The following is a 263669-nucleotide window of genomic DNA, read 5'->3' on the forward strand; positions in this document are numbered from 1 at the left end:
CTCTTACCATAACGTGGAGATGCATGCGCTCAGTGTTATTGTAAACATGTCTTTAATTTTACCCTATCAATTTGAGCCGGAATCAGACCCGGTGATTGGACTGCGGGATGAAAATAACAGCGTTTCGACGACATGCCGACAAACGCAACTCTTGTGTATTCCTGTGGGCGGAGGTTAGTCAAAAAACTGTTTTAGTGACGTCATTAAAGAAGGAAGTAGAGGGATGTAGTCCAAACTGGCCGTTCGATGTAGGCGACTTCTGTTAAATAAAATATCTCGCTTGGCATTGAACTTGGAGCTTTAAAATTTTACAGATTTTATTTATACTCTAACAACAACATTACACACTAACTAAAGTTTGAAACATGGGATCACGAAGAACGGGACCTTTAAGTAACATCATGCTTTCTTTTTCAGATTTCAGAGAACCCAAAGGAAAAGAGGCAGTTGTCTGATGCAAGCCAGATTTTGAAAACTTGAGCCAATGGATCACTTGTATTTATGAAAGTAATTTTATTTTTAAAGGCTGTAATGCTTTTGTCTTTTTTGCCCCACTTTTAAAGAATTTTATTTTCTATCCCTTTGTCATTGATTGTGTTAAACTGTCAAATAAAATAAAGTGACTCAACTGGTGTCAAACTTTGAAATTGTCAGAAATTTGTTGACGTTCCATTGAAGTGTAGCTTAAAGGTGCCATCGAACTTTTTTTTACAAGATGTAATATAAGTCTAAGGTGTCCCCTGAATGTGTCTGTGAATTTTCAGCTCAAAATACCCCATAGATTTTTTTAAATTATTTTTTTAACTGCCTATTTTGGGGCATAATTAGAAATGCACCGATTCAGGCTGCGGCCCCTTTAATTGCTCGCGCTCTCCGCCCCCTCCCAAGCTCTCGACTCATCATTGCATAAACAAAGTTCACACAGCTAATATAACCCTCAAAATGGATCTTTACAAAGTGTTCGTCATGCATACTGCATGCATGCGTCGGATTATGTGAGTATTGTATTTATTTGGATATTTACATTTGATTCTGAGTGAGTTTTGCTCCATGGCTAAAGCTAACATTACACACTGTTGGAGAGATTTATAAAGAATGAAGTTGTGTTTATGAATTATACAGACTGCAAGTGTTTAAAAAATGAAAATAATGACGGCTCTTGTCTCCGTGAATACAGTAATAAACGATAACTTTAATCACATTTAACAGTACATTAGCAACATGCTAACGAAACATTTAGAAAGACAATTTACAAATATCACTAAAAATATCATGATATCATGGATCATGTCAGTTATTATTGCTCCATCTGCCATTTTTCGCTATTGTCCTTGCTTGCTTACCTAGTCTGATGATTCAGCTGTGCACAGCTCCAGACGTTAACACTGGCTTGTGTAATGTCTTGAAGGCTGGCATATGCAAATATTGGGGGCATACATATTAATGAGCCCGACTGTTACATAACAGTCGGTGTTATGTTGAGATTCGCCTGTTCTTCAGAGGTCTTTTAAACAAATGAGATTTACATAAGAAGGAGGAAACAATGGAGTTTGAGACTCACTGTACGTCATTTCCATGTACTGAACTCTTGTTATTTAACTATGCCAAGGTAAATTCAATTTTTTAATTCTATGGCACCTTTAAATGTTGTAACATTTAACTATATTTTAATGAATTAGCTACTTAGGGGACATTTTCCCAATGCTGAATTCATTTGTTTTCAAGGCCATTAAAATAAAAAAAAATGTAACAACATCACTAATGAAGAGACATATTTCATTTCACAAGTCCAACAGTTTGTATGTAAAACATGAACAAAATTCAACAAAATGAACTTATGTTTTTTGTAATTTTTTTATTAATTGTTGGACCAGCAACCATACTGACCCTCTACACACAAATACAAATTACACATTATGTTCCATTTTCTGATGAACTGCTCATTATTCAAGTTATTTTCTGGTACCAGGCCAGTGCAGACTTCAAGTTCTACCTTTATCATAAAGCCTTTGCAGCAAAGAAACGAGTCCTCACAACCTAGCTATCAGTTCCAAGTACAGGTCTGGACTTGTGCCATCACTCAGTGGCCAGCAACTAGTCACACTATAATTCCATGGTTCAGCCTAGTGATTGCAACTAGCACAGGCAAGTTACCAACCTGTGGACCTGCTCAGCCTCCTAACAATCTTCTCAAACCAGCAGCCAGCAAGCTGTCTCACAATCTGTGGACCATTCCAGTGGCCTGCTATCAGTACAAGCCAGCTACCAGTCTGTGGACCACTCCAGCATCCAACACCCAGCCCAATACAGCTCACAGCCAGTGGCCTGCAGTCAGCACAGGCCTCTTACCAGTCTGTGTTCAGGCCCAGTAGCAAACAAGGACAAGCCAGCTACCAGTCTGTGTCCCAGCCCAGCAGTCTGCAGTCAACACAAGCCAGCTATCAGTCTGTAGCCCAGCAAAGCATCCAACAATCAGCCCAAGCCAGCTTGCAGTCTGTGTCCAGGCCCATTGTGCCATTGCCCAGTGGCCAGCAACTAGTGCAGTCAGGCTATGATTCCATGGTTCAGCCTGGCAGTGTGCAACTACAATGTAAAAAAATTGCTGTAAAAAAAAGGCCAAATTTCTACAGTAACATGCTGTTTTCCATCAAAACGGTAATATACCGTAGAAAACAATGCATTCTGGGTAATATGTGACGTTTTTGAGAAAGTAGCCTACAGGAATATAATATGGCTGCGTTCCAGTTCATTTCTTAAATGCCCTTCCCTCGCTAACTTGCCTCTGTCTCGTTGACTCGGATGTACGTCATCGCTAACGTTGCACGAGTGCCCACTACTGGCGGAACCTATGCAATGGGCTGAACTGGAACGTCCTAAGCCCTTGATCACTTGGAATCCGCAATGGAGCTGATTTATTATTTATTTTGTCTCCTTACAAAATTGTTTAATACAGCATTCTATATGTATATATGTGTGTGTTTTAAATGTTTAAAAAAATAATTAATATATCATACAGTTGTTTGTGGTGGAGTAAATTAAACGTGATTTGCGGTGACGTCACGATCGTGTTGCATTGTGGGTTATGGAGCTGCCTGAAGTGTACATATGAAGTAGACTCGCTCCCTCGGTCAGAATGAGTGTCTGTCCATATAAACTTCCCTCGTCCACTTCACGAAGTGGAACGCACTTCAAAATGGCGGCAGGGATTCCCCTGAGGGGAAGTGTTTAGGGAAGTTCGCGAGTGCGTGTCTAAAACTGGAGTGGAACGGAGCCAATGAACTTCGCTCAAAGTCAACACTCTGAGGCTGTGTTCCAAATCACACCCTATATCCTCATTCACTATTCCCTACATTATTTCACTAATATAGTAAACTTGAGAGAGTGAATGAAAACGTGTGTGAATTCAGACACTGATGAACACCTGCTGTTAATAAGCAGAATCAATGAAGGAAAGAGAAACAAGAAGAACAGAAAAAGATTAAATCAACTGAAGATGAAAGAAGACATTAAAGGTGCCCTAGAATTAAATATTGAATTTATATTGGCATAGTTGAATAACAAGAGTTCAGTACATACACTGAGTTTCAAACTGCATTGTTTCCTCCTTCTTATATAAATCTCATTTGTTTAAAAGACCTCCGAAGAACAGGCGAATCTCAACATAACATTGACTGTTACGTAACAGTCGGGGTGTACGCCCCCAATATTTGCATATGCCAGCCCATGATCAATGCATTAGACAAGGGCAGAACGTCTGGATGTGCACAGCTGAATCATCAGACTAGGTAAGCAAACAAGAACAATAGCGAAAAATGGCAGATGGAGCAATAATAACTGACATGATCCATGATAAAATTATATTTTTAGTGATATTTGTGAATTGTCTTTCTAAATGTTTCGTTAGCATGTTGCTAATGTACTGTTAAATGAGGTTAAAGTTACTATCGTTTATTACTGTTTTCACAGAGACAAGAGAGCCGTCGCTATTTTCATTTTTAAACACTTGCAGTCTGTATAATGCATAAACACAACTTCATTCTTTATAAATCTCTCCAACAGTGTGTAATGTTAGCTTTAGCCATGCAGCATAGCCTCAAACTCATTCAGAATCAAATGTAATACATCCAAACAAATACTATACTTACATGATACGATGTATGCAAGCAGAATGCATGACGAACATCTTGTAAAGATCCATTTTGAGGGTTTTATTAGCTGTGTAAACTTTGTTTATGCTGTTCAAGGCAAGCGTGAGCTCCGGGGGAGGGGGAGCATGAGAATTAAAGGGGCCGCAACCTATATATCGGTGCATAGTTAATGATGCCCCAAAATAGGCAGTTAAAAAATGAATAAAAAAAAATCTATGGGGTATTTTGAGCTGAAACTTCACAGACACATTCAGGGGACACCTTAGATTTATATTACATCTTTTAAAAAGAAGTTCTAGGGCACCTTTAATCTCTCAAGATCTGATTAAACAACTCCACAAACAGCATTACCAGCTTCACCAGACTGACTTTATTTCTTTATTTCTACAGAAGTTCTTATTGAGAATTAACTGAGGTTTAGATGTTGTTTTATTGTTTCATTTGATGTTACCACGATGGAGGTCAGTGTTTGCTTTAGTTGTACTCTTGACCCTTGATTCTTTAACATTAGTTTTTTTTTGGTAAATATGTTTTTACAATTATTAATTTAAATTATTTTAATTAAAATTAAAAATTTTAAAATTATTAATGCTTGCAATCATCATTTTATGGCCTGATCTTGATCTCATCAGAGTTTAAACTATAATTACATAGGTGATGTTATATACTTTTACTGTGGAATTCCTGTGATTTTACACATGAGATCCATCGCTCCTGTTACAACCACAAAATAATGAACAATTTTTGAATACAGTTTGTGCTCAAAACATATTGAACTACTGAAAGAGTCACACAGACATCAAGAATTGGCATATGAATCACAACAATGGTGACAATCAAAAGCTTCATGCCGCAATGCATGCTGGGTACCAGCATAGTACTAAAATCATCCATTACGCCCAGCATGCATTGTGGCATGAATAAATTATGCAGCTGAATTGCCTGGTTATTTTCTTTAATTCTTACTGTTTGCCTTTATTTTTGCTGTTGTTTTTGTGTTGACTTTTAGTAGTGTGTTTTATGATGTTCAGAGTTGATCTGTTTATCTTTCTTGTTGATTGATATCATTGTTGAGATTCATATGATGATTCTTGATGTCTGTGTGAATCTAAGTGACACCATTGATTAAACATTTTTTGTTGATGAGTTTAAAAATTCTTTACTGATTTCATTTGATTGTCTTTTTTCTGTTCTTGGTTTTTTCTCCTTCATTGATTCTGCTTGTTAACAGCAGGTGTTTATCACTAATTCTCAATCATCATTTAATTAATCACCGAATTATCTCATTAACTTCTACACTGCTTCAGTGTTACTCTAACTCTCTGTAGTGTGGACACATATAAGTGTTCATTAAACAATGGGGGTTTTGTTGCGGCGTTTAAAGGGTTAAAGGTGTAAGATGAATAAACATGCATAGCAAAACACTTTTCTACAGTAATAAACTGTAAATTCATTTTACAGCAACAAACTGTAGAAAAACAATTTAGTTTTCTGTAAAAACATGAAAAAACAGCAATGTACTGTAACATAACAGTCAAATTTATTAAATGAAACAAGTTCATTTCACTGAAGTATTAGTGAAAGAATACAACTCAATAATTGATCAGAGTAAATGTTGAATTGAAGTGTTTTTGCACTAGATGTTGGTGTTTAATGTTTTGTTGGAATTTCAAGGGTTTCTGTTGTCTGGGTTTTGTGTGTCACCATTGTACAGAAGAGTAGAGCCTGTGCTTCAGTCAACGATGATCCAGAGACACTGATGTTATGCTGCATGTTGCTTTATTTAAAGGCAGTAACTGTGTGATTGCTGATGCAGTGATAATCTTTTAGCTAATTGTATTTGCATGTGCTGTTATTAGCTAGCAGTTATCTGCAAGAGATTATAGCTGACATGATGTTATTAGTTTTAATGATTTTGTTTCATTTGGTTATTTCTGTTTTTTAGTGGACTCATCTGAAAAAAGTTCAAATGAATAATTTGCTCATATAGTTATAAATATACGTTTATGAATTTAAATGGCAGTCAGACAATTTAAGGCAGTTGATTTCTGCAAATTAAATTAGTTGAATTTTAATTGAGTGCATGGTATTTTTTACAGTAACATACTGCAATGTAAATTACGGTAAAAAACTGTAAAATTAACAGTAAAGTACTGGCAACTTTTTTGCCAGTAATTACCTGTAAATTCACAGGACAATTTTTTACAGTGAGGCAAGATACCAGCCTGTGGCCCTGCTCAGCCTCCAATAATCATCTCAAGCCAGCAGCCAACACTCAGAACAAGCTGTCTTACAATCCACACTCCTCCACACTCTCAGACTACTCAAGACAAGCGTTTATCTCCAGACATATTGAGATTGTTGCAACAAGTGGAGTCATAGCCGCATACTTTGGTGCTTTTTTCTTCATTTAGTGTTTGCTTTTGTTTTTGAGAAATAAATATAATTTATAAAATAGGTTTGTGGTTGTGGTGTTTACTACTAGGAAGTCTCTTTGGCCTGAAAGTCTTCAGTATTGTTTGTGCAGATGCTAAATACAGGTGTAAACGGTCTAAAATGTGTTGAGCTTGTCTGCTTTCAACCACTCCAGAGGTAGCCAAATGCATTTGATTGGTTTGCTTTCATGTTGTAAACGCCCACTGGAATTTACAAACATTTGAAATATTAGTAAAAGCAACAGTGTGAATCTTATTGGAGGGAATTTGTAACACATTAAACAAATACACTGAGTAGGTGTCAGTACAAATCAAAATAATGGTTCACTTGTCTGTTTTCCACATTCTTATCTTTGCAAAATAGCAATAGGCTGCTGTTTACAAAATTGAATTTTACAACACTTTATGTCAGTGGCTCTCTTTATAACATTGGATTTAAGGTCCCTTGACTCTGGACGCTGACTTTGTATTTCAGAGAAATCATTTGAGGTTTCTCTAGCATGAGTTGGTGTGCAAACTTTTAACTGAATTTTTCCCCACATTTGTAGTTTACGCAGTTATCTTGAACCTTAAGTTAAAACTACTGCAAAAGACGATATACTTAATATACATTAAAATCACTGATACAATTACACAACATAAAGCAATGGGTACAAATTTGAAAGAAAAAACATTAATTTGGTGCTTGACCAGATTAATGCTATAAGTTTTATGAACAGTCAGCATTGTACTGCTCCCTAAAATGTATTCTGACTTTAAATAGAATAAAAATTAACATGTTTTAATTAATCCCAAAAAGCAGTTTGTGTGTCCAGAAATCATAGTATATAAAAAGTAAATATGAATGAAATGGTAGTTGTCATGGTCAGACACTGCCCATTTCTATAATGTACTTAAAATGCTCTATTTTCGTGCACTAATTTTGTACTTAATATACTAAAAATTCTTCTTAAGATAATCTTAAGAACATCTAAGACACCATGAAATATAAACTAAATTGTGCTTTTAATGTAATATCTCTGTATTTAATAAACATATTTAGATACTACTTATAGTACATTTGAACCAATAGTGTACTACAAGTGGTAACTAAATATATATTTTTAAATAAAGAGATAGTATATTAAAAGCACATTTTAGTTCATATTTCATGGTGTCTCAAAATAGCACATTTGAATACACTTAGATGTTCTTAAGATTATCTTAAGTACTAAAGAAGAATTTTTAGTATATTAAGTACAAAATTAGTACACAAAAATAGAGCACTTTAAGTACATCATCGAAGTATACTTTTTTCACCTCACTCTCAGAAGATGAAACACAACTGACTCAAAGCACAGCCTGAAATCAACTGAAGATAAAAGAAGACATTAAATCTCTCAAGATCTCAGCAGAAGTTCTTTTTGAGAATTAACAGAGATTTAGATGTTGATGTTTTATTGAAAATGTTTGGTCACCATTTTGGTGGTCAGTGGTTCCTTTAGTTAGGCAGTTTGACTCTTGGGTTTTTGTATGAGTTTGTGCTCTTTATAACAGTGTTTACTAAAACGTGCAATTTGTTGCAAAGAAACCAGAAACAAAATGAAGGTGTGATATATTTTTCATCATCATAAAGCAAAATCATTTACTAATTGCTATCCAGAGCAAAAGAGCATATTTGTTTTTAATAGGTTATATTCACCAACAATGTTTTCTTGCTACAGATCAGACATTCTGAATCTTGACCTTTAAAGTTAAAATTTTTAAAAACATTTGACAGACACAGACATCAAGAATCAGCGTATGAATCTCAACAATGGTGACATGCTTCATGTTGCAATGCATGCTGGGAGCCACCATACTCATAACGTTTTGTCTTATGACTAAAGAGAATAAATTGATTTAGGTTTTATTAAAAATCTAGTTTGTACTGAATCAGAAATTTAACTTGAGTAAACTTAATAAAATTCCTTGTAACAAAATTACAGCAATTTTTTTAGTTTAGTCCGAAGTAAATATTATACTTGGATGTTATGGTAAAAAGTTTTTCCAAAGTAAAAATTTTAAGCGGTACTAAAGTAAAAATAATGATTTGGTCTCCATAAAAAACAATATTTTAACTTTGTTTCCATGTAATTTTTTTACTTTGGGCTGAAGAACTATTTTGATTGATATTAAAATAAAATTTAAAGCTTTAACCAAATTAAAAATATAGTTTGAGAAAAACTAATACATTTAGCTGTAACAAATTACAGTAATTTTTTTAAGTTGGTCCAAAGTATCATTTTTTTCAGTGCTGGGTGGTGACAGCTGAACCTAATAATTGAGTATTACATGTTCCCATGACAACTGATTGTCAGGAAACAATTGGTAAATGGCAGTTCCTGACACTAAAAAAAGTCCAGTTCAGCAGCACTAATATATGTTGGGGTGCAAGTATGTTTTTATGATTTTGTAGTAGTGGTGTTGTTCAGGTGGTTTGTTGCTGAAGTTTAGGCTGGACACTATCCAACTCTTAAGGTATAATGTTAAATTGTAGTATTTGGCTTTTCTTTTTTTTTTAAACTTGTTCTGTCTTACAAGTTTTTCTTTTACAGATTTTCTTTGGCACTTCTCAGTCTTTGTGTCCATGGCCTTATTGGAAGTGGTAAGGTTTATTCAGGCAAGTTCTGTAATTCCGGTTTGTCAACATGTCTGTTTGATTTCTTTTTTTTTCTTAGTTGGTGGCTTTGTCAGGATTGGAAGTTATCCTGATAACAATGAGGCTGGTCTCCCCATGCAGGATTATGTGAAATCACAGAGTTCCTATAGTTGGTATGGCTACGAAGATGTATCAGATCCCATCAGTCCTCGAAGGTCTAGGAATTTCACTTACAGTGCAGCACAAGTTAAGGGTGTCTATAGCAGTGTAAGCTATAGTCCTCAAAATGGCTCTTCTGGTTTTGGACCAATGACTAATGTACATATGCCTGGTTCTGACTCTGATGCTAGAGGTCAAGTTGAAGGGTCTCTGATATCTTCAGCTAGTAATGGCAGTCTTGTACCCATTGCAGTGGCCACAGAATCAGAAAGTATGAGCATTGAGTCTCTACCCAAGCCAGCATATCTCCACTATCAAACTTTAGGGCAGTCTAGTAATGAGTCTGTGGCATCTAGTAGCCAGCAACTAATTCAGACCAGCTCCCAGTCCACTGGCCAATTAGTGCAAGTCCACTACCAGTCTCCAGTGCAGCCCATTGTCAAGCCTCAAAAGAGTAGACTTCAAGTTGGTTCCAAGTTATTTTCTCTTGCCAGTGCAGACTTCATGTTCTACCTTTTGTTGTAAAGCCTTTGCAGCAAAGAATAGAGTCCTCACGACCCAGCTATCAATTAGGACAAGGCAGCTATGGGTCTGGACTTGTGCCATTGCTCAGTGGGCAGCAACAAGTGCAGTCAAGCAATAATTCCATGGTTCAGCCTAGCAGTGTGCAACTAGCACAGGCAAGATACCAACCTGTGGCCCTGCTCAGCCTCCAACAATCATCTCAAGCCAGAATTTGGAACAAGTTAGCACAGGCACAGGTCATCCCAGGCCTCTTACTAGTCATTGTCCCGGGCCGGTGGCTTGCTGTCAGCACAAGCCAGCTCCCAGTCTGTGTCCCAGCAGCTTGGATTCCATGTGTTTTCTATGCCAGAGCAGTCGAGTTATGAGTCTCATTCCAGTCTTGGTTCCCAACCTCTAGAGCAACCCAGTAATGTACCTCTTTCTTCAAGCTATGAGTATGTGATGCAATCTTTCAAGCCTGGCTTTCAAGATCCAGCACCTCCACACTCTCAGACTGCTCAACAAGTGTTTGCTTTTTGTTTTTGAAAAATATTTTTGAAACATCTTTGAGGTTTTGGTGTTTATTTGTTTAATAGATACGGGGTGGGGGGATAATGTGGTGTCATTACCCAAAACTTCATTAAATCTTTCCTTCAAAACTGCATCTTTCACAGTTGTAGCTATTAGGCTTTTTTTGTTTGTTCAACATCATCATATTGAACATTGCATATTGATAGATGGGGATATTTGAACTGTTTATAAATATTTTGGGAAACACCACTATAGGCAGAGATGGATACAAATACATCAAAAAGTATTTAGTAACATTCAAATCCTCAGAAGTTTTCTATTGAAATGACAGCCACTGTGCTAACTTGAGTTTAGATGCAATACACCCCAATAACCTGCAGGGGGAATCAGCAATCTGTCATCAATGAACAGGGCTAGCAAGAAAAAAAAGCTGTCCATTTTTTACAAACTGTGGCCATAAACTGATTTTCACTATAACTTCTGCTATGAAACAAATTAATGACCATAAAAATATTACTATTATTCAATAAATGGCAAAATCTGGCACAACATTGCATGTGGTTGTGCAGGAGTCTCTTCTATACCCCCCTCAAACGTTTGAATTATTAGTAAAATAAAAACTGGAAGTTTATTATAACACATTAAACAAATACACTAAGTAGGCTAAGTGAAATGAAGATTCACTTATTTGTTTTCACATTCTTATCTCTGCAAAATAGCAATAGGCTAATGTTACAAAATGCAATTTTACAAATGCAATTTTGCTACTAGCTCTCTCTTTATAACATTGGGTTTAAGGTACCTTGAAAATCATTTCATTGAAATCATTTGATGTTTTCTAATGTCAATTTCAACACATACATTTTTAAAAATATTTAAATCCCATAACCAGGGAGCATAAAAAAGAAGGCAGTTTTAATTAACCCAATTTAAAGTCTGTGTAAAGGCAATTCAGAAATTTGCTTCAAGGTTAGAAATGTATTGCTGAAAACACGTTACAAAGACTGTGAACTATGTGATACTGAATTGTGAAGTTAGACCGTTAAAGTTTTTCACTATTTTTATGTTCAGGATTTTTTGGGGCGGGCCTGAAATCATGGCTCGATGACACACTGGAGCCACTGAGCATATGGCCCTTCCATAACACTATAATAACTAGAGCGCATTAGCATCAGTGGTTCGCCCGCTCAGTCGCGAGTTACTGTCGTTACCATTAGTTACAACAGCATACAGTTTGCTGGCCAGCTATGCCTTTGTCACGTAAATGCATATTACCTGGTTGTAATAATTTACAAAACAGCTCGGTCTCCTCTTTAAATTTCCTAAAAACAATGATATCAAGAAGAGGTGGATTCATTTTGTAAAGAGCCATCTTTATAGAGAGCTGAGGATCACCACCACCAATACCTTCCTCTGTAGTGAACATTTTACACCGGATAGTTTTACAAACTTTCATCAGAAACAACTGTGATTCAATAGCCACGTTTACATGTACACTTTTTTTGTCAGTCCGATTAAAATCATTCAGATTGAAAAATTTGGTGGACTGCCGGCGCTTTCATTCGGAATGACTTTGTGACATGCGCACACTAGCTTATGTACTGTTTGCCCCCTTGTATTCCTGTCAACATGGAATTCCATTATTTATTATGCCCGCTATTTTTACGTAAAGTGTTGCTTTCAATCAAGCAACAGCATGGATTTGTAGTATTTCATCTGAGACTCCTTGTCTCCTTGTCTCCTTGCCCCTCATCCTCATCCTCCTCCTCTTCCTTCAACCTCTTCCTCCACTCCTTACTGCTACTCCTCCTCCTCCTCTCTGGTGTCCTCGACCTTTTCAATCACGCCTCTCTGGATCCATTGTTCCAAACTAAATGAACTGACTCAGGCTCTTTTATCTCTCTATTGAAGGTTCTGATTGGTGTGTGATAAATTTTTACTCTTAGTGTTTCCACATGGGTAACTGTGTGCTAATTGAACTCAAGCTATGCTGAGTTGAGTGAACAATATTGAATGCTAGTGCTTTCTAAATGACAACATGGTGTAGGCAATGAGAAATGAAGAGATTTGTGTGTAGAGTTTTGCAGTTCAGTTCAACAAATCTGACTCATGTGTCAAAACAGTGGAGTAGTGTTTATAGTTTAGGGAAATGGGTGTGCTTTTTGATAAATGGCGTTATGGTTTTGAAATTTTTGTTCAAAAGCCTGGTTATAGTGTTTAAGCAATCGAGAAAAACTGTAAAAGAATTCTAGTAATAGATCTAGTCCTATAGTTCTACCAGAAAGACTCGGGAGGCACGATAACATAACACTGATATTTATTACCAAACAGCAAGCAGAATATATAAAGGTTAATGTTCTTTGGCGAAGGCCCTGTCCGTAGCTCACGTCCTGAGAGTTGCAGACTTTGCGTTTCCTGCATGAAGCTGAAGGCAGGGGCGTAGCCGACCCCCGTGGACAGGGACCATCCTGGTGGTGGTGGGGAGGATGGAGGTGAAAGTGTAAGTACCAATCTTTTATACTCCAAGTGTTAGATAATGATTGGTTAGATCTGAACTAATAAGTGACGCAACATTTGAGTCTTCCCGGCAGAACTTGTAATAGAGCTTCATTTACAGATATACAGGTGCTGGTCATATAATTAGAATATCGTGAAAAAATTCATTTTTTTTATTGTAAATTATTTTTAAAAATGAAACTTTCATGTATTCTAGATTCCCTACATGTAAAGTAAAACATTTCAAAAGTTTTTTTTTTTTTTTTTTAAATTTTGATGATTAGAGCGTACAGCTCATGAAAGTCCAAAATCCAGTATCTCAAAATATTAGAATATTTCCTAAGATCAATCAAAAAATGGATTTTCAAAACAGAAAAGTTCAAGTTCTTTAAAGTATGTTCATTTGTACACTCAATACTTGATCGGCAGCACATATTACAGCAAATGACTTGCTCCTAGCACAAATTACAGCATCAGAGAAGTGTGGCATGGAAGTGATCAGCCTGTGGCACTGCTGAGGCACTATTGAGCCTTCAGATCATCTGTATATTGTTGGATCGACTGTTTCTCATCTTTCTCTTGAAAATATCCCATAGATTCAGGGGTCAGGCATGTTGGCTGGCCAATAAAACACAGTAATATCATGGTCAGCAAACCACTTGGAAGTGGTTTTTGCACTGTGGGCAGGTGCTAAAGTCCTGCTGGAAAAGGAAATCAGCATCTCCATAAAGCTTGTCAGCAGATGGAAGCATAAAGTGCTCCAAAATCTCCTGGAAGATGGCTGCATTGACTTTGCACTTGATAAAACACAATGGACCAACACCAGCAGATGTCACGCCCCCACCCAAATCATTACTAACTTCAGAAACTTCACACTAGACTTCAAGCAGCTTGGATTCTGTGCCTCTCCAGTCTTCCTTCAGACTCTGGGACCATGATTTCAACATGAAATGCAAAATTTACTTTTATCTGAAAAGAGGACTTTCGACCACTGTTCACTGTCCAGTTCTTTTTCTCCTTAGCCCAGGTAAGATGCTTCTGACGTTGTTTCTGTTTCAGAAGTGGCTTGGTAGTCCTTTTCCTGAAGATGTCTGAGTGTGGTGACTCTTGATGCGCTGACTCCGGCTTCATTTGACTCATTGTGAAGCTCTCCCAAGTGTTTGAATCGGCTTTACTTGACAGTATTCTTAAGCTTGTGGTCATCCCTGTTGCTTGTGCATCTTTGCCTACCCAATTTCTTCCTTCTAGTCAACTTTGCATTTAATATGCTTTGATACTTCACTCTGTAAACAGCCACCACATTCAGTAATGACCATCTGTGACTTACTCTCTTTGTGGAGGGTGTCAATGATTGTCTCCTGGACCATTGCCAAGTCAGCAGTCTTCCCCATTAGTGTGGTTTCAAAGAACAAGAGATACCTGGAATTTATACTGTAGGGATGGTCATTTAATGAAACTCAAATGTAAATATTCTAATATTTTGAGATACTGGATTTTGGACTTTCATTAGCTGTACACTCTAATCAACAAATTAAAAAAAAAAAAAAAAAAAAAAAAAACTTTTGAAATGTTTTACTTTACATGTAGGGAATCTAGTATAAATGAAAGTTTCATTTTTTAAAATAATTTACAATAAAAAAAATGAACTTTTTCACGATATTCTAATTATATGACCAGCACCTGTAAGTAGGTAATTTACCTAGCAACCTTAGCAATAAACAGCAGCATGTGTATTTTTCTTCTTTGATACACGGAGGACCAGCCAACAGAGTCATACAAGGTACAATGATGAGTTTGTTAAGAGGCATTCGTTACAAAGCGTAATGCAGCATTTTTTTTATTGAGGATAATGTTGCATGCATATAAATCATCCCACCGTAATCCAACACTGAAAGGAAAGAGCTTTGCACAATTTTCTTTCTAGCTTCAAAAGAAAAATCTTTAAATGAAAAAGGAAGCCTAATTTTGGTCAGTCTACCAGTCTGTGTCTCTGCTCAGTGTCCACCAGGACCGGCTTGTTACCAGGCTGTGCCCCACCCCAGTGGCCTGCAGTCAGCACAAGCCATCTACCAGTCATTGGCCTAGGCTAGTGTCTAAAAAATGGCACAAGTTGGCAACCAGGTTTTGTCCCAGGCCAGCGACCTGTAATCAGCAGCTACAAGCCTGTGCCAAAGCCTAGCAGCCTGCAGTCCACCAAAGCCAGGTACAAAGTCTGTGGCCCAGCCCAGCGGCCTGCTTTCAGCACCAGCTAGCTACCAGTCTGTATCCCAGCCCAGTGTCTAACTACCAGGACAGGCTTGTTACCAGGCAGTATCACAACCCATTGGCCTGCAATCCGCACAACCCACTACCAGTCTGTGTCCCAGCCTGCTGACCAACCTTTGAGTCAGCCTAACTACCTGCTTCTTCCCAAGCCATCGCAACCCAGTTACAAGTCCCCAAGTACAATGGAACCAAGCTACCAGCCTGAAATGCTGCCCAGCCACCAGTCATATATATAATATATATAATTCCCCCACAATTCACAAACATTTGAATTAGAAGCAAACATTGAAATGAAAAAGAAACAGACTATGAATCTTATTGGAGAGAATTTATTAAAACACATTAAACAAATACACTGAGTACAAAGTGAAATGATGGTAGTTCACTTATGTTTTCCATATTTATATCTCTGCAAAATAGCAATACTGTTTATTGTTTTGCTCATAGCTGTTTAGAAACCAGGGCAAAGATCTCTCTGGTCCAAAGTAATCTGAAGACATCTCACATGCTGTGCGTTCATTGCAACAAAAGTGTCTTGACCAGGGTCTTTTGGTAGCTTTTGAAGCCTAGTGTGTACTTGAATGAAGAGACTTCTAATATTAGACTGAAGCTTTTTTAAATACTTCATACATTCATTTTGGCTTCAGTTTGATTGCATTTAAATGGATCTTAATGTCAATATCAATACTGTGATAAAAAGTACAAATGAAATGGTGTAAACTCATCACACAGGATAAAAACAAAACTTATTTTCACAACACATTTTATGCTGCTGGCTCTCTCTTTATAACCTTGGGTTTAAGGTCCCTTGACTCTTGAGGCTGCCTATGTGTTTCACTGAAATCATTTGAGGTTTCTCTAGCATGTGCGTGTGAACATTTAACTGCATTTCCCCCCCCCACATTCGTAGTTTACACAAAAATGACCATCACCTTGAACCCCTTAAAACTACTGCAAAAGAAGCTATGATCACATTTACGGTCAGCCATGACACTTCAGTGCCATTTACATTGAGGCTGAGATGCAGAAATCAAACGAAATACTTCATCTACATTAATTAACATGAATACCACAGACCGAAACTGAGTATACGAGTTATTGAAAGAGGTTCTACTGCATTTGAAATGGCCCATAGGAGATGCCGTCTCTATGGTCACATCCGATCTCCATATAAAGTGCGCTGCTTAAAAATACAGTTACACAAGGCATATCATTTCAAATTTAAACAAAAACAATCCATATCCACACCACTTATGGCACCAGAACAATCATGTCAATACTATCCATAAGCTCGGCTTAGTAAACCAACGCACTTAGGGTCCAAGTTTTCACAAAATGTCAAGCAAAATGCATCTGACAATAGAAAGAATGTGAAAATAATAATACAAAATGTGGGCAATTACGTTTACAAATTCATTGTATCTGCATGTGAGCTCATTCAGGAACATGGTGGAAACACTCCACAATGCTGAATTCACTTTGTTCCGGAAATTAAAAACTTGTAGAAATATTTCAGGCATGCTGTTGATAACTACAGAATATAATTTTGGATTGTCCTTCAATTTGTAAAATCAAACAAAAGGTCGTTTAAAAGCAAAAATGTGAAACTTGGCACCTACACGAATTTTTCGGGAACATTTTAAATTTGAAAAATTAAAATTAAATTTTAAAAATATACATGAAAATTGAATCCATAAATAGTCCTTTTGAGGTGAGAATGCTTTTCCAGACCTATGGAATTGTGAGCAGAGTGTGCTTCATGTAAAAAGTCACGATGATGTACGTTTTAACATTTATTCAGGTACTGTACATTTTCCCCACAGACTTACATTGCAAATGAATTAATATATAATAATAAATATTTTTGGGACAAAATCATTTCTGTGGTATTCTACAGTTTACCACAGATGATGTCAATAGAGTTCATTTAAAATGAAACATTCCTTTAAAGTTGAGGGTAAGCTCTAATGTTTGACAGCGAACCCCACAACTGGGATGTTTTTCAGATTTTTCAAAGTATCATATCAGCTCTTAATTCACAAAAACATTGCCATTGATTTATTACTGCTCTTAGGTACAATATGTAATTTTTGTTTAGTGTGTATTATTCAGCAGGTCATGTGATCTTGCATAAAGCAGCCCAAGCTTTTAATAGGCTGCTGATTCATTTGAGTGTACACTGTTTTAAATTGGCTTTCAAAAGTACTATTAATTTCATTAGGGGTAAAACGTTTTTTAATAATTAAAAAAAAAACAACAACAACACTAAAAGCACCTTTTAACCTTTCATGGGTCAACACTCTTTTTAAAGAGTAATGTAAACTGAAAACAATCTACTACAATTCAAAAAGCAAACATCAGTGGCGACATACTGTAAAATCATCTAAATTATTCCAGAGAAAAATGACAGTCATTGCACAATTCTGTGTTTAAATGCACTACACAGCAATAACCTGCAGGGGCAGCAACAACACACCATTCATGAGCAGAGCCAGGAGAAAAGCAGAGGCTGCAAATGAACCCAGAGGTGGGACGTCCGGTCTTTGAACTGGCCAGGAACTAGTAGCACCTCCAGATGGCTCAACGTTAGCAGAGATGAAAATGTCCTTCATGGCCATCAAGAAAAACACACCATGATGCAAAAATAATAAAAAAAAACAAAGCTCAAAGGACTGTCAGAACAATGGTGCCCTTTACATAAGCGTTCTCAGTCTCTCCTTAATCGATCAAGACTTTCGTATCTCAGAAGTTAAAAAAGAATGAAAGAGTAACGGAACTCTACCGAATAAAACTTATAGGCGAGTACAAGTACAGGTTCTGAAAGACAAAAGTGCAACTGATAAGGTTTGCTGTTTAATATTTGTTGTTTAGAGGAGTTCTCCAAGGTTCTGTCTGTGTCGTACAGATAGAGGACGGAATGGCTGCAGGCTAGTCCTCAATGCATATAACATCGCTGGGTTTGCCCGATTTTAAATCAGGGGTGGCCACATCTCGCAGAGGATCACTGGACTTTTTCTCCAGGTGGCTGGTCGGTGCTGGAGGTCCGTTTGAGGACACTAAGAAGAAGAAAACAGCAGCATTATACTTCCATATGTTAAGCTACTTTCTCAGTGGTCACCATAAGTCTCAGACTGCTTGCCGAAGAATGCCCAGTCAGGGTCATTATAAAATGAGCTTTTATCTTTATATTTTCCATTTTAATTTTAATTTAAGTTTTAGCAATTTTGCTATGTGCTTAAATATCTCTATATAGCTTTATATTTTTTTTTTCTCAGTTTTAGTTTTAGTAATTTTAGTAGTTGCCAAGGCGATATTTAAATTTTTCATAATTAAATAACCACACAATACGCGTTGTGCCTAACAACGCCTCTTAGCTGTTATAAATTCACTGTAAACCACGGCTTCTTGGGGCTATTGCTTTATTTTATTTGATATATTTATATTTTATAGTTTAATATTTAACCATTTTAGTTTTAGTTAACATTAACAATATGGCTCACAGTCCGTTAATTGACTGTTTGTTGCATTTAGCACACAAAAACAGAAAACAGAAATCACTTGTGAAATCACAAGTTCCAATCAGATTTTCGACCACAAGGTGCACAGGTTACAAAATGTAATCACAAGAATTTTACTTGGTAGCAAACTAGATATTAATTTAGAGAAGTAAAAGGCATGTAAAAACACGACTAACTGTGGCTGCTTGCTTTACATGTCTGTCAGGTGGTCTCTTCCTTTTTAAGTGGGCGGTTCTTAGACCAGGGTTCCTACACATTTTCCATTTCAAAATTCCATACTTTTGCACACAAATTTCCAGACCTCCTTCCAAACAATTTTGTACCATTGGTAAGCCTCGGTCTCCTTTTCTATGTTTTCTCTGCTTCATGTTTGTAGTAGGGGTCTTACAGTCTTTTAGTGATTTTTAAATCAGTGTTTGATTGTTGAAATAAAGTTTTGTATTTAGTATTCACGTCTAGGCCCTTCTCTTCTTAAAACTATGTTCCTGTGTGACTTCTGTTGGGGATTAATCTACAAGTACTAATATATTCCCTGTTTAAAAGGGTGGCATAGTGACTTAGTTTGTTTCCCTTTCTGACCATACCACTCGCCACATAGGCCTAAATATATAATTTGTTTAACATTCTAATAATTCGACACATTTACTTCATAGACATCCTTCTCTGATTTATCCATTCTGTTCTGTTGTAAGTATTTGTTGGTATCAAAACATTTGTATTGAGTAGCCTATGAGTATGAGTAGCCTACACAAGTGCAGTAATAGTTTCCGTAATATTTTAGAAATTCATAAGTTTCTAAACATCTACAAAGTAAAAAGAGGTGTAAAAGGTGATGTGTAGGGGGGTCTGGGGGCATCCTCCCCCAGGAGAAGATTTTTGTGATTTTAACATGCAAATGAAGCATTCCGGTGCACTCTGACAAGAACATAAATGGGAAAACCAACATTTGCTTCAAGTAAAAAAAAAAAAAATAAAATAATAAATTATTGGCAGTAGGGCTGAGCATTGACACAAATTTCACAATTGATTGCGATTTTGATTCAGAAGCTTGCGATTTGATTTTGATTTGATTACCTTCGATTCAATATTGATTCATTTGGGGCCTATCAGGTCAAGTACATGGCAAATTTCCTAAAAAGAAAAAAAAATCTCTCTCAACTAATGCTGTAAATTATACAAGGAACCACAGCTGGTACATCATTATAATATTATGTTAAAATTGATTTGCAAGCTACTTTCATATAGGCTAAATTACACATAAGGAAGTTTATATAAATTTTTAATGACAATTATTTTTCTACTCTCTTTTTTTTTAAATTTAGGCATTTAAACATTTAAATGGTGGCTGTCATGAAACAGATTTATACATTTAATATCGAATCACATGTTAAGTACAAATACAATGAATATGCAATAGCCTATAGTGCATTTATTTAGCAAAATGCTCCTCTCGAAGTTCATTTTTGTAGCTGAATAATGAGTTTTTGGACATTGAACAGCTTTTCTGAGGTAGGCTAAATGTGACATTTTTACATGCTGTTTTATTGATGCCTTTCTACAGTTGAAACAATGATTGATCGATTGCATGTGATACAGATTTCAGTAAGTTGTACTTTATCTTTCAACATCCCTTTGGATGTTCAATCATGTTTATTTTGTGCTGTAACTAGTAAAGTGGAAGAGATGGTTGGTTCACGAGAGCTACAGCGATCTATCACGCCACAGAGCGCCAAGAAAGATCACGACTCACTCCAGTCTATGGGAAAGTAGCCCATTTTCGATTCTTGTGAGAATCCTGAGACACGCACTCGCCCTGAAAAAAACCTCTTCAGATCTCCACGATTCACATAAATTATGTATTTTGATTCAAAAGAGCTAATTTCGCTGTAAAGTGACTAGTTTGCAGGTATAATAAATTAGAAAACTGAATAGAGACAATAGTCTGGAAACATAAATATTTTTCCATACTCTGATTTCTTTTTTCCATACTTTTCCAGACCTGGAAATTACTCAAATCAAATTCCATACTTTTCCAAACCGCGTAGGAACCCTGTTAGACAGAATATGCTGCAATAAGAATTCAAAGACATTAAAGTCTGACTAGATAAGTCAAAAATATGTTATAAGAATGTTTTGCTCTCAAGTTATAAAAACAGAAATTCTGAATATTCTCTGAACGTTCAAATCGTCCAGTTTTTTAAATGTTTAAAAATGTTTTCTTGGTTATAGGAACATGAAGGGAACATTCTATTTTGCTAATTTTACGGGATTGTTATTTTTGAATGTTCTCTGAAAATTCTGAAACAAGCAGTAACATTTAATAGTTTTAGAGGAACATCCATCTGCAATGTTTCAGAAAAAACATTCCATGAATGATGTATAGATAATGTTTTTATGCTAACGTTTTAAAAAAACATTATTAACTCTTTCCCCGGCATTGACAGATTTTTCCGACATTTATGACGTAATGCCTCCCCGCCATTGACGGAATTTTCCGGCTTTCCTTGTTTTCACTGTTATACTAAAGGATCTTCTTAAAGAATCTCCATATCAAAAGCAGAAACAAGCAATAAAAGCATTGCTTATGCATGATGTAGTCTTTGAAAAAAAAAAAAAAATTCTCAGCTTTTTTTCAAAATGTTGCTTTTTTTTTAAGAACCTTAGCCACATTCAAGTGTTTATATATATATATATATATATATATATATATATATATATATATATATATATATATATATATATATATATATATATATAAGAATGCATGAAGCTAGAGTAAAACTTTAAAATTATTATTATTATTTTTTTTTATGTTCAGATATTCATACAACAAAATATTCTGGGGGGGATTAAATTTTTGCGAAAATGTTCAAAAACGCTGGCAGTGGCTGGCAACTTTTTAAAAAAATGCTGGTGGGAAAAGAGTTAAGGACCAGATAACTTTGAATGAACATTCTATTAATGTTACTGGAAGAACTTTTGTCTATAACTTTGAGAGAACCTTGCCAGAACGCTAGCTAAAGTTCTGAGAACGCTCCCTGTTATCTGGGAACTCAGATTCAAAGGAATAGTTCACCCAAAATTCTGTCATCATTTATTCATCCTTATGTCAGTCCAAACCTATATGCCTTTCTTCTGCAAAACAAGCAAAAAACACTGGGCTCAAATTTAAATTGGAAGAAGAAACTGATATATATTTGGAATGGCATGAGGATGAGCAAAATGATGACAATGTCAATTTTTGGGTGAACTGTCCCTTTAACTAGTCCACTGGGTTTTTGACTACTGTGTGCTCTTCATTTCAAGGCAAATGTAGGCCACTAACCGCTGACGTACGGCCCCAGGGGCATCTGGCTGTAGTTCACCATTGCGGTGCCTCCAGGTCCACGGAACCCTCCGGCGAAACTGCTATTATACATCTGAGAACAGCCGAAAGAGCCCTGAGGGAAAGGCTAAGGGGAGATGAAACACAACATTCTAACATGAAGGTTCACTCACATGAGGCCCATCTATTATTCATTTTGTATGGACTACACATATGGCAAGAGACGTGTCACCTGCTGAGGTGGCGGCTCGTTGCCCCGGCTGGTGAGCCTGCTGAGAATGCCCCGCTCTGACATCTGGAGCCGGGCGGACACGGGTGGGACCCGCGAAAGCATGGAGGGCAACCGCGTCACGTCAGCCTTCATGTCGCTTAACAGCTCCTCCAGCTGATTCAACACTGAAACAATATTGGTGAATATCAAAATAATAATAATAATAATAAAATTCAACTATTGAAGAAATTTACAGTTGGCAAGTTTAGAGATACATTCCCGTTTCAAAGTTTAAACTGCTGGTTAACTTGTTTTTTTGTTTTGAATGAAATTAATACCTTTATTCAACAAGGAAGCAATAAATTGATCAAAAAATGAGAGTAAAGACATTTATAATGCTACAAATAAATTACATTTTGAACTTTCTATTCATCAAAGAATACTGAAAAAAAAAGAATTATGGTTTGCACAAAAATATTAGGTTTTCAAATGTTTTCAGCATTGATAATTTTTTCTTGAGCACCATATCAGTGTCACAGTCATGTTCTGTTTCACTGTCTTGTTTAGTTTCTATTCTTAGTTTTCATTGACATTACCTGAGTTTTTACTGTATTTTTGATCAAATGAATGCAGTCTTAGTGAACAGAAGCGACTTCATTCAAAAACATTAAAACTTACAGTAGTGTACATTTAGTTTTACGAATCTTTACGGATCTTTTGTTTCGAATCAGTGGTTCAGACTGTGTATCAAACTGCCAAAGTCACGTGATTTCAGTAAACAAGGCTTCGTTATGTCATAAGTGTTTTGAAATTTCAATGGTTCACCACTTGGGGGTGTGACTTTGGCAGTTTGATACACGCTCCAAACCACTGATTCGAAACAAAAGATTTGTAAAGCTTCGAAGCTTCATGAAGCAGTGTTTTGAAATCGCCCATCACTAGATATTGTTGAACAAAGTCATTATTTTGTCTTTTTGGTCTTGTCGCTTCATACCATTAAGGTTGAACCACTGTAGTCACATGAACTATTTTAAATATGTCTTTACCTTTCTGGGCATCTGAAAGTGTTAATTGTCTTGCTGGCAATGCAGGCCTCACTGAACCATCAGATTTTATCAAAAATATATTAATTTGTGTTCAAAAGATGAACAAAGGTCTTACGGGTGTGAAACGACATGATGGTGAGTAATTAATGACAGAATTTTCATTTTTCTGTGAACTAACCCTTTAAGAGCAAGCAACATGGGGCGGTTCCAAGCATCAGGGTGTTTATTATATTTTTAGAATATCACCTTTGTGCAGCACAGCATTGGCTGGTTTGTTACCAGCCAAGGACTCTTTGGAGAGGTGCTGATGGGACTCAGCCAGGCACTCCACCTCTGCGAAACGTGTGTTGAGGGCCATGGCAGGGTGACTGGGGTCTTGAGTCATATTCAGGTACGCTGCACGCCGTAGCTGCTCCTCGATTACCAAAGCCTGTTCCAGGAGCTAAAACGTGAATGAAGAATGTGTGAATATGAAAGATTAGTTTTATTGAATTGAAATAAAACACATAATAACTTGTACCTTAAAACGTCTGGCGAGAAATTTATTCTTCATTTCTAAGTAGTTTCCTTTATGCATTTCTGTCTTGAAAGGCTCATTGAGAATGGTGTACCGTGGGTCATTCTGAATGTCCTGCCAGCGGGCATAGCCATGTCTGAGAGAACCTGGTTAAGGATCACCTCATATACTGAAAAGGTTTTACACACAATTACAATAAAGCACACAACCCAAAGTGGTAAAGAATTATTATTATTATTATTTATTTATTTTTTTGTATTGAAAAACAGCACTTTAAAGAACAAGTTGGGTGAACTATTTCCTATTTCAAAAGAACACAAGAAAAAAAAACACACACATCAGTTAAGATTATCCACTATTCAAAAGTTTTAGGGTCAGAAGAAGTTTATTTTCTTTTTTTTTTTTTTTAATTAATTAATACTTATATTTATGTTAGGTGACAGTAAAGAGAATATATTTAAAATATTTTAAAATATATTAACATAGAAAACAATTGTTTTAAAGTGTAATAATATTTCACAATATTACTGTTTTTACTATATTTTTGATCAAATAAATGCAATCTTTCAAAAACATTACAAAATCTTTCCAACCCCAAACTTCTGAAAAAACAACAAAACAAGAACAAAAACAACAGAAAAAGAAAAACAATTACAGTACGATAGGAGCCATTTTTATAGCAATATTAAGACAGCTCAAAAGCTCTATGGAAAGAACAGGTGAGGATACGTTACAATGCCAGCCAGCAGCCAGTAGTCATGGCGACGGTGCCAGATGTCGTACATTTTGCCAGATGACACAGCTGCGCGTTCCTCGTTCTGCCACAGTGTGTGTAATTCTGAACACACATAAACACTCATGCGCATCCATGCATTCTTTATCTCTGCTATAATTCACACAGAATTCTGAATCTGCTGTGTGCAAGACAGCAAATCAGAAAGACATCAATAAGATAGCAACTCACCTGTGAATCCTCCATCTGCGATGTTGAACATGAACCGAGTCTTGACGCTGTTTTTGTCATCTCTGTGGCTCTCGTCTGTGTCGTCCCTAACATCTTTCTCTCCATTCAATTGGTTCACAATTTGTTCTTCAGATTTTAAATCATCAGGAATGGCTGCATAAATGACATTGACAGGAAGCAGAGGGTTGGTACTGTACTTTCCATTAATAGGGTACACATCAGTGTCTCATTAATTTTTTAAGCCTTAAAGGGATAGTTCACCCAAAAATAAAAATTGTTTGGTTACCAACATTATTCAAAATATCTTCTTTTGTCTTCAGCAGAAGAAAGAGATTCATACAGATTTGGAAAAACTTGAGGGTGAGTAAACGATGACAGATTTTTCATTTTTTGGTGAACTATCCCTTTAAGAATCAAATGTTTTTGTTGTGAGTTAAGAGAATTATAAAACTGACTGACAATTTTATGTTTCAAAACCAAAGAAATATATACAGTCAAACCAAAATTTATTCAGACACCTTGAACATTTCATTCATTAATATAGTTTTTTCACTATAGTTTAAAAAAATGGTAATAAAATATGAGATCTCAGAGTTAAAATGTGTCAGAAAAAAATTAATCTTAATTATTTCAGATAACACTTAAGCAAAACATGGTCAGGTCAAAGTGTCTGAATAATTTTTGATTCCAAACTTTTATCAGTTTTACTGGTAATCCACTGTATGAAGAGTTTTTGGGTATAATATGTCACAGTTTACTTTATTTTGCTATCCTCACTTACATAAATGAACTATAGTGTCCTGCACCCACTAGTAAAAATATATAAAAAATATCAAAAATGTCTGAATAATTTTTGGTTTGACTGTATATATATATATATATATATATATATATATATACACACACACAAACCAACATTTGGTCTCAATCTAACCCCTACAGAGTTACTGAGTTTAATTTAAACTAAATTTGCAACCCTTATACTGATTCTGATACTGAAATATACTTATACTGATTTTATTTTATGTTATTTTTAATTTTATTTATTTTCTAAATGTCTATTTATTTTGTATGTATGTATATTTTTCTAATGCTAGAAAAAAAAAATCACAAATCTGGGTTTTAAAGTATATTTAGAAAATTTTAGACAGTTTCACAACAAATTGCAAAGAAAATAAAAAGAAGAAAAGTAATTTTATTTTGACCTCCTGAGGTGGTATGAAGGCACTGACCTTTTTTTTACTGACCATTTGTTTAAAAAAAAGAAGAAGAAAAAAGTTTCAGGCCCTATTGTGTAGAAAGTGCACATTTTAAGATGCTAATTTGAGGATAAAATGAATCTGGAATCTTAGTGTCCCCTTTTATTCTTTTTTTGGAACTATCATAAACACATACCACAAATACTGACCTGGTTTTTGCTCCTTTTCGTCTGTTTTTGCTGGGCTTGGTTTATTTTCCCCTCTCTCTGGAGAAGTTTCTTTCCCTTTACCACAGTCTTAAATACACAAAATATTTTAATATTTTGTTTATTGAGAGAAATGTTTCATAGAATCATTATACGCATAGTGAAGAATCCTTACCCAAAGGTGTCTGATTGGCTGACTGCTCACTAGGCTTAGTGGCCGGCTGTGCTTGATTGGACAATGGCTCTGAAGGGACAGGAGGGGTGTCATTCTTCTCATTCTCTTCTATTTGTTTCTCCTCTGGACTGCCACTCTTTGACTCTTCTCCCTCACTGGTCTTCTCTGGTGCAGGGGAGGATTCTGGCATAACTGGCTGCTGTGAGAAGAGAGAGAGACATTTGTGACAAAACCAGTCATAAGTCACACGGGTATATTTGTAGCAATAGCCAACAATACATTACGTAGGTCAATTGATTTTTCTTTTATGCCAAAAATCATTAGGATATTAAGTAAAGATCATGTTCCATGAAGATATTTTGTAAATTTCCAACCGTAAATATATAAAAAAATATTTTTGTGAGTGGATATGCATTGCTAAGGACTTTGACTTTAAAAGCGATTTTCTCAATATTTAGATTTTTTTGCACCTTCAGATTCCAGATTTTCGAATAGTTGTATCTCATCCAAATATTAGTCATATCCTAACAAACCATACATCAATGGAAAGCTTATTTATCAGCTTTCAGATGATGTATAAATCTCAATTTCAGAAAATTGACCCTTATGACTGGTTTTGTGTTCCATGGTCACATTAAATAAAGACAAGTGAAATGAGAGACAGAATAGATATTTTTTGATGACTTCAGTCTGACCTCAGGGTCCAGCGATTTGGTGTTCTCTGGTTCTGTAATCTCCTTGTCTTCTTGAGAACCAGACACTGACTCTGTCTTATCTGGAAAAAAAAGAAAAGAAAAAAAAAACGTTACTGTCTAACCACAAACCATCAGCATTTCATTATATAGTACACACACACTCTCACACACCTGAAGGAACAGGTGTGCTGGGTTGAGTCGGAACCGGACTGGCAGGAACAGGGGTGTTGGGGTCCGACGAGACACTTTCAGTTAGTTTTTTCAGCTCCAATCCCACAGGAATCAAATCTGGTGTACTAAACTTCCCATTAACATGCTCAAACTCCTGAACCTACGTACACAACAGTAACAAGAGCAAGATAAAAATTAAGTAGAGTTTTCATCTGTCAACTTAAAATTGTTTTTTTTTTTCTTACTATGGTAGTCAATAGGGGGCGAGATCTGCTTGGTTACAAACATATCTTCCTTTGTGTACAGCAGAACAAAGAAATGCATACAGGTTTGGAACAACTTGAGGTTGAGTAAATGATCTAATCCTAGATGAACTAATCCTTTAATATTCATTGCTAAACAAATATTAAAATAAAAAAAATCAGTGTTTTAAATTTTTACAAATATTCTACAAAAGTACATAATGCTATAGAATGTTAAAGAACATAATTTAAAGGTGCCGTAGAACGTCTTTTTAAAAGATGTAATATAAGTCTAAGGTGTCCCCTGAATGTGTCTGTGAAGTTTCAGCTCAAAATACCCCATAGATTTTTTGTAATTCATTTTTTTAATTGCCTATTTTGGGGCATCATTAAATATGCGCCGATTCAGGCTGCGCGGCCCCTTTAAATCTCGTGTTCCCCTCCCTCGGAGCTCGCACTTGCCTTAACCAGCATAAACTAATATAAAGTTCACACAGCTAATATAACCCTCAAAATGGATCTTTACAAAGTGTTCGTCATGCAGCATGTCTAATCGCGCAAGTATGGTATTTATTTGGATGTTTACAACATTACACACTGTTGGAGAGATTTATAAAGAATTAAGTTTTTATGAATTTTACAGACTGCAAGTGTTTAAAAAATGAAAATTAACGACAGTCTTGTCTCCGTGAATATAGTAATAAATGATGGTAACTTTTATCCACATTTAATCCACATTTAACAGTACATTAGCAACATGCTAACGAAACATTTAGAAAGGCAATTTACAAATATCACTAAAAATATCATGATATCATGGATCATGTCAGTTATTATCGCTCCATCTGCCATTTTTCGCTATTGTCCTTGCTTGCTTACCTAGTGTGATGATTCAGCTGTGCACAGATCCAGACGTTAATACTGGCTGCCCTTGTCTACTGCCTTGAACATGAGCTGGCATATGCAAATATTGGGGGCGTACATATTAATGATCCCGACTGTTACGTAACAGTCGGTGTTATGTTGAGATTCGCCTGTTCCTCGGAGGTCTTTTAAACAAATGAGATTTATATAAGGAGGAGGAAACAATGGTGTTTGAGACTCACTGTATGTCATTTCCATGTACTGAACTCTTGTTATTCAACTATGCCAAGATAAATTCAATTTTTAATTCTAGGGCACCTTTAAAATAACCATAAATTTAAAAAAAAATTCAAGTTAGATATTTATGTCCATCAAACTAAAAGCCAGTGCACATAAGATGCAGTAAGTAATTCATCACCTTCTTGCGCACCAGAGACATGACACCGATCCGGGTGAGAACGTGTTGGCGGGACAGGCCTTCCCTAGGGACCCCATCTGCAAATGTCTCTGCTCCATCTGCCCCTGGCTCACACAGGTGCCTCATGAACAGAGAGACATAAGCCCTGAAAAACACACAGGAATAAAGACCAATGAATGAAAAAATATGCAGAAAAAATATGAACAGACTATTACAGAGAGACACACACATACCTGAACTCCTTTTCACTTTTCCCTCTCAGGTCACGGACCAGCCAGTGAGAGTTGAAGGCATCTTGTGGGGGCATTCCCCAGCGCATAATCGCATTCAGGAAGGCTTTCCGCTGCCGGGCGTTAAATCCCAATACCTAAAATCCCAAAGGTAAATAGCCAAAGCTTCACCTGAAAAAAGGAATTACGCAATAACTCACTCTTTTCAGAATATTGTAAGAAGATTCACCTCTATATTTCCTCCAACTCTAGCCAGCAATGGCGGCAACGGTTTGTCCCGATCACTCTTCAACTGTCTGCGAGATTGTCTGCGTCCTCCTGGAGGAAGAGTAACTCATTAGGCTGACGGGAAATCTCCAAGTACTTTGATGTCTGTCATCAATCATTCACTACTGTCCAAAAATGTGGGGTCGGAAAGATTTTTGAAAGAAGTCTCTTATGCTCACCAAGGCTACATTTATTTAATCAGTTGTGAAATTATTTACAAATAAAATAACAAACTATTACTATTTCTATTTTAATATATTTTAAAATGTCATGTATTCCTGTGATGGCAAAGCTGATTCTTCAGCATCATTACTCCAGTCTTCAGTGTCACATGATCCTTCAGAAATCATTCTAAATATGCTGATTTGTTGCTCAAGAAACATTTGTTATTATTATCAATATTGTGCTGCTTCATATTTTTGTGGGAACCATGATACTTTTTTTCCAGGATTTTTTGATGAATAGAAAGTTCAAAAGAACAATATTTATTTGCAATAGAAATCTTTTTTAATGTTAGAAGTGTCTTTACTATCACTTAAAAGCATTACTTTCTTAAAAAAAAATCAAATAAAATCTTACTGACCCTACATTTTTGAACAGTAGTATATATATATATATATATATACATATATACAATATATATATATATATATATATATATATATATATATATATATATATATATATATATAAGAATGCCTACCTTCAGGTCGTTCCTCAAAATCTTCATCCTCATCCTCGGACCCGACAGAGTACTCAGACTGATTATCTGAAAGATCGTCCTGCCATTCTGGGAACAGGATTGAGAGGGAATGCTTGTACACTCATATATGCAGTTTTATGCTGAGTTATAGCACTGTCAGCATCTGTGTTTGGGTACCTTGATCCTCCTGAGAGGCGTCATTATAGTTGACCTGTTTGCGGATGCGTTTTCCTTTGCCCAGGTTCCTGGCCAGATCTTCCTGCTGCTGCTCGTAATGGTGCCTCAGGAGCTTCTCCCAGTAGTCTGGATCAACATTCTCTTCCTGCTTAATAATCTCCCTCTGGACCTCCTCCTGCAGGAAAACACACACACAAATACAGATCATACATCACTGGCCTCTTATTGACTTCAGTTAAGCTAATTCTAATTATTATAGACTAACAATAATCTGTATAAGACATAATATAAATGTTGTTTGTTTGTTTTTTTGATTATTTAGTCCCTTTATGAAGCTGGATAAAGCTTCTCCATGATGCAGAACTGTGGTGGTACCATGGTACAATGAAGGTATCAGATGGTTAATGGTACTTGATTTATACCAAGGTACTGAATGATTATGTACCATGGTACTCCAAGGTAGCAAATAAACACAAATCCACAAATTTTTATCTTTAGGACTAACTTTACGCACTGTACGTCATTTTTCTATTGATGAAATCTAATTGTATCTATATGGGTTGTTATAGTAGTATGTAATGATGTAAGCATAATCAGCATAATCCCAAGAGACTTTCTCATACTGATAGTAGCTGTCAGTGTGGAAAAAGGACAGAAAACTGGAAATTTTTGCTTCTGCCTATGTCTATCATGACACGTTTATCATGACATCCCCTCAGGCGCATGAGAGAATAAGCGACATTTTATACATTCATGTCCAAAACCGCTGACTTGCTCACTCACTCTCTCTTCACTACATCGCAATAGAGAAAGAGAGAGTTAAAATGAGCGCATTTGAACACAGCTCACAATTATTAGCACCCCTAGAATTTTGTATGAGTAAAATTTCGTTGAAGTATATTCCCATTCATATTTACATTTTTTAGCACACCAGGGTGATCATGAACATGAAATTGTCCAGCCATGACTTCCTGTTCCACAGGAGTATAAACATGAGGAAACACAAAGGCCAAATTCCCATAAACATTCATCACAATGGGTAAAACCAAAGAATCAAGATCTGATGTGCAGCAAAAGATTGTTGAGCTTCACAAAATAGAAAATGGATGTAAGAAAAAAGCTACAGCACTGAAAATCCCCATTTCCACTATCAGGGCAATAATTAAGAAGTTCCAATCAACTAAAGATGTTACAAATCTGCCTAGAAGGGGACGCGTGTCTAAATCGTCCTAATGCACGGTGAGGAGGAGAGTTTGAGTGGCTAAAGACTCTCCAAGGATCACAGCTGGAGAATTGCAGAGATTAGTTGAGTCTTGAGTCTCAGAAAGCCTAAAAAAATGATCAAACAGCATCAACATCCCCACAAGATGTTCGGGAAGATTTCAAGAAAAATCCTCTGTTCTCATCCAGAAACAATCTCCAGCATATTCAGTTGTCAGACAAGACTTGAGCTTCAAATGGGACTAGCTTCTATGGCCAGATGAAACTAAAAAAAAACTTTTTGGCAGCAAACCCACCAGATGGGTTTGGTGCACACATGGATAAAAAGTACCCCATACCCACGGTTAAATATACTGCTGGATCTTTAATGTTGTGGGCCTATTTTTCTGCTGGAGGTCCTAGACATCTTGTTCAGATACATAGTATCATGGATTCTATCAAATACCAACAGATAAAAAAATCAAAAACTGACCGCTTCTGCTAGAAATCCAATAATGGGCTGTGGTTGGATCTTCCATCAGGACAATGATCCAAAATAAACATCAAAACTAACACAAAAATGTGTCACTGAGTACAAAATGAAGCTTCTGCCATGGCCATCCCAGTCCCCTGACCTGAACCCTAAAGAAAATGAGTGGAGTGAACTGAAGAGAAGGAGCTGGGAATCTGAAGGATCTGGAGAGATTCTGTATAAAGGAATGGTCTCTGATCTCTTGTCAGGTGTTCTTCAAACTCATCAGGCATTATCGAAGACGACTCAGAGCTGTTATCTTGGGAAAAGGAGGTTGCAAAAAGTATTTAACAAAAGGGTGCCAATAATTTTGGCCAATGTGTTTTGGAGAAAAACATTTATTTCATAATGTGATTTTCTCCCCACTTTCAATTCTTTTCCTTCAATGAAAAGTTAGATTTTTGCTTATTTTATGAATTAAAGATCAAAAGGATAAACAATGCATAATAATTTTTTATAGTCATCTTTGATCATATTTACCAAGGGTGCCAATAATTCTGACCACCACTGTATTGTTGTGATGGCAAAGTTGAATTTTCATTTTTTTCTGGATTCTTTGATTAACAAAGTTTAGAAGAACAGCATTTATTTGAAACAGAAATATTTTGTAACATTATAAATGTTTTACTGCCACTGAATAGAAGTATTAAAAGCTTTCAAAAAAAAAAAAAAAAAAAAAAAAAACCTCAAACTATTAAACTGTAGTGAATGCGTCAGGTCGCAAAATAAAGAAAATTATTTACAATCTGATGCTACTGTTTAATTGAAAAGAAAATCTATTTTAATAATAAAAAATAATGAAATATGTGTAAACATCGGATTGCATGTTTTTGTGTGTGTGTTTTCAGATTGCAAAAAAAACAAAACAAAACAAAAACTTTTTCTGCCTGCCGGAACAAAGCCACAGTGATGCCGCCTTTCCACACAATATCAAATCCATTATCTTGAGCATAGAAGAGTCAAATAAATAAAGCATTTCTAATGTAGTCATTTCAAAAGGATGAGCTACCATTCATCTTTGATCACTTGTTTAATAGAAAAGAGACATGAGCAACAGACAGTAAAGTATCTGTATCTCACCTCTCCATCCTCCTCTCTCACCACATACTGAGCCACCTTAAATGAGCTCAGGTACTCGTTCATGTTTTGGATTTCTGTGTCTTCAGTGGCATCCTGACTACGGTCCAGCAGTTTGGAGATGGCGTTATCATCATAGTGGATCACACTACCCTCCTCTCCTTCTTTACTGTCTCCTGCAAAAGAGATTTAGAACATGAACTACTGGAATCCACAAACAAAGTGCCAAAACCACTTCAGCATACCCATCGTTCTGGCAGCTTCCACATCGTCTTTGAAAAGCTCCTCAGTGCCAAACTTGAGGATGTCGTCTAGTTCCTGTTTGGACATGGAGCCTGTCTTAGAGCCCAAGCCAGGACGCACCACCAGGTGGGTCAGCATCATCTTTCGCTTGGCCACCTGGGTAATACGCTCCTCTACGGATGCCCGAGTTACAAAGCGATAGATCATCACCTTTTTATTTTGCCCGATACGATGCGCCCTGCTGAATGCCTACAAGGACAAAGCGAAAAGATAGATGAAGACAAAGTCAAAGAAGAACACAAGAAAGAAAAATAAAAGTGATCATTAAATAATGGAGACCTATAATGTGTAATATATCTCTATCTATCTATCAATCTATTTTATTTTATAAAATGAAAAATATGAAAATAACAAAATGTATTATTTTATTTAAAACATACTATCATTCTACATAGCTTCAGCCATTGTAATGCAGTTAAATACTTTCAATAGTATTTTAACTACACAGTTTACTTCCCCAACACTGGTGTTTGCATTACCTGAATATCATTGTGTGGGTTCCAGTCAGAGTCATATATGATCACTGTGTCTGCGGTTGCCAGATTGATACCCAATCCTCCAGCACGTGTAGAGAGCAGAAAACAGAACTGCTGAGCCCCGGGCGCTACACACAGGATGACAGACAGTCAGTATGAATGCCTTAGTATCCACTATACCACACACACGTAGACATCACTGCAGTTTCACTGTCCGCATCCTCACCGTTAAAGCGATCGATGGCCTCCTGTCGCAGCCCCCCTGTGATGCCCCCGTCAATACGTTCATATTTATACCCCTCAAACTCCAGGAAGTCCTCTAGCAGATCTAGCATCTTTGTCATCTGAGAGAGGAATCAACAGTGCAGGATAAGACACAAACAAAAAAGACAACAGCAGTATCCAACAAAGGGACAAATGGCAGCATTAAGCAAAATGTTAAGCAATCCCAGCTTGCCAGCTCATACTTAATTTCATCCATACAAAATACAACAACAATATGTATATAACAACAAAACAACATTAATATGTATGTTTATTCTCAAGCACCTAGGAAAGAAAAGGGTGGCAAAATGAAGTCTCATCGAGACAACCCCACTTTACCTATGCCATTCATCAAATTAATGGATGCTGTGATTCCACAGGCAATTTAAAATGGGAGGGAAAAGAGTCCGAGGACTAAACAATAAAGCAGAGATAAATATAGGCTCCGCCTTTTCATTTGTCAACTCCATTTAAAAGATGAATGAGCTCCGCTCTTATTTTCTATTCACAGTTTACCATCTAATTAATCTTCCACTGAAATAGAGGCACATATTTATGTTTTTTTTTTTTTTTTGTTATTCACAGGGTATTTTGAGCTTCCAAAGAGGAAATAAATACCACACATGACACTATACCTGAGAGAAGATGAGAACCCTGTGCCCTTCGTCTTTGAGCTTTTTGAGCATCTTCTGAAGCAGGGTGAGTTTCCCTGAGGATTTCACCAGGAGGTTACCGTCATAAGAACCGTTGGGTAAGACGGGAGCTTCCTGCATAAATAAAAATGAAAATATGTTTGGAATCAAGTTTTAACATTTATACTAACATATACTGTATACCGTTAAGAAGCTTAGGGCTGGTAAAATGTTTAAATGTTTTTGAAAAAGGTCTCTTTTCCTCACCAAGGCTGCATTTATTTGATCAAAAATACAGAAATATCACATAGAAAATATGAAATATTTACAATTTTAAAATATTTATTCTTGTGATGGCAAAAAAAAGCTGAATTTTCAGTCTTCAGTGTCACATGATCCTTCAGAAATCATTCTGATATGCTGATTTGATGCTCAAGAAACATTTCTTATTATTATCAATGTTGAAATTTTTATGGAAACTATGATACATTTTAGTCAGGATTCTTTGATGAACAGAAAGTTTAAAGATGCCATTGAACATTTTTTACAAGATGTAATATAAGGGCCATTACATAGTCAACGCGAGAAACGCGAGCAAGCAACGCGAGCGACGCGAGCGACGCGCTCCCTTTCATAGTCTAAACAGTGGACGCAAGCGTCACGGGCGATGCGTGTATGCAATACACCGCTCACGCAGCAGGGGGTAGTAGAGTCGGGTGATATTCAGATCAAAATGGCAACTGAAGAGGAGTGTATTCAGTGCCCAAGGAAGTCGACCGGAAGTTGAAGTCGGCCGGGTGCCGCCATCTTGTAGCAGAACTTCACTTGCGTTAGCATCCCCATTGACTCCCATTCATTTTGGCGTCACTTTGACAGTGAATAACTTTACATCTGAGGCATTTAAAGACTCCATTTGTCCATTATTTATTTCTAAAGATACACGACAATGTATAAAGGGCTCCATTACCTTCTATGTTACATTATGGCCCCGTAGATACAGTTTTTGTAAAAATAGGCTAACGATTGCGTCATAACCACTCGACTCTCTGTCGCACAGTAGAGAAATTACCGTACAGACAGGAGGAGAAGCTCGCAGGCAATAGTATGCATTAACTTAATATGGCGTACTGGCGTTACATTTTAAAATACTATACAAAATAATTAATCAGAATACTTACTCCTGCTCACTCACGCCAAACAACTCCCCGCTCAAGCTCGCCGTCTCTGCAAGATTAACGATGGCAGTTTGGACGCACAGCTACTAGAAGATTTACATCTGTCAGACAGGTTGCTGACGTCATCAAGCTTAGTTTGAGTCTGCGCGTCAGAAACGGAAGTGCTAAAAATCGCTAAAAATGGGCTTCACTTGTCTCAATTGAGTTCCAATGGGGTCGCTGTGTCCATTTCTTTTACCGTCTATGAGTGTATTCTGTTGCTGATTTTACATCGGCGGCAACAAAGGCAACGCAGAGATAGACGGTGGTATGTTCGCCCTTTAAGTTCGCATAATTTTTCCTCTTCGCCCGCCATTGTATTCAAACCTTCTTCTTCTGTAAACACAATATACTTGAATTAATGTACAATACTTGCAATGTCGCCCCCACCGACAACGCATAGTATTGCGTGCATCGGCGCGTCGCGTATCAAAAACTAGGACGACACAACAAAAACTACGCACCGACGCATAATGGCGGCCGAAGCGTAACGATGCGTAGCCTCGGGGACGCGTATGCGTACAGATGCGTTGACTATGAAACGGCCCTAAGTCTAAGGTGTCCCCTGAATGTGTCTGTGAAGTTTCAACTCAAAATACCCTATAGATTTTTTTTAATACATTTTTTTAACTGCCTATTTTGGGGCATCATTAGAAATGCACCGATTCAGGCTGCGGCCCCTTTAATTCCTCACGCTCCCCGCCCCTAGAGCTTGCGCTTGCCTTAAACAGCATAAACAAAGTTCACACAGCTAATATAATCCTCAAAATGGATCTTTACAAGATGTTTGTCATGCATGCTGCATGTATACATCAGATCATGTGAGTATAGTATTTATTTGGATGTTTACATTTGATTCTGAACGAGTTTGATAGTGCTCAGTGGCTAAAGCTAACATTACACACTGTTGGAGAGACTTAAAAAGTTGTGTTTATGAATTATACAGACTGCAAGTGTTTAAAAATGAAAATAGCGGCGGCTCTTGTCTCCGTGAATACAGTAATAAACGATGGTAACTTTAACCACATTTAACAGTACATTAGCAACATGCTAACGAAACATTTAGAAAGACAATTTACAAATATCACTAAAAATATCATGATATCATGGATCATGTCAGTTATTATCGCTCCATCTGCCATTTTTCGCTATTGTCCTTGCTTGCTTACCTAGTGTGATGATTCAGCTGTGCACAGATCCAGACGTTAATACTGGCTGCCCTTGTCTAATGCCTTGACCATGGGCTGGCATATGCAAATATTGGGGGCGTACACCCCGACTGTTACGTAACAGTCGGTGTTATGTTGAGATTCGCCTGTTCCTCTGATGTCTTTTAAACAAATGAGATTTATACAAGAAGGAGGAAACAATGGTGTTTGAGACTCACTGTATGTCATTTCCATGTACTGAACTCTTGTTATTCAACTATGCCAAGGTAAATTCAATTTTCCATTCGATGGCATCTTTAAAAAAACAGCATTTATATCAAATAAAAGTCTTTTGTTACATTGGAAATGTCTTTAATTTCACTTTTGATAGTAAAAACATTATTATTATTATTTAAATCTTATGGATCCCAAAGTTTTGAACAGTAGTGTACTTCCATTTTTATGTTTTGTTACAAGAGACCATCTGTAGCACACAGCTCAGAAAACCTAAGGCTCGCCACCAAAATGCATGGGTTTTGTGGATGGTTGTCAGGGCATTGCTATGCAGTTGCTAAGGTGGTCTAAGTAGCTTTAAACTCATTATAATATGGTTGCTTGTGTGTTTTGGGTTTTTGCTTTCTCATTCGGATCAAAATACCCTCAGTCTCTATAATATTCTGGCTCCTATGGCTCAAGTCCCTCCAGTGTAAGTATGGGATTGTTTTATAATCAGTCAGAAGTCTATTCACTTAGGAAAGTACATCTCATTAAGCTGCCCCATTTGAGGTATTATTCTCGTCCATAGCATATTCATCTCATCCATAATTTTGAAAACCCTTAAATCCAAGCACAGCACAAGCAATATTAAAAGTGCAATGTTTCTAAGAGTAAAGAGTTCCTTGCCACTGTTAGCTCGCTTAGTTGGGGTTTAAAAGACACTTAATATTCATTAATATTATTGATTTGCCTGCACTGACACTTTCAGATGAGAACAAAATTTGAATTGAATTGATCTAGCTGATGAGACTATTGTTTTTTGTATAGCTCCTTTATAGCTGAATCAATTTTGTTTCATAACTGTTGAATTTTGCAACACCAGCACTGTTATTGAACTAAATTGAATCGTCATTGAACTGACTCGAGCTGATTAACGACACTATTGTCTTCTGTAGAGCTGCTTATAGCTGATTTGAACTTGTTTCATAATTGATGAACTACACTGTAATTGAACTGAACTGAATCAACACTGACTTGAGCTAAGAAATATGTTTGCATCATTAACTCTGTTTATACTACTATTGGTTGACCAGCGTTCTAAGTGTGCAGTTATTTTCAGGGAAACGCACGGCTAAAGTAGTTCTATAGGCAGGTCTTGACAGCATTGCAGTTCCAAAAGAAACAAAACCCACAACGACACCGACCAAGCAAATAAATATAGTAAACAAGCGGATGAAAATGACAAATTATTGTCATGGTTTTTGCCACAAAATACATTTGATTGTGTCCTACTCTCTCGCGCTCTCTCTCTCTCTTTCAAACGTACACACGTACTGTATAGTACGGACACACACTCACACAGAAACGTTTTGTCGGCACTGCTCTGTTGAATTAATCAGTACAATACTTTAGCAACTTAAAAGCTACATGACATTTCTCACCAGCGAGGTAATAACTGTGTGGTTCTTGAGGTAGATAAACTTACAGTTTCACTATTAGTAGAGACACTGCTGCCGTGAGAGAGACACAGATTCACATATGCTTATTCTCTCTCTCTCTCTCTCTCTCTCAAGTGTGTTAATAACTGTATTATTCCGCTATCAAGGCTCAAGCCTCCATTACTAGTTCTGAAATGACATTTTGGAATTAGCACGGAGGCTTGGGATGAGATGCGTAAGAAATTTGTCCCACACACAAGAGTGTTTTAAGGACAAAAACCTGACAAATGTCTTTAAATACACCATTGGAACAGAGTCTTGAGGTGTGGTAACCATAGTATAAGTGGAATAATTGACTCCGGGCCATTTAATTCTTAGAAAATAATGCTTCGCATTGTGGCCGCATTCTCACATCGGGTGTCCATTATTTTATAAGAATTTAACAGCCCGTCATCAATTATTCATTACTTATTACTGTCAACTGCTTTGAAACAGTCTATATTGTATAAAGCATTATATAAATAAAGGTTTTTGTCCTTGAACATGAGAATGTAAGGGAATGCAGGTATTATGCAATTTTGCTGCAGATGCTAAGAAACAATAGACTCCTGAACAAAAGCTTCTGAGTCTTTAAATAGCTCTTATAAAACAGAAAATGTATTGCCATTACATGTGCTAAAAATAAACCACAGCAGAAGTATAAATGGGGGGCCTCCATATGTTCTCCTCCCCTCCCCTCCTCACCACTGCAGCCACTGGAAACAGGTAGGGATGGTTGCAGCATTTCTTCAAGTCCATCATGATGTTAAGAAGGGACACCTGGTTCCCTCCTCCCTTGGAATTCAATGCCTCAAAGTTCCGTGTTAAAATGAACTTGTAGTATTTCCTGTGAGAAAAAGAAAACATGAAACAATCTTGAATATGAAACAGGGGTGTTATAGTCAACGGAAAAGTAAAACCATAAAAAAACCCACATTTCATTACTTGAACTGAAATAAAGTAAAGTAAAAAAAAACTTTAGCATTAGGAAGAGAGAAACTAAGACTGACTTCTGCATGGGGCTGAGTTCTACTCGCACTATGAGCTCGGTTTTTGCCGGCATGTTCTTAAACACATCTGCCTTCAGTCTTCTCAGCATGTGTGGCCCAAGCAGGTCATGTAGTTTTTTAATCTGGTCCTCTTTCGAGATGTCCGCAAACTCCTCCAGAAAGCCCTCCAGGTTACTGTGCACAACAACATTTTCATTTGAATATAACGGAAGACAGAATTCACTTCCATCAAATCATATGAAAAACATGTTCCAATATAAGCCCTGAGATTGCTCTGCGGGGGATCATTATTCTACGAGCAGATCTACAGTATGAATCACCAGGTGAATCATGCAGTCTGCAATCTTACTTGAAGCGCTCCGGGGTGAGAAAGTTGAGCAGGTGAAAAAGCTCTTCGAGATTGTTCTGCAAAGGGGTTCCAGTCAGGAGCAGCTTATAGTAGATTTTGTAGCCATTCAGAATTCTGAAAAACTGAGCATTGATTTATTGATTATAATATATTAAGTAACCTCAAAAAATATCTAAATCTATAATTAATAATAATATTATGATATAAAGTGGGGCAGAAATGTCACACACTAAAAAAGTGTTATTTAAAATCTAATTTAAACCTTAAAATATTTTATTTTTTATTATATTATTTATTTTAGGATTTTGAACAATGTCCACAAAATTAAATGATGTAAAATTTATATATATATATATATATATATATATATATAAATTTTACATCATTTTATTTTATTTAGTGGCATATTTAATATATATTTAATTTGCCACTATATTAAATTTGAATTTTATTTAATCATATAAATTAAATTTGAGTTTTATAATTGTTATGATTATGATGATGTCATCAAAGCAGATGTAAATCTTTCCTTGAATTATGTACCTTTGACTGGTTATTCTTCAGTCGGTGGGCTTCATCCACAACCAGACAGGCCCAGGTAATTGAGCCAAGTATGGCCTGATCAATGGTGATCAGTTCATACGATGTCAGCAGGACATGAAACTTTATCGGCGTGTCCTTCTGTGATGAAAAAGTGCAATATAAAAACTGACTCTGATCAGAAACCTTTCAGATGCTAGGATACTTGTTTGAATGCTGAAAAAGGTACCAGTAAGAGAAAGACAAAAAAAATCATCTTTGAAATGTGTGGGGGAAAATAAATGTTTTGGTGCAAAATTTTTTGGTTGGGACATAGTAAAAGGCATTAGAATGTTTCACTCTGAATTAAATACAACATCAGGTTGACGTTAATCAACAACGTTCTCTCACCTTCATGCGGAAAACCTTGCGACCCGATTTGACAGCGCTGTCCTCGAAGGTAAATTCATTCTCGCGTATGACGGCCCTGCTGTCTTTGTCCCCTGTGTAAGTCACCACGTAGAATTCCGGAGCCCACATCTCAAACTCTCTCTCCCAGTTGATGATGGTGGAGAGTGGCGCACTGACCAGAAACGGCCCTTTGGAGTGACCCTGAAACAAGCAACTCAGTTACACTCTGTTCCCTTCCACTCTCAAATGCATTTGAAAGAAAGTTCAAGTGGTGCCCAGACCTCTTTGTAGAGTGAGTACAGGAACACTATAGTCTGCACAGTCTTGCCAAGGCCCATTTCATCAGCCAAGATTGTGTCGGTTCCTTGGGCCCAAGAGAAGCGCAACCAATTCAGGCCTTCCAGCTGGTATGGGTGCAAAGTTCCCCCTGTGTCATCGATGTACCATGGCTGCTGATCAAACTTGATGGTGGGCTGTGACCAATGACATATAAATAGGAAAGAGTGATAATGGGATTCAATCTACGCAAATAAAAAAATTTGTAGCAACTCACATCCACAACTGGAGTGTCTGGTGGAGGTTCTCTCCTCTTCCCTTCCTCTTTGAGTCTTTTTCCCTTTCTGAACAGCAGGGGGTGATGGCTTTCACCTAGCACCTGATTCCTGGTAAAAGTGTGAGTGTACAGTAAGTACTTTTCACACAGAGTTCCATTACTTTTTTTAAAGCATTAGAGCCACAAATCTTTTTTGTTGTTGTTGTGAGAGGGTTATCATATTAGATATAATAGATACATTTTTATTTAACATAAAGTGAACATAGCATGAACAGTTTAGTTTTAAACACATCAAATATCTGTATTCCTGCCTTACGATTGTGGTTTTGGCTTTAAATCACATCATAATATTGAACTATTTAACTGATATGTAGTTTACAGGATAAAAAAGAAAAATGCATTTGTAATTTGTAATTACTATCGAAATATCACACATTAATATTTAAAATATTAAAAAAGTACTATGAAATACTACTTGGACACTTTTTAGAGCATGACTGGTAAATATTTCCATTCATTGTAGTTTTTACTACATTTCTAAAGTTCAACCATTCAACCAAAGTTATTGTAAAAAATATTTTAGTATTAAAGGGCCCGTTTTTCGTGGTTTTTTGAAGTTTTGATTGTGTTTATAGTGTGCAATATAACATGTGTTCATGTTTCACGTGTAAAAAAACACAGTATTTTTCACATAATTTACTTATCTGTATACCGCTGTTTCCACTGTCATAAAAACGGGCTGATGACTTCCTTGTTCTATGAAGTCCCTCCTTCAGAAATACGTAATGAGTTCTGATTGTGCCAGCGGTTCCTGTGTTGTGATTCGACAGCAGCTTAGCGCTCCTTGCCCGGAAAGGTCACGCCTCTTACCATAACGTGGAGATGCACGCGCTCAGTGTTATTGTAAACATGTCTTTATTAGGTCTTAATCAGACCCGGTGATTGGACTGCGGGATGAAAATAACAGCGTTTCGACGACATGGCGACAAACACACTCTACAAACGCAACTCTTGTGTATTCCTGTGGGCGGAGGTTAGTCAAAAAACTGTTTTGGTGACGTCATTAAAGAAGGAAGTAGAGGGATGTAGTCCAAACTGGCCGTTCGATGTAGGCGACTTCTGTTAAATAAAATATCTCACAAACACACTCTACAAACGCAACTCTTGTGTATTCCTGTGGGCGGAGGTTAGTCAAAAAACTCTTTTGGTGACGTCATTAAAGAAGGAAGTAGAGGGATGTAGTCCAAACTGGCCGTTCGATGTAGGCGACTTCTGTTAAATAAAATATCTCGCTTGGCATTGAACTTTGAGCTTTAAAATTTTACAGATTTTATTTATACTCTAACAACAACATTACACACTAACTAAAGTTTGAAACATGGGGTCACGAAGAACGGGACCTTTAATATTTACATTTTTTTATTTAATATTTTTAATTAATGTTAAATCAGTTTATCAATAACTATTAACCAACATTTAGTCCCAAACTAGCTACTAAATATCTTAATTTAGGTTAAGTGTGAAATGTTATTAAATTCAATTAATTAAAAAAAAATGATAAATATAAAATATGTAGCTTGAATTTTTAAGACTGATGATTAAGAGCTTCAAGCCATACAGTAATAATTAGTACCCTCTTTATGGAAAGTTCTGCATGTGTGTTGACACCATCTAAATCCACATAAACTTGAATCGGCTTACCTGTGGTCCCAGTAGGCTTGTTTAAAGATGTCATAATCTGGGATGTCGAAGTCATCAGCCTCCCAGGTGCACTGATCATACGGCAAATCTCTCCATTTAATCAGGTAGTGTACATCTCCATCCTTATCAAAACTTCAACATACACAACATAATCTTAAAGCATATAAATAAATCAGAGTTTTTAGCAAGAAAAGCAGGGTGTCTACAGAATAGCTTTAGCACAAGTGACTGTGGCCCACCGTACCTGTGGTTGAGAATCCGGTGAATGATCATCCACTCGGGCTTGATGCCGTAACGGTAGAATCGTTCCTCCATGGCTGCGTACTGAGGGTCTTTGCTCCTCCTCTTCTCACTGTTAAGCTCCTCCTCCCCAGAGCCGTAGTCGTACGGTGGCGGTTCGTCCATGTCGTTCTTCCGCTGGTAGTTACGGTACATTACTGTGTGATATAGCTCCAACTGCATCAAGGAAAAGAACCTAACCTTAATCAGAGATACAGGAACAGGCCAAAATAGCATTCGTATTTAAATTAACGTTGGCTCTACTGAAGGTAATGTGGGAATCCCACCTGTAGTTCGCTGACCCAGGAGCAGTGCCAGTAGGACAGGCCAGCCCATTTCACAAACAGCTGCCTCTCTGGACGGCCCTTCAGTGGTATTTTGGCCAAACTTTCCACCTTCTCACCATCCTGCCCAGGGGGGACCTCAGGTGGTAGAGGAGGATCGCCCCACATCCAGTGCAGAATCTTCTGGACTTTCCCTTTAAGCGGTGGGCACTAGGGGAAATGTGGATGATGGATGAGGAATACTGTTCAAATGCAAACAATGCTCAAAAAAAATAGTATATTTACTTGTGCTTTGAGTTTGATTTCAGAAGAGATTAAAATAATTCGATTTCTATATATTAATTTTTACATTTTAAATTACATTTTGAAAATTACATTTTAAAATATATTAAAATAGATTACATTGTAATAATATTTCACAATTTTTTGTTTGTTTTTACTGTATTATTCATCAAGTAAATGCAGCCTTGGTGAGTGTAAAAGACTTTTTGAACAGACAAAATTTTTGAACAGTAGTGTAGCTTGGCTTCATCCAGTTAATCAGACTACAACCAGCCTCGGCATTGTGCCTTTGCTCTAAAAGACAGCAGTAATGTGTATTTAATCCTATAAATATTCAGTTACACTGTGTCATGTATACTTGGACAAACAGGTGAAGACTATAGCTTAACTACGGAAAGACTCACTAGCTTGATTATAACGCCCTGTGTAAACATACTTAAAGGTGCCCTAGATTCAAAAATTGAATTTACCTTGGCATAGTTAAATGACAAGAGTTCAGTACATGGAAAAGACATACAGTGAGTCTCAAACTCCATTGTTTCCTCCTTCTTATATAAATCTCATTTGTTTAAACGACCTCCGAAGAACAGGCGAATCTCAACATAACACCGACTGTTACATAACAGTCGGGGTGTACGCCCCAATATTTGCATAATGCCAGCCCATGTTCCCAACATTAAGAAAGGGATTACACAAGGGCAGCCAGTTAACGTCTGGAGCTGCACACAGCCGAATCATCAGACTAGGTAAGCAAGAACAACAGCGAAAAATGGCAGATGGAGCAATAATAACTGACATAATCCATGATAGCATGATATTTTTACTGATATTTGTGAATTGTCTTTCTAAATGTTTCATTAGCATGTTGCTAATGTACTGTTAAATGTGGTTAAAGTTACCATCGTTTCTTACTGTATTCACGGAGACAAGAGCCGTCGCTATTTTCATTTTTTAAACACTAGCAGTCTGTATAATGCATAAACACAACTTCATTCTTTATAAATCTCTCCAACAGTGTAGCATTAGCCGTTAGCCACGGAGGACAGCCTCAAATTCACTCAGAATAAAACTTTAACATCCAAATAAATACTTTACTCACATAATTCGAAGCATGCATGCAGCATGCATGACGAACATCTTGTAAAGATCCATTTGAGGGTTATATTAGCGGTGTGAACTTTGTAAATGTGCTGTAATATAGTGGACAGCTCATGTGGCAGGGAGCACACGATTTAAGGGGGCGGCGCCGAGTGTAAATCAGTGCATTGTTAATGATGCCCCAAAATAGGCAGTTAAAAAAATTAATTAAAAAAAATCTATGGGGTGTTTTGAGCTGAAACTTCACAGACACATTCAGAAGACACCTTAGACTTATATTACATCTTGTGAAAAAGCATTCTTGGGCACCTTTAAAGTCATCATGAAACCGAAGTTGTGAGTCCTTTCTTTCATATTGTGACATATATTTGAGTAATTGCTTCTCAAACAAGAAAAAAATGTAGAGCAGGACTTGATTTTGCCCATGGGGAACTGATTGGATCATTGGATTGTTGTAATTTCTCTCAGAGAAAATGACTAATTTGCAACTGCGTTGAACTGAACTGATTCTTGCAGACATTTCTCACCATGCATCGTGGACACAGCCACTCTCCATTGGGAATCTCAGGAAGAGGTGGGTTGAGACAGTGGATGTGGTAGGAGGAAGGGCAGGTATCACAGCATAGCAGCTCTCCTCCGTCCTTACACACTCTGCAGAACTCCATGTGGTCATCTTCCTCCTCACCCGCAACATCGTCTTCCTCCTCCTCGTCATCTTTGGCCTCCCACTGAATGCCTTCTTTTTCCTGAGAGATGAGGCGGTAAACTGTCAATTTCAATATCACAGGTTCTGTGGCCTTGAATAAACTAGAATTTATGGCTATGCATGTAAATGCTTATTGCAAGCAGGAAGGGATTTCCTCACGCAGTGGGGGCAGCTCCATTTGCCCTCGGGGGCTTTCTCCAGTTCTGGATCCAGACAAACTAGGTGATATGCTCTGGGACAGGTGTCACATAGAATGATCTCTCCTCCCTGCTGACAAACCTCACAGTAGTCTTGATGGTCTGTCTCATAGCCGTCTCCATCCTCTCCTACACGAATACAGTTTAAAGAGAAACCTGTTATTGTTTTATCGAATAAAAGTATTGTGCAATTTTAACACATAATACTTTATCATTTTAATAACAATATTTCAGTACAACAACATTGATTGTGTCAATAAGACACTACTGCTAAAGTCTGGGTTGGGGTCAAGTAAGACTTTTTTTAAAAGGAAGAAATTATTACTTTTATTCAGCAAGGACACATTAAATTGATCAAAAGAAACAAAGTAAAGTCATTTATAATGTCTACAAAAGATTTGTAATTAAAATAAATGCTCTTCTTTTGAAATTTCTATTCATCAAAGAACACTGAAAATAATGTATCACGGTTTTCCACAAAAATATTAAGCAGCAGAACTGTTTTCAACATTGATAATAATAATAAATGTTTCTTGAGGACAAAATCAGCATATTAGAATGATTGATTTTTGAAGGATCATGTGACAATGCAGACTGGAGTAATGATGCTGAAAATTCAGCTTTGCATCACAGGTATAAATTACATTTTAAAATATATCAAATACATATTAAATAATAATAATATTTTACAATAATACAGTTTTTACTGTATTGTTGATAAAAAAAAACAAATGCAGCCGTGGTGAGCATAAGAGCTTACTGACTTCAAACCTTTGAACCATTGATTTTGTTAACTAAAACTTACACTATTAAAAACACTTTGTTATGTGAAATAAAACTAAAATGAATAAATATAAATTTTAGATGAAAAATGTAAAAAAAAAATGTAAAAAAAAGAAATATAAAAAAAAAAAAAACTAATAAAATAAATGACAAAAGCACATAAAATTACTCAAATGAAAACTGATATATAATTCTGACTAAATAATTATAATTATTATTAATAAAAGCACATTACTTTTTCTTTTTTTTCGTCCTCGGCGGGCCGACTTCTTTTTTGGTGCCGCTGAAGTGTCTGAGCGTACAGAGGCACTGTGAATGCTGATGTCATCAAAGTCTGAAAAGTCATCCAGGAAATCTTCCTCGCTCTAAGAAAAAAAACATTAAAAAGTCTCAGATCAGAAACTATTAAACATGAGAAGGTCATAGCATGAAAAGCAACTTCAAAAAGTACCTAATAAAACTGGGTGGAACTCTAGGCAAGTACTGTATATCTACACCAACGATTCATTAGCTGCTCTGGGAATTGACTTTTTCTCAATTGAAAAGCTATAGGGAATCTTTCCATGTGATACAGGTTAAGCACTAGCAAGTTTTCAGTGAAAAGGCACTCACCGAAGAGCCTTTTTTCCTTTTTCCACTCTGGCCTGCTTTTGATTTGGACTTCTTCGGTTTCCCTTTCTTTTTTGTTTCTTTCACTGGCTTACTTTTTTTTTTAGCACCAGGCCCTGCAATGCAGTCCAGATGAGATAAACAAAACAGAAAAGTTTTTTGTGAGATCTGAAAACAATACTCCATTCTTCAGACATACATAAAACACATTTTTACATTTGCAAACATGCATTTTAGTAAAGAAGCTGAAATTATATATGTATACAATATGGTGTTTAAAGTGTTAAAATACTTATCCTATACCTCTTATCCCAGCTTAATATCCAGAGTCAAATATAAATAAGCCATTCATAGTTAGAAATTACACACTTCACTTTAAAATTGCAAAGTTAAGTAAAAAACACACATTCGGATAAAATAGAATTACCAACCGCCAATCAATAATCATGTTACATATGTAAACTATGTAAAAACCTCCACTAACTGCTTTAGAAATCCGAATATTATGTTACCCTTTCCCTCTTTGGTTTTGGCTTTTTTGATTGGCCCAGATGGTGAGATCTGTTGGATACTTCTAATACAAACAGGCGGAGCCACATTGACAGTTTCCACAGCAGCCGCCACAGCAGCCGCCACAGCAGTTGCAGAGGTGCCTTTAAAAGGGTTGTTCGCACTGAACTCTCTCCATTTTGCTCCAAGCACCGTCATCATTTTTGACATGGGGATCTTGGGGTTCTTCTTGGCAATGAGGGGCCTAACCACAAAGAAAAATTCTTAGACACTGAAGTTGAGATTTGTGTGGGAAATAAGCAACAAGATGCCATGCATTGTGGTGATTTTACTCTACATAAAGGATGTTCTCAGGAACTATGACTCAGAAATCGGAAGTATATACTAAAAAAGTGTCTATCGAATCAAATATTATGCTGGTTACAATAGACGTGTATTGTGTGGATCTGACAGCACATCTTGCTACAATCCCTGTTATTAGAAAACCTGTCATCATAATGTAATTACTTCATACAGGCATTAGCACTTGCCAGAAGGAACATTTTAAAATAGAACACGACATCTTGACAGCAGAGCATTAGAACGTCCAAACAGAAGGAAACTTTGAAATCCTACCTAAGAAACTGGCTAAAGGCTTTGTAGTTTGTGATGGTTTTATAGTCGTCCTCTGAAAAGGCATACTGCACATCTTCGAGACCCCACTCTTGCATCAGCTGACTGGATGACTTTGGTTCCTGGTGTCACATGAGAAACCGTTATTCATTTATTCCCATGGCTAACAGAGCATAACAGAACATTTCTGTGAAATGTGAGAACCTTCATGTTTCCATCATCGTCATCATCGTCGTCCTCGTCATCATCTTTCTTTCGCTGTTTTGTTTTCCTCTCCTTCTTCTCTTTGGGTTTCTTCTTTTTCTTCTTCAGGGTGCTGTAGGTGCTGCTCTCGCTTCCCGACCTGTGACCACGATCCTCTCTATCTGATATGTCATCCAGCCCGCTAGGAAGCCCCTGTGGGTAGAAGAACAGACAATAATGGGAGAAATTGTAACGCTCAATATGGCGGCTGTTGGAATGAAAGTCCAGCCTTTTAGTTAAAAGAGCCAATTGGCTATTTAGTGGAGTCTGCACACATTTGCAGGACCCACCGGAAAGATACTTTTCAGTTTTAAGCATGATTTTAGTGTGAAACACAGTTTATGATACATTGTTGTTTTATTGCTGATTCAAACATGTTCTTAACAAACATAAAATATACTTCTCATGATAACATAAAAGACCTTTAACCTTGTTTTGTGCCATTGCTTTAGCAAAGCATCTGTCAAACTAAAACTGAAATCACAATATGGCTCTTAATATAGTGCTCTTGTGAAATCGCTGATCCGCTGCGCATTTCAGACTGAAGCGCAGCACTGTATTCATTTACATGCGAACAGCTCATGATGATGTGATGTTCAATGTGCATTTGGGAATGCAACTTGTGCCAGTTATGTTTTCTTTTCATATTCCCACAATCTTCAACATTTTTGTAGACAGATGATTGCAGCATTTCACTGAATTTGCAATGAGAAGCATTTAACAACCTGTTGTTACAGAAACTTAAAGGGTTAGTTTAACCAAAAATGAAAAAAATCTTTCAAACCTGCAAGACTTTCGTTCATCTTTGAAACACAAATGAAGATATTTTAAATAAAATCTGAGAGATTTCTGTCCATCCACTGACAATCAACGCAACTACCACTTTGTCACTTACAAAAGTTCATAAAGAGATTGTAAAACTAATCCATATGAGTTGAGCATTTAGTCCAAATTTTCTGCAGAACGATGATGATGAACAGACTGAATTTAGGCTTTTATTCACTTGACATTGACCAGCGAACAATAATTAAAAGCAATCTCTTTATGAAATTTTTGAAGGGTCAAAGTGGTAGTTGCGTGGTCTGTCAGTGGAGGGACAGAAATCTCTCAGATTTCATTAAAAAGTCTTCATTTGTGCTTCGAAGATGAACAAAAGTCTTATAGGTTTGTAACAACATGAGGGTGAGTAAATGATGACAGAATTTTTAAAGATTTAAAGATTACACTATGAAATATTTATTTATTTTACAGTACAGTTGTATTACAATAGTAATATATTTTTGTCTTAGAGATAATAATAATAATAATAATCATTTTAAATGATGATGATGATATTATTATTATTATTATATGAATTTCCCCATTGATTGTAGCTATACATGCCTATGTCTACTGTACATAGAAAAGAGCTGCCTGGAGGTGTTATCAAGTCAGCTGACTTGTCCTAAAGGTACTTCAGTGCAGGCTTATTAAAAATAGCACTATAAACTTTATAGTGCACAATTTAGGCAACTGGGGGCACAGAAATCTTGCCTCTGGAAAAATATAACTTAAGTACTTTCTAGGAGCATTAAAACAGAGATTTTTCAAATTGGGAAAGACCTTGCATTCATAGATTTTAATTAAAAACAGGCTCTACTATGGCATAACTATTGATAAATGTAAAATCAACTCCACATATTCAATAAAGGAAAAACCAGATCATTACGACACTATTATTAGTAACATCTGGAAGCAGGGAAACCAATCAAAATGATCATACTGCTAGGAAACACACATGTTTCTGTGGTTAAATTACTGTGTGAGTGTATGTGTGATTGGAGCAAGCCTGTTGCTGTGCTGCAGCTGTGCACTGGCTGGCAGACGTCTTCTCGGCGCAGGGTAGGCCGGCATTGCCGCAGAGCGCACAAGCTCCACCGGCAGCAGTTCTGAGTTGCCATGGAAACCAAACTGTGCAGAGTTGGGGGGGTGGGGGGGAGCTCTCTCTACTGCAGCAGCCAATGGAACAGCGCCATCCAATCAGATGCGTTTGCATAACGAGCTTGTTATTAAGAGTGCCCATGGTTGCAGTGCCTGTGTTCTAGGGCCCGTCTAGACAAATCTCAATCACGTACGTGGGGGAGGGAGAACGAGAAAGTGAGAGAGGAAGGAGAGAGAGGGAAAGAAGAGGGGTGCCTGTGCAAAAGGCAAAGACTAGAACCACTAAAAAGCTCCACAGCTGGAGCTGAAAGGTCTCCCAAAATCTAAACCACAATTATCTGACAATGTACCTCAAAGGGAAAAAAGATCCAATGTAAATAATGCGCCACAAAGAGGTTTTCAGGCTGACACCATCCTGCAGTTCTTCCCCATAGAAAATGCAGTATTTAGTTTAGCTAAAAATGAAAATTCTATCATCATTTACTTACCCTCATGTTGTTACAAACCTGTCTGAGTTTCGTTCTTTTGTGGAACCCGAAAAAAAGAAATGTGACGCAGATTTGCCACTTTCCAGGCATCAAATATCATCGGTTCTTGTGTCTTGTGACTATTCACAATACATTGAATGTTGAATATAGTTTTGTGACCTATGGTTGATGGGAAGATATTCAACAAATAAATATAATTTCAGGCTTTTCCACACACAAAGTTATTGTATGGCTTCACAAATTAGAACATAGCATATGAGTCGTATGAACAAAAAATAATGTATTCATCTTCATCTTAATTTGTACCTTATTTTCCAGTAAAAAAAAAAAAAAAAAAAATATATATATATATATATATATATATATATATATATATATTTTTTTTTTTTTTTTTTATATATACACACTTAAATATACTATACTAAATATTAAATATACAAAACACATTTATTCCAGAATCGATGCTGCATAAGATATGAAGAAATTTTCAGAGAAAATATCTTGAATTAAGCTTATATTTCTTACCCCAATTTGTATTTTTGTTTGGTAACATTATACAATAAGGTCCTATAAGTTAATGCATTCATTGAGCATTTGTTACAGTATTTATACTGTACTGGTCATTGTTAGTTCATGTTAGCTCAGGTCTATTAAATAATATTAACAAATACAACTTTAATTTTAATAATGTATGCGAGCAAATGCTGAAATTAACATTAACCATGATTAATAAATGCTTTAGAAGTACTTTTAATTGTTAAATTACTAATGTAGTTAACTAATGTTTACAAATGGAACTTATTGTACTTTTTTTCTTGTTTTAAACAAATCAAACAAAATTTATTGAGGTTTATATGCTTTTAATATCAATTTTTTAACATTTTTTTTTCTAGAAAACAAAACAATAATGCTAATATTTTATCAAATTTTCCTTTTTAGAAATTTTATGAACTTTTGCAGTGTTACTTCTGTGCTACTTCTTTGTCTTTTTTGGAGCTTGACAGCCCCAGTAACTATTCACTTTAATAGAAAGTAAAAAAGCAGCGTGAACTGCTGCAGAAGAAAGAATGTCACACGGGTTTAGAAAGACATGGGAGTGAGAAAATGATGAAAGCATCTTCATTTTTGGGTGAACTATGCCTTTAAATTCTGCATTTTCTGTGGGAATGAACTGCATAATAGTGTCAGACGTCTTTGGGATCTTTTTTCCTGGTAGATCTTTTTTCCAAAAGCAACCTCATCATCAACACAACCAGACCAGAAAAAAAGCTCATCTGTGCTACTGAAATGTCACTTATCATTGTTTATATCTGACAAAGCATCAATTCTCACTCTCCTGTTACAATCCCCAGACACTCCACAGTCTACCAGGCTCCGGCGCAGGTGGCCGGCTTTGGCGAGCTGAGCTGTTAGACTTGCGGACAGCAGAAGGGCAGGCGGTGGTTTTGACCCGCATTGATTTGAGCCCGTGTCTGACACGGCACTGCAGGGAGAGCATGACTGACGCCAAGCAGGGCTCTTAGCTGCTGAGGGGAGACCTCTCTGCCCTCTCCACGGCACATTTACCACTGCTGAGAAGGAGGGAGGGTTGAGAGAAAGGCTGTATCTGTGCAAGGAGGCAGAGAGAGCGAGGGAGGGTTAGGGATGAGAAAGAGAGGAATCCCTCTCTTTATCTCAATGGTAAGTACAGTCAGCTGGGGGGACTGTGACCGACTGACCTGTCAAGCGTTTTATCTCTCGCCAAGGCGCGGAGAGAGGACTGACTGAAGGAAAAAAAGCTGATCGGTAAACAATCCAACAAAATACCCCGAGGTCAGGAGAGTCGTTTCATACTGATCATTCACCTCATGAGAGCAGCGCTTATGCCACAGCCTTGTAGACAATAGCGCACCTGGCCTTTCTTATGAGTGCTATTATGTAATGTATGCTGAAGTCAGAATAGGACACTACTGTATGGATGGTCTAATGCAGGGCTCGTCAACTGGCGGCCCACGGGCCAAATCTGGCCTGCCAATCATCTTCATCTGGCCCACGGCACCCCAATCGCTCTCCTCCTCTTTTCCTGGCGGTGCTGCTAAATACCATTCATTTGTGAATTAATCACTCTTATGTCTCGATTCTTTCTTTTCCGTGAATTGGCCAAACGCGCTTGCATAACTATTTGAAACTATCTGGACCAGATGTACCACAGAAGAAACATGTTTGGAAGAACATGGGTAAGTAAATGATTTTGGGGTGAATTATACCCTTGAGTGTGTGTTGAACTGGAATTGTACCCATTTTGTGGTGTTTCAATGAAGAACTAGTAGCATCTGAATGAACTTTAGACCATACTGAACTATTTGAATTTAAACTGCCCCAGGTTTTCACAATCTGGTCACCTCACTGGTAACACATTTATAGTAACTGATCATAACATTTATAACCATCAAAAAAACAAGGATGCTATAAATACCAGAAATGTAGGTTTAACCTAACAAATCTATTTCACATGAAAATAAATTGCATTCTGATTATGTCATGATGAAAAACTAGATACATTTTCTTACCTCCTTCTTCTTCTTTTTCTTAACTTTGGACTCTTTTCCCTCCATTATCTTGCTCGGTTTCTTCTTCTTATGCTGTTTAACCGAATCATCCTCAGAGAAGAATCTCTCTAGTGGTGACAGGGGGACACTCCTCTGACGTTCACCTTCCTCATCCTCATCTGAGAAAAAACAAAGTAGTTCACAGTAATGAGATTCACCCATACATCACGTCTCAACCATCCATTCATCATGTTGGGGAAAGTTACTTTTAAAAGTAATGCATTACAATATTGCGTTACTCCCTAAAAAAGTAACTAACTGCGTTACTTAGTTACTTTTTATGAAAAGTAATGGGTTACATTACTTTTGCGTTACTTTTTCTAACCTGGGCTGGGCTTGCTTGGTTGTTTTTTTAATAACAACAAAAAAGTTTTCTTTTTTTTTGGCAAATGTTAAGGGGCCCTTTCACACCAAAAGTGAAATGAATAAGCCTAAAGCAGAAGGAAATGCATATTTACACCTGTACAGTAGAGGGCGCAGCTCAAACAAACCTTTCAGCTGTGCTGCCATTCTGGATTAAAGAAGAACAGGATACAGGAGAAGGAAGTTCAATACTTTTTCTAAATCTAATCTAAATTTTTGCTTATTAGTATGATTGAATTAGATCATTGAAGGTCAGCAGCAAAGACATTGGTTAATGGGTCACTGACGAATAAGGTTTTTAAAAGTGTCAAAAAATATAATGGAGTTATAATTAATTTAAAAGTTTTATTAAGTGCTAACAATGAGAATATGTGGTTTTTATAATCAATTAATACTGCTTTTGTCATTTATTATAAGATGGACAAAATTTGTCACCAAAAAAGTCATTCAGCTTAACCAAAATTTCAGCTTTACCAAATGACTATATTTTCAAACAATGTTAACAGGCTGATATCTAGCTAGCTAGCAAAAGGACAATCAAACATTTTATATTTAGTAAAGTTTTTAAAATATTACAACATTTTCCATTTTTATAGCGGTTGTACCGAATGACCTGATGTTTTGGGACATGCGTATGAGCAAGTGAAACATGAATTTTTCAAATAGTGAAGAGAGAGTTAGTTACTTTGCTTCATGACCATGTGGCCCTTTGCAGGTGTCTGAATGGTGCCACATCCTGTCACATGATATTGACCGCATGACTTGATCCAAAATGGTCCCTTTATATTGGTTACTCCGAATGTACATGGACATTCTTTCTCATAACAAAGCAAAGACTTCTACACATAATTTTAATACCATTTTGCACTATGTTAATATATGATGTTATAAAATTATGCCAGAATAAAAAAATATGTTCACTTATTACATTTTAAGACATTTTAATCACAAATGAAATGGCTGTATTGGCCTTTGGACGGTTAAACCGAATGACCTTTTGACACTTCAAAATCTTTTAAATACATTTATAATTAAAACCTTTTGGATTCACTAAAAGAGATTAAGTTGTACTACCTTACATACTATGGATGTCATATCTTTGTTTATTTTTTATTATTATTAAGGCCTTTGGACAAAAAAAATTATGTCACGTCATTGACCCTAATAAAGTGAGATTAAATACATAAAGTATTTTTGTGTAATTTAATATAGTTAATTATTACAGGTTTGCGTTACATTCTGAGATTGCATTTCACTGTTTTTATTCATTTTGAGGAATACTGAATGTTTTTGTGCAAGTGAGATGAGTAAATGCATCTTCACATTTAGTCTAGACCTACAATAACCATCATGTTTACACAGCGCTATCTATCTATCTATCTGTCTGTCTGTCTGTCTGTCTGTCTTCTGCTGGGGGATTGCCTGTGAAGCGGAGACTCCTTCACTCCGTTAGAGGAAAAGCAACAATTTTTTTGTTGACACACTGAAGGGGGAGCAAAAATAGAGAGGTGAGGTCTCTGCCACCTGCTGAACTGTGAATCTCTCACCATAAACAAAAAACTACTGTCTGGCAGCACATATTCACTGTAACACTTCAATAATGTCATGCTGTCAAAAAGGCTAAGCTCAAAAAAAAAAAAAAAAAGAAAGAAAGACATCAGGGAGGCATCCTTTGCAACCAGAGCTCTATGGTACGACTCCTGCCGACTGCCTATCGTCAGCTCAGACGGCGGCCCATAAAATATGCAGTGCGTGTGGTGGAGTCAATCAGCTAAAGCCCTGTCCCGCAGCCCACCACGCCCCGTGGGAGCTGCCGGAGATGGGGCTTTCCCAGCCTCTTGGATGCTATCCTCGAAATCCACTTAACCTTCATTTAGCTGCCACTGTTTGAGGACTTCAGCTCCAGTGAGAGCAGCCCCTACGCGGTTCAAGCCCGGCTTGCAGCCCTACAGGGCATTTTGGGTATTTACTCACATAAAATACAGAGCTCCCCATTTTTCTGTCAGCCGCTGGGAGGCTTTTTCTTATTTCAATCTTCTTCTGCACATAAACAGAGCAGTTGCCTGTGAGATGACGGATATTTAGGGCAGTGCGTCTGCAGTACATCTCACAGGGAGGCTCTTTCATGTCGGCAGAATATGTCTGCTGCCTGCCAGGCGCATCAAGCTCACATCTCGTCTTCATTCATGTCTCACTTACAGTCGTGGTGATGCAACACAGCACTCTTGAAGTGGGGATATCTTGCAAAGGTTTTACATTGTCAGATGACTTTTACGGGATTTGATTTATGTTGAATTCAGGTGAACATTCATATTTATAAATCAAACCAATGTGAATATTAATCTATCAATTCAAATAAGCTGAAGTGTATTTTTTCAGTGTTAAGACTGTATCCAATTCCAATTTAATATGCAAAGAAAATGCTATTTTTGCATCCTGCAATAGGCAGTCACGTCGTTCTGTGCCATGTTCCCGGGTAAACAGAGCCTCGGCCAGGTACCGGCAGGTGTTTAAAAGCTGTGCTGTTGCCATTTGCTACTGGTACCAGGCCTGAAAATGTCACGAATGCAGCCATACATTTCTGTGTCAGCTGAGCACGGACATTGGGGTAACTTTGACCTTGCAACAAGGGCTAGGTCATTGCCGCACTCCATTAGAGATGGGATTCACGGCCGGGCTCGCTCTTAAGAAGGGGAGCGTTTACAGGAAAACGCATTAGCTGTCTGACAGACTGTGTATGTTAATAGTGCCCCCACCGTTAATGTGATGAGCCAGCATGGTTCGAACACCTCCTCATTGAGACCTTCAAGTTTTATAGGCCCTGTATCTACTTTCTTAATACTACATCCTTTCTCTAAGTCTAAGGCTAATTCACAAACCTTGCTCTGCTTTGCAAAGACATACAGTGGCAAAAATTGCAAGTACACAAGCAAAGCAGTCTAAAATTAATGTCCTAATAACCCATAAAACTAGAACAAAGCCACTGTGATTGAGTTTGGATGCTATAATTATTTTATTCCAGCATGCATATACCCCAGTAATTTGTTGGTAAAATTCATAAGATGTTTTAATTTGACACACACTGATGCAGAGACTGATGACACGCAGACATAAATGTGTGATGCAACAATGATTTACACACACGCACAAACTCCAGCAAAGAGGAAGGAGTGTCAGCTTTCACAGCGCAGCTTCCAAAAATAACCCCCACCAATCAGAGCGATGAGCAGAGGGAAGCTCATGATAATCTTTCAATTTCAAAGATAAGACTATGTAAAAGAAAACCAGACTGGGAGTGGAGGAAATAGAGGAAGAAGAAAAAAAAAACACTCAAATGACTTTGGATCAGTTTCACCCTAATGCGTCCTAATGAGGATCAACATAAACTGAAACTCATTGTTGAGGCACGACGTACAAACGAAACAGTGCTAACAAGAATGGGGCAGGAAATATAGAATGTTTTTCATCATGAAATTATCTTTTTTTTTCTTTTGAGAAAAACTTAAAGGTATAGTTCACCAAAAAATTAAAATGACATCATCACGTACACACTATCATGTCATTCCAAACCTGCATGACTTTCTATCTTCTGAACAATACACAAAAGAGGATATTTTGAAAAATGTTTTGTCCATATCAGGGCTCCAGACTAACTTTTTTTTACTAGGTGCACTGTAGCTCCTTACTGAAAATTTTATGAGCACAAGCAGAAAATGCAGCACAGTTACATTCTCCCCAATTTTGACTGTATTACTCACAAATGCTTTGGTAATAAATAGACTTACAGAAATTACAATGTGCAGTTTTATTTTAAGTTTGCAAGGCTACAGATTAACCTTTGAGGGCAGCATTATCATTCATAATGTCTAAATAATAATTCAAAAGCAAAATGATTGAAAATATATATTAGGGACTGGAAATGGCAGCTACCTTCTGGTTACAATGGTAATTTAATGGTCTTTTTTATTTTTAAATAAGAGTATTCCTACATTTTGAAACTTTTACCCCCGGTTTCACAGACAAGGCTTAAGCTAGTCCTAGACTAAAATGCATGTTTAAGCTGTTTTAACTGAAAATAACTTGTACTGACATATCTTAAAATATGTCACTGCCACTGTTTTGTCTTAAGATACACACCAGCAATGTCTTTCTCTAGGGTATGTTTATAAAAACTACTTAAATATCCTAATTGAACTACGGTCTAATCCTGGTTTAGCCTAAGCCCTGTCTGTGAAACTGGGCCTTAGTTTTATTAATGGGGGTAATCTATGAAGGATGGACAAATAATGTTTTGGTCATCACATTAAAAATAACATTGAAATATGATAATATTAGAGTTTTGAAGTGCTGGAAAAAGATGTGTGAAGTACTTGAAAGCATTTTACTATTCCTGCCAAATTTCCATGGTTATAGTTAGTGTTACTACATTAAATCCATGGTGAATGTTGTTCATTTGTGGAGACTTAAGGCCCTCTATAACTTGTTCATTCATGACACAATGTTTCTCCTGGTTTCCACGTCAGCGCTGTTTGATCTACGCCTTCTCTCTAGATCTCACAGCGATGTTATTAATTCTGTGGTGAATTCGAATGCTTTCTTTACTTGATCTCCCAGCGCTGTGTAGTAACGGTGTCATGTGATCAAGATCGGCTCGTGAGTAGCTCCAGCTTGCGTTGCCGCTGCACTAACATTGGTCCGAACGGATAAACGGTCCGTTAAGCACAAATGAGTAGCGCAGTTTTGTTCCACTTTCATTACATTTGCCATTATGTTGGCCAACGTTGTGGTGGTTGCGCCAAATTTTTGCTCGCACAGGCAGGAAAAATGGTCACAAAATGCGACCATTTAGTCGCAGTCTGGAGCCCTGCATATAATGAAAGTCATTGTTTGAGGAAAAAAAATCAAAATGTCTTCTTTTGCAATCCAAAAAATAAATAAAATTGATTGAACGACATAAGAGTGAGTAGATTACAGATTTTAATTTGTGGGTAAACTATCCATTGAATCTGCTATGAATTTTGAGATTTGAAAATCTTGGGAAATCACTCTTATTCTCTGGAATCGCTCCATCCTTTTTTCCTGATGTGGCACAAAAGGAATGCAACAATTTAAAACTAACTGATTAACATGTGCATATCTTTATGGAGCCAATGCACATCTATTAACCAAATCCAAGGGAGTTGAAATAACATTAAAAACCATGCAAATTTTGAGCTGGCTTTTGAATTCTTTATCATTTTTCTTTCTCTTAGCATTTTTATAAATCATCTGTTTGTTTGTTTTTTGTATCTGCGGTTAGGGCATGCACCAGTGATCGCTTCATTGCTCCTACTGAGGGGACCAGTCATGTGCTCTGCAGTGTTTGGATCGTACAGTGAACAGTACTGTTAGCAATTTTCACTTTGATGGCCTACTATACAAACTACATTTTCAATACAAGTCCTATCACATTACTGCATCGTAGATTCACTGTAATGAATTGAAAATAAAGAAAAATATGCTTTACGTTTCTTTTCCGAGAAGCTAGAGCTGAATTGTTTGAATGTAATCTGACTGTACAGGAATTATAACGCAGTGGTTTAACACAAATATTTAATTGAAAAGCTTATTTCAGATCATAAATATTAGATACATTTTTATTAATCTCACCATAAATGCATCAGCCACCTCATTATAATTTCAGTAATGGAACCTGTGAAGATGTTCTGGCCTGCACAACAGACTCAATGAAAGCAATCACAGTGAATGGGACTAAAAAGCATAACCCAAAATCCTGGCCAGTCCTCCACTGCATAGATTTCTCATTTTTAGCACATGCGGGGGCTTACTGTCTACACGGAAAGAGCATGCTGGCTCATAAATTATTTCTCAATTATTAATTCTTCTGCATATTGCACATTATTTCAAACCATTTGCAGCCCTCAGCAGCTTCATCTCCGGCATGTTGCCGCCTCGTAAAAAGAAAAGAAGGTAAATACGCGATTGGGGTGCAAATGAGATAGTCGTGCTCAGGTCGGTCACGTGATTAATTCGCCACTAATTCAGAGGCAGCCTAGACCATGCTGTGAGCGAAAAACTATAAATGTATTGATTTTATTGAACTGAGGGCCATGAAAAAGGCAGGCAGTCAGGCAGGCAGACCTGGGTCTTAAATACACCACTGAGAACCCTGCTCTCACAATCTATGGCTTTTGAGAGCAATCTATCATAAAAAAAAAAAAAAAACATGATTGATGAGTCTCTTTTAAAATAAGATGCACGCCCTTCACCGACACAAGAAGCATAAACAGACAGAGTGACATCGTAAGGATAAGGTTAAACAGCAGTGATGAACCCAAGGAGAATATTGGCTTTGGAGTTAACCTTAAATATACTGGAGAACCAAATATCCAGCATCAACATGAAGAACAACTTTTCAACAATATTTTTCTGAAGTCGCACCAAAAAATCAGTTACATAATATTCATTTAAATTAAGCAAATGCCCCTCTTTCAGGCAACACACCACAGGTCTACACTGTAAATAAAAATGTTATTTATATATATATATATATATATATATATATATATATATATATATATATATAGTAAAAGACATTAAATGATATTGTAAATTACTGGAAATGAATGGAAGTTGAAATTATGAACTAGCCTGCCTCATCATTTACAGACAAATATTTAAATATTTGTTTAATTTGCTCATTTAAGTAAAAATTATGAATCACCTTATAATTGATTTGTATATAATTATCAGTACATTTTACAGTAACAGAGTAATATCAATCAGATGTCATTTGTATCATTATATAATTCAATGACATATACGGTTAGGAAGTGTAAAACTTAAAATCACCAAACCTATTGAATCCCACTGTATTTTTACTGTAAATTCAGCAAACGTTTTTACAGCGTAGAAAACAAACTCTTATAAGATACTGTGGACTGTCTTGGCTAAAGTCTGTGCCCCTCAAATAGACCACAGAGGCAGAGGATCATTGTAGCTGATGTTTTCCTGTCACACGTGGCTCTGTCAAGCACATGCACTACTTTTACAAGACACTGTGACCATAGAGTAGCATTGTCTCCATCAGACCTTAAATATTCCTATGAGGAATGCCATAACACCTTTTTGGGAAACTGATGATTCTCCTTTTCAGCTCTAAACAATGCATAAATCACAACAGATACTATTTTTTTACAATATGATTGCAGCATTCCATGCACTAGACTTTATATTAAAACAGTCCATCAGATTTAGATATCATTGTGCACAGTGGGTGCAATATCAGAGCAGCCTGACTGGAAAGAAAAAAGACAGTGGGTGCATGCATAACTCATTTATATGCAAAGACAAATGCGCCTGTAAAAACAAACCGCCTGATGATGGAATACGAACATAGCTGAGAAACGAATTTATCTCAAAGAGAATCGCAGACAGATGGTCTGCTGGCGGACAGTCGCGCTTTAGTGACTCAAATACAGTCGGACAGTGCGCCGATATTTTTGGATGAACAGTGTCCGGTGTGAGAACAGAAGCTACTGAGACTATAATAAATCGCACGCGCGTCAAGCCCCTTTTCCTCCGCATTCAACTAGGCGTAGCAGCGCAGTTGTGAAGGGCAGAACTCTCCCTCCCTTGTGACTCTTTACCCCCTCACCTGGCACGTCGTCCTCAAAATCCATATCGTCTTGCCCCTCATCTTCATTGCTTAGCGATCCGGGCATCTTTACCGCATAACAAGAAAATCACATCCGAGATACAGGGATAAAGTCCTGAAACTTAACCCTCTCAATGCCCAGATTTTCAGATTCAGAGGAGACGTCTACTAAAAGGTGAGGTAAAATTTTCTTTTAATATGCTCTCAATAAAATAAAAGATGGCTGCCCTGTTTTAAAACATCTTTCCCTTTCTCCTTCTTCTCTATCCAAATCCTCCAGTCTGAAAATAAGAAAGAGACAAAAATGGAACACACATGCCCAGATTGTGACGTCTGGTCGGTTGCCATGGCAATCCATCCCATAGTTTCCCGACACAACTAGTTAGTGCTGTTCACCGGCTTAACTAGTACTGAGAGTGGCGGCGGTGGCGCGTGCACCCGTCTCGCGGTGGCATTGCCCTTTTCCCGCTCAAGTTCGAGGAATGAGAGGTTATACAGGGAGACATACGGGAGAAAGTTACCTCACAATCCCTTTTCAGTCAGGCGAGAGGAACGCATAATAAGAGGTGGGAAAAAATTAGTTGTCCTGCTTTTTTGCATTATTTTACAAATTTAGGTCGAACAAATTATACATTCAAGGTCACGGCTTAACGCACATCTCTGACGCCTGAGTTTATTGATGTTTTAAAGGGACAGTTCACTCAAAAAAAAAAAAAAAAAAAAAAAAAAAAAAAGGAGGGGGAAAACTGTTATTTACTCACCCTCGCGTAGTGTAGTTTGACGTTGTGTAGAAAAAAAAGCATAATGTTCACATTCGCTTTCAATACATCATCTTTCCATTCAATGAAAGTGAACGGTGACTGAGGTTGTCAGTCATTCTGCCTTTGCATTTTGGGTGAAGCAAAGCGTTAAAAAATTGCCGGGTTTCTGTTCTTTAAACGAAATGGTATTCCTTAAAAATTAAAAAAATAATTGAATCTCTCCTCAAAAAAAAAAAAAAAAAAAAAAAATCCAATTTATTCTTGTGAACCTCCTTCAGGACAACCCGTGAATCACGAGCCGTTGCCAAGGATACGGCAGCGAGACGCTCCGTGATCAAACGAGACAAAGACATTTAAAATAATCTCAAAACACGCTGAAACAATTAAGAATCATTAAAAACCATATAATACAATTCCATAATACCATTATAGGGAAAAATAAATTCAGCATAAACCAACTCAAGCTGGTTCTTTCAGTCTAGTATGGTTTTACACTTTTCAGCTGGCCCAGAGTTGGGCACAAGCTTAGGAGATCAGCTAAAACTATCAACCATTTCAGGCTGGTTTACGCTGTACTAACATATCATGCAAGTTTTCCTTGATAAATGAACTCTCTGAACCCTGTTAGTGCACGAACTTTAGTTGCTATGGAAATCATTGGTCCTGTCTGACTGGTAGTGGTAGTGGTATAAGAGTCCTATATGCTTTAATGGAGTAAAAGAAAGGAACAGACTTCTGTTGCTATAAAAATAGAATGAAAATGCATAATTATAAATCAAATGGATTTTTCCAGCACTTTTGTACCCTCAGAGAAAAAGGCACAATGTTTTGAACATACTGAAAAGACCACACCAGAAACAAAGAAACTGATTTCTTTTGAAAATTTATTGAATTTACAAAAGAGTGGCATGGATTTAATCTTCGTCATCTTCCTCCTCCTCATCTTGATTTATCTGGAAGTAGCGTAGTTCATAGCTCTCCTTGGTGTTCGCTACTACACGCAGCCAGTCACGCAGGTTGTTCTTCTTCAGGTACTTCTTGGTAAGATACTTCAGGTACCTGAAGACAACATATAAAGTATGATCAGTCACAAATAACACTCAGTTTCAAATGATAATATGGACAAACACTATAAAAAGGTCTGAGAACACAGCCTCTTCCACTGTGCAAGTTCTCAACCACAAATGGCAGAAAAAAATTGGAACCCTGCATATATAGTTTGAAATTTTGTAATACTAAAAGTCACCATTTATAAATATAGATATAGGTTTTATAAGTAACTGATTTGTATTCACACCATTTGGTTTACTGGGCAAAACAAAGTAATCACTTTGGTAATCAAAAAGATCTTAATTGATCAGATCTTGCTTCTCAGACAAATATTTGAGAAGCTGTACATGCCACAATACTTACTAAAAAGAAATGAATGCAATATTACAAAAGCAGCAGCAATACATTTAAAACGTAATGTTGGGATGCGTGATATATCGGCCACCATATTGGTCGATTATATGTTCATTTTTAATGTTATGGTTATCAGACTGATAAGAAAATTAGTGTGTGTGTATATATATATTATATATATATATATATATATATATATATATATATATATATATATATATATATATATATATATATATATATATATATAGGCTGATAAAAATGTATCTGAGACACTGCAGATGTGCATTGTTCACCAGGATAGTTTTGAGTTGCTTGAAATATGATTGGAATCACTTCTAATAAGGAAAATACAGTTAAGTGCAGCACAAGTCTGTCATATAGGCTACATAAAATTATAGAACACTACTGTAAATAAATGTTGAGAATTCTTTGTGCGCCCGCATTGTTACGGATAAGCACATCCACATTTGTCTGGCTATCACCAGACCAAGCTCAATTTAAAATTGAACATTGGTCTGGGGAGTCTGTATGTATTTTCTACTGCACAAGAGGCGTGAGCAACGAGCATTATTCACGCAATTGGATAGTCCTTCAACCAATCAGATCAACGATCCGGGTGACGTACTTTGCAGAGCGACGCGAAAACTCCAGACAGGTTTAGTTTGTATTGGTTTGTAGCATTGATCAGCAGTTTGCAGAAGCAGCAATGGCATTGAGCGATTTTTTTCAGGTTGTGCAAAAAAAAAAAAAAAAAAAAAAAAAAAACATGAAAGTGAGTGGTATTTACACCCACTCGAGCAATTTGTTTGCTAAACTAAAGTCATTCAGCATCGTCGAGAGGTTAAAAGGAATTGGATTGACGGTCGTGCTTGCCGTCGCTTCTCTATCATCGTGTTATACCCGCCAATAGCGAGCAAGGTGGATAAGCCAGTCTGTGATTGGTTCCCGCAAAAGTGTAACAGAAGCAGTAGAAATGAATGTACGGGTTTCCAGACGGAGTTGCCGGGCGAAATCAAATCGCCGGCAGATCAGGCTAGGTTTACCCAGTCTACATCCACAGCAGACTTGCACCTTCATGACTAGCAGAGTCAAGTTCACTTGTGCATTCGCAGCCTTTTGTGCCATTGTAAATTGCAACATTGGGTTATTTTCTGTATATGCTTTGGTTAATTAGCGTGGTAGTAAAGCGCTTCAGTTTAGCACTTTAGCGCATGCAGCTCAAACAGCGACGCACCACTTTAATAACTATGATTGGGACTGTCCAATACATGACATAATGAGAACACTATTGGTATATAAAAAAAAGTTAAATGTTTGGGTTTAGTTGCCTTTTAGTGCGTTGTTACAGGAAAAGTGCATTCACAACAGAAGTTACAAACATTCTGACTAGCACGCAACTTGGTTCAAGTTCACTTGCATTTGCGTCTCTTTGTGCAGATATTTGTGCAGAAGTTGTCATTTGTTTGTTGAATAAATATCTGATTAATCTCATATGATGCGTTTTGTTGAGTTAATTAACCCGCTAAAAAAGCGCTTCAGTTTACTGGTGTTCATTAAGCTCAAACAGAAATGTAGGTATTTAAAACAGTAATATTAAAGATGTTTCTTCCAAAAAGTTGGTACATTATTAATAATTAGTTTTATTTCTCGTCTCACTTTCAACAATATGGTTTAATTAAAATCATTCCATTATTGGGATCATATCCATTATTATTAAGTTGGCCATAGGAGTGTAAAATTAATAGAAAAAGTTAAAGGAAATATTACAGTGGTTCAAACTATAGGCCACTGTACTGTATATGCTGAAGTGTTTTGGACATGGCGTTTAATGTGAGCTTTTTGTTTTTGAAATTGGGCTTAAAAAAAATTACATCAACATTTGGATTTAGATTTATCGGCTTTCAAATATAAAGAAATTTTCAATATCGGCCAAAATTTTCATATTGGTGCATCCCTAATGTAACGCCTCATAAAAAGTTTGCACGAAATGTCACACCATAAGTGCAATAACAGATATTACACAAATAATAAATCCACCTATTCAACAATTAACATCTATGCTACTGCAAAATAAAAGTAGAAAAATATGAGAAACCTTTATGGGCAAGACACCACAGTAACTCAAAATGATTTTGATATATCTAACACACTAACAATAATAAAGCTGACATTACAGCTACAGTATGGGCTGCTTTTTTATGCATTTAATAATAGAACAGCTCTTCTGAAAAGCTGGAATTCAGCATGCAGTCACATCAAAAGAAATGAATGATTATAGTCTATATATAATACAAGTAGTACATGTTTGCAAGCACAATACTTCAGTTTATCATTACAGATAAGGATGAATCTAAAACATCTCAAATCAATGACTGAATTGGCAGTACACAACACTTTCAGTTTGCAAAATATGTGGGCTGTTAGTCAATGGCAACACTTGCAAGTTAGCTACAGCGCAGAGTTTGCAAGACTGATTTATAGAGGAAAAAAAATTCCCTTCCATTTTTGATGACTAAGGGGCAGTTTACACACAGTTTATCCAACGGATGACTTATGCGTTTTCCTAAACTGAAAACTTAGGCTATGTGTTTTTGCCATTCATTTGCATGCCAATGGCGTTTTCCAATTTATGAGAAAAAGGTTAAAGTTCAAGTTTTTGAAAACCATACCGTTAACACAAATTAAGATGTTTTTGCAATGTTATTACCACTGTCAAGGCCCAGAAAAGCACTAAAGATATCGTTAAAAGTCAACATGACTACAGTGGTTCAACCTTAATGTTGTGAAGCGACAAAAATACTTTTGGTGCCCAAAAAACAAAGTGTTCTATGTCATGCTGCTCATGTGTACAGCGTGAGCCAATACAGAGTCCGCGTTCTGATGTAGAACCCAGAAGCGCTGCATGTGTATAAAGCGATGAGAATACTTTTTGTACGCCAGAAAAAAGAAAAAAAAAAACAAACTTCAACAATATCTAGTGATGGCCGATTTCAAAACACTGCTTTGGAGCTTTACGAATCGATTCAGTGGTTCGGAGCGCCAAAGTCACGTGTTTCAGCAGTTTAGCCGTTTGACAGGAGATCCGAATCACTAATTTGAAACAAAAGATTCGTAAAGCTCAGAAGCTTCATGAAGCAGTGTTTTGAAATCGCCTATCATGAGATAGTTGAAAAGTCATGATTGTTTTTTTTTTTGGCGTACAACAAGTACTCTAATCACTTTGTATTATTAAGGTAAAACCACTGAACTCACATGAACTGTTTAAATGTTTTTAGACCTTGAGAGGCTCAGTGGCTTTTCTCTCAATAGAGGCCTCACTGAGCCATTGGATTTCATCAAAAATATCTTAATTTGTGTTCCGAAGATGAACGAAGGTCTAACGGGTGTAGAATGACATGAGGGTGAGTAATAAATTACATTATGTTCATTTTTGGGTTGAACCACTGTAGTCACAGATTATTTTAAAGATGTCTTTCCTACCTTAAAGGGCCTTGAAAATGGTGATTGTGTTGCAGTCTATCGGAGGCCAGAAAGCTCTCGGATTTCATCAAAAATATCTTAATTTGTGTTCCAAAGATGAACAAAGGTCTTATGGTTTTGGAACGACATAAGGGCAAGTAATTAATGACATTTTATTTTGGGGTGAACTAACCCTTTAACTCATCCTAACAGATACAACTTTTGATTTTAAAAATGTCTTAGTAAATGTTGAGATTAATTTAAACTAAGATTAATATATTATGTATAAGTACTGTTAATTGTTAGTTCATATTAACTAAATTAACAAATTAAACCTTACTGTAAAGTGTTAGGTGAAATCTCCAACTGGAAATAACAGCAATTGATTGATAATGGCAAAAGACCTTATAAAGTGCACAAATGTTCTCTTTTGCCATTTGGTATTTGGTAAGGCATATACAGAATTTCTCAGTTCCATTATTTTAATGACTACTTTTACATATTTTAATTTTAACTGATCTCAATTTTCAACATAATGGTCACAGAGTAATAACAGCAATAAGCTAATAGTTATCAGCCCTTCATAAGCATTCAACTTCAGGAAAGTGAATCTCTAATCTCAGACTTACCTTTTAGAGAAGGGGACCTCTGATGTCACTGTGATTTTGCTCTTGCTCCTTTCGATGGAGACCACGCCACCACCCAAGTTACCAGCTTTACCATTCACTTTGATGCGCTCCTGAAGGAACTGTTCCTAAAGAGAAACACGCAGACATGCCTATTAGATCATATAGAAATACAACTGCAAGCCATCAACCCTTTCCCACATTTATCACAGCTGCACAAACATGAATGAAACAAGAATGAAATATTTGCATTAAGATCTATAACATGCATTTAAAAGTAGATGAAATGAATTTTCGTTTCATGCGACTTTAAAAAAATACACAACACCCAAAATGGCTTTTCAGTCAGGTAATCTGATTGGAGATAACCAGTTTTGTGTGCGCCATGCATCAGGAAAAAGTGTGTACACTTACAAAGTTAGCAGCATCCATGATGCCATCCTCCACAGGATGGGTGCAGTCCAGGGTGAACTTCAGGACCTGCTTTTTCTTCTTCCCACCCTTGGTCACCTGCTTTTTCTGAAAGACACAATCAGATACACAGAATGTAATCAATAAAGATCAGTGCTTACATTAAAAAGAATGGAGAGCTGAATTAATGTTAAAAGTATGTTTCTACGATCATTCATTAAAAGGAGTTCTGGCGAAACGGGAATCTGACAGCATATATGACAACGATCTACGGGTGCACATATTTTAAAGACATAACGAAAAGTCTTTAAAAACGTTGGGATAAATGTGAAATTAAAACTTCAACGCAGCCATATATCAAAGTTAGCTTCGTGGTTTCAATTCTTTGGTGACGAAACCGCTTTAAAAACAAAATACAAAATTTAAACTGTCTACATTTTCAATACATATCAGTATTGCAGCAAACACTCAGTATTATAGTAATTATGCTGTGTCGGTTCTAAGAGAAACGCTCCTCCGCTAACTGTTGGATGCTACAACGTGGTTGCTCACGAGCAGGCCTCATTTCAGACCTCCGGTAAACAAACGCTTTTAAAAACAACACTGATGCACACATTCTTTCGTTAATCAAGTTACTCAGACGCTCTATGGTTCGGCTTTAATATGCACTGGTTTCTGCGAGCCTAGAGGGGCATGACATAATGTATTTTGTCGTTTTTCAGAAACTTGCTCGTACTCACAATCGGGGCCATGGCCGACGGTTTGGCAGAAAGGGAGAGGAGAGGGAGCGCATGCGCATTGAAGGCTTCCCGTTATAATCTATTCCAGACATAATCGATAGAATCCGTTATTCGGAGATTGATTAGTACAGTCACTAGATCATGATAATAGCCATTTTATTGAATGGTATCTACCCAATGCCTTGTCTAAATTATGTTTTTGGGTAGTAAAACTCTGAAAATAGTGCATCAAGACAACCTCTTTTAACATGTTTTAATCTTTTTACATGTCACTGAGATCACTAATTCACGTATTGGAAAGCTTTGAAATATATTTAATTTGATATACATATATAATTTGCTTATACATATATAGTTATTATAAATTAGATATATAATTTACATATATTACTCATTTTTATTCTCTCTCGCTTTCTCTTGCTCTGTATGAATGTATGCTATTAAACCTTTCATAATAGTAGAACAATAGCTTAAGAGACTGTTGATATCCCATTGCACAAATAAAAGTATTATTATATTTGCTGCCTTCCTAATAACGTACACAGGCTCTTGTTTCTCATACTGTCAGACTGCAGTTCAGCTTTACCTTTGCTTTGGCAACCCCCTCATTCAGTTCCCCTCCCCTCCATCATAGTCAGCTGCTTGGCATCAGGCTCCTGTTGAAGAGTCCCAGCATTACTGTCATTCTGGCTGTAGATAGTGGTCAGGACCATAGTGTTAACCCACTGGCCCCTCCTGACACAAGCCAAATTTACTGCGTAGGCGGCTGTGTTTTGCTTGTGAAGAGGAAGTGAGAACTGTCTTCACATGCACTCAAGCCACTCAGGGAGACATAATACAGAGATTTGTCTTGTTGGCCACATTATGGACTCCATAATGCCACTATCAAAATTGCAATATGTTTGGAATGACAAATATGCAAACTAATATTGGACAGCATTGTTTTTTGTTTTTAAAATCAGGTAAGGCTTTTTTGAATTGCATATAGTATTAGTGAACTGTTTTGCTTCTATAAGACCAATTTTGAAGTAAATTAATAAGAAAAAAAGGATTTATATGAAGATTTATAGCACTATTTATAGATTGACTGATTTATCTATACATATATAATTCACTATATTTAAAAGTGAATATAGTATGTCAGAGCACTTCTGTATTGATTTGACTGCATGTTACTGAATTTACTTTTTTGTTCATTTTATAAATGCGATTTTATTTATGAATATTTTCCTTTTGTCTTGTTGTCTTTATTTCCAACTTGTCAAAAGAACAAGATTCTAATGTTATATGTGACCATGGACCACAAAACCAGTCATAAGGGTTTTTTGAAATTCAGATGTATATACATCATCTGAAAGCTGACTAAATAAGCTTTCCATTGATGTATGGTTTGTTAGGCTAGGGCAATATTTGTTCAAGATACAACTATTTGAAAATCTGGAATCTGAGGGTGCAAAGAAATCAAAATGTTGAGAAAATCGCATTTAAAGTTGTCCAAATGAAGCCTTTAGCAACGCATATCCACTCACAAAAATATTTTTTATATATATTTACGGTAGGAAATTTACAAAATATCTTCATGGAACATGGTCTTTATTTAATATCCTAATGATTTTTGGCATAAAATAAAAATGACCCATATAATATATTGTTGGCTATTGCTACAAATATACCCGTGCGACTTATGACTGGTTTTGTGGTCCAGGGTCACATATTATTATTATTAATATAATGTTATAATAATTAGTTTGAAAAAAATATTTATCCATTTCAAACTATCTCAAATACTTATTTGCAGTTTTTTATAGATGGCAGGAGGAATCATCTTCTCGTACGATGACCTGTGGGATCCAGACTATTACAGGCTCCATCCACTCGTCTGTCACCTGTGTCATGAGCAATACCACCAACCATGTCTTCTGGACTGCTACCACATCTTCTGTGCCAGTTGTCTGCGTGGCAGGGCCAATGACAATCACCTCAATTGCCCCCTCTGTGGGTAAGCACAAATATTGCATATGTGGAGGTAAAAGACACATATTGATAATGAAAATAGTGAAAGTATTTGCTCCATGTGAACATTTGTTCTGATAAATTCTTGTTCTGATGTTCTTGTTTGATAAATGCTACTAAAAATTAAAAAAGTCACCCATAGGTGGACAGTGTATATACTGAAACTCCAAGTCCGATTGCTTTATTGAGATCCAAGTACACTATAGAAACCTTTACCTCAAGGAATTTGGGGGGTGAGGAAATGGAAATCATGACAGAACCAGCCAATGCAAACTGAAGCCAAGTTACATCTGGATCTCCACTTATTCTAGTTTACTTCAAGCTGGAGCTTGTGTTAATTCCAAAACGAATCTTTGCCAAATCTGGATTCCTGTAATCTTTCTTGAACTGCCCACCCACTCATTACACTCTTGTATATATAACAGTCAAGTCCTCTGTTTTAAAGAGCTGTCCAAGGTTTTGATGACTAACAAATGTTCCTCTCATTGTATGATGCTGCATTTCATCATTTTCAATTCATCTTTTTTTTCACATTTCATGTTTCTCTTTGTTCATCTATAATAACTTAATCTTATAAAGTCTCATTATGTTCTGTTGCGATCATTTCTTGGTCTTGAATTAAATTTCAAGCTCAAATTCATGCAACATGCAACAAAGAAACATCATTCTTCCAGGCCAGTAAGGTCCGGTTTGGAGCAGCACAGGGCTGTTGCTGTCGGGACAGCTGCAGTACGACCCCAGCATTCTGATTTTAGCACCACAACAAGCACTCCACATGGTGGGCACTCCAATCACATCACAGCATTGTCATTTGACAAAAGATCCTCACACAAGCATCTTGGCAAAGGTGCTTGACGACGCATTGATCCCACAGCTTATAGCAATTACACACAATCTGGTGCTGACCTATTTTATCTTGTTTAAAGGTGACTCAGAGATCTGCTATTTTTATGCTTTTCTTTACAATGTGCAGGGCAAATCAAAAGAGACTAATACTGAGACTAATTAGTGATATATACAAAGTTCTGTTATGAAACTCTAGATGGCGCCGCAGGCTGATAGGTCCTTAAAGGTGCTAAAGAGGATCTTTTCGTCGACTGAGAAACCAAAGACTGTTAGGGAGTTTTTGAAATGAGCGCATGCGTAAGAACAACCCCCCTCCTTCACAGCTCATTTCGAGGGAACGCCTCCCAAAACTCGTACACGAGTATTGGAACACAAGTGTTTACCACCGGCATTCGCTGTGTCGTGTTAGTGGATTCATTATGTCGGACTCACTGCAGGTAACTCATAATCTGCAGTTGTTACTCCTGTCTCCTGACAAAAACATTGCATGCGGCGCCTGTAGAGTGTGGAAAGTTACTGGAGCGCTCAACAAGGAACAAGCGTCTCGCACAAGGAACATCATGGCAGTGATTGACAAGCCAGAGGGCCAATCGTTTACGCGATGATCACGTAAACGATTGGCTGATGTTTTTAAGGCCCTACCTCGTGCATAGATGATGTATATTAATATTATTCCTTTCAGTGCACCTAATAAATAGTCTTTTATCAGTTAGTAAAGACAGTTTCAAGTAATATTGCAAAAATGTATAAAACAAAACATCCTCTTTAGCACCTTTAACTCAGGCTGCTTGCCATCACATCATTCTATAGTGCACAGCTGATTAGTTCTTGCTGTATCAGTAGCCAATGAGCTTGCTGCTCAGCCTTCAAATACTCGTTCAGCATTTGCTGTAGCAGCTGCAGCACAATTTCAGAAACCTTCCACCTTCCCTAGCTTCACCTGTATAGATCTGCTACGGGTAATTCAAGTATGCTATTTTGTACAGCAGCAGCATGTCTTACTTGCTCACAGCAGCGTGTCGTGTAAGTATTGGCAGTAACAAGTCTCGTACTTGCTCTGCAGCAGCAATAATCAACAGCAGCAGAAATAACACCAGCAGCAGCGTAGCAGATCTATTCCGCCAAGACCAAATATATCAACATTGTCATATCCACAAACACTCAACGAGAGTTGTCATGACAGAAATGATATATCTGCCGGCAATTAATGACACTATTTGGACATTTTATGAGGCAATTCCAAAATCTACCAACAGTCATTTGGATAGTGAACATTTTATAAAATTAAAATTTTTATAGTGAATTCTAAAATAATATTGTGTAAAATGGGTGTTTATGTAATTTTTTTTCTTCCTATCATTAAATTTGTTTAGTTAAAAAGTTTGGGTTTCCAAAGGTTATTTCACATTTTTGAAAGTTTATTTTGCTCACCAAAGCTGCATTTATTTGATCAAACAATAAAATTTACAATTTTAAAAGCCCCTATTACGCTTTTTTTTAAAGTTGTCTCCTAAAAGAAAGGTTCTAAACTGCCAAAATGAGTCATCAGAAATTCCTGTCTCACTTTCTTGTTACATACCTAAGTAACAATGTAACAAGTAATGTTGTAGCTGAGGCCTGGAAGAGTTTGGGAAGAGATGCTGTTTTCAGCGCTGCAAATCCACTTTGCATGCACTTCCAAATGATGAGGACTTGCACTGGGATTGATATGGGGGGAAAAATGGCATTGTTACTGTTCATATCACTCTGTATACAAGTGCTGAGGAAGCCTCCAGAGCTGAAATTCAGATATGGTAATAGGTGTTTCGTTTCCAACACACGCGCTGTAAGAGATAGGCAATCAGAACAGACTGAGCCATCTGACCAATCAGAGCAGAGTATAGGCTCACAGAAAGGAGGGGTTTAGAGAGACTAAAGTTGCACCCCAAATGACGCACTATACACTATGCACTTATGCACTATCTGTGTAGTGTGTGAATTTTATAAGGTTAATTTGTCATTTAACATCAGAGTGTGATCCCCACTCCGCAAGTTAATTAAAGCTGGGACAGTTGGGTGCATGAAGTGTCCAACATTCTACACTTTGTTTTTTCCATTAATTTAGTGCATCATCCGGGTATTTAAAGTGCACTTTTTCTTTTTGGAATTTTCTGTGCGAATGCACTACTCGCACTATTTGTACTTGAAAACGTCAAAGAATAGTGCACAAGTACGCGAATTGCGACGCACCTTGAATCTTCAAAGGAACCGTTATCAGACTCTAGAAATTAGGTGATGTGCAATGTACAGTACAGTCCAAAAGTTTGGAACCACTAAGATTTTTAATGTTTTTAAAAGAAGTTTCGTCTGCTCACCAAGGCTACATTTATTTAATTAAAAATACAGTAAAAACAGTAATATTGTGAAATATTATTACAATTTAAAATAACTGTTTTCTATTTGAATATATTTCACAAAGTAATTTATTCCTGTGATGGCAAAGCTGAATTTTCAGCATCATTACTCCAGTCTTCAGTGTCACATGATCCTTCAAAAATCATTCTAATATGCTGATCTGCTGCTCAAGAAACATTTAATGTGTACAATTGTACAAAATATTTGTGTACAATATTTTTTTTCAGGATTATTTGATGAATAGAAAGTTCAAAAGAACAGTGTTTATCTGAATCTAATCTTTTGTAACATTATAAATGTCTTTACTGCCACTTTTGATTCATTTAATGCATCCTTGCTGAATAAAAGTATTCATTTCTTTAATTTCTTTTCAAAAAAATAAAAATAAAAATTCTTACTGACCCCAAACTTTTGAACGGTAGTGTATAATGCTACAGAAGCTTTGTATTTCAGATAAATGCTGTTCTTTTGAACTTTCTATTCATCAAGGAATCCTGAAAAAAAAAGTACACAACTGTTTTCAGCATTGAAAATAATCATAAATGTTTATTGAGCAGCAAATCAGCATATTAGAATGATTTCTGAAGGATCATGTGACACTGAAGACTGGAGTAACGATGCTGAAAATTCAGCTTTGCCATCACAGGAATAAATTACTTTGTCAAATATATTTAAATAGTACACAGTTATTTTAAATTGTAATAATATTTCACAATATTACTGTTTTTTACTGTATTTTTAATTAAATAAATGTAGCCTTGGTGAGCAGACGAAACTTCTTTTAAAAACATTAAAAATCTTAGTGGTTCCAAACTTTTGGACTGTACTGTATATTATGAGAAAATTAAAGTGACTTTTATCAGGATTAAAAAACAGCATTTATTTGATATAAAAACTTTTGAACGGTTCAACATTATATCGGCCATCTGGCATCCTGTTCTCTAGAGACCAACATCAGCTAATAAAAGCCATAATTATTGACCACTAAAAGTGTAAACTGAACTTAAGGTATTTTGAGTTTGTTATATCTTGGGTTTGTTTCCTACTATAGCAGGTCTCAATGATATGTGCTGATCCTTGTTGTAACTCTAGCCATGTTTTGAGCACCAAGTATCTAATGACACAGCAGCAAAGCTTTTCCCTGCTATATTTATCCATTGTTTCCCACTGCAAACTTGAATTTGTGGCGCCTAAGTAGCCTGGCTTTACAAGACCTGTGTACTGGTGCCAGCAGTCTGTGGTTCAGTGGGTAAAAGCAGTGCTCCATTCAGCAGTTCAGTCCATTACCACAGCCTAACATAATAGAAATGGTGTACTTTTCCAAACTGTAGAACTTTTTTATTTGCTTAGATTCTAGTAGGCTATTTGTTTGTGTGAGTGTAATCGTTCTCAGATTAGTGTGAGTGTGGGATCTTGCTTTGCCACTTAAGAGTTGCAGATAATGAAGCTTTTGTACTTTGCAGTACCACACACTCCCTCATGCAGTGTAATCTAGGAATTCACCACTTTGATGCTATTAGTGGCACAGAAAAGCTGGTTATAATGAAACAAGATAAATGTGGAGACTGGCGGAGGGGCAGGATGTACATATTTGTGTCAGTGTTGTCCAAAAGTCTGAGAACACATTGAACATATTTGTTTTTTTTGTTTTGTTTTTTTTATTTTGCCCTAAGAAGTTTTAGAACTTTGAAACGTAAAGTTTATGAACCAAAGATTCTCAAAGCATGATCATCAGATTTTACACAAGCTTATGGAGTTCATGCAGATAAACAGTGTCATTGTTACACATGTAGTTACTGTAACTATATGCATAATTACATACAATTAACCCTAAACCAAACCCCCACCCTAACCCTAACTCTTTAGTAAATACATGTCGTTAATTATTATTACTCAGTACTTAAATGTATAATTACACTGTAATACTGACACCTTAAAATGAAGTGTAACCAAAATCCCTTTACATGTCTCTTACAGATACCCCTCAGTCGTGATGGGCACAAATGCACTTCCCCCAGAGGACCGTTTGCTGAGGTTCCTGGTGGATAATTCTACAGACAATGTAGTACAGTGTGCTAACTGTGATATGAAATGCAAAGCGCAGGTACCTGAATAATACATGCAATTGTTTATTTTGATGCATCTGCAGTAACAGCACATCTGTTTGAAATGAATGTGCATGTGTATATGTGCACAGGACGCTGGAGCAATGTATTACTGTAACACCTGCAGTCAGCCACTGTGTGGAGAGTGCAGAGAGCTCACACACAAAGCCAGGATGTTTTCCCAGCATGATATTGTGTCCCTGGCCAAACGCACCAAAGAGTGGCACCGCAAGTGCTGTGAGTTTATTCCATCATCCTTCATCGAATAACTATCTAGGAATGCACAATTTATTAGTACCAGGTATCAGATTGTGGATATTTAATGGTGTATGTTTCATTTTTTACATTTAGATTACCTTTGCCATCATCTACTTAACTGCCACTTAAAGTTAATCTTTTTTTAAACCATTTATCGGCCCTTTATCAGTTTTCAGCAATAACATAAACATAATTATTAGATTAACAGTATCATTTCATTCCCATTATTATCCTCAAAACTAAAGGAATGCATTAAATGATGCATATATCATTAATGTGTAATATTAGACTAAATTCTGAAGTATGGCATTTCCTTATCAGCGCTCCATGAAGAGATGTACATCATGTTTTCGACAGAGAAAAAGTCCATGCTGTGCATCAAGTGTTTCAGAGACATGCCAATGTAAGTCTGTTGCAATCTGAATTACAAATGTTTATAATTTAAATTACATGAATCTGACAAATAATATTTAATTTCATGATACAGTGAGAATCGTACCCACTGCATTGACATTGAGACTGCATATGGGCAGGGATGTGAAATACTGGATCAAGCTGTTCTGGTGAGTAAGTAAAAAGTTAGTAGGGAGTGTTTAATTCCAGAAACTGCCAAGAATTTTATAATTATTAAAGTATTAACAGAAAATGATATATGCCTAATATTAAGTACATCTGTACACATGTACAGTGAATATTACATTCATTATTAATAAACATTCAGTTTGGAGTCAGTAAGATTTTGTTACAATGTCAATGTTACAAAATTAAATAAATGCTGTTCTTTTGAACTTTCTATTCATCAAAAAATCTTAAAAAATGTATTGCTACTTTTAATTAAAATGTTTCTTGAGCACCATATCAGCGTATTAGAAAGATTTCTGAAGCATAATGTGACACTCAGCTTTGCAATTACAGGAACTAATTATATTTAGAATATATAAATATTAAAATAAACAATAATTTTAAATTGTAATATGTCACAGTGATACTAATTTTCTATGTTTCGGATCAAATAAATGCAGTCTTGGTGAGCGTTAGAGAAACATAAAAAAAACAAAAAAATGTTACCAACCTCAAACTTTTAAACATGAATGAATGTGTATCAAGGAGAATATAATGTGTTAGATTTAGAAAAGAGCCGAAGGTTCCTAAGGTGAATAACTGTACATTTCTAAAAGCTGTTGGCCATCTGGGTCAAAAAGTACAACTGAACCTCATTGCAGAGTACAGACAAGTGGATGCATCTTGTACTGACCTGTTTTCCCCTGAAGGCAGTAAAGGAGCTGCAGGTATCAGTGCGAGAGGCCATCGTATTGCTGAAGGCCATGCTGGGTGAAGTGCGGACACATGCAGAAGAGGAGGAAAGTGCTATCTGTACACAGTTCAACAATATTCAGGTGAGGAAAGACACCAGAAGGGGGCACACTGAGACCACAGACCAGAATAATGAGCAGCTTTGTGAGTATCAGAGATGAATTCTTGGACAAAGATCATCTGTGACTCAAATCACATAATTTAAGGATAATGTAATTTGAGTTAAACAGGCTAAATATGTGCTCAATTCTGCATCACTGAAAATTGAATGTTGTTGAAAATACAAATAGTATTTAGTCCAAAAGTAAAATCTGTTCTTTTCTTCCCAGGAAAAACTCGCAGAGAGAAAAAAGGCCCTCTTAAAAGCTGCTGAAAGGTAAATATTGTCTGAACAGATCCGGTAAGTCTAAATTGTCTATCTGTGACAGTTTATCCACATGACTTTGGCAGAGCACAGAGTTGTGGTGTGATGGTCAATGTTGGAACAGCAGTGGCTTGGGTTGCGTTTCATGAGTCCTGTTATTTGTTAAGAGTTTTTTTCTCCATCCCCTTCCCATCATTGCCTGGAAGCTGGCTTGATGTCTTCCAGGAATTAAGCTATTTATGTCAAGCTGCAATCTAGGACTCAGCATGCGTGTGTTTTTATTTCGGGGACACACAAGGGAAAACCAAGGACGAAATGTTAAAATTGGGGTGTTTTTTGGAAATATACAGTGTATTTTATTTGGAAAAGTCTATGCATTGTGTATACATTGGCCCAGAGGGTAATCTGAAAAAAATTAAGTAGTTTCAAAGTAATTTTTTGTGTCTTGCTGACATGACTTTTTCTTAGGTTTGACAAAGTAATATGTTTTTAACCTACATTTTCAACAGTCAACATGAAGAGAAGGAGAAGGCACTAAGGGAACAACTTTCTAACTTGTCCACCCTCCTGCCAACTCTTCAGGTATTTTGAAAGAATAGTTCAGCCAAACTTTTAAATTCTTTAAATTTACTCACCCTCATGTTGTTCACAAACCATATGACAAATTTAATGTCATACAAAGTCTTAAATATCTTTAATGGTATATAAAAAGTCTTTATTATTTTAAGAGGTCTTAAATTTGGGGATGGAAAAAGTCATGATGCAGGCTAGTGTGATTAAACTTGAAAAGGCTGATGATTTAATTAAATTATCATGAGCGTTGCATGTTGAAAGTAAAAAAAAAAAAAAAAAACAGCATTGTTGCAGGATCTACAGGCTCACAGTTTCAGAGTAGTCTGCAATCAATTAATACCACCCACTTATGTGATTGCAAGTGATTGCTTCTGATTTACTGTTGATAAATGTTTACTTTGTGGTGTTTATATTGTAATATGTTGTACATTGCAAGAGTGCATATTTGATCTCACTCATCCTTTTAAAACAAAGTAGTAAAGCATAGACGTTTCAAGCCTTCAGCCTAAAAAAAATCCCAGTAAAATTTACAGTAAAAAACCGGCAGCTGTGGTTGCCAGAACTTTACCGTAAAAAATACAGTAGCAACATAAAAAAAAAATCTGTTAAATTTACGGTAAAATAACATATTTCATTAACTGATATAATGTTAATTTACCAACCTAATGAAGTACTAATATCTGTTTTGTACCTTTATAATACACTGACAGTCACCAAACACAGTGGTGATAAGAGTCACATGATGAATCAAAGTTCATCACAAGCAGCTTTTCCACAAGCTGAGGAGGACAATACTAATATATAGAAGGTGCACACAGTGTCATTCACTCACACACTAAACACCATCATGGTAACATGCATGAAATTTTAAAAATGCAATGAACATTAATTTAACAACATTAGATGTAACATAAAACCCTAATGTACATAACTGATTAGAAAAAAAATTAGAAAAACTAAGAAGAAACAGTTATTTCAACGAAAATATATCAAATGTGAAGTGTCACGCAGGGAATTGTGGGAATGTCAATTTACTTTTTTTCACTGTAAATTTTACAATGAATTGTTATTTTTCACTTCCAAAAACTGTGAATTTAATGGTATTTTACCGTAAAATTACATTAAATGTACCGTTAGATCTATTACAGTTATTCACCGTATATAGTACGGAAACTTTCTGTAAACCAACTGACAGTTTTTCACCGCAGCATTTTTACAGTCTTTTACTGTTAAAATCACGGTCATTTTTTACAGTGTACGGGCTTGTTTATAATTAAAAGTCCCGCTTTATGCAAAAATATATTTTCCTCTGGATATTATTGGTATTTTGCTTAGACAATAACTGCATTTAATTCAAAATAAACTCTTGTGGATTCTCTCTGGAGGATGGAAGGAAAAAAACATTATTTAACGTTCATTATAGCTGTTATATATATATATATATATATATATATATATATATGCTGTATATATGTTTTTTACTATCCGCACAATGCATTGCCTTTTTAAACACATTATTATCGTATCAGCAAAAACCAATATTGATCAAACTCTAATTTGTATGTATTGATATATTAGTAAACCAATTTCAGTAGATATGTATACTGAATAAAACACGTCTTCAGTATTTAAACTCACAGTTACCCTGGTCTGCAGTTAAATGTATGCCACATCATGTTTAATTAAGTAAAATAATCTGAGATACATGATTTATTTTAAGATAGTATGGTTTTGTTTTGTGTGGACATTGGATATTAATTTTATATGTGCAGGTCTTAAATGTCTTACATTTGATTTTAAAAGCTCTGCAGATACCCTGCTTTATATCTTATCTCTATTTCCAGGTGCACCTGGTCACCTGCTCCGCATTTCTCGGCTCAGCCAATAAGTACGAGTTCTTAGATATGGGATATGTAAGTAGATTTATCCTTTATGCATTACTTTTAACGTGCCCCTATTGTGCTATCTTAAAGGTTTCTAATTTTGTTTTGGAGGTCTCCTACAATAGTTTTACAAGCATCAAAGCTCAAAAAACACTTTCATTTTCTCATCATATACATTGCAGTATCACCTTTTTTCTCACAGTGTCTGAAACAGTTTGATCAAGGATTCGGTTTCCCTAAACACCTCCTTTCCGAGAGCCTAATCTGCTTTGATTGGTCAGATGGCCCAGTCTGTTGTGACTGGTCTAGCACTTACAGCACATATCAGACACCAAACGTCCATTATCTCATGTGAATTTCAGCTCCGGAGGCTTCCTCAGAACTTGTATAAACAGTGACATAACATGTAACAATGGCGTCAGTTTTACCCTATCAATTCAAGCTTGAGTCTTCTTCCTTTGAAAATGCATGCAAAGTGGATTTGCTTTTTCACAGCACAGAACAAGACAATGTCAAAACAGAATGTTGACAACAAGAACCAAACTCTTCAAGGCCTCAGCTACAACTACATTGTTTGAGGGCGGGTCGAAGTAGACACTGTTCGCAGGCAGCCAATGAAGACCACAGGCCAGCATTATGCAAATTTGTTACAAACCTATGTAGGTTTGTGCAGGAAGTAAGATTTACTGATGACTCGTTTCAGGCGTTCTTTCTTTCTTTTGGGAGACAATGACTCCATTTATCGTGCACTTTAATCTTTGAAACTTTGCAGACCTTTTACAGTTATATTATACATTTCATGAAAGGTAATATCTGAAAAAGCATAATAGGGGCACTTTGAATAATGTCTCAAAGAAAAAAAATAAATAAATTTAATTCATGCCCTATGACCCTTGACAGCAGTTGATGGAGAGACTGTGTAGCATTGTAAAGCTACCTCACAAGTTCCGCCCTGTCCAAAGTAGCAAGGTGAGCTGAAGACCAAACATTTGCTGGCCTTTGTGTATAACTCTGACACTAACAAAGTATCAACCCTATAGATAAACACAGACTACCATGCTGAGTTTGCCCGCTGTCTGGAGCCTCTTCTGTTGCTGGGCCAGTGGAGACCTGGCTCTGTGACTGGAGGAACTGCCTTGAGTTACAGGTGAGCAGTTTTCAGTAAATATTACCGGTATATTGCAGTGCTGTTATTCAACCTCTGTGTTTGTTTGGCCTTGGACTGACTGTGACTATGTATGTTGGTGAGATTAAAAGACATGCAAATATATCTGATCTCATTTTTTATAATCATGTTGTGATATAACTAGAGCAGTAATAAAGGCCACACTGTAAAAATCCAAACTGCAAAATGTTTCCCCAATAAATGTAAAAATTAAACAAATAGAACAGAAGTTTTTTTTTTTAGGTAGGTGGAGTCCATTTTAATGTAAACAAGATAATAATGTAAATATCTAATCATATGATATATACACTACCGTTCAAAAGTTTGGGGTCAGAAAGTTTTTTTATATATACAGAATCTCAGAAGAGAGTACACCCCTCACATTTTTGTAAATATTTCATTATATCTTTTCATGTGACAACACAGAAGAAATGGCACTTTGCTACAATGTGAGTGTACAGTTTGTATAACAGTGTAAATTTGCTGTCCCTTCAAAATAACTCAACACACAGCCATTAATGTCTAAACCGCTGTCCACAAAAGTGAGTACACCCCTAAGTGAAAATATCCAAATTGGGCCCAAAGTGTCAATATTTTGTGTGGCCACCATTATTTTCCAGCACTGCCTTAACCCTCTTGGGCATGGAGTTCACCAGAGCTTCACAGGGTGCCACTGGAGTCCTCTTCCACTCCTCCATGACGACATCACGGAGCTGGTGGATGTTAGAGACCTTGCGCTCCTCCACATTCTGGATGCCCCACAGATGCTCAATAGGGTTTAGGTCTGGAGACATGCTTGGCCAGTCCATCACCTTTACCCTCAGCTTCTTTAGCAAGGCAGTGGTCGTCTTGGAGGTGTGTTTGGGGTCGTTATCATGTTGGAATACTGCCCTGCGGCCCAGTCTCCGAAGGGAAGGGATCATGCTCATTCACGGTTCCCTCAATGAACTGTAGCTCCCCAGTGCCGGCAGCACTCATGCAGCCCCAGACCATGACACTCCCACCACCATGCTTGACTGTAGGCAAGACACACTTGTCTTTGTACTCCTCATCTGGTTGTCGCCACACACACTTGACACCATCTGAACCAAATAAGTTTATCTTGGTCTCATCAGACCACAGGACATGGTTCCAGTAATCCATGTCCTTAGTCCACTTGTCTTCAGCAAACTGTTTGCGGGCTTTCTTGTGCATCATCTTTAGAAGAGGCTTCCTTCTGGGACGACAGCCATGCAGACCAATTTGATGCAGTGTGCGGCGTATGGTCTGAGCACTGACAGGCTGACCCCCCACCCCTTCAACCTCTGCAGCAATGCTGGCAGCACTCATACATCTATTTCCCAAACACAATCTCTGGATATGACGCTGAGTACGTGCACACAACTTCTTTGGTCGACCATAGCGAGGCCTGTTCTGAGTGGAACCTGTCCTGTTAAACCGCTGTATGGTCTTGGCCACCGTGCTGCAGCTCAGTTTCAGGGTATTGGCAATCTTCTTATAGCCTATGTCATCTTTATGTAGAGCAACAATTCTTTTTTTCAGATCCTCAGAGAGTTCTTTGCCATGAGGTGCCATGTTGAACTTCCAGTGACCAGTATGAGAGAGTGAGAGCGATAACACCAAATTTAACACACCTGCTCCCCATTCACACCTGAGACCTTGTAACACTAACAAGTCACATGACACCGGGGAGAGAAAATGGCTAATTGGGCCCAATTTGGTCATTTTCACTTAGGGGTGTACTCACTTTTGTGGTCAGCGGTTTAGACATTAATGGCTGTATGTTGAGTTATTTTGAGGGGACAGCAAATTTACACTGTTATACAAGCTGCACACTCACTACTTTACATCGTAGCAAAGTGTCTTTTTTTTTTTCAGTGTTGTCACATGAAAAGATATAATAAAATATTTACAAAAATGTGAGGGGTGTACTCACTTCTGTGAGATACTGTATATAAACTAATACTTTTATTAAGCAAGGAGTCATTAAATTAATCAAAAGTGACAACAAAGACATTTATAATTATACAAACCATTTCTATTTAAAATATATCATCGTTTCCACTAAAATAATAACAAGCACAACTTTGATTATAATAATAAGAAATGTTTCTTGAGCACTAAATCAGCATATTAGAATTATTTCTGAAGGATCATGTGACACCGAAGACTGGAGTAATGATGCTGAAAATTCAGCTTTGCCATCACAGGAATATATTACATTTAAAATATATTGAAATAGAAAATAGTTATTTTGTCTGTTTGTTTTTACCATATGATCAAATAAATATAGTTCTGTCTCACCAAATCTCAAATCTCACCAACCTCAAAGTTTTATCACAATCAAATGTTTTCATTATTATTTTTAATAATGCACTGATATGCCATTTTTATGCATTTGGACTGCTCAGATTGTCTGAATTCTGTCTAATGACTCAGAGCTGACTACAGACAACAGGAAAGAGACACTGGCATTACACTGGTGCTTTCTCAGCCGGTTATTAATCTCCTAAACAGAAAAACGTTTATGTAACCCTCCCTAACAATGCACCAGGTGGCAACTGTCCTGTTATAGTTCTGTGTCTGTGAGGTGCCAGGAGCTGAGGTGACAACATGAAGCACAGGGAGACAGGAGCCTGACTTCCTGGAAAGCTCTCATTCCAGGAGAAGGGCTCAGAGAGTTATGCCACTGACTGACCACTTCAGAGCCTTATTAGCTCTGTATATGAGTACTGTTTCCAGATCAGTTTGGCTCTTTAGCTTGCAGTAAGATTAGTGCAGCAGAAGTGAACATGTGCTGGTATCAGTGCAAACCTATATGAACAGAGCTTACGAAAAGAAAGGGATGAGATCCTAAATTCCTATTCTCCGAATCCACCTCAGATCTCATTGCATAATTTGGGGTTGGGTTAAAGCCATGTTGCTATGAAGAGAACTATATGGAGTTTTTATAAGCACTTTTCTAAGAAACTGTAGGAGCTTGTTGTGGGAATATGTGCTTAGTGTTTTCATATATTCCTGTATATCTGAATAGTGCAGCAGTTATTTTTAGGACGGATAAATGTTAGCTGTGCAGTTCTACCTTTTTAAATCTAGTTCTGAGTTTGGACATTAGTATATGAATGATGACTTTTTCTCAGACCTTTTAGTTTTACAAAAAGTGTCCTAATACTTGATGTTAATTTTGAACAAAATATCAGAATGGAAATATTATTTTTGGTTTTATATATATATATATATTTGTTTGTTTGTTTGTTTGTGTTGCATGATATACCAGTAGTAGAAAGGTATCAATACCCTGCTATTAAAAAAAATAGAGAGCTCTACATTCTCTCCCTGCAGTGAGTAAATATATCCATGCAGCACATGACAGATTAAAGTTATTGACACCTTAGAGCAACAAAGAGAAAATAAAGAGCGGGACGTGTTTGATGTTAAAAAGAGTTAAGCGCAATAAGTCTCAACTAATGACTCAATGTGCTACTCGCGCTGTCTCAGACCTGAAGCACGCGCACAGAATGTGATCGCAAATTCCGTTCTCTTTTGCGGATTATTGCACTTGAATTGTCAAAAATATGTTAGAATGCACGTCCTGGCAAGTATTCACATAAACACGGTCGAGTTTGTCTTAAGTGAATGTAAACAGTTGATAAAATAATGGTTGTGTTCCAATGTATTTGATCCATGCATTCGATCTTAAAGTGACAGCAGCCTAATATACCTGCTGTGATTAATGTTAATCAAACAACAAAAGAAAAGAGAAAATCACCCACTGCTTGACTGAATAATTTTAATATATTTATATTAGTGAATCAGTGAATAGGTCATATCTCTCACCCCTATCCCAACCTGTTTTGAATTGTGAAAGGTTAGCAAATGTGATTGATGACATGATTGACAAAGTGATCGAAGCAAAGATCTCTGTAAGGATGTTCACACTGGCATGTAATTTTTTACATTAAGTTTTTTTTATTAATTAATAAAACAATGAATTTAAAGTTGTGCCATTCAATTGTATCAAAGTCATCATTTTGGTATCGTGACAACACTAAAATGTACACTACTGTTTAAAAGTTTTGGATCAGTAAGATTTAGTTAATGTTTTTAAAAGAAGTTTCTTCCGCTCACCAAGACTGCAATTTTACGATTTAAAAATATGTTTTCTATTTTAATATATTTTACAATATAATTTTTTTCCTGTGATGGCAAAAGCTGAATTTTCAGCATCATTACTCTAGTCTTATGTGTCACATGATCCTTCAGAAATCATTCTAATATTACTGCTTAATAAACATTTCTTATTATTATTAATGTTGAAAATAGTTGTGCTGCTTAAAGGATTAGTCCACTTTTAAATACACTTTTCCTGATAAATTTACTCACCCCCATGTCATCCAAGATGTTCATGTCTTTCTTTCGTCAGTCGAAAAGAAAAGAAGGTTTTTGAGGAAAACATTCCAGGATTTTTCTCCTTACAGTGGATTTCAATGGCTACCAACAGGTTGAAGGTCAAAATTACAGTTTCAGTGCAGCTTCAAGGGCTTTAAACGATATCAGATGAGTAATAAGGGTCTTATCTAGCTAATCGATCGGTCATTTTCGAAAAAAAATACAACCGTTTATGCTTTATAAACAAAATATCGCCTTGAACGTACTTTCCGCTTCCGCATTCTTCATAACGCTTACACTGAATGTCCTACGCCTTCCCTATTCAAGTTACGGAAAAAAACGAAACTGGCGCAGCGTTCGTTCCGTAAGTAGAATAGGGAAGGCGTAGAACATTCAGCGTAAGCGTTTTCCTCAAAATCTTCATTTCTTTTCGACTGACGAAAGAAAGACATGAACATCTTGGATGACATGGGGGTGAGTAAATTTATCAGGAAAAGTGTATTTAAAAGTGGACTAATCCTTTAATATTTTTGTGGAAACCATGATACATTTTTCAGGATCATTTGATGAATAGAAAGTAAAAAAACAAAACTAAAAAACAGCATTTATTTAAAATTGAAATCTTGTGTAACATTGCAAATGTCTTTACTCTTACTTTTGATAAATTAAATGTGTCCGTTTGATATTTTTGTTATGTAACACAGTGGCATTCGTACATTTTTCAGGGATGACTTAAGCATCCAAAAATTTGTTGGAGCCACTGCACAATATCAATCCTAATCCTCTAAACCTATTATCATGATTAAAAGTTTCCATATTGAATTCTCATTGTCATGCCATGCCACACCATCTGCTCTGCACGTTTTCATTAAAGACCTGGCATTACGGCCTCAATGCATCTACACAAAATACCCAAGGTGATAAGAGATCAGAATGAATACAGCCATTCCACCACAGCAACCTCCATCTCTCCATAGAGACTCCAATGACGCAAGTCCCCGTGACAACTTTCCACATCAATCATCCCTACCGTTCTCAGGTTTGTGAAGCCCTCCACCAAACAAACGTCCTCCCCCATCTGCCCCCATACCAACAGACAGGATAGTACAGAGGTCAGGCTTCTCTCACTATTTTTAACAGAATTTCAGAGAAGTGTCTCGGATTCTGCTCAAAGGCACACAAAGGCGCTGGGCCATGGGAGCACATTGTTCCAATGCTGCTAATGTCACCGTTGGTGCCAGGATCTTAAATTGGTAAAAGTTAGAGGGTGGGACGCTTGTCACTTAGGCTCGGAGAACATACAGTGTCCAGACTCACTCAAGGGACTTGTACCGCCACAGTACGTGAAATAGGGAAGAGAGATTAGAGGAGCTTTGAAACTAAGGTAACTGTCTTTATTCTTGATGTTTTCTAAGTAACATTACAAGCTTTCAATAGAACTTTTAATTCTTGATCTTTTAATTCCTGTTCCTGAACCTCAAGAATTTCCAACTGAGGTTTGTGGATGCAGAGGTGGGAATGCTGCATTTCTGCATAAAATTAAACTCTGAGTTATAATCTGAGTTTAATTTTATTCAAAATTAAAATTTATTCAAGGTCTGAATATTTTGATGGTTGTTACATAATCTATTAATGCACTGCCTCAGACATAGAAAATTACGTTCTTTGGGTCAGTGTTGTTATTGTTAACTTAAACTTTAACTATTAAAAATTGTTAATTGAAATAATGCTGAAATAAAATCAAATATAAACATTAGATGAAAAACATAAACACAAATTAGAAATGTTGTCCTGAGTAATTGAACTAATACAAATGACAAAAGCACATCATAATCATAAATGAAAATATAAAAACAAAAGCTAATTCAAAATATTAATAACACTGCTTTAGATGTTTATTTGTTAAATAAAGATTATTTATCTTATACAGTTTTAGTAAAAAAATAAATATATATATATATATATATATATATATATATATATATATATAATTTATTTTTTATTTTTTTTAGTATTGTTAAATGTGCTTTATATATTTTAAATATTAATAACACAGTTTTAGATGTTTATTTGTTAAATAAATAAAGATTATTTATCTTTCACAGTTTTAGTAATATATATATATATATATATATATTTTTTTTTTTTTTTTTTTTTTTTTTTTTTCCATTTTTTAAATGTGCTTTTACCATGTTGTATTTGTAAATAACACTTTATTTAAGGTGTCTTTGTTACACTGTAATTATACATTTAAGTACTGAGTAATATTGAATAACTACATGTACTTATCCAGTTAAGATTAGGGTTGGGTTTGGTTTAGGGTTAGTTGCATGTAACTATGCATAATTTATAGTTATTACTATAGCAAATGCATGTAACATATGTAACAATGACACTAAAATAAAGTGTTACCCAAAATTGTTGGGTATGTTTAAGGATTTGCCCATTTGCTTAAAGTCTGCCCTACAGGTTAAATTCTTTGTGAGAGCAATCTTGGCCTTTTAAAAAACAATTCTGACTACAGGTGAAAAATAAGAATGAATGATAGGATCTCTAATTTCCTTTCACAGGCTGTCGGCTCTGTCTATGTCGTGCCCGTCCACATCTCTAAGTGAAATGCCTTTTGGCCGCAGGCCCACCTTTCACAGATACATTTGTACTAAGGTGCTGCTGGCCGAGGGCAGAGAGTCACCCTTTACCGAGCACTGCCGCAACTTTGAGAAGAGCTACAGGGTAAGAATTAGTCTTCTTTGATATGTTAGTATACTCCTGAACATTGACAGAATTAAACTTCTATTTGCTTCTATTTGCTATTAGAAATGATATGTCGGCTTCATCATCATGTTTTAAATAGAAACACATCAGCACAGGAAAGATAACTGTGCTCTATGAGCCATTTTACAGATTATTTCATGAACTTTAGAAATAGAACATACAGTGGGGTTTTATGGGTTCTTGACTCAGAACCCTTTATGCCAAAAAGGTTCTATATAAGGAGAAATGTCTTAAATGATTGCATAATACTTTGATGTTTAACAGGTTATTTCTTTTGTTTTCTAGTGATAAAGTATGTTTACAGGCCTTTTAATCCATAACATTTAAAAATGATCCCATAATGGGAATCCCTAAAAGGTTCTATATATGAAGCACCTGACAGAACCCTTTAAAGGATTAGTTCACTTTCAAATAAAAATTTCCTGATAATTTACTCACCCCCATGTCATCCAAGATGTCCATGTCCTTCTTTCTTCAGTCAAAAAGATATTAAGGTTTTTGATGAAAACATTCCAGGATTATTATTATATACTTACGGAACGAACGCGGCGCCAGTTCCGTTTTTTCCGTAAGTTGAACAGGTGCAGGACAGCGTAAGCTTTTTGAAGAATAGGCGGTCTGGCGGAAGCCCTTGCGAGGCGATCATTTGTTTATATAGCATATACATTTTTTTTTTTTTTTTAGAAAATGACAGATCGTTTCGCTTGATAAGACCCTTTTTCCTCGTATGGTATCGTTTAAAGCCCTTTGAATCTGTAATTTTGACCTTCAACCATTTAGGGCCAATTGAAGTCAGCTTTGGTGAATGTGATGTTTCCCCATTCAAAGAGATAGTTTCAAAGAGATAGTAATTATAGTTTCTTTTTTTGCATTGCATTATTTATGTATTTTATTTGTTTGCTATTGTTTGTAGTGTTTTGGGTTTTAGAAAAGCGCATTATAAATAAAATGTATTATTATTTATTATTATTATTATTATTATTATTATAGGAGCTGCACTTGGATGCCTGAGAGGCATTTCAAAAATGGCCGCAGAGTGAAATGACTTGTCTTAAAGGATTAGTTCACTTTTAAATAAACTTTTCCTGATAATTTACTCACCTCCATGTCATCCAAGATGTCCATGTCTTTCTTTCTTCAGTCAAAAAGAAATTAAAGTTTTTGATGAAAACATTCCAGGATTGACTTCAATGGGCACCAAACAGTTGAAGGTCAAAATTAGGTTCACTGCAGCTTCAAATTGTTCAACACGATCCCAGATGAGAAATAATGGTCTTATATAGTGAAACCATCGCTCATTTTCTGAAAAAAATTGAAAATTATATAAATTTTAACCAGAAATGCTCATCTTGAACTAGCTCTCTTCTTCTTCTTCTCTATTTGAATTCCAGCAGTGTAGACACTGCTAAGTATATTACTGCCCTCCACAGGCCAAAGTTTGAACTAATTTTTATATGCAATATGCTAGTTCAATAGTATATAACAATTAGTTCAAACTTTGGCCTGTGGAGGACAGTAATACACTTAGCAGTTTCTACACTGCTGGAATTCAAATAGAGAAGAAGAAGAGAGCTAGTTCAAGATGAGCATTTAAGGTTAAAACTTAAATAATTTTCAATTTTTTTCAGAAAATGAGCGCTGGTTTCACTAGATAAGACCCTTATTTCTCATCTGGGATCGTGTTGAACAATTGAAACAGTAATTTTGACCTTCAACTGTTTGGTGCCCATTCAAGTCTACTATAAGGAGAATAATCCTGGAATGTTTTCATCAAAAACTTTAATTTATTTTTGACTGAAGAAAGAAAGACATGGACATCTTGGATGACATGGGGGTGAGTAAATTATCAGGAAAAGTTTATTTAAAAGTGGACTAATCCTTTAAAGGGACTTTGACCAGGGTTCGCAAAGTCTTGGAAAACCTAGATATATGAGGAAGCCTAATTTTAAAATTAATACTATCTTAAAACATCATGAGTATTTTAATAATGAATACACATTTTTCTTAATGTAGATCCAGTAAATTATAAACAATGGGAAAGATGTTTGGAACATTCAGCTTATTAAAACGTGTGGATGTCTAAAACTTAATTTAGAGGAAGTAGGAGTTTGAATATTGTTGTGAACCATGGGGCAGAGTCCTGCAACGGGTCGGGTACCCGCGGGTACCCGCGGATACCCGCGGATACCCGCATAAAAGTGGATAAAACGGGTGGATTGTGACATGCCTAAAATTCACGGGCGGGGATGCGGGCGGATAATTAACTCCTTGCGGGCGGGTAGTAGCGCGGATGAAAAATATGCGCAATATTTGTATGTCTAAATTACCATTATACGCAACAACGATATGACATTTGACCCATCACGTCACCACCACTGTGACAGTGCGACTTTTGTTGATGCTTCTTGTAGCCTAGTTGCACAGATGTCTATGGCCTAGTTGGAGCAAGCGTTGCATCTCCATGTTTTCTGTGCTGATGCGGTCGTGATGAGTTCATGTAGGCTAACATGTAAGGGTTGCGCTGCCAATAAAGCACCTAAAAGCTGTCACAAAGAACCGGCAAAAAAGTAGCCTAATGATTATGATTATAATATAGCAAGGAAGGAGACATGTTTATTATTAAACAAGTGTTTTCTGTGTCAGTGGCTGCAAAGATCAAGTTGACGATGCTGACTCGCGATCTTCGCAGTTGTGAACGCGCCTGAGAGAAATGCACATTTCATTCGGATTACATAAGCAGAGAGCAGTCTGTTTTTTTTCGTTTTGAATTGCTCTGTTTAAAAGTAGACATTCCAATATAGATATTTTCCTCAGGTCTGTGAGGCAAGTAGGCTAAGTTACCTTATACGCTGAGTTTTAGTTCATTTATGATATGAGCTCCAGTTCTCCCCGGCGCCTCCGTGTCGTGATCATCTATTGTCTGTTATATTTACTTAAACAAGCAATTGGTTGATGAAATATTGATTAAAATTAAGATACAATTAATACAAAACGAAATTAACTTTAAAGAATTTTAAGAATTTTTTAAAAGTTAAGAACTTTAAATTTTAAAAAATAAAGCACTTTAATTGGAATGATTTTAGCATGTGTGATTTATCGCGGGCACGGGTCGGGTAACGGGCCAAATATTAACGGGTCTGGGCGGGTGCGGATTTAATTTTGATATTATCACGGGTGACGGGTCGGATCTGGTGCTGAACTTTGCGGGTACGGGAGGGAGCGGGTCTCCAAAAATGGACCCGTGCAGGACTCTGCCATGGGGGGCCTTACAATTGTGTATATGTGATTTTATTTGACCAATTCTATGCATAATTCATACGCCAGGTTCTTCAGACAGAAGTCCAGAGGCTGAAGGATGAGGTTCAGGAGATGCACAGAGACCTAACAAAACATCACTCTCTCATCAACACGGACACCATGGATGAGATCCTGGAAAGGTCTCTACTCATTGATGAACAGATCGCGTCTCAGTACTCTGCCGTGCAGACCCAGAGGGCCGTATTTGAGGAGGTGAGGCTAAGTTATAATTCTTGCAAACACATTATTATTTCAAAACACAGCAGCACCTTAGAATATTTGGGTTGTGTTTCTAGATTTGGGATGTGACCTTTCAAAGAGTAACCAATGAGCAAGAGATCTATGAAGGTGAGGAAAAACAACAAATTGTCTGTGATGCCTCAGGGTTCATTTTATTATGCATGTTAAACTATTTCCTTCCACTAATTAGTGAACTAATGAATTTACTAATTACAGCACAGCTTCATGACCTTCTGCAGCTGAAGCAAGAAAATACCTACTTGACAACCATTGCACGACAAATTGGACCCTACATCTTATCCATAGCAAAAGTGAAAGAGCGTCTGGAACCCAGGTTGTTTTAATATTTAAATATTCATGTTTTAAATCTGAATATTTTACTTCTGCTTTACATTTGCTTGAATATTTTAGTCATTAAATGGTTTATTGTTGATGTATTCACAGGTTTCAAAAGCCTGAGGATGATCGCATGGACACTATAGTTGAGGATAATGCAAATGCTACTGAACAACACAGGTGATGCATTTGATCTTACTGTTACGCTGCTCAAACTGTAAATGTTAAAACAATATAAGAATGACATGTCATTTCTTCTAACAGCTGCAATGAGAAGATTTGCTCAGCAGTCTATGACAGAGACTCTCTTATCCTGCCGCCTGGTGAGACACTACTAAAAAGCAGTGACTTTTGTTGGAAAGGAAAGCCGATAAATATTAATCTATAGCTGCCACTATAGAGCTGCATGTATGGACGATGTCATCACATGAACATGGGGCTTTACAGTAACTGAAAAATAAGAAGGACGTGAATGGAATATATGTTTCATTATGTTTATGGAATGTTTTAAATCAAATGGACCTTAGCTATAAACCGAATTCATCGGATGGAGCATAAATGTTTCACAGTCAGGTGGATTGTGACTTTTCTTTTTTGTTGGTATTTTGCATTTAGTTCAAAAGCATTTCTTTGAAAAATAAATATTTTGTCTTTACTGTCACTTTTGATCAATGTAATGCATCCTTGCTGAATGAAAGTATTGAATACAGTTATATTCAACCCAGACTTTTGAATGATACTGTATGTGCAAATGTGATTGTAAGAATATAATATACTGAATATAATATAATGGAAAAATATAATAATCTCACTTGTCCCTGCAAGCTCAACTGTAGACAGTCATTTTCAAAACAACCATTAGACATTCAGCATCTTATTTTATTTTATTCCTTCTGTCTCTCTCACTGTCATCTCGGTATTCTGTCTAATTACATCTTTATTATGTTAAATTGTTATTTAACCTGAACGCATTACACATTGGCTATACTCTTTGGCTAGTCAGACAGACTTTTTTTTTTTTTTTTTTTTGTACAAGGACCTCACAATGCATCCTAATAGATTTCTTTTATATGTTATTCTGCACTTTTATGCTTGGTTCAACAATGAATAGAACAGCGCTTACAAATACCAGACTAACCTTGTGGTATAAATGAAACTGCAAAGCCACAACTCAATACATAAGGTGAATATTTGTGACACCGAGTGCTCAGCTATACAGAGAAAGAAATGGGGACACAGCGACCTTCGAGAGCAAGCCGTTGAAGTTCATACTCATTAAAAATACATTTGGTGACAGAATATTGACGAGGGAGATGAATGAACGAGAGTTCAGGACTCTTTATCACAACAGTCATATATCGTTTCTTCTTACCGTCCTACAAGTTCTTCATAAATACACACAAAGTGCATAGTTATTCTTCCTCATTATTCTTACCTGGTTACTTGTAAACCGTCTGGTTTTCCTGTTTGGCTCTATTAATTTTGATCCATATGAACATCCACACAACTCACTAACAGACAAGTTAGAATGCAAAATGATTCTCTAATGAGTATCTTTCTATAACTGAATACTGCAAAAACGTGTTTAAACATAACTGTAGTGTAATAGTGATATAAACGGCTGCATGTTGCAAAAAACATGAGAGATGTTTCACTCCTGAATTAATCAGTGTAATTGAAAGAATCAGTTGAGTGAATCATTCAGTGATGTGTTTCACTTGTTTCGTTTCTGAATGAATTGGTGTTTCTGAATGACTCACTCATAAAGACAATCACTTGTTGCCACCTTCTGGCGTGTAGATTTTACCTGCAGTGGTTTGGTACACAATATTGCTACTTTAAAGTAAGAAAAAAATGTCACCAACAATGATTTCCTAATTTTTTTTTTTTTATTATTTTCATAACTGGTTTGTATTTGTGCTTAGGTCTGTCATCACGTTGACATGTTTTTCAAAAAAAAAAAACATACCTGTCCATTATGTTGCGGGAAATGTGAAGGAGTGTAACCATGTACAATACTTTCTAATATTCAAATATAGTTTACACTTTATAATAACTTTCATTAACAAAACTAACCAAAATTGTTACATTATATAATGCAAAACAGATCATTAGCTCATATATATATTCGAATAGATAGTAATGAAACATTGAGATAATATATTATTTTTAGACGTAATATATTATTTTTGCATCAAATATAATTACATTTTACCATATATATTAAATCCAAAGCATATATAAATGAATGCTTGTTAATGATTTCCTAATAATGAAAGTTATTATAAAGTGCCAACGAGAATCAAATAAACATTCATCAATGAATAAGGCTGCACATCACATAAAAGCAAGTAAACAAAAAAACAAACAATCCGAACAAAGTTATAAAGCTCTTTCCCCAAATGGGAAAAACGTTGTCATCAACTTTGGATTCAGCGATGAGTTCAACTCAGAAGGCAAAAAGAGAGCTCTCATATATTGTACAAAAATAGCATGTGTAAAAAGGAATCAGTCATTTTCAAAATCTGTCCGTCCACAGCCGACTGCCACTCTTTCCAAGTTTGATAATTCTGTCCTGGTTTTTGCATTAGAGTTTATTTTCCATAAAACATCTCCAGAAGAAGTTCCTCCATGTTGACTGCTCCAATGACTGGTTTGAAGAAGAGACCGGCCACCACATTGGCGTTGATGGATCTCAGCATGGAGAGAGCGAGGAAGAGTTTGGCGAATCTTGCACTGTCCCCGCGGTGAATCATTTTGACATATTCATTAAGCGCCTGGTTCGCTTCGCTCTGCAGGGCCTGGATGTAATGTTGACATTGCAGCCCTGCAACATCTGAGAACAAGAGATGGAAAGAGACTTGTTATATCCTGTACCAGAAACACGTTAATTACATGAAATTACCCTCACTAAACAGATACATTTTGGTCAGCTGTATATTTGACTATAATTCTCAAAATGATGAATTTGATTTTTTGACAACAATTCTTTGTTTGTGAAACTTTGAATCATCTATTGTCATATCTTTGAACTAGTACTGACCTGTCAAGTCCAAAAAAAAGTGAACTGAAGGAATGCTAGTTACCTTTTTTTATCATAATTTGGAATCTTATTGTGATCAAATAAGAATCACTATGATTAAATGGACAAAATATGTGCTTTTTTGACAAGGAGTATTATTTATAGTTTGGTCAATTTAAATAATTTAACAAGTAAATATTATTATTAGCATAATATAATGATGAGAATAATTATTAATAAAAGTTATTAATAATTTTCTCTCTTAAATATGGATTTTAACATTAATATTTTTCTACTTACGTGTATTATTATTATACAGCTAAATTTTATGAATATTAATAATTACAATGTGATTTAAACTATGAAGTGTCCAAATTCAGGTATTTGTTGTTATTATTATTATTACTATTATGACGATGAATATTAATAATTACAGAGTGACTCATAATAAAACTAGTTGATCTTAAAGGCAGTTAGGAAGTGTCCTAATTCAGGTGTGACTGCAGCATGTCTCACCTGGGTTGAATAGAATTGCCCCTTTCAAGTACGCGTACTCCTTAGTGCTTATGTCCAGTCCCCAGCATTTCCTCAGAAACATTTTAATACCCTGAACGTCGGTCAACGCCACTCCACCGTTATTACTCTGGTTGTCCTGCTTGTCCTGTCCGCTCGTTAAAATCCGCTGCAACATGCTGGGCTCCTGCGTCTCCGAAGTCTCGAAGTCGATCCTGTCCTGCGCCATGCCGAGCACCAGCAGTGGCGCCCAGCAGCTCCGCACCAGCGTGTGTTGGTCATCCACCGGCAGCTCCCGGAAACACGGGACGTTCTTCACGAACTTCAGGGTCTTGACCAGGACCGCGGAGGCGGCTTTGCATGTGGTTTGAGGGGAGCGGAGAGACACCTTCCTCTTGGATCCGCACGCACACGCGCGCATGGACACGGCGAGTCTTGGGGTCCGCGGCTGGTTCCCAAGTTGGGCAGACTGACTGTCGTTCTTCAAAATGCTGTACAAGATGCTGTTCTGTCGTCTTTCGCTGCTGCAGTGGCAGCTGCTGTCAAAGTAAGCCATCCTCCTGGTGCTGCGGGGACAGTTATGTTTCGTTGCTGAAACTATGAGGAGCTTTACGCTTGGAGATGTCCATGCACGGTTGAGGTCTCTGTGTTACCATCCACCCAAATGCCAAATAGTTTAGAGTTTTTAAAGAGCACTGGACACCTCCCACTGTCTCTCTCTGATGCACACATAGGGGGCGCTATAGTCCCTATATATTTTGTATTTGCCACATCAGGTATTGCTTACCATACATAATTGACACCAACTGTCCCCACAGAAATAGTAAAACCTAAAAGATAAATTGTGACACATTTTCCAAGTCATCTCAATGGCAAAAAGTGTCCCAATGACCCTGAATTACACCCTACTACTACTGCTATTACACGTGTAAATATTTCTTAAAAATATACACATATGTGTGTGTATTTATATATGGGTCATTGACGATTAAGGTTTTTAAAAGTGTAAAAAAATATATAATGAGATATAATTAATTTTGAAGATTTATTACATGTTATGAAAGAGATTATGTGGTTTTTATTATCAATGAACACTGTTTTTGTCATTTTTTACAAGATGGACAAAATTTGCCACCAAAAAATTTATAAATTTTAACCAAAATTTCGGTTTTACCGACTGACACTTTTGGTTATACCGAATGACGATATTTTCAAACAATGCAACAGGCTGATATCTACCTAGCTAGTTAGTTAGCTTGATAGCTAGCTAGCAAAAGGACAATCAAACATTTTATATTTAGTACAAGTTTTTAAAATATTACAACATTTTCCATGTTTTGTAGCGGTTGTACTGAATGACCTGATGTTTCGGGACATGCGTATGAGCAAGTGAAAATGATTTTTTTTTTAAATAGTTAAGAGAGAGTTACTTTGCTTCATGACCATGTGGCCCTTTGCAGGTGTCTGAATTATGTCACATCCTGTCACATGATATTGAGCGCATGACTTTATCCAAAATGGTCCCTTTATATTGGTTACTCCGAATGACATCAATGAAATTTTTCCGGACATTCTTTCTTATAACAAAGCAATGACTTCTATACCATTTTGCACTATAATTAAGAAGTTACAATCAACTAAAGATGTTACAAATCTGCCTGGAAGAGGACGTGTGTCTAAATCGTTCTAATGTGGAGAGAGGAAGAAGTTTGAGTGGCCAACGACAATCCAAGGATCACAGCTGGAGAATTGCAGACAAGACTGGAACTTCAAACGGGACCGGCTTCTATGGTCAGATGAAACTAAAAAAAGAGCTTTTTGGCAGCAAACCTACCAGATGGGTTTGGTGCACACATGGATAAAAAGTACCCCATGCCCACGGTTAAATATACAGGTGCTGGTCATATAATTAGAATCATCAAATCATCAAAAAGTTGATTTATTTCACTAATTCCATTCAAAAAGTGAAACTTGTATACTATATTCATTCATTACACACAGACTGATATATTTCAAATGTTTATTTCTTTTAATTTTGATGATTATAACTGACAACTAAGGAAAATCCCAAATTCAGTATTTCAGAAAATTAGAGTATTACTTAAGACCAATACAAAGAAAGGATTTTTAGAAATCTTGGCCAACTTAAAAGTATGAACAAGAAAAGTATGAGCATGTACAGCACTCAATACTTAGTTGGGGCTGCTTTTGCCTGAATTACTGCAGCAATGCGGCGTGGCATGGAGTCGGCTTGACACAAGGAATGCGACAGCTGAAACCCATGTCTTGCATACGTCTGTGCGTAGTGGTTCTTGAAGCACTGACTCCAGCTGCAGTCCACTCTTTGTGAATCTCCCCCACATTTTTGAATGGGTTTTGTTTCACAATCCTTTCCAGGGTGCGGTTATCCCTATTGCTTGTACACTTTTTTTCTACAACATCTTTTCCTTCCCTTCGCCTCTCTGTTAATGACCTTTTGTGTCTTGCCCTCCTTGTGCAAGGTGTCAGTGGTCGTCTTTTGGACAACTGTCAAGTCAGCAGTCTTCCCCGTGATTGTGTAGCCTACAGAACTAGACTGAGAGACCATTTAAAGGCCTTTGCAGGTGTTTTGAGTTAATTAGCTGATTAGAGTGTGGCACCAGCTGTCTTCAATATTGAACCTTTTCACAATATTCTAATTTTCTGAGATACTGAATTTGGGATTTTCCTTAGTTGTCAGTTATAATCATCAAAATGAAAAGAAATAAACATTTGAAATATATCAGTCTGTGTGTAATGATTGAATATAATATACAAGTTTCACATTTTGAATGGAATTAGTGAAATAAATAATCAACTTTTTGATGATATTCTAATTATATGACCAGCACCTGTACTGCTGGATCTTTAATGTTGTGGGCCTATTTTTCTGCTGGAGGTCCTGGACATCCCAGTTCCCTGACCTGAGACCTAAAGAGAATGAGTGGAGTGAACTGAAGAGAAGAAGCACCAACATGGAGCTGGGAATCTGAAGGATCTAGAGAGATTCTGTATGAAGGAATGGTCTCTGATCTCTTGTCAGGTGTTCTTCAAACTCATCAGGCATTATAGAAGACGACTCAGAACTGTTATCTTGGCAAAAGGAGGTTGCAAAAAGTTTTGAATAAAAGGGTGCCAATAATTGTGGCCAATGTGTTTTGGAGAAAAACATTTATTTCATAATGTGATTTTCCCCCACTTTTTCTTTTCCTTCAATGAAAGGTTAGATTTTTGTGAATTTTTTGAATGAAAGATAAAAGGATAAACAATGCAGATTTATTTTCACAGCAGCCTTTGCTCATAATTACTAAGGGTGCCAACATATATACATGTTAAACAGCTAATCATGATTAATCTCTTATTTGATCCCTTTTGACTTTTGATTTATAATATTTAGGAATGATATCCAATGAAAGGGAGATGGGAAAACAATCACAATAAAAATAATTCATGGGGCCATTCAATCACTTTGTCCTAAATATAACAATACAGTATCAATTCTGAGGTGATTGTTGTTGCCGAAGTGAAAGCTTTATTAAAGTGCAATGGTACAAGAAAATGACTAGCCTGTTTCCAGATGTTTGCATTACCAAAGATTTGCAGGCTATAGGATGCCAGTGTTTTGCCTGAAGGTATTTATCTATTCATTTCTGAGTACTATGAGAGGTGACAGTAGGTGCTCCCTCCTAGTTTGGCACCTGTCCGTCTAGCCTTGTCTGGTTTGACAATTTTACAGTAGCGTGTGTGTGTGTGTGTGTGTGTGCGTGTGTGTGTGTGGCCACTTTACTCCAAAGATCCTGTGATAATTTATTATTTTTGTTTTGTTACTAAAGTCCAGGGTCATCTGTATTATGCACTGTTTACAGGGTTTGTCTGAGGCAGACGGGGGTGTACTGATGTCATTGCTCTCCTGAAGAATATAAAAGCATATTGATTTGCAGCCTGTATGGAAAGTCATATCAAGGCACCACTCCTGATGTTGAATAGCTGAAGGACAAGTCCATGGTAGAAGTGATGAAAGCATTAGAATATTGTATGATAAGAGACAACTCGCACAATTGATCTATTTGAAAAAAAGAATTTTTTTTTTTTACCATTTACATCAAGGCCAATGTCAAATAAACAGCCTTCAAATCCTCCTCTAACACCTGTCCCCCTCCCCCCATTGAAGCAACACACACATGCACATGTACTTACACACAATTTTAGATACAACTTGGCATCTCTTCAAGGTCAGCAGGTCTAACCGCCAGTTTGTGCAAATGTTCTTCTCCTACCTGTCCTCATCTCTGAAGCCGGGACTGTAATTGGATAGAGGCTCTTAGTTATGTTCTGTTTGGTGAGTTTGAGGGCCAAAGCTTACGTCAACAACACCCCCAGCTTGTCTTTCAGTTACTGTAGGACTAACATCTGAGTTGGTCCAGATAATGACATAATCACAAGGCTAGTGTTTACATGTCTCTGTTTAATTTTAGAGTCAAGGATGATATAATGTTGTAAAATACTAGTACTTAAAGACTGCGAGAGCGCGAGAGCTTACAATGCGATGGAATTGCATTGATTTTTGAAATTCGTCTTTACGTGCAGAATATAATTATTGAAATGATCTTTTACAGCCAGAATTTCATTCTATTCATATGGTTTATATACACATAACATTTTAGTACCTCATCTTGTTCACTTGGGCAGAGATTTTCATCATTCATGAACTGAGGACATTTAAACTGAACTGCCAGCTGAATGTTGATCCTTCGGTTGCTGTGCAAAGCTTGTTCTCTCTGAGTTTAGTGTCAATGTAAACATGACTTTAAGACCATTAACCCCTAAAGTGACTAGCCTTCAACTTTTTAGCAAGCATTGATCAAACCAACCTACTAATGTAAGGCTAGGTACTTCACCACTGGCAAAATGGGCTTTCAATAAAACTTGACTGCCTATACAGTAGAGAGGCAAAAACATTTATTAAATCAGTGATACCTGACAAGAGAAAAAAGGATGTTGTCTTCCCTTTTGCCAGGTAACACCCATAATTTACTGGGCATGTTGCCATCCAAGGCAACTCACACCAGTATGCTATGGATACACTTACCAGAGTCAAATACCGCCTTACTTTAGCAGGAAATACTTCTTAGCAAACTTTTAGTCATAATGGTGTTGACTTGTATTGTTCCCGGGTCCAAGAGTTCAAAGAGCAAATGGGAGTGAGTTACTTTTGGTTTCCGTTGAAGGATCCAGCGCGTTGTAGGCAACGGCTAAAGGCGGCAAAGTATATAGAGAGAATGCCGAGATGGAAAATCTGAAAAACCTCCATGTTTGTAGTCAGAGTTTCAAACTGGATGGCCACGAGCACAGTGTTTTAGGCCAAATGGAGGGGAAAAACTAAAATAAACTTTGCGTCAGTTCTGCCCCGAAGAAAAACACTGTCACGTACAGGTAAGAAAGCTGATGCCATAGTGTTAATGTATTTAGTGATAATGCTGTTTAAAAGTACAATAAAATTTTCAGTGATAAACGTACTCTTACAATAACTGTTCTATTAATAACCCTCTGTCGATCCGACTGTCCGCGGGCAAGTATATAAAAGTGCGGAAGTATTTCATGAAAGCCCTGGAATTGTCAAATTTCCACGTTTTGCATCATCTAGCGGACTTTTGCTGACAAATAAATGTGAATTTCTTGGTCCAGGCAATACAGAAAACAAGAAAACATTGTTCATTTACATATACTACCGACATACAATACAAAGTGGGTTGGAAATCGGTGAAGTTAAACTTTAATTGCTAAATTAACAATAATAATTTGGTAAGGCATAGAGCATTTATTACATTCTTTAGTAAATGTGGAAGTGATAAAATGACAGACTGCAAAGTGTTTGTGTAGTGTTTTTTTTTCAAGAGGTCAAACTATAGAAGTTTGTTTCTGCCACAGAATAAAAAATAAAAAGGTATTTGCAACTTTGTTTTTATCTCTCAATTAAGACTTTTTTCTCACAATTGCAAGTTTATATCTCACAATTCTGACTTTTTCTCAGAATTGCGATGAATAAACTCAGAATTATCGGATATAAACTCGCAATTGTGCAAGATATAAACTATATAATTGTGAGAAAAACATCAAAATTTTGAGATATAAACTCACAATTATCAAAGCATATGTAAATGACATAATTTTTCATTTCCCCTATCATTAACTGCATATGCAGTACACTTCAAACTGAAGACTGACCATTTGAAGAAGTGTCCTGCTTGTGTTTGAATTTTCGATTTTATCAAAAGCCAGAGTTACTGCATTTCCAATCATGGCTCCCTTCATTGCAAGGTCATGGTCATGCTGGATGATTTGTGGTGTGTGTGTGTCTGTGTGACCACATCTGCGCTTGTGCTTGTTTCTGCTTTTTAGACTTTAGACTAATTTCATGGACTGATATCCATGGATTAAGATATTGATAAACATTTGCGATTTTCAAAACCAACAAGTTCATAATGTTGTTTATCAGTTTTTTAATTACTGTCACCTGGTTAACAGGAACTTTTATTAGACCCATCATTACCGAAAAAGGAGAAAAGACAAAAAAGAAGCATTCAGGAATTCTTATTTTCACTGTTTCAGAACTTCATCACCACCATTTCAGCTTTATTGAGTGCATCAACAAACATAAAAACTCATCTTTTGCATCGTAATTGAATTACGTTTTTGAGTTAGTCTCTAATGTAAATTCAACTACATGTTTGTTAATTTTAGAATTATGTAATATTTATTTTTTTATATATTTTTATTTTAATGTGTGGGAAGTATTTGTGCATTTTTACCTAAATATTTTTTAATATTATTTTTCAAATTTTAAAGATGTTTTCATGGTCAGTGATTTTTGCATGCAGTCTGTACAGAGAGTACTAATGTTTACATAAACGTCTTTGGTAACTAAATCCAGTCTCAGTGTAAATCACCCTCCCTTTACTGACATGCATAAACGGAACACAGAAACAGCCCACCAGGTTGTCATGACCCAATGAGAATAAGAATTTGGCTCAACTTCTCAACAGCAGCCTTGAAGAGTATGAAAAAGTCCTTTATTCTGCTTTCTTTATCCTCCTTCTATCGTTTTTTCCTCTGTTTCCAAAACTGTAGTCTTTTTTCAATACTATAGTAGTGTTGCTTTGTACAATTTTCACTGTTAAAATAATAAATGATACAACATAAACAGTGTAGCCTTGTGTCCTTTCATAGACAATGAAAAGGAAAGAAGTAAGACCAAGTAAGACCAAAACAGAAAACTTTTTGGGCGTGGAGTCAATAGCCTTCTTGGCAGTGCTCTGACATAGGTTGAATTCATGGTGATTGGGACACTTTTTGCCATTGAGATGAATTGGAAAAAGTGTCCCAATCAACCTGAATTCACCCTATATAGCCAAAGTCGCTTTAAGTCATTTCACTTAGCGGTCACCTTTGAAACGCCTCTCAGGCCACAGGTAGCTATTTCATTCATGCAAGTACAATATCTCTTTGAATGGGGAATTATCAAATTTTCCACAGCTGATCACCAAGCTTATGATTAAAGGGTTAGTTCACCCAAAAATGAAAATTCTGTCATTAATTACTCACCTTCATGTCGTTCCAAACCCGTTCATCTTCGGAACACAAATTAAGATATTTTTGAAGAAAGCCGAGAGGTATATGACTCCATAGACAGCAATATAATCAACACTTTCAAGGTCCAGAAAGATCCTAAAGACATCATTAAAACAGTCGACGTGACTGCAGTGGTTCAACCTTAATTTTATGAAGCAACGAAAATACATTTTGAATACAGAAATTTCATTTTTGGCTGAACTAACCCTTTAAATTTCATATTTGAAATCACCAATGAAATCTGACAACAACTGTCTCATAAATTTTGTTTCTAAATGCTCAAATCATGATTAAAAAAACTGCATTTTTCGGGCTAAACCAGCCAATGCGCAAAAACAATGAGGCTGCATTCGAAATCGCATACTTCTCTATTATATAGTAGGCGAAAAACAGTATGTGACAAAAGAAGTATATCCGAATTCACAGTACTCATAAAGAATAGGCAACGGGAGCGGATTTGTGAATGGCAGTGAATCGACGTAACTGACGCTGGTAGGTTACATGATAAATTGACAACATGGAGAATATAGTATGTCCAGACTACATTAATACTACACACATTCATACAATATAGAACGTATCTTTTTAAGTAAACACTTATTCAAAATAAGTACCTACTCAAGAGAGTACACGATTTTGGACACAGCCTGACCGGAGCTTCTTAAGGCAGCTGCAGTGATGCAGTGACTTTACCAATTGGAGATTGGCTCTTTTATTTAGAAGGCGGAACTTATTCCGCCATATTGCGCGTCACACTTTCAACCATTCATAGTAATATGAGTGCACTGTGTTTGTATATCTAAAGTCTCTGATACACAGCAAAATCTCCAGAGTTAAATCAACTCTGCTCAGAGTACATATGGTCCCTCTCTAAATAGTGTTAAAATAACACTGAAGCAGAGTTAAAGTTGAGAGATATGAGATAATTAAACAATTAATTAAGTGATGATTGAGCATTAGTGATGAACACCTGCTGTTAACAAGCAAAATCACTGAAGAAAAGAGAAACACAAGAACTACAAGTGACTTCAGTCACAGCCTTATTAATTGCTTAATTATCTCATTAACTTTAACTCTGCTTCAGTGTTACTTTAACACTATTTAGAGAGGGACCATATGTACTCTGAGCAGAGTTGATTTAACTCTGGGGATTTTACTGTGTATAACACAACTGAGTTTGAATTCGAGTTTGAATCGAGTATTGAATTCCTGTCTGATTTGCTGTCCTATCAAATAAAGGCACGAAAGGCCAAAAAATATATATATAAAAGAAAAAAAAAGAAAGAAAAGAACTTTCTGGGCAAATTGTTCTTGTTGCTTTGTTGTGTTATGAGAAGTTCTGTCTGTTACTATAGTAACTACCTCGAATTTCTTCCTGCCTGCCTCTATGACTTTACCCATAAAGTGATATGGCCTTGTGTCGAAGAGAGTTACAAATTGAATACTCCTTTTCTCAAGGGCTTCTGTCATTCTGTCTGAGGCTCTACGAGGTATGGGAGAGGAAATTCATTTGACACACTGCTGTGCATGCTTACAAACGAGGGTGTGTGTGCAACAAAAGCCCTCAAACAAAGAAAGGTTTTTTTTATTAAAAACAACTGCTTTACATATGTGAGGGCTAGAGAGTGAATGGGTTCATTCACTAATCGTACATATGCATGTGCTGTATTTGTATACGTAAAATCTATGTACAAACATTTTTACACAGAAATCATTAGCAGAAAATTTTAATTTAAATATCTATGGACATACAAAAGTACGTATTGTTTCCCGGTAACAATAAATAAATAAAAATATCAGCTTGTATCAAATGCACAGCTGATAAATTAGGGCGAAACACAAGTCTCTAGGCCCCAAAAGAAACTATAGAGTGGTGCAGGGATGACGTCAAAACCCGGAAGACTTATTCGGCCCTGGTTCCCTCAAGATTTTCCAATGGGTTTAGGGAAGTATGTAATTTTGGATGCAGCTTCTATTCTATCTGGTTTTGTGAACGTCACACTTTTACTTGTTTTGAAAAAGTTGTTAATAAGTGGCTATAAAGCTTGTCAGGGACATTAAAGGTGCCCTAGAATTAAATATTGAATTTATATTGTCATAGTTAAATAACAAGAGTTCAGTACATGGAAAAGACATACATTGAGTTTCAAACCCCATTGCTTCCTCCTTCTTATATAAATCTCATTTGTTTAAAAGACTTCCGGAAAACACGCAGATCTCAACATAACACCGACTGTTACGTAACAGTCAGGATCATTAATATGTATGACCCCAATATTTGCATATATGCCAGCCCATGTTCAAGGCATTAGACAAGGAAAGGCAGTATTAACGTCTGGATCTGTGCACAGACAAGGTAAGCCTGCAAGAACAACAGCGAAAAATGGCAGATGGAGCATTAATAACTGACATGATCCAAGATAGCATGATATTTTTAGTGATATTTGTAAATTGTCTTTCTAAATGTTTCATTAGCATGTTGCTAATGTACTGTTAAATGTGGTTAGTTACCATTGTTTCTTACTGTATTCACGGAGACAAGAGCCGTCGCTATTTTCATTTTTAAACATGTGCAGTCTGTATAATTCATAAACACAACTCCATTCTTTATAAATCTCTCCAACAGTGTAGCATTAGCCGTTAGCCACAGAGCATATAGCCTCAAACTCATACAGAATCAAACGTAAACATCAAAATAAATAGTTTACTATTTACTACATAATTCGAAGCATGCATACAGCATGCATGACGAACATCTTGTAAAGATCCATTTGAGGGTTATATTAGCTGTGTGAACTTTGTAAATGCACTGTAATATAGTCGAGAGCTCGTGTGGCAGGGAGCACGCGATTTAAAGGGGCGGCGCTGCCAAAATCAGTGTATAGTTAATGATGCCCCAAAATAGGCAGTTAAAAAAATTAATTTAAAAAAATCTATGGGGTATTTTGAGCTGAAACTTCACAGACACATTCAGGAGACACCTTAGACTTATATTACATCTTGTGAAAAAGCATTCTTGGGCACCTTTAAAGGCCATCAGCCGAACAGGTAAAATTATCTATTCACTGGTCTGCTTTCACAGCGTTATGTTTATAATGAAAATCTTGCAAACTATTCTAATGTAAATTTTCAGGGAAAATGTTTGTTTTTTTTTAAATGAAGCCTGAAACAGCTTTGGTTGTGACATTGAAGTCATGCAACAATGGTCTAGTGCAGGGGTGCCCACACTTTTTTGCCTGATGATCAACTTTTAAAATGATCAACTAAATGAGATCTACTACTTTCAAATGCTTGTTGCTACTACTGCATGGATCTCTACATGGAATTCAGGAAAATAAAAATAAATGTTCATTGTTGATATTTTAACAATTTTACATTTTAACACTAAACTCAAAATACTTACAGCACAACAGATTACATTAACCAGGGCATTTACCTTATTCTGATTACTTACACTGAATAGAAACAGACAGTTTTACATAATCTTTATCGAAAAACAGCTGCCAATGTCTAAACTGGTGTCAATCAACACTGACGGAGCACATGCGATGGTCGGCCGATCAAACAGATTTAGCTACAAGGAAGGGGATGCTTTTTCCCGACTTCCTTAATTATCACTGTATTAACAAGCTCTATGTGCAAAAATGCAGGACATGAAAGAGATCGTGGATGTGTTAATGAAAATCATCTGCTCAATACATGCACGCTCACTTCACAGACGGCTGTTTGTCTCGTGCATATTTGGAGGAAGCCGACTTCGCGCGCTGTTCTCTGGCTAGTTGTCATGGCAACTGAATAAACAAAAATCTTGCCTGTGAAAATGTATTAGTCAAATGCAAGTCAGACAGAAACTAAAAGGATAAGAAAGGGCATCGTTATATTTCTTTTTATTAAAATTTAACAAAAGCTTTTATTATAATTGTGTGCGATCTACCAGCATTGTCTTTGCGATCGACTAGTAGATCGCGATCGACCTATTGGGCTAAGGTGACCAGATTTCTGAAATCGAAACCGGGGACATTTCCTATTTGAGTGGTCAAAATATCACCAAAATCTAATTTGTTATCTATTTATTAAGAAACAGGGACAATACATTTTTTAATGTTTTTGTTTTAAATTGTTGTGGGTTCCTTATATTATTACATTAATAATTATGATATTATGATTTAGTTTGATTATTAGGATTTTTGCTCTGGTTTTAATACTTACCATTAACCAAAAAACTATTACATGATTAATAAAGGCATTGTAAAAGCAGTTCAAAACAATATGTGTGTTATAACGCAAGAATGACTTTACAAAATGACTTTACAGTACAAAAATAAAACGTATAAGATGATAAGACAAATAAAACGGCATTTAACAAATATTTTTTAACATTTTGGATTTAATATTTTAATTACATCTGTTTTAACTTTTAACTATTTTTAACTATTATTTTGCATTTTAGACTCATTCTAAGCACAAAGTAAGTTACACGTGTATTATTTATTTTATTTTATTTATATTCATATCTGAGAGTGTACCTTCACCACGTGATATGCGAAACTTTTGTGGACGTTTAAAACGTGTGCAAAACAATCTCGCACCCTGTTGAGGCCCTGTTATAAAACATACAAATAGTATTACTTTAATTTAACATGAATAGTTAGTATGTTACTACCTTTAAACCGGTAACGATGTTTATTTTGATATTTGACAATAATGGCGCATTCCAGATTACGTTCTTCATGAAGTAGCGGCGCGCGCGCGACCAAGTGTAGCTGCAGAGCCCCCCCGTTGGTGAACCTGATCACTACACAATTGCTCTGATAACCAACAGACTGCTGTATGCTGGTCGGGTTTTTTGTAATGTATTTGTGGGTTGTTTTGAAGGAGCTTTAAAAGGGGGACATTTCCCGGGACTGCCCCAGTCAGGGACAGAACACCAAAAACCAGGACTGTCCCCAGAAAACGGGGACGTCTGGTCACCCTTGGGCACCCCTGGTCTAGTTCATTTATAGCCTACGATTAGCTTTTTACTTAGTGATTATATTTAGACCCTGGGTATACTTTGTTTTTTTTACACGTGCGACAGTCGAACGCACAGCCTAGCAAAGTATACTTCATTTGACTCGTATATGCAAACCCAGGTGTTCGACAAATACACAGTTTTGAGCAATCTGTCACCACAGATTATAACCCATGTAAATATATTTGTATTCTAACCTCTTTGCACAATCTGTCATCTATATAGGCCTCTATTGTCGCTGTAGCTTGCATGCGTTCCGGTCTCTTCTGTTTATGCAGGTTTTCTTTAACTACCTTGTGAATTGACACCCCCCAGGGCATGGTTGCCACCTTGTGGATAAACTAATTACTGCAAAAAAAAATTAAATGGGCATATGCGTCCTGTGCATACAAAGAAAATCCGGTGCACATACTCTTCTGATGACAAAATTCATGTCTAACACACTGTACTTAGACCCTCGCGTACACATAAAAAGTGAAGTATACTTTGGGAATTAGGCTTCAAAATTCATGAAAGTTGTGTTCATTTGTGAGACATGATGAACAAAATGTATAAGAGTCATAAACTTCTTTTGGTCACAGAGCTTGTTATATACAATAATCCAAAAGCCAAATGGAAAAACACTATTAGGTTTTTGACAAGGGAACCATGTAGGGCAATGCTAACATCCGGTTGTCCTACATCATCACTTCAGCACTCTGTAATGTAATTTCTGAAATGTGAGAAGAAAAAATGTAAAATGTTTAGATTTCTAGCCTTTGGATAATCAAGACTTTGGGGATGTTTGGTCATTGTGCAAAACGGCATGTTTGGCAAAACTAAATACTCTATCACTATTACCTCATGTCAACCAACAAGCACATTTGCGGAGGAGTGATTATTTGGCCTTGTTTTGCTGCCAGAGAATCCAGTCACCTTGTAGTCATCAATTGGACCATGATCTCATATTCATACAGAGAAAAGTGAGGTCACCTACAGCTGAAGTAGCAATTGTGAGATGCAACAGGACAATGACCGAAAGTGCACAAGCACATTAACTTTTAAAATTGTCCATGTCAAAGTCCAAACCTCAAATCCACTGATATGTGGCATGAATGACTGTCCTCAAATATCAATGAACTGAAGCAATTTGTAAAGAAATGTGGGCCAAAATTCATCCAACACCTTTAGAGATAACTAGATAAATTATTACATCAAATTATTTTTAGAAAAAAGGGGAAAAAGTGTCAGCTCTGAGGCCCTAAAAGATTTTAGTATATCCATCAAATTTTCTCTTCCAGGAAACAAACCAAAAATAGTGATGACTCATCCTGCACTATGTAAGATTTTTACCCCTTATAACACTTGTAAACAACTAACTACAGCATATTGCCTAGAGTGACACACCCTTTAATATGTCAGTCTTCATTTTTATAGTAATACTTTCACACAGGAAAACTGCACAGTTTGTACATTTTGGCTAACTTGTTGTTAAACAAATTATAACATAGCTGAATCTGTTGTGTACCATCATTTTATTGGTGCTTTGACATAATCCAGGGTATTTACAGCAGTGAACATGTGACAGTGGCAGGCTGTATAAATTATTCTGTGTGTTTGCTATGAAGGAATAATGAACTCCCTTGTCAGTTTAGACAGAGTATAAATTAAGGTGGTCAGATATGCTGTAGCATATATGCCATGGCCATTTCAAGGCCATAGTTTTACAAGATATTAAAATGTCACTTCCTGATTCTGAAACACTGCTGCTCCATAAGCCACATAATGTAGGCCTGTAAGCATCTTTTTATGTACACAATTCATATTTCTTTTATTCATATTTCATTCAATTAATTTTTTACTGTTTGTATCACCTGTGTTACAGATTGTTTGAAACTGTTTTCTCTAACCAGTGAACAAGGAGTTGAAAATGAAAACCCAGAGTGGGTTAGAAACCCTGGAGAGATTATAGGATATTTAGAGCAGAGAAATTGCTGTAGCTATAGCTCCACTCCACTCAAAACTTAATAAAACCACATTTCTGCCACATAAAAAGAAAATCATGCTTTTGTAATTGTAAATCATGATTATGAAAAAAATATATATATATATATAAAATTATAAAAAATATACTACGTCCTAATCTCATAATTTTGATTTTTTTTTTAAATCTCATAATTATGACTTAATATGTCATAATTTCAACGTTTTATGTCATAATTAAGATTTACCAAAAAAAAACTTCAAAGTCAATGCGCCTTGTATATGCAGCGCCACGTCTCGAGTTTTAAGTAAGGGATGGACTAATGTACATACAGCCAGTGTTGTGCTGAATTTCGACCCCCTGACAGATTATTACCCCCCTAGTATTAGTAGGTTTAGGAGTAGGTGTGGGGGAGGGGTTAGGATTGGGGGGTGGGGCGGGTCGGGATTAAGATTAAGCAATCAGGTAGTGACTTCAATGAGGGGGGTAATAATTTGTCAAAATTCGGCACAACAACGGTTAATAAACCCCGACAGGGTGATCAGGAGGGTCTTGTATCAGCCTGAAGGGATTTATTCTAAGATAACAATTGGCTGGACGTACATTATCCCGCTTATATCCTTCAGCTGCTTGCCACATAAGTAAATAATTAGGCACGAAATATTAATCTGAGTCGAAATATTTTATTAGCTTTATTAGCGGACAGACATTTAAGGGATACACACCACTTATTAAACATCATTTCGCCACATAAATAATTATGGGGATAAGAGATATTGATCTGAGATGAAACCGTTTTAAAATCTTACCTGTTTGTTATTTTATAATCCAACAGTGTACAAACATGTACAAAACAATAGGCGCAAAATGGCAGCAGCTGCATTTGTATGAAACGAGAATGCGAGTGCACGATACTGGATGACCTAATTAAATAACTACACAAAATATTGATTTGACTTAGTTTTAATATTTTATTAGCTCACCAAACACAAAACTTCGACGAAGAAAAAACTTTCCTAGCAAGCGTAGGCCTATAAAGGCATCGACGTCACTTTCCCGCCGAAAGCGCGCTCCCTCAGTTGGACTGAGTGGCAAAAGAACCTGCTGCGTGACTGGATTTAACTGGGGAAACTGCGAAAACGCGAGTAAAACTAACGATTACACTAAAGGTTGGAATTGAATGTGTTCCTTACAACTTGTCAAATAAACCTAATCCATGGATATTGACATGCAGCCTGGAGTCGTGTTTCCTGACATTTATATGTGCCTGATTTCGACGGCGGGGAGACGCACAAAGCAAATCTGCCTGTGAATATTTTATATAACTACAGTATAGGTAGGTTTAAATCCGCGTAATCACTTATATTGTCATATTGTCCAGCCTTAAAACATATAGTTTTATAGTATAGTTTTTGTCAGTGTTGTTTATTGAAAAACACCCAATTATGCAGAAGATGGAAAATATTTAGCCTAATTGATGAGTTGTCAAACTAATATATAACAATAAAATATATACGGTATGATTTTACCTCAAAATCCAACAATTTGACACAAAATGATAACTGCAAAGCCATGTTTCTCTGCCTGGAGTCGAGCTGTTTCTGTGAATTGCAGTGATCCATTTGCTTTTTTCCCTGTTGCTTTCTGCAGTTTTTAAATATATACCTCAGGTTTTGTATCAAAGCTATTTGTACAGTCAATCACAAAGCTCTTTCCCGTTTTGGATGTATTTTGTGTGTTTTTCGCGACATTCACGCTGAAAACCAATGCTGCCGCTCAAGGGGCTCGCACACCGGACGCGAAGCTAAGCGCTGCGACAAATTCCAACGCATTGTTTTATATTTTTTTCTGAGTCGTAGCTGGGTGCTGCGAACAGGCGCCGAATGTGCGTACACTCATAGAAAACAATGCGTTCGAATTTTAAAGACGTGGCGAGGCGCTGAGCTTCGCGTCTGGTGTGCGAGCCCCTTCAGTCTTTTGCCACTCAGTGGCCATGACCTCAGTCGTAACGGTCGACGGTGACGTCACGTACATACCCTCTATAGTGCTGATGACTTCAGTAACCCGGGTGAGCCTGTGTTATCTGGTTTCAGCGGTTGTTATCTGGAAATAACATACCGCTGGATGGCGCGATTGACCAATCAGAATCAAGTATTCCACAGAATCGTGTAATAAAACGCAATAACGCATTCTTTATGGAAAGATTTTGTCTGACTCGTAAGTCACTTGTTTATACAACTGTTAAATAAAAATGATGTACTGATTTATACAGATTCTTTTTCATGCCTCTTGATGGATAGAGATACAACTTCATACAATCTCATTTAAAAAAAAAAAAAAAAAAAAAAAACATACAGTAGATTGTTGGCCTCCTTCCGTCATTACCCTCTTCCTGTCATTACCCTCAGCAAATAAATAAACTGCAGCCCTTCACTGTGTTTGTCTTGGCTGACCGATCTGCGAGGTGCGGTGGCTGTGCAAAAAGAGCGTTAGTCTGGAGGGCAGTGACCGTGAAAAAGACCAGTAGCACCTCGGTCGCCCCCTCCTTTGCCGACACCGATAAGAGGTCAGCGCTGTCAGTCACCGTGCTTCCGAACACGACGTGAGTAATGCGAGTAGAGGAGAGATAAGACAATCATAGGGATAGGCTATTCAGGGAAGTGATTGAGAACAACATGAACAACCTGGTGTGCAGAAGAAGTACAGTAACATTACAAAAAAAAAGTCATATATGTAGGCTGGGTCAATGACGTATAAGAGTGTCCACAATAAAGAAAAGGAATCTAGTTTCTTTTAAAAGGCATGAAAAATCTAGTTTATATTCATGTTGGTTTCATAAGATTGTGAAAATATTTAATAAAATTTTAAAGAAAATGTTTTAATGATTCATGGTTTATAAAAACATAATCTGAAAGATATATTCTTTTATATATATATATATATATATATATATATATATATATATATATATATATATATATATACAGTACATACTGTATACCAGACTATACCAGTTCCTTTTTGCACAGCCACCGCACCTCGCAGATGGGTCAGCCAAGACAAACACAGTATACTGTATGAGCAATATCACACGAGTAGCCGTGCAATATGGCTGTATATTAGCACAGCTGTGATTAACATAGCCCAATTCGAGTGCCCATTTTATGTACCCAAAATGATTTATATCTCATGTTTAATCATGTATTTAAGAGCCAGCAGCAAATCCCCGAAGCTCTGGCCGAGATGAAGCTGTTCTCTGCGGGTACACGAGCACTGAACGGCCGCTGACAGCCTGGAGCTCGCCTCTCCGAAAACGTATAAACAAATTGTAAAATAGACACTATGATTAAATATGAGTCACATAGTTCAGGTCTAAACAACGACATTCTCACCTAAAAAACTCTTAAAACTACATTTCATGGTACAACAAGTGTAGTATTTGTGAAAAATACGGCGGATTTGCTTGGCCGCCACGACAGTCGCTTCAAGCGGAGTGATACAAACAGTGAAAAGATAGGAGTGCTACGGCTCTCAGCCAATCAGATTTGAGAACCAGAAGAACTGTTTTATATATATATATATATATATATATATATATATATATATATATATATATATATATATATATATATATATGTGTGTGTGTGTGTGTGTGTGTGTGTGTGTATGTGTGTGTGTGTGTGTTTGGCTTGGCTGACCGATTTGCAAGGTGCGGTGGCTGTGCAAAAGGAGCGTTAGTCTGGTATACAGTATATACTGTGTATATATATTAAAGAATATATTTTTCAGATTATGTTTTTATAAGCCATGAATATGTATTCAAAATAAGTTTTTCTTTTACACGTAAACGTTTTTTCAAATATTACTAGTGAAGCAGTTATTTATATATTTTTAAGAATTTCATTAATGAGTTTTTCTCTTCATTATGATCAGGACAGTTGTATCACACACCATAAAACATTTTTTACTTTATGCATTTTTAACCACACACATCTAAATATTTAACATATTTCTGAAAAAATTAATTGGAAGGACAAAAGAAAATAGTGTCAACATTAACTTTAATAATATGACCTGCACAGGCATAACAATTCACAAAATGATGACCTGCTATCCTAATGATTACATTGTTTGATCCTGTCATTCATGACCCCATCAGAACAGACGATTACCCAGGTTCAGATCTTGACACACCAGTTAAGAACCACTACTGTATAGTGTAGTGTTTTAAATGTTGCAGTGTGATAAAGATGTGAAACAGTTTAATCTTTGTCTGATTGTTGGAAGTTTACCACAACCCTGAGACACTGAAAATGTTTCTCTGAAAGCTAGGAGCATGAAAGCTGCGCTGATGTTTCTCTTAGTACTCTCTCTCTCTCTTTCTCACATATACACACGCACTTACGCACACACTGGTTTTCAGGGTCGTTCAGAAGCAGCAGTGTCTGCTGTTTCAGCCTAGCTCAAGGTCAGCACACAGGCATACAAACACAAGGTCGGTCTGTTCACAGAACATAAAGGAACAGATGCCAAACACACAGGTCCCTCCCTCCACCACTAACGCAACTCAGCCGGGCCGGCACCCACACGTCCACTGACTTAATGACCTGGCCTGATGGCTTCCGTCCTTTAATGGACCATCAGGGTTAGTGCAGAGACTGCGCGGGTTGAGTGATGTGTTGTGTTTGTATGTGAGTGTGTGGACACGTGTGGTAGAGTTGAGCAAATGGTCCTTTTCTTCCTCAACACAACCCAGAGGCCTCGGCGAGTGCATGCCCTTCTGGCTTTTTGTGTGGCTCTTTGAAAAAATGATTATTGGAGCCTTTTTCTGCTGCTCTAGGTCTTGGTTTAAGGGACTGAAAGCTTGGCCTTGGCATTGTCTTTCTAACTGAAGATGCAACAGCGGAAACATAATTCACTTGATGAACTGGTTTCACATCATCCTCAGGCAAGGGCAAACAGTATTTAGACAAAAAAAAGAGAGAACATAATGTAACACTTTTGTGCTTTATTACAAGTCTCCCGTAGCCGTACGTCATTATTCACCCGATAATTCATTCAAATTGTTATTTTAATATGGCACCAATGGTTGAACATGTTGAACATGAAATGAAAAAGTCATTCTATTTTTTGATATAGAACAGTTTATTGAACTTTTTTTTATACAAAATACAACAAATAATTAAATAAAAAGTTTTCATATGTGTTTTTTTTTTCATGATCTCATTCTCAAGGAGGAAAAATACACAATTCAGAGGTTCAAAGTGAGCAAAAATATGCAATTTGGTGCAGTTGCTGATGTTTATACGACCAAAAAATAAGATGAAATTCTAATATCCTTTAATCTAAATCAATATTTTCTTAAAATATAGCAGACTGCTTGCATAAAATGCATATAAATATCAGTTGTCACTCTATCTCCCAATAATATGTCTTAGTTTTATGATCAAAGCAGTTTTTATTGTGGGGGTCAAATATATTGTATTGCAATGCAATGAGGATGAGTATATAATGGCAGAATTTTTATTTTTGGGTGAATTAAATGGCTATTATATTTAAATGAATTTACAGTAATTCAGTTTACATGACTTAAAAAAACTAAATTATGATGAAAGACGAATATGCATAATCCTGGTCTAAAAAATGGTAAACTCTTATGTTCCTCAAATAAATTGTTAAATTTCAACTACAGAAGATAAACGGTGGAAGTTGTCATTTAATTTAGTAATTATCATTTACATAGCCACTTACATACGAAAAAGAGAGGTATATGTTTTTGTTCGTTTGAGTACTGAATTATATATATAAAAAAATAAAAGTTAAATGGGAATTAATTAATTCACAGAAATAAAAAAGGATGATGCCTCTATATGAAACCAGCATTCAGAACACAAAAGGTCCTTGCTTTCCTCATTTTCTGGCTCCAATCGACCCTAATTAGTAAAAGCTAGACAACACAAACAAACAAGACACATCACCAAGGCCGTGTAAATAATTCTCTCTCATTTTCTCAGTGTAAAAACCTGTTTCAGTTGTGCATGCGAATAACTAAACGATTTCTATGTCTCTTTTCAGATGATCGCACCAGACACTTTTTGGCATAAAAATTTGGGAAAATAGTTACCTTGGGTCATAAATGTGCTTGGGTCACAAATTGCCTAATTTCCCCTCTCATTTTAGAACAAAAAATAACAAATCACTTAGACATAGGGCAAAACAAGCTACAGAAGAGATACACACTTATGTTTCCATTTCATATATATACACACACAGGATTGAGAATATTATAGTGAACATCTCTGATTAAAGACCCCCTGTGGTGAAAATCAAGTTTTTAATGTTGTTTATATGTCTATGTGGTGTGCAAATTCTTCAGTCAACTCCATTGCCGAGTATTTTCCCTACCGTCACAACCAAGTAATCAACCAGGACTTTTCCTTTCATTCGTGCTCTGTGGCCATTTTAACACAGTGAGCACAAAAACACCTTTAGGGACGGGAAAAATCGGGAACATATAGGAGGGTGAATTATATATATGTTGTATATTACGACGTTATGATGAATTATATAGGCCTTCTGACTTTTTATGATGTTCAAAGCATTTTTAAGAATGCTAATTTTTAAAAGACAACTGTCTGACTCTGAGATGTGAACAGCAACATGGTTTGTGTAACAAACTGACAACTGTTTGATAACCTAGTCAAGCCAAAGGCTAATCGTATCAATTACCGTTATGTGTCCGACGTTGTAGAAAGTAAAACAACTTGTAGATGAGCCTATAATTCACTCTTCCTCTTCTTCTGAATCAGTTTCTGGTTCAAACATATGGCTGGATTAAAGGGATAGTTCACCCCAAAAAATGAAAATTCCTCCATGATTTACTCACCCTCAAGCCATCCTAGGTGTATATGACTATCTTCTTTCAGGCAAACACAATGGTTGTGAATGGCAGCCCAAATTCTGAAGACAAAAAATGCACCCATCCATAAAAAAATTAATCCATACAACTCCAGGAGGTTAATAAAGGCCTTCTGAAGTGAATCCATGGGTTTGTGTAAGACAAATGTCATTATTTAAAACTTTATGAAGTAAAATAACGAGCTTCCGGCGCGACAGCCATACACATTCGACATATGTCCATAAAGCGTTAACTTCCGCAATGTAGTACACAATGCCATGACGTTCTACACTACACCATTACGTACTACGCAATAATGTGTATTAACGCTTTTTGGATGTATGTCGAATGTGTATGGCTGTCACGCCGGAAGCTCGTTATTTTACTTTATAAAGTTTTAAATAAGAATATTTGCATACGTGAGGGTGAGTAAATCATTGAATAATTTTCATTTTTGGGTGAACTATCCCTTTAAACCAACATTTGCAATATGTTGTGAAGCGTTTACTACAGTTGACCGAGTGGATCGATCAGATAGTCTGAGCTGGTGCGATTGAGTGGAGGCGAGGACTAATTTGCATATTCATATTTCCGCATATACTAAATGAAGCAATCGTAGAGTTACATATGTGTTACATTTTTCTAGGAAAAAATGTATAAATATGTCATTTTGATTATCAAAGATGAGTTTTAGAGGGATAAAATTATTGAAATGTTGATGTTTTCAAAACTAATGGCAGGTTTTGTCCGATGTTTCAAGAATCAGTCAAATGTTTGCTCTGTTCAACAAAAAAAAAATGAAAAATTACATTAGCTGTACATATACACTCACCTAAAGGATTATTAGGAACACCTGTTCAATTTCTCATTAATGCAATTATCTAATCAACCAATCACATGGCAGTTGCTTCAATGCATTTAGGGGTGTGGTCCTGGTCAAGACAATCTCCTGAACTCCAAACTGAATGTCTCCAAACTGAATGAATGGGAAAGAAAGGTGATTTAAGCAATTTTGAGCGTGGCATGGTTGTTGGTGCCAGACGGGCCGGTCTGAGTATTTCACAATCTGCTCAGTTACTGGGATTTTCACACACAACCATTTCTAGGGTTTACAAAGAATGGTGTGAAAAGGGAAAAACATCCAGTATGCGGCAGTCCTGTGGGCGAAAATGCCTTCTTGTTGCTAGAGGTCAGAGGAGAATGGGCCGACTGATTCAAGCTGATAGAAGAGCAACTTTGACTGAAATAACCACTCGTTACAACCGAGGTATGCAGCAAAGCATTTGTGAAGCCACAACACGCACAACCTTGAGGCGGATGGGCTACAACAGCAGAAGAGCCCACCGGGTACCACTCATCTCCACTACAAATAGGAAAAAGAGGCTACAATTTGCATGAGCTCACCAAAATTGGACAGTTGAAGACTGGAAAAATGTTGCCTGGTCTGATGAGTCTCGATTTCTATTGAGACATTCAGATGGTAGAGTCAGAATTTGGCGTAAACAGAATGAGAACATGGATCCATCATGCCTTGTTACCATTGTGCAGGCTGGTGGTGGTGGTGTAATTGTGTGGGCGATGTTTTCTTGGCACACTTTAGGCCCTTTAGTGCCAATTGGGCATCGTTTAAATGCCACGGCCTACCTGAATGAATGAATGAATGAATGAGGCATTTATATAGCGCTTTCATATGTACTACTGTACACCCAAAGCGCTTTACAATCATATCAGGGGTCTCTCCTCATCCACCACCAGTGTGCAGCATCCACTTGGATGATGCAACGGCAGCCACAGTACAACGGCGCCAGTGCGCTCACCACACACCAGCTGTAGGTGGAGAGGAGAGAGAGTGAAAGAGCCAATTCAATGGATGGGGATTATTAGGAGGCCGTGATTGTTAAGGGCCTATGGAGGGAATTTTGCCAGGACACCGGGGTTACACCCCTACTCTTTACGAGAAGTGCCATGGGATTTTTAATGACCACAGAGAGTCAGGACCTCGGTTTAACGTCTCATCCGAAGGACGGTGCTTGTTACAGTACAGTGTCCCCGTCACTATACTGGGGCGTTAGGACCCACACAGACCACAGGGTGAGCACCCCCTGCTGGCCTTACCAACACCTCTTCCAGCAGCTACCTGGTTTTCCCAGGAGGTCTCCCATCCAGGTACTAACCAGGCTCAGCCCTGCTTAGCTTCAGTGGGCAACCGGTCTTGGGCTACAGGGTGATATGGCTGCTGACTACCTGAGCATTGTTTCTGACCATGTCCGTCCCTTTATGACCACCATGTTCCCATCCTCTGATGGCTACTTCCAGCAGGATAATGCACCATGTCACAAAGCTTGAATCATTTCAAATTGGTTTCTTGAACATGACAATGAGTTCACTGTACTAAAATGGCCCCCACAGTCACCAGATCTCAACCCAATAGAGCATCTTTGGGATGTGGTGGAATGGGAGCTTCGTGCCCTGGATGTGCATCCCACAAATCTCCATCAAATGCAAGATGCTATCCTATCAATATGGGCCAACATTTCTAAAGAATGCTTTCAGCACCTTGTTGAATCAATGCCACGTAGAATTAAGGCAGTTCTGAAGGCGAAAGGGGGTCAAACACAGTATTAGTATGGTGTTCCTAATAATCCTTTAGGTGAGTGTATGTAACTACATGGCAAACAAATGACTTCAGTCTTCATTGATACTTACTGATGCTTCAGTCTACATTGATACTCAGTCTGCCTTTACTATCTAAAAGCTGCACTCTTTCTCCTCACTGTCTTTAATCCGTTCTGCATCCTGCATGTCTTTCTGCTCCCTTATTCTCAGGTATACTGTAGATGAGCCAGGTTACCCACAGTTCATCTGACTCTGTGCCTCTCAATCACAGAGCCATCTCCGCGGGTGGAAAATCTGTCAGTGGGGGCCGCTCCACCCGCTGGAGATTGATAGCTGTGGCCTTAGCTGCTGCAACTCTGCCACCACGGTCCAACAATTTTACATATTAATTTATGTTCTGCTGGGTTGTAATTGAGAGAGGAGGAGGGGGCGGGCTATTTGCAGAGAGATGAATGCCACCCTCTCTATGATATATGACCCTTTCATCACCTTTTGTAAGGCTTGTTTAAACAGGGCATGTATACGTTGCCTTCACAGCTGAGTAAAACGGGGTCATGTTTGCATAAAAGCCTAAATTATGGGTGGAGTTATGCTGCTGTGGAGAGGATAGAGGATAGGATTATGGGCGGAGAAATAACTGAATAGAAACTTGGTGATATACTGAAACACTATGATTTATTTTATAGCTGTATTTGTTAGGATGTCAGGTCAGTGTGAATGAAAGGTACTTAACGTGTGAACTTTTGCCCAATATGAAATTTAGCGTTGGGAATGGTTGATTTATTATATATAAAAGGAACATTTTCAGGAAACTGTAAAATTTGTGCCACAAAATTATTTTGTTTTATTCTTATTTTATTTGAAAAGGCTATGGTTGAACTTTCAAGAATATTTTTCCTCCCCATGCAATATTCAGATTTACGGTCAACATAAAAATATACATTTTTCAATGTGTTAATTCAATGGTTACCTCAAATATAAAATATTTGATTGGAGATTATATAGCTACTGTATGCAAAGTACTATGACTAATTACCAATAGTAATACAGAAATATTTATAAATAAATATTATTGTATATTACGTATATAACAGACGTAGACCGGTAAGAACTGTGTGTGTAAACCTCACTCCCCTGATCTCAAGAGCCGCTCTTAGCCTCCTTGTTAGAGTGCCCACCTCCCATGCCAGCGGACCTGGGTTCGAGTCCCTCTTAGAGTGGGCGGTTTAAACAGGAGGGGTTACAATTGCATAACACCAGATTATTTACAATCTGTATTGTGTCAAAAAAAGTATTTAATTTAATTTATTTATTTATTTATTTATTTATTTATTTATTTTTTTTTTTTTTACATAAATCAAAAAACTATTTATCTTGATATAAGTGTAAACATAATGAAATACTGATAAATTGAACTGCTTGAACCATGTGGTCATTTGATTGTCCAATTCCAATTTATTTTATTTTTTTTACTCATTCATGTATTAAATATAAAAGGTGTTAAAGGTGCCCTAGAACTTTTTTTAAAAAGATGTAATATAAGTCTAAGGTGTCCCCTGAATGTGTCTGTGAGGTTTCAGCTCAAAATACCCAATAGATTTTTTTTAATTTATTTTTTTAACTGCCTATTTTGGGGCATCATTATAAATGAGCCGATTCAGAGCTACTGGCCCTTTAATTCTCGTGCTCCACGCCCACGGAGCTCGCGCTTGCCTTGAACAGTGCATAAACAAAGTTTACACAGCTAATATAACCCTCAAATGGATCTTTACAAAGTGTTCGTCATGCATGCGGCATGCATGCGTCGGATTATGTGAGTATTGTATACTGTTATATTGTTTACATTTGATTCTGAATGAATTTGAGGCTGTGCTCTGTGGCAAATGGATAATGCTACACTGTTGGAGAGATTTATAAAGAATGAAGTTGTGTTTATGCATTATACAGACTGCAAGTGTTTAAAAATGAAAATAGCGACGGCTCTTGTCTCCGTGAATACAGTAAGAAACGATGGTAACTTTAACCACATTTAACAGTACATTAGCAACATGCTAACGAAACATTTAGAAAGACAATTTACAAATATCACTAAAAATATCATGGATCATGTCAGTTATTATTGCTCCATCTGCCATTTTTCGCTATTGTTCTTGCTTACTTACCTAGTCTGTTGATTCACCTGTGCAGATCCAGACATTACTGGCTGCCCTTGTCTAATGCTTTTCATAATGTTGGAAACATGGGCTGGCATATGCAAATATTGGGGGCGTACACCCCGACTGTTACGTAACAGTCGGTGTTATGTTGAGATTCGCCTGTTCTTCGGAGGTCTTTTAAACAAATGAGATTTATATAAGAAGGAGGAAACAATGGAGTTTGAGACTCACTGTATGTCATTTCCATGTACTGAACTCTTGTTATTTGACTATGCCAAGATAAATTCAATTTTTCATTCAAGGGCACCTTTAAATGGAGACATGCAAATGACCAAATTCATATGCAACTCCATAATCTAATGAGAAGCAAACAGCAATTAATGTTTCATTTTTAAAATCTCACAAATGGCATCAGATCATTTTCAGATATTCACCTGGGGCTACAAAACCAAAGTATAATCAGTAAAAAAGGTAAAAAGCACTTCCTCCTTCATCGAAGTGCAAGTCTGCAGGAGTTTTGTGTGTTCGATCTAGATGTATTTTACAGTGAAATCTGGATGATCCTTTGTCTCAAGGCCTCTCTGCGTAGTGAAGGTCAAACACTAGGTAGCGGAGAGAGCCTTGAAGTCCTCATTGACTAAGAAAGTGTGTGCTTTGTTCTTGCACTTCTCAATGTCAGCTGGCTGGATAATCTACGCCACAGTTTTTTCCACCCTTTGCTTGTGCTGTGTCTTCTGCTGATGTAATTACAAATAAAAGTGTGCTCCAAGGCTGCTGCAGAAACATTGTAAATGTAAACTGTATAATTAAACTCACTGTCTTGTATGTGCACATGTTGTGTTTGTCCAAAAGGGTCAAGTTTCTATTCGATTTAAGGGTTAGGCTACAGAGAAGCACTTAAAATAGAAGTGATTTAGGCCAATCAGTTAGCATTTAAATAATAAGGTGTTAACATGTTTTTTTGTGTGAAAAAAAGACTTACTTAACTTTTCTGTGTTACAACTTTTTTTTGCCATGACAACATAAGTGCCTACAATCTTAAAACGACCATAAAAAAGCTGAAAACAACTTTAAAGCTCAAATAATACACATATTTAACAGAAGAATTAATAAACACTATTCGAAATTTCAGGGTCGGTAAGATTTTTTTAATGTTTTTGAAAGAATTTATTATAAATTAAGCATTTTTTGTTTAAAATTGAGTAAAAACAGCATTGTAAATTATTATTTCAATTTAAAATAACTGTTTCCTATTTGAATATATCACATGATCCTTCAGAAATCATTCTAATATGATGATTTGGTGTTGAAGAAACATTTCTTATTATCAATGTTTAAAATATTTTGTGCTTCTTAATATTTTTGTGGGTTAAATGGTACATTTTCAATAAATTTAATGCATCCTTGCTGAATAAAAAATACAAATTTATTCCAAAAGAATAGTACGTGTCCTAACCAGATGCGACGCGACGCCGTGACACGTGAGAAAAATTAATTATCATTTCGAAAAATTAATTATCGTTTCGAATTAACGTTAATTATCTTTTCGAAGTTTTTGTCCTAATTAGCCGCGATGGCGGCACGCGACGATTCTATTTTAGAAACGGTTTCTATTTTTCTGGGAAGTTGCGGCTGGAACAACAACACAAAGTATGGCAATGATAATCTCAGGTAGCCTACTGTTTATGTACTTTATTTAATGTTAAAAACATCTAATGTGAGTTCGAATATCATTTTGTGTGTCTTTTATAGCCGTATTGAAAGCAACAATGGACAACAATGGACACCTCAGATCTTCAAAATAAATAAAAGGAAACAAGAACGTTCAAACGTTCAAACAGACAAGTGTATTCTAAGACAAAAATAGTTTCAGTGACTCAGTATTTATTTTTAATAATGCTAAAATGGTGTAATGTTCATAAATTTGATTATGTAGCCTACTTATCCATTTCGTAGCGAGTGCCAAGAGAACCCGCCCAAGCGCTGTGATTTTTGATTGACTTTATCGCGTCTCATAGTCGTGTCGCATCTGGTGTGGACAACCTGCTTGTCGCTGGAATCTTATCGTATCGCGGTGTAAGTGCTTTGTAAAATTGTAAGCTTCACATTTCTGCTGTCCACATTCACTTCCATTTTAAGTGCCTCACCATAACTTGGCCATCAACATTATATGTCACAAAATCTGTCGATGGAGCTTAAATTGTATTGAAGGCCAAATATTCCTTTAATACTGCTGCTGAAATCTTAATAAACATCAAAACTGCATTTGCAATCAAAGAGCCGAAAAACTGGAGAAAACTATCCATTAGCATTCACATTCATATCAATGAACATGCATGAAGACCATTGTGTTAAGAAACTAAATATAGTCAATTTTGATTTTGATTTACATTTTAAAGAGTCTGTTTAATGCATCTCTATCCGACCGATGGAGCATAAGCCCAAACACAAGCTTCAGCAGACATCTAGTCTCTCACTTTTTGTCTCTGCCTGTATCTTGGAAGCATGAATCTGAGCTGTCACCTGTAATAAAACTCATTTGCTGAACTGAGGATGTGAATAAGGACAGACAAGGTCAAGGCTGGGTGCTGGCAGAGGGGGAGCTTTGTAGCGTACAGTAACATGATTAACTGATCTGATATTACATAGTGTGCACTATAGGCCTTTATTCAAAGGCTTTTTTTTTTTTTTACTATATTCATATTCTCTCTCTTTCACTCTCTCATAAAAACGAAGGCATGGAAATAAATACAGCGAGAGTTTTGATTAAATTCTCCTTGAAGAAAGTGCTTCTATAGCCTACATGCAGCCTTGAACATACTTACATCCCTTAGGACAAACACATTGTAGATGGACGTGGCAAACACAGAAAATTGACAGTTTAAGGGAAAAACCTTTTAATGAGTGTGTTTCTCTTTTCAGGCGTGTCCAAGGCTCAGTTTGAAGGAAGAGAGAAAGAAAACACGGTTGTAATGAGAAGAATGAAAAGGGTGTCCTTCGATTTGATTTGAGGTCTCCAGTCCTTGCTCTCCTCACCTTTGTGTTAATATCATCTTATGTCTCAGAAATTACTTTATGAACCCATAAAAGACACTTGGGATTTTTGCAAGATACCATCTGTTGGGTCACGTTGAAGGCTCAAACGTTTCCGCTTTGAATTATTTTCTCCATAACCTTCATTGCTTCATGTCGTTGGTCTTTGTGCTCTCACTGGATTGTCAATGGAGTCCAAAGGAGATTGTAAGAATCCCTTTGGGATCAAGGCTGGACTTTTGTGCTTGACTATCAAGATCCCAAAGGGACACACTGCCTTCAATGGACTTAAAACCTTCAAAAGCCTTTGGTAAGTCAAAACATATTGTTACAAGTCTTGCTTGCTGTCGTTGCCACATTTTGTTGAATGCACTGCTTGTTTCTTTGGAGCGATGTGTTCAAAAAAGCATGTTAGTTTTGATTGCAATTACTTAATTAGTAGACAATTTTTGTTGGGTTAACTTGGGTTTGGATTTGACTTGGACCAGTAAGCAACCATCCAGAAAACCCTAGAAACTGCATAGCAACATGCTAAAAAAAAAGTCATAGCGCCATGGTGGAAACACCCTAGCACAATGGTTCATAAAACTGGGGACATCCAATCAAATTACCTCATCTTTTGTGGTCAAAACTGACTGCATCATGCATGATAGGTTGCCTTAGCAAATTGCGCTACATTACTGCCATTCTCGACAATGTACCTTTAGCACTTAATAGCATGAAGAACAAATATGTGATGTGATCTGCGAAAACCCATCAGAGGTGAAATTTTACCTATCACAGATTTCAAACAAAAGTTATCTGAAGTCGACTGATTGCTCTGATTTTCAAGAACGGAATTAAAAAAAAAAACAGGTTTAAATAAGTGAAGTGAAGTGAAGTGACATGTGGCCAAGTGTGGTCACCCATACTCGGAATTTGTGCTCTGCATTTAACCCATCCAAGTGCACACGCACAGCAGTGAACACACACCCGGAGCAGTGGGCAGTCATTGCTGCGGTGCCCGGGGAGCAGTTGGGGGTACGGTGCCTTGCTCAAGGGTCTCACCTCAGTTGTGGTATTGAGGGTGGGGAGAGCGCTGGACATTCACTCCCCTCACAGACAATCCCTGCCAGACCTGAGGCTCGAACCCATGACCTTTGGGTTACAAGTCCAACTCTCTATCCATTAGGCCACAACTGCCCCCCACCTGTCACCCCCTTTTTCGCATAGACATGAAAATGCACTATCCAAACATAAATGGTGGTAATTCAAGAATGCTTTGGAATATAGACCTATGGTTGGTCTTGTTTTAAAGAAGACACGTGTCAGATTATTGTAGAAGTGAAATAAATGATGAAAGTGAAATTCAATTTGAAATTCAATTCATTTTGCCATTAACCATTCAGTCTGAATGGTTAATGGCAAAACATACTTGGCTTGCTGTCCTCGAAGGAGGCTTGAGCTCCGAGTTAACCCCCCCCCCCCTATAACAGTACTGCATAGAGGGAGAATAAGAGAGATAGAGGAGGAGATGGGGAGGAGGAGGGATGCTGGAAGAATTGCACTAGGATGACGCAGTGACTGCTGCTTATATATGCTCATAATTATGATTAACAGGTCTGAATGTTTAGGCTTCTCCTGAACCTATGTTTGGAACTACATAAAAAAATAAGTTATAGAAATATTAAAAATATTAAAAAGAAATAGAAAAAACTCACCTGCAAGGCGCGCCGGCCTCGAGTCTCTCACGGAGGAGCTCCGGAGGCATAAAAGGAGGAGCGATGACAGTGAAGGACGAGAGAGGACCAGGCTGCCCGAGGCGATGGTGCTGGAGCATATTGACAGGTGGGACGAAGAGCTCGGTGCCGTGCCCCTGGGATGAGGTGGGGTGGCTGCCGTCCAAGAGGGAGCGGAGGAGTCGCCACCGTTTGCCGTGGGCCGGAGCCTGCTGCCGTCCGCCATGAAGGGGAGGAGCAGGGAACGGGGGACTCGCTGCCGTCTGCCGTCAGTCGGAGGAGCCATCGCCAGCCGCCAGGGGGTGGAGAAGGATCGAGCCGTCCACGGAGCATCCAGTACCATCGCATGGCACCGCGAGGAAGAGCCTCTCGGCTGGCTGAGGACCGAGCAGCAGTGTGTCTGGGAACCGGACCAAGACATTTTTTTTTCCTCTCTCCCCTCTCTCGTCCTGTCGCTCCCCTTGCTTCCGTCTCCTTTCTCTCGTCTCGTCTGTCCTTACCCCCAGGTGCTGCGGCCGCCGAGACAGGCCCCGGGGGGGGAGTAGAGCGCAGTCTCGGGAGTACCCCCCGGCCTGCGAGGGGCGATGGGGGTATGTGACAAGCAGGGCGGGTGAGAGCCGTGAGGGAACGGTGCGAGGCCGGTGACGCAAGTGATAATGAGCATCACCTGCGAGGCACGCCGGCCTTGAGTCTCTCACGGAGGAGCTCCAGAGGCATAAAAGGAGGAGCGACGATAGTGAAGGACGAGAGAGGACCAGGCCTGGACTTTATTTTATGTTTTATTATGTTTGTGTGGCCAGTAAACGTCCGCGAGGGTCTGCCGGCATTACTTTCGTTTTGTTCTTTGTTTATTTTGGAATTAAAGTTTTGTTAAACGTTCGCCGGTTGCCGCCTCTTTCTTCCCGTACATACGAACCGTGTTACAATAACATTATGTATGCCATTGTAATTGTTTTCTTGCCACCTCTGAGCAGCATTAAACAGTGTGTAAATACATCTAGATGCAGCTTGTGCCACTGCAAGATGGCTTTTGTTTGTACTGATTTAACTTATATGAAATCATTGATTTAGCTTAATTTACTGTTTTATTTATTATATTAATAATTAAAATAGACATTTTTTTTGTTACTGGTTGAAACTCTCTTAACATCCTGATAGCAATCAATAATAGAATTGGTCTAAATATTAAAAAATGCACATATATCTTCTGTGGAAAAGACAGGGTACGTATAAGGATGTTAAATGATTAGTTCACTTTAAAATGAAAATTATCTTTTTATTTACTCACATTCAAGCCATTCTAGGTACATATGACTTTCTTCTTTCTGATGAACACAATCAGAGTTATATTAATAAATATCCTGAAGGATCTAACACTGTGTCTACACCAGATGCGACTTTTATCATGTCGCATCGTGCCGCAGCGCAACAGCTAAAAACTGTCTACACTGAACGCGACAAGCCGACTGTTGCAAAGCACTTGGACTACGTCAGAAATAGAACGGGGAATCCATTTACTGTCGGGAATTTGTTGTGTCGTGCTGTGCCGTATCCAGTGTAGACATTATCACTGATTATAATGGGTTCTATTGTCTTTTGACGCGCCGCTCGCGTCCAGTGTAGACACTGTGAAAGCTTTATAATGGCATCCGTCCATCATAAACGTTCTCCACATGGATCCAGAGGGTTATTAATAATGGCCTTCTGAAGCGAAGTGATGCATTTGTTTAAGAAAAATATCCATATTTAACAAGTTATGAAGTAAAATATCTAGCTTCCGCCAGACAGCCTTCCGTATTCAACTTACGAAAAAAGCGCAACTGACGTTGCATAAGTTGAATACAGAAGGCGTAGGACGTAGTGTAAGCATTTTGAACTGCGAGAGGCGTTACACTTTCTTTGTAAGTTGAATATGGAAGGCGCCGGTCTGGTGGAGCTGGAGCCATGTGGAGTTTGTTTACAAGCTTCATACTCTTTGGTCCCATTCACTGTCATTATAAAGCTTGGATGTGTCAGGATATTTATTAATATAACTCCGATTCTGTTCATCAGAAAGAAGAAAGTCATATATGTAACATACTGGTGTTGAAGGGATGAGTCGTTCACGGACTTCCACAATGAAAAGGGATTTAGTAGTACAACGAAGAGATACAACATCCAAACACAGTTAACATACAAAAGAACAGACAAGGAGTGAAGGGAGTGAGTCCATATAAATAGGGAGTGCTGACGAGGGAGTCCAGGTGTAGATCAGTGATGATGAGGAGCTGACAAGGGAAGTGAGTGTAGGTGAGGAGACAAGAGGATCATGGGAAATGGAGTCCGGAGAACAAGGGATCTGTGACATTACCCAGTAGATGTAACAACGGGGAGGTGGGGTGGGCGCCCTGGAGACCTCATGCCGGTGCAGGGAGAGGCATGGGTTGGAGTGGAGGTCTCCAGGGCAGGTCCGTCAGGAGACATGGGCCGCCTCGGCGGGTCAAGAGACGTGGACCGCCTCGGCGGGTCAGGAGCAGCGGACCACCACGGCGGGTCAGGTGCAGTGGGCGGCCATGGCGGGTCAGGTGCAGCGGGTGGCCATGGAGGGTCAGGTGCCGTGGGCGGCCATGGTGGATCAGGTGCCGTGGACGGCCATGGTGGATCTTGAGCCCTACCCACATGTGTAGCGTCCACATGTCCCCCACCCACGGGTACTTGGGGGCCCCCCCCAAAAAAATACTTGGGGACGTTAAGGAGGGCCTTAATGAGTCTGAGGAATGGCATGGGTTTCAGAGTAGGATTGGGCTCATGGCCGGCGGCGGAGACTGGAGATGCAGGCTCGGCGGCGGAGACTGGAGATGCAGGCTCGGCGGCGGAGACTGGAGATGATTGGAATCCCGACTGGAACGGGAGCGGCAGGCTCGGAGAGGGCTGGAGCAGCTTTTTTCCTCCTCCTCCGCCTTCTGGACCCAGCGGAGGAGTGAGGATCCAGCGTATCACAGGGAGACAATTCACTGGAGGGGCATGCGGAGGAAGACGAAGGCTGACTAACTGGCCAGGCCACCCGTGTTTCCGGAAGGACTGGATGAGATGAACACTTTTCCTGAACCTCTTCGACAAGAAATTTGGAGCCATTTAAATACAAAATTAAATTTATAGTATCAGTTAAGGAAACATAATCGTAATAAACCTCTCCAGTGAACGACCAACCTGGAAGAGTCCGATGAGCCGTTCAGCTGCAGATGTCGTTGAGAGAGGTGGTGAAGGAGCAGGAACCCAAGCCTGAAGAAATAATCCCATATTCCAATTGTGGTAGTCCAGCGGTATTGGTCTGTTCTTCTGTAACGTGCTGGTGTTGAAGGGATGAGTCGAAGGGATGAGGGATTTATTAGTACACCGAAGAGATACAAAATCCAAACACAGTTAACATACAAAAGAACAGACAAGGAGTGAAGGGAGTGAGTCCATATAAATAGGGAGTGCTGACAAGGGATTCCAGGTGTAGACGATGAGTGATGATGAGGAGCTGACAAGGGAAGTGAGTGCAGGTGAGGAGACAAGAGGATCATGGGAAATGGAGTCCGTAGAACAAGGGATCTGTGACAATATACTCTTAGGATGGCTTGAGGGTGAGTAAATCTTGGGGTAATTTTCATTTTAAAGTGATCTAATCCTTTAAATGCCTCATGGGGTACTCCACTGCCATAGTGGAGCCATAGCACTGGCCATAGCAATCGCATAGCAACATGTTAAAACCACTTACAACACCCTATAACTGCATAGCAACATTCCAAGAAGACAGTGAGGTAGTAATCAATTATTACTCTACTTTTTTCTCAAATATGGATGTTTTGAATTGAAAATATGTTTTTATGTGATTGTTATAATCAGTGGTGTAATGTAACAAAGTAATTTTTAGTAAGTATTTTTTTTGGGTGAATCTGTACTTTACTTGAGTTTTTATTTTTCTGTCAACTTTTACTTTTACCCACTACTCCACTACATTAAATAAAATGTATACTTTTACCCGATACATTTTCCCAAAGCACTTTCGTTACTTACTACAAAATAAAGTAGGAAGACCACAGACTGCAAGCAAGCATGTGCAAACAAGTGCTTGCACAACCGCGGTTGATTTCATTTTCCGGGTTGCGTCCGTTGCTGGAGCGACTGAGAAGAGTGCGCTGTCATTATACAATATGAGAGCGGCCTCTAGAGGCGAAATAAAAACTATCAATGATGCCTCGTAGAGTTTGTTTTGACACGTGACTTGAGGCTGAGCGTTGCACAGAGCGGGACACTTCAAAAACGGATTTAAAACGGACAACAAAACGGTATGTTTTTATATCATTATAAAGTAATTAGTTTGTTGACTAGATGCTGCATTAGTGGAGAACATAGTATGTTTGCTGTCGAGGCTGAGAGGATGCTAACATTAGTAGTATCTCAAGCGGTTAAAACAATGTGACCAAAACACCAACTGATTGTCACGATTGTTACCATTCATTTGCATTAGTTTATATCCATTTGTTCGCTTTTATGCATTCGTTATCCAGCGATGTTGCATATTTAAACATGGATTTCGAGTACTTTATACACCACTGGTTATAATTCCTAACTAAACTCCTAATCCTTTTAGGTTTATCAGTGCTGAGGCAGGTCAGCACTGCATAAAAATGTAAAGCCAGTCGTTAGGATGTTTCTTTCTGCGAGAACAGCTGTGATTACTTTTTCCTTTTCTGTCATTTGATTTAATGAGGACAACATGAGAAGTTAAAAGTGACATCCAGGTTTTGAAAGTACACTAATTAGAGCATGTCAGAGCGTGTGTGTGTTCAAATCTGAGCTCTTTCAAGGCTTCAATGCAAATGATCAGAGGGGGCACTTTGTATCCCGAGTCCTTGGGCTGAGCAAACAAACCCCTTATGGATTGAATCTGGCATCTTCAATCCTTTTTTAATGATCTTCCATATTTTTTTCTGCCATCCTTGATGTGTGAATTCTAATCAATAACATATTTTCATTTATATTTATGAAACATAGTGAACATGCCCTGTTTTTATACTTTGTTCATAGTTATTTGACATGTTTGTCTATTTGTCCTTAAAGCAAAGAGACAGCAAGCTACAATTTGAACATTTTATTAATAAACCATAGATTATATACAAATACACATCTTGAAAGCCACTTTTAGTGCATTTTGAATGTAGCTGTAAACATACACACACAATGCAAATAGAGAAATCACATCTTCCATACTGTAAAGTGACAGTTAAGAATATTCATGTAGCCTGCATAATTATATATAACAACAATTAAACTTTTAGCTGAACTTGATTGAGATTGAGGTTTACTTAATATTTAATTACTTCACAAAATAGTCCAATCTGACCAGCTCACCCTACAGAAATATGAAACAAAATCTTGGTTGTCATTATGTGTGGCGAGTTGGCCCACGTGATTTATGTTCCGTGCTTCAGAACTTCCGTTAAGGGAACATAGTGAGCATTAACGCTCCCTGGTTTTCACAGTGCATTGTGGGACTTTTTAATGGAGCAAACATTTCAGTGCACTAGAAGGATTTTGTGATCGAGACAGCCCTTAAAATGGCCAACTCCATGATCAGTGCCCTGACTACTGAACTAGGAAGCTGATTGAGACGCACCCCTTGTCAACACATATGTTTCATTACAGTGGCAATGACTCATCCCTGCCCTCTGGTGGAATTTCAAAGGAACAACAGATGCCTGACATTACATACCTAAAGAAACAAGGATCTAATTTCTCCTTAATAAATAGAGTTCATGTTTAATTTTATTTACTTCTAAATAAAAAAAAAAGCATACTATATGATAAATTAACATATTCAACGTGCAAGTCCTTTTTAAAAGTCTTTTTCACACAGCAGGGTCACTTATCCCGTCATGCTGGTGTGGATGTCTTGAACTGGAGGAAGGTCCAGGACTTTGCAGAGTGGAAGATTCGGCTTATGGCTGTCGTATGTGGTTTACTGATGATCCTGTGATCCTGTTTGGATGGCGTCTGGTATTCAGATATCCATCCTTCTCCACTCATGTCCTCAAGGGACACAGATCTTCCTGATGAGATTTCCACCAGGCATATCGGATCCCGGTTTGTCTGAAGATGCTTGTCACATCCCATGTTCCACAGAGAAGTTTCACAAAACATCTAAGGAAAGAATAAAACGAAATAAAAACTGTTATTTGCGCTGCTGCTTGTGCAAGATAGATGTAGCCATAGCCTTCTCTATTTATAAAGTTTTAGGTCAGATACGGAAAAATTTACTGTTTTTCAATTTTTTACTAATATGTGTATGTTTTCCTTGAAGCTTGAAATATTATGTAAAAAAAAAAAAAAAAAAAAAAGTTCAGTAACTTGTATTACACTTTTAACCACTGGGTGGCACTATGTTGCAAGCTAATAGCGGTTTCTTTGAGACAAATCTGTATTCAAATGTCAAGACATTTTGTCTTATTGAAGATATGTATACACTAAAAAGTATAATCGTTCATATCGATTAGTTTAAATAACTGGAAACCGAAGAAAAAAAAAATATGGAGCATCCGCACAAACAATCTTTATAAAAGGAGTTTCTGTCTTGTAATCTCAAACGACAGGTATTGGGCTATCGTACAATGCGAAGAGAAAAGTAACAGTTCACACGTGACATTACGATCAACGCGCTTAAAAATAACTGCTGAATAAAAAGAATATAGGTAGCTATTTGAATAACCACTAAAAAGTTACGTTTATTCATTTTTTAGACAATTATATAATAAACGTCTGCGCCAGTAAAACCAGCTTATCCTCACACAGCTGTTTCATGTCCATGACTAATTTATGATATAGACCTAATCTATTATTTTTACCTAAATGGACTATCGTTAGTTATTAATTTAAGATGGTCAGGAACTAGTCTATGATGCCAAAAATGTAGGCAGTCTATAACTTTGCCTAATTCGAAGTCTGACCTACTTTAAGAACTTTGCATTTGGAAATGGACGCCTTCACTGTTTGCATAAAGAAAAAAAAGGGAACAGAAGCTGAACAAAACAATCAAATCTTACCTTGATTTTGTCTGACTGATTTCGCCTCGTCGTCTGTTAATGCGATGAATGTCAACAATGCGACTACAGCGTCATCAAACGCAGCTTTTAAACTAGGTTTTATTGCACCTGAAGGTAGATTCCCAAGACAATTAACCACAAAATGTAGAATACGGAGTCCAAAGGTCCTCTGTAAACTCTTAAAAGTGACACAAGGTGTCTTCTTATGGTGCTTTCTCAAAGATATGCCCAGACTTGCAACTGAACTGTGAGACTCGAGAACTACCACGGCTTTTATTGCATCCACCTGCGCGCGGAGTTTTACCAGAGGAGTTTCCAGGGAACTTTCCCTGGCCCGAACTTCCAAATTCCAGATTCTTCTAATGTCTCTTATCCTCCTCGATCATTTCAAAGTTGGAAAATTCGAACTTAAACACAATACTATTATTCTGATATATGGAACTGTTTGACAATATACACCTAAATAGAAACTTGTAGTAACATTCATGACAAATATAGGCTACTATGACATTTCAGGTAAACGTATGGTAGCCTATATAGTTTAAAAATGTGGAGCATCATGCTTATGTGCTGCTGTTTCTGAAGAAAAACCAATTTGACAAGTAAATACCCTTCTGTGAGTTGGCCTGACAACAGAATTATTGCAAGAAAATAAGAGATAAATGACGTTTGGAATGAGGAGGTTTAAGAGAGTTAAATTTAAATTAACAAATATAGCAGAGATAAATATTAATGTAGCATGTCATATCAAAATATAATTAAAATAATATTTTTAGTGCACTCAGAAAATCTGTTAGCCTAGTTAGGCTGACAAATTGCACACAGACATCAGTAAGTAGCTATTAAATCAAACAGAACTGGGTCACACTTTATATTAGCAAGCAAGCAAGCTGATTTTATTTATATTGCACTTTTCTAAACGTTACTTTTCTAAAAAGTAACTTTTCTAAAAGTTAATGCAATTCAAAATGCTTTACAGACAAGGAATCAATCAACAAATGGTGTCTTTAACTACTATGTACTTGCATCACAATGTACTCATTTACTATGTACTTGCATCACAATGTACTCATTGTGTTCATATTGTATTGCAAAACTCTTTCGCTGGTTTGGTGGTATGGTTAGGTTTAAGGGTGGGTTAAGGTGTAAGAGAAGGCTCAACAGTGTAATTATAGATGTAATTACAGAAATTAATGACAGCTATTATTACATGCAATTATTTTTTTAAAATATAAGTACAATGTAAAAACGTGTAGACAATAATTGCATTGTATCAAATGATTAATTTAAATGTGGGATAAAGTGGGACCAGAAGTGCCCTGATATAGTCTGAAGTGTTTTGTTGCACTCTTGATTATAAGACTGGTTATGCACTGTACTTTCCATCACAAACAAAGCGTTTAATTGGTGCAGAATAAAGTGAAAGAGAAAGCATTTCTAAGCTTGTCAAACAATATAAGACTATAGGACAGTTTATGATTATCTCAAAATGAAACAAGAGAGAATCAAGCATCATATGATCTACTAAAACACTATAGGGCTGTCTACAAGTGTAACAGGTTAGGTTTTCTGAGATGAGAATATTATATTAATTGCAAAATTGAATGTTCTCTCTAAAATGCATCCCTGTTCTCCTAGTTGAGTGGCCATGATGTCCTTATTTTCAGATGTGTGTAGGTGGGCATGCATTAAAGAGTGTGGTTGAGTGGGAGTGTCTGTGTATGTTGATCTGCATGAGTCTACATAATCTACACACCACAATTTAAAGAGCATCTCCTTCTGCTCAGTGTGGAGAGAGAGAGAGAGAGAGAGAGAGAGAGAGAGAGAGAGAGAGAGAGAGAGAGTACAAGTTTGGGATTAGAACAGTTGGTTTGTGGTTTGGAAAAATGGTAAGTGCAAAACATTTTTTCAGTAGTATACCACATAATGTACAGCGTTCCAGCAGTTTTCAATTAACAGTGTGTTTTTCTCACAGTACGGCTTTATTAATACTTGTCTGAAGTCGCTGGTCATTGAGAGGTTTGGAGAAGAAACATGGGAGAAATTGAGGTCTGTACACATAATACAATATAGTAAAATACAGTAAAAATTGATCAAATTACAAAATACTGTAAAAATACAGTAAAATACTGTTATGTAGTTATACAGTACTGTTCTTTGTACTGTAAAATTGCATTACAGTACATTGCTGTAAAGCGAAATACAGTACATTGCTGGCAACCCTGCTGCCAGTACTGTACTGTAAAAATACAGGGAAATTGTTAACAGTGCAACACATGTGAAAAAAGCATGGACAGATTTGCAGTTTGTTTCAACTAAACAAAATCTTTCCTAGATTAAAGGCTGGGGTCCAGGAGACATTTATGACCTATGAAATCTACGACGATCTCATCACTCTTCGTTTAGTGCAAGAGGCTTGTGAAATGCTGGGTGAGAATCATTTTATATTTAAAAATCTTAGGATGATATTTCCCCCTCTAACTTCAAGTTCTTTTTAGATCTATGTTTTTGTGTTTATTTGCATTTATGTTTATGTCTATTTGCATTGGTCAGATGAGGAAACTTCCTTCAACAGTTGGATAGGGACTTTGAATGTTTCACTTCTTTAAAAGGCCTGTTTTTGTTTTGATCCGCTTTTAAATGTCTGTCTGTGTATAGATTTTTGAGAAAAAGAGAAGAAAGAAAGAGCGAGTAGACTGTGAAAGCCTCACAACTGCTTTTTATTCATGTCCTTGGGGACTTGCAGACATTGATCAAAAGTGTCTGAGAGAGTGCTAACAATGTCCCTGCTGAGAATAGTCCACTGGGCATCTTGATGGTTGATGTCCTAACCTGTCCTCCAATCTGTCCCTGAGAGTAAGTGGACAAGGACAGGTGTGAATCTCTGAGTGCATCACACAGCTGAACTCCACTCAGCTGGCCTCAAAACGACCTAGACGCAAATAAAATTGAAAAGGGAAATTGAACTGCAGTCTGAATGTAATTTCTCTTTCATTTTTCTTTTAGATGTCTCCTCTGAGGTGGTTTTGAAGCTATTTGGAGAATACTTTTTCAGCTTTTGTAAGATGTCGGGATATGACACTATGTTGCGAACTCTCGGTGGAAACCTGGTGGAATTCATTGAAAATCTTGATGCTCTACACAGTTATTTGGCCTTATCTTATGAGGTCAGAATACTTTTAATGCTTCTCAAAACTTAAAACTTTAAAGGGTTAGTTCACCCAAAAATGAAAATTCTGTCATCATTTACTCCAAACCTGTACAAATTTCTTTCTTTTGTTGAAGAACCAAACAGATCTCGCCCTCCACTACCATAGTATTTATTTTTCCTACTATGGTAGTAAATGGGCGACGAGATCTGTTTGGTTACTGACATTCTTCTAAATATCTTACTTTGTTTTCAACAAAAGAAAGAAATTTATACAGGTTTGGAACTACTTGAGGGTGAGTAAATGATGACAGAATTTTCATTTTTGGGTGAACTATACCTTTAATGTTATGAAGCGACATACTTTTTGTGCGCAAAAATCAAATAAAAATAATGACTTTATTCAGCAATTTGAGCAGCATGTGAGTAGCACAATGTATTCGTGACGCAAGAGCTGGCCAATAATGAGCTGGCGTTCTGACGTAGTAATACTGTGCAGCATCAGTACTGTAATACTGTACAGTCCAAAAGTAATCTCAGTCTACTTTTGATTTTATAGGCCTACTTGAAACTGATTTTACAATGACATTTGATGCTGGCTCAGTGTTTTGTTTGCAAAGTAGTAAGAACTATGAACTTTATTAGGGTTTATAACTTGGCACACCTTTTTTTTTTTAGGCCATGAATGCTCCGTCCTTTCGCGTGGAGCGGATGGATGATGGCCGAATTCTCCTACACTATTACTCAGACAGGAAAGGACTTTATCATATTGTGCCAGGTGAGAGTTTTTTACATGAAAGGAATAAAGCTATCAGCAACCCCATTCAGCAAAATATATTTTTAGATCCATAAAATTGCCAAAATATTTTGCTAATGTAGATGTGAAAATATAAATATATTTCAGTTGAACTTTACTTTAACTTATATTTCTTCATATTTTTGGCCATTTTTTGTTGTTGTAAATATTATAATAATTATTAATATGTAAATATAGACTATTTAAATTGTCCAAAAAAAATACATAGAAAAATTTAGTGGACATATTGTGATATATTTATTACGGAAGAGGATTAGGGCCAAGCAATAATAAAAAAATAAAACTATCTCGAGATTAAAGTTGTTAAATTTCGAGAAAAAAACTCGTTAAATTTCAAGAAAAAAGTCAAGATAAAATGTTGAGAATAAAGTCATTAAATTACGAGAAAAAAGTCGTTAAATTATGAGAACAAATTCATAATTTAACAAATTTGTTCTCGTAATTTAACGACTTTTTTCTCATAATTTAATGAGTTTATTCTCAACATTTTCTCTCGACTTTTTTTCTCGAAATTTAACGACTTTTCCCTCGTAATTTAATGATTTTATTCTCAACATTTTATCTCGACTTTTTTCTCGAAATTTAACGAATTTGTTCTCGTAATTTAACAACTTTTTCCTCGTAATTTAATGATTTTATTCTCAACATTTTATCTTGACTTTTTTTCTCGAAATTTAACGACTTTTTTTCTCATAATTTAATGAGTTTATTCTCAACATATTATCTCGACTTTTTTCTCGAAATTTAAAAACATTTTTCTCATAATTTAACGAATTTGTTCTCGCAATTTAACGACTTTTTCCTCGTAATTTAATTATTTTATTCTGAACATTTTATCTCGACTTTTTTCTCGAAATTTAACGAGTTTTTTCCTCATAATTTAACGAATTTGTTCTCGCAATTTAACGACTTTTTCCTCGTAATTTAATGATTTTATTCTGAACATTTTATCTCGACTTTTTTCTCGAAATTTAACGAGTTTTTTCTCATAATTTAACGAATTTGTTCTCGTAATTTAACGACTTTTTCCTCGTAATTTAATGTCTTTATTCTCAACATTTTATCTCAACCTTTTTCTCGAAATTTAACGAGTTTTTTCTCATAATTTAACGAATTTGTTCTCGTAATTTAACGACTTTTTCCTCGTAATTTAATGTCTTTATTCTCAACATTTTATCTCAACCTTTTTCTCGAAATTTAACGAGTTTTTTCTCATAATTTAACAAATTTGTTCTCGTAATTTAACGACTTTTTTCTCATAATTTAATGAGTTTATTCTCAACATTTTCTCTCGACTTTTTTTCTCGAAATTTAACGACTTTTCCCTCGTAATTTAATGATTTTATTCTCAACATTTTATCTCGACTTTTTTCTCGAAATTTAACGAATTTGTTCTCATAATTTAACAACTTTTTCCTCGTAATTTAATGATTTTATTCTCAACATTTTATCTTGACTTTTTTTCTCGAAATTTAACGACTTTTTTTCTCATAATTTAATGAGTTTATTCTCAACATATTATCTCGACTTTTTTCTCGAAATTTAACAACATTTTTCTCATAATTTAACGAATTTGTTCTCGCAATTTAACGACTTTTTCCTCGTAATTTAATTATTTTATTCTGAACATTTTATCTCGACTTTCTCGAAATTTAACGAGTTTTTTCCTCATAATTTAACGAATTTGTTCTCGCAATTTAACGACTTTTTCCTCGTAATTTAATGATTTTATTCTGAACATTTTATCTCGACTTTTTTCTCGAAATTTAACGAGTTTTTTCTCATAATTTAACGAATTTGTTCTCGTAATTTAACGACTTTTTCCTCGTAATTTAATGTCTTTATTCTCAACATTTTATCTCAACCTTTTTCTCGAAATTTAACGAGTTTTTTCTCATAATTTAACGAATTTGTTCTCGTAATTTAACAACTTTTTCCTCGTAATTTAATGACTTTATTCTCAACATTTTATCTCAACCTTTTTCTCGAAATTTAACAAGTTTTTTCTCGTAATTTAACGAGTTTATTCGCAACATTTTATTTCGACTTTTTTCTCGAAATTTAACACGTTTTTTCTCGAAATTTAACAACTTTAATCTCGAGATGTTTTTATTTTTTTATTATTGCTTGGCCCTAATCCTCTTCCGTATATTTTAGTATATTTATGTTTTACACTATTTTCAATGTGAAAAATTACATATTGTATTAGCGCATATATATATATATATATATATATATATATATATATAAGCACATTTGATCAATTACTTTGTTTTCTGTTTTTGTCTTCATAACTGTTGGCCAGGTATTATCGAGGCTGTTGCGAAGGATTTCTTTGACAGTGAGGTTACGATGACCATTCTGAACCAGTCAGAAGAAGATGAGCGCACTGGAAAGAAGGAACATGTGGTTTTCCACATGGTACAGAAGGAAAAAGTGGCCAAAAGAAAGGCTCAGAAAGGCAGTGAAGAGGAAAAACAAGCAGAAAAAGAGGTGTGTAACTCCCCACTGTCAGGAAGACATTGCAGAAAATATGGCTGTGTCTTTCTGTATTTTCTTGTAAATTATATTTCAGTATCTCTCTATAATGTCGAATGCTTTTTTTTTTTTTTTTTTTAAATTGCCAGTTTTTTTTTTAACTGGTCTGATTCAAAGTGCCTCTTAGTTGCTTTGGAATCATCATGTATAACACAATAAATTAGTATTAAAATTTCAAGTCTTACCAGATCAAAGATCAGATACTTAAATCAGTTTCAGAAACATCATGAACGTTTAAGCAGGTCTAGACTGTCAATTGTCTGCTGTCTTTGTATTTTTGAAATCATAAGTAATATGTGTGAAAGTATGTAACCATGACAACTGCTGTATCAACAGGAAAAGGAGGAGACAATGAAAAGGATGAAGGCCAGGTATGCCAACCTGCAGCTGTGTCCAAGGAAACGATCTCCATGGGAGATTGTGAAGAGCATTGTCATGTTGGGCCAAGGTTTGACAGATATTCAGTCATATTAATTATTATATACTAATTACAATAAAACTGGTCAAAAATAATTAGTTTAATTTTTGTGTTTTAATTAAGAAATAATTCAAAAACATTTTAGGAAAAAACAAAGATGATTTTATATACAGTGGGTACGGAAAGTATTCAGACCTCCTTAAATTTTTCACTCTTTGTTATGTTGCAGCCATTTGCTAAAATCATTTAAGTTCATTTTTTCCTCCTCAATGTACACACAGCCATATTGACAAAAAAAAAAAAAAAAAAAAAAAAAAAAAACACAGAATTGTTGACATTTTTGCAGATTTATTAAAAAAGAAAAACTGAAATGTCACATGGTCCTAAGTATTCAGACCCTTTGCTCAGTATTTAGTAGAAGCACCCTTTTGATCTAATACAGCCATGAGTCTTTTTGGGAAAGATGCAACAAGTTTTTCACACCTGGATTTGGGGATCCTCTGCCATTCCTCCTTGCAGATCCACTCCAGTTCTGTCAGGTTGGATGGTAAACGTTGGTGGACAGCCATTTTTAGGTCTCTCCAGAGATGCTCAATTGGGTTTAAGTCAGGGCTCTGGCTGGGCCATTCAAGAACAGTCACGGAGTTGTTGTGAAGCCACTCCATTATTTTATATTGGACAGGTGATGAGCAGTGCCTGGTTTTCTCCACACATACCGCTTAGAATTAAGGTCAAAAAGTTCTATCTTAGTCTCATCAGACCAGAGAATCTTATTTCTCACCATCTTGGAGTCCTTCAGGTGTTTTTTCATGTGTCTTGCACTGAGGAGAGGCTTCCGTCGCCACTCTGCCATAAAGCCCCGACTGATGGATGGCTGCAGTGATGGTTGACTTTCTACAACTTTCTCCCATCTCCTGACTGCATCTCTGGAGCTCAGCCACAGTGATCTGAGCTGTAAGGTCTTATATAGACAGGTGTGTGGCTTTCCTAATCAAGTCCAATCAGTATAATCAAACACAGCTGGACTCAAATGAAGGTGTAGAACCATCTCAAGGATGATCAGAAGAAATGGACAGCACCTGAGTTAAATATATGAGTGTCACAGCAAAGGGACTGAATACTTAGGACCATGTGATATTTCAGTTTTTCTTTTTTAATAAATCTGCAAAAATGTCAACAATTCTGTGTTTTTCTGTCAATATGGGGTGCTGTGTGTACATTAATGAGAAAAAAAAACTTAAACGATTTTAGCAAATGGCTGCAATATAACAAAGAGTGAAAAATTTCAATTACTTTCCGTACCCACTGTATATTTCAGTGCGTTATCGTAACTAAAACTATTAAAAGCATATCTATTAATAGAAATAAAGCTGAAATAAAATATAAGTATAGTTATTAAATAGTAGTTTATTTAAAAACCTAAACTAAAAGAAAATTTGAAATGTAAATAAATAAAAACTAAAATGAAAACTGAAATAAAAATAAATGAAACCTAAATGGCAATATTTTTTTTAAAAAATGACAAGCACATAAAGAAAATACTAAAAATGAACATGAAATTAAAATGAACATGAAAACTAAATATATAAAAATAAAAACTAATTCAAAATATTAATAAAACTATAAAAAGCTAAAATAAAAATTAAAACATTGTTTCGGACCTCACTATAACAAAAATGTTCCTGTCTTGGCATGTTTTTAAAGTATTATATGAATTGATGGTTTCACATTTTTGTCTCTCTTAATTAAGGCAATCTGCGTCAATCATTCACGCCTAGCTACCCAAAAAGACTGTGGATTGAAGAACAAGCCTTCTGTAATGCTTTTCCCTTTCACATCGTTTTTGATGAAAACGTAAGTATAAGGGCCGGTTCACACAGAACGCTTTCTTCCATTCCACTGTGCTACATTTCCATTGTTTTTCCATGTAAACACACGCTAGATGGACGTCTTTAACAATTGTGCTCGTGTCTCGCGTCTTTTGCAGCATCTTGTGCATGACGCAGCATTCTTAAAATGTTGTGTTCAAATTTAAAGTTCAACTTTTTAAAAACATGTCTCTGGACGCCTTTTTTGTTGTTATTCCACAGACCTGCATCTCATGTTTTTAACAGCAAAAACATGTTCTGTGTGACCGGCCCTAACATTGCATATTAACATTTCAAATGTTAAAATAAACACATTGAGTCATTTTGAACCTTTTGAACCTTTTCTTTTTAGCTGGTGGTGAAGCACACAGGTGTCAACATTCAGAAGTTTGTTCCCGGACTGCAGACCGCAGGTATTCGTCTGGATGAGTACTTCACCATTGTTCACCCAGAGGTCACCTTCAACATCCAGAGCATCAAAAAGTTCATCAACAGCCAGTTTGTGCTGAAGACCAGGAGGGAAATGTTACCAGAGATCCAGCAAAACCAGGCCACGCTCAAACTGCGAGGTATTTTATTCCCACAGCCATATCAAACTATTGTGTAAAATGGTCTTTATGTAATTTCAGCAATTTTGTGTATATCTGTTTGGCGTATATCATATTGTTTGATGATCAATTTGCATGTGTATGTGTGTTTTAGGTCAGATGATGTGGATGGAGTCACTGAACTGCATGATCTATCTGTGCTCTCCTAAGCTACGAAGCCTCCAAGAACTGGAGGAAAGGGGTCTTCACCTGGCCGACATCGCCCAGCACGACACCACTCGAGATCTGATCCTGCTCAACCAGCAGAGGTTGGCAGAGATCGAGCTCTCAAATCAGCTAGAAAGGAAGAAGGAGGAGTTAAGAATCCTCTCACGCAACTTAGAGATCGAGAAGCAAAAATCAGAAAAGCTCCTTTATGCCATGCTGCCGACACACGTTGCCAACCAGCTTAAAGAGGGCAAACGAGTAGCGGCAGGTAATAAAACCAGAGGAACTTGTTATACTTGTCATTTTCCATTCTTTACATGGATCAGACTCTTTCTGTTAATCTTTCAGGTGAGTTCAAAGTGTGCACCATCCTATTCAGTGATGTGGTCACCTTCACTAACATCTGCGCAGCCTGCGAACCCATTCAGATAGTCAACATGCTCAACGCCATGTATTCCAGATTTGATCGTCTTACAAACGTTCATAATGTCTACAAGGTATGTGTGGGATTGGATGAAAATATCTATCTATCTATCTATCTATCTATCTATCTATCTATCTATCTATCTATCTATCTATCTATCTATCTGTCTGTCTGTCTGTCTCTGTATACAGTATATAAAATATATATAATTTAATATATGAATACACACTTAATTGTATGTGTAAAAATGCTTTTACTTGATTATATTAAATTCAAAAATACAGATGGCAGAAAACGCAATGAAAGCAATTGAATCATAGATTAAATCATTTAAAGCGATTTCACTTTAACTTACTGAAATCAATATATTTTTGTAATATTCAATATAATTTAATATATTACTTTATTTAATATATTTAATATATATTTTATTCATAATATATATATATTTATTTATATATATATATATATATATATATATATATATATATAATTTAATATATCTTTTTATTCATATAAAGCAAGTCAAAATTAAATATATTATTTAATTTAAAATATAATGTTTATATATATATATATATATATGTGTGTATATATATATATATATGTGTGTGTAAAATATATATATATATATATATATTTTAAAATATAATATTTAAAAAAAAAAAATATATATATATATATATATATATATATAACATATTTTAAATTAAATAATATATTTAATTTTGTTATTTTATTATAATATAATTTAATATGATATTACTGTATTAATTTAAAGCAAGTCACTATATATATATATATATGAAGACTTCGGATGCAAAAGCCTCTAAGTGCCGTCTGAAATTTTCTTCTAAAATGAGCATTTTTATCAAGCTCGTATATTTAGGTTCAGTAATTTAACTTTAATGGCAATTAATTGGTCATTTTCATTGCCATTAAAGTGACATAATTGAACATAAATATACAAGCTTGATAAAAATGCTCATTATATATATATATAAACATGATTTTACTTGATTATTTTTTACATTAAATTAATACATGCAATTCTATATTATTTTATTATAATAATATAATTTAATATGGTATTACTTTATTTTATAATTTAATATATTTTTTTATATAAATCACAAGTCATGATTTATACATAAATTAAAAGAAAAAACATAATAATTTAGTGGATAATTCACTTAAAATTAATGTAAAAAAATGAAAGAAAATGTAAAAAAAAAAAAGTTATTTTCTCTCAACAGGTAGAGACGATAGGTGATGCTTACATGGTGGTTGGCGGTGTGCCTGTTCCTACAGAAACACATGCGGAGCGGGTGGCAAACTTTGCCCTCGGTATGAGAATTGCTGCAAGAGAGGTGACTAGCCCTATCACAGGACAGCCCATACAGGTATGTGTGTGTTTAAACAGTTGGCTCTATGTAAATAGAAGCTCTATGTGCTCTTGTAGTTTGTCCAATTAATTGGTTTAATGTCAATCTAGATCCGAGTTGGCCTGCACACCGGTTCAGTTTTGGCTGGTGTTGTAGGTGATAAGATGCCACGGTACTGCTTGTTTGGAGACACAGTCAATACAGCCTCTCGAATGGAGAGCCACGGAGTCCCTGATCACATACATGTGAGCCCCTTCACGTACAGGTGAATACTAGTTTTTGAATGGTTTTAGATGCCTATTGTCACATGGCGTAAATGTAACTTTTTTTTTAAAAAACATTTACAGTATTACAAAATATTGCATATGTTCTTTTGAACTTTCTATTCATCAAAAAATGTATCATTGGTTTCCAAAAAATATTAAGCAGCACAACGGTTTTCAACATTGATAATAATACGAAATGTTTCTTGAGCACAAAATTAGCATTTCTGAAGGATCATGTGACACTGAAGACTGAAGTAAAGATGCTGAAAATTCAGCTTTGCCATCACAGTAATTAATATATTAAAATATAAAACAGTTATTTGAAATTGTAATTATATTTCACAATATTACTGTTTTTACTATATTTTAAATCACTGCTGCCTTGGTGAGCATCAGAGACAAGTGGGGTCTTGATAAGTTCAATCACCACAACAGACCTGAAGCCTTCTGTGGGAGAAGCCACTGAAATACATGAGCTAAATACAGATCTAACAAAAGCACTAAACAGAACATTACTTCCTGTCCACAGCGTGTTAAAGGACAAAGGAATCTTTGAGATCACTGAGAGGGGTGAGATCGAGGTGAAAGGCAAAGGTCTGATGAGAACATACTTCCTGCTGAAGAACCTCCAAAAGAGTGATGAACAGATCATGGGCTTGGTCGACGGAGAGACGTGCGTGTACCAGGAAGACACAGAGGATGTGACAGATGACCCGAAGGGTGAGGAAACTCTGTTTCTGTGTCAAAACTAATAGAGAGAAAGTGTGCGAGCTCATTGGCTTTCCATTATTCACTAAAGTAGTATATATTGTTCATTTCGACAACATCCCTAATCATCCTGTCAAATAGGTTAGGGTTAGTCTAAGACCTGAGTTTTTATATATTTTTAATGTTATACAGCATGTCAACCCATTACAGGAGTCTTCAACCTTTTTGAGGCCTTTTGGTGGATAGAACCAGTTACATATTGTAAAATATTGTTCAAAAGACTTTTATGCTCACCATGCCTGCATTTATTTGATCAAAAATATAGTAAAAACAGTAATATTTTTAAATATTATTCCAATTTCATGTATTTTTTTTTTATTTGAATATATTTTAAAATGTAATTTATTCCTGTGATGCGAAGCTGAATTTTCAGCATCATTACTGCAGTCTTAAGTGTCACATGATTATAATATTATTTTCATAATATGCTGATTTGCTGCCCAAGAAACATTTATTATTACCGATGTTGAAAACAGTTGTGCTGCTTAATATTAAAGCAGTGTATTTACATGTATGATTTTGTTCAACTATCCTTTGCACAGAGGAAAGCCCTGAAGATGCAAATTGTGTGCGGAAAGAGGACAAGAAAATGGAGGAAGAGGTTGAGAACGAAAAAAGTCATGCATCATCATATCTCCAGTCAGGCAAAATCTCCCCTGCTCATTTAATTCAGTTCGATGTCACACCAGCATACGACAGCCCCACTGACTTTAAACATCTACACAATGGTCTTCATTCACACAGCATTAGTACTAAATTCTGCTCAATACTTTAGTCCAACATCACCAAGTTTTAAGAAGATTGAATTTCAAGCCTGCCGTTCAGAAAGCCATTACCACAAATGAACAGCCGTAACCGAAAACCGGCAGTACCACATGCTCTGTTCAGTGTATAATGACTGTTTTTCCCAACTCTTCAAGACACAGCAGGGGATTTCAGCTTTGTGGATACAGAGTTATCACCTGGGAAAGGAAAGTCTCCATGCTGATTCCCAGTGCTCCTTATGCAGCCCAGCTTCATTTGCACCTGCTGGTTGCCCGCTGGTGATGGCCAGCAGTAGAACCACCTCACAGAAAAAGCTAATCTCCCTCTGGAGAAATTAATCACTTATTATGGACTGTTTTCATGTGGAAATCAGATGGCAAACACAGATGACCAGAGGTAGATCAACATACGGTTGCTGTACAGAGATCAAATGTTTGTTTGTGGTTATCTGCGGTCTGTTAGCTAATTATTAAATGTGATTCAACACCATGCAATCTTTTTTTTCTCTCTCAAATAAAAACATGACTGCATGAAATTGTTTCTTATGTATTATTAATTCTCTTTGCCTTTGTGTTTGAGGAAAACATGATTACAGATTTTTTTTTTTTTTTTTTTAAATCATACTTATGAGACCCACTTTACAATAAGGTACCATTTGTTAACATTAAATAACATGAACTAACTGTTCATTTAAACATTTACTAATATGATATTGAAATCAAAAGTTGTATCCGTTAATATTATTTAATGGACCTGAGCTAACATGAGCTAACAATGAACAGTTGTATTTTTATGAACTTCCATCAACAAAGAATAATAAATACTGTAACAAATGTATTGCTCATTGTTAGTTAATGTTAGTAAATGCTTTAACTAACGTTAACTAATGGGACCTTATAGTAAAGTGTTACCAAACCAACATATTTTTGGAGATAAAAGAAATAATCTTGCTAAAGCTTTTTAATCATTATTACCAAACATTACATTAATTAATAGATCAAATTCCTTCAAGCAAAGAATTAAGGCAAAAAAATTTTTTTTTGGGGGGGGGGGGGGGGGGGGGGACTCTAGTGACATACAAAAATAAATAAATGTATTCTGCATCATAAACTAATGAACAACACTGCATGCCGAGTGAATAAAAAACCAAATCTTTGAAGTTAATGTCAGCACGTACGCACAACCCCTTGGCACAGTTACAAAAACCTTTTCAGCAAGGTTCCCATTTAACAAAGGCAACTGCACAACACATTAAAAATCCAGTACAAACATCTTCAACTCTTCACTGAAGGGATACAGCAATAATTATGTATCACAAAAAAGGAAAAACATCTTAGCATAAAGGCAAACGAATATCTTAAAATACCTGGAAGAGTATAAACATTCAATTAGACTGTTTTCTTCATCATCTGTTTTTATAAAGTGCCCCCGAATTCTTCATCATCAAGAAATACAACACTTTGTAAAATCCATCTATATAATGCTGCAATCTTTGACTGCACAGCAGTACGTGTTTTCCTTTTATTCCCCATCTCATAATCCGTCTCGCATGGTTCAGAGGGAAAGGTCAGATTCCGGAGTGTCAGTTTCCGACAGGAACTTTGTGCTGGTTCCAACCTCTTCAGGGATACTTGGAGTGGAGTCACCATTGATGTTGGCTTTGTGAAACATCAGGCCTGTGAAAAACACAAGAGGAGATTACTTTTGTTTATGTTACTGTCGATCATTTTTAGGGCCACAACAATAATCATTCATTCAAGATTCAGTGACTGCTCAAGCCACAAAATTTGGACTCGGGCCTTGAATCCGATCTGTGCGTAGGTACAATGGTGTGTGTGTGAGACTCACGCTCCGTCTCCTCGGCCCCTCTGTCGCTGTGAGCCTCTGTATCGGAGCATGTCCGCGTCCGCCTCTGGGTGGACTTCTGCGACGCCGTGCACTCTTTTGGCAAGCTCGACCTTGAAGGAAAACAGCACCTGCATTTATAGCCACTCGGAAAATAACAGCGTAAGCTGTCTGGACTGAAAACAAGAAGTCTGTGTGTTGTGTAAACATTGTGTACCTTTCATAATTGTAGGTGCCGGGATGGCTGATTGACCGCTTCATCTACACAATAAGAATAAAACATGTTAAACTTAAAGGTGCCCTAGAACTTTTTTTAAAAGATGTAATAAAAGTCTAAGGTGTCCTCAAAATAACCCATAGATTTTGTTTTATAAATTTTTTTAACTGCCTATTTTGGGGCATCATTAAATATTAGCCGATTTATGTTGTGCGGCCCCTTTAAATCTCGTGCTCTCCGCCCCACGGAGCTCGCGCTTGCCTTAAACAGTGCCTAAACAAAGTTTACACAGCTAATATAACCCTCAAATGGATCTTTACAAAGTGTTCGTCATGCATGCGGCGGATTATGTGAGTATTGTATACTGTTATATTGTTTACATTTGATTCTGAATGAGGTTTGAGGCTGTGCTCCGTGGCTAACGGCTAATGCTACACTGTTGGAGAGATTTATAAAGAATGAAGTTGTGTTTATGAATTATACAGACTGCAAGTGTTTAAAAATGAAAATAGCGACGGCTCTCTTGTCTCCGTGAACACAGTAAGAAACGATGGTAACTTTAACCACATTTAACAGTACATTAGCAACATGCTAACGAAACATTTAGAAAGACAATTCACAAATATCACTAAAAATATCATGATATCATGGATCATGTCAGTTATTATTGCTCCATCTGCCATTTTTCGCTGTTGTTCTTGCTTGCTTACCTAGTCTGATGATTCGGCTGTGCACATCCAGACGTTAATACTGGCTGCCCTTGTCTAATGCCTTTCATAATGTTGGGAACATGGGCTGGCATATACAAATATTGGGGGCATACACCCCGACTGTTACGTAACAGTCGGTGTTATGTTGAGATTCGCCTGTTCTTCTGAGGTCTTTTAAACAAATGAGATTTATATAAGAAGGAGGAAACAACAGAGTTTGAGACTCACTGTATGTCATTTCCATGTACTGAACTCTTGTTATTCAACTATTTTTCATTCGAGGGCACCTTTAAAATTTATGAACAATCACATGCCAGACCAGTGTTGTTATTGGTAACTAAAACTAACCAAAACTATTTCATTAATTGAAATAAAGCTGAAATAAAATAAAATACAAATATTAGATGAAAAACGAAAACTAGAAACAATAACTTGCCAACTAGCTGAAATAAAATAAGTAGGGCTGTCAAACGATTAATCACGATTAATCGCATACAAAATAAAAGTTTGAGTTTGCCTAATACTTGTGGGTGTACTGTGTGTAATTATTATGTATATATAAATACAAACACATCCATGTATATATTTGAGAAATATTTACAAGTATATGTATTTATTTATATTTTTTATATAATTTATATTATATATAAATAAATTTTTTGTACATAAATAACATATTTCTCTTAAATATATACATTAATTTGTGTGTATTTATATATACATATTATTTACACACATTACTCACACATATATTATGCAAACTCAAACTTTTATTTTGTATGCGATTAATCGCGATTAATCGTTTGACAGCCCTAAAAATAAGCTGATGTTAAAGTACCAAATATATATATCACTAATAAAAATGGCAAAATCACAAAAAACTGCTCGAACTTAAACTGAAAATATACAAAAAAAAAGATAAATTCAAAATATTGATAAATACTAATTTATAAATAATACTTAAATACCACCATCATCATATATCTTACCAATAAATGGGTGAGTAAAGAACATGCCCAAGTCATATATCACCCCAAAAAGAAATAAGCCATATTTCCTTTTAGTTCTCATTATTGTGATACAAAAAATATTCCATAAATATACATTAATGTGAAAAAAAAAGTTATTATTAAACAAAGATTTAATTATATGAGAAAACGTGCTTAATTTAAAGGTGCAGTATGCGATTTCTGAAAAACTCTGTTTTGGATTGGAACGAGCACCACAACAAACTTGTAGCCAATCAGCAGTAGAGAGAGAGAGTGAGCAAGAGGGGGATTTGAAGAAAGGCAGTAGAAAGGGAGATGAATGAGAGACAATACAAAAGAGAAAAGATCAGTTCACTGTTTTTGAGTGTGTGCTGCTGGCGACTAACACCCAACTCTTGCTTGTATATACATGTGTACTTCCTTATTCATTCGTCATCTTCGTTTTATTTTTCGCAAAGCTTTATTTTGCTTCGCTTCTGCTATGATAGCGAGACATCTACTCTTGCATTGCATGTTTGCAATTTTGGGGGCGGAGCAATGAAGGGAGGGGTGTGTTTGTTTGGGTTGATTTCAAATATCAACAATGTTCAACAATGATTTTCAGAAATCACTTACTGTACCTTTAATTGATTAATTAATTTCATTGTCAGGAAAATAATGCAAAATAAGCTACATATTCTTTGTGTTTTTTTACAATATGCATATTCTTTATAGTGTTGTCAAAAGTAGCGACCGCGATATCAAGTCGGTACTGAAATTTTAAAAATGTGACGCTTTGAGTGCTGTTGAGCGGATTCGTAAACACGAATGCAAAAAATATTCTCATTACATTAATGTGAAAAAAAAAGATTATTAAAATTATTAAACAAAGATTTAATTATATGAGAAAATGTGCTTAATTTAAAGGTGCAGTGTGCGATTTCTGAAAAACTCTGTTTTGGATTGGACCGAGCTCCACAACAAACTTGTAGCCAACCCAAACAAACACACCCCTCCCGTTCGTAAGCACCTCTGATTGGCCTTTGCGGATATGTCTGTGATTAGCTACAATGATTAACGCACAGGAGCGTTTGAAAGCACACGGAAGTGTTTGAATTTGAAAGCGGGAGTGGTCCACGATAGACGCTTGCTTTCAAACGCTCCCGTGTGTATCTGTGTAAGCGCTCATCGAAGAGCGTCATGATGTCTATTTACAATATGTTTTTGAAGCGTTGATCATTGTAGCCGATCACAGATATATCTGATGAGTGCTTGAACACAATTGCCTATCAGAAGTGTTTACGAAACAGCTCAAAAGCGCTCAAAGCGTCACATTTTTAAAATTTCAGTACCGACTTGGTATCGCGGTCTGTAATTTTGACAACACTAATTCTTTATATATTTTTCCCTATTGATTTTGGGGTCAAATATGACCTGGACATGATATTGTAAGATTCAACTAAATAACTCTGATCAAATATACCATATTACACACACAAAAAAAAAAGCAATGGGAACTTTATCCTGGTAAATATATAAGGTGCCCTAGATTCAAAAATTGAATTTACCTTGGCATAGTTAAATAACAAGAGTTCAGTACATGGAAAAGACATACAGTGAGTCTCAAACCCCATTGTTTCCTCCTTCTTATATAAATCTCATTTGTTTAAACGACCTCCGAAGAACAGGTGAATCTCAACATAACACCGACTGTTACGTAACAGTCAGGGTGTACGCCCCAATATTTGCATAATGCCAGACCATGTTCCCAACATTATGAAAGGCATTAGACAAGGGCAGCCAGTTAACGTCTGGAGCTGCACACAGCCGAATCATCAGACTAGGTAAAAGCAAGAACAACAGCGAAAAATGGCAGATGGAGCAATAATAACTGACATGATTCATGATAGCATGATATTTTTACTGATATTTGTAAATTGTCTTTCTAAATGTTTTGTTAGCATGTTGCTAATGTACTGTTAAATGAGGTTAAAGTTACCATCGTTTCTTACTGTATTCACAGAGACAAGAGCCGTCGCTATTTTCATTTTTTAAACACTTGCAGTCTGTATAATTCATAAACGCAACTTCATTCTTTATAAATCTCTCCAACAGTGTAGCATTAGCCGTTAGCCACAGAGCATACAGCCTCAAATTCACTCAGAATAAAACTTTAACATCCAAATAAATACTTTACTCACATAATTCGAAGCATGCATGACGAACATCTTGTAAAGATCCATTTGAGGGTTATATTAGCTGTGTGAACTTTGTAAATGCGCTGTAACATAGTCGACAGCTCATGTGGCAGGGAGCACGCGATTTAAGGGGGCGGCGCCGAGTGTAAATACCTTTAAAAAATGAAGGTAAACTGTATGTGATTTGTGCTTGTTTCTTTACCCGAGACATCTGGACGGGAGACATTACGGAATCAGATGGACTGGATTGCAACATGTCAGTCTGAAACTTGGAATTGGCGATTTTCATACATTCTTCCAGTGTTTTGATGAAGGTTTCACAGGTGGCACTCAGTAATGAGGATGCCTCATTCTTTGTCTGGGAAAAATAGCAGAAAATAATACAAAGATTTGGTTTAAAAGACTACATTTCTATGATGATAATCTTCTTATATCACTCCTGTGGTTACTGTGGTTTGAATGAAAAACAGCAGAGTGAGTGTCTAACCTCAGTGCTGGCCACAGTAGATTCTCCTTCCTGTTCCACAGACTCCTGAATAGTGTGCACCTGCTGCATTAGTAAGTCACAGTACAGACGCAGCTCCGACATCTTAGTTTTCAGTGATTCTGTGGTTTCTGTTAACTCTGCAAAAATCCATTAGGAGAGGAAATGCAACTGTTAATGGCCCCTCATATTGCTTAGCAGTCAAGATTACTGGTGTGCAACTAGGGAACATGAATTCACTAAATGAAAGCCTTCTGTCTCTCTGTCTCTAAATATATATATATAGAGAGAGAGACCAAACAGATCTCGCCCCCCATCCTACTATGGTAGTAAATGGGGGGGCGAGATCTGTTTGGTTACTGACATTTTCCCAAATATCTTCCTTTGTTTTCAGCAGAACAAAGAAATTTATACAGGTTTGGAACTACTTAAAGGTGAGTAAATGATGACAAAATGTTCTTTTTATGGTGAACTATCCCTTTAAGAGAAGCCTACCCCTTTCTTTTTTGGTTCGAGTGTCAATGAGTCCAGCTTTGGAGCTCCCCAGAGCCACCAGCCACTTCTGCCTTTCAGCTGCATTTACAGCCTTCACATAAAAATGCTGCTCCCCTGGTATGATCAGCTCCAGACGCGTACTGTCAGTTGGGTGAACTGGAGAAAACACGAGGAAGTCAAAAATTACAAAAGAATAACCAGTGTATTTTCTCGTAAGGATAGAAGGAAGATTTTTCTGATAAGATATATGATACTCTCACCTTTAATTTCACATACTGACATCTTAATACTGCCTTTACTGCCTTTGCACACGTCATCTTGCGAATCATAGTATGAAATAATGCCATTGTCCAGCACAAACCACCTTGGCTGCCATCCTTTTATAAAACATATTATTTTCAGATCACAAAACACATTTAAATCAAACAAAAGATGCAATTTCTGAACTTTCTAAACTAGTCTTGTTACTCCATTCAATCAGGTATCATACCATCACATGACAGGAAAGGAAGTTTGACAAAATGACACATTTGGTGTATATATGGCTACTCTAACTTAAGTTTTGACATATCAAAAATACATTAAAGGCACACAGCATATACGAAAAGAAGCAATACTAAAAGCAAGTTGCATATATCAGCAGCTCTCTGTCATATACAGACATAATAATATAAACTGAGTATATCTTGTGCATACTTGCAGTGTCCTGTCTGACTGCAGCTCAAGTGTCCACAATTCAATTTGTCAGTGCCATTCACTTTTACCTGTCATATAGTTTGTCCATTTGTAAAGCACTCCTTCCATTATTCTCCAAGCAGAAAACTCGGTGAAAAACACTTTAAAGCAGCTTTAACAGAGCTTGCACCAGGCAGCTGCTTGTTTGCCCCCTTTACAGGCTGATTAGCATGCTAGCATGCTCCAGGCTAACTCAAAGATCCCCAGCTAGTCGTCATTATGTCAAAGAGAGCGGGCGGATCGTAAGGTAACGAGAAAAATATATCTGTTTTCACGGTCATTTCTCTTAAGACAGCGCGCCGCTCATGCTGGGAGATTCTACTAAAGGCAGACGTAGCGAGATTAGGGATGAGATCACTGTTTACAGCCTGAACCGGAAGAGGCGTTTTATTACAGTAAGAGATTCTTCGCTGTGCAGACACTCCACTGTAATTATGGAAAAGACAGTGAAAGCATCATACTAACTTCAGAAAATCATTAGATACAGTGACATTTCCTGCGAATTATTATTATTGAATATTTGTGACTTTATTAGACAAAATATACAGATAAAGAAAAACATAGTTGTGTAGATAGATAGATAGACAGACAGACACAGATAGATAGACAGACAGACAGACAGATAGATAGATAGATAGACAGACAGACAGACAGACAGACAGACATACAGATAGATAGACAGACCGACATATAGACAGACAGACAGATATATAGACAGATAGATAGACAGATAGACAGACATACAGATAGACAGACAGATAGACAGATAGACAGACATATAGACAGACATACAGATAGATAGACAGACAGACAGACAGATAGATAGATAGATAGACAGACAGACAGACAGACAGACATACAGATAGATAGACAGACCGACATATAGACAGACAGACAGATATATAGACAGATAGATAGACAGATAGACAGACATACAGATAGACAGACAGATAGACAGATAGACAGACATATAGACAGACATACAGATAGACAGACAGACATATAGACAGACATACATACAGATAGACAGACAGACATATAGACAGACAGACAGATATATAGACAGATAGATAGATAGATAGACAGACAGACAGACAGATAGACAGACAGACAGACAGACATATAGACAGACAGACAGATAGACAGACATACAGATAGACAGACAGACAGACAGACAGACATATAGACAGACAGACAGATATATAGACAGATATATAGACAGATAGACAGACATACAGATAGACAGACAGACAGACATATAGACAGACAGACAGATATATAGACAGACAGATAGACAGACAGACAGACATATAGACAGACAGACAGATATATAGACAGATAGATAGATAGATAGATAGATAGACAGATAGACAGACAGACAGACATATAGACAGACAGACAGATAGACAGACATACAGATAGACAGACAGACAGACATATAGACAGACAGACAGATATATAGACAGATAGATAGATAGACAGATAGACAGACATACAGATAGACAGACAGACAGACATATAGACAGACAGACAGATATATAGACAGATAGATAGACAGATAGACAGACATACAGATAGACAGACAGACAGACAGACATATAGACAGACAGACAGATATATAGACAGACAGATAGACAGACAGATAGATAGATAGATAGACAGACAGACATATAGACAGACAGATATATAGATAGATAGATAGATAGATAGATAGATAGACAGACAGATAGATAGATAGATAGACAGACAGACATATAGACAGATAGATAGACAGACAGACAGACATATAGACAGATAGATAGACAGATAGACAGACAGACATATAGACAGATAGATAGACAGATAGATAGACAGACAGACAGACAGACAGATAGATAGACAGACAGTCATACAGACAGACATATAGACAGATAGATAGACAGACAGACAGACAGACAGATAGATAGATAGATAGACAGACAGACAGACAGACAGACAGAGATAGATAGATAGATAGATAGATAGATAGATAGATAGATAGATAGATAGATAGATAGATAGATAGATGTAAAAAATATTACAGTTAAATAAGACGTAGAGATATTACAATTATTTACAATGTATATATTCTCATTCCCTAGATGTGTGACTGGCCATCGTATGTACAGTCATAAATTAATATTTGTTTTTTTTTTTATATAAATATAAATTAATATAAAATAATACATTTATATATAAATATATATAATCGTATCGCCTCAAGTTTGGCAAAATCATGTAGTAGAAAAACGACTCAGGGAGGAGCTAAGGAGTAACACGTGACACTTCAACGCGGAAGCAAATCTAGAGTGGAAGGTTTCTGTCATTTTAGAAACTTCTTGATCACACTTCGTAGAGCCCAGCGTAAATAAGCTGATTAGTCGGGGGAGATGGCTGGAGAGACAGAAGATGAGATCCCTGGTAACATATTATGTAGTACATTAGTGGTCTGTGTAAACAGTTTTATTATTTTCAGTTGCTACATGTGTGTCTTTTTAGCCTTGGCTGTTTATAATTAGCCTGCAGGCTATATAACGGTGCTACATAGTGGAATATGTTATAGCTACTGGTGTAAATATGTCTTAACTGCTTTTATACCCTTCGAATATTATATTTCGACGTGTTTATACTTGTAAATTGCTCGTTGTGTTTTGTTTTTTATTTCATTGAACACTCTGTCCCGCTCTTTCATTGACGCTTGTGGCTACCTGTCGCCAAGGAAACCACGCCATGTGGTCACGCCTCTCTCGTTCTCTGTTCTATAATATTTCTATAAAGTAGTAAACAACTAATTTTAACCATCTGATTGCGTATATGTACAAAGAACCAGAGACTTCAAATTAAAATCATACACGGGATTATTTGTTTAGAATGTAGTGTAATACTTTATGCTTTAGAATATAGACAGCTTGTATTTGATAACTGCAGTCATCTGAATAATTAAAGACAAAACATAAAAACTGCCATTTCTATTCTATTTTTCAATTTTTGTTTTAGAATCCGGAGCTGTCTTCACTTTTGGAAAGAGTAAATTCGCAGACAACGCCCCCAGTAAATTCTGGTTAAAAAATGATGTACCTTTGAGAATTTCCTGTGGAGATGAGCACACAGCACTGGTAACAGGTATGATTTAGGATTTTATTAGTGGACATATATATAAATAAAGTCTTATTATATCATTTTATGCAGTCATCCTGTCACTATTCCTATTGTGTTTAGAAAATGGGAAGCTGTTTATGTTTGGCAGCAATAACTGGGGACAGCTGGGCCTCGGAACAAAGAGCACTGTGAATAAACCCACTTGTGTGAAAGGTACGACTACGACTCTACCTGACAGACTGTCAGTCCAAGAGAGAGCAGTACTGAATGTTGTCTGCCATCCACAGCTGATAAATCACTTCAACAAAATGAACACATTTTCCAATGCTGTCAGTCACATTTAGCTGTTTGGAAAATATATTTTTTAGTTAATCAAATAATAGTGAAGAGTGACTTTGAATTATTCAGCAGTAAAATATAGTTTTACACAGACAATTGCATGTTTGTAAGTAGCTATAAGAAAAAAGAGATCTTTTCAAGACAAAGCCATAGATTGTCTTAATCCCAATCTGGAGTGGTCCATAATCTGTATTAATCTGGAAAGCAGAGGGGAAGTGTGTGCAGGAGTTAAGCATTTTAACAAATTAGCTTGTTTAATATACAAAATATTATATATATTAAAAAAAAAAGTCACTGTTTGGATTTTAATAGGCAAATACTTAATAATCTATGAATGGATCATTATTACATTGATTATTATGTTTCTAGCATGTTATATGTTTGGCAACGGTTCTTTTAACCCTTAAAGATAGAGTGTGTAGCTTTTCATTTCTTAAACAACCATGTAGGAAGACACATCATGGCCATTGTAATGAAGGTTCTTTGTGTAATGGGAAGGAAGAGGACAGGGATCGGCTTTGGGCTGCTGACAGTCTTTATTCTCACCAGAGAAAAATATCAAACACATAAACAAAAAGACGGTGCAACGCACACTCAATAATTCCACATCCAAGGACGGGCTTCACTCCACGACACGAGCACAGCTCACTCAGTCTGACTGTCAGCAGTCCCTCTCTCTCTCCCACGCTCCTGCTTCTCCTGGCGTTTTATCCTGTCTCCACGCCAATTACTGGAACGAGAAACAGGTGTTCGTGATTTACATTCAACCCGTTCAATCACCGCACATCCCCAGACACTCCCTCCTGCTGCAGACCCCGCTAAACCACGCCCCCCTCGCCACATACCCCCACCGCCCGACTCAGGCCGGGGAGCCGTCCGGCCTGCAGCCCCCCCCCCCCCATTTCTGGAGAGGAAGTCGGCCACAGCCATCTGAACACCCGGCCTGTGGATCACTTTGAATTTAAAAGGCTGTAAAGCAAGATACCAACGAGTGATCCGCGCGTTGGTGTCCTTCATGCGGTGGAGCCACTGCAGAGGGGCATGGTCCGAACAGAGGGTGAATTCCCGCCCCAGGAGATAATAGCGGAGGGTGAGGACGGCCCACCTGATGGCTAAACACTCTTTCTCCACGGTGCTGTACTTAGCCTCTCTCTTAGAGAGCTTGCGGCTAATGTACAGCACCGGCCGCTCCTCACCCTCTATCTCCTGGGACAGGACCGCACCCAGCCCTCTGTCCGACGCGTCTGTCTGCAACAAAAAGGGGAGAGAGAAATCAGGGGAATGAAGTAACGGCCCGCCACATAAAGCAGCCTTCACCTGGGTGAAGGCCTGCTGGCACAGCTCCGTCCACTGGACCGTATCTGGTGCATCCTTTTTAGTCAGATCAGTCAACGGGCTGGTGAGGTCCGAATAATTAGGAACAAACCTTCTGTAATATCCCGCCAGCCCGAGGAACTGTCTTACCTCCTTTTTGGTCTTGGGACGCGGACAGGTTGCAACCGCTGCTGTCTTATCAATTTGGGGACGCACCTGTCCATATCCCAAGTGGAAGCCCAGATACCTTACTTCCACGCGCCCAATTGCGCACTTCTTCGGGTTGGCCGTGAGCCTAGCCCCTCTCAGCGATCTCAGGACAGCCCTCAAATGCTGCATATGCCGCTGCCAATCATTACTAAAAATAATAATATCATCCAGATAGGCAGCCGCATACGCAGCATGGGGCCGTAAGATCTTGTCCATGAGTCGCTGAAAGGTAGCCGGTGCCCCGAACAGCCCGAACGGAAGGGTCACGAATTGGTGTAATCCAAACGGCGTCGTGAAAGCGGTCTTTTCTTTGGATAATGGAGACAAGGGGATCTGCCAATACCCTTTTGTTAAGTCCAGTGTCGAATAAAAGCGAGCTGTACCGAGCCGGTCAAGCAATTCGTCCACACGCGGCATTGGATACGCGTCGAATTTCGACACTGCATTCACCTTGCGATAATCCACACAGAACCGCACTGAGCCGTCTGTTTTGGGGACCAAAACTATCGGGCTCGCCCAGTTACTGCTGGATTCCTCTATTACCCCCATTTCAAGCATTGCCTCTAATTCTGCCTGAACCACTTTTTTTTTGTGTTCAGGTAACCTATACGGCCGGCTGCGAATCACCACGCCCGGCTCTGTCTCGATGTGGTGCTGAATGAGGTCAGTACGGCCCGGTAGGGGAGAGAACACGTCGGCAAACTCAGCCTGCAATTTGGAAACATCAGTGAGCTGTGAGGGCGAAAGGTGATCTCCCCCCGGGGCCAGAGCGAGGGATTGTTTTTTTACATTCGCCTCTGGCCCGAGATCATCCTCTCCGCTAATCACCGTCGCCAGCATCACTGACTCCGCCTCACTCCACTTTTTCAGGAGGTTGAGGTGATAAATTTGACGTGCCCCTCTCCTGTCGGACCGTATTACTTCATAATCGAGATCACCAACTCGCCGTGTGACCTCAAATGGTCCTTGCCACTTCGCCAGTAATTTTGAGCTTGACGTGGGGAGTAATACGAGCACTTTCTCTCCCGGTGCAAATTTACGCAGATTAGTTCCCCTGTTATACAACCGGCACTGTCTGTCCTGGGCTTGTAACAAATTCTCCATAGATAGCCGCCCCAAAGTGTGGAGTTTTGTTCTCAAGTCCAGCACATACTGAATTTCATTTTTCGATTGAGATGGTCCGTCCTCCCAAGACTCTCTTAGGACATCCAACACCCCGCGGGGGTGGCGCCCAAAGAGAAGCTCGAAGGGGGAAAACCCCGTGGAGGCTTGCGGGACCTCTCGCACAGCGAACAACAGGGGTTCCAACCATTTATCCCAATTTTTGGCGTCTTCTTGAACGAACTTACGAATCATGGATTTAAGCGTGCGATTAAAACGTTCGACCAGCCCGTCCGTTTGTGGGTGAAAGACGCTGGTTCGAATCGATTTAATGCCCAACAATTCGTACAGTTCGCGTAGCGTACGTGACATAAACGCCGTGCCTTGATCAGTGAGGATTTCTTTCGGAATCCCCACTCGGGAGATTAAACTGAAGAGGGCGTCCGCAACACTCTTAGCGGAAATGTTGCGGAGAGCCACTGCTTCTGGATATCGTGTTGCATAATCCACAATGACTAATGCAAAACGATGCCTCTCGCTGATCGCTCTAATGGCCCGATGAGGTCCATGCCAATTCGTTCGAAGGGGACCTGCATTAATGGAAGGGGGCGCAAAGGCGCTTTTGGAGTGGCCGGAGGATTTACCAGCTGACATTCACGACAAGACGCGCACCACCTGCGCACGTTCTCGTGAATGCCCGGCCAAAAGAATCGGGTCATGAGGCGATTTAGTGTCGCTGTTTGTCCTAAGTGTCCAGCCATTGGGTTAGAGTGAGCCGCATGGAAAAGCATTTCCCTGCGGCTCTTTGGTACTAACAACTGGGTTGTATCTTCTTTTGATTGAGTGTCTTGGGTCACTCGATACAACCTATCTTTAATAATCACAAAATAGGGATAAGTTAGTGGTCGTCCAGGCCGGAGAGGCTGACCGTCAATTGTGCTGACCCTCTCAAACGCATTTTTCAGCGTGTCATCGTGAGACTGCTCCAGGGGAAAATCATCACGGTCCGAGAGAATCAGTCTCCCGATCCCGCTCGGTTCCCCTGAGGCAGTCACCACTGGTCCCCGGTCAGTCTCCCCCGCCTGCACTCGCACTTCCTTTCCCCGCGTACATTTACTCCAAGAGGCACCCGAGCATAAATGTCCCAATAATTTATTAAATGCGGGCCAATTCGTCCCCAAAATTATCGGGTGCCGGAGGTGCGGATTAACTGCCACCTCCACACTATGCTTTTGACCCCTAAATAGAATCCCGACTGACACCAACGGATAACTCGCGATATCCCCGTGCACACACCGTACCTTAACCACGCGGCCTGTATCCAATGCCCCGGATGAAATCAGGCTTTGATGCACGGAGGTTTGGTTACAACCCGAGTCCACCAAAGCCTGATATGTACCCCCCTTGATACTCACTGGTATCTGGTACTGACCAGCCTGACCGGGGGCGACCTGCAGGTCGTCCGGGACCCGGATCAATGTCCCCACCTCCATCACTGGACACCGGTCTATGAAGTGATCCGGGTCCCCGCAACGCCAACAGGCCGGCCCAGACCTGCCCGCCGCTCCAGTGGCGGAGAACGGGCCGAATGATTGGCGTGGAGAGAGGGGAGAAGCAGGCGCGGGGTCCAGCCCGGCGGTGGCCAGTCCCGCCCCCCTGGGCGGGGCTCTTGGCGCCACGAACTGCCGAGAATCCGTTCCACCCCGCCCCCGGGGCGGAACACGAGGCGGGCCGGGCGGACGGGACCTAGGTAGAGGGACAGGTTTAGAGAGAGAGAGGGGAAGAAGAGAGGGAGAGAGAGAGACAGATGGCAGGGGTTCGCCGACCCCTGGGCACGCCACCAAGTGGTCCTCCGCCAATTGGATGGCCGAATCCAGCGACGTGGGCCGGTGGCACTGGACCCACTCGGCGGTCTTCTTTGGGAGCCGAGTGGTGAACTGTTCCAGCACCACGCGATCGATCATTTGCTCCACGTCGCCTCCGTCGGCCATCAGCCATTTGCGGCACGAGTCCCGGAGCTGTTGGGCCAACACGAAGGGCCGGCCCGCCTCCCCCAGCTCCAGAGACCGGAAGCGCTGACGGTGCTGCTCGGGGGAGCGGCCGACCCGCTGCAGGATGGCCCTCTTGAGGTCGTTGAAGACCAGGAGGTTCTGGATGGGCAGCTGCTGCGCTGCCACCTGCGACTCGCCCGAGAGCAGCGGGACGAGCCGCATGGGCCACTGGTCCCGGGGCCAACCTGACACCTCGGCAGACTTTTCAAAAAGGTCCAGGAAGGCCTCCGGGTCATCTTGCGGGCCCATCTTCTGCAGTGGCAGCGGGAAGGGGCCAGCAGCTGCCGCGCTGGTCTCCGCGGGAACCTCCCGGTCTATCCAGCTCCGGAACCTCTCGCGGTCCTCCTGCTGGCCCTGGACAATCGCCTCGAAGCGGCGCTCCTGATCCTGGCGGAGATCTAGCAGGGCCCGATGTTGCTCTTGATGGAGGGCCGCGAGGGATGCGATGATGTCCGCAAACGGCGTCCCAGCGGCGGAGGTTGCCTGCATGGCGGCGGCTTCCGTCTTCCTTCCCGGGTTTCGGCACCAGTGTAATGAAGGTTCTTTGTGTAATGGGAAGGAAGAGGACAGGGATCGGCTTTGGGCTGCTGACAGTCTTTATTCTCACCAGAGAAAAATATCAAACACATAAACAAAAAGACGGTGCAACGCACACTCAATAATTCCACATCCAAGGACGGGCTTCACTCCACGACACGAGCACAGCTCACTCAGTCTGACTGTCAGCAGTCCCTCTCTCTCTCCCACGCTCCTGCTTCTCCTGGCGTTTTATCCTGTCTCCACGCCAATTACTGGAACGAGAAACAGGTGTTCGTGATTTACATTCAACCCGTTCAATCACCGCACATCCCCAGACACTCCCTCCTGCTGCAGACCCCGCTAAACCACGCCCCCCTCGCCACAGCCATATTCCAGGATGTCAAGATTCACCAGGGTTAAAATTGTGAAAGAATGGTTCAAAGAGCATGAAGAATCGTTTTCACACATGAATTGGCATCTCCAGACCTTAAATTCATTGAAAGTCTTTGGGATGTGCTGGAGTAGACTTTACAGAGTGCTCACCTCTTGCATTGTCAACACAAATTCTTGACCAAAAATTGATGCACCTCTTGATGGAAATAACATCACAACATTTATTTCCATCGAAAATCGGCCGATAGCTGATAGTGTGAAAATTTGCTTTTATCGGCCGATACCGATTATTGGCCGATATATCAGTGCATATATCCAGGTTGATAATATATATATATATATATATATATATATATATATGCCATTCACTTTTACTATATAATATATATATACACAGTACAGTCCAAAAGTTTGGAACCACTAAGATTTTTTATGTTTTTAAAAGAAGTTTCGTCTGCTCACCAAGGCTACATTTATTTAATTAAAAATACAGTAAAAAACAGTAATATTGTGAAATATTATTACAATTTAAAATAACTGTTTTCTATTTGAATATATTTCACAAAGTAATTTATTCCTGTGATGGCAAAGCTGAATTTTCAGCATCATTACTCCAGTCTTAAGTGTCACATGATCCTTCAGAAATCATTCTAATATGCTGATCTGCTGCTCAAGAAACATTTAATGTGTACAATTGTACAAAATATTTGTGAACAATATTTTTTTTCAGGATTATTTGATGAATAGAAAGTTCAAAAGAACAGTGTTTATCTGAAATCTAATCTTTTGTAACATTATAAATGTCTTTACTGCCACTTTTGATTGATTTAATGCATCCTTGCTGAATAAAAGTATTCATTTCTTTAATTTCTTTAAAAAAAAAATAAAAATAAAAATTCTTACTGACCCCAAACTTTTGAACGGTAGTGTATAATGCTACAGAAGCTTTGTATTTCAGATAAATGCTGTTCTTTTTAACTTTCTATTCATCAAGGAATCCTGAAAAAAAAGTACACAACTGTTTTCAACATTAAAATAATCATAAATGTTTCTTGAGCAGCAGATCAGCATATTAGAATGATTTCTGAAGGATCATGTGACACTGAAGACTGGAGTAACGATGCTGAAAATTCAGCTTTGCATCACAGGAATAAATTACTTTGTCAAATATATTTAAATAGTACACAGTTATTTTAAATTGTAATAATATTTCACAATATTACTGTTTTTTACTGTATTTTTAATTAAATAAATGTAGCCTTGGTGAGCAGACGAAACTTCTTTTAAAAACATTAAAAATCTTAGTGGTTCCAAACTTTTGGACTGTACTGTGTATATATACACACACATACATATATATATATATATATATATATATATATATATATATATATATATATATATATATATATATATATATATATATATATATATCCAGGTTGTATAATTGTGATTAGTTAAAAAAATAAATGCTAGTCAACATGTTTCTGACATGCAATGACTGTATTTGTTTTCTTAAAGCTCTAAAATCAGAAAGTGTGAAGCTCGCAGCCTGTGGAAGAACTCACACACTTGTTTATACATGTAAGTTTTTTCAGAATATTTGCTTTTTGTTTTTTTGAGTCTACTAAATCAATCCTGCTAAAAAAAAAAAAAAAAGATGAAATGTGTGGGGGTTTTTTTTGGTTTGTTTGATTGTTTTTTTGTAGTAATTTACTTCTACCTTAATTGTTTACATATTCGTATTTATTTATTTATTCCATTAGTCAGGCCAGAAGTTGACATGCCAAACCACAGCAAACCACTGAAACAAACAGCAATGTTTTGAAAGGGCAACACAGGGGAACTCTCTGGGAATTTAACATTGTCTCTGCAAATTAAACTGGAATAAGATAATATTTTTTTAACATTGATCATAGCACAAGAATAAGGCTAGTAACTTGGAGAAATATTTTTAAAATATCTGAGCATACTGTTTTTTGTTGTTGTTTTTTGATGATGATGATGATGATGATGATGATATCTCTATATATGCAAAGGCCAAAACATAAAAAAGTACACTTACCATTCAAAAATTTGGGGTCAGTAAGATTTATGTTTTTGAGCATTAAAATTGTGAAATATTATTTTAATTCAAAATAAAATTGTTTTGTAATGTATTTAAAATGTAATTTATTCTGTAATGACAAAGCTGAATTTTCAGCATCATTACTCCAGTCTTCAGTGTCACATGATCCTTCAGAAATCATTCTAATATGCTTATTTGGTGCTCATTGCTTATTATTATCAGTGTTAAAAAGAGTTGTGTCATATTTTTCTATAAATCATGATACATTTTTTCAGGATTTTTTTGTTGTTGTTGTTGAATAGAAAGTTTTATTTTTTATATTATTTAACATTATAAATGTTTTTACTGTTGCTATCGATTAATTTAATGCATCCTTGCTAGTATTAATTTCTTTAAAAAAACTAGATAACTATTTGCAACATTATAGATTTATGCTCAACTAAATAATTGTTTTCTTTACTGAGCAGCTCGTGGTAACCTGTATGCCTCTGGAGGAAATAATGAAGGACAGCTTGGTCTTGGTGACTGCGATGACAGAGCCTCCTTCCACCTGGTGGACTTCTTCAGCAAACATGGACCAATCAAAATGCTCGCTGCTGGTTCCAATACATCGGCTGCCTTGACGCGTAAGAGTTCTGTTCCATTTGCTCTTCAGCAACAGTGTCTATTGACAAAAACATGTGGGGCAAATATAACATACATAACATGTAATGACAAATATTAACAGTAATGTAAAAATATTTTTGTGTCATCTCAGAGGATGGCAGGCTCTATATGTGGGGCGATAACTCTGAGGGCCAGATTGGGTTAGGGAAGGAGAGTAACGCACTTACTCCTCAGGAGGTTTCTGTGGGGAAACGAGTGTCCTGGGTGTCCTGTGGATATTATCATTCTGCCTTTGTTACCGGTACGTATGCCATTGTAGACATTATTACCTCATGTCACTATGGCCAATTGCAAACCAAAATATTCAGGGATAAATAAATGTTTAACTTTATGCTCAACATTCACATGTTTTATTTATCCTGGAATGTTTTATTTTAGTTTTATGATATAATATTATACTATTTTTTCATAAATAGTAAAAAAGTTTTTTTTCTTTTCAAAAGTTTGAGGTCAGTACAATTAAGAAAAAAATAAAAATAATTTTATTCAGCAAGTATGCAATAAATTGATCAAAAGTGACAGTAAAGACAATTATAATGTTACAAAAGATTTCTTTTTCAAATAAATTTTTTCTTTTGAACTTTCTGTTCATCAAAGACTTCTGAAAAAAATGTATCACGGTTTCCAAAATAATATTCCAAAAAATATTAAGCAGCACAACATAAGAAATGTTTCTTGAGCAGCAAATCATCATATTAGTATGATTTCTGAAGGATCATGTGACACTGAAGACTGGAATAATGATGCTTTGCTATCACAGGAATAAATTACATTTTGAAATATATCAAAATAGAAAACAGCTATTTTAAATTGTATTAATGTTTCACAAAATTTCAGTTTTTACTGTACTTCTGTTTGATAAAATAAATGCAGCCTTGTTCACCACAAAAGACTTTCAAAAAATCTTTCCCAAATGTTTTAATTACTGTATGTATTTAATTTATTTTACTCTTAATTGATTATCTCTTATATTTACTGTGTTCTTTATTATAGTGAATTATGCTAGTTACATATAATAATAGTATTACAATAAATACATTTATTCTAAATTAAATGAAATTAATAATTTGAATACCATAAAATGATGCCAAAATTTTTTAAAACATTATTATTTTATTAATAATGCTTGATATATTTAATAAATGTATCAGAATTATGTTCAACTGTGTTACATTGGAATATTGGCAACATTTTAAATCCATACTTTTTGACAATTTATGATGACCTTCCTACTTCTTCTTCATGATTCATAGAGCACAGTATGGTGGCACTGAATTCATAAAATGTTCATTATTTGACCTTCTATGAAGGCTGGCTTGTTGCTAGGTGATGCTTGTTTCATTTGTTGCAGTGGATGGGGCATTGTTCACATTTGGAGAAAAAGACAGTGGAAAGCTGGGCTTGTCCACAGAGAAGCTAGCCAATCATAAAGTGCCTCAACAGGTTACCAACATCCCTGATAAGGTGGTACAGGTGTCCTGTGGAGGAGGGCACACAGTGGCGCTTACGGGTAGGAGAACATCTTTTCCTTTGCAGTCTTTTTTTGTCCGTGTTTCTTCTTTGTGAAGACTTAATGTTATGCATGTTTGGTAATACAGAGCACGGGGTGTATTCGTTTGGCCTGGGTCAGTTTGGACAGCTTGGTCACGGCACTTTCATATTTGAGTCTCGTTTACCCAGAGTGGTTGAGCATTTCAGGAGGGGCAGAGTTAAACACGTGGAGTGTGGAGAGAACCATACAGCGTTGATTACTGGTAAAACATGCACAGAAAACTACCTGACAACATTTTTTGTGTTGTGATATCATTTCCTCTGTGTATTTCCTCTAAAATATATATGATTCTGTTTGTATTTGTGCTGGTTTCAGAGAGTGGCCTTTTGTACACCTTTGGTGATGGTCGGCATGGAAAACTGGGGCTTGGAGAAGAAAACTTCACCAACCAGTTCAGACCGACACTGTGTACGAGATTCCTCTACTACCATGTACATTTTGTACGTATTACTGCCCATCTACTGTTTATGAAACAATATATGATACATTTTATCTCTATCAGATGTATAAACCTTCGACTTTGAAATGGTTTGACCAATATATTTTTCATTAACCTGTTGACCTGCTTTAGTCATATCAAATTAGTTGCCCTTTTTTATTGCTTTCATTTCCTAATTTTATTTTTAATTATAGAGAGAACATTTTTATTTACTTTTTTAATACAAAAAAAATCCATTTTTTACAGCAGAAAAATATGGAAGAGGATTAGGGCCAAGCAATAATAAAAAAATAAAACCATCTCGAGATTAAAGTTGTTAAATTTCGAGGAAAAAAATCATTAAATTTCGAGAAAAAAGTTGAGATAAAATGTTGAGAATAAAGTCATTAAATTACGAGAAAAAAGTCGCTAAATTACGAGAACAAATTTGTTAAATTATGAGAAAAATGTCGTTAAATTTCGAGAAAAAAGTCGAGATAAAATGTTGAGAATAAAGTCATTAAATTATGAGAATAAAGTCATTAATTTATGAGAAAAAAGTTAAATTATGAGAACAAATTCGTAATTTGACGAATTTGTTCTCGTAATTTAACGACTTTTTTCTCATTATTTAATGAGTTTATTCTCAACATTTTATCTCGACATTTTTCTCGAAATTTAACGAGTTTTTTCTTGTAATTTAACAACTTTAATCTCGAGATGGTTTTATTTTTTTATTATTGCTTGGCCCTAATGCTCTTCCGTAGAAAAAGACTGAAAAAAGTTACACTACTTTTCAAAATTTTGGGGTCAGTAAGATTTTTTTTTTTTTTTTTTGGAAGAAATTAATGCATTTATTCAGCAAGAATGCATTTTCTTGATCAAAAGTGACAGTAAAGACTTAAAAAAAATTAAAATAATCCAGATAATAATAGGAAACATCTTTTGAGGTACAAATCAGCATATCAGAATAATTTCTGAAAGATCATGTGACACTGAAGACTGAAGAAATGGCTGGTGAAAATTCAGCTTTGCCATCACAGAAATAAATTAGATTTTTGAATATATTACAATAGAAAACAGTTATTTTAAATTGTAATAATATTTCACAATATTACTGTATTTTTGAGAAAATAAATATAGTCTTGGTGAACATAAGACAATTAAAAAACATTTAAAAATCGTACTGACCTAAAATGTTTGAATGGTAGTCTAAATGTATTAATCTGCTAAAAGTTAGTATTGTCATTTCATATATATCAATATGGACTAAAAGCCACAAAACTCTATTTTGATTTCATGGCATCTGTAAACAATGTCTGTGCTTTCAGGTTACTTGTGGTGGGTGTCACATGCTTGTTTTGGCAAAGCCCAGGGCTGAAAGGTTGGAGGATTTGATTTTGGAGGAAGATGACGTCACAGAAGACTACTTTGAGAAGTCCTGTACTGAACTACTTGGGGATACACACATTCAGACCACCCTAAACAGGAGTCTTTCGGCTCGGGTCAGACGCAGAGAACGGGTGGGTCAATCCTAATGGATCAAAATTACTGCAACTGATTATTAATTGGACTAGTGCAAGTGTATTTCAAGATGAACAATACAATTTTACGGTAATGTTTAGTATAATATATTTCCCAAACAATTATCTAAACTAATTAAATATGGATGCAATTTCTTCTGCAGGAGCGTTCACCAGATCAGTTTGGACAGATGTTTCGAACACTCCCAGCTTTGGGTGGGAATCAGCTGAGTGCAACATCTCTATCTGTTCCCAGCCAGATCCGTCACTCCCACAGAAAACAACCTGGAAAGATCCCTCACAACACCCTCAAAAGTAACTGCCTTGTCAAAAAACTGAAGTATTGAAAATCATATCTGTCCTCATTCACAAATGCAATTTTCACTTATAAAAAGACAAGTCTTTGAATATGCATGAATTTATTTTCCTTTACACCACTGTTAAAAAGTTCAGGGTCAGCATGATTAAAGAAATTAGCTTTTTCAGCAAGCACACATTAAATTGATCAAAAGTGAATTTTACATTATTACAAAATATTTAAAAAATGCTGTTCTTTTGAACTTTCTATTCAGAATCCTTGTATAATGTATCACGATATCCTCACAAATATGTAGCGGCACAACTGATTTTAGCATTCAGCATAAGAAATATTTCTTGAGCAGCAAATCAGCTTTTATAGAATGATTTCTGAAGAATCATGTGACACTGAAGACTGAAGTAATGATTCTGAAAATCCAGCTTCGCCATCACAGGAATAAATAACATTTTAAAAGAAAAAGAAATTCACTTATTTTTAATTGTAATAATGTTTCACAATATCATAGTTTTACTGTATTTTTGATCAAATAAATGCAGCCTTAATAAGCATAAGAGACTTCTATCAAAAACAGTCTTGCTCAGGTTTTTATGTCTTCTCTTTCTCTCTCTCTCTCTCTCTCTCTCTCTCTCGATAAGTTCCGGGAAAGAGAGTGAAATCTCTCGATGACAGAAGCAGTGTGGAGGATACTGAGAGTGTAAAAGACCTTGGAGAAACCACTGACTTATTAAACCTGGTAGGACAAGCATACCATCACTTATGAAAGAGGCATGCATGCTTTTATAATATCTATAGAAAATACATAGAATTAGACATTTAATGTTTTGGTTTATTGTCATTTTTAATGATAAATCGCTGCCTGTTTTAAACAAGCTAAAAACAGTGTGACGCAATAAAACAGTGTTTCATAACGGGCGGTTCGTTCTAACAGGGTCATGGACAGCAGGGATAAAACAATGCTAAATGCAAATAATAACTAATCAAATAATCATGAATAGTTAGCATAGCAAAATAAATCGACTTTTAAAAGGGGAAAAGAAAATGCCAGACTCCAATAAATACATGTTACATTTGGTACTGTCTTGAGTTGCCATTTGATGTAAAATCTGGGTCATGTAGAAAAACCAGTTGTGAACTGCTGGTATAAAAGACTTAAAGCTTCCAAGACTAATGCAAAAGTTTCTTTGATTTCAGACTCACATAATCAAGATGGACCCTAGCGACAAGACCCTCACATTGTCTCCTATGGAGAAGGTAAACGCTCACCTGGGTTGTTGTTCAAGAAATTTGCTATTTAGATGGCCAAACAACGGTTTAGGAGAAAAAAATTGTACATTTTTTCAAAGGGCTGCACTCATTTAGACCTCCCCTTTATGCTTGTGTTCTCTCTCTTCTCTTCATTGACTCATTCTTCTCATTTGCTTTGCAGCCTTAAAGCTCATTCTGCTCTCGTTCAGCCTGCTCTGCATGTTTATTAGTTTCTCTAACACTTTCCTTCTTTTTATCCTCTGCTTCCTGGAATAGAAGAAGGTTAAGGTTGTGAAAGAGCACGGTAAGGAGAAGGGAAGGCATAGTGACCCCGCCCCTTATAGTAAGAGGGCGGAGCTTTCGGCTCGCAAAGCTCTTCCCACTGAGTTGCTCAGAAGCCCGAGTGGTAGCTCAGTAGTTGGGGACAGTCTTGGGTCAGGGACGCCCCACAAGAGCCCTAAGAGACATGGTCATGATAAGGAAAATGTACTTATCGCTTTGGAGAACAGAAAGCCTGCATATCACCAAGCTGGTGAAAGTAAAACCAGATTGGGGATGGACATAAGCAGAGCTGAATCCAAACACACAGAAGTGATAAAGTCAAAGGATAAAGTTAAAAAAGAATCAACAGGAAAAGCCCAACCAAATCAAGAGGCTGAAAGCGAGAAGCTTGCTCAAAAATCAAAAGGAAGAACAAAACCAAACCAAGAGGGAGCAGGTAAAGCAAAACCCAAAGATCGTCCATTGGAAGTCAGAAGCCAGCCTCAACAAGTTGTGGGGAAAGAAAAGGAAGTAAAAATGAAACCCATAATTGTTGTTGAACATCATCTCGAACAGACCACTCATAAGGACCAAGACCCAACAGGTAAGAAGATCTCAAAAGAGGTTTTACCAAAAGCTCGGGGGGTGAAAGGTGAAACGAATGCTGCTAAGACAGAAAACAAAAATTTGGTCCCACAGAGTAAAAAGTCAGATTCAAAAAAAGACTCAAAAAGTGGTAAGACGATACAAGAGATCTCCACTACTTCACAACAGTCCTGCCAAGAAGATGTTTCTGCAAAGAAGACAAAGAAATCAAGAGCAGAACAAAGCCAATTACTAGTAGAGGACAAGTTGAAAAACACAAAAAAAGGGCCTACCATTGTCTCCGAAGCTGCCTCCAAATCTGAATCGGCATCAGAGTCTGAGCAAATGAAGGAAAATCCTCTCATCAAGGTGACATCTTTTCTCCAAGATGTGGCAATGGGAAGTCCTGCTTGTTTACTTGGAGAGTCGGCAGTCAGTCAGTTCCTTTCCCAGTCCACACCGCGAAAGATGCCAAAACCTCTTTCAAAACAAAGAACTCTGTCTGATGTTTCGTCCCTGAGTGAGTCCGATGAAGTTTCAAGACAGGAGGAGACTAGAGAAGCCAGGAGGACGGCCGTCACCATCGACATTAAGACAGAAGCAGGATCTTCAGATGGGGACTTGGAAAGAAGCAGCATTGAGTCCAAAACCGAGGCACATTCTGAGGTGGGAACATATAGAAGAAGTGAGGAGGAAGGAGGAGAGGAATCCGATGAGGAGGAGGAGGAGGAAAGCAAGGGTTTGTTGAATAGAAAGGATGAGAGTGAGGAAGAAAGTGAGAGCAAGACCCTTGACAATGTAGCAAACGATGACGATTCTGAGGTTGACAACGATACAACGATCAAAGCTTCTAGTGAGGATGAGGAAAGTGAGGAAGAGCAGGAGAAAAGTAAAAGTGAGGCAACTGAGGATGTAGAGAGTGAGGCTGAGGAAGAGGAGAGTGATGGAATAGAAGATGAGGAAGAAGAAACAAGTGAGATAAGTAGAAAAAGTGAAGAGGAGAGTGGAGCAGAAAAGGGTGAAAGCAAACAGAGCGAAGTTGAAGAGACAGAGAGCAAAAGTGAGAGGTCAAAGGATGAATCAGATGAAGAGAATGAGGAGTCGGAGGAGAAAGATAGCGAGGATGAGGAAGAAAATGATGTGGAAAGTGACAGTGCTGAGGAAGATGAAGATAGTAAAAAGATTAGTGAAGAAGAGGAGGAAGATTCAGAAAAACTGGAAAGTGAGACTGAAGATGAAGGGGATGAAGATGGTGATAAGACTAGTGAAGAAGATTCAGAAAAGCAGGAAAGTGAGACTGAAGATGAAGGGAATGAAGATGGTGATAAGACAAGTGAAGAAGAGGAGGAAGATTCAGAAAACCTGGAAGGTGAGACTGAAGATGAAGGGGATGAAGATGGTGATAAGACAAGTGAAGAAGAGGAGGAAGATTCAGAAAAGCAGGAAAGTGAGACTGAAGATGAAGGGGATGAAGATGGTGATAAGACTAGTGAAGAAGATTCAGAAAAGCAGGAAAGCGAGACTGAAGATGATAATGAAGTGGAGGAGGAGGAGGAAAGTGAGGAAATTAAAGAGGATGAGGAAGAGGGCGAAAGCAATGAAGAGGAAGCAACGAGTCAGAATGATGAAGAGGAAGAAGAAACAAGTAAAGAAGAGAGTGAAAATGAAGAGGAAGATGAGCAGGAGAGTAAAGACGAAGAGGAAGAAGAGCAGGAGAGTGGAGATGAAGAGGAAGAAGAGCAGGAGAGCGAAGATAAAGAGGAAGAAGAGCAGGAGAGCGAAGATGAAGAGGAAGAAGAGCAGAAGAGTGAAGACGAAAAAGAAGAAGAGCAGAAGAGCGAAGACGAAGAGGAAGAAGAAGAAGAAAGTAAAGGTGATGAGGAAGATGACGAAGAAGCAGAAGAGGAAGCAGAGGAGGAAGAGTCCGAAGAAAAAGAGGAGATGGAAGAAGCAGAGGATGAGGAGGGAGAAGAGGAGGACAAACAAGAAGATCAAGAGGAGAGTGATGAAGAAGAGGAGGAGGAAAAAGAAAAGGCCAAAAGAAAACCTGAAAAAGCCTCTGAATCCATCAAGCAAAAGTCAAATGTGAAAACAACAAAACAGCAGACAAAAGCCAAACGGGCCCGAGCACAAAAACACCAGTCAGACGATGAGTCCCAGGAGCCTCAGCAGTTTTGGGATGATGTTCTACCTCAATACCTCAATTTAAAATAACCTCTATCTGCTTTTCCTGAGTATTATGTACATGCCTTTTCATACATAGCTTTTATGTTCTTTCTTGCTTCTTGCTTTTGTGATATATATTTTAAATATTTTTATTTCACCATTATTATTCTTGCAATTTCGCCCATGACATTCTTACTAAATGTATTTTTAATTTTCAATCTTTTATTTATTAATGTTTTCCTAAGTAATGATATGCCCATGCAGTAATGAAGACCTCATGATGTGCCTTAGGATATATGCATCTGATTAACAAATATGCTTGATTTGCCAATGACCTTCAATCAGCACTATCGACTTTAAATTCTTGCAAATACATACTAGGCACATTTAAAGATGCCTTTAAGTCAGAACTCATACAAAAAGTAAAGTAAAATAAAATGGCAGCTAATGATCTTTATGACTGGAAGAAAAATAAATGAAAAAAAGTCATTAAGTAGCATTTAGTTAAAATTTTGCCCTTGTGCTTTTTCTGTGAACTATTTTATGTATTTATTTTACATTTAATAGCTAATAAACTTTCATTTATTTGTAACTATTTGCATCTTTTTTTTAAATTAATACCTATGTGTTGTTTTATCATTATCCTACGGAAGAGGATTAGGGCCAAGCAATAATAAAAAAATAAAACCATCTCGAGATTAAAGTTGTTAAATTTCGAGAAAAAAGTCGTTAAATTATGAGAACAAATTCGTAATTTAATTTTATTCTCAACATTTTATCTCGACTTTTTTATTGAAATTTAATACGTTTTTTCTCATAATTTAACGAGTTTATTCTCAACATATTATCTCGACTTTTTTTCCTTGAAATTTAACGAATTTGTTCTTGTAATTTAATGTCTTTATTCTCAACATTTTATCTCGACTTTTTTATTGAAATTTAATACGTTTTTTCTCATAATTTAACGAGTTTATTCTCAACATATTATCTCGACTTTTTTTCTTGAAATTTAACGAATTTGTTCTCGCAATTTAATGTCTTTATTCTCAACATTTTATCTCGACTTTTTCATTGAAATTTAATACGTTTTTTCTCATAATTTAACGAGTTTATTCTCAACATATTATCTCGACTTTTTTCTTGAAATTTAACGAATTTGTTCTCGTAATTTAATGTCTTTATTCTCAACATATTATCTCGACTTTTTTCTTGAAATTTAACGAATTTGTTCTCGTAATTTAGTCTTTATTCTCAACATTTTATCTCGACTTTTTTCTTGAAATTTAATACGTTTTTTCTCATAATTTAACGAGTTTATTCTCAACATATTATCTCGACTTTTTTCTTGAAATTTAACGTTTTTTCTCGTAATTTAATGAGTTTATTCTCAACATTTTATTTCGACTTTTTTCTCGAAATTTAACGACATTTTTCTCATAATTTAACATTTGTTCTCTTAATTTAATGACTTTATTCTCAACATTTTATCTCGATTTTTTTTCTTGAAATTTAACAAGTTAATTCTCAACATTTTATCTTGACTTTTTTCTCGAAATTTAACATTTTTCTCATAATTTAACGAATTTGTTCTCGTAATTTAATGACTTTATTCTCAACATTTTATCTCGACTTTTTTCTCGAAATTGAACGAGTTTATTCTCAACATTTTATCTTGACTTTTTTCTCGAAATTTAACAAGTTTTTTCTCGAAATTTAACAACTTTAATCTCGAGATAGTTTTATTTTTATAATTATTGCTTGGCCCTAATCCTCTTCTGTATTATCCAAACATAGTGACTTTAAAGATAACATTCTGTATGATTTACATAAAGAAAACTACCTATTGCATGATAATGTTTACAGGAATCTATCTAGATAGAAACTTGAGAATTTCAGCAGCATAGTAAGCAAATTTCCATTTGAATTGTAATCATGCAAACAAAGAAAGCCATATGAGATATCTCCAAAATTGCAAAGCAGTTGCAATCAGGCAGAAATCCGAAAACCCTTCATTGGACAGGTGAGGCTGCCCTTTTATTGCACCCTCTCTCTCTCTCTCTGTAGAGCTGGTCGTTTTTTAGTCCTCCTACATAGATCCCTTGTCATGTATTTATGTTTGATTATACATGTAGTTTGTTAATTTTAAAATGAAAAAAACTGCCTGACTAATATTGAACCCTCTCCTGCCATTCTAGTTCCTTCAACCCTCTTTTTGTTTCACAGTCACTCATTCAGTCACTGATGATGTCTTTTCTCACTTTTCGCACAACCACCATCGATCTCTCCAGCTCCGGACAGATGAGATGAATGGAGAAGATGAGCAGGAAGAATATTTAGATGATGATGAGGAAGAAGAAGATGATGAGGAGGAGGAGGAGGGGGAAGAAGAAGAGGATGAGGAAGAACATTCAGAGGAAAAAGAAGGGGAAAAGTGTGAGGAGATGGAAGATATTTCAGATGAGAAGAGAAAAGAGACAGAGGAGCAGGAGCAAAGCATTACAGAGCCAGACATACAGGTGCCATGAAGCCTTTCATTTAGACTAATTTAGTACTAACATACTGCTTTAGTGTCACTGCTCTATTGCTTTGATTACTTTGTGTGATGTAATTTTCTTACTCCTACAGAAAAAGCAGATTATAAAAGAAGCATCTGTCCCTGATGGACCAATGAAAGGTTAGTTTTTTTGTTGTTGTTGTTGTTTTCAGTGCCCTTTCATTTTTAAATACCCATACAGACCCAAAGAAAACCAAAAATAGAGTTTTGTGGCTTTCAGTCCATGACTGTAAGTGTTGAGGTCATCTTTATATGGAAGCTTATTTCTTCCAAAGAATAAAAATATTAAAAAAAGTTAATTGTGACTTTTTTTCTCACAATTGCAAGTTTATATCTCATAGTTCTGACTATGAAAACTACTGTTTTCTTGAAATTCTGGACACCTGACTGTGTACACCTGCAGAATTCTGTGAAAAAATAATTGAGAGATGTTAAAGGGTTAGTTCACCCAAAAATGAAATTTCTGTCAATTACTCACCCTCATGGCCTGCATTGACAGCAAGATAATTAACACTTTCAGATGCCCAGAAAGCTACTAAAGACATATTTAGAACAGTTCATGTGACTACAGTGTCACATGATGTTATGAAGTGATGAAAATACTTTTTGTGCGCCAAAAAAAAACAAAATAACGACTTTATTCAACAATATCTGATGGGCGATTTCAAAACACCGCTTCATGAAGCTTCGAAGTTTTACGAATCTTTTGTTTCGAATCAGTGGTTTGGAGCGTATATCAAACTGCCGTGATTTCAGTAAACGAGGCTTTGTTACATTATAAGTGTTTCGAAATTTCAATGGTTCACCACTGGGGGGCGTGACTTTGGCAGTTTGATACATGCTCCAAACCACTGATTCGAAACAAAAGATTCGAAAAGCGTCGAAGCTTCATGAAGCAATGTTTTGAAATCGCCCATCACTAGATATTGTTGAATAAAGTCGTTATTTAGTTTTTTTGCCGCACAAAAAGTATTCTTGTCACTTCATAATATTAAGGTTGAACCACTGTAGTCAAACTAACTGTTTTAAATATGTCTTTAGTAGTTTTCTGGGGATTTGAAAGTGTTAATTATCTTGCTGGCAATAGAGGCCTCACTGAGCCATCGGATTTTATCAAAAATATCTTCATTTGTGTTCTGAAGATGAACAAAGGTCTTACGGGTGTAGAACAACATGAGGATGAGTAATTAATGACAGAATTTTCATTTTGGTGTGAACTAACCCTTTAATTCAGAATTCTGAGAAAAAACATAAAAGAAAAAAAAATTATATAAACTCGCAATTCATGAGGAAAAAATCCAAATTGTATAATTGCAAGGACAAATGTCAGAATTATGAGATAAAAAGTCACAGTTACCTTTTTATATTATTCCGAGGTTGAAATGAACTTCCATATCTATATGCTAGTCTACTCAAAAACATTAACATAAGTCACTTTTACATATTAAAAATGTATAAAACAGACCAAACATATCGATGACTCATTCTGCACTACACAGATTTTTGTCCAATCAAATGCTGTCTAGAATGAGAACGCCCCTCCCCTAATACCACCCACAAAAGACCAGCAAGTAGCAAATCATATGATACCATCAATGATTTTCCGGTCGTGAATTTCGAAATACGTCTTTAACTTTTATGGTGCAGCATGTGTATGATTAGGTAGAAAGTGATTGCACTGGACTAAAATATAACTTGGTGAACATAAATGTAATGTACATGGATTATAAGCAGCTTTTTTCTACCTTTCTCTTTTTTGTTGTTGTGAATTGTGAAGATTCTGATCCTGCTACCCTTATAAAGGAGGAGACCCAGTCAGAGAGGAATGGAGTTACAGAAGACAAACCTAAAACTCTTTTTGGCTCTAAGAACAGGGTATTTACCACTCAACCCTTTTAATCTCAATTCATTTCAATTGAAAGTGCTTTATTGGCATGCTAATTGTTACAAAGTATTGCCAAAGCATTTCTATCATCAACATACAGTGAATCACATGTACATATAGAAACATAAAAAGCAGAACGATTAATCAATCAACATTTAGAATTCTATGAACAATTTAGAATTCTGTGTGTGTAATCTTTATTATAAAAAGTAGCAAGCAACCACCTCACAATCATGCATAAACACTTTGCACTTTGATCAGTTTCCTCTTTCCTACTTTCAGCTTTCTCTTTTTAAGAGATCTCCCACCAAAGGCAATCAAGCAGCGAGCACTGCTTCAGGCAAACCAGCAGCTGACGGTCCACCTCAGATCTCAGAGACTCGAGAGCCAGAGAGATCCAGCAGTGGAACACATACAGGAGACCCGACCACAGCATCCAATCGATCGCGTTCAGCCACTTGCAATCTGCTTTGATACCTTTCAGCTGGGTTTGACATGCTGTTTATGCTGAAACCACCTTCTGAATTGAAAAAGGGGACTTTTAACAAAAACTGGAAGTAGCAGAATCGGAATTTAACAAACCAACATCCTGTTGGTGTTGGTGGTGGTAATGTTACTGTGCCTTGTGCTGCAAAGCAGACCACAGAAAATAACAAGCTTTAACTGAAAACTGAGTTTGGGAGTTTAAGTCTAGCTGTGAGCTAATGTTTTGGTACTACGTTGTATGGTTGTTTTTTTTCCTTTATATGTTTGCAGTGTCTGATTTGTACAACTTTTTATCAAATGCATTCTCAAAGTCATTACCGGGGAGTAAATTTACCAATATGTGACGTATATCTAGAAATATATGTATGTGTGTTTTTATACCTATTTATTTACATTTGATGAAAGACTTTTTCAAAGCACCTGTGCACTTTATATATTTAAAATTTCAGGGTAATGTGACAATTTTTTATCATAAATGGGTTTTTTTTGTAAGAATCATCTCACATGCTTTGTATTTGACGTGATACAATTAAACATCAACTTAAAATTGTGTCTCTTTCTTTTTGATAGATAGATAGATAGATAGATAGATAGATAGATAGATAGATAGATAGATAGATAGATAGATAGATAGATAGATAGACAGACAGACATGGTGAGTCGGAGGAGCGCCAGTAGGTGGCAGCACTCAATCGACATTGTGTTGCTAACATCATCCTTGGTTGTCAGTGAGAAAAGCTACAGTCATCTGAATTGAGTTTGTTGTCCAGATTTTTGGTTTTCAAATTGAAAATATGGAGGAGTATCATTCTGGAGATGAAGTAGGTGTTTATTTAAGGCATGACATGGTGCAGCTGGTTATTATCTGTCTAAACCTGTCTTTCAAAGCTGGTAAACCGTAGACTGTTTTTTTTTTTACTGCTAGCCTGCTAACCGCTTCATCCGGATAGAAACATAATATCACTTCATCCTCTTTAAACGCACATATTTTAACATAATTACATCGTTTACATATACACAGACCAGTAAAAGTTAATTTCGATTTATAATTTACATATTTGTGTTTTATGTTTTCGTGGAAAATGAGTCAGGGTGTGGCCAAATCATAACGTCAACTTGAATCATAAAGCAAACTGATGAAATATCAACATATTTGTATTCATAAACTATAATTTTGTTTTTAACATTTTAAGTTTTGTTCTAACATACGTTTTTAAAATGTACATACTGGTTACTAAATCTAAAGGATGCTAAATCTAATGTTTTACAGCTTGTTCATCTTTTTTCATCTTTCAAAACCTCTAATTTCAGGTGTCTTTCAACCCAGATGAAGCAAGTAATGTTGTCAAGGAGGTAATATTCACTGTAAAACCAAAGACATACATATATAACAACATTAAGCACCCTTTAAGACCTGTGGTGTATCTCATTGAATGAACTGCATTGTTGTTAGTCTCATGTCTAACTCATGCCTGCAGGATTAATGCTAGCCTATTTATTCGAGTGCAAGTCTGCTCCATTAACTCTGTGTGTGTGTTTATCGGTCAGTGCATTGAGGGTATTATTGGAGGCGTGGACTACAGCCAGAACAAAGTGAACCAGTGGACAGCCAGCATAGTCGAACACAGTCTCACCCAGTTAGTGAAACAGGGGAAACCATTCAAGTACATCGGTACGAGCTTTTCCATTTGATAATTTAAGGCTATACATCATATTTGCACAAGGCTGAAAGACATTATCCAAAGAGCTGTTGTTGATACTATATGTTATGTCTATATTTCAGTCAACTGTGCTGTGATGCAGAAAAGCGGTGCAGGTCTTCACACAGCCAACTCTTGTTACTGGGACACTACCACTGACGGTAAAGCTTTAGTTCTTTAGAACTGCTTTGTGCTTCAATAGCGTGAGCTCATCCAGACCAAAAGACCAAGAAATAGCTATACAATGGACCCTTTTCACAGACTGTAATGATGCGATTCCACAGTTATTAACATAATTTAACTTAAAAACAAAATTAATACACATTTATATTGCTTTACATTGTTATATTACCTTGACAAAATGACAAAAAAAATTGTTTACGCTGCTGCGAAGGTGTTTCTAATACAACGGCTGAGGAAGTGATGGCAAATTTGACATCTTTCTCTCTTTTCACTGCAGTAATCAATCTCTATATTTTTTCCTATGTTTGGAAAGTCATAGAAAGGCTATTACAGATTTTTTGTTTTGCTATTGGAGCAAATGGGAATACAAAAATTATATTTGCTGTCGTCTCCCATTCACAGCTACAACTTCTGCTTCTGAGAACCCTGGAAATGTGAAAAGGGTCCATATTTTTTATATAAATATTTGTCTATTATATGGACCATATTGGCCTTCGCACTTAATATTTATCTGACAAATAAAGTTGAAGGAGATGCATCATTAGTTTTGTAGAGTATGGTACATGTGCAACATACATTGTTCTATGAATACCTAGTTAATATTTCCATCTTTTTATAATTTTTATATTGTTTTATTTAAATTATTTTATAAACTTTAAAAAAAAAAAAAAAGTTCTGCGGTGTGACAGTTGATTTTTAACAGTTCAAATATTCCATATAGTCTCATAAAAACATGCCTGTAGAATATTTGTAAAATAAAGAATTCCACAAATTCGCCTCACATAGTTTTAGATGAAGTATTGCATGCTCCAGGCCACCATTGAATTTTTAAATGTCATGTCAGCTACCCAAATATGTGTTCTTGTGCATTATATTCATTGCATCGATAATAAATTAAAGGTGCCCAAGAATGCTTTTTCACAAGATGTAATATAAGTCTAAGGTGTCTCCTGAATGTGTCTGTGAAGTTTCAGCTCAAAATACCCATAGATTTTTTTTTAATTAATTTTTTTAACTGCCTATTTTGGGGCATCATTAACTATACACTGATTTTGGCAGCGCGCCGCTCCTTTAATTCGCCTGCTCCCTGCCACACGAGCTCTCGACTATATTACAGTGCATTTACAAAGTTCACACAGCTAATATAACCCTCAAATGGATCTTTACAAGATGTTCGTCATGCATGCTGTATGCATGCTTCGAATTATGTGAGAAAAGTATTTATTTTGATGTTTACGTTTGATTCTGTATGAGTTTGAGGCTATGCTCTGTGGCTAACAGCTAATGCTACACTGTTGGAGAGATTTATAAAGAATGAAGTTGTGTTTATGCATTATACAGACTGCAAGTGTTTAAAAATGAAAATAGCGACGGCTCTTGTCTCCGTGAATACAGTAAGAAACGATGGTAACTTTAACCACATTTAACAGTACATTAGCAACATGTTAATTAAACATTTAGAAAGACAATTTACAAATATCACTAAAAATATCATGCTATCATGGATCATGTCAGTTATTATTGCTCCATCTGCCATTTTTCGCTATTGTTCTTGCTGGCTTACCTTGTCTGTGCACAGATCCAGACGTTAATACTGCCTTTCCTTGTCTAATGCCTTGAACATGAGCTGGCATATATGCAAATATTGGGGTCATACATATTAATGATCCTGACTGTTACGTAACAGTCGGTGTTATGTTGAGATCCGCATGTTTTCCGGAAGTCTTTTAAACAAATGAGATTTACATAAGAAGGAGGAAGCAATGGGGTTTGAAACTCAATGTATGTCTTTTCCATGTACTGAACTCTTGTTATTTAACTATGCCAAGATAAATTCAAATTTTGATTCTAGGGCACCTTTAAAACATAGAGGTTACATTTTATTCCTAATATTCTTTTTACTTCATTTTTTAAAAAAGTATGGCAACTATGTGGCACTATCACCTGATTTTTCCAGATATGATTCAGATAAACTAAATAAGATGAAGAGTTATGTGCATCTGATTTCATTCTAATATGTGTGTGTGTTTTTGTAGGAAGCTGCACAGTGAGGTGGGAGAACCGCACCATGTACTGCGTTGTCAGTGTGTTTGCAGTGGCTATTGCGCTATGAGCAGGAACCAGGGCTGAGATGCGACACACACAGGCACAGACCATGAAAAACACCTTCGCTTTGACCATTATGTCTGTTATGAAGCCTTCAACACACCGGCTAAGACTTAAACCATGCTCAACGTGTCTGTTTTACCTAATCTGCAATGTTTAGACTGTATTGCAAGTGCTTGTCTACCACATTGTATGTGTATTTGCCATTTCTGTTTTTTTGGACTTGCAAAGGTTACATGCACCTTTGCTCTGTATAGAATATGTTGTTTAATTATTAAAGTTGTCAGCTTTGGGTTTAATAATCCAGTGTTAAGAAAATGAATATATCAGGATGTTTGTCTTCTTTGAGTATTTGTACCCAAAGACATTTTCCATATTAACATTTAAACTCTGATAGAGCCACATAAAAAATATTAGGGGAAGTTTACAACAATGCAAGGATGTCGTAATATGTGTTTGATGTTATTTCTGGGAACTAAAGCAGAGTTTTTCCCTTTCTCTAAAGTTTGAAATCAGCAAGCACACAATGATTTTGCTGAAATAATTATAGATTCAATTTTTATACACAAGTCCATCTATAAATCCCACACAGAATTGTTGTGCAATGTTAAAAACTTTCAAACGGGAACCCACTATCTATTCATATTAATATGAATGAAAAGGACTGAAATTAAAAAAAAGCTTTGTTGAATTCAACATTTGACTTGTGCCTGTTATAACATTATCTTTAATCAGTTGATTTTTTGATTACCACCAAATTTTGCAACTCAAGATTTCAAAAGGTTAATTTAACTTCCACTTAAGAAAGGGGAAGCGTGTTTGGAAAGCACAGTAGTTTTACACACTAACAGTAAAATACTTTAATCTTTATAGTATATTAAAAAAATGATTATTTATTTCTGCATGATGCACAGCCATGACATATCTAGACCAATAACATATTGACATAAAAACTTGCACTGCAAAAAAAGTCTATAATTAACTAGAATTTAATTATTTTAAAATCTAAAACATTTTTAACTGTAAAAGTGAAATAAAATTCTCCCAGTGCAGTAAGACAAAACACATTCAAGATACAATCTTTGAAAACAAGTCTCAGTATTCTAAGCAGTAATTTAAGGACTATATATATATATATATATATATATATATATATATATATATATATATATATATATATATATATATAAGAAAAGTCCAAAAAGTAATTTTTTGCCGTGTAAACACTGATGTAAAATGTGTTCATCAGTATCCATGGATTCTGATACACGAGTTGTCCAAACGGTGGCACATCTCGTGGAGCACATCAGAAGTTTTCTTTGTTGAATATAAATTCGGTTCCAGATTCTTTGTGTGAAATACACTGCTTCCCCAGAGCTTTGGCCAGCGCCGTGGGACCACATAGGAAAACACCAACTTTTGAACTGAGAGAAGGAAAAGAATAAAAAAATACTACTTACTAACACACAGCAAGTGTAGAAAGCCTTTAAAATGTGCACTTTACTAAAGCAAGAAGTCCTAAGAAGCCGTGGTTTACGGTAAATTTAGAACAGCTAAAGGGCGTCATAGGTGTATGTTTGTAGAGTAATTTACAATGGCTTTGAGCACAGCTCAACCAATTATAATCAAGGACCAGACCTATCCATTTTATAATGGTTTATTTAGCACACTCTACATACCCTGGGTGTTGGGTAGCGATGGCACTGAACTCATTGTCCCAGTTGGGTTTACCATACCGAGTCTTCTGCTTAAGCCCAGTGATAGGATCATCCTCCGCCTCATACTGAACCCTAAGGTGGGCCGCCTTTAAACAGTAATCAAAATAAGTATCAAAGTACTTTTTGTATTTCAGTGAAGTTTAAAATGGTTTACGTTATATGCCATTCAACAGGGACATCTTTCCGCCCACCTCAGCGTCTTTCCAGCGTGTGAGATAGATGTTGTAACTCAGGAAATCGCTCATGTTTTTCTCCGTCATCTGTCTTTCCAAACTCTGCAGCAGGTCTGCGAACCATTCAAAAGCCTGCGTCTCCGGACACAGCCAATAGAAATAGATCTGCACAGGTCAAAGGTCAGAACTATATTAGTAACCCTTGCAATCCACATTGCTTACACAACTCGTCTTCTTTCAGAAACATTTAAAACAGATATTTAAGTATTTAATTTATTAAATTCTATTTTTGTTTTATAAAAGCTTATCTTTAAAGGCGGTTTTCTTTAAATCTCCACAGTTTCATTGCTATACATATTCATAAGATTGTTCATATATCATTCACCTCACATATTTAACATTTTACTCCTGAAAACATGATGAAAATGTACTTTTCTGATTTATGGAGTGATAAAGAGAGATATCCCACCTGTAAACACCATTAATATGTCAACAAAATCAAACAAGAATTTTGAATCTGGCTTTATCCAATGTTCAGATTTCTGCTGGAAATGTATGGAAATCATTGCATATTCAATTAGATAATGCCTCATTTGCACATTTAAACATAACATTTTATAAAACTTGGAATACAAACAGCTGTCTTAAAGGGTTAGTTCACCCAAAAATGAAAATTCTGTCATTTATTACTAACCCTCATGCCGTTCCACACCGGTAAGACCTTCGTTGAATGAATCAGTGTATCGAATCTGCTGTTCGGAGCACCAAAGTCACGTGATTTCAGCCGTTGGCAGTTTGATACGCGATCTGAATCATGATTCGATACACTGATTCATTGTGCTCCGATGCTTCATGAAGCATTGTTTTGAAATCGGCCATCACTAAATAAGTCGTTATTTTGTTTTTTTGGCGCTCCAAAAATATTCTCGTCGCTTTATAATATTAATATTTAACCACTGTACTCACATGAACCAATTTAAATGTGTTTTTAGTACCTTTATGGATCTTGAGAGAGGAAGTGTCATTGCTCCCTATGGAGGCCTCACGGAGCCATCGGATTTCAACTAAAATATCTTAATTTGTGTTCCGAAGATTAACAAAGGTCTTACGGGTGTGAAATGGCATGAGGGTAAGTAATAAATGACAGAATTTTCATTTTTGGGTGAACTAACCCTTTAATGTACTGTGATGAATCAACTGAGGAAGTATGGTAAAATATCTATTAGTCTAAACCAGATTCACCTGTATTGTCCTTAAAAGCCATAAGACCATAGCTGACATTTATGAAAGGCCCGTTCACACCAAAAACGGTAACTATTAAGATAAACTATAACAGCCCAGACAGCAACATAGTGTCGGGCCAGATCCGGCCCACATCTGGTCCGTGTGTAATCTACATGGACCAGATGTGGGCCGGATCTGGGCCACACCATGTTGCTGTCTAACTACATTAGCTTCCACACCAACACACAAAATTGCTCTGTTTATTATAAGCACACGCTGCTGTTATGTCGTCTTGAGCTCTTTAAAGCAGGATGAATTCTGAGTGGCTGTCGATGTTATCATTCATTTAGAAGAAAAAAAAAATGTGAAAGTGATTCCAATTATATTGTTTCTGTGATATCATCATTATTGTTGTGGTCTACATTCTGCTATTCTTTTACATTTAGAACAATTCTTAACTCTTTCCCCGCCACTGATGGAATTTTCCAGCTTTCCGTGATTTCAATGTTACATGGTCCCAGACAGCAACATAATGTGGCCCAGATCCGGCCCACATCTGGTACATGTGGATTACACACGGACCAGATGTGGGCCGAAAACAACAAATGGTGCTAATATACATACACGATGTGGTGTAATACTACAAAAAATTATAATCATAACCTTTATCTCCATACCAAAATTCCAGATGGCCAGACAATTATTCATCTTTTATAAATCGTTAAAATATTAATGTCTGTGACGCTGTGAGCACGGAGACTGTTGTGTAGACTGTAAGTATTTAAAATGTTTAACTTTTTAAAATGATTTATGTTTAATATGAATAAATAGCGTTCATAAACGGCCGTCGATGGCATTCTCAAGTGAAATGAGTCGAGGCTTGGACCCGGAAACGGCGTTCCTTACGTCATGACTTAACAAGCGGATGTTGCTGTCTGCCGTCTGGGGTAGGGGGTGCTATTATGCAACTTCTGAAAGAGTAGAGAATCTCTGGATCAAAACACGACCAAAAAAGGAGCAGAAACAAGCGATAAAAGCATTGCTTATCCACGAATGATCCATGAAATGTGTTAGGAATTATTGACTTTGGGCCATTGAATTCTTAGAAAATAATGCACACCCGAGGTAGTATTTGCCGTTACACCTCGGGTGTGCATTATTTTCTAAGAATTCAACGGCCCGGAGTCAATTATTCCACTTATACTATGGTTACCACACCTCAAGACACTGTTTCGATGTTGTATTTCAAGACATTTGTCAGGTTTTTGTCCTTAAAACACTCTTGTGTGTGGGACTAATTTCTTACGCATCTCATCCCAAGCCTCCGTTGCTAATTCCAAAACGTCATTTCAGCACTTGAGCCTTGATAGCAGAATAATACAGTTATTAACACACTTGGGGGTTTTGTTTCTTTTGCGGTTGTAGGCTGTAAGGACTGACTGAAATAACTGAAATCATTTGGCATTTCTCTGAAAATAATTGCACACCTTAGAATGTTGGTCAACCAATCAGATTTGCGCATTCAACAGCCCTGTAGTAGAAGTTCAGATATTAATACAAGAAAGTATTCTGGGGGCCATGAAAGTTTTGTGAAAATGATCAAAAATCCTGGCAGTGGCTGGCAACTTAAAAAAAAAAAAAATGCTGGCAAGGAAAGAGTTAATCGTTGTTACTGTTGTTATAGTTATCATCCTTGGCGTAAATGAGCCTTCAGACTATAAAATAACCGTAGCATCTGCAAACAAATGAAAACAACTGAAAACAAAGATGTTGTTCTGTCATTCACAGTTAGAATAGCTAAACTTTGTGCTGTTTATCACCTTTTTGGTGAAGACGTTGTTCTCCTGGACATGTTTGTACCACACAGACTTCAGAACAGAAGCGAAAGGTGTGACACCAATACCAGCGCCAACCAGCATCACAACTTCATAACGAAAGACATCTTCACTGGCCGTCCCAAACGGCCCATCAATAGCCATCCTACAAGGAGAACAACAGACAGCCGTTATGCATGGCCAACTAGCAAACTGAACGTTCTTTGCAAGATGTTTCACAGAAATAACTCAGCATTGCATTATCATTATCATGTGTCATCTATATTCTTCCAGTTTTGTACTGAAGGAGGAAGAAATGAGGAAACACAAGAAGAAACGGCAACAAAAATTTCACTCATGTTGAAATCGCTGTATTGCTTACCAATTTTCTCAAACAGAAACCTGATCTCCCCACACTTCTCTTTTTTTCAACTGTGATTGTATGGCCACATCCCCTTTCTACACATGTATTTTCCCATTTTACATGTGAAACTCACTAGTACTATTTAAAACACCACATCTGTGTTATTTGAGTTTTGAGTTACACAATAAAAATTCCATATAATGAAAGTTCAAAAAAAGAGGGAAAGTCATACAGGTTTTGAATAACAAGAGGGTGATTAAATGATGACAGAATGTTTATTTTTGGGTGAACTAACTCATTTGTCACTTTAATCTTACTTCGGTAGTGTCCAAGCATCCAGCACTACGGTCTTGTCTCCTCCACAGGCCGTATAAAGAGCTTGTGTCCAATCCCCTACAATTCGGATATGCACACTAAAGTGGTCTTCCTCTGGGGCAGAGGTCAGGGTGAAGGGATGCCACTCCAACTGAGAGATCGATGGGCATTGGATGAAAACATACTGACCGACCTCCATCTTAAAGCCCTTCTTCTTCAACTGTAGCTCAAGGGTTTTGGAAGGGTGCATCACTACCTGTAAAGTGGCGTAATATGGTGGTGAGAGGGGAAGAAATTGATTGGTTGCTAATCAAATAACTTGATTTACTAACCTTGGTGATCACCACTTTCTGCTGTGAGCGATAGAAGCGAACCAGTCTCTCGCAGACATATAGAAACATGGGGCCAACCACCCACTTCCACGTCTGCAAGAGGAAGTACATGTTTTTTAAATGCTGCCAAAAAATATATGTATGTAATTATGTGCTAAATTAATTTGAGGTTATTATGGAAGCATGTTTTCACCATGGAATAATAATAATAATAATAATAATAAACAAAGGTAATTGCGACTTTTTGCGCAATTGTGAATTTATTTATTTAAGACACAATTTACTAATTCGTTCCCTTATTTTAGTTTAAATGGTGCTCACAAATTAAGAATTTGTTCCTACAAATAAGTAAATTGAGTGTTTTAGTTAACAAGAGAACTAATTATTACAACATGGCCACAATTTAGTAAAACGAGGGAACAAATTATTATATTGTGCGCATGATTCAATAAAATATCCTGACAATTTAAGTAAGTCAATGGAATGAATTGTTCATTTGTGGCCATGACATGCATATTTTTCATATGCGGGTCTGCGTAAGATATAAACTCTGATCTGCAAGAAAAAAGTCGGAATTGTGAGTTTATATCTTGCGATTCTGACTTTTTTCTCATGACTGTGATATATGAATTAGCAGAATTGCAAGAAATAAAAAGAATTGTGAGATTAAAGTCAAAATTAAAGTTTTTATTTTTTTATACTGTGATGGAAACAAGCTTCCATAGATAAGAGATTGTATCTGAGAGTGAGATTATGTTATGATATACCATTGGTGGGTTCCCAGCAAAGACAGGTACAGGGCAGTTGGTGTCATTTTGACCCCAGGTCTCAAACTTGCTGTGACATTCAATTGGGTCGTGCACAATTACACTTTCAAGAGTCTGGCCTCGCACAATACGCCTACACAGACATACTGTTATTGCATAAATAATGCATGATATTTCTCCTGCTAGCATTATGTGCCTGTCAACATCTATTATGACTGAGACGTGTTATTAATATACATGATGCTTCAATAAAGGCTGTTAGAAAACCTGTATTTTATTAGCTTAAAGGGTTAGTTCACCCAAAAATGAAAATTCGGTCATATATTACTTAACCTCGTGCCGTTCCACACCCGTAAGACCTTCGTTCATCTTCGGAACACAAATTAAGAGATTTTAGTTGAAATCCGATGGCTCCGTGAGGCCTCCATAGGGAGCAAAGACATTTTCTCTCTCAAGATCCATAAAGGTACTAAAAACATATTTAAATCGGTTCATGTGAGTACAGTGGTTCAATATTAATATTATAAAGCGGCGAGAATATTTTTGGAGCGCCAAAACTAACAAAATAACGACTTATTTAGTGATGGCCGATTTCAAAACACTGCTTCTGGAAACATCGGAGCACAGTGAATCAGTGTATCGAATCTGCTGTTCGGAGCGCCAAAGTCACGTGATTTCAGCCGTTGGCAGTTTGTCATGCGATCTGAATCATGATTCGACACACTGATTCATTTATGCTCCGAATCTTCCTGAAGCAGTGTTTTGAAATCGGCCATCACTAAATAAGTCGTTATTTTGTTTTTTTTGGCGCTCCAAAAATATTCTCGTCGCTTTATAATATTAATATTGAACCACTGTACTCACATGAACTGATTTAAATATGTTTTTAGTACCTTTATGGATCTTGAGAGAGGAAATGTCATTACTCCCAATGGAGGCCTCACGGAGCCATCAGATATCAACTAAAATATCTTAATTTGTGTTCCGAAGATTAATGAAGGTCTCACTGGTGTGGAACAGCATGAGGGTAAGTAATAAATGACAGAATTTTCATTTTTGGGTGAACTAACCCTTTAAAACTTTAAGCCTATCCATAGGTGTACACTGGCATAAATTAATTTTTTTTTTTTTTTTTTTTTTAAATCATCCCCTACTAGCGCTGAGCAGCAAACTAACAGTGAAGTAGAGCAAGTGGAGAGTTAAGAATTGCTCAACTTTATACTGTACAAATTAAAGAAAAAGCATCCAAACATTCCAAAATCCTGTCCTGGCTCCTTCACGGTCAAAAGTGACTGAAGCCTTGACATGTAACTTTTTTATTTTTCACGAAATGCAATATTTATAGAATTTATATGAGCTATTTTTCCCCCATTGAAAATAATACACATTAAAATATTCTTTTAATTATTTTTTAATTAAAGCAGTATTCTGTGTTAAAATAGAGACAAAGCATTTAAAATCCAATTCTTTTAAGGTATATTAGTGCCATCGCTTGGTAGCAAAAAAGAAAAATTGTGTAATGCCATGGTGTAACCACAACATTCCTATTTAGTTCTAAATAAAGTGGCTTATAAAATTCTCTCATGGTTTTTAGACATAAATACTTATTTTTATTAAGATGTGGATATGTGGACATTCTAAAAGACTAAGTTTTGTCAAAGTTTAGATTTTTTTTGCTTGAAATGTTGATTTGAAGTGTCAGTTTTTGCATTAATTTTACTACTGTCAAACCTGAACACAGAAGAGGACATTTTGTTACACATAACATCGAAATTCAATAAAAATGTAACAAACATGAACAGGTATGTTTTATCACATCTTAATAAATCTGGGTCTGATCTGATTTCAACCTGTTATTTGAGACTTTTGGCTCAATTTTACAATATCGACCCTTTAACATATCTGAATCATGTCCATGATTTTTTTGTGTTCACACAAAGTCACCAAGTGTCATCCCATTATGATGAAGCAAAAAAATGTAAAAAAATTCAAAATGTAAAAATTTTCAGTCATTATTGACCAAAGAGGACCACAGGGTTAAATCACATATTTGCATATTACTATATTCAGATCCAGTTCACATGCTTTTCAACTTTTTAGAATCTATAGTTTATTTTATAATTTAAAAAAAAATCTTTTTTGTACTGTGCTGGCAAAGCTGAACTTTCTATGAACAAAAAAATACAAATATTAATTGAATTAAACCCTCACCCGACTCCATGAAGAACCAAACCAATGAAAAAGACGATGAACAGGTGATGGGTGAACCAGAACACCTCAAAATATGACCTTCTGATAACCTCCATGGAGGAAGTGATGATGAGGATGAGGGCGAGGGTGATGACCACTCCCGTCAATCCCGCTATAGTTGTGAACATCACAATGGTTGGGTTCTGGGAAATCCAAAACACAAAAATTACCATATAAAGAATTACTGTCAAAAAGAGATTACACTGATATAAACTACTGTTCAAAAGTTTGGGGTCAGATTTTGGTTTTTAAAGAAATTAATATTTCACAATAAATTGATCAAAAGTGGCAGTAAAGAGTTACAAATGTTACAAAATGTTTCAATTTCAAATAAATGCTGTTCAAAATTGTTCAAATCTGTTGTAGTCGCTCTCAATTACAGTTATAAATACAGTAGATTTTTATAGCGGTCATAGGATGTGTGTGTTCACTGTGTTTCAGCATACTATAAATGTTTTTGTTATGATAAGCTTTTCATCCTCTCATTGTTCTATTTCTGGCTATTGTCCACTGGGTCATTACAGAAACACTATGGCAACAGAATTTTAAAAAACCATGTGATCACAACATCAGCAGCAGCAGAATGATGGTTATGTGATGTAACCGTGGGTGGAAGTGGGAGGTATCCTACGGGGCTGAAGTGATATCAGTTGGAGGTTCCTTGCGTAATGAATGGGATGCTGCTTCAGAATCAGTGTTTTAGTGGGACTTCTGCTAACACTGAGAATGTGTAACTCTTACACAAATGTGTGTGACTGAAATGAGTAAAAACCTTGCGAAACTTGCTGGAAAGACTCACCGTCTCATTGCTTCTGATGGGGTTCAGATAAGATCTGTTGTCATTGTTGCCAATCTGAGAGAGCACATAGGGCAGGTAACTGCTGTTGATCATAAGCTGGGAATCCATAAATCTCTCAAAGTTAAACAGGTGAGCTATGATGTGGATAGCTGGGAGAATATACAAGAAATCATCAGCAAGTTAATATATCCATGAAATATCATACATGCAAGATGTACAGGCTACACTGTAATGACTTTTTTATAAGTTATAAATAAAACAAAAATTATTGGAGTATGTTTGGCGGTCAAAAGTTTGGAATAATTAAGATTTTTTGAGAATACAGTAAAAATAGTATTTCAATTTAAAATAAATCTTTTCTACATGACTATTTATTTGTATATGTCTTTTTTTTTTATTAATATCAATGTTGAAAACAGTTTTTGCTGCTTAATATTTTTCTGGAATTCTTTCAGGGTTCTTTGATGAATAAAAAAAGTTCAAAAGAACAGAATGTATTTGAAATAGAAATCTTTTGTAATATTATAAATGTCTTTGCTGTCACTTGAATCAATTTAATGTGTCAATTGCTGAATATAAGTATTCATTTCTATTTTTTTTTTTTTTAAGATCATACCCCAAACTTTTAAATGGTAGTGTATCATGGTACAAAAATATGAAGCAGCACAACTGTTTTCAACATTGATATTAATAAGAAATGTTTCTTGACAACCAAATCAGCATATTTCGAATGATTTCTATGGGATCATGTGACACTGAAGACTGAAGTAATGATGCTGAAAATTCAGCTTTGCAATTACAGGTATAAATTACATTTTAAAATATATTCAAATAGAAAACAGTTATTTCATAATATTTCACACTATTATTGTTTTTACTGTATTTTTGATCAAATAAATACAGCCTTGGTGGGCATAAGATACTTTCAAAAAATTATTCCAAACTTGTGACCCCCAGTAAATTGTGAAATTTACTAGCAATTTCTGAGTGAAACTTGTTTCTACACCAAATTGCCAGTGTAGTTCAGATTTGAGGTTTATTGGCACTTTAGAAAGATTTGAAAATAGAAAAAAAAGTTTTGGAAAAGGATTTAAATGTGGTAAAAGTGTCTTACAGTACCTGTGTGCAAGGCAATCATGTAGGCCACCAGTTTGTGGAAAGTGAGATTTCTGTCTAGCTGACGGGCTGCAGTGCGGCTACAGCACTGTGAACACACACACACACACACACACACACACACACACACACACACACACACACACACACACACACACACACACACACACACACACATTGTTAATGAGGAGATTCAAACTTTTTCACATTTCATTATCTGAAGTGCATAAGCCTTTCACTTTCGCTCTGTTGCTCCTCTTCTGACCTGTATGGATCCGCGTAGGAATGAGAGCAGGTTTCTGCAGACTGGCAGCAGGATCAACATGCAGTTAAAATTCAGACATGCAGCTGGAGCTCTGGCCCAGGAGAGAGCTTGCTGAGGACACAGAGAGAGAGAGAGACAGGAGAAGTTTCATTTCCTATTTTAAGCTCTGAACAACATATTCACTGATGCATTAAAATACAGTCCTTAGAGATCAAATGTAACAGCATTGTACATACAGTCAAACCAAAATTTATTCAGACACCTTCAACATTTCACACATTATCACATTTTATTCTCTATAGATAATGTAATATGACAAGAACTCAGAGTTACACTGTGTCAGATAACACCAAAACATGGTCAGGTCAAAGTGTCTCAATAATTTTTGGGTATAATATGTCACAGTTTACTTTATTTTGCTATCCTCACTTACATAAATGAAGTATAGTGTCCTGCACTCACTAGTAAATATATATATATATATATATATATATATATATATATATATATATATCTGGTGTTTGAATAATTTCTGGTTAGACTGTATAAACATTACAGAAGTTCTGAGTAGAATCTAACAATAAATTAGCATAGAAATTAAAGTAAAATATACAAACAAGAAATTAGATTAACTATATAATTATTTTACGGGATTATTTTAAAATTACATTCAACTACACAAATTATTACATTACAAATTATACAACATACATTTAAAAAACACTGGCTCATTAATATATTAATGAACAAAATAAATATTTAAGCTGTATAAATGATTTGATACTTACCCCAAGAATGACTCTAGTATAGTAGTATCTGTCAACCAAAAATGCCATGTAAAAATGCACAAATAGAAACACATTTATGCCGAGCCACACAAGCTGAAAAACAGAACGGGGGGCGTTTAAGAAGTTTTGTAGAGTATACAACATTAACAGTAAAAGAACACAAAAAGCAAGTAATTTAAAAAAGTAGAAACTTTAAAATCAAAAGAAAATAAATAAATAAAAATATTTTAAATGAGAAACCAATCCTAAAATCATAATCCCAATAGCTTACAATAACAAAAATGGATAGCCCTTCATTTGCAGCATAGTTCCCCATGATGTTGAGCTGTGTAGTAAGAGAAGATCAAGGGAAAATTTGAAGAAAGCCACAAGACAATTGGGGATTTGGTATATAAAGTACAAAACCAAGTCAGGAAATATCGTCACAACTGCGAGCCCATCAGAAACCATCAAGCAAAGTTCCTCAACCTAAAGGGGAAGGGTCAGGTGAACTCTCACTTCTCTTTCTGTTTTAATGTTCAGCCTGCAGTTTAGTCAGAACTGTTACGGTTATATGATTTAAATCATTTTCCTGCATTTGTTACTGTCTTTCAGTTGAAGTTATCACATAAAATGAAAAAAAGTGACACCAGGCCCCCCACATAGATAGATAGATAGATAGATAGATAGATAGATAGATAGATAGATAGATAGATAGATAGATAGATAGATAGATAGATAGATAGATAGATAGATAGATAGATAGATAGATAGATAGATAGATAGATAGATAGATAGATAGATAGATAGATAGATAGATAGATAGATAACTGCAAAGAGAAGATCAATAAACTGTGTCCATTCATGGACAAAATATCATTCTCCTTTATTCTTTTATATATATAGTGGGTTTAGCTGACAGCTGCACAAATCGAAAGCAGTGATGTGCTCTATACAGTGCTTATGGATGTTCTTTAAGGAAGCTTCCAGAAGCAACCCTGACCACAGTCTTGTGAAATGAATTAACTCAATCCATTCAACTCCCCACAGGGGGGCAGTACAGTTAGAATACAATCATCGACTGCCCTCTATGAAAAGAATGACATTTTATACTTTTTGTAGGAAAAATAAGAACAATGTGCAAAAGAGGTCCCCAGAGTGCAAAACAGGAGTGTAAACAAATGAACAGAACAATCAATTCAATTATTCTCTGCAGGATTATGAAGGTCCTGGCAACCCAAATGTAATCTTTACTATTCATGAAGCCTTATATTTTGAAAGCATTTTCAGCCAATTACTTGAATTTAGGCCATATGTTGTCATAAGACAGGACACTGTCATATGACCAATCAGAACTAATTCCACAGTCTTACTATTTTTGCTTTTTAAGTATGAGCTTAAAATTAGGTTTAGTTCACCCAAAAATGAAAATTCTGTCATTAATTACTCACCCTCGTCGTTCCACACCCGTAAGACCTTCGTTCATCTTCAGAACACAAATTAAAATATTTTTGATAAAATCCGATGGCTCAGTAAGGCTTGCATTGACAGCAAGATCATTTACACTTTCAAATACCCAAAAAGGTACTGAAGACATAATATGGTTCAACCTTAATGTTATGAAGCGACGAGAATACTTTTGTGCGCCAAAAAAGACAAAACGACTTTATTCGACAATATCTGATGGGTGATTTCAAAACACTGCATCATGAAGCTTCGAAGCTTTACGAATCTTTTGTTGCGAATCAGTGGTTCGGAGAATCAAACTGCCAAGTCATGCAAACGATTGAAATTTCGAAATGTTTCAAAACACTTATGACGTAACGAAGCCTCGTTTACTAAAATCACGTGACTTTGGCAGTTTGATACATGCTCTAATTTGTGATCTGAAGATGAACGAAGGTCTTATGGGACATGAGGGTGAGCAATTAATGACAAAATGTTGGGGGTGAACTAACCCTTTAAGGCCCAGTTTCACAGACAGGGCTTAGATTAAGCCAGGATTAGACTTTAGTTGAATTGGGGCATTTAAGTAACTTTTATAAACGTGCCTTAAAAAAAAACATTACTCGTGTGCATCTTGAGAGAAAACAATGGCACTGATATATTTTAAAATATGTCAATGCAAGTTGCTTTCAGTTAAAACAGCTCTAACATGCATTTTAGTCTAGGCTTAAACCTTGTCTGTGAAATCGGGGGTAGAAGTACTAATAATGAACCTGAGAGGCTGTCAAGAAAGCAATGCCCTTAAAGGGTTAGTTCACCCAAAAATGAAAATTATGTCATTAATGACTCACCCTCATGTCGTTCCACACCCATAAGACCTTCGTTCATCTTTGGAACACAGTCTAAGATATTTTAGATTTAGTCCGAGAGCTTTCTGTCCCTCCATTGAAAATGTATGTACGGTATACTGTCCATGTCCAGAAAGGTAATAAAAACATCATCAAAGTAGTCCATGTGACATCAGTGGGTTAGTTAGAAGTTTTTGAAGCATCGAAAATACATTTTGGTCCAAAAATAACAAAAACTACGACTTTATTCAGCATTGTATTCTCTTCCAGGTCTGTTGTCAATCCGGGTTCACGACTCCGCAGTGACACTGCTGATGTAAGACGCTGCTGACGTGTTATCCGGTGCGCCCGAGCTTCGTTTACAGTCTGAGGGAGACGCACGCTGTGTTCAAGCTATTCTACATTGTTTGTATTTTGGTATTGCTATATTTTTTAAAATGGTGCATAAGTGTGCATGTCGCAGATGTCCTAATCGCCAAAAACAACGACGTAAAAGTGCATTACCAACGCCGACAGATGAAAGGATTCAATGGAATCAATTCAATGGAATCAGTTCAATGGAATCAATTCAATGGAAAGGATTCCGGAAGAGAAAACAATGCTGAATAAAGTTGTAGTTTTTGTTATTTTAGGGCCAAATGTATTTTCAATGCTTCAAAAAATTCTAACTAACCCACTGATGTCACATGGACTACTTTGATGATATTTTTATTACCTTTCTGGACATGGACAGTATACCGTACAAGGTCTTACGGGTTTGGAACGACATGAGGGTGAGTCATTAATGACATCATTTTCATTTTTGGGTGAACTAACCCTTTAAGGTGATGGAAAAATCAACGAAAGTTTATAACTATAAGTACAATCTTTTAAATAAATCTGCTTTAAATATTGCAGACATTGACAGAGCGTAGAAGCTATAACATTAATCAAACCAACACCGAACAGGGGACAGAGTGCTCCCACATCACATGACAAAAGCAGCAGTTTCATCTTCTTAAGGAATTTCACATGCACTTCAGTGGACCATGCTGGCTCATAAGCTTTGTAAACCAAACAAGAAAAAGTATCTGAAAGTTCAACAAACCATAAAAGGTAAAAGGCAGAAATCCAACATTTTAATTTCATTTCTCCCTTTCGCTCCTTAAAGGGCACTTCATGACAATGTTTTAAAGGGATAGCTCATGAACAAACACAAATTCTGTCATGATTTATTCACCCTCATGTTCCAAACCTGCATGTTTTTTCTGTCATCATTTACTCACCCTTATGTCATTCCAAACCCATAAAACTGGTTAATCATCGAAAGGTTTCTGTCCCTCCATTGAGTCCAGATAACCAAATCTTAAAACATCCAAAAAGGTCATAAAGTAAATGCATCGTAGAAGAATCCGTATAAATCAAAAAGTTTAATCGAAGTCTTGTGAAGAGATACGATTGCTTTATACGACGACCACATTTAAATTTAGGCTTTTATTTACATCTACACAGTAAAACATATGATAAATCCAGAAGCTAGTGCATGCATCACATGATTCAAACGCTCATGAGAACCAATTAGATTTCTTCTAGCTTCTTACCATATGTGATACGCTCTATGTATGCGTTTATATGTGAGCAAAAGCCTGAATCATATAAAGCGATCATATCTCTTCACAAGACTTAAAAAACCGATCGATTCAAATAGATTAGTTTTACGATCTTCTATGTTTTGGTTACTTGGACTTTCAATGGAGGGACAGAAACCTCTCAGGTTTCTTTAAAAATATCTTACTTTATTAACCAATATCTTATGGGTTTGGAACACCATAAAGGAGTAAATGAATGTCAGAATGTCAGAATTTTCATTTTTGGATGAACTATCCCTTTAAGTTGTGCTTTGCTCATACGGTGCCACATAAACTCTGCCCGATGTCCCCTTTGGTAACACAGGGTGGATCATCTCCAATGTCTTTCCCTTCTGGTTTGGTCCTTATGGAGCCTGGCTGGGAAAGAGTCCCACGTAGCAGGCAGAGAGATCCACAGCACTCCCCAAAACCCTGGGCTGGACTGGATGAGAACAGTTGCCTGCAAGGGTGGCAGAACTGGTAAAAGAGCAACATAAAAAACACAGCGGTGGCGTAACCCAACAACAGCAGTATTTCTAACACGGGAGCATCCACCCATTGGTAAAATTCAGTCCGGTAGACGTACCACATCAAAGTCAGCCCCGTGTTCTCGACAAAACGGAGGGAATAATACACTGCCACCCGCCTCCACGCCTGACCCTTATCGATCAGGTCGGGGTCGTCCAGTCTGAGCTGAACAGCGGACCAGCAGAACACGTTGATTCCAGCGTACAGGAATGTCAGCATACAAAGGACGATGGTGGTCCCCACACGCGTCAACGTCTTCTCGATGTTCTCCGGGAACGGGGAACGGCTGCTCCAGAAGAGAACCCACGGGCGAAGAAAGAACAGGACGAAGTTGACTGACACCACCGGAAGCACCCACACCTTCAACACTGAGCTGAAGAGGACCAGCACGGTCACACGAGTGGCGATCTCGAACCCTCGCCACAGGAACACGCACAGGTACGCCAACGGACGCACGGACACTTCGTAATCATCGTAGCGTATCTTTATGGCGAGAATATTGCAGCGTAGGGCTCCGTATACAATTGAGAGAAGGGAAATGACCATCAATGTGCCTGGAAGGGAGAGAGAAGAGTGAAACATAATCATGTTACATCCAGTACAAACATACTTTGTGGTTAAAGCAATCGAATAAAGCTCTTGTGTCAGATGTGTGGATATGGAATAAACCACTCTACTATGTATGGAAGTACAAACCTGCATAAAATAAAATAAAATAAAATAAAATAAAATAAAATAAAATAAAATAAAATAAAATAAAATAAAATAAAATAAAATAAAATAAAATAAAATAAAATAAAATAAAATAAAATAAAATAAAATAAAATAAAATAAAATAAAATAAAATAAAATAAAATAAAATAAATCCTCAATGCCATGTTGCTCAAAGAAAAGTAAAAATAATAAAAGACTATAAATAAATAAATATATAAACATATAAATATTAAACTAAACACATCTGGGAATAAATAAATATAAAAAATGAATGCATAAATAAATATTGAATAAAATGAAATTAAAAATACATTTAGAAATAATAAATAAAAGAAGAAAAAAAAGAAAAAATGTATTGTATTTGTTTTAATTGCATTTCTCATATTGTTATATTTATTTCTTTTTAATTTTGGCAGGTTGGGGCCCCATACGGCAACTGCAGAGCACAATATGTTGCCATTCAGTCACATAATTTACTATGTTGTTTACTATTATTGTTAAGTAATAAAAGGAGAGCAGAAGCAGAGACCCTGAAGGCCTAAATCCACCAACGGTGCAAACATATGGCCTCTTTCAGCCCTCCATCTGATCTAAAGTCAGTCACCGTTTCATTACTCTATGCCTCAGGGGTAATGGGGTCAGACTGATTCACTGTCCATTATGATCTTCCATCTGCAATACTGCATTCAAGGACAGACTGCAAGGCTGTCAACACATTCCTCATGCGGAGCGGATGACAACATATCTGGAGGGCAGAGTCGGGTCTATAAATCTTAATATTTAGTGTACAGTGACAGCTGCCAACAATAAACAGTCCAGAAGAGACTACTTTGCTTGCTTTCTAATAAAACACACATTTTACATTAATTATATTACCAGCATAATATTATAAGCATTTTATACCAAAACTTTGTTTTAAAATTAAATTTATCTGTTGTAATTAATTTATCTGTTGTACATTTTATAAATTATTTCTGTCTGTCGAGGCCTGCACGTACTGTTTGAAAACACGCTATCTATTTTAGCTGATATTCTCAGAAACAAAGTGTGCGTCCTTGTGATAACAAGAGGAAATAGATAAGTACACCCGCCGAAGTCATTTCAGAGGCATTAGTTGAAACTCAAGCATGTGTGCTGAATGTATCACTGAGGGGAGCTTGTTAAATTTAGACGGGTGACGTGGGGAACAGTTCCACCTTCAGCAGAGAGATATTATTCTATGGAGGAAACTGTGTATAGACCATACTTGTTGGGCGGAAACATGACATAAAAACCAATTGCTCTCTCTGACATTTAACACTTTACAGATGTGGTGGAAATGACAAAACTCATTAACAGTGAAACTCATAAGTACATAAGCTTGTAATGCTCCTCTTTGGTAGCTGTACTTCACAAGCCCAGATAACAGGACAAAAACAAAGCAGGAATAAGTCTTAGGCATGCTCTAGAAACCCTTAAGATGATTTAAGAAGTCATTCTCATTCTGGAAACGTATTAGTCCAACATTTTGTTTTTAAAAAGTCAGCATGAAACGGTAGTTGTCATCGTCTTCTCTTTCCTATCATGACATATAACCTATTTGAGTGAAACGGCTTCTCGAATGAGAAAGAATGTAGGGCGGGAATTGATTTTGTCCATTGGGAATTGATTGGATGGTTGTGATTTGCTATTGCTGTGGTCTCATGTGATTGACAGGTTGTCCTGCCTTTGTGCCAGTAAACAGTAAAACTTGGCAACCTCGCCACTCGGTACAGCTGCTCCCTTTACACAAGAGTATTTGTGACCATGAATACGAAAGTGAAACTGAGCATGCATTCATAAGCATTCATAAGAGTCATTGGCATTGGTATGAGGTACAGTAAGTGATAATGTCAGCTGCTCATTATTGCAAAATAACCATAAGAGTGCTTTCATGATCTTGTATCACCCTGAAGGAAAAATGACTGTATGACTGTACATTATCCCACTTATTACATAGCTACTTACCAAATAAATAATGAAATAAGCATCAAATATTGATTTGAATGGAAATAGTTTCATTAGCTTACTTAGAAAGTGCAGAGAGGGTGAACATATGCACAGCTTTGAAGGACATGGGCTCAGGGCCGGTGTCACAAGGGGGCAAAAGGGCGCATTGCCCCCTCAGATCTGATATTGTTCCCCCTTAGTTTTAATTTGACCCCCTTAATTTAACCCTTTGATGAGTACGATCACGCCGGTGTGATTGGAACGTTCAGTGTGACACTGCTAAATTCAAACATGCTTTGTCTTTTTTCATATATCACAACTATTCAGTGTTTTCAAGCATATAATGTTTATTTGAGGTTTCAGACATATTTAAATAGCCATTTAAATGAATTTTATTATATATATAAAAAAAAAATCCAAATTCCATACACCGATGTCTGCAATAATAATCCTTTCAATTGTAATTTGACGAAGTAATTTTATTCATATCAGAGACATGTATGAAATAATAAAGTTGACTCTATTCTTCTCCCAGTTCACTGGCTACTTACTTTTATGTATTTTGGGAAAAATGGATGAATTTACGTGATGTAAATCCAACAGATCCTCTGAATTGCAAACTCATTGCAGATTATATAACTAACATGAGAATTTATATAATTCATCATATAGTTAACATATGATGTTAACCTGCATGGGCTTCTCGCATAAGCAGTCGGTCGCCATGGGCAAGGTATTATTCAGAAATATATATGACCGATGAATCCAACGATTGACGGGTCAGAATCAAGTATTGCGTATTTTAAAACCAATTACACTATTGCGATAAGCTTTCAGTTTCTCTAAAAGCCTATATTAACCCAGTCTGTCTCCTGCAGCACTCTATTTTAGGTGTGTTGGAATGTACTTGATGTGTATAATGACATGGGTATTACAACATAAACATGGTTTGAGGACACTGTGTCCTCGTAAACCAAAAGGTCTAAAGAAACATACTGAACGGTGTTGTTTTTTTTTAATACAAAAAATGCAGACAGTTTTCTGTGATGGGTAGGTTTAGGGGTAGGGTTAGTGTAGGGGGACAGAATATACAGTCTGTACAGTATAAAAACCATTACACCTATTGAGAGTCACCATAAATCACATAAGCCAACATGTGTGTGTGTGAGAGAGTGTGTGTGTGTGTTCTCACCTCTACCGATGGACACCCCTCTCTGCAGCACACAGATGTAGAGCTGCAGTGTGAGCTGGGGTGCAGAGCCCAGGAAGGCCTGTATGACCGAGGTCCTGGCGAAAGCGGCTCTGTGTGTGACTAACTTTCCCTCCGCCTGTCCCACTTCTTGCTCCACCTCCTCAGTCTGCCCTTCCCGGGGTATCTGCTTCTTACGGGTGATGGTGACATACGGCTCCTCCACCTTTCCAGCGCTGCCATAGATACAGAAGGCATCCAGGCACCTAATGGAATAAAATGTTGTTTTACTGTTTAGAAAAATGAATTCAAAGATATATTTTCTTTGTTTAGAAATGTTCTAAAAAATATTTCTAATATAATCTTGCAGGTTATATTTCTAAATTTGGGCCATTTGTTCTATACTTTTTTTATTATAGTTATACTAACCCTAAGCCTAAAGAAACAACATATATTGCCTTTGGTTATTTTTATTCTTAAAATAAAATAAACAAAAACAAAAATGACCAAAAACCTGATCAGCACTAGTTTACCTTAATAATTGGAAGTGTTATTCAATTAAACATTGCAACCAAGAAAAGATACCATTTTTATGTTAAGGGGTCACTGGGTTGGAATTGGATCCAATTGCAAATTATATCCATCCGCATGTCACAATAGACCATGCCAGTGCTCAGAGAATTGCACCCAATGAAAGCTCACCCGCTTAGTTGTATCTTACCCGAGGACAGCTTTTATAAGGCCTCAGTGGGCGATCTGTCCATCTCATTCATTTAAAATGCAGAGGCTAGGTCTCACAGGACAGGTAGTTGGTGCCAAACCTTCGGTGAGCATTTCCTATCCCAAACCTTGACAACAGCCTTGCCATTTTACAGTAATAGGGTGTAGGCAACCTTGATGATAATGTGATGGATGAGAGAGTGTTAAGAGAAGGCCAAGAGAGCTTTCACAGGCCATTCACACAAACTCACTGAAATAAATAACTGAATTATACATGAATCACACAGGGCTAAAACAGTGCTGAGCTTTATCTGAATGAGCTGGCCCAGGTTGAGTTACTAAACTGTACTATTAGAGAAGGCAATATCAATGCTTCAATTATGCACATGGTCAATGCAACAACACGGACTGATAGAGATGGAACAGTTTACTGTGAGGCCTGGACTGGAATGGAAGCTGTCAATAACACCAATAACTATACTAACAGATAATCTGAGGACACAAATTGTCTATAACTGGCTTGTGGCATGGTACGTGGAAAATAAATAACGGTTTGAAGTGCGCCTTTTAAAAGGACTGTAATTATGTGGCAGGAGCAGCTCCTAATTATCATTTACAGAGGGGTCCTTTCACAAAAAGGGTGCCTTTTGTGTGCTCCATTATATGTGTAATCAATGACTTTAACAATGAAAAACTGACACCAACTTATATAATGTGCTATTGTAGGCATTTTAGCACATTAACAAAACCTAGTAAATATATTTATGTATTTTTTAATTTATTAAACTTGCTGCATTAGCAAACATGTACATTCACACTCAGTTTGGGATTGGTAAGGTTTTTAATGGTTTTAAAAAAAGTCTCTAATGCTCATTATAATATGTAATTTATTACTGTGACGGAAAAGCTGAATTTTCAGCAGCCATTTCTCCAGTCTTCAGAAATCATTCTAATATGCTGATTTGATGCTCAAAAACATTTGTTATTATTATCAATGTTGAAAACAGTTGTGTACAATTTCTTTTCAGGATTCTTTGATGAATAGCAAGTTCAAAAAAACAGCATTTATCTGTAATAGAAAGCTTTTGTAACATTATCACTACTGTTCAAAAGTTTTTTTTTTTTTTTTTTGGTAAGAAATTAAAGAAAGTGATACTTTTATTCAGCAAGGATGCATTAAATTGATCAAAAGTGACAGTAAAGACATTTATAATGTTACAAAGAAATATATATATATATATATATATATATATATATATATATATATATATATATATATATATATATATATATATATATATATTCTGTATGTGTGTGTGTACCTGTTATTCCCTATACATTATGTGGACCCTTGTGTAAATATTTTGACCTTATGGGGACGTTTTTTTGGGTTCACATGAGGAAAACAGCTCATAAATCATACTAAATTAAGTGTTTTGAAAATCTAAAAATACAGAAAGTCCTCTGTGATGGGTAGATTTAGGGGTTAGGTTCGTGTAGGGGGATGGAATATACAGTTTATACAGTATAAAAATCATTACGTCTATGGGAAGTCCCTACAAAACATGGAAACCAGTGTGTCTGTGTTATATCCCAGCTAACAATTTTTGGTTCCCAGAACGTTACAAGAATAAGAACCTAAAGAGAACATCAACAGAATGTTAGGAATTGGTGGTTCACAAAAAAAAACAAAAAAACAACTAATCTAAAATAAAATAACAGGAGTCTTATCCCATGTTATGAGTCACGAATCCCCAAAAGATACTATGACATCATCCATTCATGATATGAAGTACCTCTTATTTTACAGTACTGTTACCTTTGTAGTAATTAATTAATTAATCAATTAAACTGGATATTTGTAACATCAGCTTAAAATTCTGTTTGTAATAAATATCTTGTGCCATGCCATAGGCTTGAGGAAAAAAAAGCTAATAATGAAGTGTAAACTAATAACCCTGCAGTCCTGATACATAAAAAAAGCTATTGGCCAAATATAAATTACATTTAGAATGTCTAGAATGTTAACACCTTTTTAAAAATGAAACGGTACTCATTTTATGGAAAGACCCGGGGACATGAATCCTTGCACCATGAAACCTTTGACATGACTGCGCACTGTGGACTATAAATCAAACGATATATATTCATAATATTTATGAATAGGTAAAGCACAGGTTCATCTTGCGCGTGAGGAAAAAACACCTTTGTTAGGCCTATGTGTATTCGCACAATGGACATTGTTTGTATCTCATTATGTGGTTGGCTGATTCCCTTCCACAGAGCCAAGGCTTGTAAGAAGAAACGCAGCCAAATACTGTACATTAGCTAAAGGAGAGTCGCTGCTTACCTTATTATTGGTCCTAGTTGTAATATATGAAGCAGCAGTACTAGAGGTCTGTCTCTGCTCAGGTCTCTGTGAATAAAGATCAGTGTGAGCTGCACCAGCACGGATGGCACAAGCGTGAAGAGAAGCGTGAAACACTGCCAAATCTGATCACCAGCGGAGCGATAAGTGCTGCTCAGATACAGAGCAGCCGTCGTCTCGGCCGTAAACAAAGAGACCGACACAAGGACAGAGCTGGGTAGTCTCATCCTCACTCAGCCATGTTGCTTTTCTGCTCTCTGTTCTCTTGAGCCTGCATTTTAAAGTTCCAGTGGACGCATCAAGCACCAGCCGCAGATTCACAGCTGATCACCGCGGCGAATAGATCTATTGCAATTCTAACCGGTAGAGGGCGCAGTGAGCTCAATATTTACTGCTGTTAGCAGGTGTTCATGCGGTCACGTTCTACCTGATGACCAGCGGCATCATCGACGTCCTGGGTTGAGCCCATTTAGTGTCATTTTTATAATGCTAAGATACCTACAAGTGTAAATAATTCAAACCAGATTTAGATTTCCATATGATGATGGATTAATGCCACTTTATGCCACATAAGAAAAAAGTCATGCTTTTGTGAATAATATTTTACATAATATTTACTAATATTTGTATAATGTTGTAAATAATATTACATATAATTATGAATTGTTATTTCAAAACACTGCTTCATGAAGCATCGGAGCATAAATGAATCAGTTTGTCGAATCAAGATTCAGATCGCGTGTCAAACTCATAGACAGTAAAAGAAATGGACACAGCGACCCCATTGGAACTCAATTGAGACAAGTGAAGCCCATTTTTAGCGATTTTTAGCACTTCCGTTTCTGACGCGCAGACTCAAACTAAGCTTGATGACGTCCGCAACCTGTCTGACAGATGTAAATCTTCTAGTAGCTGTGCGTGCAAACTGCCATCGTTAATCTTGCAGAGACGGCGAGCTTGAGCGGGGAGTTCTTTGGCGTGAGTAAGCAGGAGTAAGTATTCTGATTAATTATTTTGTATAGTATTTTAAAATGTAACTCCAGTACGCCATCTCTCTTGACATCTTCCCGATTGCCTGCGAGCTTCTCCTCCTGTCTGTACGGTAATTTCTCTACTGTGCGACAGAGAGTCGAGTGGTTATGACGCAATCGTTAGCCTATTTTTACAAAAACTGTATCTACGGGGCAATAATGTAACATAGAAGGTAATGGAGCCCTTTATACATTGTCGTGTATCTTTAGAAATAAATAATGGACAAATGGAGTCTTTAAACGCCTCAGATGTAAAGTTATTCACTGTCAAAGTGACGCCAAAATGAATGGGAGTCAATGGGGATGCTAACGCAAGTGAAGTTCTGCTACAAGATGGCGGCACCCGGCCGACTTCAACTTCCGGTCGACTTCCTTGGGCACTGGTCAAACTGCCAACGGCTTAAATCACGTGACTTTGGCGCTTCGAACAGAAGATTCGACACACTGATTCATCTGTGCTCCGATGCTTCCTGAAGCAGTGTTTTGAAATCGGCCATCACTAAAGAAGTCGTTATTTAGTTTTTTTTTGGCGCTCCAAAAATATTGTCGTCGCTTTATAATATTAATATTGAACCACTGTACTCACATGAACCGATTTAAATATGTTTTTAGTACCTTTATGGATCTTGAGAGAGGAAGTGTCCATTGCTCCCTATGGAGGCCTCACGGAGCCATCGGATTTCAAATAAAATATCTTAATTTGTGTTCCGAAGATTAACGAAGGTCTTACGGGTGTGGAACGGCATGAGGGTAAGTAATAAATGACAGAATTTTCATTTTTGGGTGAACTAACCCTTTAAAATTACTTAAAAGTCAGACATTAAAAAGCTAAAATTCAGACTTTAAAAGTCAGAATTTCAACTTTAATCTCATCATTTCAATTTTTTTACTCTTATAAAAAGTCATTAAAATATGTGATAATTAAAATATTTATCATAAAGGACAAATTTATTAAGTATTTAAAGTCCCTCTGAAATCAAAGTTTTTTAGCTTTTAGTATGGAACTAAAAATTCAATTCTTATTTTAGTTCGAACTGAAATAAATACTTTGAATGTTGCGATCCTATCGGACTTATGATAGCAACCTGAGTCGTAACAAAGCACTGTTCGCCAGAGGAGAACTGGCCCTCCGACTAAGCCTGATTTCTTCCAAGGATTTTTTTCTCCATTTTAACACCTATTTGCCACTTGTTTGCCACCTGGTGTCACCTGTTTGGGTTCCTTGCCGCTGTCGCCTTTGGCTTGCTTAGTTGGGGACACTTGACATTTGACTTGACATTTGATATTCAACAGTGCTTTGGTCTGCCTGCATTGACACTATTCTTTAAGAGCTGCTATGCAGCCAAAATAATGTTCCAGTTATCACTGTAAAGCTGCTTTGACACAATCTACATTGTAAAAAGCGCTATATAAATAAAGGTGACTTGACTTGACTATGAATATGTTAGCCTTAATGTTACACTCTTAGAAAAAAAGGTTCTTTGGGGTTCTATATAGAACCTAGGGCTCTTTAACCAACTTTATAGAACCCTTTCCGCCTAAAAGGTTCTAAGGAGAAAGAACCCTTTTGGCACAAAGGGTTATTTGGGCTAAATGTGCTTTATATACATTTATTTAAATGATTACACTATTGAACATTATATTTGTGTTTTTACTTAAGTTTTACTTAGGCACACCTTTCATTCTGAAGAAAACAAACTTATATACATTTTCAAGTTTAATAGGTTTATTAGAAAAAATAATTGCCGCATTATCCTGTAATGAGGCGCTAGGGGCAAAATTCTGCCATCTGCTGGTAAAAGAAAATCCTGTAGGAATTACTTAAATTCAATTAGAAGTCAATTCTTATAACCCAACCCTCCAAAAATATCCATTAAACGATCTTCGACATAAACAGCAAATAACTTGCATGTGTATGCGCTGATCAGTTCTGTACTGTCTGCACGCGCAGTGTCGGATTTCAGCCGCGCGCGTCGTGAGCGAGTAATTAGAATGCGCGTGAACGCAGCATTTTAAACTCAAACCGTTACGGACGTCCGTTTGAGCTCAGCGCTCGAGAGGACGACAATTAAATTGCTAAGTGAGAAAATTGATATCTCTTACGTTATTTTAATTACATTTGCCTAAATCCTTGATAAATGTACACACCTTACATGTTTTTTTAAAGAAGCAAAAAGAAGAAATGTGGTTTACGGTGCTGTCCGGCCGGGCCTGCGCTATTCTCCGCCAGGAGGTTTGTCATTTCTCATTTCTTACATGAATTCCTAAAATCTCTGTTAAAACGGTTGTGGACTGATCAATAATGGTGGCTATAGAGTTCATGTTATATCCTAATACACTTTTCTTTGTACTGTAGATTGTATTGGACCTAGAAAACGCATAAAACGATGTTTCAGGAGCAGTCAAATCACGTGATCACAGCCAGACCGCAGGAGAAACCCCGAAGAACAAAGAGAGGAGGTGATGAAGATGCTTCTTCTGTGGATATAGCTGTGAGTATTTGGTGTTTGCAGTTATAGCAAACTTTTTTCTGAATTAATTGAAGGCCTAATTTATGCTAAACACAGTATATGAAAGCAATTTTGTCAATTTCATTTCATAATGCATCTTAAAGAACCAAATACAGTGATGTTTAATATGTATTATAATTTATACAATTATAGTGTAAACGCAATGCAACTGGCAGAAGTGAAAAGCTAACACAGTTCATGGTGAAACTTAGGTTGAGTGAATGCTTGCAACATTGGTATGTCTTGCCACAAAAGATGTAATCAGCGCAATATGCAGACAACACACCTACCACATCTGCAGAAAGTTTAGAACAAATTAGAAAAAAGTAGCAGTAGAGAACTTCAAATAGGTTATTTGGCTTTGTAAATGTTCATGGGATGAGATATTACAGCCAGTGAGTTTTATGCATTCACTATTTTGCCCTTTATGAAACATTTGACTTTCACTTAAGAGCAAACATTAGCTGTAATTTAATTTCTTGCAACCTGAAATAAGTTATGCATTTAAGATCATGGGGGTAAAACAAATCTTGGTTTTTCATTTAAACCTGCAAATAAATAAAATAAATAAAGAAGAGTAAATGACGAAAGAATGATCTATTCTGTCACTAAGAGTCAAATGACAGTTCTGACGCCCATTTTATGAAGAGGTGCAATAACGTTTCTGGAGACCAACACGTTTTTGGATCATTACGGAAGATAAGCTCTGTGACCAACTAAAGTTTCATTTCTCACGTTTTGTTAACCATAAACTTCATATTAACTACTATTAAGATTAAAGCCTGAATACAGTCTGCAGAAATAAGACTGATCAATAATGGTGGTAGAGTTCATGTTATATCCTAATACACTTTTCTTTGTACTGTAGATTGTATTGGACCTAGAAAACGCATAAAACGATGTTTCAGGAGCAGTCAAATCACGTGATCACAGCCAGACCACAAGAGAAACCCAGAAGAACAAAGAAAGGAGGTGATGAAGATGCTTCTTCTGTGGATATAGCTGTGAGTATTTGGTGTTTGCAGTTATAGCAAACTTTTTTCTGAATTAATTGAAGGCCTAATTTATGCTAAACACTGTATTTGGTTCTTTAAGATGCATTTCAACTGCAAACCAATGACACAAAAAAGTACATTATTTTTACTCACAGTACCAACTTTGGGAAACTTATAAATATGCTAATCTGAAGTGGCTTATATTTGTTTTTCTATTTTCCATGTTTAATGCAATAATTAATAATAATACATTAATATTTCTGTTTGCACTCTTACTGCAGGGATGGACTCTGGAGTGCAGCATTACTTCAATAAGATGAAAATAACACACTCCTCTATGATTCACGTAAGTTTTAAGATGTAATTGTGAGAGATTCCTTTCTGTTTTCTGTTGTACTGTACTCTCCATAAGTCTAATAAATGTTTTTCTGACTTGCATCTCCATCTTAGGATGTCAAGCCCCCTGAACGCAAAGAGAGTCCGCATCAAAATGGATTGATTGATTCTGATTGAAAACAAAGATGTCAAAAGTATCTGTTGGCTGTCTACTTTTTGTTCAATATGCAAAAATGTCTTAAATGATTACATATTATGTTGATGTGTTATGCCTATGGGTATTTAAGTTTTTCTAGTGATAAAGTAACTATATAAGCAGGTTAATTCATAAAATTTAATTAAAATAAATTAAAAACTAAATCAATAAAATGAACCCCTAAAAGGTTCTATATAGAACCTTTTTTTCTGGCAATAAAGAACCCTAAAGGGTTCTTTTGATTGAACCCTTAAAAAGTGTTCTATATAGAACCTTTTAGGGGTTCCATATATGTAGCGCCTGATAGAACCTTTTTTGGTTCTATATAGAACCTTTTCTTCTAAGAGTGTATGAATAAGCTGGTGTGTTCCAACACAATGATAAAATTCGCATTTAGGAGATATAAGCATTCAAAACTTACAGTCTCTCACTCCCGCTAAAACGGATCACGGATTTTTATGACATCACATCACACTTTAGCTTCTCATCAAATCTTCTGTCCAATCAAATGCTCTCTAGAATATGAAGTCCCGCCCCCTCCTACACTATCAACAGACGCTGAGGCTGCAGCTGAAATCGGTCATTTGTTCACACATTTACTAGTTTCTACATGGTGAATAGCAGATAGTGCACTATATAGAGAATAGGGAACGATTCAGACAGTGTAAATATGCTTTCCAATGATGCGAATGAAGTCCGTTTTTTTTTTTTTTTTGCGTTAGTATAACGTGAACCACCGCAGCGCGAGCAGTCTGCTCTGGTCCAGGGACATGAGCACAGAGATCCGCTCGCCATATCCATGAGTCAGCTCAGACCACAAAAGGTATCAGACCCATTTAAATTCTGCACAGAATGCTGTATTTTCAGGTGATATAGAGGAGATTAGGAGGATAAACTGTTAGATATTAAAAAGAAACAGAAGTTTTACTGAATTTAAAGAATTAGTTCACTTTCAAATTAAAATTTCCTGATAATTTACTCACCCCCATGTCATCCAAGATGTCCATGTCCTTCTTTCTTCAGTCAAAAAGAAATTAAGGTTTTTGATGAAAACATTCCAGGATTTTTCTCCTTCAATGGACTCCAAATGGTTGAAGGTCAAAATTAGTTTCATTGCGGCTTCAAAGCATTCTACGCGATCCCAGACGAGGAATAAGGGTCTTATAGAGAAACCATCACTCATTTTCTAAAAAAATTTTGTTAATTATATACATTTTAACCATAAATGCTCATCTTGAACTAGCTCTCTTCTTCTTAATTAGAATTTTTACCCAATTTTTAATCAATACTTTACTAGTATTACTGCCTTCCACAGGTCAAAGTTTGAACTAATTGTTATATACTTGCACTGGCATATTGTATATGACAATTTAGTTCAAACTTTGACCTGTGGAGGGCAGTAATACACTTAGCAGTGTCTACACTGCTGGATTTCAAATAGAGAAGAAGAGAGCTAGTTCAAGATGAGCATTTATGGTTAAAATGTATAAACTTTTTTTTTTTTTTTTTTTAGAAAATGAGCAATGGATTCTCTAGATAAGACCCTTATTTCTCGTCTGGGATCGCATCAAAAAACTTAACATGGACATCTTGGATGACATGGGGGTGAGTAAATTATCAGGAAATTTTAATTTGAAAGTGAACTAATCCTTTAATGGCTCTGGCCGAGCTGTGATATAAAGGAAATGCTATTGGCTATTTTAAAAAAGGCGGCGGGGCTGTTCGATATATCTACCTGTCTTCCTGTTTCAGTTGAAATTACCAGTGCATTCCAAACGGGATATATCGCCCTCCGAAGGGCACTTGGGAATGACGGAACGGGGGAGGAAAGGGTCCCGTGTGACCACTCCAGCTCTGGTTGAAAGCCCTTGTCCCACCCTGTGTATGGCGCACAGGCCGAAACACTCTCAAGGTGACCCATAGCTGCGTCAAAGCCTTGGTCCCCTGGAAATCACCCCACTTTTACCAGGACGGGGCAATGCTGGGCACGGTTTTCAGGAGTAAAGTGGTCATACAGACACCTCCAAGATGGACTGGGATGCCCTGTGCAACGGCAGAATAGCCTTTGGCTCATGGGCGACCCGTATGATTAAATTCATAAAATGAATTTAAATTGCTTGTGTTGTTTGACCCAGATATACTTATATTCAAATAAATAAGCTACCTAAATTTAGATAAGCCTACCAGTGAAATTTTCAATACCACAGCAAAACTACTATATTTAACAACTATTTTTAACCATACTTTATGATTCTCAACTATATTATGAAAGATATAACAGAATGATTTGATATAGGCCTACTATTTTACTTGCAATACTACTTGCAATACGTATGCAATATGTGTGTAAAATGGGAAGTCCCTTTCTATACATTGTATCTATACATTCTGTCTAATTTGCAGATTAATGTGTTCTTGGGGCAACATGTACTGAACAGGAAGTGTAATGAGTAATGAGCAGAGTTGGAGCGGACTTCCTGTCAGACAACATCTCTAAGGCATTATGAACCATGTGACTAGTAAGTAAAACCTCAAACACATACACTACTGTTCAAAAGTTTGAGGTTGGTACAAATTTTTATGTTTTTGCTGTTTCGAAAAATGTGCCAAAGCGACATATAATCTGTAATAGCACTCCTGCACATTTCAACTTTAGTCATGCATAAGCTGTAATGAATAATAAACACCAATAGAGGGCGCTTTAGACACTGATTAAAGCACTGCCGTATAAAACGGTGGTTATTGTGTGCTAAAAAATATGCTTTGGACTTGTTCTTTGTACTGCACTTGTAGCATACATGGCAGTCAACGGACACCCTCCTATAGTACATACAATACATGCCCTAGAACCATGACTTGCCCACTTGAGCTGACCCTTCCAGCAGGGCTGAGTGCTTTGTGTTCTTAGAGCCCATGGATGGAATCAACCTCCTCCCCATCATCAGGTGCAGACTCATGACTCAACTCTTCCAAAAATACTTTAATTATTCCATGTTAGCACATTTGCACCAATTTGATTGTTTAAAAATAAATAAATAAATAATTATGTCTATCCGGTTTTGTACAGAAAGCACTTCTTTTCCTAGAAAATTACTTTTTTGAATAATATGTTTGACTTCTGGTGAAGTCTTGAAGCACTTTTTGCGAGTCACCCTGAATAAGAGTTCATTAGACCAAATTAAAGTTAAAATTAAATTAAAGCCAAATGCTCTAAGCAAACTAAATGGCTAAGTAATGAAAATGTATAACAAATGAACCATTCCACTTTTTTGTATAAAAAAGCACTATCAAGAAACATTATTTCTCATAATTGCAACTTTATATCTTACATTTAAATCTCAAAGTTGCTTTATTTCTTGCAATTAGGACTTTACATCTGTTTCTGATTTTAAACTTTACATTACATTTACATTTTTATTTTTTTATTTTTTTTTAATCTGAGGCAGAAACTTTCATCCCTTCTTACGTGATGTTCCCTGATTTTTTTTTAGTGCATTTAATCAGGCACCAATTACATGCTAGTGAAAGTGTTTATTATTACAGGCCCTATACATGTTTCATTCATTATTTTATACAGTTAAGTGCCTTTTCTGCTTGAGCCACTAGGCTGGGAAAATTAAATTCTGAAAATCCTGAAACCATTCAGCGATAAGAATAAGAGCAATGTTAACGGTTCCCAGTGTGTGCCCACTTAACGCTTGAGATATAGATTCCCATAGTCTTATCGATTTACCAGGCTCTGTTTGTGTGTGTTTTGTGGGCCAATCTATAAATGCAATGTAATAGAATCCCATTTTTGTGTAATTTGACAGTTTTTTCAGGAACTGATTTCGGCAATGATTACGGACCCCCATTTCACTCTGCTCCATTATTCCTCCGGGCTCTCCGAACGGGATTAGTATTGGCGCTGGCTCAAGAGAATGTAAGATAAGTTGGATATGATCTCATAGAACATCAAACATAAACACACAGCTTCATAAATGAGAGAGGAAGCAAGGGAAAGGTTACAGAGGTAGGAGAATGACAGATAGATAGATTTTCATTTAAAAGCCAGACACAAACAATGCCATTTTTAATCTGTCAATGAGCCATCAGTTGTCAGGCAGAAATTCTGCATTTAAATGGTCTCAATTGAGAAAATGATTTCCGAATGTGTTAAAAATGCACAGAAACTAGTGGAAATTGGGTATTTATCTACTGTCTTGATTTTAAGGAAGTGAATAACAAATGTAACTTAACTCTATCGAACTTGAATAACCCTAATAAAAATCTCAACGTGAATTTCCTTCTGGTGGGCTCAGGCGATGCATTATCTTGACCAGTGTATAATAAAACCCAGTGGTATTCCTGAATTGTCTACAGAAGGACTAAAGAGAACAAAATGCTGTCAGACTTAATCAGTGTGTGATTTTCCACTGAGATCAGGCCCTGTAAACGGAACAGGATGGAAAGGAAGTCCTCTTTCATAGCTGTTAGATGTGACAGTGAATAGAGTGGTCTGCATCATTACATTTATGTGATTGGAAACCCCATAGAGTTCAGCTGTGCCACTCGGTCTCGTATGGGTTCATGTAATTGTCATTTGTGTCTCAATTCCTTTTCATTTCATTATTTACTTCTTTGGAGTCAGATAAAGGCCTGTACATTCTGTATGTTGTATGCAAAGGGAGTGTTTAGGAATGAAAATGACGTTTTATTAACAAAGTTCAGGAGGAGCACATTAAGATAATTAACCTAATTAACACAAGAGGAGCGCATTCTGTTAAGTCAGTTAGTCCTAACTATTCTTATCACATCCGGGGGGAGTACTCTGGGCTCGGAGCCCTACCCCCAGACAGCACGCCAAATACGCAAAACCTTTACTCTATCTAATTATATGTAAGTGTGAACTCGTGAATTTAGGTTCATCAAAGAAAAGAGGAAATGACGTTGTGTAAATGTGTTTCAAGGATGTCTTTAATAGCCTACCTGGTGAAAGCTTTCAAGAGCCTTCCAGAAAAGAATCAGGTAGTACAAGTTTACAGTAATGAAATGTTTGCAATTGATTTGTTGCTTGGAGGGAAAAACATTTTGTTTGAATATACAGTTAACATTAGTCAATGGAGGCTTTTTAGAACTGCACACACATTTTTCAAGGTTTCCAGGCAATATCTGACCATGAATTACTATCAGTTGGCACTGATAAAGAGGACAGATGGAAAATAAATATTAAGGCAAATGCTTATCAGTACCATTTCAAGAACAACCTGCAAAATGAAGCTTATTTGCCACATTACAGGCAAATCAGTCTTTTATCCAAATACTACCAAAGTCATCTGTCTGTCTGTCTATCTATCTATCTATCTATCTATCTATCTATCTATCTATCTATCTATCTATCTATCTATCTATCTATCTATCTATCTATCTATCTCTATACTCTTAAGTATATAAAATGCATATAAAGTAGTTCATTTAAACAATGAGCTAATGTAACAGAGGCCAGCTAGTAGTCGCTGTGCAAGTAAACCTCACTCCTCTGATCTCAAGAGATGCTCTAGCGATTGATGCCAGAGGTTGCAGCCTTTAGCCTCCTTGTCAGAACGTCCGAATCCCGCGCCAGAAAGCCAGGTTTGAGGAGTGCGCAGAGTGGGGCAAGTAGGACCTGGGTGAGGGGTTACATTGGTGCCGTGACCCGGATGGGAGTGAGGTTTAAGGGGGTGAGTGTAACAGAGGCCAGCTAGTAGTCCCTGTGCAAGTAAACCTCACTCCTCTGATCTCAAGAGATGCTCTAGCGATTGATGCGAGAGGTTGCAGCCTTTAGCCTCCTTGTCAGAACGTCCGAATCCCGCGCCAGAAACCCAGGTTTGAGGACTGCGCAGAGTGGGGCAAGTAGGACCTGGGTGAGGGGTTACATTGGTGCCGTGACCCGGATGGGAGTGAGGTTTAGAGGGGTGGGTGTAACAGAGGCCAGCTAGTAGTCGCTGTGCAAGTAAACCTCACTGATCTCAAGAGATGCTCTAGCAATTGATGCTAGAGGTTGCAGGTTTAGCCTTCTTGTCAGAACGTCCGACTCCCACGCCAGACACCCAGGTTTGAGGACCACGCAGAGCGGGGTGAGTAGGACCTAGGTGAGGGGTTACACTAACATAATGAAAATAATTAATCTTTGAAAAAATATGGTTATCCTTTGAATTTGAATAGTTAAAAGTATTACAGCCCAGTGGTTTTCTTTGAAATTTACTCTTCGTTTTTGCTCATAAGCTTTTGTTCACTGTTCTGTTCACCCACCTCACACTGAGCCATCAATCAAAGGAAAGAATGTTACTTTCCTAGAATATTAGTGCCATTCTTGATTTTGCCCTCCTGGTTGCATCATTCACAAATTCATTCTCTCCTTAATCTTTGAACGTGAGTCAGACCAAAATGAGGTACTCTGAGTACTTGTGCGATCTGTTCGGCAGCTGCCATGGGAAAATGGTTGTGAGGTTTCTATGGTTTCCTTCCCATGTAAGTGTTCATGTGTGTGTATGAGAGGGATCAATTTATGAGGACATGCCTGATCTGTGCTCTACCATCAATGCAAAGATGGCATTTACTAACAAACATAATGAAAATCTCATAGAGATACATGAGCAGCCTAACCCCATAGTAGGACCCCCTCAGAGCCACTAATGATTTCCAGAGTTCAAGATACATCAGCACTGGCACAGTGTGATCACACAGACCTTGACACATGACTAAAACTACATGTTCAAAATTGATCTGCAGTTCATTATTGATCAGATTCTTCTTTTTGTTCTTAAAAAAAACATCTTAAATTATGATTTTCAACAGAGGAGGTGTTTAGAAGGAGGTTTTTAACCTTCAGGAATGTTGATTGTCATCTTTAGCATGAAAAACTGAATGTTATCAGCTTTTTTTATTCTTTACTCATTATTATGAGGTCTGTAAAATTTGCAACCCCACCAATCTTTGGGTGTCTACGATTTGAAACCCTGATTTTTATGATTTTGTAGCAACAAACAAAGAATACAAAAAATTGAAATTTAAATAGACCTATAAAATTAGTAATATTTCATAAAACTAAAAAAAAAGAATTTTAAAATGTAATTTATTCCTGTGATGGCAAAACTAAATTTTCAGCATCATTACTCCATTCTTCATTGTCACATGATCCTTCAGAAATCATGCTGATTTGGTACTCAAGAAACATTTCTTATTATCAATGTTAAAAATGTTTGTGTTCATATTTTTGTGTAAAGTTTTCAGGATTCTTTGATGAATAGAAGAGTTTGATAATGCAATACAGAATAATAATAATAAAAAAAAACTTGCACACACCTGAATGGTTGCAGGTGGTAGGAACAGGAAATATTAGAAATATTGTAAAGGGAGATTAAAAAATTCTGCTCAAGGTCATAGCAAGAAGTTTATTGATGCAGAAACATTTCGATCATGCAGCCATCATCAGGAATGTGCTCAATTTATTGATAAAACAGAGCAGTAGGATTCTGATAAGAAGCAAAGGTCTCAACTGAACCTTTTCATCGCCAGTCTTACTGAAAAGGTTACAGCAGTTTGCTGCAAGTCTGATGACCTTTGACATGAGTTTTCTTTGCTTGTTTTTCATGATTAGTCTTTTCTTCCTTCCAGAATTCATTACTACTTGGTAACAAGCTGTTGATTAATTCTTAACACGTGAAAAAAAAACATCTTATTTATCCATTGTTCGTGACGAAGAAAAGAAAGCAATTTTCTTGTCATTCTTTGAGACAGATATTCCTAAGGAATCCCTGAAATGCTATTATGGATTCATAGACAGGTAATCAGAGTTGGGCCCTTTGTCTGTTTGCTTATGGAACATAATAAAGAATGACATTTAATCAACATATCCGGGGTTTGGCTGGGACTCAATAAGCAGCATTTTCTTTTTTCCAAATCCTGTCTGCGGACTGGAAGGAGTGGCGTGTCCAAGATAATGTCGTATAGATGAGACATTCAGCTGATGTGACATTTAGGAAAATCAATAAAATTGCCACACACTGAAGTGGAATTGTATTATTGAAGAGAAAAAAAGACATTATTTTAAAGAACAGCCAGTTGAGAAGCGATTCAGAGCAGACTGTAAAAACAATCAATATTGTATCAGAAGTCTTATCATAGCTTTTCTTTTTATCATAGAAAAAGTTATATTTTACACACAATACTAGCACTTTATAACTTTAGAAGTCTTAATAATTTAACGTTCATTTTGATTCCACTGTAAGTTATTTAAGATTTACTTTTATAATTAGAAATAAAAATTCCATGTCCCAAAAAGTTATAAACAGAATGTGCATAAATATCTTTCATAGTTATTTTTCACACAGTGGGTCAAATCAAATATTATAATTTATTTTTCTGCCATGTCCTATTCCTCCATTCATGTCTTTATTTTATTTTAATAATGGATTTCTAATTCAAACCTAGTATCTCATATGACTTAAATGTAATATTTTATTATAATAAAATCCTGGTTTGGGACCCCCATCCTGTCATTCATTACAGATCATTTGGAAAGTTAAATATGGCAGTGGTCAGTATTAATCAGTGTTAATCAATAAGGCTGTGTTCCAGTACACATGATCCCTATGAAGTGTTCATGGCTCCCTAAACACTGAGCAGGGGACATCTGTTTGGGTATGACATGTTCTTTAAATAATTTTGTTTATGCTTTTTGAGTATAAGGTCATGCCACATAATTTGTTCATGTTGGCTTCTGCCAAACAAAAAAATTGACATATGAGTTTGCATGAAAATATCATATGGAGTTTGATTTGGTGCACTGCTTTTGACGTAAACAATAAAAGATATATGCCTGTTTATTTTATCCTAACTACACATGAACATGTGGTTAGTGGCATATTATTTGCATCGTTTCCTGCTGTCCACTATACCAGAACAGATCTACAACCCTTTTTTTGCCCTCAGTTGTCACTTCCTTTTGCATATCAAGGCTGAAGGCATATTAAACATTTTTGCAAGTCCCAAAATTCATTAAAGGTGCCCTAGAATTAAAAATTTAATTTATCTTGGCATAGTTGAATAACAAGAGTTCAGTACATGGAAATGACATACAGTGAGTTTCAAACACCATTGTTTCACTCAAAAAAATGATTCTAGCTGCTTGCTCAGTTTATTTAAACAAAATAAGCTGAACCAACACAAATCTTTAGTTTTTTACTTATTTGGCATTTGCACTCAAATGTATTATGTTAAATGAAATTAAATTTGCAAAATGTTAGGTTAACCTAAACCATTTGTGTTGGGACTACACAAATTATTTATGTTGCATTGATTGAAACTGGGCAGTGGATTTCTAGTTCCCAGCATGCTTTGCGTAGGGATAGATCGGGACAGTAAATGTTGAAATTAAGTGCTGTTTAATGTGTTTTTTAGGAAAGGGAAATACCTTTTAAAGTTTGATGTTCAGTTATATTTGACATTTAAAAGAGTTTATGTTATGTCGATTTTTATGAGGTTGCCATTATGCTGAAGTGTAGACCTTGTGGTTAGGCTATGGGTGGCTACATGAAATAAATCTATGTTGTTCTCAACAAGCTTTAACTGTGCTAAAGCCAGTGATGAGAAGTTCTTTACCTGATCATTAAATGCATGCTACAAATGTTTCACAGAAAACTTGAGCAACTCTGCACAAGAGCACCAGTCTGAAATGCAATAGCACTTGTTGGATCAACAAGAGTGAATTATGTTCAGGAAACATTCACAGAATACGTCAAATGAAACTGGTGTGATCTCATTCAATTAGGACGAATTTTACTCATCAGTATAATTAACCAAGCTTAAGTTCAAATAAATCAGTTCAACTGTGTGGAAATAGGTGTCATAATTGAATTAAGTTAGACCAACAAGTTATTTTTTTGAGTGTTCCTCCTTCTTATATAAATGTCATTTGTTTAAAAGACCTCCGAAGAACAGGCGAATCTCAACATAACACCGACTGTTACGTAACGGTCGGGGTGTACGCCCCCAATATTTGCATATGCCAGCTCATGTTCAAGGCATTACACAAGGGCAGGCAGTATTAACGTCTGGATCTGTGCACAGCTGAATCATCAGACTAGGTAAGCAAGCAAGAACAATAGCGAAAAATGGCAGATGGAGCAATAATAACTGACATGATCCATGATAACATGATATTTTTAGTGATATTTGTAAACTGTCTTTCTAAATGTTTCGTTAGCATGTTGCTAATGTACTGTTAAATGTGGTTAAAGTTATCATCGTTTCTTACTGTATTCACGGAGACAAGAGCCGTCATTATTTTCATTATTAAACACTTGCAGTCTGTATAATTCATAAACACAACTTCATTCTTTATAAATCTCTCCAACAGTGTAGCATTAGCCGTTAGCCACGAATCACAGCCTCAAATTCATTCAGAATTAAATGTAAACATCCAAATAAATACAATACTCACATAATCCAACGCATGCATGCCGCATGCATGACGAACACTTTGTAAAGATCCATTTTGAGGGTTATATTAGCTGTGTAAACTTTGTTTATGCACTGTTTAAGGCAAGCGCAAGCTCCGTGGGCATTTAAAGGGGCCGCAACCTGAATCGGCTCATTTCTAATTATGCCCCAAAATAGGCAGTTAAAAAAATTAATTAAAAAAAATCTATGGGGTATTTTGAGCTGAAACTTCACAGACACATTCAGGGGACACCTTAGACTTATATTACATCTTGTAAAAAAACATTCAATGGCACCTTTAATTGATTTTTGTGGGTGTCACAAGATAGGACACACACTTGTAGGACATAATAGGATATTGAGAGTGGTCTGCAGGACTGTGATAAACGGTGACAAATAGGCACTTCTGATTTCATTGGCAGTTATAGAGCTGTTGCTGTATATGTATTGCCATCAATACCACAAATTTCTGTACTTATGTTACCAGTGAACCTCAACATAAGAAGGTCAAATTGTCAGCATCACATCAGCCAACCTTATCAGAACCTGCGAAAACAAAACAAACACACACACAAGAACCTCTTTTTTTGATTAAAGCGCTCATGGAGTGGGTTTTGCTATCTTATCAGGGGAGGAGAGCAGACGTAGTGGGGAACAGCATATGGCATTCTGATTGTAAAGCATGTTTCTGACTGAAACTGAGGACCATTTCACTGGCGAATTAAAAGGAAGGTGTGGGAGGTCTGGGAAGTGGGGAGCCTGGTAGATTGATTTTAGCAATACCTTTTGTGTGCTATCCCCTTGACACACAAAAAGCTTTGTGTGTGTCATCCCCTTTCTTAATATAATGAAAAATTATTTTGCCAACACAGTGAGGGCTCAGTCTGTGCCCTATGTTCATTCACACTTGGTGAAGATAAGCTATAGGGCATTTCTGTTATCACTAGACATACTTCATCCATTATCCTAGACACACACATTCGCTATAGTTACCTCATAATGTTGATGAAAGTTGTGCATAAGGCTTTGACTATGGCATTAGTTTATGCAAGTGGTTCCCAACTTTTTTTTTAGAGTAGAGTACCCTGAGGCATTAACATCCTTCTGTGTACCCTGTCTCATTTAAAATATAAAAATATGAAATATAAAAAAATTAAATCATTCAGTCACTGAAGCATTCAAAATGATTTGTTCAGAATTATTTTTGTTTGTGAAATAGAGCAAAAACAGTCAAAATTGACATTACCATTTAAAAATTTGAATTAATATCAACTTATTGTTTATTGAACTGTTGTATTAAAATGATCTGTTGAATTAAAATGAAAATGTTAAAATTACATTTGCAATCGTGCTGATATTCGGGAAAACAGCACTTTTACTTGTGCGATATTGCTTAATTTTATCATGATATCAGACAAAATCTCAGGGGAAATTCATATCTTGAATTTTGCATGCATTTTATTAATTTGGTGACATTTTCTACCCCGTATGACGATATTTTTAAGAAAGAAAAAAAAGTCAGACTCGCTTTTAGGTGATTGGCTGGCTTTATATAGATATTGTAATAGTGGTTTAATTTGGCAGCAGTGACAAACAATGTGAAGCAAAGGGTAAAAACGAACATTATATATATATATATATATATATATATATATATATATATATATATTAGCTGCTGTTTCTATGGGCCACGACACTTAAGTCATCCACCATATTAGAACTGTCAAAGCCGGTCTGTGAACATTTGAGAATGAGTTGACTGTGCGTCTACAACCGTAGTTAGACACATATATGATTATCTATATCTCAATAAACTTCATCAGATGATGCTGACACAACCACTGTTGGGAGTAACTTGAGTTACGTAATCAGATTACTTTTTCAAGTTACTAGTAAAGTAACACATGACTAGTTCAATTTACAACAAAATGTAATTTTAACAAAAGTTAATTTTTCAAATAAGTAACGCAAGTTACTTTTTAACATTTATTGACTGACAGCTCTCTTGACCCAGAGGTGTTGTGTGCGCTGTGTGAACATGATGGTTATTGTAGTTCTAGACTAAATGTGAACATGCATTTACTCATCTCACTGGCACAAAAACATTCAGTATTCCTCAAAATGAATAAAAACAGTGAAATTACACAAATATACTTTACATAAAATTATGTATGTATTTAATCTCATTTTATTAACCAATGTCTTTGCTGTTGACCTTCAATGATCTAATTCAGCCATACAAATAAGCAAAAATTACTTTAGATTTAGAAATAAGAGTGTTGAACTTCCTTCTCCTGTATCCTGTTCTTCTTTAATCCAGAATGGCAGCACAGCTGAAAGGTTTGTTTGAGCTGCGCCCTCTACTGTACAGGTGTAAATACAGGCCTGAGGCTTATTCATTTCACTTTTGGTGTGAAAGGGCCTTAACATTTGCTAAAATTAGAACTTTTTTTGTTGTTACTAAAAAACAAACAAGCAAGCCCAGCCCAGGTGAGAAAAAGTAACACAAAAGTAATGTAATGCATTACTTTTCATAAAAAGTAACTAACGCAATTAGTTACTTTTTTAGGGAGTAACGCAATATTGTAATGCATTACTTTTAAAAGTAACTTTCCCCAACACTTGACACAACATTAAAAAGTTACCATAGTTTAAAAACCCATAATATTGAGCTAATACATATACAAAACACAAACCAACAGATTCTCACCTGAAAGGTTATCCCATTTCTCTGGGATCATCTTTGTTGGTTTCACAACCAGAAACTGCGCAATGTTGTGGCATCATTGATTCTGTGAGTGACGTCATGTTGACCGTTCCACATGTCTGGAGTGGTCGAATGTGGCATCTACGTATACATATCTGGTCACCAGTGCTACGCCACTTGATTTGCGTAGTGGCTATGATGAGGGATTTAGAAGAAGGGGAGGGGTAGGGGCTTGTGCTGTCTTGCAGAATTAGATCTCAATGCAGTTTTCAGGCACACAATTAATTGAGAATTAATGCCATGGGCCAAATTTAAATAACAAAACCAACTTATGACTTAGAAAAGGGCACTTATCTAGTCAGACACCAAAAGGGCAGATGCTTGGGGACCACTTGCGGTCTGTCTGTGCACATGTCTGTCCTCGGGGGTATGCGTACCCCAGTTTGGGGACCACTGGTTTATGGGAAGGAGATGTTAAGGGTTTCTCCACTAGATGCTTCTTCATGCAGCTGTGCAGTACTTGAAGTCTCTTTCTGTGAACAGCTACTCCTTGTGTTGATACCTGGTGTCTCTTGTGTATTATGGAGTGGTTGTTTAATAAATGCACACCGACATTCATGATGTGGATTCGGTGTAATTCAGTTCACATAAGCAATTCTGTGGTAGTTCAGATAATCAACACATTACATATTTGAAAGTTAAATTTGATCATGTAGAACCATCTTTGTATATTTTCATCTAATGAATTGAAACCATGGCATGTTGTGCTCTGCGTATCAGCTTTTCTTTTTTGTCATCAACCTGTTCTGGATGAACACTTATATGTGCACACCATTAATTTGCACTACATTTAAAGTCTGTTGCTGTGGAGACCATATTTCTTTGGTCCCTCTGTGGTATATCTGTACTTTCAGACCATATTCACACTTGGGTAGATGGATACCAGCATGCTTCACAGCATTGCACAAACCTGGAGCTATTCATGTTTACATCAGATTTCAGAGTGCAGGTTTGCTTTTATGCCCAGCTGCATGGGGGAAAAATAATCTAAATATAATATCATTTATAATTACCAAAATTGACAGGAGATATAGCTAAGTATATAAGTAATGGACTTGCACTTCATTTTACAGTATGTGCACTTATGTGTAATTACAATATACTTACCTAAAAAAGTACTAATATATGGTAACTACATGGGTTAAGGTTAGGTTCAGGGTTTACCATAATAAGTACATACATGTATGTACATGGGGAACAGGACTGTATTCAGTGCTAAGTAATTTCACATTATTAATAATAATAATAATAATAATAATAATAATAGGTGAAAATAGAAACTGTTCACACGCAGCTATTATATATATACAATACAGGAAGTATTTATGCTAACTGGATGCCATGAATGTTCATCTTTTAAGAGCTAAAGCTCACATATCATTGTCTACTGTCTGGGTAGGCAGCTCAAGTTTAGAGAGGCTTTATGGCTTAATAAAATGTAGTTTTCCAACACATGAGAGCGCAGGCGCATCAATTTGGCATAAAGGAGCCAAACCTCACATGGACTCTCCATTTGCGCACAGGATGTGCTGGAGAGGAATATCACCGGACCAACAATATAAACCGTAGTCATGGCAATATGTGGAGACTTGAATTTCAAAATGCGTACGAAGTGATTTGATAACATGTCTGACGCAACATTAACTCCGACACTCGATGTAAAGTTTCTGGGTGACTCTCCGGAGCGCAACAACACCAGCACCGCTCCGGAACATCCACACTTGCATTCAGGCATCATTATCGCCACCGTTTACGCGCTCCTCATTACTGCTGGACTTATCGGTAATGTGACTCTCATTAGAACGTTTTGCATCGTGAAATCCATGCGCAATGTCCCCAATCTGTTCATGTCGAGTCTCGCTCTCGGAGACGTGCTGCTGCTGGTCACCTGCGCGCCCGTGGATGCCAGCAAGTTTCTGGCGGATGAGTGGCTCTTTGGGCGGATAGGTTGTAAACTCATCCCGTTCATCCAGCTGACGTCGGTCGGAGTGTCGGTGTTCACGCTCACAGCGCTGGCAGCGGACAGGTAAAGAGATCTATGTTAGCCTCTGTTCAGAAAGCAAAACAATACCATTTCAGTTTAAACGTCTTTTTAATATAATAAATTAATATAGTAATCACCGCAATGTGTTAATGAAGCAAGGTCCTCGAAATAATTAGAAAATATTAATTATTACCTCATTAACATAAACACTAATGTAAGATGGCATCAAAATGACTTTTTTCCAATTCGTGATTAGGCTGAGTTCAGCAAAAGTTGGAAATCAGGTAAAATGGGACATTAAGTTTCATGATTGATTGCCTTTTAAATATCAGGAAGTGATTAAAATGTGAAAACCATTAATAATTACCTTCAGACTTGTCTTTAATCATTATGTATCGAGCTTGAGAATGGGCATGTTCTTCTTATGCATAAGCCTCCATAAAAATAAAAAATACTATTGTGGTTTTTAAATAGTTATTAGTCACATAAAATGTAAGTACTGTTGCAAAAATCATATTTTATTATTTGTGAGTGTCTGTTTTAAGTACAGGGTATGTTCACTGGTCCAAGGTGATTACTAGTAAGCGTGGATGAGACTGACCTGGCAAACCTTGATCAAGTTGGTTAGGTTGATAGACTAGTAACTAACCACCTGATATTCCATATGACATGCTTTTTCGAGTAGGGACACAGATTCATTATTCTGTCAGTTTTAATAGAAGAAAAATGTAATGCAACAGGTATTCTATAAACTTAAAATCACTATGCCACTTTTGCTGACGATCTGTTGCACTTGTCAGAACAGTTCAGGTGAAAAGCAGTGCGTCATTTTTTAAATCACATCATTTTTTAAATCACATCATTTTTTTAAAAGTAATTTTTATGTTTAGGAGGTTGCAGCCTCAAAAAAAAAAAAAAATTAAAATCTGATAAGCTACAAAAAGCCAGCCTTTTGTGTAATTCACATTGTAAAAGAGAGTGTATAATTTCAAGGATACCCTGACTTTAGCAATTCAGATCAGAACTGATTCTATTCTATTCTATTCTATTCTATTCTATTCTATTCTATTCTATTCTATTCTGTTATGTTCTATTCTGTTCTATTCTATTATGTTCTGATGACGTCTATAAACATCTGTTTTTGTATCCCACAAGGCTCCAATTTTATGCCTTCTTGGTCCGTTTGTACTCTTGAGGAAGTGTGTGACTTGGTGTGTGATAAAAGCAGGTGAAGGGAAATGAAAAATAACATGTCTAATGATGGAGAAAAATGAACTGCTTCCTCTGCCTGTTAGTGTTGATGCTAGAGCACTCAAGAGTAACGACTGCACCTCCAGAGCAATGGATCAACTGAGGGTCGAATTGCTCTCGGGTTAAATGAGAAACAGTTGATGGTGTGCTGATGTGATTCATATTTTTATAAAATCAGTTTCAATCAATATTAAGAATGATTGTTGTTCATTAAGAATTTCTATGGTCATTAACAGAAAATAAGGTGCTTAGTATATAAGTCAGAGATTTATTAGTCAGTTTTTCTTTGCCATTGACGGGTTCGCTTGTGAGGCACTGTTCTTTGTAAAGCTGCTTCGGAATTGCTTTGGTATTGAGTGAAATGCAATTCAATTCCATTTACAATTTGATCTCCCTCTGATATAAAGAAAATGACTAAGCAGGAAGACTGTTCCATGATCTATGTGGTGGGAGTCTGATTAGCACCGGAGGCTTGATTTCATATTTAGGTGAACAGCAATGAGCAACAGATGGCAGATGGAAATCATAGGTGGGAGGATCTTTTCCTGTGGTCTGGATAGGCCTACGGGGCTTCAAATCAGTCATAGACTGACAGGCTATTCTCACTTTTGATAACTTTTTTATTACATCAATCCACAATCCAGCTGTCTGACATTTCCTAATATGAACAGTGTCCATCCACTTTTATTCCACACAAGATTTTTAAAATAACTATTTGTTAAAGTGTTATAAGCTGTGATCCAAACCAACAAGCTAACTGAATCACAACATTACAAACTTTGATTTGTAATGTTCTGAAAATATTTGAAAATTGGACAAAAATATCAAGGTACAAAATTTTGTACTTAATGACTTAATAATATCACTTTTGCATGATGGGTCTTTTTTTTTTTTTTTTGTCCAAAGGCCTTAATAAAAATAAATGACAAAGATATGACATCAAATGTATATCAGGTTTTAATTATATTTTGCTACATATAAAGGTCAAAAGGTCATTCGGTTTAACTGTTCAAAGGCCAATACAGCCATTTAATTTGTGATTAAAATATCTTAAAATGTAATAACTGTATATATTTTGTATTCTGGCATGATTTTATAACATCATATATCAACAAAATGGTGTTAAAATTATGTGTAGAATTTGTTACTTTGTTATTAGAAAGAATGTCCAGAAAAATTAATTTCATTAATGTCATTTGGAGTAACCAATATACCATTTTGGATCAAGTCATGTGAAGTCATGTGACAGGATGTGACATCATTCAGACATCTGCAAAGGACCACATGGTCGTGAAGCAAAGTAACTAACTCTCTTTTAACTATTTGAAAAATGAAAAAAAAATTTGACTTGCTCATACGCATGTCCCGAAACATTAGGTCATTCAGTACAACCGACATGGAAAATGTTGTAATATTTTTAAAAACTTGTACTAAATACAAAATGTTTAATGTCCTTTCAGCCTGTTAGCATTGTTTGAAAATAACATCATTCAGTATATCCAAAAGCGTCAGTCGGTAAAACCAAAATTTTGGTTAAACCGAATGTCTTTTTTGGTGGCAAATTTTGTCCTTCTTGAAAAAAATAATGAATATTTTTATATATAATGCATACAAATATTCAAATATTTTGATGACTCTATATCATTTGAAGTCCTTCATGGGAGTGGGCAGGCACTAAAGTGTTCTTTTGTCACATTTGCTTGCAGCAAATCTCTGATTGGTGGAGTTTTTTTGTAGAATCATGGGTAATGTAGTTTCTCACAAAGATGCCAGCAGCTAAACATGATTATTTAAAAAAAAAATAAGTTGAAATAATGTGGGTTAATGTTTTCAACAAAAGCATATATACCATTGATTAACTTTTTGCCTGAGGCACATTGTTTTGTTCTCAATACATTAAGAACATTTTAACATTAGGTTACATACAACTAAACTGAACTCTGAGACACAGCTGTTCATAGAGATAAAACGGCGGTTTGCAGTTGCATGAGAGTCCCCTTGAATTATCACGCCATGTTCCATCAGTTAATTAGTCACGCATTTTTTGTTTGTTTTTGATGTGTGTTCGTTCTTAATTAATATGTTGTTCTTAAGGTTAGAGTCTTAATTAAAATAGCTCCTTCTGTTCCTTGTGTCTTTTTCTGTCTCTTAGATACAAGGCCATTGTCAAGCCAATGGATATCCAGGTATCTAAAGCTTCGCTAAAGGTCTGTCTGAGGGCTGTGTCGATCTGGCTGCTCTCCATGGTCCTGGCCATTCCTGAGGCGGTGTTCTCCGATCTCCACACCTTCCACATCCCAGAAACCAATGAGACTTTTAAAACATGCGCCCCGTACCCTCACGCTGGAGACCTGCACCCTAAAATCCATTCCATGGCCTCCTTTCTCATTCTGTATATCATTCCTCTCTTCATCATTTCTGTGTACTACATCTTCATTGCCAGGAGTCTGATTGAGAGTGCCATTAACATGCCTGTGGAAGGAAATGCACACATTCGGAGGCAGGTAAGTACAATGGTCAAGTGCTTCAGCTGTTTAATGAGTTTGTTTGGCTATATAATCTTTAGGGTATTAGGTTAGCTAATTTGGCTTGCCGTCCACTGAGGAGGGGCTCGATGAAGCAGCTTCAACTTGAGCTCTGATACCCCACCCCCGGTTAATAAATATAGGATATGATTACATAGGGCAAGGTACTTGCGATGAAGGTGGAGTTTGGGGAGGTGGAGGGATGCTGGAACAGCCGATTGAAAGATTAGATGGGCTCGCTCCTCCATAAATTACGTTTACGAACTTCACTAACAATGTATATATCTGAATAACTTGTAATTTGCATTATCCCAAAATTTTTCTAAATGTATTAACAAAAGTCCAGTGACTGATTGATATTTTCCTAGATTTCAAAAAGACATAACACTGTGTGCATAGGTTATGCTTCAAACCTGGTATTATATTTTTTCCTTTCTTAAAAGAACTGTAGCTAAATTAATTTTGTCACTTTTTCTGATTCATACAAAATATCCTAGATTTACTTTATTTAATCTAACATACCCAATTATTCATGACAACACACATAAAGACCTAGATATAATTTTTGTATTTACAACTAGAACAATGTAATTTTTTAGTTTTGGGGGTATTTAAGATTTAGGCTTTTCCATGTTATGTATAATTTTTTCCCTATATCATAGAGTGTTTATGCTTAAGACACAAACTTTTGTATTATATTATATTATATTATATATTTTTTAATTATATTGAGTAGTTGTAATATTTTGTAACATTTCCATTGCTGAGTTTGAAAATGCCAGAGTTCATGCAGAGAGAGCATCTGTACTGTTACGGTGACCCTTCGTCTCTGGTTGTTGAAATCGTTTTTGAAAGCATTCTCAATACAAGATGAGACCGGAAACATCTGGGGTCAGTTGCATAAACATAGCCATTATAAGACTGTGTCTTAAGAGACAACCAGTTTTACATTTTGGTATTAAATTAGACCAATCTTACGGTGACCCAGTAGTGCACAACACAACGAAATTAAAAAAGCAAACATAAGTTCACAACACAAAGATATCAATACGATTAGTTTTAAATATGTAAACATTGTATATCGACATGAAATATTAATTAAAAATCAACTACGTGCACAATAGCTTCATATTTATACTAGTGAATGATTTGACGCGATACCAGGAAGCATGATGAAGGGAACGTCTGCCAATTCCACCAAGTCGTTAAAACGTATCATTTGTATTCATTACAATGACTTTGTTTAACATTTAAAATAGGGCTGGACGATATGGCCAAAATTTATATCACGATATAATTCTTAATTTCGGTCGATACGATATAATTCCGATATCGATATGAACTATATAATAGCCTCAGAAAAACTGCCAAGAATGGCCACGTCTGAAAAATTAATTTGCCAAATCTATGAAATCTCTTCCTATAAAACTATATATTTTAGAAATAAAAATAGTACAAATAAATTTATGTTCAGCTTTTATTTGTATTTAGCCTTCATACAAACATAAAAAATAAACATAAGACTCACTCACTTTTGTAATATTAATATCTTTAACATTAAACTATAACGTAGGCTGATTTTATTATCCTTAATATAGATTAAAACAAAAGTGCTTCAGCCAAGATAAAGATTGTGAACAGTAAAAACAGAAAAAAACAGTGAGAAACAACAAAAACACATTGCTGGGGCAGGGACATTGTTGAGTGTTGATGACACTAGGGGTGCAATGGTTCAAATTGCTCATGGTTCGGTGCGTATCACGGTTTTAGGGTCACGGTTTTGGTACAGTTCGGTATGTGCTATTAGCACATACCGAACCATACCGAAACCGTGACCCTAAAAATAAGACTACTGTCAAATAAAAATAAAGAAAATAAGAACAAACGATCAAACTACAAGCAAATAAGTACATCACAAATAAGTACAATAAAGCAAATATTCAAATAAAATAAACAGTGCTTTTCAGGTTTTCAGGTATCTAACAGTAGTTTTCAGGTACAGAAAATGGATAAAGTAATCAAATATAAAATATCACTGCATATTATCTTTACTGTATAAAATAAAGATGAATCATTATTGAAGTTACAAAAACTATTCAGTCAAGAGCAGTGAGTGATTTCTTTGTTATTTGTTGTTTGATTTAACATTAAAAACAGGCAGCAGGAATAGTTTTTTTCCCTTTAAGACATGCACGATCCAGTAGCTACATATACTGTTACACATGCGATGTCTTTCTCGACTGTTACACGTTCACTTAAGACATAACCGACTATGTTTGCTAGGATACTCGCCAAGACGGGCATGTTGACTTAATTTGTGTATGAATTTGTCCGCCGAAGCGCAAGACTTGAAAGAGAAGTCAGTATTTGCGCGCTGTCTGAAATAAGCGTGTGCGAGTTCTCTTTCGCGTCTTGTTCTGTTTAAATCAGCAAGGCTTAAATTAGTTTAGTTTAAACACAGATAGCATCGTGTGCTGTTCAGGTCTCACCTGCGCTCGCGCGCTATCAACACCCGGGTGATGACGGCGTAAATGACTGGACATTAGAGCAGAGAGCACTAGCTGTTAACAGTTTACAAAGAGTGTCTGTTTTGTCCACGCTTTTTGATTATCGTTGTTATAACGTTTTGCGCATCCATCGACTGAAACATACATTATCTGAACTCTGTCTGTTTTCCATGTTGCTATTTCAAACAAACCATATTAACGCTGAGCACTGGCTGATGGCTGCGTGTCTCTGTGGTGTACGTCATCACGCCAATGGCCAATCGCGTTCTGCTCTTTCTACGGCTGCGCCTCAAGTCAGTGAGAAATGCTGTAATGTATATATCGAAATACCGGAAATGTGTTTAAAAATCATATCACCGTTATCGAAAAAAATTATATCGCGATATATATTGATATTGAATTATTGTCCAGCCCTAATTTAAAAACAGACATGTTCAAATTCCAAAGCTTGTTAGTTCCTGTTGGTAAGACTGACAAGCTTTGGAATTTGAATATGTCTGTTTTAAATGTTATAAGTAATTTTAATGAATACAAATTATAAGTTTTAACCACTTGGTGGAATTGTCAGACGTTCCCTTCACCATGCACTGTGGTAGCGCGTCATTCACAGGTATAAATATGAAGCTATTTTGCACGTAGGTGATTTTGAATTAATATTTCTTGTCGATATACGGTGGCTACATACTGTTAAAACTAATCGTGGTATTGATATTACTGCCGACTCTATAGAACATTGGCAAGGAAAACTAACTTTACCGAGCTCTGAGAGCCCCCTAGTGGTCGGGAGCATTTCCGTTTGTGTTCCATTTGTGTTGTGGCTCGATTTCGTTGTGTTGTGAACTTATGTTTGCTTTTTTAATTTCGTTGTGTTGTGCACTACTGGGCCACCGTACAATCTATGTTTTTTTATGTAACTGAAATAAAAAAGTTATGAAGTCTCAAAGAAAAAAATTGTGATTACTAACTTGTAAGACTAGTCTTAGCAGTTTATGCAACCGGCTCCCTGCTCTGCTGTTCTATTGTTAGGTGAATAATACAGTCTGTAAGCATTTGAAAGGAACCTTATATGTAAGGAACCATTTATACAAAATGTACCTTTATTACAATACTGCCTTTGTTATTCTTCATCTATGAGACCACTTGGTTTCACAAGTACCTGGTTCATATATTCAGGGTTCCCGCGGGGTCTTAAAAAGTCTAAAATTCTGAACTTTAAATTTAAGGCCTTAAAAAGTCTTAAAAACGGCCAGATTTTCATCCGAGGTCTTAAATTTCATTTAGTCAGGTCTAAAATTTTTTTAACCCATTTCCAGAAACGCTACCTGCTGAAAGTTATTACAAAGTAGCAAAAAAGTAGCGAGTCATAGTTCTTTCTGGGGTATATTGGTGTTGGTATACGCGTTGATAAAACTACAAATCCCGTGATAAATGCAATAACTTACCTGCCCGCGAGATACGTCTGCGCCTCCTCAGAGTTTGTTAAAGTTCGGCTACGTGTGGAAAATGGAAAAGTGTACTTTCAACGAGACATGGCTAGATCACAGCGATTTCTGCTGTTGGTTACAAGCGGTGTGTAGTGTAGGCGACCGTTATTTTATGGTTTCCATGGTGACGCGTCACGTGACACACCGCAGCAGCAACAGCGCTGAATGAATGATGATCTGCTTTTATGTCATTTTTCCTTTTTTATTCAGAATATTCACAAATGTGTTAGCTATGGCATGAAATATCTGATATTCCGATTGTCAAATACATGCAAGTGGAAGTATTGTTGTTTAAACACCTTTATAACGATCGCGTTAGTTGAGCTGTATGCGCGATATAATTTTATGACACAAAATTTTGAAATGTAGGCTTAAATCAAACACATTTTAATTCAGATTCTGTATATATATATATATATATATATATATATATATATATATATATATATATATATATATATATATAAAAACGGAAAACAAAAACAACGAAAAAACAACTGGCTGACCCCTAGAGGGGTGGGGAAAAGGGGTTGGGCGGCTGCAATGACTGAATTCATTGAAATAAAATGATTTTTTTCAGAATTTCTTTGATTTGAATATTTTTTGGTAATGCGTCGTGTAGGTCTTAAATTTCAATCTTTATGGTCTTAAAATGTCTTAAAAAGGTCTTAAATTTGACTTACTGAAACCTGCATGAACCCTGATATTTCAAACAATTAGTCCCACCCCAAATCATGCTATTGGTTGAGCCAGTGTAGCTGTGTCAGACTGTTCAGAAAGATAAAATGGCTGTAATTGGAGAAAAAAGTTTTTGTTTTAAAATGTTTTTATTAGGACAACCTGCGATATTTACTCTCTGCTTTCTGAACCCTAGATTGAGTCACGGATGCGGCTTGCCAAGACAGTGCTAGTGTTCGTGGGTCTTTTTGCCATCTGCTGGCTCCCCAACCATGTGATTTACCTCTACCGGTCCTACCACTACACAGAAGTGGACACCTCAATGGCCCATTTCATCTCCAGCGTGTGCGCACGTATCCTTGCCTTTACCAACTCTTGCGTGAATCCCTTCGCTCTCTACCTGCTCAGCAAATCCTTTAGGAAGCAGTTCAACAAGCAGCTTTGCTGCTGCTGCCCGTCCATCTCTCTGCGTTCACAAAGCACTAGGCGTAACAACACGCGACTGAGCTCACTCAAAAGCACCCAGAACCACTCTGTGGCCAGCTTCAGCCTTGTCAATGGCAACGCTGTCTGCCATTAGAGCTAAACAGGCATATTTAACTTCAGAAATATAAATAATAAATAATATATACAATCATCTTTGCTTGTCTGTAATAAATATGCTTAAATTGAGAGATACGGGCGCCTGCAGGATTTCATGTTCCATGATTTTTGTTGCAAAAATCACTAAAAAAATTAAATTCAAGTTTTAATTTTCTTGAATATGTATAATATTCATGTAACTATTATGCACTTCTATATAACTTAAGTTGAGACGCTTCAGATCAAACGATCTGTGAGAGCAATAACTGTATGTTCATATAGGAAAATACCCTCAAAAACAGCACGGTAGAACACAAAAACACTTTCGGTGTCAATAAATGCTGTTTCACTCTGGACGCGCAAGCAGAGCAGAAGCAGCACAGAAGGTGTTTGTATGTAAGAAGCAGCATGAGTCAATTATGCTTTCACTCTGGCAGTGTTTGTCGTGTGCAGCTGAACCACGGCTCGTGTACTGCAAATACAGAGTAAGTATCATCTATTATGTCACCCTTTTGAGATGTTCTCCTCCGACCACTGTCTGCAACATGCTTTGATTTATGATGTGCAGCATACTCTGCTCTGATGCAACTGTGTTCCCCTTGCAAATGCTGAAAAAATGCTGTATATATGATAAAAGTAATCATAAAGTTAATCTATACCTCTAGTTTTAATCATTTAAACAAGTTTTTGAAGTTTGGGCAAAAAAACCCAAAAAAAAAAACAGGTGTATTTTGACCAAGAACAAGGCACTGTGGCTTTAATTCAGTGTAAGCAGCGCAGCAAAAATAGACTTGTGTCGAAACGATCTCCGCACTGCTGCTTTACACAACAGCGATGTACAAAAAAATGGAAACGTTTTTCCTTTTGCATTTTTCACGTACAGATTACAACGTTGTTAAAACGATCCCCATTCACACAGGTCTGCGAAAGTGACTAAAAACGCTGTATTATGCCAGGCCAGTAGTTGGCGATGTCACTTTGTAAAGAAACACTACGTGCCTATAAACTAAACACATAATACACATGCGCATGACGTCACTGTTTTGACAAATTTGTGTTTTAGTAGTTTACACAGAGATGATAACGATATTGTTTTCAAAAACTCGCACTCTGAATCCTATTTTCAAATCTTTGCATTTTCAGGCCCCCAAAACGCCGTTGTCATGTCAATGAGCGGCGAAAATGCATAAAAAGTTTCCCGTTTTTAGTTTGCTACATTTCGTTTCTCATTTGTATGTTTTCGTATGATCTGCTTATGCCCTACTGGCGGTTAAGGAGGTACATCATACTAAACACACCTGTTAGTTTCTGTATGAATCACATTGTAAAAAATCATACGAAAATGTAAAAATAATGACATTTTCTAATGAGATCAAGTTGGAATATCCAGTTCATCCAGCTCTCCTTGTTCTCTGTTCTTAAAGGGTTAGTTCACTTTAAAATTACCCCAAGATTTAGTCATCCTCAAGCCATCCTTTTGTTCATTCTGATGAACACAATCAGAGTTATATTAATAAATATCCTGATGCGTCCAAGCTTTATAATGGCAGTGAATGGGGGCAACGAGTTTGAACCTCAAAAAAGTGCATCTATCCACCATAAACATACTCCACACGACTTCCGTATTCAACTTATGAAGAAAGTGTAATGCCTCTTGCAGTTCAAAACACTTTTACTATGTCCTACGACTTCCATATTCAACTTATGAAAAAATCGTAACTGACGCAAGGCCTTTATTAACCCCCCGGAGCCGTGTGGTGTACATTTATGATGGACACATTTGACCATTTCACTGAAAAGAGACCGACTTGAATGATAAATTCACGCATGATTGACATCGATGGTTCAGTCGACAGAAATATGTGACACGCATAATAACTGCTGAAATATTAGCAGAGAAAAGTTTCTCTAGACCAGGGGTCTTCAACTAAAATTGCTTGAGGTCCAGCAAACGAACTCTCCTCACCAGCCGAGGTCCGGACAATTATGTACTGCACGTAAAAACAAAAATTGACGGCTTTCTCCAGACTGAAGAAATTAGTGTAAATATTTGTTTTTATTGAACAAAATATAATGTTATCATGTATATTGAATAATGTCTCTTCATATGTATAAGCATAAATAATCCTTCACAAATCGATCTCATTTTAATGCTGTCGTGTTACTGTATGTCCTTTCGGTTGCTTTGGTACAAAATATCTAAATTTATCCAGTAACAATGTCTGACAAAAATATGAAGGGAACAGTGCAAAATGCATCTCTAAATCTGCACAACATGCATTCATTTCAACATTAACTTAAAAGGAAAAGCCAAGTCTCGTCTCTTCTAAACTGAGATTAACAATCACAATCAATGAACACAAACCTCTCTGGTTCAATTAAATAAGATCTCATATCACATTTTATCTTCATTCTCATGTATTGTCTGTACTTTACTAAATGTATTGTTGAACACTCAGCATCAACTTGTGACTGCACATCCTGTGCTAACATTTCAGCTCTTCTTGTGGCTGTTGCAACAGAAAGAGGGGTTTGTTTAATTTTCTCTCTGTTCATGTCTTTCTTTTCCATCAAAATGTTTCACATGCAGCATCCATGCACTCCTTTACTATTTCCCCATCTGTAAAGGGCTTGTTATGCTTTCCTAAAATCCACTGTATTTTTAATGAACACTCATATGCTCGTTGTTGGGCGGTGAGTGAGTGAAAGAGGACCCGTGTGGATCGCTCATACTGGGCTTTTAGTTCATTTATTTTTCGCACCCTTACCTTGGACTGCTGAGGGTGTTTCTTCAAAATGTCTAAATTTGGTTTCGTAATGGCGTTTAATGTTCTCACTTTTGACAACCGCCACAAAACCGAGCAAATGAGGCACACAGGCCTCGTACATTTCGATGAAGGAAGAATAAATGCGTATTTTTCCACCCATTCATCTCGAAAAACTCGATTTTCAGCGCCAACTTTCCTAATTTTTGAGAATGCCATTGTTTTTCAGTCATCGAAAGTTGTATCGGTGTGCTCTGCTCTCTTCACTGTTCGCGCCGGCGGCGCACTCGAAACCTGTGTCGATGTAGGACCCAAATAGCGCTACTGAGCTGACCTTTATGTGCCTGATATAAATTGGATTTTATAATAACGTTAAATAGCGTTTGCCATTTATTAATTTAATTGTGTCAAAAGGCTTTGCGGTCCGGATTCGGACCGGGGTCCGCCAGTTGGCGACCCCTGCTCTAGACAGTCGAATCATTTGCACAGTTCATATAACCATACACCTGCAGGCGCCAGGAGAGGCAAACCCATTTTAATGTGAAGAAATTAAGAAATTTTATGTAATTTTATTTGCAAATATATATTTGTTTATTTGTTTGGGCATATATATATATATATATATATATATATATATATATATATATATATATAGATATTTTTCATGGTGACTTGCAGTTCTAATGTGGTAACTGGGACTGTGATTATTCTAAATATTTGCAATGGATAAATATTTTTCATGGAGATTTTTGGTTTTAAGTTTACAGAGGTAACTGTATCAAATGTGAACAAAAAAGTCAGTGTCTTTGTCTGCTTTACAATTAAAAGTCATTTTAATGGAGCTGTATTGATCATTGACTAATGCTTTGCTGTGTTATTTAGTCAGTATTGTGTACAAGATGAATCCTGGGAGGAATGGGCTGGGGTTGCTGAAGGATACATGCTTTTGTGGTGCCTTTAGGGAGTGATTCTTTGTATTTTCAAGATCGAGAAACTATTTCCTTTTAATGCACTTTTGTGATTCAGTCCTTCATAATGCTTTTTTGATTGTATTATTTGAAAAGCATACTGTAGTAGCAAACTGATTATGCCTTTTATTTTGTAAATGGTCATAGATTCCAGTTCTTTTTAGCTAAAAAGGACACTACAAGATGAAAAGAGAACTTTTTGACCTGTAATGTGGATGTTAATGTGGATGCAATCATGTTGTTGTTGTTGTTGATGTCGACTTGTGATCTTGTTTCACATGAAGAAACTCAAGTGTATTTGACTTTGTGAATAAAATGGTGCATATTACATATGATTGTCCCTTTTTGAAAGTTTAGTGTGTACAAACAATACAATAATCTACAAGCAATCTGGATAAAAAAAGACTACATCAAAAAAAAAAGAAAAGAAAAAAGCAGTCAACTACTAGAAATGGAGAGCTAAAACTGTGGGGGAAAAAGGACATGATGAAGGAGAAATATGTTGTTTTTCCTTCCAGAGTGGTGTAGTTACAACATCAACCAACAGGGGCAAACTGAACCATGTTTAACCTTGACCTCTTGGATGAGACGGGCAATCAGTGCATGATTTATTAATCTGATTGATGAGAAGGATAAAAGCAATGACATTTAAATGCATAATGCTGAATGCACAAATATGACCTTTCATTAAACCATATGGGATCAAAACTTATTTGGAGGTCCCCAGTGTTTGTGCATTTCAGATATTTAATGCTCAGACAGCTGATGCTATAAACATACAACCTTTATGTGTTTTTTTCTTCTTCTTCTTTTCTTCTTTAATTTGCAAGTCAGTATAGCAGGGAAGAAATCATTTATTTTCTCACCAAGTTCATATTTGGATATAAAATAGAGAACATATCAGAGATAAACTCCCTCCTTAGAGACATTTAACAGAGCCTTATCTGTCCCTTAGGGATATTTGAGGAGATTAGATTAAGTAAAAATAGATGTATGGGAGCAAAAAGTGGTGTTGATGTCAGTCAGGCATTTTAAGAATGGTTGTACTGGAAAATATCAGTTGTTTTCCCACTGTTTCTTCCATTGCTGTCATATAATCAACCTGTTATTAAATGTTTTTCCATTTAGCAACAATTAAAGACAATCTGTTTTCCTTCACTCAATACATTATGACTAAGTTAACTAAAACAAAAGCCATAAAAAACAAATTTTTTGGTACTTGAAATAAAATAAATGTTAACTGAAATAAAAACTTTTTAAAAAAAAACTAAAAAAAAAATAATAATAAAAGAAACTTAAAAAAAATCTTGGCAACATTTCTCATTTTATATTAAAATATCTAAAACTGAAATAAAAATGAATAAAAGAATAAAAGCTCCTTTGTAAAAAAAAAAAAAAACATTAAAACTAATAAAAATGACAAAAAAATTCATTAAAATTAAAAATATAAAAATTAAAAATATTAATAAAAACTATTATCTCGATAGTAAAATTACTGTACACTACTGTAAATATATAATTGTCCCTATTATTGACAGTGAAGACAATATAAACAGAAATATAGACTAATCTATCAATGCAACAGAGCAAATTATTTTCATACGAAGAGAAAATACATGAGTTATGAATGAATGGATAATACGAATCTTTCCTGCACCCTATCTTTGACTTTATGTTGATTGTTATTAATTTTTCCTCATTTTAATGGTGGAATGTGTTTCTGCATCACCAAACAGAATTGCAAAAATAATTTTCAAACAGGTTTCTTGACCACTCCCCCTACATGTCATTAGTTGGGCAGACAGATTGTCCCACCCCCAAACTCATTCTATTGTTTGAGCCAGTGTCAGTGTGTCAGGCTAAAAGTCTTAATTAATTTTTTTAGTGAAGTAAAGTCAGTTTATACTGCAAGTGAGTGTTTATTGTGATTTATAGTGATAATGTGAGTTGTGATCAGCAGGAATTATGATAATTAAACCAGAGTGGCTGTATTTATTCAGAATGGAGTAAGTGAACAAGGGAAATTGCAGTCATACCTAAAAGCACTTTGTGTTTTCGAATAACTTGGCATTTAAAATTTTCCCTGATGTGGGTTTTGACTTGTCAGTTTGCATCAGTAAGTGCTATGCTTATGTGCTATGTGTGTGTTTTGGGGGGGATGGGAGGTTGCACATGCTTTTAGAGTGAATTTGCACCTTCAAGTCCTTAATTTGCACTAAAGGTCAAAAATGACGAGGTTGGATTTATTGTCAAGTGGTAAAGGGCTGACTTGAAATCATATTGATCTGGCACAAAATTCAGCCTTCATGTGTCCCACACCGCTGCAGATGCCAGGTCAAATCAATGTAACAGCATGTTTTAACATGTAGGCTATAATGAAACATTTGATCTTGTATTACAATGTTACATGACGTCACAGATGGCCACTTTGCACTAAGCTAACGTTGTGGTGCTATATCTTTTAATTACATGCTTTAATATAGATAGATAGATAGATAGATAGATAGATAGATAGATAGATAGATAGATAGATAGATAATGCTCTCTTATGCATTTATGATTATTTATTATTTAATATGACTGAATCAAACTGACTACACTGACTGGAATGCTAAATGCGGGTCTATTTTTGTTCTGTAATGGACAATATCTTTCCATCACTCTCCTCTGAGTGTGTGCAAAGGGCTGTGCACTTCCTGTAAATACCTCATCATCATCAATATCAGGGCATCGTGGGAAATTTATCAAAGCAGTTTGGCAGGCACTGCATCAACAACATATGGAACTGGATGGCACAACATCTGCTGTACATGTATGACTCTATATAACAAAATATCTACAGATATTAGGAGTTTCAGAAAATACAAATACAAATGAGCGCTTTCTGCCTACATAACTGTGTTGTGTCATGTTTTACGAGGCTTCAGATCATTCCCTTAATTATTCTGTTGCTTTGGTAATCTGTCAGTTTCTTAGATAAAACCTTGCAAAAACAAGCTATAGCCTTTGATCTTTTATCAGACATTTTTACAAGTTTCTGTCCTGTGATGCTATCACTTTAATTAGGTAAAACCACTGAAAACATTTCCTGAGCTAACATGCCAGATTTGTGAACTGTACATAAAGTTTTGCTTTAGAAACAAAATGTGCCTGTAAAGAGCTCGGAGATAACCTCGGAGTTTGCGCAGAAGTGAGCATGAAGTGGAGCCGCTGTATCAAAGGCCCTGCCCACACTGCTGAAGAATTGGTTAGTTTGCTGCAAAAACAGAAACCATCTTTGGAAAAAAATTATTTGAAGTGTAATTTAATTGTTTCATTTATGTCACATCCCATTTGATTACATGGAGAGGGCGGGGTTTATGACCAATTGGCTGTGCCCTAGAACGATATGATTGGAAACAGACTGAGTTAAAGGTGCTAAAGAGGATCTTTTTGTCGACTGAGAAACCAAAGACCGTTAGTGAGTTTTTGAAATGAGCGCATGCGTAAGAACAACCCCCCTCCTTCACAGCTCATTCCAAGGGAACGCCTCCCAAAACTCGTGCACGAGTTTTGGAACACGATTGTTTACCACCGGCATTCGCTGTGTCGTGTTCATGGATTCATTATGTTGGACTCACCGCAGGTAACTCATAGTCTGCAGTTGTTATTCCTGTCTCCTGACAAAAACAATGCACGCGGCGCCTGTGGAGTGTGGAAAGTTACTGGAGCGCGCAGCCGCACTCGTCTCTCACAAGGAACGTCATGGCAGTGATTGACAAGCCAGAGGGCCAATCGTTTACGCGATGATCGCGTAAACGATTGGCTGATGTTTTTAAGGCCCTACCTCATGCACAGATGATGTATATTAATATTATTCCTTTCAGTGCACCTAATAAATAGTCTTTTATCCGTTAGTAAAGTCAGTTTCAAGTAATATTGCAAAAATGTATAAAACAAAACATCCTCTTTAGCACCTTTAAGGACTGGGCTGCGCCATCTAGAGTTTCATGACAGAAATTTGTATTTATAATGCTACAAATTACAAAATTTGATCTACCAGTTTTGCAAGGAATGCAATTTAGTAACTGCAAAAAGACCCTGTACTGCCTTTTCCACTTCATTAGGCAGAACAACCATTTTCACAAACAAACTCTGCAAATAATAACAAAGGTTTCACAAAAACCAAATTATCTCATTAGAATGTTTTCTTAATGATCACTAATTAAACATACACATGATTATTATGATTTCATATTGTTGCTCATCAGTCTGGTAAATTACTGCAATATCCAAACAATGAAACAACAATGATACATTACTGTAGTGAGGAGGAGGTTTTTGTTTTTTTTTTTACAAAAGGAAAATGTTTAAAATAGTACAAAGTAAGAATCCTCATTGAATCCAATTGGCTTGGATATATAAAATTACTTCTTATTTTCCCAACAAAACTGTTCTCAAATCATGTGAAGTAATGTACACTAAATTATAAAAAAAGATTCAGATTATGAATCTTGAAAGGTGATATCCCTTTTGACATTTTATTCTCTTAGATTTGACTATGCTTGACCTGCATAAAAAATCATTTATATGTGGGACAGTGACATCAGCAAAACAAAAATCTATCTTTGAAAAGGTCTGTGAAATGGATTAAATGTAGTGTCAGGATGAAGCAGCTGGAAAATAGAGCGCAGTACAGAGCCTCAGAGGACTGAATGCTTGCCAGTGAATTTCATTCTGAAATTATTCTTTCCTCTCTGAATGACTGGCAAGCTCTGAAGTACATGGTTGTTATGTCTTGACACCACATAATCTGAAATAAAATGCTTGACTGGGCTTTCAGCTGTTGTCAAAAATGAAAGATAACTGATTGAAAAAAAAAAAAAATGAAATCAACAAGAACCTGTTCACTGCTTTGTGTGAAGGCTATTGAGTGATATACAAGGATAAATATATATATATATATATATATATATATATATATACAGATCAGAGTAAGTGTTTTAAATTTTCATTTTTGGGTGAACTATCTCTTTATTAAGAAACAAGTACAGAAGAATCATATAAAGTGAAATGCATCAAACCAATATCTGTAAACCAATAATCCAGTCGACCAGTCCATAAAATAACCCATAATCAGACAACTTTTAATTAGCAACCATTATATGTACCTCAAGTCCAGATTGTTGTGAACAGACATAAAAAGCCACTAACTTTTCATGGATGTTGGCTACGTGCATTTCTTAAAAAGCACACCATTTAAAATATGTTCCTCTGTATGCATCTGTGGATTCTGAGAAAGATCCCTGCAATTACACTCTTTCTATATGAAAATTGTAGGTACATTTCAAAATCCTGTTCCTATTAAAACCCCCCTATAAGGACTATTTTTCGATGCATTTTGTCCTGCTTTGCTCTTGCGAGTGAGGAATAACATTATACAGAAATAGCACTTAATGACCGTGCACACACATAAAAGTCCTCTGCTGTCCACCTACGTGCATCAGGAGCAGAGTGTAACCAAGATGTGATAATTATATAGTCAACAAAAAACCCTTTAATTGACACCATATATAATTTTCTTTGTTGCTTTAATTGTAATTATGCCTGTGAATTGATTTTTTTTTTTAAATAATCACACATAATTCTGTGAACATTTCAACATTTCAACAAGACTACTGTTTTTGTTTAACATTAACAACAATTAGGCCTACAGAACGTCATGAATGTAATAATAGCTTTAATGTCAATAAACAATGATCCCATAAACCCATAATAATAAATGTCTAATTTGTTTGAATGAGAATGAGTCATAGGTCTTATCTAGCGAATCGATCGGTCATTTTCGAAAAAAAATACAACCGTTTATGCTTTATAAACAAAATATCGCCTTGAACGTACTTTCCGCTTCCGCATTCTTCATAACGCTTACGCTGAATGTCCTACGCCTTCCCTATTCAAGTTACGGATAAAAACGAAACTGGCGCCGCGTTCGTTCCGTAAGTATATAATGATTTAATGATTGACCGTAATATATAATGATTGACTGTCCACATTTAGATCAGATTCCATTTGGATATACAAATAACTGGAACATAGCCTTTGTAGACAACAGGGTGAACACAGCGCAAATAGAAAGAGCATAGAAACGCCAGCCAAGAAAACTGAAAAAAACAGTCTTACAGCCTTAATCTTTTTGCAAAGAAAGCCAAAGATCCTTGGAAACAGTTAATAGTTCAATGGCATATGTGAAACAGGTTTCTATGTTGTTTATATGGAAACTTCAATGATTCATTTGGGTGAGTGGATAACAACCGGTTTATTTTTATCTGCAATTTTTCTGGAACATACAATGCTAGCCATTGAAAGTATTAGGCATATTATGGTAGGTTGTTGTTATGAAATCATAACCCTAATAATAAAGAATTGCATGTGATCAGCATGATATTATATGAGACAAGGCTTTTTTTTTAAATAAAGAACAAAAAATACAAAGTTTAAACTGTTTAGTTCAGAGGTATTATCAGCAAACCTTCTTAATCTGGAAATATTTCAAACATGCACACTAAAATGAAAGTTTACGAAAGCAGATACAATCCACCTTATCTTTGCTCCTATATTGCATAAACACTGAAAAGTTCAGATGTAATGTAATTTTTTTCCACTCATGCCAAAAGCACAACAGAAGCAACAGCAAAATTACAGCTTCAGCATTTGCTTGTGTACTTTATACATCTCCTTTTCAAGAATGTATATATCAAAGGCAGAGAATCAGATGAAAGCCAGGAGGAAAAACATATTTTTTTGTGTAGTTTTGGTCTGCAAGGATTTAATCTATTAAAAAACTAGTGTGCTGAATGTTAAAGTACACTGACATAAGCGTTCATGATAAAACTTAAAACTTAAAAGTACATTTTTTTTGTTTATATTTGATGAAAACACATTACATGTCTCCTTGTTCATATGAGCTTTACTGGACTGTACATTTTTGAACTCCCCTTTGGGGCTAGTAAGAAAATTATATCAGAGCCAGACAGAAATATCTAAACAAGATCAGAGCTTATTATAAGTCATAATCTTATAGCTTAGAGAGTACACAGAGTTCAGGCAGGTTCAGTAAACTGATATTTCAATATGATGTAGGAGCGCAGACATAAACAGCCACGAGATACTCTCATTTTCCATATTTTGTTGTGCCTTGCACTTTTTCTGTGCCCTGGAACCCTTTCATGTAGCTACAAGGTCATATGCCGCCCATTCGCACGCCGACAAGCAGTGTTTAGTTGTGACAGGCTGACCTGAATAAGTATCTGTGGCTCTTTTATGAATATGTTGGAGAAGGTTGTGTGGATATGCCGGAGCGTCAAAACTGTAAGATGAAATTGAATCTCTACGGGAAGCATGATCTCAAAGACCATCAAAAAAAAAGGAGGTCAGTCTGCTGTCAAAACTGTTTTATACTGAACAGTTTCAGGTTTCTATAGGCTGTTGTATCCTAAAATTGTGTTCTGAAATTCAGTACACTTTTCAAATAAGTAGCAAATAGCCAAAATTAATCAGTTCTTTTGACAGTTTAAGCATAAGTGGTTGTGATTTGGATTGCTTTTGGGCTTTTATTTTTTAGGTTTTGATTAAAAACACAAGACAAACAATAGTGTTTACTGCAGCAGTTCTGCAACCAACTGAATCAATCCAGTTATAACAAATAAACCTGATTATGTGAATTTAAATTAAGAAACTATCAAAAAACAAGCTTATTATCAGTTAAATTAGCTTAATTTTTCCCATTGTCGTCTGATTTTCTTCTTTCGAAATAATGCTCAAACTAAAAATTTAATTTGCAGTTATTTATCAAATGTCTATGAAAAGGTCAGTAGCTTGAAAGAGACATTTATTTTAAAATGGTATAATTTCCCTTTATTTTAAGAATTCATTCTTGTACTATAATCATGCTGGAACTTTCAGAATGAACTCAATGAAAAATTTCCCTGATAATTTCAGTCTGACCTTCAGAGTTTGTGCAGCTCATTACAGCATGCATTATTTTATGAATCTGCTTATGAATGATGGTGCAATTAAAAACTCACTAGAAGAGTTGAAGAGAGTATCCTTAAGGCACAGCGACAAGAAATTGTCAGAAAGGGGTGGAAAATGGTGATAAACAAAATTATGCACAATACTTAACTAATTGTATGAGAAGACCTTAGGGATAATTCATATAATAAAAAAGCTTGATATGACCCCTTTGAAGTACCTTTCATGTGAAGAGAGCTCATCCAGATACTCTTAAATCAGGGTTTCTCAACTCTGGTCCTTGAGGTCCACTTTCTTTTGCTCCAACCCTAATCAAACACACCTGAACCAGCTAAGTGGTGCATCAGTTCCCTCGCATCCTAGATCATGAATCAGTATATCGTGTACATGCATTCATGCACTGGTAAGAGCACTACCCTGGCTTACTACACATTGGGACAGTGATAGCTCTATTTCTACGTCCTCATTGTACAATATCACTACTGGTATATATGAACAACAGCAGAACTGATATCTTTCTGACTAGTGTTTTCAAAAGTACAGACTTCGATACCAAGTTGGTACTGAAATTTTAAAAATTTGACAATTTGAGCGCTGTTGAGTGGCTTCATAAACACCTCTGATTGGCCATTGTGTTCACGTGCTCATCAGATATGTCTGTGATTGGCTACATTGATCAATGTAAGATATGTATCTGTGTAAGCACTCAGTGAAGAGCCTCATTGATGTAGTTACAACATTTTTGGAAGTTTTGATCATTGTAGCCAATCACAGACATATCTGATGAGCGTGTGAACACAATGGCCAATCAGAGATGCTTACAAATCTACTTAAAATTTGAGTACATTTTTGACAACACTATTTCTGACATTGTTTTTAATGTTATTTAAACTACATTATAAATCATTTTGCTTGTTACATATACGAGCAGCATTTCAGGCGTAAATAAGTTATAAATGTTAGATTATATTCATTACCCATCTAGCGATGTAAGTTTATGCTGAAATATAATTAAATAATGGTTTGTATTTTAAAAACATCTATTGCGTGTCATTATTTGTGGTGAGTTGGCTCACATGATTTATGTTTCGCTCTTCAGAACTTCTGTTAAGGGAACATAGTGAGCATGGTTTTCATGGTGCATTGTGGGACTTTTTAGGAAGCAAACATTTCAGTGCACTAGAAGGATTTTGCGATTGAGACAGCCCTTAAAATGGCTGACTTCCTGATAGGTGCCCTGACTACTAAACTAGGGAGCTGATTGAGATGGATTCCTAGAAAATTATCAGGTGAGCTGGAGATTTTGATCAAGGTTGGAGCATCGATTTACGCCAAAAGAGTAACCTCTGACACAACACAGGATGTAGGAGTAGGGCATATTGATGGATGTTTCAAGTGGTCTTATAAACAGAATGATTTAAATCCCTTAAATGAAGAGATGAACAGAACAAGTGGCTGAGTGTAGGGATGCAGTGAGTGCAGGATTTTTCTTATGTTTAGGGACGTGAAGAGGCTGGACTGTGCATTTGCTGCAAAGTGATCTGAAAAGGTCAAGATATCTTGGACAACTCCCAGGCATTTAAAACTCCAGGGGGGCAACGACTGTGTGACCTTCAACAGTAATGGACAGAGAGCATGTGGGCAAGTCACAACCTGGAGGAAGAGGATGTCAAGGATGAGCTTGAGGAGATGAATAGGTTTCTGAGTGAAAATGTCAGGAGTGACAGGTTGTCTTTATGTGGAAAGTTTTCAGTGCAAAAATACTGGAGGTTTTGTTCACTTATCACAACCACACATGTCACAGCCCTCTATTAGAAAAAAAAAAAAAAAAAAAAAAAAAAAAAATATATATATATATATATATATATATATATATATATAGGTTTGAAATATACTTGCGGTGGTAGCCGGGTAAAAATCCTCCTATTACCCACGGCACAAAAATGGTCTACTACATGTGACAAACAAATAATGTGTGATTTTTAACTGTATTTTATTTATTGAAATTAATTTTAATTACATAGCATACTATTACATTTAATTATATACTAATATTATGCATTATTATGCATTGTAAATTATGCAAAATTACAGCATTTAAATGGTTCTCCTTTCTGTCATATAGTGTCTCTCTCAGTGAACGGGACACAGATTTTACTAGTAAAATTTATAAAATGAATAATATATGTGTCAAATAATGTTCTTAGTCTTTTCTTCCTGTGGTGGAGACTACAATAATTTACTATGAATTAAATGGAAATCAAATTAAATACAATTTATTGTGTAACTAAAATACCAATAATGCCCAAAAGAAAAAGAAAAAAATTAGCGTGTGACTTTTAATTATAAACAAGCCCGAAATACACCGGGACTCTTATTTTGAAATGTCTACACAATTGCAGGCTGATCCTTCAGATTCTTACAACCATATAAAACATTTTATATAAAAGGCCATGAAGTAGACATTGTAATAATTCATCAACTTGAGTTCATTAGCAATCGCTTGGCATAAATCTGCGCTTTTCATTGATTGAGAATCGCTTTGAAGCAGTCTGAAAAGCGAGCTTGTAGAACGGGCAACAGCGCCACCTTGTGACTTTACAAAATGCAGCGCCCGTGGGAATGTTAGCGGGAGTAAACCGCTCTGACACACACATAACGAGCAGGTACGAAATGCCTAGTTAATCGATCGCGGATGGTTTCATCATCTTGGGGTATGGACTTTCTTTTGTGTCTTTTTTACTCAAACAAACATATTGTGTTTGAGAGTAAAACTAATTATTTTGTAATTAAAAAATATATATATTGCAAAAAAAGTCTTCTTAAGGCTCAAAAATAAAGAAGTTGATAACAGAATTATTTGCAGTGCGTGTAAATCTTTGAAAACCTTTATTTTTCCTTGTGCACTTCGAGAACTTTTCATCCCAAACCCACACATTTTGCTCTCTTTTCTGCTGTCTTTTTTGCGGGTCAAAATATTTTGCTTGCGAGGTGAATAGGTTTGCAAGCTGAAAAGTTTTGCAAGTTGAAAAGTTTTGCGAATTGAAAAGTTTTGTTTGCACGTGAAGCTGTAGCTCAGTGGGCGGTCTCTACCAACCAGGATGAAAGGCATTTTTCTATTGGTCACCCTCGATTGAAGTGACAAGTTGGCCACGCCCACTACAGTTTCCAGCCTCTGCTGCTGCCACCGAGAAGATAAGAGAAGCGAGAATGGCGAGCAACAGGTCGTTTACTGGGTAAGATAACTAATTTAATATCATAAACGCAGTGACAAGTGAACTGAATGTTAATAAACCTGGGCGGCCCGCCCAAGTAAAGTCTATGTGTGGGAAGCACTGGTTATATATATATATATATTCAACTGTATCTTCTCAAGATACAAGCTACTCTCAAGCAAGTTACTGAGTCAAAAAATGATAATAATTATTGTAATATCCATCATATTGTTTTGTTTGTTGCTAAAAAAAGCCGAAAGCCATCTGCACAGCAACATACAAATCGGCGAGTCGTTTTGTGAATCGGTTCACTTAAATCAAGCATTTGAATGACACAATTCACTAAAACGAATTGGACATTTCAGTACTTCATTTGCATGATTCTGATTACTATTTTAGGAGAATGTGTTAATATTCATTGGCATCAGTATGAAGCTGCTGTTGCAATGCGCATAACCTGATATTGCTGAGTTCAGCATGTTCCTGGGTCAGCATTTTTGTTGATCCTGGAACAACATTCAAATCAACCAATCAGATTTGAGGGACAAGTTTACAGATTATGTCAAGTTTAGGCTTAAAATCATGAATTGGTGCTTCTACATCAGCGTTATTCATCTATCATTTCCCTCTGATTTTTGGGATAACTTATGGGTAGGGTTAGTTTTAGGGGTAGGAATAGGGTTAAGACTAAATTTTCAGACTAGAATGTTGTTCCAGGATCAACAAAATATGTTTACCCAGGAACGCATCTAACTCAGCAATATCAGGACGTGCTTTGCAATGCAATGTGGCAGAAAAATAGCATTTTATTGGCTTGTCACGACAAATCCCTACTCATTGGGGGAAAAAATACTGATAATTACTGGAAAACAAGATGTTGAGAACAGCTGATTGTGCTTCTGTCGGGCCATTGTCCTTTATGTGTGAGCCAACATGACAAATTAATTTCATTGGAGTCAGCTTTGACATCTGTTTGTTATACTGGTATATAGTTATCAAACAGGGTAACACATCAGACTATGAGTCATGGTGCTCTTACAAACGTTTTGTACTAATAATGATTTATTCGCATTTGCCCCCAAGCTGCCTAGACCTACCATTAATGTCAGGGCTATGATGGTACTACTATAAGTTAATGGAAGTGTTTCCATGGAAATGGAAGAATACGTCAAGCAAAACCAGCATGAACACTATAGATCTATTTGTTAGAGAAAATACAGTCTCTTATAGTCGGGAATTACTGACATCATGAAAGATCACCAAGGAAAATGATTTTTGTGTGTATACCGTAAGTGTAAACAAAAGCTGATCTGGAAAAGAAATTTACAGGAAATTTCATCTGACTTTCCAAGAAACCTACAGAGTATACAGGAAGTCTATATATTTCTATAGAAGCAGACCTTTAAAAAAACCTTTCCACCATTATTGTACAGTAAGAAAGATTCAGTTACACACAGTGTTCAGTTAACACACATTGACTATTTAATAGCAGTTTTCTATTGTGACAACGTCCTGCTATGAGTGTTAGTTGATTTTAAAAGTAGTGTGTTACAATATTGTGTTACCCCTTAAAAAAGTAACTAATTACTGTACATTACTAAGTTACTTTTTACAGAAGGTAATGCAGTACGTTACTTTTGTGTATAAAATCTTGCTAATGCTCTCTTCCAGGCCTTGCAGGCATTTTTTTTTTCAAGTGTTTAACAGACTAATGCATTCAACAACATACCCTACTCATTTTCTTTTAAAAACACATTTAGAATATTACCTGAATAATAATATTAATATTATAAAGCGACGAGAATATTTTTGGTGCGCCAAAAAAAAAACGAAATAAGGAATTATAGAGTGGTGGTCAAAACATTCCTTCACAGGAAGCTTCGAAACATAATGAATCAGCGTGTCGAATCAGCAGTTCGGAGCGCCAAAGTCACGTGATTTCAGCAGTTTGACACGCGATCCGAATCATGATTCGATACGCTGATTCATAACGCTCCGAAGCTTCCTGAAGCTTCCTGAAGCAGTGTTTAGAAATTTGTTTTTTTGGGCGCACCAAAAATATTCTCGTCACTTTATAATATTAATATTGAACCACTGTGCTCACATGAACCGATTTAAATATGTTTTTAGTACATTAATGGATCTTGAGAGAGGAAGTGTCATTGCTGGTTATGGAGGCCTCACTGAGCCATCGGATTTCAACAAAAATATCTTAATTTGTGTTCCGAAGATTAACGAAGGTCTTACGGGTGTGGAACGGCATGAGGGTGAGTAATAAATTACATTATTTTCATTTTTGGGTGAACTAACCCTTTAAAGCTGCAGTCTGTAAGTTTTGCTTCTTTGTCGCCATCTCTGTTTGAAACCTGCAATTGCAGTTGTTTGCAGAATTATCATCTATCATCACCACGACTCGTCAGCGCGGATTAATCTAATGTTTGCTGTCAGTCACAGCACTGGTGTGGATACTGTACTTTGGAATCACAGATTGTAGTCTTGAAGTGTGACCAAAGTAAGAATTTTCACCGCAAAATGTCATCTGAACAAATAAGTAACATGTCTGCTACTTAAAAAAAAAAAAAAAAACATTACAATTACGCTGCCAATGGTGATTAAATCTAACAATTGCTTAGCTCATATCACATAAAAACCATGCAAATTATTATTATAGTTATATTTTGTTCTCAAATTTTTAATGTTAACAACATCAGCATTGCATGTGTATTTAGTGTGTATTAACATTAACTGTAGATTTCAATTTCTGTACAGTCTAATCTACCAACGTTAATTTGTCATACCATATAATCAAAATGATACGTTTAATTATTGCAGCTGCTGTGAGAAAAGACTATAAATGATCTACCTCGCATGCGATATAGCTGGGACTCATTCTTTATGTAAACAGACGTGACACAATGACACAAAGACAAATGGCAACATGCTCGAATTTCCCGCAAAAACCCACCAGTACCACCCGAATTATAAAACATTATTACAAACTTACCGTTGTTAATCGGGCTAAGGTAGGAGATAGTTTCGATCACTGGCTGGTTATGTATTTGATCAATAATTGATCATTTTTAACCAAAAATAAGTTACGGACAGCAGCTTTAACATTACAGGTTATATTACCTACAGTACAACCTTTTATTAAAAGTTGAAAATAATGTTTTTTTTTTTTTTTGTCTGTTACCATGTATACATGAATGCACATTTCTAAGCAGCTGTCATAGAGAAGAGAAAGAATTTTATTTCATTAGTTTAAAAAAGGTTTAAGCAGTTAATTAAAATAATGTGTAAATGTGTACATTTGTAAAGTAATGCGTTAATTTACTCGCTACATCAAAAAAGTAATCTGATTACATAATGCACGTTACTTGTAATGTGTTACCCCCAACACTGCCTGCTATAGTCTTTTACAGGGTATTTCATGATGTTTAATGACTATTTAATGGTTTTGTGTCATAGTTATATAGAGATATTTGAAAGTGTTAGAAAAAGAATTATATGAGCAAAATTTGCTCTAGTAAGACTTTATGGTCTTCATATGGGAAATTTACATAAATGACATGTTCTTAAAACATACCAAGGATGCTCTTTTATGCTTTCATATACACAGCATTAAAATGGTGCATTACAACATCACAATCATAGGCCTTTATTCAATTTGCCATTTTTTATTTGAACAGCTTTTTATCTTCAGTACATATTTTCTTATTGTTGGCAGCATGCTCAGTGGTGAAGACAACTTAAAAAGAGGCTTAGTCATTGAAGAACTTCACCATCCCGCATACAGTCCTCTTGTGCAATGGAAACATGATGGAGGGGACCCTATTAGCCACTCAGGAATCATTTTGAAAAATTATAAGTTATACTTAAACATAACTATTATAGATATAAATATATCTAAGAAAATCCACAGATATTCTTTACGATGAAATGTTGATTTCAGTGCAAAGGAGACATTTACCTCAGATTTCATTTTTCAATCTGTTCAGACAGGAAAAGCAGAGTTGTTTTTTATATTTAGAAAGCTATCGCTGCCATGATACTGATGAGATGTGTGAATAAATGTTAATAAAAGTATTTTTATTTGATATAAATAGAGAGATAAATAAATTAAATGGTATTTTGCAGTCTCTGCATTTAGCACTTGCAGATTGTCAAGGCGTCGTGTTCATTGTTGTTTTCTCTCTTGCAGCTGTAAAAGAAAGTAAAAGAAACTGAGTGTCATTGATTAGATGGTGAGAAATAGCTCAAACTTGCCTCCGTACCCAGCCAACAGGGAACGTAAAATCTTTTTACTCATTTCAGAATGTTCAGAAAACATTCAAAAGTAACTAATGTTTGCATAATGATATTGAAAATAGAAAATAAAATGAAAACAGAACATGACTAAATCAAATCAGCTCAAGTATGCAGTGTGATACGAGAGACACAAAAGAAGTGCACTGTATATCAGACCGAAAGAGCGCACGGAAAAATACCAGACCACGGAATGGCTCGACTGACCAATCAGAATCAAGTATTCCACAGCGATGTAAAAAAAAAAAGCATTTTAAAAAAACACTCAAAGAAAAATGTTAAGTAAGCAATGTAATTTTCATTCAAACATTACAAGTTAGTTTTAAAGCGGAACTCAGTAAGATTTGCAAAGCTCCCCCTACAGGTTCCTTCAGTGAATCACACTGTCGTAAATACTCCAAGCGCAGCTCTGGACTACAACGACTACAACGCTCACCAGCGCAGTAGTTTTGCAAATACAGTACAAGAAATCTCGATGGAGGTGGGTAATTTTCGAAATTGTCTTATAAAGTCATAATATATACATTGTTTTTGAATTACCGTAAAGCATTTTGTCACTCTCGCGTGAATGTGAACATGAGGTGAGATTGTGTCGGGTCGGCGCAGCTCAACTTGCAAGTGCTGTTTTCTGGCGTAGACGTGCCGGGGGGGTTAGTGCTCACTTCAAACACACCACTACAAGTCAAGTAACCATCGTAAGGACTTTATGAAGGTAAAAAAGTTACTTAGTTCTGCTTTAAAAGCCTATCTAATAGTGTGAGATAAATGAAATGTATATTTTTGAAAGTCATTTTACCTTTAGTTTAGACGATTTGTTGAATTGTGTCACGTATGGTGTAATCTGTCTGTCCATTTTGGAATACATTCACATCGCTCTACATCAATCTCACAGTCCTCCTCACTGACGGTAGATGGCGGTTCTGGTAAAATAAAATAATAAAATTAAAATAAATGTGTTATTATGGCAGGTGTAAAAATATCATGTTGTTGTTTGTGCCTTGTTGATTCTATGTTAAATTACAGTTTCTGAACCATAGCGACTAAGTAAAAAGTAACTGAGGCGTCCGTGTTTTAGGTTACGGGAGTTGAAATCAATTAGCCTACTCACTGACCTTGTTTACTGGAGGGGTATGTCACACATCTCTCCGCCATCCAGTCCCATATTAAACCCTTGTTGCATAGCCTCTTGTCTTCAGGCTTACGTGTAGGAGAGCAACTGCATTCACACACACAGACATATTATTATGGCAGAAAGCACTCCTACATATGGCTGCCACTCAGCAAGGCACAATCTGTAATTTCTCTAAGAGCAACACTGCTGTATCAACAGTAAATAACACAGCATGGCAATGGAAAAACAAGGGTTGGGTCTAAAAGAGTTTGATGATACACCACAAGAAATACCCAAACACTCTCTGTAAAAAAAAAATTGCACTTAATGTAAGTGCAGGGGAATGCTGATTGCCTCATTGATAACTTCATCCAGCTCAACCTGTTTGTAATCAATTTAGCATTTTCTAAAACATTCGCTATTATTTAATCTTATGCAATATACCTAATATTTAATGTCAGTGTTTGTACCCCATTTTAACACTAACCTATTCTGTTACATATGAGTCTGGTACTAACCCGTTCTTCCTGTGCTTCTCACGGACATGTCTGCGGATCAGCGCGTGTTCCTGGCACTTACACTCTGTGTGATTGGCTATTTTCACCAGCACAGGCTCTGGTCCAGATTTATATGGTGCCAGACTCACACTCAAAATCTGTGAGGAAGAGGACGTCTTTTACAAACAGTCAAGTGGAACAGTGTTTGTAACAAACACATATGTTGAAACAATGTCAATTCTGACATTATTTTCTCACCCTCATGATTTTACAAACATGCATAACTAACTTTCTTCTGTGGAACATAAAGAGAGAAATTTTGAAGAATGATACTGGCCACGATTTTCCATTAAATTATAATTGACAGTGATCAATGCTTTAAAATGTTTTAAAAAGACACAAAAGTACCATAAAAGTGGTTCAAAATGAGGGTAAGTAAATGTTGACAGATTTTTTTTATTTTTGGGTGGACTGTCTCTTTAAGACTATGTAAGGGGGTTTTCACACAGAACACGTTTTTGCATTCCACTGTGCTGCCTTTCCATTGTTAACATGCGCTAGATGGACGGGTTTCACCGTTGTTCTCATATCTTATGTGTAACCCCTCCTGTACGAACCGCCTGCTCTAAGCGGGATTCGAACCCGGGTCCGCCGGCATGGGAGTCGTGCACCCTAACAAGGGGGCTAAAGACCGCAGCTTCTAGCATCAGTCGCTAGAGCACCGCTTGATATCAGGGGAGCGAAGTTTACATGCACAGCTCTTACCGACCTACGTCCTTTACACTCAGCCCCCTTAACCTCACTCCCATTCGGGTCACGGCACCAATGTAACCCTTCCTGTATGAACCGCCCGCTCTAAGCGTGACTCGAACCCGGGTCCGCCGGCATGGGAGTCGGGCACTCTAATAAGGAGGCTAAAGACCGCAGCCTCTAACATCAGTCGCTAGAGCAACTCTTGAGATCAGGGGAACGAGGTTTACATGCACAGGTCTTACCGACCTACGTCCTTTACACTCACCCCGCTAAACCTCACTCCCATTCGGGTCAAGGCACCAATGTAACCCTTCCTGTACGAACCGCCCGCTCTAAGCGGGACTCGAAACCGGGTCTGCCGGCATGGGAGTCGGGTACTCTAACAAGGAGGCTAAAGACCGCAGCCTCTAGCATCAGTTGCTAGAGCAACTCTTGAGATCAGGGGAGCGAGGTTTACATGTACAGGTCTTAACGACCTACGTCCTTTACACTCACCCCACTAAACCTCACTCCCATTTGGGTCATGGCACCAATATAACCCTTCCTGTACGAACCGCCTGCTCTAAGCGTGACTCGAACCTGGGTCCGCCGGCATGGGAGTCGGGCATTCTAACAAGGAGGCTAAAGACTGCAGCCTCTAGCATCAGTCGCTAGAGCAACTCTTGAGATCAGGGGAGCGAGGTTTACATGTACAGGTCTTAACGACCTACGTCCTTTACACTCACCCCACTAAACCTCACTCCCATTTGGGTCATGGCACCAATGTAACCCTTCCTGTACGAACCGCCTGCTCTAAGCGTGACTCGAACCTGGGTCCGCCGGCATGGGAGTCGGGCACTCTAATAAGGAGGCTAAAGACTGCAGCCTCTAGCATCAGTCGCTAGAGCAACTCTTGAGATCAGGGGAGCGAGGTTTACATGCACAGGTCTTACCGACCTATGTCCTTTACACTCACCCTGCTAAACCTCACTCCCATTCGGGTCACGGCACCAATGTAACCCTTCCTGTACGAACCGCCTGCTCTAAGCGGGACTCGAAACCGGATCTGCCGGCATGGGAGTCGGGCACTCTAACAAGGAGGCTAAAGACTGCAGCCTCTAACATCAGTCGTTAGAGCAACTCTTGAGATCAGGGGAGCGAGGTTTACATGCACAGCTCTTACCGACCTATGTCCTTTACACTCACCCCGCTAAACCTCACTCGCATCTGGGTCATGGCACCAATGTAACCCTTCCTGTATGAACCGCCTGCTCTAAGCGGGACTCGAAACCGGGTCTGCCGGCATGGGAGTCGGGCATTCTAACAAGGAGGCTAAAGACCGCAGCCTCTAACATCAGTCGTTAGAGCAACTCTTGAGATCAGGGGAGCGAGGTTTACATGCACAGCTCTTACCGACCTACGTCCTTTACAAGCGCATGACACAGCGTTTTAAAATTTGTCTCAAAAGTTTCTACTTTTAAAAAAAGTGTCTCTAGATCAGGGGTGTGCAATCCTGCTCCTGGGGGGAACCAGCTAATCAAGGTCTTATAATAGGCTAGAAACTTCTAGGCAGATGTGTTGAGGCAAGTTGGAGCTAAACTATGCAGGACAGTGGCCCTCCAGGACAGAGTTTGGACACCCCTGCTCTAGACCTTGTGTTTTTTCTTTTTCAATGCAAAAATGTTCTGTGTGAATGGGTCCTATGATTGCATTGATGCTCAATATCTAATTCTTAAAGTGATAGTTCACCCAAACTTGAAAATTCTGTCATCATTTACTCACCCTCAAGTTGTTCCAAACCTGTATAAATGTCTTTCTTCTGCTACGAAGCCCAGCACATGACAAGCAGGAATAAAATAGTAGGCTAAAACTGTGCGCACGCATTACTAAGTCATTCCCTCATTTTATAAATTCGTGCACACGATTTAGTAAATAGATAGAAAGACTTAGTAAAGCCTGTGGACGACTTACTTTTTTTTCCTGCATGTCATGTGCGGGGCTTCGTATTCTACTGACCACAAAAGAAGATATTTGGAAGAATGTCGGTGACCAAAGAGTTGATGGGACCCCATTATTTACCATACCATACTATGGAAGTCAAAGCGGTCTATCAACTGTTTGGTTACCCATATTATTCAAAATATTCTGTTTTGTGTTCAGCAGAAGAAAGAAATTCATACAGGTTTGGAACAACTTGAGGGTGAGTGAATGATGATAGAATTTTTCATTTTTGTGTGAATTATCCCTTTAATATATTGAATGAACTGCACATAATTTCCATATAAATAAGCGAGTACAAATCAATTGTAATGGACATTAATTTTTATGTAATACCCACGCAATGCAATGAGTAGTGCTCACAGTTTTATTGACATAAGTCATGCTTGTATTTCGGCAGGTAACTCCCTCTTTGTTGCAGCAGCCGCCACACCTGAAGACAGAGACGCATGGGGGCTTGAAAAACACTGCCGTATTGGTGCCCAGTTCTTTAGCCACTTCTACACACGTCTCTCTGGGCATACACTGTGTTTTCTGCCATTCGTCATCAATATCTGAAGAAAAAACAAAAAACAATATACATTTATACTTTTTGTACATTTGCCACCACATTGCTAATCACAAATATGTGTACTTAGACACCACATATTCTCAATTGCATGAAGGTCTCAACCTTTTAGCATCTCTGGGCTGAATGATGCGGCCGCATAGCGAGTTGACCTGCGGTTCTCAGGAGGAGAGGCGTCATTGAAGTGCTTCAGCTTGAGTCTGCATCTCCACAGCTTCCAGTCCGGGTATTCGGTCAACATCAGAAGCTCATCCAGACTTCCGGCTTCCCTCAGTTCTTTTTCCCACTTCTCTTGGTTTATTTCCTATTGGAGAAATACAATATTGAAATATAGCTGCAAGCAGCAATTCGGGGCCAAGCCCCAGTAGGGGCAGTAGCGCAATACGGAGCAGGAAGAGCAAAAACAGCAGAAATTGAATGTACATGCAAAACATCTGGTTCAGAAGGACAGGTGGAAATGAAATGAAAATCAATAGAAGTTCAGAGAACGAACACGGAATGAACTAAAATACTTGTATCTCATTGAAGAGGAATAAAGATTAGCACAATCCTTATTTGGATAAAAAAGGTATCAAAATGACTCATTACACACAATTGTATAAAGGAACCCCACACGAGATTCGAATCCACGACCTCCGGGTCCAAGGTCCATTTCTCATCTCATTGCACCACTGTGCAAGTGAATGTTTCCACACCTGCCGAAGTTTATTAGTTCATGTGAAAATGAACTCAAAATGAAGAATTCTTATAAAGCTGCACTTTAGATCATTCTGCAGCTCATCATGCTGTAGTGCAATACAGAGCAGGAAGAGGAAAAACAGCAGAAAATGAACAAACATGAAACAGCTGGTTCAGAATTACGGGCAAGAATGAACTCAGAATGTACATAAGCTTAGATGAAAATGAACACAGCATGAAACAAAAAGCATTTATTTCTAATCCAAGAGGCAGTAAAGGAATCAAAACACACTATTTTATAAAACCGCTCCACCTGGGATTCGAACCCACTAACTTCGGATACAGGGCTCTTCAGATAACTGGCTTTACACATTGAGCTACTTGAGGATGCACATTCAACAGACTGTGGAAGAAACCTTTTAGTCTAACAAAGAATTCACAAAAAAAGCATTACTTAGCATGCTAACCATATTAGCATGCTAAGCTAACTTAATGCTAATGAAGCTCATGGTTAACTTGATAACTGAAGAGCCACATTAAAGAGAATGACAACTGGTTAGCATGCTAAGCAATTAGCATGCTAAGCTAACTAGCATAAGACAACAAACACAAGCAAGGTCACATTCAGAGATGAATATCTTGGGAATGGTAGCGAATATCAAAAATCCATTCAGTCATTTCTGTGCGGCTCGGTCCAAAGATCACCTGAGCTGATTTTGGACAAAATTGGACAAAAATTGTAGGAGGAGTAGCGAAAAAACTGTTTTCCATTTATTTCAATATGGCGGACAGGTACATTTAAGGAAAATGACAAATGACACATCGTCGGAATCGGCATAAGCCAGGGAATAAAATGACATAAAGCATACACATTTTGGAAAGTGTTTTCAAAAGTTATAAGTGGTTTTGCAATAATCATTACATCTGTGGAACAGTAGGTGGCGCTGTGTTGAAACTTCTCAGGTACCTTCAGGACCTTCTAAAGGTCATACATACCAATTTGTGTGAAGATATGTCAAATTGTTTAAAAGTTATTGCAATTTATGACAAAATTCAAAATGGCGGACACGTGGTTCATCCGATGTTGACGAATTCGATATCCTCGGATTCGGCATGGCACAGGGAATCCATAGACACCAAGATCTTGATTTTCTAATAAAGTGTTCAAAAGTTATTGGCCAAAATAGCCATTTTTCAGATCTCATGACCTGTAGGTGGCGCTGTTCCCAAATTTGGCATGGAACCTCAGATCATGGTCTTGATCAAGTGTACCAATTTTAGTTTTGATTGCTCAAAGTTTGGCCGAGATACAGCCTCTATAGCAATTTTGGGTCAACCTCGTTAACTTCGTGACATCATAACTTTTGAACAAAGATGAATAAAAAAAATCTGTTCAGTCATTTCTGTGCGGCTCAGACCAAAGATCACCTGATCAAAGTTTGGACAAAATTGGACAAATTTTGAAGGAGGAGTAGCGAAAAAACGGAATACTGTACTTTTCAAAATGGCCACTACTGTACTGGGTGGAGACTTAATGTAAGATATTGAATGTGATCAGTATGAAGAGAGGAATCAGTTGTATTGACATTCATTTTTCTGGAACAAAGGGTTCAAAAGTTATAACCTTTACAAAAGTGAATATTTGAACTGGTGGTGGCGCTATAGACTTAGTCCTAGATACTCCAAAGTTGGTCAAATTACTTTTAATTACTATCACTACAAGCATGCCAAATTTGATAATTTTCCTTCTTATGGTTCATTGATTACCATACAGGGGGAAGAAGAATAACTACGAATTTGGACATAAAGGAATTGCATGTGATAGCTTCAGATTAGACCAGTTTTAGGCAGAATGCCTAGAACAGAC

At 36.8% G+C, this 263669-nt stretch overlaps 13 protein-coding genes, 4 long non-coding RNA genes and 1 pseudogene across 33 annotated transcripts; 8 read left to right on the top strand and 10 right to left on the bottom strand.

Annotated features, from left to right (window-relative positions):
* Positions 1–8953: 8953 nt before the first annotated feature.
* Positions 8954–10557, top strand: LOC125256630. The gene is made up of 3 exons (XR_007182152.1): positions 8954–9082; positions 9160–9209; positions 9283–10557. It is a non-coding gene; the product is annotated as an uncharacterized LOC125256630 (long non-coding RNA).
* A 4914-nt stretch (positions 10558–15471) lies between these two features.
* On the bottom strand, positions 15472–62064 carry chd5 (chromodomain helicase DNA binding protein 5). 3 transcript variants are annotated; one of them, XM_048172004.1, is made up of 40 exons: positions 61789–62064; positions 53730–53887; positions 48734–48925; positions 48533–48651; positions 47920–48161; positions 47411–47523; positions 47034–47163; positions 45978–46144; positions 45640–45858; positions 43736–43942; positions 43414–43625; positions 43170–43301; positions 41469–41577; positions 41197–41388; positions 40916–41116; positions 40529–40666; positions 39986–40107; positions 39637–39810; positions 39332–39473; positions 34574–34705; positions 33901–34018; positions 33678–33802; positions 33141–33387; positions 32899–33071; positions 30087–30261; positions 29910–29996; positions 29169–29257; positions 28943–29076; positions 28710–28854; positions 27186–27345; positions 27015–27094; positions 26320–26518; positions 26148–26234; positions 24740–24892; positions 24505–24613; positions 23779–23911; positions 23505–23700; positions 22234–22397; positions 22002–22128; positions 15472–18214 (listed from the first exon to the last, which is right to left on the bottom strand). In XM_048172004.1, the coding sequence occupies exons 1-40, from the start codon at positions 61853–61855 to the stop codon at positions 18087–18089; spliced, it is 5997 nt and encodes a 1998-aa protein (XP_048027961.1). In that variant the 5' UTR covers positions 61856–62064; the 3' UTR covers positions 15472–18086. The 3 variants fall into 3 exon arrangements, with proteins under 3 accessions (XP_048027961.1, XP_048027960.1, XP_048027959.1); XM_048172003.1 differs by having other exon boundaries at positions 40529–40663; positions 43414–43649; XM_048172002.1 differs by having other exon boundaries at positions 43414–43649.
* Positions 61830–93870, top strand: rnf207a (ring finger protein 207a). 6 transcript variants are annotated; one of them, XM_048172010.1, is made up of 18 exons: positions 61830–61963; positions 70991–71191; positions 76423–76549; positions 76643–76787; positions 77130–77211; positions 77296–77371; positions 78080–78205; positions 78452–78498; positions 78996–79068; positions 80904–80972; positions 81843–81911; positions 81983–82089; positions 89067–89229; positions 92596–92781; positions 92865–92916; positions 93025–93142; positions 93253–93324; positions 93409–93870. In XM_048172010.1, the coding sequence occupies exons 2-18, from the start codon at positions 71001–71003 to the stop codon at positions 93530–93532; spliced, it is 1827 nt and encodes a 608-aa protein (XP_048027967.1). In that variant the 5' UTR covers positions 61830–61963; positions 70991–71000; the 3' UTR covers positions 93533–93870. The 6 variants fall into 6 exon arrangements, with proteins under 6 accessions (XP_048027967.1, XP_048027963.1, XP_048027968.1 ...); XM_048172006.1 differs by lacking the exon at positions 61830–61963 and adding an exon at positions 62216–62354; XM_048172011.1 differs by lacking the exon at positions 61830–61963 and adding an exon at positions 62216–62354 and having other exon boundaries at positions 81846–81911.
* On the bottom strand, positions 63417–69289 carry rpl22 (ribosomal protein L22). The gene is made up of 4 exons (XM_048172013.1): positions 69193–69289; positions 68456–68560; positions 68045–68169; positions 63417–63608 (listed from the first exon to the last, which is right to left on the bottom strand). Exons 1-4 carry the CDS (start codon positions 69202–69204, stop codon positions 63464–63466), a joined length of 387 nt encoding a protein of 128 aa, XP_048027970.1. The 5' UTR covers positions 69205–69289; the 3' UTR covers positions 63417–63463.
* A 1144-nt stretch (positions 93871–95014) lies between the features above and the next one.
* Positions 95015–97420, bottom strand: nr0b1 (nuclear receptor subfamily 0, group B, member 1). The gene is made up of 2 exons (XM_048172012.1): positions 96683–97420; positions 95015–95980 (listed from the first exon to the last, which is right to left on the bottom strand). Exons 1-2 carry the CDS (start codon positions 97233–97235, stop codon positions 95739–95741), a joined length of 795 nt encoding a protein of 264 aa, XP_048027969.1. The 5' UTR covers positions 97236–97420; the 3' UTR covers positions 95015–95738.
* A 22902-nt stretch (positions 97421–120322) lies between these two features.
* Positions 120323–120439, bottom strand: LOC125257327 (annotated as a pseudogene).
* A 4108-nt stretch (positions 120440–124547) lies between these two features.
* On the top strand, positions 124548–135000 carry LOC125257026. The gene is made up of 3 exons (XR_007182233.1): positions 124548–124641; positions 125893–126313; positions 133606–135000. It is a non-coding gene; the product is annotated as an uncharacterized LOC125257026 (long non-coding RNA).
* On the bottom strand, positions 132826–135146 carry LOC125257025. The gene is made up of 2 exons (XR_007182232.1): positions 134789–135146; positions 132826–133889 (listed from the first exon to the last, which is right to left on the bottom strand). It is a non-coding gene; the product is annotated as an uncharacterized LOC125257025 (long non-coding RNA).
* An 855-nt stretch (positions 135147–136001) lies between these two features.
* On the top strand, positions 136002–148475 carry gucy1b2 (guanylate cyclase 1, soluble, beta 2). Of its 2 annotated transcripts, none has more exons than XM_048173372.1 (15): positions 136002–136677; positions 136764–136837; positions 137124–137218; positions 137795–137955; positions 138615–138714; positions 141059–141246; positions 141628–141739; positions 143460–143563; positions 143930–144146; positions 144280–144600; positions 144681–144829; positions 146013–146159; positions 146252–146406; positions 146937–147127; positions 147718–148475. In XM_048173372.1, the coding sequence occupies exons 1-15, from the start codon at positions 136675–136677 to the stop codon at positions 147948–147950; spliced, it is 2250 nt and encodes a 749-aa protein (XP_048029329.1). In that variant the 5' UTR covers positions 136002–136674; the 3' UTR covers positions 147951–148475. The 2 variants fall into 2 exon arrangements, with proteins under 2 accessions (XP_048029329.1, XP_048029330.1); XM_048173373.1 differs by adding an exon at positions 137447–137644 and having other exon boundaries at positions 136004–136837.
* Positions 148476–148988: 513 nt separating this feature from the next.
* On the bottom strand, positions 148989–155988 carry plekha3 (pleckstrin homology domain containing, family A (phosphoinositide binding specific) member 3). The gene is made up of 8 exons (XM_048173220.1): positions 155622–155988; positions 155118–155234; positions 154858–155013; positions 154366–154502; positions 154081–154236; positions 150003–150046; positions 149789–149898; positions 148989–149616 (listed from the first exon to the last, which is right to left on the bottom strand). The coding sequence occupies exons 1-8, from the start codon at positions 155659–155661 to the stop codon at positions 149495–149497; spliced, it is 882 nt and encodes a 293-aa protein (XP_048029177.1). The 5' UTR covers positions 155662–155988; the 3' UTR covers positions 148989–149494.
* A 1907-nt stretch (positions 155989–157895) lies between these two features.
* On the top strand, positions 157896–180911 carry rpgrb (retinitis pigmentosa GTPase regulator b). 2 transcript variants are annotated; one of them, XM_048173495.1, is made up of 17 exons: positions 157896–158031; positions 158608–158733; positions 158830–158922; positions 166158–166220; positions 167172–167330; positions 167462–167611; positions 168722–168880; positions 168969–169124; positions 169238–169362; positions 170672–170863; positions 171028–171178; positions 171818–171915; positions 172374–172433; positions 177728–177955; positions 178065–178113; positions 179771–179868; positions 180161–180911. In XM_048173495.1, exons 1-17 carry the CDS (start codon positions 158001–158003, stop codon positions 180350–180352), a joined length of 2130 nt encoding a protein of 709 aa, XP_048029452.1. In that variant the 5' UTR covers positions 157896–158000; the 3' UTR covers positions 180353–180911. The 2 variants fall into 2 exon arrangements, with proteins under 2 accessions (XP_048029452.1, XP_048029451.1); XM_048173494.1 differs by lacking the exons at positions 177728–177955; positions 178065–178113; positions 179771–179868; positions 180161–180911 and adding an exon at positions 172704–176133.
* Positions 159566–164644, bottom strand: LOC125257068 (neurotrophin receptor-interacting factor 1-like). The gene is made up of 2 exons (XM_048173497.1): positions 163089–164644; positions 159566–159778 (listed from the first exon to the last, which is right to left on the bottom strand). The coding sequence occupies exons 1-2, from the start codon at positions 164211–164213 to the stop codon at positions 159776–159778; spliced, it is 1128 nt and encodes a 375-aa protein (XP_048029454.1). The 5' UTR covers positions 164214–164644; the 3' UTR covers positions 159566–159775.
* A 118-nt stretch (positions 180912–181029) lies between the features above and the next one.
* dynlt3 (dynein light chain Tctex-type 3) lies at positions 181030–184675 on the top strand. Its single transcript, XM_048173498.1, has 5 exons — positions 181030–181185; positions 181676–181717; positions 181913–182036; positions 182148–182225; positions 184284–184675. Exons 1-5 carry the CDS (start codon positions 181159–181161, stop codon positions 184358–184360), a joined length of 348 nt encoding a protein of 115 aa, XP_048029455.1. The 5' UTR covers positions 181030–181158; the 3' UTR covers positions 184361–184675.
* Positions 184676–185219: 544 nt separating this feature from the next.
* On the bottom strand, positions 185220–196710 carry LOC125257067 (cytochrome b-245 heavy chain). Its single transcript, XM_048173496.1, has 13 exons — positions 196550–196710; positions 196279–196371; positions 195491–195601; positions 195229–195313; positions 194110–194258; positions 193272–193453; positions 191061–191193; positions 190294–190386; positions 189964–190217; positions 189289–189448; positions 186263–186409; positions 186033–186157; positions 185220–185777 (listed from the first exon to the last, which is right to left on the bottom strand). The coding sequence occupies exons 1-13, from the start codon at positions 196592–196594 to the stop codon at positions 185660–185662; spliced, it is 1695 nt and encodes a 564-aa protein (XP_048029453.1). The 5' UTR covers positions 196595–196710; the 3' UTR covers positions 185220–185659.
* Positions 196711–199624: 2914 nt separating this feature from the next.
* Positions 199625–208052, bottom strand: xk (X-linked Kx blood group (McLeod syndrome)). Of its 3 annotated transcripts, none has more exons than XM_048173297.1 (4): positions 207628–208052; positions 204561–204823; positions 200745–201240; positions 199625–200635 (listed from the first exon to the last, which is right to left on the bottom strand). In XM_048173297.1, the coding sequence occupies exons 1-4, from the start codon at positions 207870–207872 to the stop codon at positions 200524–200526; spliced, it is 1116 nt and encodes a 371-aa protein (XP_048029254.1). In that variant the 5' UTR covers positions 207873–208052; the 3' UTR covers positions 199625–200523. The 3 variants fall into 3 exon arrangements, with proteins under 3 accessions (XP_048029254.1, XP_048029253.1, XP_048029252.1); XM_048173296.1 differs by having other exon boundaries at positions 199625–200618; positions 207628–208051; XM_048173295.1 differs by having other exon boundaries at positions 199625–201240; positions 207628–208047.
* A 2468-nt stretch (positions 208053–210520) lies between these two features.
* LOC125256774 lies at positions 210521–213338 on the top strand. 5 transcript variants are annotated; one of them, XR_007182182.1, is made up of 6 exons: positions 210521–210756; positions 210844–210909; positions 211073–211168; positions 212055–212190; positions 212463–212527; positions 212632–213336. It is a non-coding gene; the product is annotated as an uncharacterized LOC125256774 (long non-coding RNA). The 5 variants fall into 5 exon arrangements; XR_007182180.1 differs by having other exon boundaries at positions 210523–210756; positions 211033–211168; positions 212632–213334; XR_007182183.1 differs by lacking the exon at positions 212055–212190 and having other exon boundaries at positions 210847–210909; positions 212632–213338.
* A 13949-nt stretch (positions 213339–227287) lies between these two features.
* grpr (gastrin-releasing peptide receptor) lies at positions 227288–238490 on the top strand. Its single transcript, XM_048173503.1, has 3 exons — positions 227288–227967; positions 231329–231680; positions 236567–238490. The coding sequence occupies exons 1-3, from the start codon at positions 227567–227569 to the stop codon at positions 236948–236950; spliced, it is 1137 nt and encodes a 378-aa protein (XP_048029460.1). The 5' UTR covers positions 227288–227566; the 3' UTR covers positions 236951–238490.
* A 17065-nt stretch (positions 238491–255555) lies between these two features.
* On the bottom strand, positions 255556–261454 carry vegfd (vascular endothelial growth factor D). Of its 2 annotated transcripts, XM_048173410.1 has the most exons (6): positions 261230–261453; positions 260920–261110; positions 257848–257984; positions 257331–257434; positions 257015–257138; positions 255556–256114 (listed from the first exon to the last, which is right to left on the bottom strand). In XM_048173410.1, exons 1-5 carry the CDS (start codon positions 261363–261365, stop codon positions 257044–257046), a joined length of 663 nt encoding a protein of 220 aa, XP_048029367.1. In that variant the 5' UTR covers positions 261366–261453; the 3' UTR covers positions 255556–256114; positions 257015–257043. The 2 variants fall into 2 exon arrangements, with proteins under 2 accessions (XP_048029367.1, XP_048029368.1); XM_048173411.1 differs by lacking the exon at positions 257015–257138 and having other exon boundaries at positions 261230–261454.
* Positions 261455–263669: the final 2215 nt, after the last annotated feature.

The sequence above is a fragment of the Megalobrama amblycephala genome, linkage group LG21, assembly GCF_018812025.1.
Source record: "Megalobrama amblycephala isolate DHTTF-2021 linkage group LG21, ASM1881202v1, whole genome shotgun sequence".
Lineage (NCBI taxonomy): Eukaryota > Metazoa > Chordata > Actinopteri > Cypriniformes > Xenocyprididae > Megalobrama > Megalobrama amblycephala.

What these genes read in the sequence shown, in the direction of transcription:
- dynlt3 (XM_048173498.1), top strand. Translation starts at nt 181,159, where the DNA reads ATGGAGGAGTATCATTCTGGAGATGAA. An exon ending in CAAGTAATGTTGTCAAGGAG is followed by an intron (nt 181,718 to 181,912) that starts GTAATATTCACT and finishes TTTATCGGTCAG; the next exon opens with TGCATTGAGGGTATTATTGG. An exon ending in CTGGGACACTACCACTGACG is followed by an intron (nt 182,226 to 184,283) that starts GTAAAGCTTTAG and finishes GTGTTTTTGTAG; the next exon opens with GAAGCTGCACAGTGAGGTGG.
- vegfd (XM_048173410.1), bottom strand. Translation starts at nt 261,365, where the DNA reads ATGTTGACCGAATACCCGGACTGGAAGCTGTGGAGATGCAGACTCAAG. An exon ending in CAGCCCAGAGATGCTAAAAG is followed by an intron (nt 261,111 to 261,229) that starts GTTGAGACCTTC and finishes TTTTTTCTTCAG; the next exon opens with ATATTGATGACGAATGGCAG. An exon ending in TGACTTATGTCAATAAAACT is followed by an intron (nt 257,985 to 260,919) that starts GTGAGCACTACT and finishes TCTTCCTCACAG; the next exon opens with ATTTTGAGTGTGAGTCTGGC.
- xk (XM_048173295.1), bottom strand. Translation starts at nt 207,872, where the DNA reads ATGAGACTACCCAGCTCTGTCCTTGTGTCGGTCTCTTTGTTTACGGCC. An exon ending in CAACTAGGACCAATAATAAG is followed by an intron (nt 204,824 to 207,627) that starts GTAAGCAGCGAC and finishes TTATTCCATTAG; the next exon opens with GTGCCTGGATGCCTTCTGTA. An exon ending in AGGGGTGTCCATCGGTAGAG is followed by an intron (nt 201,241 to 204,560) that starts GTGAGAACACAC and finishes TCTCCCTTCCAG; the next exon opens with GCACATTGATGGTCATTTCC.
- rnf207a (XM_048172010.1), top strand. Translation starts at nt 71,001, where the DNA reads ATGGCAGGAGGAATCATCTTCTCGTACGATGACCTGTGGGATCCAGAC. An exon ending in CCCTCCTGCCAACTCTTCAG is followed by an intron (nt 79,069 to 80,903) that starts GTATTTTGAAAG and finishes CTCTATTTCCAG; the next exon opens with GTGCACCTGGTCACCTGCTC. An exon ending in GGAACTGCCTTGAGTTACAG is followed by an intron (nt 82,090 to 89,066) that starts GTGAGCAGTTTT and finishes TTCCTTTCACAG; the next exon opens with GCTGTCGGCTCTGTCTATGT.
- chd5 (XM_048172002.1), bottom strand. Translation starts at nt 61,855, where the DNA reads ATGCCCGGATCGCTAAGCAATGAAGATGAGGGGCAAGACGATATGGAT. An exon ending in ACGATGATGGAAACATGAAG is followed by an intron (nt 48,652 to 48,733) that starts GTTCTCACATTT and finishes ATGTGACACCAG; the next exon opens with GAACCAAAGTCATCCAGTCA. An exon ending in CGAAAAGGAGCAAAAACCAG is followed by an intron (nt 24,893 to 26,147) that starts GTCAGTATTTGT and finishes TCATTTATGCAG; the next exon opens with CCATTCCTGATGATTTAAAA.
- rpgrb (XM_048173494.1), top strand. Translation starts at nt 158,001, where the DNA reads ATGGCTGGAGAGACAGAAGATGAGATCCCTG. An exon ending in GGGTCAGACGCAGAGAACGG is followed by an intron (nt 170,864 to 171,027) that starts GTGGGTCAATCC and finishes TTTCTTCTGCAG; the next exon opens with GAGCGTTCACCAGATCAGTT. An exon ending in CATTGTCTCCTATGGAGAAG is followed by an intron (nt 172,434 to 172,703) that starts GTAAACGCTCAC and finishes TTCCTGGAATAG; the next exon opens with AAGAAGGTTAAGGTTGTGAA.
- rpl22 (XM_048172013.1), bottom strand. An exon ending in TCATGGATGCTGCTAACTTT is followed by an intron (nt 68,170 to 68,455) that starts GTAAGTGTACAC and finishes GTTTCTCTTTAG; the next exon opens with GAACAGTTCCTTCAGGAGCG. An exon ending in GAGGTCCCCTTCTCTAAAAG is followed by an intron (nt 63,609 to 68,044) that starts GTAAGTCTGAGA and finishes TGTTGTCTTCAG; the next exon opens with GTACCTGAAGTATCTTACCA.
- gucy1b2 (XM_048173372.1), top strand. An exon ending in GGGCAAACGAGTAGCGGCAG is followed by an intron (nt 144,601 to 144,680) that starts GTAATAAAACCA and finishes TTAATCTTTCAG; the next exon opens with GTGAGTTCAAAGTGTGCACC. An exon ending in TGTGACAGATGACCCGAAGG is followed by an intron (nt 147,128 to 147,717) that starts GTGAGGAAACTC and finishes TCCTTTGCACAG; the next exon opens with AGGAAAGCCCTGAAGATGCA.
- LOC125257067 (XM_048173496.1), bottom strand. Translation starts at nt 196,594, where the DNA reads ATGGGGAACTATGCTGCAAATGAAGGGCTATCCATTTTTGTTATT. An exon ending in ATACTAGAGTCATTCTTGGG is followed by an intron (nt 195,602 to 196,278) that starts GTAAGTATCAAA and finishes CTGTGTCCTCAG; the next exon opens with CAAGCTCTCTCCTGGGCCAG. An exon ending in GATGCTTGGACACTACCGAA is followed by an intron (nt 189,449 to 189,963) that starts GTAAGATTAAAG and finishes TTCTCCTTGTAG; the next exon opens with GATGGCTATTGATGGGCCGT.
- plekha3 (XM_048173220.1), bottom strand. Translation starts at nt 155,661, where the DNA reads ATGGAAGGAGTGCTTTACAAATGGACAAACTATATGACAG. An exon ending in TCGAACCAAAAAAGAAAGGG is followed by an intron (nt 154,503 to 154,857) that starts GTAGGCTTCTCT and finishes GGATTTTTGCAG; the next exon opens with AGTTAACAGAAACCACAGAA. An exon ending in AGGGGCCGAGGAGACGGAGC is followed by an intron (nt 149,617 to 149,788) that starts GTGAGTCTCACA and finishes TGTTTTTCACAG; the next exon opens with GCCTGATGTTTCACAAAGCC.
- nr0b1 (XM_048172012.1), bottom strand. Translation starts at nt 97,235, where the DNA reads ATGGCTTACTTTGACAGCAGCTGCCACTGCAGCAGCGAAAGACGACAG. An exon ending in GGCAATTCTATTCAACCCAG is followed by an intron (nt 95,981 to 96,682) that starts GTGAGACATGCT and finishes TCTTGTTCTCAG; the next exon opens with ATGTTGCAGGGCTGCAATGT.
- grpr (XM_048173503.1), top strand. Translation starts at nt 227,567, where the DNA reads ATGTCTGACGCAACATTAACTCCGACACTCGATGTAAAGTTTCTGGGT. An exon ending in ACAGCGCTGGCAGCGGACAG is followed by an intron (nt 227,968 to 231,328) that starts GTAAAGAGATCT and finishes TCTGTCTCTTAG; the next exon opens with ATACAAGGCCATTGTCAAGC. An exon ending in ATGCACACATTCGGAGGCAG is followed by an intron (nt 231,681 to 236,566) that starts GTAAGTACAATG and finishes TCTGAACCCTAG; the next exon opens with ATTGAGTCACGGATGCGGCT.
- LOC125257068 (XM_048173497.1), bottom strand. Translation starts at nt 164,213, where the DNA reads ATGCAGGCAACCTCCGCCGCTGGGACGCCGTTTGCGGACATCATCGCA.